The following is a 288,358-nucleotide window of genomic DNA, read 5'->3' as shown; positions in this document are numbered from 1 at the left end:
TTGGAAGGGACCTTAAAGATCATCCCGTTCCAACCCCCCTGCCCTGGGGAGGGACACCTCCCGCCAGCCCAGGTTGCTCCAAGCCTCATCCAGCCTGGCCTTGGGCACCTCCAGGGATATATATACACGTGAGAGGCCAGCCACTCCGGGTCAACTCAAACACTTCTTCTCAATAACACGGCAAATTTTCATCCCCGCGTCGTCATGATTCGAGAGCCAGGAGGTGAATGCAGCGCCCCGCTCGCTCTGCCCGCAGCACTTTTCCCACATGAGGGGAAAATAAATAATAGCACTGCCGGGATGGGGAAAGGCTGTATCCCATGCTTCCCTGTCCTTCCCAACCCGGCTCCCGGCTGGTCCGTGTCCATCACTGCGGGGCGATGGCCGGGAAATCTGCTGGGACGGGCGGATCGTTTTTCACCTGGGGATTCAGCTCAAGCTCCATCTACGTCGCTCCGGCGGTTTAATTTAATCGACAGAACATTAAACCATGTCACATTACTATTAAAGATAAATAGTATAGAGCAGATATCTGAAAACCAGGCAGGGGGAAGGAATTTTTTAATTTTTTTTTTTCCCGGTGTGTCTTTTACCTCTGCAAAGGCTGTCAGAGCCAGAGCAGCGGGTAACACAGAAAACGTCACTTTAAATTGAGGAGTTTATCACTTCAGTTCTCTTTTCCCTCTCTCCCCCGGCCAGTCGGCGTCTGTCAGCACAACCCCGTCTCTCATTAGCGACAAGGCAGGAGACGAGGCGGTACTTGGGCGACCTGACAGTTCGGGCCCTGGTTTTTACAGATTGCCTTTAGCAGCTGAACTTGTCAGACATTTTGGGGTAGAAAGAGCAGAAATGAGTAATGGAGGCGTCTGATTATAGCCATAAAATTCACCCGACCCCAAAAAGGATGCATAGCTGCTCCAGAAACCCCAAGGAGATATTTTCAGGCATTCGCAGACCGCGGGGCTGGCGAGGTTGCTGCCAGCAATAATAAACCCCTGCGATCCGATCGCAGCGAACGCCCAGCCCCAGATCTCTGTTTTATTTGGGCGGGGGGCGGAGGGCAAAAATTCCCTTTGCTTATTTTCGCTCCCAGTGACAGGGTCCGCGCAGAAACCCGACCATCCAGGGCTGTTAAATCTTCTTTTTATCACCATTCCCCTGGGGGAACCAGCACAAATGCGGTTTTTCTGCGCTCCTCGGGGTTTCTTTGGGGGACAACGGTGTTTTGAGATCCCCGGCTTGTCGTTGCGTAGCTATATTGGGGAAAGCACTCAAAACTCTGACTTGGTGAACCAGAATAAGCGGAGGTGGCCGGGAAATACAGGGACCCCTCGCAAGGCGGTATTGCGGCACTGCGGCGTCTGCTCCTCTGCCCCTCGCAAGCCACCTTGGTCTCCTCCTCGAGGCGCGGGGCTCAAACAGCAGGGGCATTTCTCACTCCTGGCCTGAATTTTACCTTTTACCTGAATTCTGACAGCACCGACAATGGTTTTGCGTTTCGCTGCGTTTCTGCAACGGGCAAATGGGGATGGTTTCAGTGGGGTTGAAGCGGCAGGGGAGAGGATTTCTCCTTCCACGCTCAAACCCCTAAAACCAGGCACATATGTCCTGGGAGCAGAAGGATGGTGCGACCCCAGGCGCTGGTGACACCTGCACGGACACACGGAGGAACGTCGTACGGCCAGACAGGACCAGCACCAAACTCTGCCCTCAGTTTCTCCACCGATTTAGTTGGCGAGTGGTGACATCTCCATCTGGAGCTTACGTAAAATGGAAACAGTGGAGCTCACCAGGTTTATATAAACCAAAACCAACACAAGGAGTTACAAGACGAGGCTGCCCAAGCCAGAAACCTCATCCCCCACGGCCCGACTTGGTCATCCCTCGGTGACCCTGAGACAGCTAAACCTCCATTTAATCGTGAAACATCAGACCCTGCGTCCTTTTTTCATCATCCCAGCCGAGGCCAAACAGGCACGAGGAGTTTAACGCTGAAACTGGGTGAAAATTTTCTGTTTGTGGAGCAGACCGAGCGGCTGGGGATGCTGGAAGGGAGAGAGCCAGGGCTGACATGGAGCAGTGAAAAACTAACGGCTTTTAGTGCTTATTTATTTTTTACAGTTACTTGGAAAACCTTCCTCCGAGCATTTTGTTTTCCTCTCTGCTTTATTGCGATTGCCTCTGATTTGCCTCTGCGATTTGCCTCTGATTGTTTCAAACTATTAACAGGACAAGAGGTAACGGGCACAAGCTTGACCATAGGAAGTTCCACCTAAACACGAGGAGGAACTTCTTTTCATTGAGGGCGGCAGAGCCCTGGCACAGGCTGCCCAGAGAGGTGGGGGAGTCACCAACTCTGGAGACATCCCAAACCCGCCTGGACGCGTTCCTGTGCCACCTGCTCTGGGTGACCCTGCTCTGGCAGGGGGTTGGACGGGGTGATCTCCAGAGGGCCCTTCCAACCCTACCATTCTGTGATTCTGTGATTCAAAAATAAAGCACGTTTATTTTTCACAGGTGCTTTCATTCAAACACATCCAAGGAACCCAACCTGAATCGACACATCTGACTCGGCAGTTTTTAGATAAAAGCAAAGGCAAGGAGACATCCCTGCTTCTGCTGCTGCTGCTCGCCGATGCCCACTGGGCACCTTGTGCTGCTATTCCCTGAAAATAATAGGAAATAGTCCTAAAGGATTAGCAGCTGATCTAGGACCCCTCCTGCCCCTTTCTCGGAGGATGCCTGATGATATTAGCGACAGCCGAGCAGCGTTGGTTCATCTCCCGTGGTGTATACGTGATTATGGAAGGGGCAGGTCCACGACCAGCCACCGCTGCAAGCGGTGCCCGCGCCGGCGTGTTTAACACTGACGACACCCTCGCTGCCGTCGATCAAAGGGAAACGCGAGGAGCCATTTCGCTTGATCTGAAGGAAGCTTTTGACACGGTTAACTGCAGCATATTAATTAACAAACTTCAACACCAAAGCTCCTCTGATGCAGCTCTCAGAGGGTTTCGAAGCTGCCGTGCAGGAGGAAGGGAGGGGACGGCGGTGGCTGTGTATGGGGAGGTTCATGTCTCTATGTCCTTCACCACCGTGGAGATACAGCACCCAGAGGCAGCACCGGCAGCCGGGGTGGTGGTCCAGGGTGCCGGGAGGGGATGGAGATGCTGCAGTGGGGATTCTCAGCCCTGCGGTGGGGATTCTCACCGGGATTTGGCGCTCTGAGATCTTAAAGAAAATTTGGGTTAGAGCAGCCCGTCTGCAAAAGGCCTGCCCGGCCACGGGGGCTGCCCGGCTCCCGCTGCCCTGCGGGATTTGGCTGCATCCCCGTTTGTCGCCGGCGTTCTCCCGCCGCCCCGGGCTCCGGCAGAAACCTGAACCCAGGGAAAACGGGGCAGCCGATGACAGCAATGTCACCGCAGCCCCAACGCACGACGAAAGTTGGCCACGGAAACCGGGTCAGCTTCTTCTGGTGTAAATCAACACTCCTCTGCTGAAGCCAGTGGAGTTAAAAGAGTGCAAGAAAGACCAAAATTAGGTCAATCAGATGCACGGCTCCTTTTATGCAGCAACGTAACCCTCTTTCTCCTTTCCTACTACTCCTCAGTGCAGTCAAGTAGGTCAGAAGTGTCTCCTGTCAGGCAGCTGGATCCACCGAGCTAGCTCTGAAATATTCTCCAAAACAGCAGGAAATCAGGAAAAGGCATCCCTGTCCCCTCCTGGCGCTGCGGTCTCTCTGGTCCCTGTCCGAGGGGGAAGCGGGCTCCCAGGCAGATGAAGGGGGGGACAAAAGCGCCCCTTGTAAAGCTCGGTCTTATCTCTAAATATCCCGTCAGTCGCACTCCCCTTCTGGGAAGGGTTTTGCCATGGGCTGCGCTTGCAAGGGACATCACGGACACGGCGAGGAGCCGCTCCAGTGGCCCCAGTAACCCCTCAGAGACCTGCACTGGGGTCCGGTCCCCAACCAGCGGTGTGGGATTTGCAGCCTCCCAGCGCCGCTGGTGTCGGGGTGGGTTTTCCTTCCCCAAATCAGTGCTGGGACGGTTGGCACAGACTCGTCCACAGCAAGCGGGGCATCGGCTCCTCTATTTCTCTTACACACAAACTCACAGACATATTTTACATGCCTTGGACCAGTGAGAGGAAAACAACCGCTTAACACCCACTGGAAAAGAAGCATAATTGAAACAAACTGGAAGTCAGATTATTAGTGAAGCAATCCAGCTTCCTATTTTCATTCCGCAGGAGCGGTGCCAAAAGGTAATTCTGAAGCCGGAGAAACTCTGCGGAGAACCGTGGTGGAGTCAGCGGAGCAGCTCGGGAAGCGCTAACGTGGGTGAGAAATGGTCTTGAATCACTGAACACGTTGTTCGAGCTATAATGATTTTGTGATTCTGACTGCGAACTTTCTGCCTGAATCATAAAATAAATAAGGGTCCTGGAGCACCGCGGTCTCGTACCGGCAGCCAAGGGGATGAAATCATGAGACTCTGAAATCCAGAGCTGCTCCCAAGTTTGGCAACTCCCCTCCGCGGTGAGGAATGAAAGCCCTGTGCCAAGGCAGTCACAGATTATAAACAATCCCAGGAACGGCGATTTCTTCTCCCCCCAGCCTTCTTCCATCTTTTGCTCGTCTCTCAAATCGCTCCCCGTGTCGTGTTCGCCTCATCTCGTCTCTACGCGGAGTCTCTAGCTGCCTTCACACCATCTGCAGGAGGCGGCTAACGCGTGTTTGCACCAGTTCTCCCACTGCGGAGCCGGGCCGTGACAGGCCGGAGAGCGAGGGGTCGGAATTGCTTATCACGTTGAGATGTTACTGCAGTCACAACACCTACGCGAGACAGCCAGAATTCGGTCCAACGGCCATAAAAAAAAATGAACGATACTAATTTCTGCAATTATTTACCACTCACAGGCAAATTAGTCATCTCTTCGCCATACCTGAGACAGTAGATGCCACAAAATACCTTCAGTGCCATCTAGCTACTAAGTTCCACGAAGAGATAAATTTGCAACTCGCGCTAATTGCCACAAGGCCCGTCAGCGGCGCGATGTCCTGGCGCACCAGCTGATGCTCTGCCCTCAGGGGTCTAATCAGGATGGTAATGAAAGCCACAAAGATAATTCACAGCCGTAGAAAACTCCCGTTTAACGGGATGTTTGTCTAAAAGTACGGCAAAGTGAATTCCTCAGAAGGAAGGCTAAATAAATAAATAACGGAATACACGCACTCCGAACCCATGGGATATTTCCTTCCACTTGTGAAGGCGCTTCAGCGTGGCCAGTCTCTCTGAGCAAACCCCAGGAGCAACAACAGCACTTTTTGGCTTTAGCTTTTCTTCATGAACATGTAAAGAAGCTGGGAAACAATATCCATTTGCTGCCGAACTGTCGTGGGTTTCATGCCGTGTCCATCATGGAGGTACAGGAGCGCCCTGACCACTGATGGTCAGTTGTCTCCAGGCCTGATGGTCTTTTATAGCTAATACAGTAGTCTCCAAAATTACCATGGACCCATTTTACTGGTGGCGACTTCACTGACCATCTGTGATGACCGTTCACCCCACAACCAACGTTCTGCCAGGCTGGCAGCAGGCTGGGAAGCGGGCGGGTACCGAGCGATACTACAAACACGTACCTTTCCCTGGATAACTCACGCTGCGTGGAACTGAAAATTACGGAATGGAAAGGCGAGCTGAGGGAGCGCGGCCGTCAGGCTCTTGGCACGACGAGCAGCGGCTGCGGGAGGCAGGGAAATGAGCTGGTGTTTTCCTTTCTCCTCCCCGGCCCAGCCCGTGGACCGTCGCCACGCAGTCCGGTGTGTCCCAGATCATTTAAAAAGCTCAGAAAAGCAAAATGCAATAAATTTCAAAGCGAGGTTGTTTTTATGACATACTGTACTTTGGTGAGACTATTCCGTTTATGGTGTAATTTTTCCAGATAAAACCTGTCTAGAAATGACCTTATGGTCTGGGTATGATGCTGATAGAGGGTACACACACGCTTATGCTCCCACGGTGTCAAACAACGACGCTCGGCAGAGCACGGTGAGGACTTTCATCTCCCGTTTGGAGGTTCTCACTACCTTAATGCTGGAGAGCTGATCCAGGCAGGACCAGATCATCTCCAGGAGCGAATAGTGTTGGCACTTTCAGGGAGCCCAGGACAGCTATTACCGGCTGACAATCTGTCTGTAGCGCCAAAGTCAGTGGAAAAGTTTTTGGAGCATATTAATAATTGAAATTAGTGCTGAGGAGGATATTAATCTTCGTATGGATGGACCTCGGCAGTGGAAGGTGGGTCTTAAGAGGAGCATCCACGGGATGCCCACAAGGAGACGTTTAGTCAGTACTTAAAGTTTTCACCGAGAAAGGTAGATCCCCCTTGGCGAAAGCTGGCAGCTCAAGCAGAGAAGGCTGCAGCCCTCCGGAGTCCCTCTGAGCTGGAATTACCGTACAGGCACTTAAATAAAAATGCGCTTGAACCTGACACCACACCTCAACCCAAGCCCTGCTGATTTACACCAGCCAGAAGGAGACCTGACCTGCAGGGCCAAATCTGGCCCATGGCTATATCCAGGCAGCTGCAGTGATTTAAGAGCTCTGTCAGTGTCACTCACCGATGGGTCTCATTGAAAGCCAGATTTATCCTGTAATCTGCACTAGAAGGCGTAAACCGCTACTGCTGCTCCCACGCAAAATAAATCAGCCCAACGCAGCTCTGAGAGCTGGTCGCTGCAAGCGTCAGCCCTCGCTCTCCCGTCTCCCCGATTTATACGTCCTTATGCTAAAGTCCGCGGTGGCCAAACGCCGGCAGAGCCCTTCCCCTCTCGCCCACGTGGCTGACGCCTCGGGTTAACGTCAGAGGGATGACTCCTGGAGCGGGGATGGCATCGGGGTCAGCGTGGGGACCTGCCTCCAACTATAGGCTACGGCCAGGGTGGTTTGTAAGGTCCTCTGGGGGCAGGAACAAGCCTTTTGGTCAGGCTGATGCTGTACTTGGGGTCTCCAGGCTGCCGGTCCCCAGCCGGAGTTCCCCCGTGCCTCCTGCGAGGAGGGTGATGGCGCGGCACCGCGGTCCTGCCCGGGGAGGAGACCCTGCTTTGCTCGGCAGAGCGTGATGGAAGGTGCGAGCACATGGGGTTAACGCAACCTTCAGGCTCACGGTTATTTTAGGCATCCTCTGGTACGGAAACAGGCTGATGAAACTCAGGAAGAAAGATAGAAGTATAATAACTGCCCAAATGGAGTCACAGGAGATATATGCCTCCAATTCTTCACGCCCCTACAGCGAACTCATTATTTCAGCATCTCTCCCCTTTGGGATTTCCTCTTATCACGTAAAATGAAGAACACTCATTTCTTTCAGTCCTGCGCAGCGCACACTTCCACCGCCCCATCGCCGCCCTGGCGCGCTCGCTTTGGAGACAAAGCAAAACCCAAAACCCACAGGACGCGGGTGAGCGTTGACGCCCATCCCGAAAAGGGAGTATGGCATTTTTGAAGGGCACATCAGCGAAATAGCGACTGCCACTGGTCCAACCAGGGCCACGGTCACGGGCCATTGCAAGGGGCGATCCAGGAGCCGGAGAGGGGACGATGCTGGTCTCCTGGCCACGCGAGGTGAGCTGGTGGCAGCCCGTGAAAGCCCCCGCCGTTGAAACGAGCCTTGAAGGGATGTGCTGGAGTCTGCGCATTCCTCGGGGCCGGGTGAAGCCGCAGGGGTTTGGCAGAGCTGCCGCAGCTACGCCTGGCCCCTCCGCAAAGAGCGCTGGCAATTTCAGGGAGCGAAATAACATCCCGGCACTGCCAAAAGCCACAGCGATTATCAACAGCGTAAGTAATCAAGTGAAAGCACTTTTCCACAGCCGAATGACCAGATTGCGAAGCACGCAAAGAGTAGTAGCTAGAATTGATTGCAGCTCACATGGATAATTTCTACCAGAATTACGTTATTGTATTGAAACAGTAATGCATAATGTATGGCCGTGCATCTCTGCAATAAACATTTTACATTTAATTTAGAAATTTCTGAGTCATTATAAAAGTTCTCTCATTATGTTGCAGAGACCTTTGTGGAGTCAGCAAGAGCAGAGTCTTTAAAATAAGAAAGAAAAAAAAAAAAAGGGAAAAGTTAATGATGAAGGGAATCGGAGGGATGCGGAACACCTGAGCTGGGAATGGGAGCGGGAGCCGAGCGCTGCCTGTCCCGCGTGGGACATCCCATTCAAGGGGGACCCGGCCACCCCCCCTCCAGCACTCAAAACGTGCTGCTGCACTGGGAGACTCCATGTACTGTCAGGGAAGAAAGACAGGAACAATTTCCCAGGGCAGTTCAGCCAATTTAACATTTAAACCACCTTATAGGGTTGCCTACATCTCTGCACCGGCCGCAGCGGAGGCGGCGGGTCTGCGGGAAAGCTCCCGGAGCGGGCGCATGGGAGGCAGGAACACCCCCGGGGGCCAGGAGCGATGCGGAAAGTGGAGGTCTGTGTTCTGCGCTGACGGCGCGGTGTTGTGCAACGGGCTCGCAGCAGCGGAGGAAAAATCAGCGTGTCTGATCCTGAAGCTCTCGCATACGTTTAACTCCCGTGGGAGTCAAATCCCTGTGCTGGCTGCCTTGCACCCGGCTGAAATTGCCAACTGGGTGGAGAGTTGCAGCCAAGGTGGTTCCCATTGGAACTTGCCGTGAGCTGTGGGCTGGTACACAGAGACATCCGTAGTCACTGCATTTTACAGGAGGGAGATTCACTGTTCTGCATAAAAACCCACTCTCCTCCATGAGTTAGCTCATCTCCCCTTTCCAGCGCACATAACCCTTCACATCTCCCAGAGGACGTTTTCCTTCAGTTTTCCATGGCCCCAACATGGGGACCAAGACCACAAGGGAGCAGCCGAATGGATCTTGTTGTTCGGGTCCTTCCTCCGAGCCCTTCGTGCTGACGGCAGCCCGTGTAGTCAGTTTGCTGCTGCTCAGCAGGGTGGACCGGCTGGACACGACAGCGATCGCATCCGAAACGTGACGCTCGGTGCTTGATTCAACATGAAAACCCCCCTCCATCAGCTGGGGACCCAGGGCTGAATAGCTCCGGCGATTTTTTTTTTTTTGTCTTCCGAAAATGAGGTGATGGAAACGCTGCTCGCAGGCAGAGCGGCAGCACGTGGTCCGGCCGTGCCACAGAGCGCTCCGCGGACCCGTAGGAAACCACAGGTCCCCGAAATGAGTGTGCATTTGCCAGAGTCAGCAAAAGCAGCCTACAGACCTTAATTTTATTATTTCTCATATTCATATCCTCTTTAAAATGATTTTTTTTTTTCCCCTTCCCCCCCAAGTTTTACATCCTTAAATTTTACTCGGTAAGCTTTCCTCTCCAGGGACAAGGGAGGTTTTAGAAGCTTTAGGATAATAAAGCACTGTGAAAAAGAAAAGCGATGGGGTTTTTGGGTACTGCGCGGCGTTGCACGAGGGCAATTTGGAGCCACAAGTGCAATTTGTAGCTCCGACGTTGCTCTGCCCTGCGACACCTTCCTCCATCACTTCTGCTTCCACCTGCCCGGAGGGGCTCACACTGCCGTCCCCCCCGCCGAGACACACACTGCCCGTACACAGCACAAAGGCGGCGTTGCCATTACGGCCGCGAAGAACTGGAGATCTTCGTCTTTATCTGAACATCAGCAGGTTTGATATTCGTTGTTCTCGGATTCTCGCCCAACAGCCTGTGCAGCTTTTCCATAGAAAGACAAAAAAGCCGACCAATATTTAGCGCAACCACGGCACGCTATTAATTCCTCCCTGGGAGGGGGGTTTTATCAAAGTTGAATGACAGGGAAAAACTGCAGGAATTATAGCGATTCCAGACTTTAGTGGGTATTACTGAGAAACAGAGTGGCCGTATGGACTGCCCACCTCCCATCAGTTACTAGTAACACAACACACCTCACTCCTCAGATGATGCACGCTTAGCTTCGGGTCAAAAATAAATAAAGGATGGAAAGAAAAGCACAGAGATTATTTGGGTACAGCGGACTGGCACGCCTGCTGACCCGGCAAGAAAGGCAAAGCGGCAGGGTCCATCCCGTTCAGCCCCAGCGCAAGGGGCTGTGGCTTTGCCCCCCTGCCCAGAAGATGAGGAAAGGGAGAAAATACAACGGGGAGTAACAGAAAAGCAAAGCGCGGTTCAGGTAAGGACTAACAAAACGCCATTCTGATGTAGGAGGCCGGTGGGGAGCTCTCGCGCACGGCGCCAACGCCTCGCGGGAAATGCCTTAGCTAGAAGGTGGGGATAACGGCGCTCTGCTCCTCTGCGTTTGAGCGGAAGGGAGGATGCTCGCACCACGCCTGCCCTGGGCGAGCCAACGGCCTCACCCCACCGGCCGCTCGTGCGGGGTCTGCTCCGCGAGAGGGGAGGTTTGCAGCCCGGCCTTGAGGGTTTGGCTAGTCACTAATTATGATCCCAATCAATACGGCACGCGAGTCGGCGGGAATGTGTTTGGCCGTGGCAGAAAAGGTGGCGGCGTGTAAATGAGCTGAGCGACGAGGCTTCCACTCCCACCCGGGAGATCCCCCCACTGGTCCCAGAGGTCCCACCAGTCCCACCAGCGGCTGCCCGGAGCCGCCCGGCACGTGGATTTGTATGATAATAAAGGCGTCGGGGCCAGGCAGCTCTTAGCGGGAACACCACGGAGGATGCCTGGCTTCGGGGCACGGCGTGGGACGGGGGACCCTCATCCCGGGGGCTGCCGGGGAGGGGACGGTGCGAGGACACACAGCGCGTGAACCACCCTCAACCTCCGGCACGCGCAAAGCTAGGCTTTTGGTGGCCTTTGTCTCTAATTTGGGCAATCAAAGCGCAAATGCTGGGTGCCCCCCTACAGCCCTCCTGGGTCAGCGGGGTGGGAGCGCGGCGGGGGGGACAGGGCTGTGCAAGGCGAGGGGACGGAGAAGAAAACAGAGACATCACTGTGTGTGCACACGTGCGTGTGTGTTTGTGTGTGACACTTCAGGCACCGCCTCATGTCCCTGCTTTATTAATTCCGTGAAGTATAAGAGCACGGGGAAGATGTTTAAGGCTATCCGAATGCTGAAATAGGTTAATCTCTCCTAAACAAACCGTATACTTCTGACTCATTTCGAAGAAACCTGGGCTCCTATGACCAAGCTTCCTTTACGGTCATCAGTGAATTTTAAATTATAAACCGAGAGGACATAATTTTCAGCGAAAGACACCTCCTGTGCATTTTGTGGGTTTGATTTAGCAGCAGGAATACGATACTGAAATATTTGAGTCCGTAACAATTAATGGTTCTATTCCGGGGTTTATAGCTGTATCACAGTTCCCACCACGGGTCCCCTTCAGTTGTTTGCACCGTTAACAAACACAAAGGTTGCGTATCTTTACACCCAGTAATTGCCTCCGCGTTCGTGCTAACTTTACGGAGATGCACTGTTTTTCAAGGCCCACGAAAGGCCTTGACCTATAAAATTCAATTTCAAATGGTAAAAATTCCCTGGCCACCGTAGACGCCGGTGACAAACTAATGTGTTATGTTCCATAACGGTCTGTTTTGAGTACTGGCTTGACCTGTAAGTGTTCTGTATACAGCCTGACTAAAATGGGTTTTATTATTTTCCATTAGTGCCTGCCGCAAGAAAATCAACCGGCGGTCCACAGGGGAAATAAAAGTATTTTCCCCCTCTAGATAGCATCTGCTGCAAATGTAAACGGACCCTTTCCCAGCCCTCTCCTTCCTTCGGTTTCCTTCCAGCGCTCTGACGTGAGCAAATTTCCCAAAAGATTCGTGCTTGGGTTGCGCGCCCTGAGGCAGGGCTGGGGCAGGAGATGCTCCCTGGCCCCGCTGCCATGGTTTGGTGATGCTCCATCAAACCCACAGCCCGGGAGCTGCTCAAGGAGATGCACCGCCGTGCCGAACCACGGCAGCGCAGGAGGAGGAGAGCAGTCGGGCAGCGTTTCCCATATTTGCAGACTGACTCACTGAGATTAGGAACTTTCTGTTTTCCTTACGCGACACACGGTGATGCAGACCCCCCCCACACGCACACAGTAAGCCCATCGCCATGTCGGGCAAACCCTCGTGTCGTAGAATCGTAGAATCATGGAATTGTCTATGTTGGAAGGGACCTTTCAGATCATCAAGTCCAACCATCAACCTGACTCTGACAAAACCATCACTAAACCATATTTGTAAGTACTACGTCTGCCCGGCTTTTAAATACCTCCAGGGATGGTGATTCCACCACTGCCCTGGGCAGCCTGGTCCAATGCTTGATAACCCTTCCAGTCTAAAATTTTTTCCTAATATCCATCCTAACCCTCCCCTGGCGCAACTTGAGGCCGTTTCCTCTTGTCCCATCGCCTGTTCCTTGGGAGAAGAGCCCGACGCCCCCTGGCTACCCCCTCCTTTCAGGGAGCTGCAGAGAGCAAGAAGGTCTCCCCTCAGCCTCCTCTTCTCCAGGCTGAACACCCCCAGCTCCCTCAGCCGCTCCTCACAGGACTTGTGCTCCAGACCCCTCACCAGCTCCGTTGCCCTTCTCTGGACACGCTCCAGCCCCTCCATGTCTTTCTTTTCGTGAGGGGCCCAAATTTTTTAAAATATAGCCCTGGGAGGAACCCGGAACCACAAGCGCGTTGGAAGTGTCAATGATCAACGTGTCCTGCAACTCACATTAATTCTGGCAGCTGACTGCGCTCCTCATCGACACAGGAGCCGTGTGTCACGCGAGCACATCTCTTTCTGCAGGCACCGTGGGACAGGGCCGATGGCACACCTTTTCCTCACCTCCAGTCGGGCATCGCGGTGTCACAGGGTACCGCCTGCCCTCTCCCAACGGGGACACCCACCAGCCACAGCCTGGCCCTGCCTGGTGCTGCCTCCCCACCCCAGGCTCTGCTTCCACCCAGCTTTTTCTGCCCCTCCCCAGAGACAGCTTCCCAGAAGTGCCCATCAAGCTCGTTTGCCCTCCTTTCATTTCCCAAAACTTCTTTTTCTTTTTCTTTAAGGCAAATTATTCAGTTAAAAAAATCCCCCAGCATTAAAACCTGTCTCACGTCGTCTTGTCTCAGTAAAACAACGACATTTTCCCCTCTTTGATGCTCAGATCTAGCTCCACGGGAAATTTTACTACCATGACTCTTTCATCTCTCTCCTGGTTTGAAGATAAATGATCCTTGGACTCTTCTGGACCTGCATAAATCACAAAAGCAATCTACTAAGAGAGCTGCCTGTGGCACCGACTTCAGTTGGAATTGAAAAGGACAGTAAAAAATATCCATAGTGCTTACACAAGGAGTAACAGAGACAGTGTAATCCAAGCAATGACTTCTCCTTTCGGTCAGCAGGACCACGGCATGGAGAAAGGGATGAAGGTGGGACTGTGGCACTGGGGGAATGACAGCCCTGGGACACCATCCTTGCAGGTATTGAGTGTCACCAGCGAGAAACCACAGAACTGGGTGACTTCTGAGGACACGGGACTCACTCCCAAAGACAAACAGGTCCCAGAGCATCCTCCTGAGCCACTTTGGTGGCTTTGGTCCCAGGTGTCAGATGTGCGTGACGCTATCCCTTTCCTAACTCCATCCAGCTCTGCCTGGGGATTGTCCCCCCATTCAATCTCTGAACGAGATCCTGAGGCCAGGATGGTGTCACCTTTGGGGATGGAAGTCTGGGGTTTAGGAGGGGCAGCTCACCTTTTATTGCAAACCGATTTCAGCCTTTGCTGGGGTTTTGTAGGCAGGATGGAGACAAGCAAAAGGCTGCTGCTCTGTCGGTCTCAGCACCATCTTTTCTATGCCAAGAAACTTCCCCTGAGGGTCTGATGTGATGGAGATGACAACCAAAGCACCCGAAACTTGGCTCAGGAGTAGGGTGACAGCCTCCAGGCATGACCTCTCTGGCTTGGAAACTCCATGAGAAACCACAGGGGAAGAAGGGCAGCGCGTGGCCTGGGGAAAAGCAGGTGGTTAATCTTACATCACCTTGCTCAACGCTGATTTGGGCTTGTTCAGCCTGGAGAAGAAAAGGCTCCCGGGAGACCTTAGAGCAGCTTTCCAGTCTCTGAAGGGGGCTATAAGAAAGCTGGAGAGGGACTTTTTACAAGGGCGTGTAGGGATAGGATGAGAGGTAACGGCTTCAAACTGGAAGAGGGGAGATTTAGATTGGATATTAGGAAGAAATTCCTTCCTGTGAGGGTGGTGAGCCCCTGGCCCAGGTTGCCCAGAGAAGCTGTGGCTGCCCCATCCCTGGAGGGGTTCAAGGCCAGGTTGGACGGGGCTTGGAGCAACCTGGGCTGGTGGGAGGTGTCCCTGCCCAGGGCAGGGGGGTTTGGAACTAGAAGGTCTTTAAGGTCCCTTCCCACCCAAACCATTCTATGATTTGCCGTAACAGGAGCGGGGAGCACACCGGGGAAAATATCCTGTGTCCTGAGAGACGGCTACTGTGCGGGCAAGGGTGGCCAGCTCAACGGAGCCGTCGTGGCTTCAGTTGCACCCGGAGCGAAGCAAACCCTCTGTCGTATGAAGCTTTGGGAGCTAACGAGAGTGTGGTCCTTGTCCCCAAGCGCAGCGGCAACCTGCCAGCGCCCTGGGACGGGGACCGAGGGACGGCGTACGCCGTCCCTCGGTCCCCGTCCCAGGGCGCTGGCAGGTTGCCGCTGCAGCGAAGGCTGCTCCAAGCCGCCGCTGATGCAGCAAGCAACTGCTCCCGGGTGATTTGTGCTTTTCCGTGGGAGGGAGCGTGGGCTGTGGAGCTATTTTTGTGTCTTCCCCTCGCTTTCACCCGATTGCAACCGGATACCGCAAGCCCCACCAGCCCTCATCGGCGTCGCTAATGTAAAGCGCTATTTGTTTGCAGGCAAGGAGAGAGGGTTTCTCGCTGCCTTTTTTTTTTTTTTTTTTTTTCCCTTAAGCAAATTTTTAAAGCTTTATTTGCCAATCAGTTGAGCTGTTCGTCGCTCCTCGTAGTTTGGGAACACCTGGCGAGATAATTCGTGCAGTGTTGCTCCCCATTAACGAAGGCATTATCTCGAAACCGGATTCAACACGGACCCCTGTGACGCTCCGCTCCTTCCAGTCTGATGCGGCACTTCGTGATCCCTTTTCCAACCCACAGCAAAATCATTTCAGTACACGCACATACCCAGCTATTAAAAATAGTTTTTCACAACAAAGCATCTCCACCCAGTACAGTGACCACCATACCGATGGGTTAGCAAGCACCTCGGACGCGTAGCAAGGAGCACATGTGACGGCCGGGACATGGCGACACCTGGCTGTCCTGGTTTTAGCTGGGATAGAGTTAATTTTCTTTCCCGTAGTTGCTGTGTTTGGGATTTGGTATGCCAGGAATGTCGATAATGCGTATTGGTTTAGTTGTTGCTAGGTGATGTTTATACTACTCAAGGACTTTTTTCAGCTTCCCACAGAGGCTGAGAAGGAATCCACGATCACTACTCGGGACCGACTGGGCAACCAATTCAGGGGGTGGTGAGAGTGGCTTGTGTTGTATTACTTTATCTTGTATATTTTACCATTTATCATTGTTATTTCCTTTTTTTTTCTGTAACTGTCTTTATCTCAGCTCATGAGTTTGGGTTTATTCCCTTTCTTTTCCCCTCCTTTTTCCCCTCTTCTCCCTGCCCTTCTGGGGGAAAAGGAAGAGAATGGTGCGAGCAGCTGCTTGGCTGGGGTTAAACCACGGCACTGGTACAAAGCAGAACAAATGACGCCCTCCATTCTTGCTCCATCTTACTTGACGTTGCGTGGGCATCCCTCACTTTCCCGTCTGCTTTATTCTACTCCAGCCACCTTCATTTAAGAGGTAGAGAAACAGGAGACGGTACCTGTCACGAGAGCTGGTTCTTGGAATAATTCTCCTTTTTTCCATCACGGAGCTACAAACCAAAGCAGCATCTCGCTCTGAGGTCTACACGCGTCTCCTGAGACAATCAAATCAATAATTCAAAGCTCTTCATGCAAGTTTAGGGATTCCCACGCTGGGATATCTTTACCAAAGCATGTGAAAATCAGGCCTGATTTCCACAGCTGCTTAATTCTTCTTCTTTTCTGACTTGGAAAAACTTGGAAGTGTTTGTGTGGCATTTTCCACATGTGGAATGACTGATCTAATTTTGGTTTCTTCTGTTCTTTTATTTGGGTACAGCCAAATAGCAGCCTCTCGCCACAGTGAATTTGTGGGAAATGCCAAAGGGACGTCAGCCTGGGATGAAACCTCGTGAGCAGGAGGAGGACAGCCAGAGAAAATGGCCTGAAACGCAATGGATGGAAAGACATGAGGAGGAGAAGGGACGAACATCTCCACTTCAGTGGGGTTTTGCAGGAAGAGGGTCATGACACTTGGCTCTCTTCAAGAGTGATTTCTGCAGTCTTGGTGTCCCCGTTGACACTGTGGTCAGCGGGACCACCAAGCTCCACAGCTCAGCTCTCAACTGAAGCTCTCCCAGAATCTCCCCGCACCCTGCAGAAGGATTTGCCTGTTGTCCTCGCCTCATGGGCGGGTTGCAAAGAGACGTGGGAGGATTTTCAGCATTTGAATGATTTGCCCCATGTCTCCTCTACAAAATGGAGGGACCTACATGACATAAACCCCATAGGAGTCAAGGGAGGCTTGACTCCCTCGGGCTCCTGTGTGTGATGTATTTGTTGAATGCTGCAAAAAATATACACTTCTTTTTGTGCCGGTGCTGTGGAAATGGAGAGCAGACTGCGACCTGCTGCAAATCAATGAATTTGATAAGATCTGCCCGCTGTGAAGTGGATCAAGCTTCTCCGGTAGAGGAATATAATAAATCTACCATCCCATGCCCACAGGTGAAAGATAAATACACGGGACACAAGCGACACGTATGAGACACAGGCAGCACATCCCTCCTCGTCTGCGCTTTCTGCAGAGCAGGACGTACGAGGGTCTTTGAATGGTCTTTTGGTGGCTTCGTTTGCACAGTATGAAACCTTTAGGTCCTGAAAAAAAAAGCACGGTGCAATGCAAAAGAGAGAGCTGCAAACTGGCGTAACCAGCCCGTCGACACATCCTATACTTTGACACCAGTTTTCACTCGGGAAGAGGGGAAAAAATTGAAAGTCAAAGCCTTCCATGAGCCCCCTGTGGTGGCTGGACTATGGCTCTGGTTCACTGAGGGCCGCCCACGAGGTGCCACGAGAAGGGCCATCAAGCCAGGGGTGTTAACCTAGAACCAGGGGTCGGAGTCATGCGCTTGGATCTGTTTCACATACCAAGTGTGTCGATTTGGCAGAAATTTCCTTTCTCTTCGGGTGAATTTCAATGAAGAAAATGCTGCTGGGCTTCAAGGCTCATGGGAATGAGTCTGGTAGAGTCCAGTGACTGGTCCAGGAGGCTTAGCTAGTGGCCAACACCAGCTTTCTTCCTCAGACGGTTAGGTAGGTGTTTCCAGAGCTGGAGGACTACAGACCCAGCCTTCATCCCACATTCGGTTGTGTGTGATTTATCTAGCAAATCTCTGTGGGCTCTAGGGTGCAGTTTCATTAAAATGTCCTTTTTCCCTGACTCAAGAGGATAGTTACAAAACATACTGAAATTTGGTTTTCGCTCTTTAGGGCTTCCAGAACTTCGTGCTCATCTCTCTTACGTTATTTTTCTTTCTATTTGTGGTTTTGAGGTCATGGCTCCAGAAATGTTAACTCTTCAAGTGGAGTTCGGAGCCAAAACCAAATTCTTCTTGGAGGAAATACCGACATTTCTACTGGTGCCTCACAGCTGAAAAACGTGGAAATGAGTACACGGTAACTGATCTGTCTCCCCGATCAAAAGGTACCTCGGCAAAGTTATGTACTCACGGAAAATGCTGTATAATAGTGTTGGGTGGACAGTGCAAACAAACACAAACTTTCCCACAAATATTTGCTTGTCTTAAATTAATCTGCTTGGCTCTGCTCTCCGGGGTTTATTTTCTACAAATATTCTAACAAGAGCTTGTTGGCAAGAATACACATAGGAACCGCTCAAGGTAATATCTGAGGAAACTATTTTTGAAGGTCTGTCCCTAAAATTCTGCTCATTTCATGCCTTTGGAGTTACCAGCCCTGAGGAAAGGGCAGCATTCCCCTTGGAGGAGGCCAGGCGTGGGGATGTGGCTCTGAGTCACGAGCCAGATGCTCGTTCCCCCTCTGCTCTTGGGAAGGTGTTGATTAACCAGTGACAGCTGGAGAACTGAGACTGCATTTCCGTGGTCGGAGGAGAAGGACACTAGAAATGCTCTTTCCCGCTCTCTGCCTTTGCGTTTGGTGAAGGCAGGAGAACCAGGGATCTCCTCTCCTCCCTCTTCCCTGGATGCAGATGACAGCTCAGCACTGAAGTCCCAGGTGATGTTGCAACCACGGGACACAGCAAGGTCCTGGACATGCAGGGGGTACGGCCTGGCTGCACCTCAGTTTTGCCATCCCTAGTTTTGGCAGAAAAACAGCGGTGTGCACCCTGGTGGGAGCTTCCCCTCCTTTCCCTTCCCTTCCCTGGACACTTAGGAGACCAAGCTCCCGCTGGAGCAGGCTGCAACATGAATCCTCCAGGCAGTTTATATATAGCTTGAGAAAACCAAACAGCATTATTTTAAGTTCATGAACTAGTCTCCGTATTCCTCGTGGCAACCACAGGGCAGCTCGAGTCCGTCTTGCGGATACAGGACTGGGGGCGTCTTCTCCCTTGGGTGCCCGAGCAGCGGAGCAGCCCCCCTGGGGCAGCGCCTCTTCCAGCTCACCGGCAGCTGCCAGTCTGGCTTCATTTTGATTCAGAAGAAAATCTCCGAAACTCTCCTCGAAGCCAAAGGGAAGAGCGCTCTGAAGAGATCAAAGCGTCTCATTTCTATTGAAACTCCTTTATTTTCTGTTATTATAATATGTAATAAACAATAAAATTGGAAAGCATTCCAGAGTGAAAAAAATACACATATTTCCCGGTGTCTGCTGTTTTCTTTTGCCTTTTTTTTTTTTTTCCCTAACCTAGTTACCCTCTGGGGGAGTGTGCATGATTTTGAGAGTGTTTTGATGGAAGTAGGTATTTCCTCGGCCAAGAGTTTCAAGCTCTATTACTAGCACTTAGCACTTATTCAGGCGTCTTCACCAGAGGTTCCCAAAGCACTTTATGAAAGTGTATCATTAGTCCGATTCTAGATCGATCTGTTTAAAACTGAGCTGGAAAGTTTTAGATTTTAATCCTAAATCACCGTTGCCAATAGGTCTCTGTGAGTCAGATTTGCAGAGTCAGGGAATGAAACAATTTCTCCTGATGTACATCGCAATTGGGCAGCGCGAGCGGGCCACAGCCCCCCGGGCAGGACAGAGCACTGCGCCAGGAGCCGAAAGATTCTTCTCTGCCACCACCTTCCCATGGGGCCATTTCTTCCCTCTTCCTTTAGGCCGTCGGGAGTGTTTGGACTGGAATTCCTCCGGGAAAACCACGGTGGCCTCCCGCTGCCGCTCCCACTCATGCTACAGGGTGGAAGAGCCGCGCAAATGATTTCAGAACAGGAGACGTGACAAGGTAGAAGAAAAAATCGCAGGCATTTTTGCGGAAACGCTGCTTGAAAGCATTTTAACAACTCTTTCGGTTTTTAACATCTTTAAAAAAAATAAAACTAAACTGCACCAATGTTACTCACTGGACTCACAGAAAAGAATGACTCTTGCGAAAGGTGATCACAAGCGGTCGTGGCATTAGCAACCTTCCCCCTTCAACGTTATGGTGACGTAGGCATTGAATGAGAAAGGCAGAAGGGTTTGTTTGTAAAGGAAACCGATTTTTCATCGGTTACTCCCTCCACAGCGGGAGACCACAGCCGGAGAAGGGCCGACTACCCTTCCGGTAGCAATAATGCAATTACGCTATTCATAGCGAGAGAGAAAAACACCGGCTGATTTTCTTTGCATGGTAATCTGTTAACCTTAGAATTAACCTTGCTGGACACAGATCTGTTCACTTTTACCCTGCTTCTCCAATTAAACTATTGAAGTCTGAGACAGAAATAGCTCAGCCCACAGCTGTTACGAATTGCTGCGTTCCCCGATGATGCTTGGCGCTGCCTGCAGAAGAAAAGAAAAGGCTTCTTATTTTATTCTTTGCCACAAAGTTAACCTTTTTTTTTTATTTTTCTTTTCGACTATTTTTAATATTCTTTCACTGCAAAGCGATGGTATTAGACGGCTCTGCTTTGCTTTGCTTGGAATGGAAGGCAGACGTGCTCCTCCAGTACGCTCAGTGACGGTAACTTCATACCTGATATTTTTGTTTTAGAAAAAGGAAGGGTGGGGGCCGTGGCAGGGCTGCAGAGCTGGAAGCGCGTGCATCACGGTACGCCGGAGCTCGCGTTGCACTTCCAGCACTAGCAGGGAGCTGCAGACCCTTCGGTGTCCTCTGCCCAGCTGGTAATGACGGAAAGAAAGAGATAAATCCACTGGAGGCCAAAATCCCGAAAGCGCCTGCTCACACGCAGCGGCAGCCGCGGTTTCAGTGCGTGCTCAGAACGGAAATCCCCAAATCTGCAAATGGCAGAAAAACAGCAAAATCCCCAAATCTGCAAAGCCACCTCTGCAGACTGTTTTATGTACGTAGCAAGCACATGTAGATCTTTAGAAACACATCAAGCGAGGTCTCTCTGATCTTTCCCACACCTGTTTAGGAGTCCTGAGGGCTGGCCATCACGGCTGAAGGACATTTAAGCACTGGTTGAATGTCACATCCGCAAAGTAAAGCTTTCATATATCTTTTGGAGTCTTGGTTGAAAAATTAACTTAATTACCAGCAGTCCTTGGGACATAAAGCATGATTACAGGTAAGAAAGTATGGGAAGATGTTTGCAGTGAGAACGGTGACAGCAAAACCCACACGAACTGCCGGCTCGCTGGCAAAAACATTTGTAGGGTTGAGACGAAGCAGCCCAGCTGCCAGGATCACCTGCCCAGCCCTTGGCAAGGAGACATCCAGACACAAGGGACTTGCCCACAGCCTTCTTGGACCACCAAACACCCCTTCGTGGGGCCAAGCAGAAGCTGCAGCACTTTGAGAAGCTGCATCGTTGCAGGGCACCCTGGGCTGGGACTGGGACACCCCCCCCACTCCCAAATCCACGTACCCTCCTCGTACAGCTGTGTCCTGTGTCCCGTGTCCCACCCCCGTGGGTGGGAGCCGGCGGGCACACAGCTGCCTCGCCACACCAGCCACAATCCTCCGCCCGCTGACGGGCCAGAGTGTGACGCTGCTGGGGCTCGGTTTTCTGTTCCGTAATCTCCAATGTTGCCTTGGATCGGAACAAATGAACGCGTTGAGGGTCTCCAAAAGCTCCAAATAGACTTGTGCTGTCTCATCTCATGCCCCCTGCTCCGCGCATTACTCTTCTGTTCGCCTTCCCTCGCCCTGCATCTAGAGGAGAGATTACAAGTTGCTCCCTCAGCAGCCAGGCAAGGTCTAAGCCACAAGGATCTGAGTCATCTCCCTGAGAGAGTATTTTAGCCATACATCATTGTTTGTTTTCAGGCAAACCAGTACAATTATGCAACATAAATTCTTTTAAAGCATTTGGGACTTCAGTTCAATTTAAAATCCTGTAGGTTTTATGGCCGGAATGAGTGATTACTAAGCGTGTGCATACAAATGAAGACTTAGGAAGAAGCAAGTGGGGAGAATTAAAGGGCATGTGGAGCCTCGCGCGCACGCTGGGCAAGCTCCAGCCAGGTTCTAACAGGGGATGAGAGATGTGAGGAGCCCATGGCAGAAGGCGGGTTATGATATTTATGGCTCCGGAGCACAGTTTTGCTCTCCCAATGTGGTGAGCGTTTTCTGTGAGCCCAAGGCCTGACTGCGATCTCCTGCGAGCGCGTTTCCACGGGCTTCAGTAGAGCCAGGTGACTTTGCCAAGATTAACTCCTGATTTATGCCGGCTTAAAAGGGATGAAAATCTGATCTATTTAAAAATAAGACTTGGTTACAAGAGGAATAGAGGGAGACATTAAAATGTCTCCAAGCTGAATATTTTATCGCCCCAGGAAAATGTTAAGGCAGAGGTATAAGGCTGCCTGTTGGCCCTCGGGCAGGGAGGATGGCCAGGGTTGGGGACACAGCCCTGGCACCTTGAGCCCATTCGACTCCTGGCTCTGTCACAGTTTCCTTGGGGCCGGGGGGGGAATCACAGCCATGGCTGAGGTGCTCTTGCCACCACCCTCTGCTTCCTTCCCCTACCAAGGCAGGGGACCGTGTGTGGTTTTTGTCCCTTTGACCTCACTGGCCCCTGTCTTACCTTCCTTTTCCTTTGCTTTAATTAAGAGATGGAAAACAAAAAAAAAACCCTTCAAGCACAAACTCCACATGATCTGTTCCTGCATGAGCAAGACACAAAGCCCAGGTGTGTAACCTCGAAAGCTGTCTCCACATCCAAAGAGCTCAGCACCTGCACTGAGTGCCGGCAGGACCTGCTCTGTGCCCAGCATCTACCGGTCCCGGGGCTGGTGGGGCAGGAGGCAACTGGGAGAAAACTTTAGGAAGAAGTTCTTTACACTGCGGGTGGTGAGACACTGGCCCAGGTTGCCCAGAGAGGGGGTGGAGGCCCCATCCCTGGAGACATTCAAGGCCAGGTTTGATGAGGCTCTGAGCAACCTGATCTAGTTGAAGATGTCCCTGCTCGCTGCAGGGGGGTGGGACTAGATGGCCTTGAGAGGTCCCTTCCAACCCAACACGGACTGTGGTTCTATGAAAACAGCCTTGGCACTCGTCGGCACTGCCCGCGGCGGTGGAAAACATACAGTTGTTAAAAGATTACCAGGAGCAGGAGGAAAGAAATCAGTAATTCAGTGCTTGCAAAGAAAAGCAAATTATCAACAATATTTTTTTTTATCATCATCGTCATCAGCATCACGGCTATTTAAAGCCCCAGTGCTTGCTGCCGTGCTGTTACGTGAGACTTGGCCCCAAACAAGGTCTTGGCCCTTGTGAGCTGCAGACCCCAGTGAGAGAACAGGGAGGGAGAGATGCAACAAGCAGAACGCAAAGAAAAAAGATCCCAAAGCTCGGCTTAACATGCTTTCTTTGGAACGTACTCTCATGATTTTGGGAAATAAATCAGAGTTTACAATGCCAGCTACCTACCTATTTATTTCTCCTCCTGTATAAAGGAGTGGAGACTACGGTATTATTTTTCTCTCGCTCTCTTTTTTTAGGGGAATATAGAGACAGATTTGTATCTCCACTTTCATTTTTTACTTATACAGACGTAAACGCCACTAAAGCTGGGGGAATTATTGACAACTGATACTAAGGCAATCCAAGGCCAGACTCTGACCTATTGATTTCCCCGAGATTGCACAGGACGTATGTAGTTCATTGCAGAGTGCGGTCTTTGTTTTGTTTATTACTCAATATATAACAATGTGGAATAAAGAACAACGCCAGACTGCAGAAATGCCTGAGGATTTCTCTTTAATTGAAATCAGGGCTGGGAACATCCTTGTAAATCAAGAGCAGTCAGCCTTTGAGAAAACTCACGGCTTTTGCAAAGTTTACTTTCAAATAGGATTCAGCTTTAACTCTTTGTCTCTCACACCGGCTCAGCTAAATAATTTCTAACAATTTCTCTGAAGCAGCAATGTGCTGCTTAACAAGTCTGAAACCTTCCAGGCACATCAGATGCCGGGCAGGATTCTTATTTATACCGCAGCTGTGATCAGCAGTTGAGAAAAATCAAATACACGTAATTATTAGAGACATTCCCGATATCAGTCCAAATCCATATTTTCAAAACGCTCTTCTGAATCAGGATTTCGGTTCAGTCCATTAACAACCTACGGGCTCTCCTTGTGAAATTATGACCTAGATCTCAATTTTACTTAAGTTTAACGCTGTTTTAGATGAACTTTTAATTCAGAGCCCTATAATCGCAACGCAGAGTGCAGGCCAGAGACAGCACTTCACCCCATCAGCAGTTTGGCTCCAGCTCCAGCCCTCTCTGAGAGCTCTTCAGCCTCCCGGTCCACGGGTGCCAACCACAGTAGGCAGAAGAAACATCTAAGCTCTGATGTCCTAATTAAAGTCCCCTCGTTTCCCACATTGGAGCTCCTTCTGCATTATGAAACATCCAAACAACGGCGCTTCTGCTTAGCAAAATGTTTCACAATGGGACTTTCCTTCTTCAGCTGTGTTTTTCCAAACTCACATTTGCAGAGGCTCTTGTTTCGGTGCGTTTATTGGATTGAGATGTCTCGTAATTATTTATAACAAAAGGGTTCATCCTTCCAGCCTATTGTAAATGGGCAGCACACTGAACGCTGTTCGCAGCGGCAGGCTGCAAGAGGAGCCGGCTATTAAGATTAATGCAACAAATTTGAATTCTTCCATCCCCTCCCTCCAGTAACCCATCTGTGTGTGTGTGCGCGTGTGGCTGGGAAGGAAAAGAGCGAGCTCCTGTGCTCCAGGATAATACCGAACGCTACTGAAGAGGAAAAAGGAAAACACTGTTTATCCCTAGCAGGAAGATAATTGATCTATAGTCTGCACACAACTGGTCTCAAAGCAGCCAGTAGCTGCACAGAAGAGACCGGAGCTAACCAGAGCCCAAACCAGGCTGTCAAACAAAAGCTTTATAGGGACACCAGGGAGAACAAAAGTAGCACATTTCATTCCTTCAGAATAAATCTTCCATCTTTATTGTGCGGGGATGTTTTGCTCCTGAGCGCGCCGTGTTTCGGAGCGGGGCTCGCCCCCGCCAACCCCACCGAGATGCTCGAGGGGGACCCGGAGCAGCCAGCCCCAGCCGAGCTGCTTTACTGGGCTCCGGGGTTTCTTTTCGCTGTGCGCAGTCAGGCCCAGCTGTTCTCTGCATCCCCAGACAGCGGCAGCTCTCGGGCTTCAGCTCTATCGCTCTCTATTTTATGTGCACGAAAGGTAATAAAATAACCATTTCTAAATTTAACTAGCATTACATAATGCAGCTATTTATTATGTAAAGCTGCTGTTTACAATGCCCAGAATATTGATCACTATAAAAAATGCAATGCAGCTAGAGCTTGTGTAAATTAATGTTACTGTTTTCCTTTCTTTTTGTTTAAAAGATCAATCAAAGGTCTAATTTGTTCTTGTGAATTCACCTCTGCAAAGCACGCGAAGCACCAGGCAGCGCATTGTTTACTGTCATTCAGGCTCGCATGCAGCACTCAGCTCAGAATCTGGCAGAGAATATGTAAAGATGACAATTTGTTCATTATCCGAACCATTGGAAAAGGCAAATAAAGCATACTAACCTGCTTTATTTCAAATCAGGTCAAATTTTTTTTTTTTTCTCAGCTATAAAGCAGCATTGGCAACCACTTAACAGTTCCAGCATTATGACTGTATATCATCGTTATCACCTACAATAGATTATGAATAGGTATTTTCTTACAATAGCACATGAAGCCTGAGAAAATGAAAGATGGTTTCCTATTCTCTAGGCCTTTTGGGGGTAGAAAGAGGGATGGAAGAAGAGAATTAAATATTAACAGAGCGAACAGATCACTAAGCGAAAAACAATTAAATAGCACAGCATCCATTCAACAATAACACCAAATCATGATGCAACTGCTGAGCGTGGGGTGACATACTAATCATGGATTAAAGGGACTGATTTGTGTCTCATGAGTATTCATGGGCAAAACCTGATACGTGCAAACTGATCTCGGGGAAATATGTTTTGTGGGAAACATGAGGTTATACCAGTGTCTGAGCAGAACGATGATGGTTTTTCTTGAGTGTGCCTGAGGGATAAAGGAAATGTTTACATTTTTAACTCCTACTTTCTTTTTTTGTGGAGTTGCTTTCCTCCTCTCTACCAAATGAGACACAGGTTTTTCCCCCGTCTACCTGCCCGTTCTTGTACTTGCCTGTACAAATACAGGTGATCATAAAACACCACTCCCATCATTTGATGTCACCCAGGAAATCAAAGGGTATAATGAACCACGGAGCATGCCATCGTGGGCAATATTCCTCTAACGGCATCCAGTAGCCAGTGTTTCCGAAGATGAATCACCCCTAGAAACAGAGAATGAGAGGGTGTAAATCCAGCCCTGTACCAGATGTGCTGTCAGCAATCGCACGTGGCTTGTCACATGGGGAGGGGGCCATGGGGCAGCAAATAGAAAAATGTTCTACCTAAGTGGGAGCATCTTTTCTGTACCTGTAGAGTTGCCTGGCTTGGCTTCAGTGCAAAGATTGCTGTTAGTCACACAGTACTACACAACGTTTTTTTCTTCCAATTACCTTCAGCTCAGGATGTAGGAAAATGAAAAACACTATTGGGCCAAATTATGGTCTCCTGGAGAAATTTCCCTTACAGACCAGAGAAGATCCCAAGAAACCAATGAGTCCAACTAGTCGCATAATGAGAAAAGGTCAAATATATCAAATAGCTTTCTCACTACTCACTCCGCGAGGGTGAAGAAGGTCATACCCGCCTCGTGGAACACCACACACCTCTGCAGCTCTTCCAGGCTGCTCCTGCTGCTCCTGGGCCTTGCATCATGGCACTGGAAGTCTTCTGCTGGCTTCCAGCCAGCAGGTAGCAGATATAAGAGAATTAGAGCTGCCCAGGCTCTAGGTCTTGGGGTCAAGGAACAACATGCCTTCTCTGCTCTGCTCTTTGTTCTCCACTCTCACATTCCTCACTCAGTGTCCACCTGCCTTTCCCCAGTCTCCTTTCAGCCCCAGGAAGGAAAATCATCTCTAGTGGTGCCTGAAGGTCAGCTATTGCCATGTAGGTAGGGGGCCATGTACTTTGTGCAAAAGACTCTCAGGACATGACCCTTCACAATATTTTCCGCTTAACAACTCCTCCAAAACAAGGAGGAGGCCACCCGTGACTTCAGCGTCACTGAGGAGGCCATTGCTGGGTATCCTGAGGCATCTGACTTACGTAGCTCCAGCCCTGGTAGAGCAGACTGGTTTCTTTTCCCCATTTTACAATTTGGAAAGTCCCCAATTCCTCCATCTACATCCTCATCTCTGACGTCGATCAACGATGTTGATGCAGGATTGTGTGTTAATATTGAGATTGTTTTTCTCAATCAGCCTCTGAGCACTCATCTTCCTTTCAGCACAGTGAAAAATCCGGCAGCTAAGGCAGCACATTTTTATAATCTTAATGCAGCTCGTACTTTAAAGTTTAAAGGAGCTTAAACAGTGGGAAAGCCCCTGTGGAAAATCCAGTGTTTTCATATGCAAGTCAGGTTTTTGCTGGTGTATTAGCTGTTGTTATTTTCAGTAGCCGGTGCTTCATTTCTGTTCAGAAGCAAATGTTAAAAAGCAAGCGAGCAATTTTTAATGAAATAATCAATGCTGGTGGTGAATTCACTGGTGCCTGTGCACTTAGCCTTGCCTATGATCAGAAATTTCTCTTGGGGGCAGCATTTCTTACAGAGATGGATGGGTTTATTTTCCATCTTCAAAGTGTTTACTAGCACATCTAGATCTGCTCCAGCCGCACTGCTGCTTGAGGGCCAGGAGCTCCCCCCGCTAATGCCAGCAGGGGAAACTAGAAGCATCGCGAGGTGGAACAGCAACCCAAAGAAAACCCAAAGGTCCCTTTCCCTTCCCCTAAAAACCGCCCACTTAACAGCCTCGGGTGGAGCATTCATGAGAAACTTGCGGTCCACTGGCAGCTCCAAGGGGCTTCAGAGCCCCTCCGTCCTGCCAGGGCGGGCTTCACGGGAGCACCAAAGTTCAGGCTGTCTGCAGTGACACCAAGCAGCAGTGGATACCTAACGCTGGTGACTGTCTGAAGCTGAGTCCCCACAGCAAGATGAAGCATATGGAGCTGACTTTAGGCTGCCGAGAGCCTTAAGTCACCTAACGTCTGCCCACGCTGCTCTGCCTCCTGCCCTAAGCCTTTAAGGGGCTTGTTTTAATGGTGTGGGATACGGACGGGTCTGCTGGTGAGTAAGTAGGCTGGGGACCACGCCAAGGTGACGGAGGAAATGCAGCCAAATCATGCTCTGTGTAGGTCAGATGCAGGAGGCTGCCCCACACACGTGCCAGGAGGTTACAGAGCTATAAATATTTAATTGCTTTCCCCACAATCAGTCCCAGTAGGTGAGTGAAGCCCTGCAAGGTGGATGGGAGAAGCAGATGCAGTGTTTGCTTTAATGCTCAGGACTACGGGCTCTCAAACCCTGCTGGTTTCTCAGGAGCACACATGCAAACTAGATGAAAAATATAGCTGAGGATAGCTAATTACCTGCACGACTGTTAGCAGCCCATGAGGATTCAACTCTCCCGTGAACTAAATGCAAAGAACATGGCTGAGGTTCAACATCTTGGAAAGAAAATGTTGATGAGCGAAGAACTGAAGAAACTAAGCAGTACATTGTGAGCGAGAGCAGAGTTAGAGCAGAAGGGTGTTCCTGCAGGGAATAGTCCCAGAAACCTGGATGATTACACAGCACAAAACAAACTGAGGAGCTTTACATCAACGAAACTTCACAAAACTTGCCAGGCGGGATGTCAGGAGTTCAGTATTTATCAACAAAGCCGTGGGGACAGTTGTACTTCTAGATAGGCTAATCATGGAAGCTCCAAATTAGACGCTTCTGAAAGAAGGCAGAGATAAACCCAGGCCATTTTTGGAAACTGTCCTCTTCTGCTTTCCCTTTTGTTAGCTCCAGACCGTCTGGAAACTGAGGCGACTGATTTTCATCTTGCTTATGCGACCGTAAATCAGAAGCAAATTTAGCAAAGGCAAGAAGGTGATGTGGGTGTAGTGGGCTGTAATGCCTGAGAACCGTCTTTATTGTTATTATTAAGCTATAACTGCATGTGGGACTATAAATCAGCCCACCCTGCTGATGACAGAGTGTAGGTAGCACCAGACTTCCCTAACCAGCCTGAGACTGGTCGGGTTTTGTGGCAAGCCACGCTAGCGAATGCCTGAGCTCCTCCTCTATTAGGAAGAGCCGTGGCTCTTTACTTCCCGTCACTGGTGTGACTGGGCCGCTAAAAACCCTCTGCTTTCTTCCCTGACGTCCAGATCTTTGCCCCTGCCTGTGTTTTGCAGTGCTTCTCTGAGCAGATAGTCTATTCTGCAGACTTTTGGGCTTGTTAAATACAGCAGCTTTCCACAGGGGGAGGAGAAGACCTTCCTGCAGAAATGAAGCACGACAAAATGCAGGCCGCCTGAATTTATGCTGGATGTGGCTGGTTACCTTTACTCACCGTCCCTAGGTTTGGGAGGATGAGAATCTTGCTGCAGAGACGTGCACTTGTTTGGTGCTCTGGAAGATGCTTCAGGCCTTATATTCCTCTCCCCATCCATCCATCGTAGGGCAATTGCCTGTCTTTTGTTTTCTTGCCATGAATCTCCTCATTCCTGCTGTGGATGATGCTTGCTCATACGAACAGCATCAGGGGTCTAACCTGGGGTATCCCAGTGTCAAAACCACGAGGCTGAAATGACTGATAGAAGTCCCACCAGTGGTATTCAAGCAGGTAGTGGGCTTACAGACATCTCTGTGTGGGGCAACAACCGGCGGGTCAGACAAGATGTCAGGCAGAGAGGGGCCCCTCGTCCTCAGCTTCCTGGGGCCACTGCCACCCCGGGCCGCAAAACCATCTATGACTTCTTACAGGACACTCCTGGGAGGGCCTCAGAAGCACGGATCAGACCTGATATGTCTGGGTGTTAAAGAGAGGCCATCCTGCAGCCTCCACGTGCGCTGTAAGCCGATTGTCTTGGCTTCGTAGCCAATGAAGACACCTCCTCTTGCGTGCTGTCTGCCTTCGCATCCTTCACTTCGAATGCCAGGGCATTGTTTTCCAACTGCAATACTCTGTCAGCTCTTGGGGGAAAGGAGAACAGGTCCTTATCTTTAGTATCATAAAAAAAAGAGCTACAGAAAACATCTTGAAGGGTGTCTACCCCTCCCCCTCTCAGCCTACATGAGTAAACATCCTCGCTTAGGTGTGCCTTTTACCATATTAATAGCTACTTCCCTTTCCGTAATCACTGGGTTATTGCTAAAGAAATTGCAGCAACGTTAACAGCCAGTGACCCACAAATTCGATACAACACCAGAGGTCACGGAGTTATCTCACGCAACGAACTTACTTTTGATGAATTGGTACCATTCCCTGGAACATTCTTGCAGTAATTTTGAGAGTCATAACATCTTACCACGTGCTGCTTCAACTTCTTGACACGAAGCTAAAAATAGCAAGCGCTGCAAAGCCTGGGAGAACAGCATCAAGTTCAGATCCGAGCTGAAAATCCCCAGCATTTCAGGATGTTCGTGTGAATGCTTTGATTTCAACACACCGTAAAGACAAGGTTAAACCGAGAAGTTTGGATATGGGTCCAGAGCAGGAAGGGGACAGGTACAGAAAAACCCGTGTGCCTGCCTTCATCCTATTTCTATTTAAAGAATCGCAGTATCAAAAGCCTGGCAACTGATTTGAGCACAGAGGCCAACTCGAATGATAAGTGATTATAAGCAGATGCTGCTCAGGCTTCGGCTGCTGTGCTGTTTGCTGTCTGCCACCGTGTCACCATGCAGGTGTAAGTCCCCCGTCTTGGGTCTTGCTCACCCACCACGCAATGTGTAACACCGCTCGCTTGCCTCGCCGGGCAGACAGGAGGGCATATTAGTCGCTTCGTTTTTGCCAAGCACTTTGAGACCATTGGACGAAAGGCGCCATTATTACTATTATTGATTGTGGCGATTTGCTGGCTCTCTCCTAACTCACTGCTCTACTGGGAAGGCAGACACATGGGGAGGTTTTGAGCTCAGAGGCACTGAGCAGATGCGTGCCAGGAGGCCCGATGAACGAGGGACGGTGTGAGCTCTGCGTCCCATGACACCAAAGAAGGCCACGCCAGGGCTCACAGCCCCCTGCCACGGCCTTTCCTGCACTGCCCTGACTGCTTGGGTAGGCGAGAGGATCCCTGTGTTTTTTATACATCTGATTCCTGAGAAAATGTGGAAGCTTGGACCATTTTTGTTTGTGTTTCCGTAACTCCCTTCCAACACATGTCTGCTGTTCTTTGATTTGGCCTGGATAATCTCACGCGGTGGGTTGTTCCAGCCCCCCAGGACAAGGGGGTGACTGCATTCGAAGCGGCGAGGAGGAAGCTCTGCCTTGTTTACGTTTCGGAGGATGAATGCCAGCTTGCAATCCCGTGGGCTGTTCCGGTTATCAGGCACGGCACCGCTCCACTGGCAGCTCCCCCATCTCGAGCTGGAGCGAGCGATGCGACGTGTTAGGTAATCTGCAGTGTGGGAAGGGTGAACACCCTGCCATTTACTGGTTATTTATACACCCGGATTGGCTTTCTCTGCCTGCCTATTTCCTTTTTTTTTAAAGGGGATTGTGAAAATTCAAAAGGTCTTTTTTTGAAACTGTTGCCTCTTCCCACACCTGGAGGTGGCCAAGGGCATTTTCTTCTGTAGCCCCCACTGTTCCCACTGAAATCTCCACGAGACATTTCCATGCTGAAGCCGTGGTGAAGCAGAACCTCCACCACTAGGACGTGAGGGGAGGGGAAGACGGGATGAACAGGAGGCCCACGGCCGCAGAGGTGCCAGTGAGTCCAGCCAGGGGAGAGGAGCACAGCATCGGGCTTTTCTCAAGGTTTTAAGAGCTAAGGCTGGAAAATCAATGCTTTCGCTAAGGCTTAAAGGCACATTTTGAGACTGCGTGTGCTGTGAAACCCAAGATAGGTGCAGACGTTATTCATTGGGCTTGGATCGGACCAGCATGTCTGCTGCTCCACGTTTCTTGCCACCCGCCGTTTCATCTGTGCAGGCGCTGTGGATCCCAGTCATTAAATCCAGGGCAAGCTCACATGTCATGTTTTGGAATAATTCAATCCGAACTTGTGTTGTGTTTGCTGGGCTGTAGACAGGAAGAAAGAGTGTCAAGACAGAGTCCTCTTCTACCCGTCCGCCCGTCCTTCCTTTTACAACAGGGATTTTCGTATTGTTTCCCTCACACAATATTATCATGCATACACTGTAGGAGAAATAGCAGCGGAGTGAAGTTTAACATTCCTTGGTCCCGCTGTTAGATGCGGAGTAGGTAACCAGGCTGCTCCTTTCTGCCACAGGATGCTCCCAGGCAAAACCAATAAAACATAGAGCAAAATATTTTGCCCTTGCACAGTCTTGTGATCCAGGAGCTCTCAATGTCGTACCCACAATGATGCATCGGGCCCCACAACGCTCCTTTGGGGCGGCTTAGCACAATCACACTTTTTGGATGGCTATGTTAGAGCCAGTAAACGTCAAAAATCATTAATTCCAGTGTGTTCTGTTGCGTGATAACTGGATGAGTTCATCAGGGTACCTAATCTGTGGGCCGTGGGGCCCTCTTCCCGACTGCCCACCACGTCAGCGCAAAGCAGCGGATGCTCCGGCATTCCCTTAAGCTATTTCCCAGATGCTGAAAAACACCGGGATTCTGCAGGGACTCGCGCGGCAGAAAGTGATTAGCAGGCTGAGCCAAGAGGCTGGAGAACCTGATAAATTCCCAATTTCTATTTACTTTCCCCTGAGGACCTATACAGCGGGAAAAGTGGCCTCCTGTGTGACTTTTCCGCCAGCCGTGGCCCCACGGGAGGAGGACCTGTGTGCTGCCAGCGGCTCCCGTGGGCCCAGGTCACCAGAGGGCACCACTGAGACTGGCAGAGCCCAAACCCGGGTGGGGTTAGACCAGGAATGCTATGGGGACAATAAACTGGGGAATTTCGTGGATTTCACTGTTAACCCTACGTGGCCCTACCAAGTGCCCCTTTTGCCTCAAGAGCAGCAGCAATCAAGCTCACGCAGGCGTCGGGGTTGGTGCGGGAGCTGTACGGGCAGCGGAGGTTGGGGCAGCACCTCCTGATCCTCCTTGTCACGACATGGCCGTTGTCCTTCTGCAGGGACAACAGCCTAAGAGTGATTAAAATAAAAAAAAAAAAAAAAAAAAGAACCGAATAGATGCCTAAATAAACACAGATCCTCGCGATGCAAATTAAGGCCATACTGCAGGAGAAATTGAATCCAAAGAATGCAAACAGCCAAGCAAACAAACAAACAAGCAACAAAAGAAAACCAATTATTTTGGGGGGGAGTCACAAATGAGTAAACAAAACAAGGAATGCCTCTGGCCTCCAGCATCCGTGCACTGGCACTACCACAATTCCCTGGGAGCGAGGCCTGGGCTTCCTTTCGGAGTCACTCCTGCCTCACCGTGATGCCCCTCTACCCTGCGGCTTGTTTATCTCAGATTAAAATAATTTAATTGTGACACACAGGTATGTCTGATGGGCCTGGCACAATGTGGTTTTTTTTAGTTAAAGCCATACATTAGACAAACTCCCAGAAGGATGAGGATTTCTTTTTTCATTCTCCTCGCAGCATCCACTTTAGAAGAAATTAATTTCTCCCCCCCTCCTTGATTGGCCGTGCCGTCTTACAAGATTTCCCTGCATCGTTTGAAAACCAGGGTAGACGGTTGGTCTATTGTGAGAAACCACAGGGAGTTTTTAAGCTGTCGCATCGCAGTTACCAGCTTTAGCTTCACCAGGATGAAAATAGACAATAGTGAGAGGAAGGGGGTCCTGGAGATCTCCGGCTCGCTGTTTCCAATTAGGAAGTGACTTTGCCTCATTCCACCACTGCAGCCCATCTTCGTTAGTAGCACAAATTGTTTGAATCCTCGCTCAGGCTCTAATTCATGGAATCCCAGAATGGTTTGGGTTGGAAGGGACCTTAAAGGCCACCCAGTGCCACCCCCTGCCCTGGGCAGGGACACCTCCCACCAGCCCAGGTTGCTCCAAGCCCCGTCCAACCTGGCCTTGAACCCCTCCAGGGACGGGGCAGCCACAGCTTCTCTGGGCAACCTGGGCCAGGGGCTCACCACCCTCACAGCAAAGAATTTCTTCCTAATATCTCATCTAAATCTCCCCTCTTTCAGTTTGAAGCCATCACGCCTTGTCCTATCCTTACACGCCCTTGTAAAAAGTCCCTCCCCAGCTTTGTTGTAGTCCCCTTTAGGGACTGGAAGGGGCTCTAAGGTCCCCCCGGAGCCTTCTCTTCTCCAGGCTGAACCCCCCCAGCTCTCTCAGCCTGTCCTCACGGCAGAGGGGCTCCAGCCCTCCCAGCATCAAGGAAACCTCCCCGTTCAGCAAACCACTTCAGCGTACGCCTCATCCCTGCCGAAGGCAATGAGGTTGATCCATGAGGATCACACACTTCTCAGCCTTCCCCAAACCAGCGTCCCCCAGCCTGTGGCACGAGGAGGGTGGAGGGTGTCCCCTGGTCCCCACCACGTGGCCTCGGGTCTCCCTCACACCACCTCTGCGGCCACAAGACCCGACTCGAGTGAGCGCGCTTGTCTCCTCGGACTTTTCTCTAAGCTGAGTTTAAGCATCAGCCATCCTGCTGCTTTCGGCACCTCGTTAACCGAAAGGGCAGTACGGTCTGTGTCTATCCAACTGTGCCGTAATGAACCAGCCAGTGGTAAATTTACTATTTACCCCACTCCTTGGCTAATTTTATTGACTTTAGCCAGGGATTATTCAAGCTTTCTGGCTGAGTACTATTCCACGTCAGTGCGGGTGGCCAGGATCTGTCCCTCATTTATTGTCTTTCCTAGTTTATTGCCTTTGTTTCTCTTTTCACAGATTAATTACAAACATCTCACTCTGTGGAGCGAACTCCCACTGTATGGCGGTTGTGTGATCTCAGCGCCATGAATTATAGATGCCTGACATATCACACCAAGCTATTATGATTTTTTTTTTTCCACAAGCAAGCTATGAATTATGAAGAAGATCTATTAAATTTATAATATTCTCTATCTTTGGTATAGGAATGGGAAGGCACAGCCTGACGATGCCTTTATACCGCCCTCCCCTCCCCCTGGGCTCGGGCAGAGCAGATGATGCCGGTCGCAACATGGACTCTGTGTTTTTAGGAAAAACGATTGGTGGTGTAGAGATGTCAGCCCAGCGTCCCTCCTGTTTGTCGCAGGAGTGTGTCTCAGGGCTTTACTGGGGGCTGCTGCAGGGCCGGGACCCCCTGGGCAAGGGGCTGCGGGTGACATGGCCCCCGGCGCCACCACCCGTGCCAGCTCCCCTTGGCTGGTTTTGTGGGACAGCGGACGGCTGGGGGGTTTCTGGTGGAGGAGAGGAGGGGGGTTTTGACAATGGGTGGTGAATACTGGTGGCTACAGGACAGGCTGTAGATAGCCATGGACAAGCGCAGTGGCCCTCAGCTGCCTCCCCTCAGCACCCTCCCTGCAGCCATTTCCCCCCAGCGGCCCCTTGGGTCTCCCCTCAGGGGCCTTCCCTCAACCCTCTCCCCTCACAGGTTTCCCCTCAAGGGTCTCCCCTCAGCCATTTCCCCTCAGGGGTCCCTCCTCAACCCCCTCCTCTCAAGGATGTCCCCTCAGCCACTTTCTGTCCCCGCCGCGGGGCTCTCCCCTCAGCCATTTCCTCCCCCCCAGGGTTCTCCTCTCAGCCATTTTGTCCCTCCACGGCTCTCCCCTCAGCCATGTCCTCATCCCCCCGCTCCCTGGGTCTCTCCCCGCAGGCATTTTCTCCCCCTCAGCCATCTTCTCCCCCTCAGGGTTCTCCTCTCATGCACACCAGGGCTTTCCCCTCACCTCCCCCCCGTGTCTCCCCTCTGCCATTTCCTGCACCCCCTAGGGCTTTCCCCTCATCCCCCCCAGGGTCTCTCCCCTCTGCCATTTTGTGACACCCCCCCCGGGGGTCTCTCCCCTCAGCCATTTCCCGCCCCGCCCCCCGGTCTGTCCCTCAGCCATGTTCCCCCCCACCAGGATCTCTCCCCTCAGCCATGTCCCCCCTGGGCGTCTCCCCTCAGCCATTTCCTCCGCTCCCCAGGGTTCTCCACTCAGCCATTCCCCCCCACAATGTCTCTCCCCTCAGTCATTTCCCCTCTGGGTCTCTCCCCTCATCCATTTTCTCCCCCACAGTGTCCTCCCCTCAGCCATTCGCCCCCTCCCAAGGTCTCTCCCCTCATGCCCCCACAAGGTCTCCCGCCTCAGCCATTTCCCCCCCCGCCCCGCTCTCTCCCCTCAGCCATGTTTGCCCCTCCCCCCCCCGCCCCGCGCGGCAGCCCCGCGCGCGCCGCTGGTGATGTCAGCGTGTTATTGACTCTCCCCCGTCTGAATGACTGAGCGGCGCGCGGGGCGGGGGGGGGGGGGAAGGGAAGAAGGGAGGGGGCGGGGAGGCCGCGCGCCGCGCGGCGCCCGGCCAGGCGGAAATGGGCCCGGTCCCTCTGGCGGGAGGCGGCGCGAAATGGCGGCGGGCGGGGAGGAGGGGAGGGGAGGAAGGCCTTAGCCGCGGCCTCTCCCCCAGGGGCGGCGGAGCGGGCAGCCGCCCGCTCCGCCGCCCTTGGGGGAGAGGCCCCGGCCTCCCCGGGGAAAGGCTGAGGGGTGTGTAGGGAGCTCAATGGTCACCTTCCCCCCTCCGGCTCTTTGTGGGGGCCTGAGGGGGCCGGACCTGAAATGGAGTCCCTCAGCTGGAGTGTGAGTCCAGCTCTGGAGCCCCCCACCATAAGAAGGACATGGGCGTGTTGGAGCGGGTCCAGAGGAGGCCACGATGATGATTGCCTCTGCTGTGAGGGCAGGCTGAGAGAGTTGGGGGTGTTCAGCCTGGAGAAGAGAAGGCTCCGGGGAGACCTTAGACCTTCCAGTCCCTAAAGGGGGCCTACACGCTGGAGAGGGACTTTTTACAAGGGCGTGTAGGGATAGGACGAGGCGTGATGGCTTCAAACTAGAAGAGGAGAGGTTTAGATGAGATGTTAGGAAGAAATTCTTTGCTGTGAGGGTGGTGAGCCCCTGGCCCAGGTTGCCCAGAGAAGCTGTGGCTGCCCCATCCCTGGAGGGGTTCAAGGCCAGGTTGGACGGGGCTTGGAGCAACCTGGGCTGGTGGGAGGTGTCCCTGCCCAGGGCAGGGGGTGGCACTGGGTGATCTTTTAAGGTCCTTTCTAACCCAAACGATTCTCTGATTCTAAATGGACTGCGTACGGCCCACTCTGCTTGTCTGTGGCTGCTGTAGGTGACAAGGTAGGGCTTTTGGCCTACACAGTTCTCAGCAAACCATAAACCTCCTAAACCTCTGTGCTGTGTCTAAGACATGCAGATATTATTCTTTGGGTTGTATTCCTACAGTACGGCCTCTTCTATGTCACTACCCAACTCATGCTCCTGCCCAGGTGGCCGGTGCCTTCCTGGCAATGTCCTTTTTCTCTTGCCCTGATGCGTCCAAGCCGGCTCCGATCCACCCAGAACACAGCTGCAAAGACCGTCATCCTTGTCCCATCCCGCTGACCCATCGCGTCTGGCGCACCTCCACCCCTTTATTCACCTGCTTTATCACAGCACATTGTACACGTCTTGTTCTCGCTGCCCTGCCCAGTTGTGCTGTGCCCGCGCTGTCTCTCATTAAGGATCAAACAGAATCTATCACCTACTTCTTCAGTGTTCAAACAAGCCGTTTTAAGCTTTCTCATGTGTTTCCAACTCAGCTTTTCCATGAGGCTTACAATTTATTACTCTGCAGCGTTGCCTCATCACATTTTCCTGTCTGTCTCTTCCCATGCATTGCTTCTAGACTCCCAGCTAGGCTGGAAGCTCCTTGAGATGGGGAGTTGTGTTTCTCATTTGGGAGAGAACCCACGGAAAGGGTGTGCTGGGTACGATCCTCTGCGCAGCTTGGATCAAAGCAAAGGATTAAGCAAGAAATAGTCTCTGCCTGTAGCGCTTGGTCACAACTGCTGGTGTTTTTTTTCCTGCTCAGCAAGCTGTGGTTGGGGGCAGGAGCTGTGAGCTTTGCCAGGCGCGGGTGGATCTCGGCATCTGGAGCGGAGGCTTCTCCCCCAACCCAGACCCATAGGCTATAAATTTCTCGGGCCATTGAAATAACTCCACGCGAGGCAGGGCTGCACGCAGGGTGTCTGCCCTCGCGCTGGTGGGAATCACCTGCACGGGGAGCAATTTGCCCTGTTGGTGGGGTGTAAACAGGCGGCCGCGCAGGTCAACGAGGGACTCGGGGAGAAGATGATGGCACTTAATTTTTAGGCTAGCTCGATGCTGTCATTGCAAACAGCAGGCATCCATTCTGAGCATTTGCCCAATATTTATGGGATCAAATATCTGCTAATAGCAGGGAGGTCTGAATTGTGGGATACGGAAACGCTCCAGAAGCAACGGCCCTGGTATTCATTTCAGTGCACACGCAGAGTGATTAAAGCCCTGACTGTCATTTACCACCTGAAAGCTGGCTCTGGCGGGATAAAGCACGGGGAGAAATATCTGCAGTGTGGCCGAATCCTCTTGTCCATGCCCAACGGGAGGGCAGGGGCTTTACCAGAGCATCCCCTGTGCGATGCCTCTGGGAGCTGTTGGAGCCAAACGAGACGGACACAACAAATGCCCTCTGGATATAATTGTTCACAGGCACGGCAGAAGGAAAGGAAGACTTTTATAAACAATTATCTATGCAAGCTGCAAGAGTAGCATTTGCACTAGCTCTCCAGGGCCCTGATAATACTCCCTGAGACATGCCGAGATGGATAGGATTTATAAAGCGTGGATGGGTATTTCCTACGTTGCAGCTCTCTCGGCAGTATTATTCCATGAAGCTCTCCGTAGAAGACATATATGTTCATGAAAACATTTTATAGCCCTGTTGTGCTGGGATTAATATCAGACAAGAAAGTCCAGACCACGTGTACTTTGTTCTTCCCAGCACATTTCTGGGGCCGCAAATAGAAAGGAGCCCACAGGAGCATATGACTATTAAGTAACTAATATTTTTGCAACTTGATGCAATTTTGGCATTTGGTACACAGTTTTCCCAATAATTTACAGGCAATGCATTTCTTCAGAAGCAGGCAGCAGTTATGTACGCTTCCAAAGACGGTGTCTTAATCTAGAGATGTACAGCTATAAATAATATTTCTTGGTATATAAAAGCTATTAGTCAGTGTCGCATGCGACATTGCGCAGAAAATCACTGGTTGAACCCAGTGAATGGTTTTCAGTCACCCAAAATGGGTTGTGGGTTGCTCTGCCATGTATCTGGGTGTGTACCTAATAAGTCATCGCACCTCCTTGCAGCAGCGGCATTGTGTAAAACCCTACAAAGACCCACCCTGTCCTCACCCCTGAGGTCCCCCGCATTGTCCACTCTCACTCTCCTCATTTTTTAGACTGTGATCTTCAGGAACATTTGTAGACGCTGCCTGGTAGTGATCACAGAGCGCCTTCAAGTAGCAGAGAAGAATGCACGTTGACGAGAATATTTTTGGAAGTGGCCGTCAGTTGGATGAACATGCCAAGGACAGAGATGGGTTCTCCATTTCGGTGCCTTCAAATGTGGCTGTACGCGCTTCTCTGAAAGGAACTGACTACCCAGCGCAACACAGTATGGGGACTTCACTGGACAACACAACACTGTGACTGGGGGGAACTGGAGGAGATGTGACATTCAGTAGGTCAGATGAGAAACCCATCTGCCCGTGTGGCCGCGGGCTCTGGGGAGAGAGGTGATAGCAAGATAACAGACCCGGTTGCAACTACTGGCAGCAAACCAGTAGTGTCAGTTCACCTCATTGTTGAGACAATTATTATACTCCTGACAGTCTGTTTTGTTGAAAATGCCAGAATATATTTCATGAATAACATATTTGCAGACAGTCAGAATCTCCCTCAACAGAAAAAGACTGACTCGTCTTTCCGAGGCTAGTATGGACCCGTTTTGACTTACGCCACCATGAGAACGAGCAGGGCTATCTCCAGAAATATGATTCCCCTTCCGTAAGAAGGGGAATGTTGCTGCCTTGCAGTATTGTCCACACGCAGAACTTCTTCATGCGGAGCGAGCTGCAGGGTGGCCTTAGCACAGCAGGGCCTTCTCTCATCAACGTAACGATGGAATCTTCTTACGCGCCTCAAACATTCCCCATCACCATCTGCTCTCAGCTCTACCACTGTATGACCAGAGTGTCCCGGTGCATTGCACAGTCAGTGGTGTGCACAGAGCCTTTCCATCTGCCGACGGGAACCTGTAGGATCTTTAGGCCATGCCCTATTTTTAAGGGAGTTGGTATTTGAGGCAACCGAGGACGCACAAGGTACGTCTGTCTCAACTGCAGCCCTCTTCCTGGGCTGGAGCGCCGTCAGATGAGCTCTTAAGAGGGGAACTGAACACGTTGTGCTGAACGTGTTTTTGTTTTACATTAGGCTTATAATTTTAGGTCTAATGTTTGGTTTGGAAGCTCAAAGCTGCGCTCGAGCCCACAGCTGCCAGCTCCAGAGCAGGCAGTGGTGTAATAGTCATTTAATTCCTCTGTACTGTAATCTGATGGTGGGATGTGCTCCCAAGCTGCTTTTAGGTCTGACTGGGGAACAAAATCAATCACAGAATGCACATTACAAGAAAAAGCGCTGTTGGTGTCAATTACCTAAGCTCTGCGAACGTAACTCTTCTAATTTCCTGTTAAATCAGTAATGTTACCAATCTCAGTCTATTATTTTAATTAGGACTGTGACTGCAGTTGCTAGGAGCCGAGCGAGCGCAGACAAATGCGAATGTGTAATTAGTCCCACAAACGAGTGGCAAGTTGAATGTGTCAACATCATGGATAGTTACAACACGGGGTGCAGCAGGAGGCCAAGTGGTTTGGGCCAGATTCTGATCTCACTGGCCTCGGCACCAGCCCCGGTGTCTCCGCCGAGGTCAGAAGTACCCCAGACCGGGGTCAGGGAATCCGGATCTGGCCCCTGGACATCACACTTTCTTGGAGCTTCACCCTGGGTTATTTTTAAAATGTCTGATGTCCCATCTTGTTTGATTAATTTTCTTTTTTTTTAATTTTCTTTTTTTTTTTCTGTAATGCCTCCTCAGAGCCAGTTTGCCTGCAGAGAACACTGCAGTCAGGTTCGCTGAACGTGGGTGTTCCCAGCGCCAGTCGGCATCGGATTCCAGCCCTCCCCGGGGACCGGCACTCCTGGGGTGGGTATGGAAACGCTCGTCTCCCTCCTCTCCCTTCCTAGCTGTGAAAGAAACCTCCCAGCTCCTGTCACATCTGACTGCCTCATGCATCCCAAGAACAGCCTGTGCATCGACAAGGGAGGCAGGCGTACCGACAGCAGAGCAGCATCAGCTACCAACCTCGCCGCAAAAAATAAGCCGAGGACAGAATCCCTGGCTAAACATAGAGCTGAACTGGGAAAGAAAACAACGCGGCGATGCAGCCCCATCAAAATTAAGAATGAAAATCTTAAGCCGCTGCTGGTTGGTGACCCTAGGCTGCTCACAGCGAGCCCCGAAGGTTCAGCCCGCCTCCAGTACCTCGCGCGGAATGGCACAGGAGGGAGAACGCTGCTTTTATTAGCACTTGGCTATCGGTCAGCCGTCCACGCTCCACAAATAAACGGGTGGGCTGGGTGCGTGTCATCCCAGTTCACGTGTTACAGAAATAACGCTGGACTGGAACCAGAGTTAACACAGCTGAGATTTGGGATGCAGCTGGTTTTGAGAGAGGGAGGATGGCAGAGCCTAGTTAGGCTGTACCTGCCGTTGGAGGCAAACCTGATTTACAGCTCAATCCATCTTCTACACTCCAGTTTCCCTGCTTTAGTAGGTCACTCTCCCACTCCACTTCACAAGGTTCTTCTTTTGGAACAAATAGACTAGGAGAAAGTCAAGGGTTTAATGTATATTAGATGGACTGATTCAGTCACCTTTCCAAGACAAAAATATTACAGAAATAGTATGATAAAGAGAGAGGGTGCCTTGAGGTTGTTGTGTGAAGGTTATTCGTAGAGGACTTGAGGACCGTGTAGTGACGCCGCGGGCGCGTGACCATTGCAGTGCTGAAGGTCCCAGTACGTCGTTTGGGGCTGGCTAAGGCTTTATGCTCTCAGTCATGGCTAGGTTGGTTTGGGCTGGTTTTTTCCTCCTCTTTCATGACTTTTAAGCAGAGGTCAGGCACCACTACTGGATGGATTAAGCTTTGAGCCCAGTTCCTCATTGATGGAGCCTCTGCCATTGCCTTGTAAGAGCCGCTGCGATTTTGCAGAGGGTGCCTTACCTGAGCCGTTGTTTTCTTCCCGCTTACTTTCTTTTAGTCCTGCAGGAAATGGCTTTAACCAAAACCACATTGCATATGCAATATATATAAAAATAATCCGCTGTTACCGTCACCGATGGGTTTTCAGACTTCAGCCCTCACCCAGTGCGCCTGTGTCCTTGTGACAGAAAAGCCACCAGCCCGCCCCAGCTGAGCAGGGAAGAGGGGAAGGAGCTCACCACTCGTGATGATCAGGCGCCTGGGCCACCCCAGAGGAGGTGGGTGGCTGCGACCTCAGGCCTGTGCTCAGCCCCTGCGTTGTTGCAAGTCAACATTTTGATAGCCCGGATGGAGGAGCGCAGGGTCCGGGCAGAGCTCCCCGCTGCCCTTTGAGGTGAACAGCGGGTACCCCGTGATTAAGGTCTGCGTGATGTCATGGGTGTATAAAGACACCCGTAGCCGTAAGATTGTGCAACTAGCTTGTCATGTGCATGTTAATAAGGCTGTTAAGGTTTACAAATATTCTGCTCTTCCTTACAGTTTATAATTTAATTAATTGCCAGTTAATTGTCCTATTTTCCCCCTGTGATTGATGTCTCTGAGTGGGGTTAGGCAGCATCAGATGACAGAGGAAGGAGGAATGAATGCAGCATCCTATGATGGTATGAGAGGAGATGGTTTTATGGACAAATCCTTTCCGACATGGATGAATACCTCAATGAGATATCACAGAGTATCAGCTCAATACATATTGTAATGGGATCATTAGCGGAGGTACCAGCTGTGTGAGGTTTGTATTCACAAGCCACGACTAAGTAATGGGGAAATATTGGCTCCTTGGAAATGTTTGCCAAGCGTAAATCTTCCCCTTTTTACAGAGCCGGTGCTCAGTTTACATAAAATGGGAAAATATTCTCTAAGGCCCGTGGGACTGCTCCGGCTACCCCTGAAGTCAGTCATGGCAGGGGAGCTTTTGGTGGAGGAAGGGAACATAAATGCAGCCCTATTTGGCAATGTAATTCCATGGGGACAACGTAAAGAGGAGGGTCTTCCATCAGCGTGCATGAGCCAGGCAATGGCTCCGGCCCTAAAACGTGAGGCATCTTTATTTCTAAGCAGGGAAGGTGGGACGGCTGAGCAGACGCTGTATCTTCTTTCCCATGAACAGGATTTTGAGTCTCTCGCCAGGCTTGTTCGCACCCTGCCCACCTCCAACTGCATGTTTGACTGACTTTGACTGACGCACCAGCGGCATCCGGACATGCTGGGAACGTCATCCTTCGGGTGCCGTTACGTGTGCGGACGGGGCCTGAGCCTCAGGCTGGAGGAGTGTAAACCTGGGGATGCTGCAGAAGGTAATTCAGGGATTTCGCCTTCCCTGAGTCATTCTGGGTGACCACAGGCGGCCAGCTCTGGGTGGGAAAGGCATGCCTTTAGCTCCCAAAGCCTGCAGTGGTGCCAAGGGTAAACGAAAACCCAGTCTTACGTGACTTTTGACCGGACTTTGATTCCATTTCAGCAGAATAAACCTGGAGCAATTCCAGCGGCTTTGGTGTGAGCGGGATTGGTCTGTGAAACTGGGCTGAACGGCAAATAACCTGTGCGTTCCCGCCTGGCCGGGCGTGCGACGTATTTCAACCCCCGCATAAATCGACACGACCGAACTAGGGTATTTCTGAGGCTGTAACCAGAACGAAGCGTCAGCCAAACCGCATCTGTCTCTTTTAATTCATGCCTTCCATTTTGGGGACTGAGCCTTTAGAAACAGCTCGCGGTGATTACATAAAAGAGATTAGCTAACATTTCTGCATAAATCAAGGCCAGCGCAAGATGTTTCCTACGCCCGTTGCGAAACCCGGGGCTCGGGGAGGACAAGTTCCTCCTCGCCTGGCGTGGAAGGCGCAGGAGCTCGGTGGGGCCAAGGACGGAACCTTCCTGCTTCCCAAAACAGCCTTTCGGAAAAAACATATTAAAAAACCTCTCAAAGAAAACATGTGCGTGGTGGGGAATGGGCTGCCCCACCGTCGTCTGGTGTGGGTTTTTTTTTTTTCACACGACCAGATTTTCTAGCCAAGATACAATGATGGAAACAATGAAAGAAGCGCAGAGGCAGGAGAAAACCTTGTTGCGAACCAGATTTCCATGTGTGAATGCAAATCAATCTCGCTCTTAAAGGAAGAGCCAAACCAGAACGCGTTACATTTACTCTTTTAGCGCAGTTGCTAACAAAATATCTTGATGCGAACGCTGTAGGATGACTCAACAAATCTTTTCCTTTGTTTCTTTTTTCATTTTGAGGCAATCTCATCATTTTCCCTCTGTTTGTTGCCCTGTTAACATGAAGGGTGAGGTTGTCCCAGGGTCAGGGAGTTGGAATTTCCCTTCCAGTGTTGTTTTACTGCTCCTCTCCTAGTTTTTCTTTCTTTTTTTTTTTTTTTTTTTCCTTTTTGCTGCAGGTCAGAGCAGATCTATAATGAGGTTGGTGGAGGAAGGCTCAGCCCTTCTCTCCCATTCGATCTGCCCTGGATAGGGCCAGTCCCCTGCCGGGAGAGCCCCTGACTCGGCGTTGTCCTTCCACCCCCTCATCAATATGTCTGCATCCCAGCTTCCCTCATGAGCTTTTAAGCCAAAAATACCAAAATCAGCCTCGAGTTTTTTTGATTCCTTCATTTTTGAGGAACCGAACTTGAGACACTGCAGCCGAGTTTCGACACTGCAAAACACCAGTAGCTCCCATTTAGCTGCGGAGTACTCATCGCGTCTTGAAATGAGGCCTGGAGTATCTAAAAATGGTATTTACTGGACAGAATTTCTTAGAGTAGAATTGTGCTTCAAACCTGAGCAAGACCTGTGAGAAACCGAAGAAAGGGGGATTCACACTCTTTTCAGATGGGAAACTGAAACAAAAGTGCAGTTTAACGTCTGCCATTTTCATGTACGTTGGCTCCTCGTGATGAAACCAGCTACCCAAAGGCATTAAGTAATTTAAAAACCCAAAAGCGTAAGGGTGCCTATTTCCTACTGAAACGTGCAGGAAATACATGCCCAGGAATAGCTCTGAAAACGGAGCTCGTTATCTTTCTTCATCCTTTGATCTCAAGCATCTTTCAAAATCCGGCCTCCAAGTGATATGCCCAAGGATGCATGAAATCAAGCGCTGAATCTTTATCTCCTCCGCTTACGCGTCCCTGCACTGCAATTCACAACGCAGATACGTTCCTCCTCGGGACTAGCCTTGGCTGACGGCGATCAACAAGACTAATCTCAGAAATAAGGACACTGGAGAGGCATTTCACGGGGCGGAGGGGAAGGAGCCGTCCATGGGAAGCGTCCACGCTCCGAATTACACGACGGTGAGCAATTGCCCCGCAGAAACGCCCTCCCCGTTTCCTCCCATCCAGGTTGCAGCTGCCTCTGGCCCTCAACTCTCCCCAGATGTGTGGTGAATTTAAAGATGTACCCCGGTCCTTCGCTTGCACTGAGGAGCATGGAGCAAGTCATTTCTGAAATAACAACACAGAGAACCTGAGCCTTTTTCACGCTGGAAATACCGCGGGGAGGAGAGTGCCTGTAGACACCGACCGCCTCCGTAGTGAAGGGAAATCGGAAGTTTCCCCTCTGCTTTTTGGTGCATAACAGCATCTGTAGGCCTCATTTCCATCTTCGCAGCTCCTGTAATTTACATAATGAACATTTGCAAAGCCTGAGATCTGGGTTCACTTTGTATCACATTTGCTATAGGTGACCTTCAACGGATCATCAGAAAAGTTTCCCAGGCAATTTTCCCAAAGGGTATGAATGTGAAACGTAAGACCATCAGGAAAGGAGAAAAGGGGAATAAAATCAAATTTCTGAGATACCCATCAGTCAAAGATTTATTTTCTCTTCTACAGCAGGACAAAATATTTGAGTTTTTTTTTTTTTTAAAAAAAAGAGCTTTCACTTTAACAACTTGCTTCTTTAAAGCTAGTGTTGGTATAAGGTCCCTCAATAAAGTAACTTTAATTAGGTTTGCTTTCCTAGATATGCAGAAGGAATATTTCCATAATAAAATGCATTTGAAGAAATGTTAAGTAGAGGGAGGGGGGGAAATCAGAGAGCCAGTTTTATTTGCATTCTTTCATGAGCAATGGCTGTAAAATGAGTTTACCTGTTTTTATCCCCTCATCAGGTAATGAATCTGACAATGTCTGGTGGCAAATAATTGGCAATCTAGACAGGATTCACGACAGGAGGAGGGATATCCCTGACTTGGAGGGACAGGAACAGGACATCAAGGTGAGAACAAGCAGCTGATGTTACTTCTGCCTCTGATGGGGTCAGGTGCGGCTCCGGGTGCTCCTCCTGATGGTGCTGCAACAAGCACAAGGTGATAAACCAGGAACTGAAGCATTTTTGCTTCTGGCACCCATCTTTGATGCACCTCCCTTTTCAGCCCCCTTGCAAGAGCTCGTCTGATAGCATCCTCTGAAACTGCATCTCTGATGTTATATTGGAGTTTATATCATACTGATGTTGGGGCAGCAGGAGAGAGACTTCTACAGGTGTTGGCTGGGTTCTGGATAAGCACAATTCAAGGATAATCTCTCATCTGAGGAGTGCCTGTGAGTTTACTTTTCTTTTCTTTTGCTGTTTGGGCTATCGGGCTGGTTATTGCTCACGGAAGCAATGGAGGACGCTTTGAAAGAATACGTGCGTTTTGTAACTGACTCAGGACTTCTGCGTGTATAGAAAATGAATTGAAAGCTGAAATACAGAGATTTATTCTGGTGATGAAGAAAGGATCTCACGTCAGCTGTCATAAGAGTCTTCAGATAAAATGGATCTCAAATGCCGCCGTGATAGGCGTGGTGGAAGTGCCTGCAGTAGATGAATTTGACACCATTGCCGTTGCTGTAGGCCAAGCAAAAACAAGTGTTGCTCTACGCAATAAGCTTGAAACAGAATGAAAGCTTTTTAGAGTCCTTTTGTTCTTTTAAAATAGTGCCCTGTATGCTCTGCTTTCAGGGCATATCTGCGTATTTGCATGCTGTCGGGTAATTGCAATGTGAGGTTGTATCCTTCTACCTCTTACGTGTTGCAAGAGGTTTATCCGTATATCCTGTGTGGCTTGATCCTGCCATTATAGGGTCAACGTATGGGTGAAAACTAGAGTCTGGGTGAATCTTCACCAGCTTGTTTCTTTTAGTGTGGTCTGGCTCTTGGACTCCAGTCATTAGCTTTGTCTAGAGATAATTCTATAACTTTAAGTATTTGGAACATCGGCTGCGCGTTGCAAACTTTCCATTTTGGGACCAAAAAGGAAAGAGAGGGGAGGCTGGAGGGAGAAGAGGAACATCCCTGTTGAGGGACCTCTGACCTCGGTGGCTGCTGTGTCTGGCACAGCAAACGGCATCGCAAGAGGAGTGGGGGTGTGCGTTGGATGGGGCCTTTGGGTAACGTTATCCTGAGCCAAATTGGGTTCTCCACCCAGAGAACCTGCTGTAGTTCCATTTATCCTTTATCCACCTCCATCATCCTGAGATGATGTGAATCTGCTGTAGTCGCAGTTCAGGGCTGCCAGACCTTCCTTTTGGGCTGGGAGCGTTTATTCTTTTGGTCTCCAGACCTCCCCGGGTGGTGGTCGCTGGAGAAGTCGTGAACAAACGGTTAACGTAGCTGCGTGGCAGCCGGAGAAGCTGTTCCTTGGGCTTAGGAATGTTTCCTCCTTTCATCCTATCCTGCCTCTTTTTCTTTTTTTTTTTTTTTTATGGCAACTTATAGTGTTTAATAATTCAATGTATACATAATCCAAAATAAACACGCTAATTAACCTTTGTTTTGAGAAACTTAATTAGTTAATGCTTAGTCTCTGTTCCGATTCCAAACAGTTTGGAGTGGGAAAGGTGCCATGGGGAAAGCATGGCAAAATATGTTTAATGCTGAGCACCTTCAATTATTTAAGCGGTAACGTGGGCTGGACCAATTAGAAAAAAAAAAAAAGTTGTTATACAGGCATGTACACGCTGAAATATCTTCATGCAGCGTTCCCAGACTCCAGCCTCGCTGCAGAAAGGTAAAATATATCCACGCAGAAAGCAACTGTATGGAGGAGGAACCCCAAAACCTTCCCGCTGGGGCTCAGGGGACAGGAGGGGACTAAAGGTGTCGCTGGCGGTGGCTGCGCACCCCGGCTGGGTGAAGCTGGAGGGCAAATCCTGCTTTACGTCCCAAATAAACCGTGAATTTTCTGAAAGGTCAAATGCTGTGCTCTGACTCACTGGTACTCGTCATCTACAGCCCAGATGCCTTCAAAATATATTACTGTAGGATAATAATTTTACCCAAATACTGAGGCTTTAATGTTCTTCCCCAGCTGAACCGTAAATAAAATTATTTCCTAAGAGCACTTATTTGAGCTTGATTATTAAATACATTGCCAAAATCTGGTCGGTTAATATACTGCCTGCTACTTGAGCTGAAGTATCTAAAAGACAAAGAACGAAGTAAACGAAAAGGAAATCAACATTTTGCTAAATTGCATGTTTTTAAAAATCCTATAATTGAGGCTGCTACTTCATTTCCATTTGTAAAACAGATTGAGTTCCCCTTCCATCTCCTAACGGATCTGGTTTATCTCTGATACTAATTGCAGCGTCTGCACGGTTTGCAGGGGCTGCTGGTGGCAGGACGTTGGGTAAGAAAAGCCACGCTGCTCCTGCAGAGCTCTGGGGTGTCATTTAGGAGTGACACTTGGCACCCAGCGCCGCTGAACTTCAAGCCCTTGTTCCTGTTCCTGCGGCTCCAAAGTCTGGGTCAATCAACCAAGATAAACTCGTTAATTCGCTGTCAGGGTTATGTGCCTCGGGTCTCGCTTGAGAAGCAGCGGGAAGGTTCAGGTGATAATAAAGCAACACCAGACAGTCTGGAGGTTTAATTAAACTTGTCCGTGCTCTCTTTGACCTAGTGACTGGGCTGGAAATGTCACCAGAACAAAGGTTGCTCATGGGGTTTGCACGTGGGCCTTTCTGCTGGGCAGGGCTTTGGAGAGAGCTGCGCTTTGCAGCCGCTTTTCTCATTCTTTCACGTTATCCTTGGGAAGGGAATTGCGCTCCGAAGGTCTAGGGGAAAAGAAAACAGGAGGGTTTGGTTTTTTTTTTTTTTTTTTAGATGAATGGGCCTTTTCTTGGAACCTACTCTAGCAAATCTGTTTGCGCATACCTGAATTAAGCAATTCTGGGCCTCGGGTCTGGAGAAAACACGCTGCTTTCAACCCGCCCAGCCCTCAGCTCCTAGTTAGCAGCCACTCAAGAGTTCAAGTATAAACTTTTTTTTTTCTTGCTGGGGTGGGGAGGGAAGGCAGATTTTCAGAGGATTGTACCCAGGAATGTAAACTGGAGATCTCTCCCTGTTCCCTGCCCCGCGGTCTCTGCAGTCCGGACACTTTTCTTGGTACCCGTGTGTGTAGACCTATCACAAAAGATGTTCTTCATCTCCTCACGCTGCTGCAGAATCGGGACCTGCAGAAGCAAACTGAGGGTTCACCCTTTGCTTTCCATTGTTTCATTTTACATGCATGGAGATTTTATTTTTCCTATTTACTTTTTTTTTAAAGATGCTCTGGAAAGCAATCCATCGGATTCCCAGGGAGCTCGGTGTGGCAGAGGGAGCCCCGGCTACAGAGTGGCCTTTGTGGAGCAGGTCCGTGGGCTCTCTGCCACCGGCGCCGCAGGGGAGCCTTGTAATAACGACACCGGCATCGACCAGATGTCTTCTGGAGGATTTGGTTTCAAGATGCCTGGCTGCTAGTTCAGGAGAACCGTGTGGGGGGTTTTCTGCTCTAATATACATGATTTGCTTAAAAAAGTTTGCAGGTGTTAGAATTTTTATTGAAGTCAGGGAGCTGAGAAATGATATCCAGCCGGTGAGGTAATGCTTGGGAGTGGGGAGCACGCGCAATCTGCGTTAAATAAAGGGCAGCTGTGTTGCCAGCACAATTTCATACATGTGAAAACTAATCCGAGCCATACCAAGCCAGACCCCCGTCCCTGCAGATCCTTGTAAAGAAGGAGCAAATCCACCAATTGCTTGTTGCTTTCCTCTAGGACCTGGTGGGGACTTGCTGGGAGCCCCCGTCCTGGCTGGGACATCTCTCCGTGGGGATGAGCCGGGGGGATCGGGGATGCTGCTGTGGTTGGAGCCATCCCCGCAGCTCCGTGCGGGCTCCGGGGGAGCAGGAGCAGCTGCTTCCTCTGTCATCACCCCGCTGATGGCTGTGACGTGGGGTCCCCGGGGGGCCCAGGTAGAGACGGGTCCTGGCTTCTGCTCCAGCTGCAGGGTTTGGCTCTCCTAAGCCAGAGGAAAAAAAGTAGAGCACGCGCCAACAGTTGTTCCCATGTTGCTATTCAAAGGTTTCGGGGTATTTTTTCCCTCTTTCTTTGGGCTCAGTTTTGCTACTTGCGGAAGGGCCAGTAGAGATTTGAGTTTTTTTTTTTATTTTATTATTATTATTTTATATGGGTAGGTTGTGATGTCAGGATATGAGGTTGAAAGGGCAGGCCTGAGTCAACTCTCGGATGAATTCTGAGTATTTCCTTTCCACATGGATGAGATCCAGGAATTTATCTCAGTTCAATAAACCCCACTTATTTCTGATGTTCATTCAAATAGACTTTGAATCCCAGACCAGGGCTGGTCATCCAGGTTCTGCGGAGAGCTTGGGACATGCGGAGTCAGCAGGGGGAATATTTTTGGGGTGGTAGATGAAGTGGGCTTCTTTATTTTTTATTCTATATACATATATATATATATTTAGAAGCGTCTGTCGTCTCTTACTGGCGGGAGGACCTTGCCATGTGGCAAGTGGGACATGTCACCTTTCCCTTTGTGTTTGCGGAGTGCGATGCGCAGCCCTGCCGGTGTCAGGCACCCCGAGTGATGGTGGTTTGGCAGATGGGGCGGGTATCGGCTGACTGGAAAAAATGGTTGAATTCATCACATCTACCACTTGTCAGGATCCAGCCTGTAACACCTGGCTAGCATCCTTTCAAGTACTGCCTGTACCCAGTCCTTAGGGGCTGAAGGACGCTGGCAGACGTGGGTACCGCTCCAGGGGTGCGGGTACAGGCATTGTCCTCGGCACAGTCCCTCCAGGATCGTTACACCTTACCCCCATCACCGAGGTTACACAAATAGGGCTAAAATTAGAGCAAACGATACCTCACAGGGGGAAATTCATCCCCAGGGGCTTGTGGGGTTTCTACCAGCTGGGACTAAGGAAGGCTTCGGTGCCAGAGCCCCCCACATCCTCCGTGTCCTTGGGGCTGGGCTGAGCGAGTCCCACGAGGCCTTTGGCTGCCGGAAGGAAATTTTCTTTTATTTCCCTCCCGGCTGTTTTTTCCCCTATTGCGGAATTTCGTTCAGCATAATGATTTCGAGGGCACCATTTTCAATTTCCTCTCCGCAGCCAAAATTAATATTAAGTTTATGCCACAGTGTATCAGAGCTTTAAGCATCCCCCAACAGCGTGCATATTTCAAAATAATGTAATGGCTCCTAAACCCAAATACTGCTTAAAACCACCACCGTACTCCACCATAAATATTGGTGATGCCTGTAATAACGACTCCGTTGGTGCTATTTATGTGCCCATTAACATCCCACCGCGATGACCATTGTATTGCCACCAGGAGCGCAGATGCTGGGGCTGTGGTGGGATGCTGCTGTGGGACAGGGAGCGGTGCTTGTCCTCGCCTGTGGGAGGGGAAGGGTCTGGTGGTACCGCTGTTGGTGGTTTCCTCTGGAAGAAAGTCTCTGGGGGATCTCTGGAAGTGTTGAAATCGAAGTCCTGTTTATGAAAAGGACGTGGTGGCAGCGTGCCTTGTTGCAGGACAGAGGGGACGTGTATCTTTGCGGACATGTTTTGGGATGCTGATGGAGCAAACGTGTGACTCTGCGTTTCCCTTTGAGCACGGCATGGCTAGAGGCCAGGATGGAGCTGGAGATCTCTTGATAGTGCTGGCTGAAATGGTGGGCATAGAATCATAAAGTAGTTTGGGTTGGAAGGGGCAGGGACACCTCCCTCTAGACCAGGTTGCTCCAAGCCCCGTCCAACCTGGCCTTGAACCCCTCCAGGGATGGGGCAGCCACAGCTTCTCTGGGCAACCTGGGCCAGGGGCTCACCGCCCTCACAGCAAAGAATGTGCCTAGCACGCTGCTAAGGTGACTTCATAGGTTGTGTGCTGGGTCTGATTAGAAGAACCCTCCCTCCTGGTCCCCGTGGAAGCCGGCCAGGCCTTGCCGGTGAAGGACAGTCCCCCGTTGGATTGCCTTGCCTGGACACAGCGTTCCAGAGGGGTGGTGTGGGGAGGCTCGTTTACAGTGCGGCACCTGGTCCTCCTTTGGCAGAAGCAGGGATGTGAACGGGCCAGCAATGACGGGGCTGGACCAGAGGGGGCTCGGGCGTCTCTTCCCAGCCTGAACCCTTCTGTGATTCCACATGGATCTTTCGGGCTTGGCAGGGAAACTCCCTGTGACTCCAAATGAAGGAAGGCTTTGACTTGAGCTCTCCAGAGGTCAAAGCTGGAGGAGAAGCCACATTGCCCCAGCCCTGGGGAGGGTCCTCTCTCCTCTGTGCTGGAGTCACTGGTGTGAGAGGGTTTCCGCCACTATCGGGAGACTTTTCTCTCCGTCAGACCTCGCAGCAAGGAGCTTCTCCTGCTAGGAAAGACTCAACGGCTTGCGTTTTTCTCTTTGGCTTTTCAGCCCTGTCTGCGTAGGGAAGCGCCTCTCCTCTCGCTTCTGTCACTTCTCTCTCATCGCGGCTCTAGATAAAGGTTAGATCCAGGCAAGAAAACTTGGATCTGCTTTCCGTGGTCCCTAAGCCTTGTGGGCAAATTATTGAGATGAAGGATTTTAGTTGAGTTACGGCTGTTTTATGCTCTTCTTCTTTTGCTTCACCCCTTGCAAGGGAGATGGCGGTATGTTTTTTTGTTTATTTGTGGGGTTTTTTTAATAAATAAATATAGGTGGGAGGAACAGAGGAAAGTTTGTCAAAAGAAAAGGGTGGTGATTGCCAAGACTGAGCATGTTCAGTGCCTTGGGCCGGTGATTTTTGACTCTGTTTAGAGAGGAGCAGAGGGATTATGAGAACCCATGTGTGCAGAAGTACACAAGCCATTAATTGCAGCGACCGCTTTGCGATATGGTCTAGGAAGAGCTAATGGAGCACGAGAAACCTGTGGAAAATGTTAGCGAGAGCCGTCAGGATGTTTGTCTTACAAACTGCTCTGGATGATCTCATCTCTCCCAGCCTTTCGGAGGGCGAGGGTTGCGCCGGGTCGGCTGGAGGCGGTGGGCAGATGCCCCAGCCGTGGAAGGAGGGCGATGGGATGGAGGTGTGGGATCTGCACGAGCAAAGAGGGGTCGCAGGGACCCGCGGTACTTATTGCTGTGCTCTGCTGCTGGAGATGAAAAATACGGGTGGAAAGAGTATGACTTGAGGGTGTTTGGAAAGCATAAAAATGTGGGGTTTTTTTCTCTCTGCTCCTCGGAAACAACCTAAATAGAATGTCACTGGGCGTTGCGTACCCAGGCGAGCTCGGAGGGGGCAGCACCGGAGCCCCCAGGCGAGGAGGGATGCAGCTGGGCTGGGGAGATGCTGTGTCGATGTGTGTGGGGCAAGGATGCTTCCTCGGGGGAATTGCCCCGTGGTCCTTCCTTCTGCCTCCCCCTGCTCTCAGAGAGGATGCCCGGGGCACTGAGCGATGACAAACGGGCCGAAAATGGTGGCTCGGCGATGCTGGGGCCGGAGGTCAGCTCGCTGGCCTGATTTATACGAGATCTTGCTCGCTGTGTCCCAGGGCTGCCTTGGCTTTTCATTCATGCTGGAGATGACGAAGAGCCGTGCTTAAACGGCATTTACCGTGCTTAAACGGCATTTACCGTGCTGGCACGGGCTAGTTTTAGGAGCAGGAAACCGCTCCCTTTATCCTCGCTTGATCTTTCGGAGTGAAATATGTGCAGTGCCCTTGTTGGCAGCAAGAGCCTCCTAAGGGGAGGGGAAGAAAAAAAAAAAAAAAAAGAAAACGAAGGTTAGCGAGCAGAAACAGATGTTTACCTTTAACTTCTCGCTTTGTGGGGACGAGGGAAACTGGAGGAGGGAGGTGTGAAGGGAGAGAGAGCCGCAGCGCAGAAGAAAAACGCTCTCTGAAAGCCCGAGAAAGTTGTGTCGGATTGAATCTGCTTTTCCCTTGGTTTTGCTGTGGCTTTTATTTGGCCCTGCATTTTATTATTATTATTATTATTATTATTATTATTATTTAAACGCACCGTTCTATGAAGAGAAAGATAATTGCTTTTTCTTTCTTCTGCCTGAGCTTCTCAACGTGATTAAGATATAGAAAATAAATGCCTGGACGTGAGGATGATCTAATAGGCACCAACCAGCCCAAGTCACTGTAGCCCAGTTTAAAAAACATGGCACTTTTCCAGGATCTATTTGTTTCTCTTAATACGGTGATTTGTTTTTCTATGTTGCTCCCTCTAATTATCATCGCGCTGCGTATTCACCGGCTCTAGGCTCACTGTAATATAAATCTGGATTTAGTCTATTGAAGTCGATGTCAGATGCATTTGCTTTAGCAACTAAACTAGGTCTTGGTCCCATTTATCCTACTGTGGCTCCAAACTAACTCCACCAAAGTAAATACAGCTTCTCTCTCACCAGTGCTGTCCAAAAACCCTTGCCGCGGTCCTTGGATACGCCTTCCACCCTTGTTATCTCGCAGCAACCTGTCGTGTATCGCTCCTGTGGCACCTCGCCGTGCTTCAGCCCGAGCCTTGCCGTAAACCCCTGCTGAAAGGGGTCTGCGTTGGACCCGGCTGGAGGAGAAAGGATGGCTGGGTCGGAGCCATCGCCTCCCCCGGCGCTGCAGGTCAGCATTTCTTCACCGCTTCGGTTCAGTCTCCCTCCAAAACGCTGGGTAGACCCGGGCTCTTAAAGCTGGTGCTTGAACCTTTTGTCTTTATCTGGACTGCCAGGTTTGGAAACGGCTTTTGCAGGTCCCTGAGATCCCTTGGTTTCTTTGTCTCCCCACGTAACATAGTGCTAAATTGGGATTTATCCTCAGTGTCCAATATTTATCCTTCCAGAGCTTGTTTTCAGTAGCTCAGGGGAAAAATGAACAGAAAAATACTGAAAGGCAAAAAACCAGGCCTGGTTTAAAAAACAAACAAACCAAAAAAAAAAAAAAAAGAAAAAAAAAAATCCATGTTATTACTGTTATTAGGGTTGACATCTGCTAGCCAAAGCTGTTGAATCGGCAATTTCAATTCTAAATCCTTGTGTTTTGGGGTTAAACACGGGAGATGTGCACAAGTCATTTCTTTTCCCCGTCAGGCTCGGTCCTGGCTCCGTCCCCTCCCACTGAGCTGGTGCCAGGGGGGAATGGTCCCGTCCTGGGGTGGGAATCGAAGCCGTGCATCAGCGCTGGCCCTCGCCAGCCCCCCCGGACCCCACGTATGGATAAACCAGCCCCCCGGGGTGGCTGCGGGCTGCACCCGTTACAAGACGGGGTCATCGCAGCCCTAGAAACTTCCCCCCCCAAATTCATTGTCCCCCAAAGAGACGCTGAGGTTTGCACTCAGAGGGTTCTGCTTGTTCATTATAGGAATATTATAGTGTCTGTGCGTACGTCTGCTGTGGGCAGCAGCTCTGAAATGATGTGTCCCCCGCTGCCCGCGTTGGCAGTGGGTTGTCTTCCTGCTTGGGAAAGAGCGTGCGAGGTGTCGATGGCCGGTCCTCGTCCCCTCGCCTGAGCCGCCTCCCTGTTTGCAGGGGGTGTCCCCAGAACCAGGGGGTGACTGCACGAGCACCTCCGGACCCAGTGGGTGTGCGAGGTCCTGGCCTGGGAGGGATGCTGCAGCCCACGGTCACCCGGCATGGCCACCCGGGTGTCCCGTGGAGGGGACAGGTTCCCCATGGGCATAGCTTTTTTAGCAGGTTTCGGCTGGAGATGGCCACAGTGGTGAGATACAGCCATGAAAAACAACAAAACACACGGGATGGGGCTGATCTCCAGCCCCACAGGCTGGAAAGCTGATGCCAGCCCCAGGGTGGTTGTATACTTTCATATCTGAGCAACGTACTCGGAAGTTTTGGTCATTATCTAGTCAATTGGGTAGTAAGTTGGGGGGAAAGAGCTTGTGCAGGTGAAGGATGGGGGCTCCGAAGTACAGCAAAGCTTGGGAAAAGCCCTAGTAACTCTGGGCCACCTGTAAGAGGACTGTGAATATCGAAGATGATGCTGAAGGCCTGGGAAGCGGCAGGCCAGCAGCCAGGCTGAGGTTGAGAAGACCTCTGCTAGCTGGACAGGGGCCAACCATCCCAGTGCCATGGGCAAGTGCCGTGGAGGCGGGGAACAAGGGGGTGAATGCACATCGTGGCTTAACTCGTGTGTGGAAAGTCAAGGGTGTTGGATGGAGGACTTGGCCTCTGCTCGGCTTTGCTCTTACACAGTTATACATGTGGAAATGTACTCGATGGCCACGGTTCCCACCCACAGAATCGCAGAATGGTCGGGGTTGCAAGGGCCCTCTGGAGATCATCTCATCCAACCCCCTGCCAGAGCAGGGTCACCCAGGGCAGGTGGCACAGGAACGCGTCCAGGCGGGTTTGGAATGTCTCCAGAGACGGAGACTCCACCACCTCTCTGGGCAGCCTGTGCCAGGGCTCTGCTGCCCTCACAGGAAAGAAGTTCTTCCTCATGTTGAGGTGGAACTTCCTATGGTCAAGCTTGTGCCCGTTACCCCTTGTCCTGTCCCCGGGCACCACCGAGAAGAGCCTGGCCCCGCTCTACCTTGAGTAGAGGCACCATGGTCTCTCCCTGTTCTTCCCTTGGAAGCAGCCAAGTGCTCTCCTGCAGACTCTGGTAAGGCCTTTTTTAAAAATAAGGAAAAAAAAATACAACTTTTCAATCTCTTCCCATTTTCAATTCTGGTAATCTGTATAAATTCTGATATCATTTAGGGATTTTTTTTTTTTCCTTTCTCAGATGGAGACCGTGCACATCAATGGGTGTCCAGAACACCCTTCCTGCTTCCCAGTGTTTTCCCCAAATTTTTTGTCTTGAGTCGCTGCAGAACAAATGCATTTCCCAGCTCTGTGCTGCTGCTTGATAAGGCAGCTGGGGAGAAGCTATTTTCTGATTTTCAGATACCGTAGTTTATCTCTAATGCTGGTTTGCACTGGCAGTTTAAGAAGTTCTTAGAAAACTCTTCAACTTCCCCCTTAGTACCGAGATGGTAAGAGGCAGATAAAACTTATTGTTTGCTAACAACCAGTAAAAAAAGTTTAGAGGGTTTTTAGATGTAAACTGGGGGGGCTATTATTTGGGTTTTTTTAGAGATGACGTGTGGCTCGTCCCTACCCCAAGAAGAAAGGGAAATGATTCGCAGTCCTTAAAAAGGAATTTAAAACAAAAAATAATTACCCAAAGAATGTAGAGTTTTTACTGAAAAATTGAAACTTGAAGATTTTGGGGCAAAACTTTTCAATTCAAAGCTCAAAGTTCTGGCTGGGACGTTTCCCCAAGGGGAATTTCTCAACGGGGGGGTTGTTGGCAGGGCCATACGTCCCATGTCACCCCACGATGCCCTTTTGAATGGGAATGAAGACGTTCCCGGTCACGGTGCCTCACAGGGGATGAGATTGTCCGTGGGCTTCTCTGCATGAGGGAAAAGGAAGCGTTTTTTGTTAGCCAAAAAATACTATTTTCCATAGGAACGCAAGTCTGTCTTTCTCAAGATTTCAGTTGCAAAAATCCCATTTTTCCAGAAAAACATTGTTGCTGGCTACGAGCATCACTTCGGAGCAGAAAGACCTTCCCGTTCTTCCCTGGGAGTGCCCCAAACCAGCAATATTCCACCAGCTCCTGCTCCCCATTAAAATTCCCAACGCAGCCTTTCTCGCCGCTCCTTTTCTCAGATGACATTTAAACCTGTCAGTGGTTACAACGGGGGTCGTGTGATCTTCCTAACCAATGCAGAAATTGCTCTCTTGCTTCGTGATGGCTTCTAAAACTAGAAAAAGAAAGAAGATGGCTAAGAATAGATGGAAATACGCCGAAATGCCCGTGTGCTGCTTCTCCTTGCTGCTGGTCTGACGGTGTTTCCACCGCTCCTCCCCTCGGAAAGCAAAAATAAACCCGGGCAGCGGTGAGTAATAAAGCGCAACGGGCAGGGGTGACAAATACATTTTTCAGCGGTCAAACGTGGTCGATGTGTCAGCCCTCTCCCCATGCCGCGTTCGATGGCACATGAGTATCGTTACAGATAAGGAGAGGGATGTGTCTGCCGAGAAGCCGGAGTTTGTCCCTGTAGACTGGTGGGAAGGGGATCCCGAAAGGGATGCTCAAAGATCCCCAAAAGGGATTCTTTCACCCATGGGCTCGTCCCTGGTGGTTCGGGATGGGTATTCGGGTGCCTGCTGGCATCCCCTGCCACGCAGTGTGCTCACCTTACTCCCAAAAAATGGCCAAAGCTGGCAGGGGCCCAGTGCTGGCCACGGGGTGGTTCTGCTCATCCCACAGCATCTCGCTGCGGGCACGGCGAGGGGGCGAAGGGCAGCAGCGACTCGTGGGGTGCCGTGAAACCCAGCCGCTCTCAGTCAGATACCTTGTACCTATGGCACTTATTCCACGTAGAGAATCAGAGAATCGCCCGGGCCGGAAGGGACCTTTCAGAGCGTCGAGTCCAACCATCAACCTGACTCTGACAAAACCACCACTAACCCATGTCCCTCAGCACCACGTCTGCCCGGCTTTTAAATACCTCCAGGGATGGTGACTCCACCACTGCCCTGGGCAGCCTGGTCCAATGCTTGATAACCCTTCCAGTCCAAAAATTTTTCCTAATATCCATCCTAACCCTCCCCTGGCGCAACTTGAGGCCGTTTCCTCTTGTCCCATGGCCTGTTCCCTGGGAGAAGAGCCCGACCCCCCCTGGCTGCCCCCTCCTTTCAGGGAGCTGTAGAGAGCGAGAAGGTCTCCCCTCAGCCTCCTCTTCTCCAGGCTGAACACCCCCAGCTCCCTCAGCCGCTCCTCACAGGACTTGTGCTCCAGACCCCTCACCAGCTCCGTCGCCCTTCTCTGGACACGCTCCAGCCCCTCCATGTCTTTCTTGTGGTGAGGGGCCCAAAACTGGACACAGCCCTCGAGGTGGGGGCTCACCAGTGCCCAGTGCAGGTGGACGGTCACTGCCCCAGTCCCGCTGGCCACGCTGTTCCTGCTACAGGCCAGGATGCTGTTGACCACCTTGGCCACCTGGGCACCCTGCTGGCTCGTATTCAGCCGGCAGTTGACCAACACCCCCAGGTCCTTTCGCGCCAGGCAGCTCTCCGGCCGCTCTGCCCCAGCCTGTATCCGCGCGTGGCACAGTCTGGGTACAGGGTACCTGGGCACGTTTTTGGGCAAACGTCCCATAGACGGTAACGGCTGCCGGGTCCGCAGACGAGGCCAGCGCCGGGCGGCATGTGGGGATGCACTAAAACTGCTTTGGATACACAGGCGAACCACTTAGATGGCTTTCATCTGGTACGGCCCCTGGTAAACAGCGACCTATCGTTGTTTATATAAAGTACAAAGGCTGCTAGACAGTGTCCATTTCTCCGTGATTAATACATTCAAGTCTATAGCGATTTGTTGGTTTGGTTTTGTTTTTTTTTTTTTTCCCCTAAACTTCACCAACAAAAAAAAATCTGATGTTTTGGTACCGAGCTCAAATATGGGAACAATTTTATTCTCAACGCCAGCGTTTCTGAGGCGAGAACTGAAAGGCGTCCAGAAATGCTGTGTTTTCACTGAATGTTCTCCGGTCCCAAGATATAGCATTTTTCAAGCGTTACAGAAGCAAAAACAATCCCAGTGCCTTGAAAGCTTTTTACACTGACTCTGCTTCATGGAAATACTGACTTGGGGCCAAACGGCTGATTATATCGTGTGATGTAAGAAGGAGTTAGAAAGCTTAGCAGGGAATTAGAATAATGCAGTTTGTGTGTGTCTGTGTGCAGCGAAGGTGGGGGGGGACCCAGCATTTATTAGAAAGCTTTAAATCTGTTGCAGCTATATATTAGTGGCTCGCAAAACTCCCGCAGCCCCTGTTGAAAGCGACGGGGATGCGGCGTGCGAGGAGCTGGTGGCTGCTGAGCTCAGCTCCTGGCCGAGGGCTTTTCAGCTCGTTTAAAGGCTGCAAAATCTCCCTTGCCGGGGGGGTGGAGGAGGCAAACGCCGCCGTGTAGGGAAGGAAGAGAAGGGCCGCGCTGAGTCGTACTCCTGGAAGGGGGATGAAGGACGTAGCAGTGTCGATGGGGGCTAAATTCTGGCCTGGCTTCTGCTGTCACCCCGAAATAAAGGTGGAGCTTGGGGGGGGGTGCAGAGCTCCCTGGATGCGGATGCTGGCAAAGAGGGGGGGTGCGATGCAAGGGGAGCCCCAGCCCCGTCCCTTCCCCGCTGGGAGCCGTTGCGCTACGGAATATTTTATGTTTCACTTTATCTTGTTGTCCTGCCAGGGAGAAAAGCCATCCATTGCAAGCATGAACTCTGAGACGAGTCAAAATCAAAGATGACCCAAGTGCCTGGAGGCATAAAAACAGCTGCCGAATTGTTCAGCTTGTTTAATGAAATGGAGCAGCACAAAGACACAGTTCACGTATAGATTTATATATACACAACAACGCTGGCACTCAAACAATTTACAGAGCTCGCTGCAAATTGTAAGACGGGGAAGCCCGGCCGCTGTCAGCGAGGTGAGAAAATCCTGTCAGAAAACCCGCCCTTGCCGTGGTGCTGCGGTGGCAGAAGGTGAAGGAGCCGGGGACACGCCAGCTCGGAGCTGCTGTTGAAGATGGAGGGCGAGCTGCTGCTTGAACCTCGGGTCTGGCTACGGCGAAGTGCCGCTGACAGTCGTAGAATCTTAGAATCTTAGAATCTTAGAATCTTAGAATCTTAGAATCTTAGAATCTTAGAATCTTAGAATCTTAGAATCTTAGAATCTTAGAATCTTAGAATCTTAGAATCTTAGAATCTTAGAATCTTAGAATCTTAGAATCTTAGAATCTTAGAATCTTAGAATCTTAGAATCTTAGAATCTTAGAATCTTAATGGTTGGAAAGGACCTTTGAGATCATCGAGTCCAACCACACACAGACACACAAAAAACTACAATCTCTGCCACTAGAGCATGCCCTGAAGTGCCACGTCTAGACATTTCTTAAACACCTCTAGGGATGGTGACTCAAGCCCCTCCCTGGGCAGCTGTTCCAGTGCCTGACCACTCTTGCAGTAAAGTAATTCCTCCTGATATCTAATCGAAACCTCCCCTGCCGCAGCTTCAGACCATTTCCTCTGGTCCTGTCATTATTCACCTGGGAGCAGAGGCCAACCCCCACCTCTCTGCACCCTCCTTTCAGGGAGTTGTAGAGGGCAATGAGGTCTCCCTGGGCCTCTCCTCCAAGCCCCTCAAAGTCACCGCCTTGCCCTTGAGTGGTGATCCCTGCAGAGCCGGGGGGAAGCCACTGTCCCCGCTGCAGCGGCAGGACGGAGCTATGAGGCAGATCTGCTGGAGTTCGCTCCCGTGTTCTAAATGTACCTATTATATACATGTCATATACGTAGACACACACGTCCCCATGCCACGCAGACTGTGCCACCCTTTGCAGAGCGGCTGCGGGCGGGCAGGCGGCTGCCCTTGCTGCCTCTCCTGCCCTCAGCCCCGCGGCTGTGGTTTCCGCCCGCCGGTTCCTGGCACGGAGAGTGGATGAGGCCGTCGCATCGTGCCGCTTCCCACCCTGAGTGAGTCATCGGGCGAGATGAGATACGAGCATGGAACGGTACTCAATGCCTGTACCCGAAACACCGTGTTCGAATGATGGTGCACGTCATTAGGTCCCTAATTTCCTCTTTAATGGATTTTCTAATGCATTTGATGAATAAACAGATGCTCAATAGTAAACAGAAATACCATTTGCGATCCCGGACTTGAAGCGGGGCCTTAATGTTGCCATTATTTATGTTTACAGGAGGCCTGCGGACCTCACGGGAGGTGGAATACGTGTGAACGCTGAGACTGGGGCTGGACGGATGCAGCAGCGCCAGCCCGGCCGCTGCCAATGGAACGGCTCGAGCGTGCGGGCGGTTTTGGGAACATGAATGATCCCATTGACTCCCGATCGCCTGCGGATGCGACCCAGGCTGAATGGGTCTTGTGTTTGCATGGAAAAATTGTCCAGAAGGAACCGAGAACGTTTCCAAGCAGACGTCGCTCCATGTCACTTGGTAGGCGCAGAGTGCATCCCCCCGGCTGTGCGCTGGGTTACTGGGGAGGGCTGGGGACACGGGGGGACACGGGGGTTCTGGGTGCCGTTGTGCGAGGCTGGGGCCGCGCTCGGGATGGAGGTGGGCGAGCAGGGTCCTGCCCATGTCCTGACCCCCTCTGTAGACTGGACCGAGCCCCTCGATGGGGATCCCCCCCTGCCCTGGTGGGAGCCCCCAGGGGTGCAGCAATCTGAGCCCCCCAGTTCACAAGGACCACGCTGGCGCCGAGCAATGCGATTATATGTCCACATCAATTTGCGTAACACTGGCAGCCCCCTCGGCGAATATTTTTGTACCTCGGGTTTCTAAATGGCATTACTGTTAACAGCAATGTATCATCGTTACCAGCGAGGCTTTAGAGGATGCGCGGGCAAAGTGTGATATTACTTAAACCTCTGCAAGTACTGCGGGATAATTAATCAGGCATGGGGTGGTTAGGTTTTCAGCTTGCTCGGTAGAGAATAACGCGATGCAATGGAGCAGGATTTTGGTTAAAATTCTCCGGTGGGCCAATTTCCCCCAGCTCGGGAGAGCTGTCACCCAGACAGGAGCCAGAGGCCCCGCGCGAGTATTTTTCCTCCTGCTGAAGCACCAAGTAGTGCCGGGGTGGTACCAGAGGCAAGATCCAGCCCCGAGGAACCGAGGGTCCCGTCCAAGACTGCAGACCCCCCACCCTTGCTGGCCCAGATGTCATTTGATTTCTTGGGGTCTCATCCTGCAGCTGCTTTGGCTCCGGTGTCCCCTCGAATGGGGCCGTTAACGTGTTGCTGGGGGACAGAGCCGGCAGCGGGAGAGGGGAGCAGGAGCGTGCATTTGTCTTGCTGTCCAGTGAGCCACATAACAAATAGCGATGCCAAGTGTAATCCCGCTTCAGTTAAAACTGTTGCTTTGGTTTGTCATCATTCATTGTTCGGAGCACAGCTGCTTAATGACAGGATGTGGGAAATGAGAAGGTTTTGTTTGTTTGTTTGTTTTTTTTATGTCCTTGTAGACTTTTTAAAATAAAAATTCCTGAGCCATGGCGGGAGAGAAGGCGCTCGCACAGGAGAACGCCTGGATTTGAACGGTGAGACGCAGCCTGGCTGGAGCGAGCCCCCGCTCAACGAGGCTCACGGGACGGAGGGTTTTCCTCTCGGCTTGAAAAATAACCTGTGGTGCGAAGGCGGGCAGTGTCCGCGCCTCCGCTTTGCTTACGTTGCACATCTGGCACAGCTGTCTCTGCCCAGCGCCTTCAGAACGGGACCGGCGTTTGATGGGAAGAAATGGAAAATAAAAGACAAATGCCACGTATCTGCGTGGGGCCACTCCTTTGCCAAATGCCCCCTCTCCAATTAAGTGAGCAAATGTTGAACATAAGTATAGGGGAATGGAGGGAATATGGGGTGTTGAACCTAAATATAGGGGAATGGAGGGAATTATCCCTACGGAATACGAGCAAGTGGATGGAATCTGAGGCGGATGGAGGAGGCTTCATTAAGCCAGTAATGGAAGAGACAGACCCAGCCCTGCTAAAAGCTGGGGTGCATGGGATGCCTTTTTCATTTTCGGGTCTATTTTAATAATGATCTTAATTTTTATACAGGCTCCACCCCTTTGGCACGCTAATTGCTGCTGGTTGACGGTGCAGAATTACCGGCGGGTGCGTGATCTTTGCTCTCAGTGGGAACTCTCCTACCTGGGTGCGCTGCACACGCTGTAAGCAAATAGGGGAACTGGTGGGTTCGGTGGGAGACGCGTTTCATCCAGACTTTAAACTCTTTTCTGGCAGGAACAGGCCTCGAGGAACCACCGAAGGCTGGGATGTGGCCAACAAGTCTGCATAATTGCTAGCCCATCCCATCCTTCTGCCTCGAGAAATATTCTCTCTCCTCCTCTACGTATATTTATTAAGCCCTGTCCTGAACTATGTGAAATCGGTGTGGAATTTGCCTGGGGTTCCTCTCCGCCAGCCCGGAGCTTCTCGGCAGTGTGAGCGAAATTAAAGGAGGTGCTGGAGGGGTTGGGATGGAACCAGTCCTGACTATGGGAGAGGGAGGAAGCGGAGTCAGGGTGCCCCGTTCTGTGCCCTCCGCGCTGCAAGAGGGACGGGGAGCTGCCGAAATCCCCGCTGCGGGCTTCCCGCGCACCTGGGATTTACCGTGTTTTACAATCTCAGATAAATGTCACCTTTTTTTAGGATTACTGGATATATTCTTCCAGTAATCTATTACCAGCAGATGAGCGCCGCGCTCATCGCCCCGCTCTCGGTCCGAAAGTTGTGCTTTTTTATTGGTGGGGGTTTTTTTTGTATCCCTTGAAAATTTCTATTTCCAACAAGCCTACTGTTATCTCACTTTTGCTATTTTAAGTTCTGTGGCACAAAAAGGCTGACTCACAGAAAGCCACGTTGTAGGAAATATTGGCTCAGCTGAGGAAATAATTCTCAGTTCATTCTTTCACCATGTGCTTTGGCTTTTTTTTTTTTTTTTCCCCTGTCCCTCATTTTTTGTGTGTTTGTCTTTTGGTCTTGTGTTATGGCACCGGGAAAGATTAAGAGCTATTTCTAATGCACTGGTCCACCCAGTCAAATGTCTCTTTCCATATATACCCCGAAGTGTTTTATGTACCTGCTGGAAATGTTACACAGGATGCTTGCGCAGCTCATAAAATTTGGTCTCGTATTGGAAATGTTTTGTGGAAATACGTTGCTTAATCTACTGCAGCCGTTCACACTTAATGATGTCGTGGTGCGTGTCGGAGGGGGTGAAGAATACAAGCGGCTCAGGGAAGTTTGAGACGTTTTTCAGAAGTCCTCAAGAATAAAACTGAAAGAAACGAATATTCAACAAAATGCAGATAATTGATTAAAAAAGGGGAAATACGGGAGGCCCTGGCAAAGTCGTCCTGGCTGGGCTTGCGCCGAGTCAGCTCCTGCTGAGAAGCACCGGCAACCACCTTTTCACCGCTGAGGGATTGTATAAAACAAATCCAGGGTGTGCTTTAATTGAGTGTTAAGCACATCAGTGATGTGCGGTGAAGGAGAAGGCTGGAGATTCAGGAGGAAATCCTAGCCCAGTGGGGTGAGGGGAAAAAAAAAAACCCAACTGGAAAACCTCTTTTGGCTTCACTGGAGCAAGTTGTCTATAACATACTGCAGGGTGTGCTTGGCGCCTTCACGTACTTCATTCTTTTTACACTCAATGTTCCAGAAAATAATGCTTAACATCTTGTAGATGTGGATATAGTATTTATCTACAAGAAAGCAGTGGATCGCAATAATATAATAACATGGAAACATCAGGGACTTCCGAATGTACATACTGATATTTTTTTCTAAACCTTTTTGACACCATTATTAGCAAAACCTAATTGGAAGGTGGTTTTCAACAATTGCTGTCCTCACGATGTAAAATATAGCCCTCACATAAATAATATGATCATCTTTAAGATACTTTATAAACACTAATTTACCCTCCCAGTTTTCTTGTGAGATAGATAATTATGTGTTAACAATAATAATATCATCATCATTAGTAGCTGTGTTAGTCCTCTCTTTTTTTCCTTTTTTTTTTTTTTTTATAGCTGGAAGCTCATGCCCTGGTGATAAAGAGCTTGCTGAAGGCCACATGAGGGGCCTTTCAGGACTCTGATTAGGGAGCCAACAGTCCTGGCTCTGTCCTCTGCTCCCAGAAAGAACCAGGACAAGGTACATACAATGAAAGAAAAGCAAGGAAAAGGAATCCTCCTCAAGTTGGCTGGATCCCTGGGCTGCCGGGAAATGTTAAAATAGTACGTGACAGAGATAAAGGTAAATATCTAAATAAAATATACCTTTTGTCCCTTTATTTACTCTGCAGTAATTATACGCAGTAACGTAGATTATATTATGAATCACGATGGCACTTACAATACTGCATTTTTGCAACCACATCCTGGCCCCGTGAGATAATCCGTTTTGATCTTACACGAGAGCCAGATACGTCTTGCTTGAAACTTCAGAGGTGTGCGGTAGCTGCTGCTACACACCCTTTTTCGTAACCTTGTTAAAATAAAACAAGTTTGGATTTGCTTAGCCTTTGGAGGATGTAACATCAGAGTTACAACCCCGCCATGAAGGGAGCTTTGCCATAACCATGGAGTTAACAGGATCTTCTTCAGTATTTCTGTTTGAGAAGTAACATTTTTTTTTTTTCCATTTTAAGAAATGTTGATATTTACATATCCCACTGCAAAAAAAAAAAGGGGGGGGGGGATGGGAAAAAAAATTTAAAACAATCCTTAGAGAGCGATTAAAGCCAAAAAATAAATTTGTTCCCATGTCTCTAACTCGGCTTGCTGTATCTAAATTAATTACTGCAGGAACTGGGTGGCAGTCTGGTCTTGCATTGCCGGGTGCGCTGGCAGAGTGGTTGTTTGACAACAGCCTGCCTGCTGTCATGGTATCCGCTGCCGGAGTGTCACCTCTCAAGGAAACAGCCCCAGTTCATGGTGAAATGACGGCTCCGCACCTGCGATAACCAAACCCGCCGGGGCTCAGCCCATGTCGCTTCCTGGAGTCAGGTCTGTAGCAGCATCTTTCCCGGTCGTTCGCTCATTTTTCTCCTCTTCTCCACAATTGTGTGAAGCACCCACGCATCCTCCCGGGGCCAGATTCTGGGTAGCGAGGGATGATATTCAGGGCTTTCAACAAGACATTAATTGTGCCGGCTGGTGGCCCCAGGACGGCTTTCGCTTCCTCCTCCTCCTTGTGCTAGGAACCGCCTTGGGAGCCCAGGGGGACGGTGCCATCTTCTGCCCACAATGGCAGTCCTCCGCGGGCAGGGAGGCCCTGGGACGGCAGCAACAATACCCATTGTTTTTCCCTCTCCAAAAAAAATAAGTGAAAACGTGCCCTAATGGGAGCGGCTGACAAGGTGCAGGAATCCTCGCTTGAAGGGGGCTGGAGCAGCTGGCATCTCTTCTCCTCTGTTTCTCTCTTTTCTTTTAAAAATATGTTCCTCTGGCACTGATTTGGAAGCTCTCCTTGGTGTGACACCTTCACACACACATTTGTGTTCCTCTTAAAGTCTTTAGTGTATGGTGGGCCTTGGAGGGGGGAGGTCAGAAGCAAAGAGACAATGAAGCCAATGGCTTTGCTTGGTAAATATCCCAGTCCCACAGCAGCAGTTCTTAACTTTGTCATTTGTGGGTTATGCTCTTTTTTTCTGTGGGGGGGTGGGGGGAGGCGGCTGTTGGTAGGTTTTAAAAACAGAAACATGAAATTGCCCCTGTGCAGAATGGCTGGGACGAGCAGCCCGTGCCCTGCTGAGGCTCTGCGTACCAGGGAGAAGCTGACCGGTTCACACGTCTCACCACCACCCCCTCAGCCTGGAGAAGAGAAGGGTCTGGGGGAGACCTTATGGCCCCTTCTAGTATCTGAAGGGGCCTACGGGAAAGCGGGAGAGGGACTTTTTACGCGTGTAGCGATAGGATGAGGGGTAATGACTTCAAACTGAAAGAGGGGAGATTGAGGTTAGTTATTAGGAAGAAACTTTTCCCTATGAGGGTGGTGAGCCCCTGGCCCAGGTTGCCCAGAGAAGCTGTGGCTGCCCCATCCCTGGAGGGGTTCAAGGCCAGGTTGGACGGGGCTTGGAGCAACCTGGGCTGGTGGGAGGTGTCCCTGCCCAGGGCAGGGGGTGGCACTGGCTGGGCTTTAAGGTCCCTTCCAACCCAAACCATTCGATGATTCAGAGCAGCGCTAAACGTGCTCCCAGCAGCGTAACTTGTGTCCTGAAATTTCTGAAAGAGCCACTTCATGGCTTTGGATCGCACAGTTCATCAACTGTCTATGAATGAGGGACTATTCACCTGGTCACACCGCTCTTCCACTCCTGCTGTTTATTCTGGGAAGCAGAAGGCTCCCAGATCGATCTGGGTGAGTGTATCAATGAGATGATTGTTTTGGGATCGAATCCTCTCTGCCTTATGGAGATCTACAACATATCTAGGGGGGTATACTTTAAAGCAACTGATAAAAAGTAGTGCTACAGGCATGTTAATCACAAATGTTAGACATTTTTTACCACGTGATCAATTACTGATCGATTTGTTCACCAAGGCAGCAGCAGCAGATGTTCCCTACTCAGAAAAAAGTCCCCTTCCCAGCATGTCCTCTCCTGGAAACGGTCATTGTCAGCAGATTTAAAAAGAATAAAGCCAGTCCCTTTGAACTGGTGAACTCCCATTTCCTTTCTCGGTATGTACCACACAAAGACAAATCATTCAAAGGTTGTTTTTTTAAATTGGTATCTTCCTTGCATTAAAGGAAAAAAAAAAAAACAACTCTTAAGACTATGAAAGCCCCTGGCCTTAATTGTGAAGTGCTCCAGATGTGGAGTTTGTAGACACGGGGAAGCCATGGGGAAATTGCTGGGGTGTGGGTGCACCTATCTCTCCTCTTTCCCAGTTTTTTCTGGTGCGGCAGCGTTATTAGGACTAAAGGTGCCTTTGCGGTTTGCATTAATCCATTTTGCAATGCAAACCGAAAAAAGCATCTTCGTGGGGAATGGGACCATTGGTGCGGGGAGCCTGATCCAGCACCCGTCCTTCCTCCACCCCACCGAGCCCGGAGCCAGGGCGCTCCCCTGGTGGGAGCCTGCCCCTGCTTCTGTTCCAGTCTACGGGGTTTCAGTCCCGCTTATTTAAATATCAGGTTTAACTGGGGCTTGCCTGCATATCAAAGGCAAGATGGTAATTTTTACGAGGGAAAGGGTTTGCCCCGGTGTTGGCCAGACTTGTCCCTGCTCTCCCTGTTGCACAACGTGGTGCTGAGTCACTGCCGTTTCTCACCCATTAAGTCCTTCGCGTTTTCTTGGTGCTGTGTTTGTATAGGATGAGATCCCGTAACTGGGGGAGCCTCTGCATAAACAAGAGCTAAAAATGAACAAAGAGCCTTCCTGCTTCGCTGGTATTTATTTACTCACTGCCATGCGTGGCGAGTTTCATTCTGGCACCTAGACTGCATGGTGGACTGGGCTTGAACTTGCTTTTCTGAAGTCAGGCATCGAATTCCTACTGGTGTCTCACTGGGCCTTCAGCCTCGCCCCGATCTGCAAAAGGTTTACGGATAGATATTTTATAGATTTAACACAATACCATGGCTTTTATTATTTGCTGGAAAATGTTAATAAAATCCAAGTATTACAGATGCATTTTAATCCCTGAAGTGATTTTTTGAGTAGAATGCATGAATTATTAATTGTTGTTATTGTTATTATTGCGGTGCATACCTATCTCACAGGACACTGTGAGGATTAATTAATTCTTGTAAAGATGTAAAAGGCCATACGGGTGTCAAGGGTTATGACTAAAGTGCTTTGAAAATGGAAACCACTCTGTGAGTGCCAACTATTATTATTTATGGAGTCTGGGCAGTGTGCTTGGTGCTGTGCAAACACTGGTCCAGTTATTGCAAATATTTGCTTATATGTGCTTAGTAGGCCGAGCACTCGCTGTTACAAGTAATTTCAACTATTTTAAGGCCGAGTCTGACAAATATGGCTGTGAGAAGACTTCCCAGCAGTTGGGATGATGGAAAGCAAACAGCAATATTACTGCAGCGCGTTGAAGGCACGCTTTTATTTGACCACATGGATGAACCAAGACCTCGGATCCGCTCCAGTTCTACATCCAAAAGTTAGGGTTTGGTGCTGTCTTTCTCCCTACTGGGAGAGTTTGGGAAAGGAAACATAACAACAGTTATTGTTCAAAAGTGCCTCTCCCAGCTCAAGGCAAAGCCAACTCCCTCAGCTCGCTCACCGAACAACTCGCTGTAAACCATACCCTGCTCAACTGCCCCGTGTTACCCAACATCTGCTCTTGGAAACCTCTGAAAGCCAGAACTTCCCGCCCGTACTGGAAGTGGCCCCGCCAACTCTGAACCCAGCTGCATATTTGGGCAACAGAACTACAAAGTCTAAAGCTCATCGTGGAAAGTAAGGCCTTGGTGCAGTCCTGTGAGGTGTTCGCCTTTGTTCTGGTTTCCCTTTCTTTATGACATGGATGGGGTAAAGTTATTAAAGCATATATCTGCTCAAAAGCACTCTGTAGATTCTGCAAAGCAGAACATATACTCGGGTAATCACCCAGTCGAGTACATCGTCATCGTGTTAAAAATGAGAGCCTGCCACCTCGGAGTTGTGACTGAACATCTGGGGAACATCAGACCACGGAAACCTTCAGCCAGATGCCTTCAGCTCAGCACGCTGTCGCTGCTCAGCAGATGGACACGAAGACGGTGTTCATAGTTCCTGTGGGACAAACAACGCACACTTGAGGGGTTTTCCCTCCTCCGTTTCTCACACAATCTTTCTGAACGTTGCACCTCCAGTTCCTATTTCACGGACTTCTCACAGCTCCTCCCATACCTTTCTTCAGGCCCCTGGTGTCCCAGTCTGCAATATGAGGTCCCTTATCTTCTTTCCTCTCACCTTAGGCTACGTGCATACTCCTCTTCTCCCTTCCTCCACCCACTGTTACTGCTTATCTTTTACGTGGGAAATAAATCATTCAGAGTATCAAGAGGTTAAACTCCTTTAGAAGCATGGACAGATGTAAGATTATAACGTAGGATGGTGTTAATGAGTCCATTGCCACCTTTTCCCCCCCTTTTAGATGTCCCAACTTTCAGCAAAGTTGTCAAATTTTGGAATTGGACTGGACGTGGTCTTCAAAAATTACTGCATCTTTACATACTTGAAACACAATCTACACACTGTTATTGAGAAGAGAAAGTTTCCCACTTCGACCATCAAAATCATTACAGAAATAAATGTTGAACATCCAAGTGGTCTGCAATTACAAACACGCTTTCTAGTGAGACTTTGGTTTCCTCACGTAACTTAGCAAATGGATTGAAGGCCCAGGGCTTTTTCAGAATTAAATGATTTTGCAATGCAAAAAAAAAAAATAAATTTTGTTTTCTGTGAGTATTTAAATATTATTCTTCATAAAAGGAGGAAAAGCACATGGGCCTGACCCTGAAAAAAAAAATGAGCAGTGTGAGGTGCTCCTAAGCCCGGAGTCCCACCCATCCGCTTTCACAGAGGCTTCGTGGAGTCGAGGGCTCCCATCTGCTTCTGAGATGAAGCTCAGGTGGGCGAAATCCACCTATGGTGTGTCCCAGTCATTAGGCTGAAAGTAAAATCCACCCGTAGCTCCAGAACTGCTGCCCCAGGATCAGCGTTGCTCTCCAGCAATGCCAAGCTCTGTTCACAAAAAAAAAAATAAAAATATGCGCTGTGTTTGCGGCCAGTATCTCTGCCTCCCTGTAAATGCAAGCCCTGCAGGAGCACGGTGATGTGGAGGTCCCATTCGGGCAAGACCAGACTTGGGCTTGTGGAGCCTTTGGCAGAAGCACGATGGCATCCGACGTTGCAGTCGGATCCGTGCGTGGTTTGTGGTCGTTGGGACTCTGTGCCAGTGTCCGGACGCGAGAGTATTGGAGCAATGCCCAAGAGGGTGAAATGCTATTGCAAAAATAATTTACGATGGAAAAGGCTGCCTGGTGAGGAACGTGGTTCCGATTAACAAAGCTCGCTTTGAAAAAATAAACAAGCCTATGGTATAAGTAACAGCGTTTCGATTCTAAAAACTGACAAAACCTGTTACAAACGATAAATCGCATTTAAATGCTAAAAAAATTGAAGAAGCCTGCGACATAAATGATAAATCGCATTTCAATTCTAAAAAATTCAGAGAAACCTGCAATAACTTGCACTTCAATTCTAAAAATTCGAAGCCTGTGATACGAATGATAAATAGCATTTCAACTTCATATAAACTCGAAGAAGCCTGCGATATAAATGAAAAATCGCATTTTAATTCTAAAAATTCAGCGAAACTTGTGATATAAATGCTAAATAGCATTTCAGTTCTAAAAAATTGAAGAAACTTGCGATATAAACGATAAATCGCCTTTCAATTCTAAAAAAATTGAAGAAACCTGCGATGTAAATGCTAAGTAGCCTTCAAATCCTAAAAAAACCTGAAGAAACTTGCGATATAAACAATAAATTGCGTTTCAATTCTAAGAAAATATTGGAGCAACTTGCGATATAAACGCTAAATACCCTTCCCACTCTAAAAATGCAAAGAAAGATATGAACGATGTATTAGCCTTTCAATTCTCAAAGCGAGCAGCGGACAGGTAGGACGGGCCGCGATTACTGGCAGAGGATTATTACTTTCATTAAATGAAATTACAGGGTACAGGCGGTAACGGAGCTGGGTGCCAGTGTAAAGCTTCGCCGATTCCGCTCCCCCCCCGCCCCCGTCAACGGAGAGGTGCTACCAAAAAAACAAAAACCAAACCCACACCACGTTAAATCCTACGTTTATATAAAGGCTGTTGGCTTTCTTAGAAACACGCACACACACCCCCACACGGGCCTCCACACGCCGCCTGGGCCCGGCCGGCCCTTCCCCGGCCCTCAGGGGCGGCCCGAGCCGCGGGACCGCGGCTCGGGCCGCCCCTGAGGGCCGGGGAAGGGCCGGCCGGGCCCCGCCATCGCCGGTAGGGCCCGGGCGGCCTCCCCTTCCTGTCAGGGCGGCCTCCCCTCAGCCCGCCTCCCCTCACGGCCGCCGCCGCGCCTGCCCGGAGAGCGCGGGAGGTGGGGGGGGGGGGAAGGAAGAAGGAGGGGGAAAAAAAAAAAAGGGGGGGGGGGGAGTCCCCCCCTCCGGGCCGCCGACCCCCCGGCTCTGTGAGGGCGGCGGCGTCGGGGGTTTGTTTTTTAACCGGGGCGGCCGCCGCTCCCTCCTCGGCTGGCCTCGCCTCCCGGCTCCGTTCCTTCCTTCCCTCCCTTTCCCTTCTCTTCGCCTTCCCTTCCCCTCAGCGCCCATTTCCGTGCGGCTGGCCACCCGCTCCCGCTGTCTGAGGGCCGCTGGCTGCTCCGAGCGCTTGGCTCCTTCCCTTAGTAACAGCTTCCACATTCTGCCTCAATTCCTCCTCAATCTAAATCACACACACAGAGATATTACTTTTTTTTTTTTTTTTTTTTCTCTTTTCCGTCCCCCCCCCCCACCTCCTTCCTCGGGACTTAATCTCTAACCCCCCCCCTCTCTCTCCCCACCCTCCCCCTCCCCCTGGCTCGGGATATAATTGAATATCACAGCACTACTGGCTGGTTATTTTTTTTTTTTTTCCTTCCTCCTCCTCTGTGTGTGTGTGTGTGTGGTGGGGTGGTGTTTTTTTTTTTTTTTTACTGTGTTTTTTTTTTTTTCCTCTCCTCCTCTTGGTGTGGACACCTCAAAAAAAAAAATATATATATATACACATATATATATCATCGATACATATACGTGTGTACACACACCGAGACACACACACACAGATGCGTACGGACGTATATAGGGCTGTATAAAAAAAAAAAAAAAAATAAAAAAAAAAAAAACACACACCACAGAAGGAGGAGAGACAAACGCGGGTGGATTTCTGGTGCCCGAGGAAGGGGGGAGCAGCCGCCCCGCCGCCGCCGCCGCTGAGGTAAGGACCGGGGGGCGAGGGCGGGAAGGGGCCTGGGGTGGGGGGGGGCGGTTGGTCGGGTGGGGGGGCCATTTTGTCTCTGTGGCGGTCGGAGGCGGGCGGGGGATGGGCGCCTTGCTGTGGGCCCCCCTTTCTCCTTCGCACACACACCCCTCTTTTTTTTTTTTTTTTTGTGTGTGTATTTTTTAAAATTATTGTGTTCGTGTTACCCCCCCCTTCCCCCAAGCATCCCGTGGGGCTGGGTATTTTTATTTTAAAGCCAAACGGCGCTTCCCCTCCCCCCCCCCCCCCCCTCCAAACTCCGCGCCGCTCCCCTCCCCCCACCCGGCTTCATTTTATTTTATTTATTTAAAAAAATAAAGGATTTAATAAGGATTGGGAGGGGGGACACGGGCTCGGCAGCGAATGGCACGGGGGAGCCATGGCGAGCGGCCTATTTTTAGCCAGATTTGTGTGGAGAAGCGCCTTCCCCTCCCCCCCGCATATTATATTTACTTATGGGGAAAAGTATATTTATTTATATTTACTATGGGGAAAGTGGGGGGAGGGGAAGCCGGGCCCGGGGTGGGGGGGGGGGGGACACTCCGAGGAGCGGGGGAGGGGCGGCCGCCCCTCCCCCGCTCCTCGGAGTGTCCCCCCCCCCCCCCCCCGGCCCGGCCCTTTCTCACGGTTGATGCAATGTATATATTTCCTTAATAAAACACACCTAGGTCCTGCAACAGCAAGACATGTGGCTTTTTATTATTGTTAACCCCCCCCCTTTCTCTCCTCCCCCCCCCCCCCCCCCCGAAAGGGTTAAATTCTCTCGTGTTGTTCCAGGTGAATTTAATCTTTCATCACCGAATTTCCTTTTAAGGCAGCTCCAGCGAATAAAAGTCGTCCCCCCCCTCCCCTCCTTCTTGTGCTTTACTCCCCCCCCCCTGCTTCTTTAACAGCAAACTTTATATGTGCTTTATGGCCGAGGCTTGTTGCTGCAGATGACACGTGAGTCTGGAGGAAAAGTTTGGTTTGTAGGTCGCTGCGTAGGGAAAAGTGAAGTTTTGCTGGTGGAAGTTTTTACTACTCTCCAGTGTGCTCGACTTCCTCGTTTTCCTGTCTGCGTAAATCAAAATTCCTAACTGATTTATGGCTGGGGTGGCGTGTGGGGGGTGAAGATCACAAAACGTACTCCTTCTTTATTATTAAAGCAGGAGGGGCGTGATCAGGAGGAATCAGTCTTTGTTGAAAAAAAAAAAAAAATTGCTTTTCTGGGCTTGTCCGACTCCCCTGTCCTGAGTTATTAAAATAAATGAGCAAGTTGAGCGTATTAATTAAGTCCTTTGGTGCTGGTGGCCTCTACCCTTTGGGTGTCCAGCGGGGCTGTTGTGGCTTGTGCCCCTTTGAGAGAGAGAAGGCACCATTTGCAAAATTAATGTTTTGAGTTGTCCCTGAGTTTTCGGGTGCAGCGGACGGCTTTGGGCCCCCGTCTTGCTCTGAGTGATCCAAGGGCTCGTGCTGGATTTGAGGCCTTCCTTTGGACTTGAGGATGGTAACCGTCTTCTCGGAATATGTTTCCAATGTGGACTGATCCTGCAAACTCTTGTGTGTGCCCTTGGATTTAAGTGAGTGGGTATGTGTTCGTGGATGAGTGTATGAAGGCTTTTTTTCCTCTTAGCCATAGAAAAAAAGGGCTGCGCTGTTACGGTGATGGTGCTTCGGGTGCAGGTGGTGCTCTGTCAATGGTCGTAGCAAACTTTCTGTGGTGTCTTGTAGTGATTATTATTTTTTTTTCCCTTTGCTTTTGTTTACGATCTAATGGAATACAATGTATGGAAATATTTACGGAAGATCACCTGAGCCTGTACACTGTCACTGTTTTAAGTATTTTTTTAGGGGAAGGTGGATTTGTCTCCATGAGAACAGGGTTCATGTGGTGCTGTGTCTTGGGAACTTGGTGGCATGCCTCCCAAACTGTTATTGGGAACACCTGGAAAAGACTTAGTTCTCACTCTGTGAGGAAAGGGGAAGGAAATATAATTTAAATGTATGAAAGGACTTGGGGTTTGGCTTTTGGGATTTTTAATTTTTTTTTTTTAAGACTGTGCAAGAGTTTATGATTTTTATTCATTTAAACGTGCAAAGCCATGATGCGTGTGTGTAGCATAAAGAATGTAATAATTACAGGAGATTCTGTTGCTTAAGCTTTTTTCCCCTTCTAACAGGTAGTTACAATTTTTTTTTTCCCTGTGAGTTTTTTTTTTTATACGAATGCTTCTTTCAGTTTTACTCTATATATGGTAATTATTGATGTTTGTGTAGTGCTTTGAAGTTGTAAGGCATGCTATAAGTGCTAAGTACCCAACAGCAGTACTTCATAGTCATTTTCCCATCATGAAAGAGTTTGATGCTAAAAAGTGCTACAGCCCTAAGCATAAAAAAGCTCTGGATGGATTAGGGGAAATGGACAGAATTGCTTATAATGTTGTTTTCAGGTAATATTTTTTTAGTTAGGAAGAACAGATCTGAATAATGTAAAGCAAACTGAGTTATTTTACCTAACTTGATTTCGGTTCTGGAATCTAATTTAACATGGACTTCACATTTGAGTCAGAATGTGTTTGCTGTTACAAATTTTGTAGTGGCAGTAAAGACCCACATCCTACAAGGATGTAATCGCGCAGAAGTCAGGAAGTCCTGTGAAGAAACACACAACTTTGTGAACATCAGCGGTCTGGTTCGGTTGAATAAGCTCTGCAGATGTCTCAGAAGTTGCTCGCAGAAGTTAAGTGTGTTTCGTATTAGTGGTGGGCAATAGGATGTGAATCTTTCATGACACTGATACTTTTTTTTGTATCACGGCACTCTTAAGCGCTCTTAACCCCCACTTTTTCCTTGCTTTGCCTGTCACTTCCCTTCCCCCCTTGGGCCCGTAGCTGCTCAGGATGGTGGTGCCCGTGTGAATTCCAATACCTTGCTGGAGAGGACGCTTCTAGCAAGCGAAGAAGAGACAGACATTAACCTGCCACCAGCTCTTCCCCTTCTGACCCAGGATAGGGAGGTCATAAAGTGGTCCAGTCTCTGTTCCGGAGAGGAGGGCAAGGCCAGGGTGTACTGCAGGACTGCGTTGTGTCAACACTGCAATATTGTGGTACTGAAACGTATCATACTGAAGTAACCTCATTTTTAAGCTAATTCACATTGATATTGACAATTGAGATACTGTTGTGTGTACTGACCATCCTTAGCGCGCGCGTGTGTGTGTTAGCGCATGTGTACACACACAGTGTAGGGTGTAATAATGACTTTCTTTAAAGACCGAAACATCAGCTCATGCAAGTAGCTGCAGGTTGGGAGAGAAGTGAAAGTGTGTATGCACACTCGGTAATTATGCGTGTTTGGCTCCTAAAAAAAGCGGCTATTGTGAGAATATACTCATTGGATGCTCATTTTTTAATATAAATTTACATGTTTGTGTCAGGTGAAGGGGTCTCAGAAGTGTTCCATTAGGAACTACAGTTGTGAGCTGTTTTCAGTGTTTTTGAGTTGCATCACGGCATTAATATAATGCCTTCAAATTAACAGGTGATGAAGAAACAGTTCCTATGTTCCTGCCATGGATTTAGCCACCCGTGTCCCAAATACACACAGCTTTCTAAGCACTGCGGTGTGAAGTTAGATGGTCTTAATTTCTGTAAAGAAGCTTAACGAAAAGAGTGACTTTACTAGAAAAAGGTTCATCTGGTGATCCCAAGCAGAGTAGATGGAGACCAGTTTATTCATCTCATAATTGGTTTCCTCTGAGATAAAGTATGACAATGAAATGAGGAATAAGAAATATCTTTTCAGATGAAATTGTAGGGGAATATATTGGCTTCCTTTTAATTTCAGAAAATTGAATTAGCTAACTGGCGGTAAGAAGTAGTGAAGATGAGGCAGCATAGCTGCCGTTTCATGAGAGTTGATAGGTTGAATGAAAAAGTATGGAAGCCTGGTCTAGAAATCACTCTGCTGATTTGCGTGAAAACTGTGAACTACTACTCCTCGTTAGGGCTCTGCCTTGTGATATCCAATCCAAGATGAGAAGGCCCTTTTCTTCCTTCTCTTAATGAAAACAAGGCTGAAATTGTTTATACAAAATGCCTTGGAGTCTTAATGGCCGTGTTTGAGCTCAAGTTGAGTTTTCCTGTGGTTCTGAAGGACCTGTAGAACTGTAACTCGGCTTACCCGCTGAGACACTGGCTCTTAATACTTTAGCACACAGTCTTCTGTGACATCTTTTAGGCTCTCCTTTTTATATTGATAAGGAGCCTTAAAAAATTTTCTTCCTTGATAAGAAATAAGTGGTCATTCCAAGCCAAAGGATGTATAAGCGCAGGGGAGAATACACATGCTGGTCGGGTGCGTAGGATCTAGCTGGCTTGGCTAGCCAAGGGGTGAAATTGCCAGTGTTGTAGCTCACCCTGCTCGCGTGCTTTCTTGGATGGGCTGATTGCTAGAAATACTTTTGAGAATGTTTTGTTACCTGTAGAAATAATAATAAAAAGACTTGGTGAATTGGTGTAGCTTTCTGAAAAACCTCGTGAAAGAGTCTCTGAAGTGATGAGGAGGAGTTTTACAGGATTGTCTCAGCCAGTGTATGTGGCATTTTTCAGAGAGTCCCCTCTTGTCTTTGAATGTAAGTTTGCGTGGTGTAATTCAGTGCTACGTAGAGATACTAAGGTCCTTCTAAACAAGTTAGCTTGAATACCAGGAGCAACAACCAGGTATGCTATCAGGCTAATAACGTCCATTTTTCAGGACGGGTAGCGCAGCAGGCTGGATGTCAACCTGGTCACACGTAGGCCGGTTCAGAGCCCACGGTGTGTGTGTGCCCCACACAGCCCTGAGAGCGGTGGCAGTGGATGGTGGGCCCTGGGCTGGTCCTCTGGTTCTGCTTGCTGCAAACATGATTCTTCTGAAGAGTGCGAGCTGGCATCTACATCTGTAACATAAGTTATTAATACAGTCGTATTTTCCAAGATGCTGAGTCCCCATGGTTGCATTTGAAGTTGGCAGTCTCTGGGTGCGCTTGGTGTTTCTAAAAATCAAGTCTTGCGTGTGGTTTGCTGCCTTTTGCAAACTCCCATTAGGGTGTAGTTTCTGTTTCTTTCTGGGAGCTGTATTAGTAAAAGGCTATGTTGTGTACTCTGACTTGTGTTTATTGTTGTAATTCTTAAGTCTCCATGTTGCAAAGGAGCAATCTTGTTTATTAGTAATATTTAGCAGTAAAAAATCAGAATCATCCAGAGGAAAAACAGTTGGTTGGTTTTTTTTTATGATCTGAGATTCAGTTCAGTCTCTGTTCAGTGTGTCTATTACAGACACTCTTTACAACGATGTGCCATATGCAAACATACTGAGTGTTATTTCAGATCACTGGAGGTGCGTTACTAGAAATTTTAGCTGGTGTGGTGTGAGTAACAGGCTTTCCCTTCCCCCTTGGTGGGGCATTAGTTTTGCCAACCTGGCAAGGCCGGCAAGCAGCTGTCCCTGTGGCTAATGCCAGTGTTGCTTTTAACCCGTTGGTGGGTTTGGGGAAGGATCCGGTCGCTTCCCCAGCTGCAAGCAGAGCTGCCACTGAACCCCACTGACGTCAGGCCGACGGTAGGTTTTTATGAATTAGGGCTGTGAAAGTGACTCTGGAAACTTTCCTGTTCTGTACGCAGCTACGTGCCTGCTGGCAGCAGCTGGAGAGCATACAGAAAAGATCTCTGTACAGCCTACTCATAGAGCATTTTTGTCCAAGGTTATGAGTTAAGGGTCAAATATTTATTATTCATGAAAATGTAGTGCTAAATACCGTGCCCAGTGCCAAAACCACAGAAATTGTCAAGGTTTAGAGCCCTAAATATAACCTATCCTAAAAGTTGCATCCATTTGACATTAACAGTGTTAAAAGTTCAGGCTCCTCACATGGGTGACCTATCGCCGGCAAACCCTGAGCTGGGAATTCGCCTGATTGTGAGCACATGCAAGATGAATTTCAGTCCCCCGATGGTTCCCTAAAAGTACCAGGCAAAGAAGAGACAGTTTGGTTTCCTGGAAGGAGTAGTCCAGGCTGGCCGAGGAGAGGAATAACAAGTTTTATAGCTCTTTTGTGTTTTTTGGACAGGCTGATTAATGCTCGAGTGTCAGCATGACTTCCGAAAATACATTTTTGCCTTGTAAAAATAGCAATAAAATGATTTAATTATTTTTCATTTATCATTGATATTGGTCTAACTTACAGTCCTGTTGGAACGAATGAGAATTTTTGCTTGTAGTTTCAGCAGTTGGGAGAGCGTTAAGTGTGGCTGAAAATTTTACCTTAAAATGCCAATCGAGCTTAAAGGAGACGAGTTTGTTTGTTGACCCTTCCCCCCCTTCCAGGTCTGCTTAGCTCACAGAAACGAGGAGAACTTTTCCTCTTTTAGGTTAAGTCTAAATTTGTGGGGAAAAAATAGTTTTGATATTGCATAGACCTATGGGGGAAATAACGAGAGATCTGGGTCAAGAAAGTAGGACGTGCAAGATTTAGAAGCTGTTGAAGTGTATTTATTTGTCCTATATTAGGTTAAAGGAAGTATTGGTACTTTCAGTTTGGCAATATGTCCTTCAGTCTGCGGTGTTCTGTAACGGGAAGACAACTGTTAAACAATGAATCACAGCTAATTTTTGTATGGATGTCAACAGTCTTCTCTAGTGCAGAAATTTTTACTTGGCTATTAACACAAATATGCATTCCTAAATACAGACTCTTTGTGATAAATTCTATTTAGGAAGTGCTTTGTAAAAATACAGATTTTTGCCATGATGATATCTGTGAATCTGTAATGTATTTACTTTGGGGTTATGTTTGTTCAGATTTAATACTTTTTAATGTACTCTTAAAGCAAAGCTAGCACAGATGTGGATGGAGGAAAATGAGGAGCAGTGTGGCCAAACCATCTATTAATGATGATGTCAAATAAATTGTGCTAGAAACATATCTTGTGTAGCAATGGATTAGCTGTTTCCCGTAGCTAATGCACCAGACCTGGGGTTTAGAGGAGCGAGGTCCATACGCGCTGTAGAACCTGGATGTTTTGCTGATGCAGACGTGGTACCTGATTTTTCACTTTATTTCAAACGCACAACTAAATTTCACAATCTGGTGGGTCTTGTTTAGACTGTAAATTTCTAGCAGTGCGTAAGATGAAAAAAGTCAGGAATATGAAACTTCAATGTGTTGCATTGCGATAAAACTCAAACAAAAATACAATGAAACAGCCTACTAAGCAGTTTTGGTGAGCTTAATCTGATAGTGAGAACGGATATCTAAATGTAGATGATTAATAGAAACCAACTTTTTTTTTTAACAGCTTTCGCCATTATAGTAAATATTTGTCACAATTGTTTGAGTTGTAAGGAAAATGCTTTGTATTTGTGTGACTGTCTTCCAGGGCAGATTTTGAATGGCTGTTGATTACATTTGAAATATCAATGTGTTTATCTTACTGTTGGCAAAGTCCGTGTTAGTTGGTTCCTTTGCTGTCTACACATGCAAGGTTATTTTGATATGGATTATTTATTTGTAGTTCATCAGGGCCCTTTGTAAAATTCTTTCATATAGTACATGCTAAATACATTAGAAATTAAGTTCTAAGAGTCTGTTCCCTTAAAGAAAACAAACAAAAAGCCTCCCTGACCATTGTTCACTCATCCCGTTGGGGTGCCTGGGCACCAGAGCCCTCCCAAATACATTACTTTCTGGTAAAATAGATGGGCATTGCTTGTGACATAAAAATGAACCCTTTGCTCTCTGTGTGTTTCTGTGGGCTGGTGGTGGAAGCGCCAAACTGAACATTTCCGTCAGTCTCTTCTCGTTGTCCCTGTGCCTGGGCTCAGCACAGCTGTGGTGGGTGATCCTGGTTACTTGTATGTACTGGGGAGCAAACCCAGACTTTTAAAGATCCTGTGTGTATTGACGGAAATGCTAAGAAGAGTTTAAGAAATTATATGACAGTTAAAGGATGGAAACTTTCAGAGGTAGCCAGGGAAAACACTTTCGATGTGTTGTGACTCGCTCTTTGACGCTGTGGATGACTTCATACGAGAGGCTCGGAGGGCATGTGAAATGCGGTGTCAGACTCCGGCTAAGAGAACATCCATTATGTGGGCTGAGATTCTCTCTTGTTTTAAATCGCTGAGGCTGCCAGCAGCGAGGTGCGTGTGTGTTGGACATAGCTGAAGAGCTCCAGAAAGCTGCACTGGTGGTGTTAGAATATGTAAAATCTTATTTGCGTTCTTCGTGTGCCTCCCACTTTCCCAGCTGTGGTTTGTAACTACGCACTTGTGGAACTGAGCTTTTTTTCAAGATGAAAAGAAAGAAATGCACTGTTTTTAAAAACACATGTTCAGAGATCAGATTAGTCAGGTTTCATTTGCATTAATGTTACTGTAAATGGTGAAAGTTTGGAACTGCGATGTATTTCCATGCGCCTGTTGCTGCCTACTTTTATCTGTTAGTCTGGTGCTGTTGGGCCCGCTGCTGTTCTGTGTGAATAAAATAACCCCCTAAGCCCTCCCTGCCATAATTAAAACACAAGTGGTGCAAGATGGTGCTGTTTTTTTCTTGCTAAAATTAACCCCTTCCCATGGCCAATATGGTCGTACCCTCTCCTCTGCTTGGCTCTGCTTCCTTGTCTGTGCTGTAGCGTGAATGAGACAAATTGATCTAATATACTGGGGTGTTTTGTCCCAGTCCTGACAGTTTGCATCATTTAATTATTATCCCTATTATCCTCTCCTAAGGCTTTATTTCATTTTTCTAACCTCCCCCCACCTTCCCCCCCCAGGCTTTTTCTCTACTCTTTATCATTTTGGACTTTCTTTTGCATTCTCCCTGTCTGTTCTTCTGTCAGTTCTTTAAACCAAATTGGTGCCTTTTTATTTCTGTTCTCTGGGTTTGCTCTGCTTTCTTTCCCCTTTCTCCAAACTTTAGTTGAGTTTATGTATAGGACTTGATCCCGGGTAGCCCACTTGAGCCAGAGGGGTTAGATGGGTTTGGACGGTGCAGTTCTGGTCCGTGGCAGAGCGAAACCTGTGGAGTAAGTCTCATTTTATGGGCTGCGGCACTGGCAGCGAGCGAGGCATGGAGCAGTGGTGAGAGGGGCCTGGGCAGAGAGGGAGCCCAGACAGCCACACCAGGCAGGGAACAGAGAGGACAAAGTTTGGCAGTGCCTGTATTTGATAAAAATAATCTCGGCTTTGGTCGTAAAACATTGACTGAACTGTTGATGAAGTCAGAGGGAGGCTTTGGGGGGGAGGGTGGTGTGTTTAGCACAAATGCAAAAAGCTGAAGAAGTTTGAGTGAAAGCCTCAGTGCGCTGTGAGGTTTGTGTTGGGCTTTTTAAAATAAGGCATTTTATGCCATAGGATTTTATTGATGTTGTGACTTAAAATTAGCAAAAACAAAGTCAGTCATCGTGAAATCAGTGGCAGCCTTATCTTATTGTTTTTATTGTGGGTAGTGTTGACAAGTCACATGCCCCATTGTTCTGGGTGAACAAACACGGCTTTGAGACCCCGAGCTGGTACGTGCGCACAGGCGCCTTTGTCCTGTGCCGCACACATGAGCGTGTGGAATTGCGACTTCGGACTTGAAAGATCCTCTTTAAAGAGTTCACATCTAGAAACTGTGTAATATATGAAATACTCCGCTGCTTGATTTTTAACCACCATTTTTATTTGGTGTCTTGTTGTCCAGAACCTAAGAAAATAAAGAGAAGAGAATAAGGCATTGTAAACTCTTGTACCTTGTGGCCTGGTGAAACCTGTGGATAGCAGGCTTGTACTCTGTCTCTGAAGTAGACGTGCTTGGGACAGGGGGAATGCAAGATGTGCTTTTTGAGAAAGTAAAAGATTTTTTTTTCTTGAAAGTCTTTCAAATATACACCCTTTACACAAAACTGTTGAGCCTTGAGATGATAATAGCGAACCTCATCTATATTGAGGACACGGTTTTGTGGATCACCTCAAAATTAGTCCTGCTATTTATAAATTCCTGTAATGTGAATATGTGTAGCGTAACTAAGACGGATGCAATAGAGACTGGCTGCAGGAGCAAACTTGGCACGTGGAGGCTGTGGATGTAGTCATCCAGCCATATCTGGGGAAGAATTCCCATTGAAATTGCTGTGAGTTTTGTCTAAGGAAGAACAGAAAGATTAGTCTTCCCTGCCTACAGTGATTTTATTATGTTGTTGTTTTTAGTACATCTTAATAATGCCAATGTAGCTCATTGTCTGGTTCAGTATTTTTAATTCGTACAATAGGTTTTTTCTCAGCTCATAGTCTTGCTTTTTCTTCTTCAGAAGCTGATGCTTGCTGCATATTTTCTACCCGTACAAGAGCGTTCAGCAAAATGGTCTTGAATTGCCAGAGCTCCATAGTGGGTATTACCAGGATGCCTTAATATGGCACTAAATGGTAGAAGCTGTTGTAGCTCTCTTGACCGTGTGCGGACAATGTCAGCTGTGTGTCTGTCTGCCCTCTGATATTAGAAGACATCCCCAGCTTTTGTGTCTTACAGGCAAACTGTAAAATACTCCTTTAACTTCAATACAGAATAAATGGCAAGCTTTTGGCATCCTATTGTGGGTACTGTAGAATAATGGAATATATCCTGTGGGTTACTGTTCAAGGCTTTCAGACTTTTTTTTTTTTTTTTGAGCATGGCTGCAGTTTTTCTACACAAGTTACTTCATAGGGACTGCTTGAATAGGGGGAATTATGAAATGACTCTCTGGTTATAAATTCTCTCTCTAAATTTTCATGGGCTTGTCTAGATCAGTGGTGTGTCCCCAGAGACACACCTCTGCTCCCCACACCCACAATTTTGCTTTTCTGGGTTGACCTAATATACCTGTTTGTAACAGATAACTGTATTTACTTTCTTTTTAGTTTCATTTTTACATCACTGAAGATTTTCTGTCCACATAATGATTAGGACAGAAAGCTGGTGTCAGGATTATCTGCTATTTCTGCCACTGTGTGACCTTAGCAAATGGATTAACAAATTTATCCATGCACCAGTGGTTTAATACTTCACAGGAGTTTTTTTCAGACCAGTTCAGTACCCTGAGATCTGGTGAAAGGCTGCGTAGCAGCGTACTGTGGCTTTTGTATTATTTTTCAGCCTCTGCTTACTTGGAATTTTTTGTTTAGGCAAGTGCTCCTTTTGTGTTCGTGGGTCTTGTGCTTTATGGACAAAACATGGTCCTTCCCATGGGAAATATTTGCTGATAGTGCCCATACATGATGAAGAATCACGTTGAAATCAGGTTTACTTGGTTCATAAAGTTAGGCGTGTTTGTATCCCGGTAACGTGGAAATGCAACCTTATGTGAAGTTTTAGGATTCCTGCACGTTTTCCAGACCCTGGCAACTCTTTGAGGGGAGGGGAAAGGGCTGAACTTTTTTTGGCGGAGCCGCTTCAGGGATGGGTTTCAGAGCACAACTAGGCAAGCAGTAGCTTGTCCCTGTGGTGGAGGTGGGAGCAGGGGTAGTGGGACCCCTAAGCTGACTCTACCCTCGGTGGAGTGGGGACGTGGAAAGAAAGCTACAGGTGAAGCTCTCTGAACTCTTCTGTCTGGAAAGTTCCTATCCTCTGTCATGGTTTATTGACTCCTCTGCCATGCTGATATAGTGGTTTATGGGTCCTACGGACGTAATGTCTGGAAGGATTGTGTTAAAACCTACTGCTATTTTGGGGGGGAGTAGTAAAATCCAAGTGGTTGTGGAATCATGCTGTAAACTGGTTCAGCAAGAACACCTGCGTTGTTACCGTGAAGGTGTCAGTAAACTATAGCTTATCTGTAGGAATGAACCTATAATCGGTGAAGTTGGGCCAAGAAGAACTTATAGCAGCTTTGCTAAAATCTTTGCAGACTACAGTGGGCCAGTGAATAGCTAAGCCGGTCTGACACCAGCCTTTCTGTATGTGATGATCGCGTTACTCATACTGTCTTGACTGCTTGGATTTGTCCATATATAAAGTAGACATAAGCAGTGACATAATCTTTGTCATGTGCTGGCAATTCTCCTTGGGCAGGTCTTCCTTAATAACTTCCTAAATGATTCTTGTTTATAAGTTTATAGCGAAGCAAATTTACGAGCTTGTATGAAAATCCTTTTTTATGCCCTTTACTGAGAAGCAGTGGTATTTTCCTTGCTTGGCAGAGCTGGGTGCCCCGGGCAGATCAAGCATTGCAGGTCTTGTCATGAGAAATGCTTATGCAAGTTGTGCGGCTCTTAACGTAAGACGTTGCTTTCTGGTGAGAGTTTTCCCCAGCAGTAAAGGTGTCTCCTAAAGCCCATCGTGGTCCTGGCGAGCACGGTTGTGCTTGTGATACCAACGAGCACGCGCTTTCTTTTACAGTGTCTTGTTTTCATACGGTGTTTGGAAATTTTTCATCTGCTGGTAAATGAAATTTTGGGGGGTGTTTTAATTTTGGGAAATCTCTTCAGTTTGGAAATAGTACTATAAGTTGTATACATTTGGGTTTTGCCATTGTAAATCGTGCTTTTGTATTGTGACTTTTCTTATCTTCACCACATTCTACACTGAGAAGTCTCCTCTGGTTAATTTCAAAAGAAAATCCTGCTAGCACTTCAATAAATCCCTTAAACTTTACAAGAAGGTATTTACACTCGCTGGTAGGATGGCTTGAAGTTAAAAGTGTGAATTTACAGTGCATTTGCTTTTTTTTTTGGAATGACTCCAGAAAGAAAGTGTCTTATTCCTGTTTAGCGTAATAGATATCTCTATATCGGCAGATATAGCTGTTGGTGTAGTCAAGCCCTAATTGTTTAAAAAAAAAATTAAAAAATCACTCTTAAGCGTGATCCTTGGATATTTTAAGAGCTGAGTGAAGACCTTCCGTAGGTGAGCCATTTTCTTGTATTCTGAGTCCATCCTACATGTTCTTCGTAAGAAACATATTATTGCTCCATTGAAGTCAATTCAGGTTCTCTGGAAATGATCCAGCCTTCAGGAAAGAAAAATATTAGTGTGCGTGTTGAGGGAAAGGGTTTCCCTTTATTTTGGAATTTGCTTGTCATGTTTAGCAAGTAAGCCACTTTCAGATGCATTAAAGCTCTGCAAAACTAATTTTCGGGGCTGACAGTTTTCTAATCTTGGGTTAAACAAAAAGATTTAAATTTAATGTTTCCAATTTTTTTTTTGTTTTAAATAGCTAGGGATATGTACATTTGTTCAGTTATAACTTGAGTGCCATGCGTGTTTCAGGAGAACAGAAAAATGAACCGTTTAAAAGGATGATGACGATGGGGGTAGCATTTTTTTAGCCAGTCATTTGTTTCACTGTCTGAAATGCTTTGTTGCCAGTTTAAATATTGAAATTTACAGAAGAAGCCTTTGCTTGGAAGACTTAAATATTTGCAATGTGTTGTTTATTTGGTTTATGAAGTTTTGTGCTATTTGAACGCTGGTTTTTATTTTAGCTATGAGTTTTGGCAAAACACATTCTAGCATATGTAGTCAGTCATAAACAAGGTAGAGAGCACTAATGGTTTAGTCCTGCAGCTATATCAAAGCGTATAAGGTTAAAGTTAAAACTATCCGAATGTCTGTCTGTGGGGACCTGTGCTTCACTGACACCTTCAAGATGCTCATGTAAAAATGCCGTGCCTTCTGTCATTATAGCACTGACTATCTAAAGTTATTACGACTTTAAGCTTTTAATTGCAGGTTTTTAGGCTTGGTTTATGGCTGAAGAGCAGCGCTGCACATACAAACGTAGCTTGTGTTGGCTGCCTGTTCTCCAGGGCGAGTGGGGCTTTGGTGATTTTTGCATTATTTAACGTACTTCGCTCGGGAGGGCAGGGGTTTGGCAGAAGGCGGCCCTTCAGTAGTTTGTGATGTTCCAGGTTACGCAGGCTGCATCCTTTAGCAGCTGGTTTCTGGAGCCTGCAGACAGCCTACAGAAGGGTGGAGGCAAGGTGTAGTGAAGAAGAGCCCCAAGAAGAGCCCCAAGATGAAGGACTCTTTTTTTTTTTTTTTTTTTCTTTTTTTTTTTTTTTCAAGGCAGCTGAAAGGCATGTGCCAAGGGAAGCCGCTGATGGGTTGGGTTGTTGGTGCTGCTGCTGCTTGAGCTGCCCCAGAGGAGGTTTCATGGAGAGGACAGTCCAGGTGGCCTCTGGATCAGGTTGACGGGAGATGAGGCTGGAGCCTTCCCCCAAACAGAGGGGTTAACTAGTGTGTGCTTGTGCACAGCGGTTCTCCAGGACACTGCCACTCCAGCTGAGACCTGCCCTTCATTTGCTCCTCTCCTCTGGTTTTGCTACCAAACCCATGGTATGTTTTTTGCACCTGTCCGGAGGGCTTCTGTCAGTGTTGGTTCTGAACCAAATGCTGCCTTTGCTCCCAGTCATTACAGTCATAGAGCAGCAGTTTAGAAATTATTATTATTTTTTTTAATATCGACGCATATTTCAGATTATTTTCCTTTAGACTTTTAACACCATAATGACTGAAAACCTCAGCTAGTTTTGTTTGGAACTAATTCTTCCTCAGGCAGCAATCAGACCTGAAATGTATTCCTCTAAAGTTTGTGAAGGAAAAGTGCTCTGGTAGCATTTCACATTTGTTGAGATTAGCTCTGAATTTCCAAACAATGTGGTTTTCTTTTTTTAAAAGAGCTCCCCCCCCACCCCACCCTCCCGGCAAGCCCTAAAGTATTCTTTGTGTGAATGTACTATATGATCTCTAATTATATGATCACATAGCATCCCACAAATAGTGCAATACAATAGCATAGAATTATTTCTAGGATCTTGTTAAAGGTCTATTCAGTAGACTACCTTAAACCCTGATCTTGCAAGTTGTTTTGTGTAAATCGACTCCTTCACCTCCCAGAAGTGGTGTTTACTGTAGCTCTGTGTCAAAGCCTGCGTTCAGAGCTCGTTAGAGAATCAGGGCTTGGGATGTCAGTTTTGAAAGTTGCCATTTAACTGCTCTTATACAGCATAGGCATATTAAGTAGGATAGCAGAATAACAGTGAAATTGCTCACCTAGGTCTGCAGATGAATTACCATAATTAACTACTTCTTCCCATGAATTGCGCCTAACGAGGGCTGTGCTGTTGGCTGAAAATAAATTGCATAATGCGTTACTGTTGACTAAATTATTTACATACCTTTGAGAGGAGATGGTACGAAAAGTCTGCAAAATAAGTGCTGGACCATTATGGAAATGAAATGGGGAGGGGGGGAAGAAATCACAGCTAGAACATGGTGTAGCCTGCCTTCTCCAGGGTCGCTGAACAGTGCTGGATCCTATTTGCCGTAGAGTGCGTGACTTCACGGTCACAGATTTATCACATCGCACTGCCTAATGTATACGTGGAAAAAGCAGAGTTAGATCTGCGCGTACAGCCTTGGGCCTGATCTTAGGAAGAGTGAGTCTGTGTGTTTATAAATTGCTAAAAATGACATCTAATTTTTTTTAATTTTTTTTTCCTGCGTAACTGTGGTCCCAAAATATGCTAAGTCAAAAGCAAAATGTGGGTTAACAAAATAAATTACAAACCAAATGGGACAATTTTTTGAAATGCTTGCTGTTCTGTGTTTACCTGTGAAGTATCCTTTGTGTGACTGTTGTGTTGTGAGGCAGCTCAGGATTTCTAGGCTATATTCATGGCTTCTTTTTTCTTAACATCTTATTTAGCCAAGAGGTATTTAAAAAGCAGAATATTTGGACCTGATATCCTATTTTCGTCATGTGGAATCCTGAAACCCTATTAATACTTACTATAGCTTATATATATATAACTTATATATAAATTTATATATATAAACTCTAATAATTCTTATTATAAAGGATGGTTTCACTATATAGAGATTACTTATACTAATTTACCAGAAGAATCATACGGTAAATATAAATGTGAGCCCCTCCATGCGTGAGCATTGGCGACATCAAAATAATTGTGAATGACTAAAGATGCGCTCAAGCAGAGGTGGCAATTTGTGCTAGAATTTGCCAAAATAAGGCTTTTCACAGCTTGCGTTTTCCGTGGGGAAAAAGCCAGTCTGGAGTTGTAGGTCTTGATTCCTACTCTTTTCAGGTTTGCTTTTATTCGGGACTGATTTGGGCCTAGTCCTGGCAATTATTGACAAAACTTGAAAATACTCTTTGTTCCCTGATGTTTTAAATGGAGAATGTCAGGGTCACCAGCGCGTAGGGGTGTCCGTCCCTCTGTCCCCGTTGCAGGGCTTTCCTGGTGACTCGGGATGGGGCAGAGGGAGCTGCAAGTGCGGTCACGGCCCTCACAGAAATTCAGTTGCTTATGTGATTGCCTAGGGTTATGATCCTAATGGAAATGTGGGTGCAATGGTGAAAAGCTTTGTAAAAACAACTAGGCTTGGGAAATTTGATCGCCTTTTTTTGTTTTGTTTTGTTTTGTTTGTAAGTAGGCTGAAATATTTCATGATAAGGTTTGTATCGGGCAGACTCTCTTTCCTGACAGATTAGCTGGAATAGGTCAGGTCTTGGGATAACAGCAGCAGCAAGGGAAAGTAGTAAGTTGGTTTGTTTTGTTTTTTTTTTTACCTATTAAAAAGTTTTCTTGAAAAGCTTTATTTCCTGTTGGAGAACGTGTGCTCAAAGTTTGCCAAAGGTGTGACCTTTGTGTCAGGGATGGGTTTGGTTGGTTGGTGTGCTTTTTGTGTTGGGTGGGGCTATTCTGTAGAACATGAGTCTGACACAGGCAACCTTAATTTTTGCATTTCCAATACAACAGACTGTTCAGGCTAGTGAATCGTGTATTGTAGAGGGATTGTGTGTGATATTATTAAAAAGCTATAAACGACAAAATAGCACTAATTGACACACAAGCAAAAGTGTAAAGGTAGCGGAATAAGCTTTGAAATAAATATGTTAATGTTCTTCTAACATTTGTAACATACCTAACAAATTACAACAAAACACTTTTTAATGAAGATGAAAGGATTAAGATTCTTTATTATACCAGCCAATATTTAAGAACTGTAAAGTATTGTGTACCTGGATGGGACTTCCCATTCATTTTCTCCAGAATTTCAGAATGCTTTCAAACACTTTGTTGCAGAATATGCTTCATAATGATGAGCGATTACCACTACTGCAACTAGGTACTGTGCAAAAAATACCACAGAGAAAAGATTCATTGGGGCGTATGTTTGGTGTTTGGTTTCTTTTTTTAATCTAATTTTTATTATTTTGTCTGCTCTATTTACACTTTTAGAGAATGGTCCGAAATCAGTTTATGGAAAGAAATTGGAGATTTCCATGAGAAAGCTGAGGGATTGCAGGGAACAGAAAGGGAGTCCGACAATGGTTAGTGTGGTCCTTCGGACGTATGAGGAATCCTGAAGGCACTGCTGCAGGACAGAGCCTTTTCTGCTGTCCTTCTCCTGTTGTTGTTTGTCATTGAATTTCTGAGCTGTTGTTTAGGAGAAAGGGGCGATCAGAAAGGACAGCAAAGACCCTGGAAACACTCTGCCAGAATCTGAAATCTGAACTGGGGTGTTGCGAATGCATATTTCCTTTTTGAGGACTGGGAGAGAATATTGGGGCCGAAAGAGTACAGAGGAAGGGGAGGAGTTGCATTAATTCTGTTTCTTCTCTTTCAAAGCCTATCTCGGAGCACGTTAATCCCTGAATGCTCTCAGTGCTGATTATGTGAATGCATTAAGTTCAGTGCCCTGCCATAACAGGGTAGGAACTTCATCAGCTTCCTATTTCTGTTTGTTAACAATCAACTATTATATGATCGTGAGCGCGTTACAGAATGCTGCCACCTGATGTGACACTGCTTACTGCCTGTGGGACAGGGATCTATCGGTGTTCTCGTCACACGATGGGGCTTAATTGTGCTTGATTGTGTGCGGTTATAACTACAGTTAAAAATGAGGCAGTAGGTGAATGGAGGCAGAGAGATGGAAGTCTGCATGGAAGTACTGATGTTATATTGTCCGTGAAGAGGAGTGGTCATTTCGGTAACCTGTAGCATAACTGTCTTCAAACTTGTTTGGCTTTTTTGATTGGTTGTGTGGAGTTTTTTTGTATGCCTCAGGAAAGTTTTAAGAGAAAGATCTCAAAGGGAAAAAACCAAACAAATTTTATGAAAACCCTTGGGGCAGTGAGGACCTATTATGAAGCATGAGCAGAAGGGGCAAGGCTTTACGTTTAAGGTATAATTATGGGTATGGAACGACTGTAAATTTGCAGGTGGGAAAATACTCTGCTTTGCATCATAGACTAAGTCCCAGTTAAGCAAGGATGGAATTTGTCTTGGCTTAACATCTGTTCCTTTTTGGAATAAGTGGCTTCAGAGAAAGTCATGAAATTTGAATATGATTTCTGTTTACCTCGCTCCATCTCTTTCTTTGTATTTTCAAAACATGTTTTATTTTATTAAATTCAGAAGTACAGGCTACCTATGCAAGCTGCTGGCTCCTTGCATAAGTAATCATATGGTAAATACAATTAGAATGAACCTCAGCAGTATTGAAATCACTTCCATAGGAAGCTGGCTGGCTGCCCAGACATCTGATGTCATTTAGGAACCACACACTCTGTCTTGGAGAAATGTCTTTGGCACAATCCTCTGAAAGTCACTGTGGTTGGGATCTGGATGGAAATAAGCTCTAAAGCCTGAGCATTTACACCTTCCCAGGCATCTCCCTCCCCTTAGATACCTTCCCCCATGCGTCCGAGTAGCCCTGCTGTCCACAGACGCAGGGAGAATAACACCAATCCTTAGCCATTAAGCGTTCCTTCATATATAACGAGAAGTTTCCATTCCGCTTGCCAAACTCCTGTTATGTGGTGTAATAATATGGGATAAGGACTCAGTTGTGGCCAACGTAATTCTTGGTAAACAGAGACAAGGAATGATGTCTCATTAAAAAATGTAGTGTGGCGATACAGAAAAATCATGTTTATTACCAGTTCTAGAGTTGTATAAATATAGATGCTAGACATCTGCTGAGTGTTGCTTTGGTAGAAATACTGAAATCACTTTTACTCAAGTTAATAAATCCCGGAGCTAGGAAGGAAAGTAGTGGAATGATGGGTAGAGGCAAGCAAATGTAATGAGCAGTGGACGTGAAATGATGGGAAAGTTTTCTGAATATATTTTCAAGGGAGGTAGTTGTATAACAATATTGAATGTTTTAGGATTGTATCTATTTACTCTTGTTGAAAGGGCATGATAGAATAAACACAACTACCGTAATCCTTGCATCAGGCCGTTAATTGCGCTTTTCCTTTGGGTGGTGAGTGTGTATTGGACTGGGGGCAGCGAGAGCTGCGTCTGCAGAGCAAGCGTTGTCCAAGCAGCATGGAGCCCCCTGGGCTGTTGGGTCAGGTGTAGGGGGATTCCCAAATTGCGGAAGGTTTTTACGCGTCCTCCTTAATGCTTCTGCAGAATGTAGTCTTGGAAGACCGCTAATGCTTTTGGTACACTGGGTGCTGGGTTATTTTGGTGTTTTGGTTTTTCTTTTGTTGTTGGTTGGTTGGGTTTGGTTGTTTGTGTTTTGGTTTTTCGTTGTTTTTTTATTATTATTATTACTTTTTAACAGTGACTGCATCTCAATAAAGTTCTCAAAGGGGAAAAAAAAGTGCTCTTTTTTGTGTAGTACAGTTCGAAGCTACTAAGTCATAGCCTAGATGTAAATCCAAAAGTAAAAGAGTAATTTATTACCTGTCTATGCTGTCAAGCATAACAAACATGAGCAAATAAAAACCCAATTTTTTGTGCTCTTTTTTTGTTTTTGTAGTACAGTTCTAAGCTACCAAGGAACCGGTCATAGTCTAGATTTAAATCCAAAAGTAAAAGAGTAGTTTATTACCCGTCTATGCTGTCAAGCTGTTAAACGTGAACAAATAAAATCCCAATATACTGAAGAACGTTATGAATCTGCTTTCACTGGAAAATATAGACAGAAATATCTCCTGTCAAAATTGGTCACTGGTGGCATAGGCAAGGTAGTGGTGTCCCCTGTGTCACCAATTATGTTTGTTCTTGCAGGATCAACGGTTTTGCCAATTGAAGGAAGAAAAAAAAATAGAAGGTGCAAGTGCCACACAGTGTAGTTCCGCAGATAGATGCCATTATTTATCTTTTTAATGTCAAAGTTGCTTGAAATTAAGAGAAACTTAGAAATTTCATCAGATATACTTCAGACTGGTTTGATAGCATTCTTATCACTCCTTTGTTTTGTTTTGGGTTTTTTTTCCCTTAAGATATACCTAACTCTTTTTTGTTCATGGTTTCATATGTCTTGTCTTCAGTTTATACCGCAAGATGTTTATCTGCTATATTTTTCTCTCGAAATTTGCAAGTTATTCTGTTGACCACCACCTATTTCTCGTCTCATGAATTTGTATTCAGGATTTTTTTTTTTTTGCTTGTTTAGCAAAAGCCATAAAATAATGCTATGCTGTTTTCCATTCAGACTCCTCCATACTGTCGGAGGAGTAAAATCGGTTTTGATGGTAGTAATGTTAACTCAGCACCTCTCCCTTGCCATTCTCCTCTTGTCTTTCCCCGATAAAAACCCATTCTTCATCCGTTTCCAGTTTAACAAGCAGCTCTCCCAGCCCATTCAGCTTTATGCAAGTCTAATACCAAACCGGATTCTCTGCAGCATCCACCAATTCCCTATGTTCTGAACTTACTGTTGATATGATTATTTTTTTTTTAAAGATTATTTTTAGAAGTTTTATGATAAAAATTGACTGTGAACAACTCAAGCAGGAGGAGCAGGGCAAGAATTTTTTTGATCCTGGAATCATTCTAGCTTGAGGGTTTTTTTATTTTTTTTTTTTTCAAAAGATACATTTTTACCATGTGCATGTTGAGGTGGAAAAAATGTAATGTTTTGAATGCTGTCCAAACATAGCAGAAAACTCAGTGACTTCCTGGCTGCAGGCTGAGTTTCTGCTTTGATGTTCTGTGGCCACAGATGCTAATTTGTGTGTGTGAATGAAAGAAATAGTTGCATTCTGTTTAATTGGAATGGTGGAAATTACTCTAATATTTAGTCAACCAGTATGATTACTGGAATGGGGGTGGTGTGGGGAAGACTGAGGGACTTCATTATTTTTATTTTGTGGTTCATCATATTGACTTACAATTAATTCACTGCAAGGTTCCTATAAAATTAGTTTGTGTGAAATACTATTTGTTTTATCTTTTACTAAAATGTCCCAACTCCTATGCTAGGCATGCAAATAATTGAAATAAATTATATGCAAATAGCTATTTAAATAGTATGGAAATATAGGCGTGATGTAATTAAAATGCTTGCACTCTCATCAGTGTGCCTAAGGTCCTTGTAATGGTGTTTTTCAGCTGCATTTGCCCGTGTCCTGTTTTCACTCTGTTCAGTGTGAAGTTTAGCAGCAACTTGGCTTGAGCGACCGGAGCGACCCTTTGCATTAGAAACGTGATCGGGGCTGTCTTTCTAGTAATGCTACCGTAAGGATTTTAGAAATAACTACAGAAGAGAATCCTATTCTTGGTGCTGCCTTGATTTAAGGCCTGAGTTGGTTTAAATCTGTAACTCTGCTGGGGTCAGAAGCTGATTGACGCCTATCCGGTGTCGGGCAGTGCTGCAGCTCCGATTCCCTGTGCTCAGAGGAAGAATCCAAAATCAGCCCATTGAGGTGGGGTTTGAGTTATCCAGCGAACTCTTACTTGGATTTTGATACACAGAGGAGTAAGGAAGGCTCTTTAGGTCCCTGGCCCGAAGTGAGCTATTAAACTACACCCAGATCTGTGCCCTTCTTGGGTATCTCCAGGTCCAGTTTCCTCACATGGCTATGTTTTCTGAAGCTCAAAATAATGCCTTTTCCTCAGCTGATATTAATGATCTTAACATGCATTCACATATAGATCTGACTGTGAACTAGAACAATTGATCTTTTAAAATCAGACCTCACTTCTGAAAATAGGTGGCTTCCAGAGGAGAAAGGACTTCTGTTTTCATTTATCGTTCTTGGTGATGAAACGTATTCCGTAGCTTGAGAAGTGCCATCTTGCATTGGCTTCCCCTGTGTCCGAGTTCATGCTGACAATGAGACTGGCTTTGATCCCAGCCTTGACAGGGAGAAAATCTTGTAATGGTTTGGGTGGCTTGTGGACAGATCTGATAAGAGACACTTTCGTATGTTCTATAGCAGGCCAGGCTGGCATTGACAGAAATATAAGTTGACGTAGATTTTAAGCACGGAGAGGGTAGGTATCACTGAAGGGGGAAAATAGTGCATGGGAAGAATTAAGTTGGCTTTGGGAACAGCCCTGGAGTGAGATGTTATTCAAGTAAAGGCTGTGGAGGTTGATCTTTTGGGGGTTACTGCTGGAGGATATGTGGAACACTTTACTTTCATTAAACTAAACTGTATTTGAGTGTTTTCTTACTTGTACCTTATCTCTGCACCACAATTGAAGGAAATTACTTTTTGTCCTTTTGGATTGCAGTGGGTGTGTCTGTTTAATAGCTGTTTTCAGTTTTGTTTTTTTTTTTTTTAGTTGAGAATGAATGGTCCTGGATTTAAGTAACACGCAGTGCACAGGTTTCAAAGTTGGAAGGGAAAGGTAAGTTCTCAGCACGTGTTTGCTCACAGTGGACTCAGATGAGAAGAACCTTTAATGGTTTCATTGAAAACTGTTGAGAGCCAGGGGAATATTTGCTTAAATTAATTCACCGCATTAATTTCTAGATGACATTGGGTAGCATGGGTGTATGGGATATGTTGTAGTTTCACTGTTAGGTGTGGACTAGTGGATTTTTAAAGAGTGGTCTTCCACATCTGAGAGACAGAGCGTAAGACTACCTGTTTGTCAGAATTCTGGACAATCTGTAAGACAAATTTGCTCTTGTAGAGGCATCTATTTCCGGAGGCAGTAAGTTGGGGTGGCAATTTTTGTTTGGTATTTTGGAGGCTTTCTTGTTGTCCTCATCCTTGTTAAGCTGGACAAAATAGTCAAATTTTAAGGCAAAAAATGTAATCCTATTTGGGAGCTAATGCGTTACATTATTCAACAGCAGCCTCCAACCAGCTAAACAGTAGTATTGATGGTTGCAGTACCACGCTTTAATTTATTTGAGATTTAAAATAAGTGTGTGTGTTTGTGGGAGAGAATTTCTGGTGCTTTGTATTTCATACATACATTCATCATAGCATATTTATCATTTATAGGTCTAGTTTCAGACCTAGGCACATCACAATTGTGATCCTTCACAGAACGCATGGTCCGAATTGTACTTTGAACAAATGCATGTTGCTTTCGGTGATCGTCCCCTAAAAGCGGGGAACAAGCTGCATGGAAGTCAGTGCAGATTCAGAGCTTGCAGCGTGATCTTCTGTTATCCTGGTTACCTGCCACGGCACTTTGTACTCCCATTCGTTAGAGTCTTCCTTTATTTTTTTAATTTCATTTAGGAAATGCATTTTTTTTATCATGCCTGGCAAAAGCAAAATCTCAGGAGGCCATTGGGAATGGTTGCAGTTATTTGTGCAAAATTCAGAATGAAATTGACCTCCCTTCTCAACGAGCAAGAACACAGGAATTCAATACTGACGGAAAACAGATTTCTCCTCCTGTATCGTTATCTTGTTAATTATAATTTTCAGTTATGGCTTGAGGAGGGGAGGGATCGGTTACCCAAAGAATTAAGAAGAGAGTAGCAGGTGGAGAAGTGTGGTAACCGGGAGAGACTCTGAATCTTCCGATTGTTTGGTTCAGCACGTGAAGCGTTGTGTTTTTGTGAAAGGGATGGAATTAATTTTCCTTGCTTGGGACTTCTGGTTCTGGGCTGTCTTGGGCAGCTGCGTGTGGTTGGATATGAGGCAGGAGGTATTCTTGATCAGCAATGACTTTCTGTTGCATTTCACCGAGCTGCGTGTTCCTGGAAATCATAAGCTTTGAGCAGCAGTAGGAGATTTTCTAGTTATCCTAAGCAAGAACTGTAGACAGCTGTAGAATTTCAGAGGGCAGGTATTGAAGAACCCCAAATCTCCACATCACAGTTCAAGCTTCCTGTGGTAGTTACGCTTAGCACATATCTATCTGTCCTAAACTACCTAAAAACCCAAACAAAACTAGATGTAGGCCAGGGCTCCACGTTCATGCTAATGGATGAGTCAGCAGTGTGCTTTTTGACTGTCTTATTTCCAGGAAATCAGTAACGGCCTGACATGACGGATATACTGCCTTTAGAGGAGAAGTAGTGTCTGATCAAACCTGGCGTATGCCAGATCACAGCTGCTTCTTTTTGGCTTTTTTGTGCAAATTCAATCTGGTGGCATAATTTTGTACCAGCTCCTCACTTTGTCTTGTGTGGTGGTTTGCTGTGATATTTCACATTCAGTTTGGCCTGGGTCGGCTGGAGTCCTCAGTGTGGTTGCAGAGAGAATAGAAAAAGGTTCATTTTTGTGGTTAAAAAAACCCCTTGTGATTCAAGGAAAAGTATTTGTCATTGTAAGAATTTCAAATTATTGCAGTGCAAAGTGTGAGGAAAAACCATCTCTGGTAGCCAGTACTGGAATAAGACATATTTTCCTAGTGTCCTTCTGAAGCCGTTCAGTCTTCAGAGAGAACAGGAAAAAGCACGTTGAAGTTTGTCCTTGCAGACCTTCTGCAGTGGGCCAACCTGCTGCTGTGGATTTGACGTATTATTCATGAGGCTGCTGGGTGAGATGTACTTTACAGCCACAGCCACAGCCATGGGTCACGCACACTAGATAGAGTTCCTTTGTGTCCTTAGCATCGTAGTAGTCCATGGTCCCAGGCTGCAGGCCCCTCCGGATTTATGTGACATCCTCTGAAACTTCACAACAGCTGAAACAACTTCCCTTAAACTTGAGGGTAAGTGAGAGGAGAGTTTGCTTTATGTAGCAACAAACTCCACAATCTTTTCTGGATGGGAACTTCTGACATAGGAGTGCACAGTTAAGGTAATTTTCAAGAAATGAAGGTTATTTTGTGTGAATGGCGGACTCTTACATTTCTGTATGATTTGCTCGTTAGATCCCCTGTTGGCAATTCGCAATCTGTCCTTCAGGCTTGCGCTTAATGGGCGAGTGTTCACTACGTATTCTCCTAACTCCCACGGGTACTTGTTTGCTCCTCTATGGCCTGTGGCACTTCTAGGTACGCCTCTGGAGTGAGGAAATGGCTAGTCATTAAACCAGAGGAAACGCAAAAATAGCTTGCTTCAGGCAGTTTATTGCAAGGTTGTTTAATATTATTTTTCTTCTGAATAGCAGAACAAAGCCACAACAGTACAAAAGCTTTAAAGGCCTCTTCCTCACTGCTGTTACTTGTTTGTGGTGGCTTTTTTTAATTTTTATTTTTTCTTCCCTCATGTTATATTATGTAATTTTTGGGCTGCTATCTTACCACAGACACTGCTATAGCAAAGAAGAAAATAGTAACCTGAGTAATACCATATGCCAGGGATGGCACTGGCACTTACCTTCACGAGATCGCTATACGAAGCTCTGACTCTCCTGTTCAGCGGTGGGATAGGTGATACGTCAACCTCTTTTCTGTGTTTTGGCACTAAACCCAAGCTGGGCTTTCTCCCGTGCCCAGGACATTCAATCGTTCTCTACAAACTCACGATGGGAAGCGGTGGCGTTAACCAGTGGTGATGCTGGGCTGTGCTCTCTGGCCAACTGCATGGCTGGGGAGCAAACTGTGTTCCTTTAAACAGGAGGCAGAGCTGGCTGCCATGCTCTCAGTGAGCAGCATTTGGCTTCGCAGGAGCCTGAGCTACTAATTTTTTTACTGATTGTGATGTTTCATGACATTAGAGTGAGGAGCAACTGGTTGCAAGGTGGAACCCAGCCGCCTGGGGTTGCAAGGCTGGGCCTGCGAGGGAGAAGAAAGTGGCACCATCCCAGGGGGAAAAAAAGCAGGGAGGTATCAGGCATTTGGGGTGGTGAGATTTGGGGTCAAGGAGATGGCAGCAAAGGGCTGGGAGGAGAAATGGCTGGAAAGTGTCAAGGCAGTAGACAGGGGTGGCAGAGGGTGAGTAGTTGGCAGAGGAGAAGCTTGTTTCAAAATGACTGGGACCATTTGGTTTATGTTAACACATTCTTCTTCACAGTTTGGGAGGAGTGCAAATAAACTAGGTCATCTCATGAAAGCCTTGTTAAGAGAAACATGAAAAAATGGCTAAGTGTAGTAAGAGAAACTATGGGAAATGTCAAAGATAAAATTGTTTGAATGATTTTCTAATTTTTGAAGCGATTGTTTTCATTGGATGTGCAATGTTAACTTAGCGAGGCAGCCTGGATTATTTTTTCTCTGATGCTATAGTTCATGATTACCTTGCTGCTTTTGGAGACTAAAAAATAACAGCGGTCGAGCGTGGATAGGGCTTTGGAAATCTCTGTGACTCAGTAGGCAATAGTTCTTTAAATTGATGTGAGACATCTCAGAAAAGGATATAAAATTATTTAACCATACAGCAGTGAAACCATAAAACCTTTCAGCGTGTTTGCCAAAGTTCTTACAGGTTCATGCTCCAAGGAAAGAAAACCAGTACTAGAGAACCAGTTCATGAATTTGTGTCTCGGTCAACTTCAAATCTGTACCAAAAATGGATTTCCTGACACAAAAAATATGAATTTATTAGGATGTAACTGCTGTGCTGTATCAGGGGGAAGCTGCTCATCTAGTGAGTTAATGGAGGCGTGTATGTTGCACTTCCTTACACAGCCGTTCCCTTTTGCTGTCTGTAGCAGGAACTGGATCACTTTTTCCCTGCTCTTGCAGAATAAGGAATTGGACCGGGAGGCAGATTAGACTCTAACGACAGTGTCATTAGACCCGCTACCGAAGTGCGCAGGAACCAGGTCTGTGGCTTCCCTGCAGCTTTCTAGTTCATCACAGCTACCTCATCATCCTCAGTAAAGTTCAACCCTTGAGAGAAAATCTTAATTCTTTTTTCACGGTAGTAAGACAAGGAGTGGAGACTGAATAACCGTAGCAGCCGAGGGAGGATTTGACAGTCTTCACTATCGCTTGCTGTCCTTACCCTTCTGCTGCCATGGGCAATATGGAGCATCTCTCTTTTCCTGGCAGCAGAAATTAGTAGTACACCTTTCTTCATAAACTGGACTCGGCATCTTATGTCCTTGAGGTAGAACAATTCCAGAGGCCTGTCCTGCTAACGAGAAAACAAACTTGCCACTTTTTATGCCTTTGCTAGAAACTTAGTGAGGTGTCTGCTCGGGTTCACAAGTAAGTTCAGTTCTCTGCAATCAGACTCAGCAGTGGAAGAGTTTCATTAAGCAGATGAGTAGTCTCCAGTTTGGGTGGCAGGAACCCAGCATCAGCCGAGTCAGGAGCATTACAGTGAAAGTAATGAGGGAGTGATCGTTGTTACTCTAATGTAAAGACTAAAGGTGTCAAATGAAATGAGAAAGTGGTGTCCAAAATAAACACGGTTAGGTATTTTTTTTCCTAGAATATTCCTGCAGAGTTCATTGCCTTGGAACATGGTAATGCTAAAATTCAGAAAGCCATTATACATATTCACGGAAGAAAAAAATCACCTGGAGCTACTGAACACGCAGTTTTTGTAGCTGACATGGAAAAGGAGACTTTTGAAAAGGAATTCAAAGGAGACTTGTGAATTTGGGAGCGCCTCTCATAACGAGCTCTATGTGAGAAAGCATGCTGATGCTCATTTGAAAATATATCAAGTGCATCATTAGCCATTTGGAGGGAGCTGAAGTTAGCTCTTTGGTACCAAATCAGTGATAAGCAAAGTGCAAAGGCCCTTCTTGGCTATTAAAAAGAAGCCTGGTAAGTGTGTTATGTTTGAGGTATTAGAAAGTGAAGCTGGTGAAGGAGTACAAAGAGATGTGGCAAGACAAAAGATAATGATCTTTTCAGAAGGCTCCTAAGTGGATCCGAGTGGGGCAAGCTGGCTTTTGCCAGGACCAGCATAAGCTCAGACATGAGATGATGAAAGTCTGGATAAGAACTTCAGCTGCATGTATGGATGGAATAGGCCATGTTTTAGAAGTGCTATGCAGAAAATTTAGATATAACCTCGTTAAATCTATAGTCTATATAAAGGTAATGGCATATAGGCAAGTAAAAAAGTGTGAGTTTTTTAATGAGTGACACTGATGTATACGTATGTACTTGAGCATTTTGAAGATGTATAATCACAGTCTCTGAGCCTACGAAAACACTTTCAAAATTAGAATACCTGTGGTTTTTATTGCTGTTTGCTTAAAATGTAAGGAGCCCTAGGATGTACACTGAGACTTCAAGAAGTAAAATGGTCTTGCTTTTCTTTGTGATTATTTAAGGAGTAGATGTTGTGGTTGCGCAGGTTTAGTTAAGAGGATTTCTCTTGAGGAGCAGTGGAAATTGAATGATGTCATATGTCAGCCTTTCAGCTAATATTCCAAGCATATTCCAAGGATATATTCCAACTGTATATTCCAGGATATATTCAGCTAATATTCCAAGCATATGTTCCAAGGAACAGGAAGTCATTGGAAGTGGTCAACATGGATTTACCAAGGGTAAATCATGCTTGACCAATCTGATAGCTTTCTATGATGTTATAACTGGTTGGCTGGATGAGGGGAGAGTCGTAGATGTCATCTGCCTTGACTTTAGCAGGGCTTTTGACACTGTCTCCCATAACATCCTCATTAGGAAGCTGAGGAAGTATGGGCTAGATGAGGTGACGGTGAGGTGGATCGAGAGCTGGCTGTGTGACAGAACTCAGAGGGTTGTGATCAGCCGCACAGAGTCTAGTTGGAGGCCTGTAACCAGTGGTGTCCCCCAGGGGTCAATACTCGGTCCAATTTTGTTCCGTATATTCATTAATGACTTGGGTGATGGGACAGAGTGTATCCTCAGCAAGTTCGCTGATGATACCAAACTGGGAGGGGTGGCTGACACTCCGGAGGGCCGTGCTGCCATCCAGCGTGACCTGGACAGGCTGGAGAGCTGGGCAGAGAAGAACCTAATGAGGTTCAACAAAAGCAAGTGCAAGGTCCTGCACCTGGGGAGGAAGAATGCTAAGCACCAGCATAGGTTAGGGGTGGACCTGCTGGGAAGTAGTTCTGAGGAGAAGGATCTGGGGGTCCTGGTAGACAGTAAATTATCCATGAGCCAGCAGTGTGCCCTTGTTGCCAAAAAGGCCAATGGAATCCTGGGCTGCATAGGGAAGAGTGTGGCCAGTAGGTCGAAGGAGGTCATTCTCCCCCTCTGCTCTGCACTGGTGAGGCCACAACTGGAATACTGCATCCAGTTTTGGGCTCCCCAGTTCAAGAGGGACAGGGAACTGCTGGAGCGGGTCCCGCGTAGGGCAACTAAGATGATTGAGGGACTGGAGCATCTCCCTTATGAGGAAAGGCTGAGAGAGCTGGGACTCTTTAGCCTGGAGAAGAGAAGGCTGAGGGGAGACCTTATTATGGCATACAAGTATCTAAAGGGTGGGCTGAAGGAGGATGGTGCCAGACTCCTTTCATTGGTTCCCAGTGACAGGACGAGGGGCAACGGGCACAAGTTAGAACATAGGAAGTTCTGTTCAAATACACAGAAAAACTTCTTTACAGTGGGGGTGACAGAGCCCTGGAACAGGCTGCCCAGGGCGGGCGTGGAGTCCCCTTCTCTGGAGGTTTTCAAGACCCGCCTGGATGCAGCCCTGAGTGATGTGCTCTGGGCGATCCTGCTCTAGCAGGGGAGTTGGACTAGATGATCTCTAGAGGTCCCTTCCAACTCTGAAGTTTCTGTGATATGCTTTAAGTAACCTTTTTTCTTTCAAAGTGATCATTATATGATAGTATATTGTGATCTGCCAAGTATTGCTCAGGTACATGCCATAGGTTCTTTTTGGGAACCTTTGAAACCTTAATTTGTGAATGTTTATGATATTTCTTCATTTTTTTGTGTTAGGAGATGGAGTTCTACTGTGGGAAGAAATTTTACACTAAGCAGATATTTAGCTAAAGATAAAAGAGAAGAATTTTGCAGGTATTTCAAAATTCTAGGAACACTATAAACATCACCCTGTCAAATTAAATCTATTTTAACCTCAGGTTGTGGTTTAAACCTTGGCTTTTAAGAGAATTCCTTTTAACAACTCTGAACTTGATTTTTATCTACATAAATGTTAGAAGCCTTGTGCTCCTACAATTAAAATATGTCACTTAGTTGAGTATGCTTGTATGATGGATGTTATATCTTGGAATATTAGCAGGATGGCATGGGTTGAAGGCAGCGTTGCTATTTCAGCTTGGGAAGACATTGATGTTAAAGTTTCTTGCCTCTTTTTCTTCCCTCCGGATGCTCACGGTTTAACCTCTAACTTTCCCTTTGTGCAGCTGCTGTTCTGTTTCCCGGCAGAAGATAACTGGTGGGGGGGGGCGGGACACAACACATTGGTTATGGTGTGGGTGCACGTGCTTAGCTTGCCTTGCATCTAGGGCTCTTTATGTCCCCAGTGCATTTTGGTTTTTGTGCTTTCAAAAGATGCTTCTATATGAAATATTTAAAAGTGTGGATGTGCATATATACATATATATATATAAAAAATAATCTGTTTATATGAACACGTTTCTTGGATAGATTTGCTTTGGTTTGGGTTAGAACTAGCAATTATCTGTTCACAAATTGCCTATTACATATGCCCAGTATACAATTTTTCCAGTAAATTTGTAACAGTTTGCTCAGTTCCAAGTGTGTGTGAGCATGTGCTGTCTCTCCAACGCATTCAGATTCTTGCATGCGGAAATAAATTAATTTGGTTTTGCGTGTTAAGTACTGTATTAATGAAAATTCAAATAGTGACTTATATTTATGGGACTTTGCAATTGCTTGATTTTTAACATGCTTGATAAGGAATCAGAATTAAATACAAGGAACTCCTTTGGTAAACAAGCATAGATGCTCATTGCAGTCACCACGTGACAATTTTAATATACATAGCATTTACTTTTGCAGCCATGCACTGTAGAATGTGACCCTTAAAGTGCCAATTGTGGCTTAATTATCGACACAGGAATCACAATTTTCAGTTATTTTGCTGTGAGCTCTGCACTGGCTCTGTCTGAAGACACAGTGCGCATTTTGGAAACAAAAATTCCACAGCAAGCAGTACCTGCTGGACATGGATGTACTGGCGTCACGCTTTCTACCAGGGCTACTTTATTTCATAAAAGAACTGATGAAATAATGTTTATTAAGGTTTCAGAATTAAATACTCCAATGGCAGTGAATGGACAGAATAAACCATTGTAAGATCAAGAAGGCCGGCAAGTAGAAGGCGCTGCTGGCTGGTGCTCAGCAGAGCTGCTCCCTGGCCATTGGTCCCAGCCCAGGACGGTGCAAGGGCTCTTCTCTCCCCGGAGTAGCACTCCACGCTTGTCCTTGTGGAATTGCAGGGGCTTCCTGGTCCCTCCAGATGGCAGCCCTGCCATCAAGCGTACCTGCTATTTCCCCCCCAAACCAATATCATCTGTGGTTCTGTGATCTGGAAGCTTGATGAGAGTGCACTCCCTGGCTTTCTCTAAGTCACAGAATCATAGAATTGCCTAGGTTGGAAGGGACCTTTCAGATCATCTAGTCCAACCATCAACCGTTGTAGATAGAGACATTGAGTGGGCCAGGTCCCAGGATAGATGGGTGCGGTATTCCACGTGTTACTGTCCTCCAGGTCAGTAACTAAGAACCTGTTAACCACCCGTTAACCTGCCCATGGAGCCCAACCAGGTTTCCAGCCGTCTGGTGGTCTCTCATCCAGATGGCAACATCCCAGACTGGATATGTGAATATTGTGGCAGGCGGTGTCGAGAGGGGGCATCGGGGTGGTGTCATTGGGGCAAGAGATTCTGCTGCTCTCCCTTTTTTGGATAATGGCGCAGGATCTGCCTTTCTGCAGTCATTGAGACTGAATCTCCAGGAGCTTGCTAACATGATGGTGGCCTTGCTACGGCATTGGCTCTCTGCGCCCTTGGACGCAGCCCTTCTGGTCCCATGGGTCTGGTCGTATCAAATAATCCCCGATTGGAGCCTCAGCCTTATCTCTGTCTGCTGTCGCTAAATCATCCACCTCCTTCAGCAACAAGCCCACTTTTTCCCTGTTTAGCCTTTTACTATTATTTGCAGCATTAAATGTCAAACTATTTGCTAAGCATTTTCATGAAACGTTGATTTGAAGTGTTATGGTTTATCAGTGGAATGTAATGCAGTGTACGTGTTACACCCCAATGATATGTGCATTCAGTGTTCTCATAAAAAGTCTAAACCAAATTTTGCAAATTTTAATTTAATTATAGACTTACATTTCAAGATGTATTAGGCCACCCACTAAGTGTGAGGGTGTTCTAGATTGCTCCCAAAAATCTACTGGTTGCTTCGGGAAAACTTGGTTCTCCTTGTCATCAACCTGATGAAGTTTACAGGAAATTTTCCTACAAAACATTTTCCAGCTCTCCTTTGACTTCTCTATCTTATCTGATAGTTTAATTTTAAAAACGTAAAATCTAGTATTTGCAATAACTTCTTGTTAGAGATGGGTATAAATATTTTTCATCTTTATTCAATATTTAAAGCGAGTGCATGAATGTTAGTGCATGAATGTGTGCATTTGTACAGCGCGTAGAAAAATACTCGGCATGTATGTGTTCGTCGTTCATTTTACTGTTATGAAAAAACCCCTTGTACGTCTAAGCCAGCACAGAATTTTACTGTAAACCTAATGCAGCGTGTTCATTCGTATGGGTTGCTGCAACTGGAATTTTTCAAACGCATAATGTGGTGGTCATGATAATGTGTTTACAGAGTGTAAAATTTCAGCTTGAGTTATGATTGCTAAAATAATTGATCATCAGCATTTGTGCTTTGCATAAGAAGAGGAGTTCAAGAAAGCTGAATATTAAATAAACAGCAAGTTGGATGAACAGCATTTCTCTTTCCTCGCAACTCATCAATGAAACAAAAACTAAGAGAAGAACATGTATTCTTATTGCCAATTACTGTCCAAGGAGGATAATGATACAATCTTTATGACCTGCTAGAACTGGATGCTTAAAATACATTGCCCATTACATTCCTCTCAGTGTTAAAATACAGTCTTTCGACCAAGAGATACGTTGTGCTAAAAATAAAACCAGAAAGGTCTCTCATATGTAGCTTCTAGTTATTAAATAATGCGTTTTCTCTCCATCTCTACCCAGCGGGCTCCTCTATTTTTTCCGAAGGCTTTGGGAATTCCTGCATGAACTCAAGGAATCGATAGATGCAGGGGGTGAATGAACAAAGTTAAAGTCCTCCCCTTAGAACTTCTCACTGGTTTTTGATCATCTTGCAAATGAGTAGAAATGTGTAGAATTTCTGTTTGTTTTAAAACAATATTTACACTGTATCTCAGACACCTACAGTAGAGAATTCAAACATCAAACAGGATCCTCCTTCTATGGGAATTTTAAGTTCTGTAAGTAAAATTGTTACAGAAACTGTTAGGTTTTGGAGATATATGTTTGATTTGTTGAAGTCAGTAGTACATTCATTATATTTGATCAACTGGGGTGCTGGGAACGTAATCTTTTAGGGAGGGAATGGAAGTCCTCTGTAGTGTGTACGGGCAAGGGAGTGGGATGGAGCAAACGGCTCCGATCAGAGCAGAAAAGCGCAGTGAAACTCCTGTGTTGTTTTGCCACAGTGCGTTTTCTGCTCTGAATAAAGCAATAATACTGTCTTGGGGCTGGAGCCAGCAACAGTGCAATCGGTGGAAATCTTTTAGAAGATGATGCATTAGTCCCAGGGAGATGTTTATGCCCCAGTGCTGGTTTTCCCGGAGCACTGTAGCCATGGCGTGAGAGTGATGCAGCCGCCGCAGAACCGACAGGATGCGGGGTTTGGATACGGGCAGCAAAGACAGGGAATGCGCCCAGCGTGGCATATGCAAGGGCAATACAGGCCCCCCCCCCTTTTTTTTTTTTCCTTCCCTTTGGCAGTCACTACCATCCCTACTACATCTCTGTTTGCCAAAATGATCAGATCAGTAATGATCACTTTCTTGGATATTTTTTTTAATAGCTTTTCTTGTTTCTTTTCTGCCAGGAGTCCTTCAGGGCTTCCACAGATCTCATTTCTATTCTTGTGATAGCAGGTGCCTTTGATAATCTCCTTTTCTCCAATCTTGATTATTCTTTTTCTGTGTTGTCTGTTTCTTCCTTTTGGCAATTACATCCTCTATTTAGGATTATTTTAAATTTCTGTTGCTAAAATCAAAACATGTTGTCAGTAACTGTCTGTCTGCGTTTGCCACTTCATTTTTGTGGGGCAGCAAGGCCCCTGCCCTTTTGGCATACTAGTTGTCCGCGTATGGTAATTCATATTGTCTCTTAACTGCAAGATATTTTTTGTTCAGTAAATTATCCGTGTTTGTTTGCAGTCAATCATTTTTGTTTAATAGCATTTTCTATTACATGGCACGGCGGTGTCCTAGGAGAAAAAAGGATTTTCTCCTGGTGCTTAATGAGTTGTTAGCTTTCCCAAATGGTGGCCCTTTCTTAGAAACAGTCCAGTAAGTGTCCTCGCGGTGTGGATGTACATCAGGGCTTGGCAGATTCATTCTGCCTTGTTTGGAAATTTCTTGGGCACTGAACTGAAGAAAAGTGAATCCGACAGCAAGTTGATGGAGCCAGAGTGGCAATTAGATGCCAGTCCTGTCTTGCTGGATCCTTTTATGCACATTCTGCTGAGGGACTCCAGGGTCTCAGCTCAGTTACTTCGCAGAAGGAATGACTTGGCAGAACGCGAATCCCCAGTGTCTCCAAACCAGGAATGATGTGAAGTGAGACTTCGGTGCTACGATCGAAAGATTTTTAAAGGTACTATAAATAAAATCCTGCCAAAACTGGTGAAAGGGTCGTATCTGCTGATCAAAGGGTACTGCCCTCTTCCTTTGGCATCCTTGACCAGTGATACTTGACGCAAAGCGAATTTTCAGAAAGCTCTTTGAAAATTAATATGATGGGGGGTGGGGAAGGCCAGAGATAAATCCTTAGAGATCCCATTCCTTTAGTAAAAGTTTTTACTGGAAATGAGGAAAACCTGAATGCCCACTAGAAAACAATTTCTCTGGCATGCATTCTTCTCACCGCATTCCCTATTTGAAGATGTGGGAGGTTTAGAAATGCTTGATTTGTAACATATTTTGTTTCTTGTACGAGGATCTGTGTGATTTTTCTCAGTGTTTGCTACTGTACAATTTGCCATATTTTTTTTTAAATAATATTTATTGATTTCTGCACCTTAGTATCTTGTGGTTTGTATTGATCTTTTGGGGTCCTTCACATTTTTGAAGTATGTACGACAGCAAAACCTAAATTTAGAAAGGAGTTTCTGAGAATTATTTTTTATAATGTAGGTATTTTATATTATTATTCATTTCTTATTTGCCACCATACAAATGGGAACAACTTCATTATTCTTCTGACATTGTTTGCAGTTAAAATCAGTCCTCTTGGTCTAGTCATTGGTGGTTTTTACTGATGTTCCAGAAAGGATACAGAGGACGAATTGTAAAGAAACTTCTGGAGAGATGTACAAGTTAATTGTCAATGGGTTGAGGTTTTACGATATCCAAAGTGAACTTTCGGGGAACACTTGCCTGCAGAAGCGAGAGCGAGTGTGGCACTACTGCTGAATGAATTATAGAGCTGAAGTAAAAAACGATTGGTTTTGAATGCATACCGAATACAAAAAATAATTGCAGGTACAATTAAGACAGGTGACTGTATGTGGCAATTGCCCTCTTATTCTCTCCTTCTTTCTCGGTGTGATTACTTAAAGATTATTATAGTCTGGATACAATTTTGTGTTTTATTTACATATTGAATGTTTGCTGGATTAGAATTAAATGATAAAGCTAAACTTAGAAAAAACAACCAAACAAAAAAACGCCCACAAAACCTGCAGAAGATAAGACTGCTTTTTCTAATTATTGGTAATGTGTAAATATTGACCTCTGTATTTCTAATTTTGTGATCCGTGGTGTGTTAATATCAATCACTGGAAATAAGGCTGCAAAATTGACTATTGCAAAGTAGATCAGGCTTAGAAATTGTGGATATTTGACAATCTGATATATGTTAAAATTCATGTAGAAAGCAGCACTTTACCAGGACAGGAGAAGGAGCAATTCCAACAGCTGAGAACTTGAGAAGGCAGTTTGCAGGTCCTGTACGTTGCTCAGTGCCTGCTCGTTTTCTTCAAGCACTGATTTGATTTCCCCAAGTCTAAAGATGAATCATAGAATCACAGAATGGTTTGGGTCGGAAGGGACCTTAAAGCCCAGCCAGTGCCACCCCCTGCCCTGGGCCCGGACACCTCCCACCAGCCCAGGTTGCTCCAAGCCCCGTCCAACCTGGCCTTGAACCCCTCCAGGGATGGGGCAGCCACAGCTTCTCTGGGCAACCTGGGCCAGGGGCTCATCACCCTCACAGCGAAAAATTTCTTCCTAATATCTAATCTAAATTGCCCCTCTTTCATTTTGAAGCTGTTACCCCTCATCCTATCGCTACATGTCCCTGTAAAAAGTCCCCCTCCAGCCTTTCCCCTTCAGACACTGGAAGGGGCTCTAGGGTGTCCCCAGAGCCTTCTCATCTCCAGGCTGAACAACCCCAACTCTCAGCCTGCCCTCACAGCAGAGGTGCTCTAACCCTCTGATCATCTCCATGGCCTCCTCTAGAATGCATAGAGTATATTACAAATCTCTCTTTTCCAGCATAAATCCCAGCGGGAGCCCTGTCACTGGGTAATCAATAGCGTTGTGGCACAGAGCCTCGCCATCGCCTTGCAGGAGGGCGGTGGTGCCCTCTGAGGATCGTCTCCTTTCCCTTCTGCGTAGCCCCTGGACCTGCTGTGTTGGGTGCTCGGAGGCTGGCTGACCCTACACTGAAGAGCTTAAGCCTGTGCTTGTTAGCAGCGCTCAGTAGGGTTTGGAGAGGTTCAGGCTGACCAGAGGAGCAGAAGCAGCGTTGCCACACACGCTGTTTCTGAGAGTTCATCTGTGTGCAGTGTGGGGTGTCCATCGTCTCCCAATACCCCCTCTTGCTGCCCTCTTTGCTTCACTGGGGTGGTTCTGCGCTCCTTGGGTTACATTTCTCTGCACAATTTGCCTTTATCCTTAGACTACAGGTACGTTATATCTTTGCTTAGCACATTGGGCCTTTTATTCACAGTTGGGACCCCAGTGCCATCACAGTACAAATAACTGTAATAAATGCTGTCACTATATAAACTACATTCTTTTGTTCAGCAGCATAGAAGTTATGGTTTTCTGGAATACCAACATCCAAGAGCTCCTGATCTGTCACATGGCTTTTAGAACAGAGTAGTTAAAGTTCCTTAATCGTTTGGGTGCTCATTGTTTCAATTCTGAAGGAGCACCAACCCCCTCAGCCTGTGGGTACGTCCTGCTGGGGCTTTGCTTGAGTCTGTTATCCATGACTTCCACCCAGAAACGGAGAGATATTGCTGCCTGCCTTCGCTACCCTATTTAAAACCTTTTTGTTTTGAAAGTATTGGACCGCTCTTTGAATATCAAGGCTTATTATAGATGTTGCTTTAAGGTGGTCTTTCAAGCCTTAATTTACACCTTTGACTGCTTACTACTAGAAGAAATGTCTGCTAGGCCCTGGGTGGATCAAAGTGAAAACAATTTAATCAACTCACGGAAGCCCTTGTTTGAAGTAATTGATTGTAATTTTTTTCTGGATTTAGAGAAATTAAACTTTGTCGAGACAATAACTGTGCTGCAATCTATTAAAATGGTTGATTTGCTACTAGTATTGAGTTGTTGTAGTAAAGCTGGTGTTTCTTTTGCCACTTGGGCTAATTTACTGCTTTGCTCTGCTTTTGTTAAAGCACGTAACTTAGCCTTCATTTATACAGATTATTCAAGTTTTCATGAGCTTTTATGAAGTTGCAAGTTAGTGAATAGTGTGTTTCTTATTTACTGTGTCAAACCGCATTTAGATGAAAGTGGGTATCTAAAATCTTCACTTGTTTTTACTGTTGCAGTGTACTGCACAAAGGGACATTTTACGAAACCCTTTGCATTTAAAACTAGGAAAAAGTACTATTTTGTAAGCAGTGAAATGAACTGATTTTGTTCTTCAGTATTTCAGAGTTCGTGGGGGTTTGTTGTCTTATAATTGGCAGATAAACTTTTCATCCTTGAATGTACAGAGTCCATTCAAAGTACTGAAGCTAGTTGAATACAAACTAGTTGGGGGTATTAAAAATAATTTCTATGCCCCTGTAAAAGCTTACTACTTAATACTTTCAATATACTCTTTGTGAACGCTCTGTGGGTGATTTCTAGCAGTTCCATCCATGGTTTAGCTTTCTTTTAAAACTTAATATATTGCTTGAATATTTCATTCGTCTGAAATTATTATAGTGGCTTAAATCAGGTTTTGGTATAGGTTGCCAAAATTTTAAGTGGAATTTGAAATTAAAATTTAAACTCAGTCTTACCAGGTGGTATACCTTTAGAAGACACCCTGGCCCAAGTGATGCTGCGCCGGGCTCAGCTCTGCCAGCCCTGCGCTGCAGCCTTCAACCAGCCCGGGGGTCAGCGGTCCCGCTGAAGCATTGCTGAGCACACCGAGTAGCGTTTTCCTGAGTATATGGCCTCTGCGTGTGGTTTTGGTCAGTTTGAAAAGTAACAATGGTCAGAGTACAACCCAGTATCCCACTATTTACATGTCAGAAGTTAAAACTGGCATTTCAAAGACATGAGAGAGAGGGTGACGAATTATTTTTGCCTGCTTGTCTCTAGCAAGCCGTATCTTACGCTACAGAAAGTGGAAATAATGATGTGTGATTTCCTGTAAATCGAGGTTGCGTTCCTGAATTTTTTTCCTGCGCTTGAAGGATCTCCCATGTGACTGGATGCAGCCTTTCCCTCCAGGAGCTTTTACAAGAAACGTGGCGCTTATCGGAGCCCGTGCACCCTCTCTGTCCAACTCACCCGCTGGTTTCAGGCATCGGGGAGATTTCTGGATTTCTCTCTTTCGCTCAGATCTGGTTGATACCGACCTATGTTTTTTAATCTCAACCTTATATGGTCCAAGACAAACTGTATCGCTGCAAAAGCTTTGTTTTGTTAAGAGAGTAACAGTCAGCGCACATACCAAAGATGCTGCAGCGTCTTTGACAACAAAGATTCTGTTGTCAAAACACAGTGAAGAATTTCAATTAAGAGTAACAAAAGATGTATATTTTTTTTAATAGAATTTTTTGGCAAAGATGAAGAAAAATACTCTTTAAAAAGAACAAACAGAAATGCTTCTGTGTTGTTCCCTCTTCTTCTTTTCTCCTCCCCTCATGCCGTGATTCCCTGGCGCGGCAACGGTACCAGGAGCCACAGTTACTGCGCTCCACTTCTCTTTAGACAGTGTCATTTATTTTTTGTTTTGTTCTAGTTGGTTAAAATAATAAGCACTGTAGGGTTTGTATTTTAATCTTTGTTAATTCCGAACATAATCAATATTGATATCACAGAAGTGTCTATGCTCTGTATTTTTACCAGAATTTTTAAGTCCACCATGCCTGAATTTTGGCTTTTTGGATCTCTTTGGCCATGAATGGTTCAGCTGCTGATCTCGGGTTGTGTTGGGAATGCCCCCACGCGTGTCCAGGCTGGGAGTAGCCGCAGTGAAGTCCATCTGAACCTTGGTAATTCTATTCAGCTGATGGGGCAACAGCAAGGGCAGTGCTGTCGCTATCTGTTGGGAGGCTTAGGAAATGTCTCTCCTTTGAACTTGATTTATATGTTTGTTAATTCACAGTTAGTGGTGAGAAATGGTTAATTCAAAAAAGAAAAAATACCCAAAACCCACAGGAGGGTTTGGGTGGAGTGCCTCAGATAGGACTGCTGAAGTGACCTCAGCAGGTCAAGCCTTCTGGTAACTAAGGATGAGCAGACTGTTTGGATCCTCAGTAGTGTCTTTCTGATTTGCTAATCAAAAGAAATGCAAATGTTGCCTTTAATATTTCGCAAATACATCTCTCTCTGTAAATTGTGTCACGTGAGAGGTACATGTGAAATCAAATTGCCCTACTGGCAATTTTGTTAGGTGCTACCACCAGCGAAAAGCTGAATCCCTAAGCTGGAACTGCAAACCAAGAAGTAAACCTCTCTCTGTTTCCATTTCCCATCATATATGTGCCTATACTGAGTTTTATTACACTGTAGAATTCACGGCTGTTTCCTTATCGTAGTGTTTATGGCTGCATAGTGTGTGCTGGGACGGTGGAGTTGTACGCAGTGATGGGAGGCTTCGTAGATCACTTTCATACATGTATTCCTAACACTTTACGCTATTGTTGCTTTGCTGACGTGAAATATTTGCAATTTCACTGTGGCTGCGTGCCTTCACCCACACTCATCTCTGCCCTGCGAGGCCATGGGTGGTCTGTGGCTGGTCCACGGAGCCAGTATCTTCACAATTTGGTAAGACTCTTTGGCATGTGTCATTTTGAGGACTGGCGATTGTCCAAGTCATTTAAGAATTTTGCAGTAAAGTCTTTACACACTGAAGCAATAAAAATTACCTCTACATAAGCAGGCAAAAGTAAATGAATGTAGTTTCATATTTATTTTTACTGCTTTACAGGAGGAGATTATTAGGAACAAAAAGATAAAGCTAGTATTGTTTTCTGAATCATTGCATTAACAAATGCAATGTTAAATGTTAAAAATGCCACAAGGAAATTACCAGAACTTGACAAAAGAACAAATAATGCTAATTGCTCTTAAACTTGCCTTGTTTAGTCTACAGATGTCGCTGGCAGAATAGCATCCTGTTCCTCTTTGTGGGAGGGGGAGAGTCAGTGTGCCTGTGGTGTGTAGTCCGGGAGGGTGAAATGAGACTTCTCCGAAAAGGCGTCAAAAATCAGTCTAGTAGCAGTATTCCTGTGAGAATATGGGAAGCGGATTTCTATCCGGATAAAGTTGGTTTAAAAAAAAAAAATAAAATTGCTATGTGTTAAATGGGTCAGAAGTGCTAGTGTTTGAGACATCTTTGTAATTCCAAGACTTTGCTTGTTCCTTGGGCAGTGATAAGAATGATAAGAGACAAGAAAAAGTCTGATAAATGATTGCAGCTGTACAGCGTCATGCAACAAAAAATATATATGTATTGAACCTTGTTTTTATCTGATCTGGTAAACAGTCTCTTCTGAAGCGTGGCAGCTTGTAAACCTGGGTTGTTATTACTTGTGGGCTGATGGAAGATACATCATTATTGGGCTGTCAAGTTCTACGCAGTTATTACATAGTGCTGTAAAGGTTCTACGTGTCTATTAGAAAGTGCTAAATACGTTGCATTTTTCTGTTTAAAAATCCTGCTGCTGACTTTGAAAAGCATGGCAGAAAAACACGCTTAAGAAAAATAGAGGCAAGAAAAACCCCTGAGTAGGTGTGACTAAAATAATATCTACAGTGTTCTGTTTGGAGATGAACCAGACCCCAACATTTGATGTGTCTGACACTGAGGGGAAATGCTTCTGCGAGGTGGAGTATTTTTGACCAACGTGTGTGTTTGATATTCCTTGCTCAAGCATTTGTCAGTTGTTTCCTTGGGTAAGGAGTGTGTCTTAGCATCATCACAAAAGAAAGCAGCAAAATGTACAGGCCTCTGATAAGTTCTTCATCAATAAAAAGAGCTAAATAGCTGTATTTTCAAACTGAAAATAGAGGCATAGTTTTCTTTTTTTTTTTTTAACATTTATAGGCATTCATAGCTTTTTTTTTTCTTTTTTAAAAACGAAAACTGGGCTAGTCTATGGATGCTTTAGTAAACCTGTATCAGAGCAGCAAAAAACATGCAAGGAACAGGTAATTTCAGTGATGGTAGCTATCCGGCATATCTAAAAATGAAGGTGTGGGTAAATTTTCTGTCTTTCACAATTTGATAGAATAAAGAAGTTTTTTTTTTCCCCAATGACCAAGACTAGAGGGCTTGAGGCTTTGTTACTTTGATCAGTCGAGTAGATCACATTGATAAATGCGAGTTGACTTTAAAAAAAAAAAAAAAAGGCCTAAACCCACCCTTTTCATGAATTCCTGATGGCAGTTGTGGAGAATTCTGCCGGCAACGAGCAGAGGCGGAATTCTCTAAATGACATTCCCAAATGGGGAAATCCTATCTTCAGCCTATTCTAGTTTGAACAGTGAGATTTGCAGGATGCACAGCTCAGCCAATTGTAAATTCCTCGTGTGAAACAATCAAGATAAGAATCAAAAAGTAAAGAAAGGGAAAAGCCCTGTGAGATCAAACACTATACGCTAGCTGTCTCCTTAGGCAGAATTCCTCCTTCCAGAGCCCTTACTACTCTTGCTTCAAACAGGCTGTTTCTCATAACTGTTCTTCATCTGCGTGATTTTGTTTTGGGGAGGTGGATCCTGGTTATTTAAATGTGGTGCCAGTTACACCATCTTCAGTAGATTTTTTTTTTTTTTTTTTCTAAACCCTAGATCTTTTCTTGCCCTTGATACTTGCTTCTGTTAAATCGTTGTCTCTTCTCCTGGTCGGAGATGTTCCTTACCTGTACCTGAAACCTGGTCCACAAACAGCTTTCTGAGTTACCAGGTAGATGTTTTCACTGAGATTAAAAAGGCATTTAATGCAGAGGGTAGCAACTAGTTCCATTTTTGTACTGATTTTGAAAATGATATATAACATGCTTGAGAAAACACATTTTTTCTGGGATACTTTTCAAGGCGGTGAATTTAGTGTCAGTTCTTCAGAAAAGCTTAAGAAAGCTTAATTTCAAGTCACTCTTGATAGCATTGACACAGCCTTTGCAGTGACTATTAGGACATGCCCATTACAGAGAAAACAAGGTGCTGTTAACCCTGTTTGCAGAGAGCTCTGCTGAAAAGCGGAAGAGAAAATAAGAGTGGAAAGGTGAGACGCTGAGAAAGAGTATTAGTCAGATTACTGCGGAGATAAGCTTTGGAAGTGAATAGCTTCCTGAATTAAAAACTAATATGTAAGAAACTGAGTTCTTTTGTAGGTGTGAGCTTATGCTGAGGAGCACATGTTGGCCCATGCTCTTTCAAAAAATAGTCGTGAAATTTAAAGGCGTTATTTTAATATTTACCACGTTAGGTGCTCAATTCTCCGCTTCACATCCCTAGATGAACACTTCTATAGATGAACACCTTCAATAACAATGTGTTAAGTGCCTTTTTTTTGGGTGGTATCTGAGAAGTCTGTAGAAGTGGGTCTGTATTTGTGACCACCCTGTCAAGATGGTAACGCTTAGAAAGACCAGAAAGGGCAGGAGGGTTGGAAACGCCATGGGAGACTTCAGTTATTCCCATGCAAAGTATGCGGTTGTCATATCAAAACGCAATGTAGAGACCAGGTACCTGTTTCGTGCAGCAACTGGTTAACCAGTTTAACTGGTTCAAACATGGGAGTAGGCTATAACGAGGTTTGTGGAATCATAAGAGCCGTGGAGAGGGTGAATAGGGGTCAGAGCTTCCTTTTCTCTTACAGGAATGTCAAACTAATAAGAGGCTGATATATAAAATTGTAAAGAAAAACACAAGCTGTTCTTTTTCTGAGTAGGGAGCAGACCTGTAAAACTGCTTGCCAGATGAGGTAGATGCTAAATGTTTACAGGACTGAAAATATTAATGGCAGATAATTTCTTTGAGGTTACTAAATACACAGAAACCGAACAAATCATGCTGTGAAAAGTATCTGAGTTGAAAACAGCTGGAGGTGAGGACATTATTTAGGGGACTAGATCATGTTGGTGCTGGTTTTGCTCTTCCTTTGGGTCCCACCTTAAGTGTTGCGTCCATTTTTGGGCCCCTCACTGCAGGAGGGACACCGAGGGGCTGGAGCGTGTCCAGAGAAGGGCAACGGAGCTGGTGAGGGGTCTGGAGCACAAGTCCTGTGAGGAGCGGCTGAGGGAGCTGGGGGTGTTCAGCCTGGAGAAGAGGAGGCTGAGGGGAGACCTTCTCGCTCTATACAGCTCCCTGAAAGGAGGGGGTAGCCAGGGGGGGTCGGGCTCTTCTCCCAAGGAACAGGCGATGGGACAAGAGGAAACGGCCTCAAGTTGCGCCAGGGGAGGGTTAGGATGGATATTAGGAAAATATTCTAAATTGAAACAGTTATTAAGCATTGGACGAGGCTGCCAAGGGAAGTGGTTGAGGCACCATCCCTGGAGGTATTTAAAAGCCGGGCAGACGTGGTGCTGAGAGATGTGGCTTAGTGATGGTTTTTGTCAGAGTCAGCTTGATGGTTGGACTCGATGATCTGAAAGGTCCCTTCCAGCCCAGGCGATTCTCTGATTCTGTCTGCCTTCGGGTCACTGCTGGGGAGGGGGTAATGGCCTGGGGAGCCCTTTGGCCTGATCCGGTGTGGCCGCTCTTCAGCTCTCATTCAGGTCCTGTGCAATTTTGTTTGGATAAAATCTTTTCTCTTGTATAAGGCAAAATAAAGGTGCTGGGGAACTGACATCAGCAACTTTTTTTGCTTTTTTTAACTGTTTGCAAAGTGACAGAATAGGTTAATCGCCCTTGTTTGTGGGATAAACACCTGCTATGTGTTGCTCTGTACATGTAACGCGTTAGTTCAGAGGGGCTATAAATGGAGCTCTACAGCTGCAATGACCATAGGAAATTCAACAGAAGCTACTTCCAATGAAATAGAAATACCGACTTCACTCATTTTGGCAACAAATGAAGTTTGCTTAGGTTTTTTCGCACTCATTTGCAATACGGAAAAACCTTTTTCTGTGGTAGGAAAGCCCAACATAATCGAAATGTTAATGAAGAGTATTTTTAGGAAAAGCTTTTTTTTTTTTAATTTCAGAATAGATCACCTAGGGCACGAGGTACGTAGTTTAATAGCTTAACTGTATACATGTAGCCCCACTTTACTACTTACAGGAGACTTGAATAAGGGCACTGTCAGGTTGTTATCAATTAATCATAGCCTAGTGACGATCTTTGTGAGACCTCTCTGCTGTGGCTTCATTTCCTGGTGCTCATCAAATCCTTTAAATGTGCTGTCATTGATGAATCAAATATATTTGTTTTCCTTGATCATGGTTACGTCCTGTTGTGTTTTTTTTTTTTTTAAAAAAAAAGGTGACGAACAAGTGGCATAATGAGATTAGTCTAATGCTGCTGTTGATTAATGACTTCAATCCATTTATTTAATAAATGCTGTTCTCCTTGACCATACTGCTAAAGTAAATATTTCGCTATGTTTATCTGTACTGGAGGCTGCTTATTCTTTGGAACAGGTTTCGGTGTCTCTTAACGCCACGTGTAAGTCTAATAACGATGCAACTATTTCCCTATTCAGTCAGTGGGATGGGCAGTTTCTCAGCTCTGGTATCTAACTGGTTTGAAAAGACAAGAGAATAATATATATATATATTTTATACAGTTAGTGTCTGTGTTATTTCTGGTGTGACTCGCGTTACTTAGTACATCATTCCGTGTTCGCTGTGAGATTTTTGTGCTGGGACCCCATCGGCGTCCAAGGCACCAGCCATGCCTTGGAAACGGAGGTGTATTTTGACGACGGGCAGTGCTGTTCCCACGTTTCTTCCCTTTCAGGGCTGTGTTCCCTCTTCCTCTCTTGAGCCAGTTCTGTCCTTTTCTGACCCTGCAGCGAGACGCTTCAGCAGCTGAGTGGTAGAAAACTATTAATTTCCATTTTTTTAGCGGAAAGGAAGTGGCGAGAGCACCCAACTGGGAGTGGGTAGATGTGGGGGGTACAGAGGTCTCTCTGTGCAGTAGCAGGTAGGCTTTGGCTAGGTGTGACTTGAGAATAAAACCAAACCAAAGCCTTCAGGTGAGCTACACCCGCTGAGCTCTTACGGAGAAGAGGCATCTTACTTGGGAACTTGCCGTCCCTCTGCCCTGGGAGTTTTTAGCCCCTCCTGCAGCGCCGGCTCACCTGCCCCTGAAGCAGGAAAGCTTGGCGTGGTCATGAGGGGAAGGGTCTTCTTTCCTATACCCTGGTCTGCAGTTTGTCACGGTTCAGTAGCTGCTGTGTTGGAGTAAGTTGTCCTTTTAGCAGGGGTGGCTGGACAACCAGTTCGTGAATAAGGACAGCCCTCTCCGGGTAGGTTTTAACTCCTCGTGAGTCAGAGCCCTCATGTAACGCTGCAAAATTACCCCGTTAGAGAAATGCTGGGAGCATGGGAAGGGCAGAGGCAGGAGGGTTTGGGGGAAAGATGATACTGTCTGCTGCTGGTAGGGTGTGGAGATTTGAAAAAGGGGGAAATTCCTTGTGTGTTCTTTGGTCTTGGGCAACTTGAGCTGCTGCTTAATACAGGGTTTACCTGTACAGAAAGAGCTTAATCTGTAGGTTATTTGTGTGAAATACGACCGAGACACAGAATTTTTACAGAAAGATGGTGCTACTGCATGAGTACATTATGCACCAAATGTCACTCAGTTTTGAAAAATTCCTGAGGGAGTGAGAGGGGACTGTAAGCAGAAGTGCAGCAGCTTTTGATGAGTGGTATTTTTGGAGAAAATATTTAATTATTCCTTGATACATTTAATGGGTGATTTCAGGGCAGTCAGTGTTACCTTTTTTGGTAGCCTGAGAGGCTTAGGTTTTTCTCTGGCTTTGCACAAAATAATAATAGCAATAATAATTTTAGGAAGAATCTGGAACGCATTATAAACACCTTATTTTAGGGGAGCTGCATCCCAAGAACATCTGGAGTGTATGAGCCCAAGCTCCACCACAAACTTTACTTTTGACCTCTGGTATGATTTTAGGTTTTCAGAAAAACATTTTCATACCTATGAATTTTTAAGTGCTATTGGGTATTAAAAGTAACTCATAATTTTGAGGGCTATATGAAAAGAATTCTTGGATCCCAATTCTTCAGACTGTGCTATTACTTTTACATGTCCGATATCACAAGTAAGTTGGATTTTTAGAACATTTTAGTACACATCTGGTTTTTTTAAAAAAATATATATTTTCTTTGAGGGCAAACATCCTGCAAGGTGCTCCTGCAGAAGGCAGACAGAGGGCAGCCAGCCTTCCTAACGTGCTCTCAGACAGGAGGAGAGCCACGACTTCAACAATGCTGGGTGTACGCGATGTTCAGGGTCAGTGGCCACAGCGGGACTTCTTGAGCCTGTTGACGTCAAACGCCGTGTCTTGCGGCAGAACCCAAGTCCTGCTGCATCGTCTAAATGTCCTCTGCTGCTCATTAGCTTGGCTCGACAAAAATGAAGATCAAGCTTTTAATCGGAAAGAATGCCCTGTTCAACTTCTGGTTGCCAAAAAATTAAGGGTGATAGTGGTACCGATATTAAGGGAAACGTAGACAGGGCTTGAATGGTGGATACATTCATTAGGGTTGAAAATAACAAAAAGTTCTCATGTCCTCTTGTTATTCTTGGAGATTTCCTTCCTCAAACATTTTGAGCCCAGTTCCAAATGTGATGTCTACTTAAAACATGTATCCCGCCTCCCAAAGTGTGGCACATTTGAGACAGAATTTTGATGAATTCAATAAATTGAGCTCTTTAGGAAATATGTACAGCTGTGCTTTTGCCCCACTGTAACGATTTCTGATGCTTGCCATAATCTAGATCGGTTCTTCTGCAAGGCCACCATTAATCCCAAAGCAGAGGAATATCTTGCTGTGAGTATCTAAAAACACAGACAAGGCAGGCACCGGTAGCAGAAGCGGGGAAAGGCAAGGTTTTTTTCCCCAGGGAAGAAGGTATTTTTCCCAGGGAAGCAGCTGGAGCTTTGTTCCATATCCCCAAATTGGAGCCCAGTTTAGAAGTCTCAGTAACCTTCCAACTCTTGGTTCCCTACAAACACGTTGCCCTGTTGGCACAAGCAGGTGCTGCTCCACTCAGCTGTGAAGGCTCGTCTGAATTAACGGGCTCCGCATGGGGAAGGGAAGGGGCTGTCACTGAGCAGCGCGGCTGACTCGATTTGGCAAGTTGGAGCAGGCTGAATTACTGTCACGGGAAGTATGGCTCTTCCTACCTGGAGGAAAGGCAATGGAAAAAAAAATATTCTGATCTAGTCTTTTTTTTTTTTTTTTCTTTTAAACTGGTATATTCTGTTTGTGTGTTTACATATGTATTTGAAATCTGTAATAAACTTACTGAGAATAACAGGGTGGACTCTAAATGCTACACATCAGATTTATTTTATTTTTTTTACACAACGAAAATTATTTTTTTTTTCTCCTTCCAGTTTGATGCGAGTCTGCTGAGAGCACCCAGTTTGACGGGTTATTCTCAGCCTTTTCTCTGATTAATCTTGCAGTAATGAATTTAAATTTAAAACTCGGTTCTAGAATAAAACCACAAATCATTATTTATCAATATGCTACTGTTGTTATCAATATGTCACTGGTCATCATGTCCAAAATTTTCAGAAAGCCAACAAGCAACACAAATTAGGAAGTACCTTGAATTTAGATAGGTAGGTGGGTGCCTATCCTAGATGCAGCAGTCTGTGACGGTGGGATTTTGTGTCTCCTGCACGAAACACTCAGCGCCTTCAGTAATAACTACTTGTACTCTTTCCCAGTCTAGACTGGATTTAACTTCATTTTCTCAGATCTTTTAACTTTCAGTTTATGTGAATTGGTTACTCGCTAATGAATTTCACCCAAGTGAACTGGCACGGCAGCGGGGCTCGCCTGCCCGCCCTCCCTCCCCACTGGTACCCACTGATGGGTATGGACACCATTGCTCCTGGGCGTTGGGTGTTTTTAATAGAGCTGGCAAAGACGGTTTCCTCTCCAGCAATTTAGCTTCCTTTCCTTTCAGGCGGCTATAAGCTATTTTCCGTGATTGCCTTGATTTTTGACTTTTAAGAAATTGATGTTTAAGCTTGTATATAGCCACTACGGTATTCTTTTGCTCTGTTCTGACTTTCCCTGTGTTTCTCATTGCCCAAGGAATCCCCTTTCTGTGCACCTTTGAAGAGTGGTTCCTATATCCAACAGTATTTGCTGCTTACACAGCTCTTACTCTTTTTTTCTCTCAGATTTTTTTTTTTTAATAGTTGGTTCACATATGTCCGTAGACATACAGCTGCTTGATATATGAAAGAGCATTTCTGAAATGTGGAAAGTTGTGCAACTTTTATGTGATATGAATGTATACGTTAAGCATTTCTTCTTTCAAACATCCAGAAAGTCAGCTTGTGTCAGGTTTTTACATATTTCTGATGTAATAAAGGCCTAAAGATAGAACAAAGATCAGGAAACAAGGATTTCTCATTGACAGAGAAAAGTCATTTCAGATAGAGTTTAGGAATACGGGTGGATTGTCTCTGGGCAGGTCTTGGGTACTTGGAGTGTTCCCTGTTGTAGAAACCCCTCGGTGATCCCCCTCCATGCCAGCACACTGTAGTGCTGGTGCGGTTTGTGAGCGTCATATTGTCACTAGGATCTTTATTGCTACCAGCTAATTGCAGGTAATGACAGTTTTTAATGCTGTCTTGTGCATGGTCCTGATCCCTCCCCCCCCCCCCCCCCATCCATATTTGTTTCTCTTGAATTTTTTGAATTGGTATTTATCTCGGTTCAAGGTCTCTGTTAGTGTAGAACTGCGGAATTGTTTTAAAGAAATTGCCATACGTCGCTGTGCAACTGTGATTAAAAGAAAGAACTTTTTCTCTGTTTATGTTCCAAGCACGGCAGTGGTAGAATCACCGCTAGTTTTGTATATGCCTATTAACCAAATGAAAGGAAAGATTCAATGGAGTGATTAGTTTTCAATTTAGGCTTTTAAGACTATTGTCTGATGCATTTTGCAGCCTAGCTACTGAGGGGAATATCCAGGATTTAGTTATTTTTAATTCTGTTTTGATTGGGACACTCTTTCCAGATACTGAATGCAGATAAAAGCAGGATACTCGAGGATAATTTAGAAGAAAAGATACCGTGTCCTTAGAAGGCTTTTGTAATTCACAAAGCGCAACGTCTAATGACTAAATTTGTTGTTAAAGCTCAAATAGCACTAAAATCTCAGAAAGCAGTATAAACAGTGTGATCCTAAGAGGATTAGAAGAAAAACATGAGCGCCCAAGTTCACATGAGGAACAGAAGCGATTCAAAGCTCACGCAGAAAACACTGTTTTAGCCGTAGCGCGAACCCAGTGTAATTCCTCGTAAAATGGATGGGTAGGAGAAAATGGCGTAAATGACGGCATTTCTAGAAGAAAATGATTAAGCATTTTTGTAAATCGTTTCTAGAGAAATCCTTGTTTTGAACTGATTATGTGTGGAAACAGGTAAGGAATAATGTTAGTGTACATTTCTGCTAAGTGTCTACAACCAGGTTTGTCGCTGGGCAGTGCCACGGGTGGTTCTATCTGTGATTTCGTCTTTGTACCACACAATTATTACTGAGTTGATAACAGTAGCCCAGTCTGTGCTAGCAGCATGGATTGGTATTTCATAGAATCATAGGGTTGGAAGGGCCCTCTGGAGATCACCCAGTCCAACCCCCTGCCAGAGCAGGGTCACCCAGAGCAGGTGGCACAGGAACGCGTCCAGGCGGGTTTGGAATGTCTCTAGAGTTGGAGACTCCCCCACTTCTCTGGGCAGCCTGTGCCAGGGCTCTGCCACCCTCAGGGTAAAGAAGTTCCTCCTCATGTTGAGATGGAACTTCCTATGGCCAAGTTTGTGCCCGTTACCTCTTGTCCTGTCCCCGGGCACCACTGAAAAGAGCCTGGCCCCATCCTCCTGACACCCACCCTTTCAGTATTTATAAGTGTTGATAAGGTCCCCCCGCAGGCGTCTTTTTCCCAGACTGAAGAGACCCAAATCCCTCAGCCTTTCTTCCTAAGAGAGGTGTTCCAGTCCCTTCATCATCTTGGTAGCCCTTTGCTGCACCCTCTCCAGCAGTTCCCTGTCCTCCTTGAACCGGGGAGCGCTCCAGGTGCGGCCTCCCCAGGGCAGAGCAGAGGGGGAGGATGACCTCCCTCCACCTGCTGGCCACGCTCTTCTTCATGTCCCCCAGGATGCCATCGGCCTTCTTGGCCACCAGGGCACATTGCTGGCTCATGGTCATCCTGTTGTCCACCAGGACTCCCAGGTCTCTTTCCTTTTGCTTTTTTGGTAGCTTTTGCTTTTTGCTTTTTTGGTAGCTTTTGCTTTTTGCTTTTTTGGTCTCTTTTGCTTTTTTTGGTAGCTGGTTTGGGGTGTTAGTTTTGGCCATGCAGATGGGAACTGCCTGCCTGCTGCAGTCTGTGCCTGGACCTTTTTAGAATCATAGAATTGCCTGAGTTGGAAGGGACCTTTCAGATCATGGAGTCCAACCATCAACCTAACACTGCCAAGTCCACCACTAAACCATGTCCCTCAGCACCTCGACTGTCCGGCTTTTAAATATCTTCAGGGATGGTGGTTCCACCACTGCCCTGGGCAGCCTGGTCCAATGCTTGACAACCCTTTCGGTGAAGAAATTTTTCCTGATATCCATCCTAACCCTCCCCTGGTGCAACTTAAGGCTGTTTCCTCTTGTCCTATCACTTGTTACTTGGGAGAAGGTCTCAAGAGTTCATGGCTTCAGGCGCTGCTGCCGCTCTGCGCACCACAGCAGGGTGCTCTTCCCAAGCAGATGATGTTGGCCATCTTACCAAGCTTTGGGGTGCGATGTCATGGGGAGACACATCAGGTGGGTCATTCTTGTGCAGAAAAACCCAGGATGTGCAGAGCTGGTGAGCTGTGGCTGGGAGCAGGCCAGTTCACATGCAGCAAACTCTTATTTCTTTTGAAGTCGAGGGGAGCGGTGCTCGGTCGATGCTGAAGGCGTTAGTCATCAGTCAGCGGTGAACCCCCAGCCCCTCCAAGATGAAGGATCCAAACTCACGATGTACTGTGCGTTCCCCAGGTGTTATCAACTCCAAGGGCAGCTCGGGGATTATTTTTAAGTGTCACATAGCGTAGCTGTTACTACACCTGGTCAATGGTTTAAAGTATATAAAGGTGAGAGATAGGCTAAAATCAATAAATTACAGCTGTCCCCTGCATTGTTTCAAGGTAGATGCCAAAATGGCACAATCCAATAGGATAAATTTGGAAAGAAAAAAGCCGCTGATGAGGCATTTGTGCTCAGTACTTGATTCTGAAGAAGGACATCGCAGAGTTTTCTAAATGTTTACGTGTCATTTCAAGCGCTCTTATTTAAAACTGGAGCCTACAACCAATTAACATGAGGGAGGAATGAAGCGGAGTCAGTGAACCCTTTCTTTTCTCATTCTCTGCTCTCTTGAGTCTTTGCTTCCAGCTTCTTTCCGTGTCACTGCCCTGTTTAGATATAAAGTGAAGGACAAGAAGCCTCTTCCACGGATCAGACGGAAAGGTTTCCTTCTCTGGCTTCCACGATAAGTACAGCACTCGGAAGATTGCACAAGGGCAAAGGGGTGTTGGAAGGAGACAGTTCGGGCAGTGTATACTGAAGAAAGCCTTTTTTCATTGAAGAAAATGGCTTATGTTTGTGCAATCATCCTTTTATTTATGTTTGCCGTGTTCCTTCCCAAATGAAATAACCCAAACCAAGCGGCGCGCTCAGAACAGGGCAGCAGAGCCCTCCTCTGCCTCTCTCCGCACACGGCTTTTACAATGATTTAGTCTGCTCTTTAAAGGAGAGCACAAATATCGCTTGGTTGGTGTGGTGATCTGTTTTTAAGGAAAAATCTTGTTATGATTGTATATGGGGTCTGCTGAGCGAGGTGGTAAAGCTTTTCTCTTCTCTGCTGGTCTGTGACTCCGACTGTGGAAAAACAAACTTTCCGAGTAGCTCGGCATAGGAAACGGTGCCGCTTGAGGAGGGGAGTTTTCCTCCTATTTACATAATTTCTGCGGCATCAGTACAACTAAGCAAGGGCACAAGAGCTTGTTTGCAAATTCTTTCAATTCTCAGCATTCTTGCATTCTTCAGCATCCTCTGCAGCGCCTCTTGCCCTCTGAAGGCTGGGGTTCTGCCCGCCTTGGTGGTGCGGTGGGATCTTCTCAGAATAAAATAAATGCAACTGCTCTGTCTGTTTTTTCCTCTGGGTCCAAAAATGGCTTTATAATAAACCATTTCCTCCTGGTTGAGCTTGAAAATTGCACACGAGAACTTTGTGTTGATCGTGAGCCCCCAAAACCGTAGTTATTCTTTACTCCTAGTAAAAGGTTTTGAACACATTTTACAGATGCTTTGTACGTAGTTTAATCTAAAAATAGTTGGATAATACTTTATTAGTCACTCATGTCCATCTGTCCCTTTCCCTTCCCGTTGAGTGGGCGATTAGATTATTTCCTAACGAGAAAAGTAGTCTGGCAAGTATTTGTATGGAGAGCAACCACTCGGGGATATTAGTGTGAATAAAAATCCTTTGTCATTACTGAATAAAAATGGATGTTACAGTGGATGGAGTTAAGACATATTTGGACATCAAAATGTGTTTGCTTACACTTAACTATTTTATTGTTAGATGCAGAAAATTATTATTGATGTGTAAAGAAAATTATGAAAATGTTAGGAGAGCATGGTTTGTTTTGGGTTTTTTTTGAGGATGTTTTTGTTTGGTTTTTGAAGACGGGAAAGATTTCGCTTGAATATCGCACTGGGATGATTTCTGTTATGTACGCGTTGTCAAATGTAGCCAGCAACTAGCGTGAGCTGGGGTTTCTTTAATTCCCGAGCTCACTGCAGGAGTTTGAACTATCTGGGTGCATGGGCACACCTGTGTGCATAAATGGAGTTATTCAGTGCAATATGTGTTAGGAAAACAGATTTCTTTTTTTTTTTTTTACTGCTTTTCAGTGGATGTAACCATTTTGGAAGTCAAACCGCCGGAATGTTGATTTTTACTGGGGGCTTTTCAGTGTTTAGAAGTGGAAAGCTGAATTTCCAGAGGAAATTTGGCACGTGCAGAAGATCCTGAAAGCTGCCTACTTTACCTAGTTAACTTCCCCAAGCCTTTTCTGGAGAGCTAAGGCAAAATCCAGACGTCAGGATTTTTATACACAGGTTGTTTTGTTTGTGTACGCTCCTGCTGAATGGCTGCGACTGTGTAGATGTCTGACGGGACAAGTACTCATTCACCAGGCTTTATTTGTTCAAAGGTCTGTGTTTCAGGCTCCCCGCAGGAGCGGTTGGGGTGATGTGGGTAGCGACAGAGTATCTGCAAACCCCCAGCTCCGTGTCCTCTCCTCTTCCTGGTCGCTGCCGCTCTGGGCTGTGCACGAATTCAGCAGTAATCACTCAGCTCCTCCAACAGAGCGGGCTGCAAAAGCCATGAAGGCCCACGCTTGATAACCTTTTTATTGCGTTAACATCACCGTTTTCAAAATAATAAATATTAATGTTTCCTACTTTTGTCTCTTTCCTTCTCAGCATCACCCTTCTGTGGCAAGAGGCACCTGTAAGGAAAACTTCCGCATATCAATGCACTGCCAATGGTAAGTACCTTTTTAACTGACTAAAGGTGGTGTGGTTCCTTCCTGCAGATATATACTGAAAGCCATCTTATATTGCAAATAGTATTTTTAGGATAACCGCTTTTTAGTACGCAAGTGGATTATTTTAATTTTTTAAGAAACATCTAGGCCATTATTCTGTTTGACAAAAAAATACTGCATTTGCACCTGGATTTTATCTTGTGGAAAGTAGGGCAGCATGTTAATTTTGAAGCGAGAAGTGTGACTTGAGAATAACACAGCTCATCCTGTCGGTAACTGGTTTTGCTTCCTCTTTTGGCCAAAAGCCTGGTTGGGGCAAGCTGTAGCCAAGCTGAGTGCTCTATTGCCCCCGCTTGAGTGCTCCCTGCAGTTTGTTTCAGTACTGACAGCTTCTCCTATTACAAAAAAAAAAAAGATAAATAAAAAATTATGCAGTGTCAGGTGTGTTTTGCTTTAGCATGTTTGGCAGCATGAGACTAGTGAAGATAAAATCTTGGCTCCGATACAAAGGGGCTTGGTTGATGTGATCATCTTATTCCATCTCTGGAGTGTTACTCAATGTTACGGAGTATTGGAGGTTCGTCTTTGCAGGCTGTCTTGATGGTTTATTTGTGCTTTCTGAGAGTTGTGCGGATGGAAGGCAGAGGTGAGGTCTGAAGAGAAGGACTGGAACTTACTTCTCCAGCTTTAATCAAATAAGCGGTTTCAGTATCTTGTGTTGTCACAGCTGAGGTGTGCTACAAGAATGGTAATTGCAGCTTTAGCCTTAAGAAATAAATGCATAAAGTGTCAGCTTGAGTTTTGTATTTCAAGCATCTCTAGATCACGGTGCTTAGGGCAGAAATAAAAGGGATAATATTTCTAACCGCTAGCTTTGAAAACTCAATTTGGGATCTGAGAGCTGGGCTGGGTTCCGTTGGTTTGCGTGTGGCTATGGATCTAGAGAATATGTAAAAAATTCTATCCTCTCTTATACCTTTGTAATTCCACTGTCTTTGCCCCGTTAGCAAAACGACGTTCCCAGGGGGTCTGCCTGGATGTAACTGCTTGATTTTGAAATGTAGTAAATAATTCTGGTGACTCTCAAAGACATCATGGATACAACTCTGAAATGAGAAGAGCTGCACCAGATGTGTATGTCGTTTAATAGCCTGGTGTCTAGGCTCAGAGTTGGTTTGTGTGACGTTTCTATTGACTTGGGATGAATTTCAGCTGCTGGGAAGGGATTTGTTGAGTGAGAAGGCATCATTTTTACCTGGTCACTTAGCTTGGTCTTTTCACTTTCCCAAACTGGAACTAGCAGCACTCTCGGCCTTTTCTATTTTTTGCAAAGTTTTCATTGTTGTTGTTGACCTTTTTCCAACAAAAAGCTACTCTGATTTCTTTTTATGTTGTATTAGTTGAGCATGTTTTTAGTTATGATGTGAAATACAGGTCTGTATTACTGCTTCTCTTAAAAACATGACTCATTCCATATTAACCTAGTCCTTATACTTCATAAAATTTTAAAATACTGAGAGACTGTACTTGAAATCTTACTGCGTTTTGTCCTAATTTTCCCCCTACAAATTATATTAGAAATCAGAATTGCAGAGTCTCAAGGGCGTGCTAGTTGTTACAGTGATCATAAAACATACTCAACTGTTAGTTGCAGTGAAGTGAAATACTCCCCACTCTTTTCTTTAAGGGCTGCTTTTGCACTATACGTTGTTATATTTTATTATTCTAGAGATTTCTAAACAATTCCTCATCTCTTAATTAACTCTGAAACAGTTTGAATGTAGATTTAAGAGACAAGCCAGACATATTCTTCGTCATCCTGAAAGTAATCATAACTTAATCTGATTTATAACAAAAAAGACTTTTATAGGGTTTCTTTATGTTGTTTTTCTCTCTGATGTTTGTAGACAAAGTATGGGCCAGAGGTTGACCTTAAAAAAGCAGTTTGTGATGTTCTCCCAAACAGGACTTGCTTTAACTTGGCTCCCCACGTTCAGTGCCGATATTTGAATCAGAAATACGTTTCTGATTCCCTTGAGAATTGATACTAGCATTTTTGAGCGGTTTTTTAGGCATGGTTGTCAGTTCCATTTCTTAGTACTCAAAAAAAAAAAAAAAAGTAAAACAGAAGTTACACATCCTGTTTTTTCTGTCTTTGCTTTTCTATTTTAAAGTTAATTAAAAGATGCTTATTTTTTTCATCATATACGATATGATAAATGACGAGTAACTAGGATAAAATATCAGTTACACCTTAAAAACATACTGGAATTGTTGTTTTTAAATAAAACACTTGTGATACAGCCTGCTAAAGGAGAGCATGGCTGTGTTCAGTTGATGTAAGTTTTCCTTCCCATTCTTCCAGTTGTAACGTTCCTCAGAGTCCCAAAGGAAAGACGCAAAGGCTTAATGAACAAGGCCTGTTAAGTGAAGGAAAATTAATGTATAATGCTGCTTTTCCTGGGATTTTGAAGGTTCATTTAGAGGCTGATAACTGTGTGCTTAATCCACGGTCACAAGGACCCATGAATATGTTGGAAATAAAATCTAAAGTCCTTCGACCGTTGGCCTAAGCAAAGAAAAAAAATCACACCAGGTTTTCCACAAAGGCTTTAGCAAATTAATTTTCCTGCTACATGTTGGAACAGGTAGCTTATCTGAGAGAGATTTTCATCATACTTTGCATGGCTTCTCTTGCAAGTTTTAGAAGCAAAACTGTTTGTCTTTCTGTCTTCTACCAGTCGGTGAAGCAAGCCTGCCTTTGTCTGTGTGTGTATAAATATGTGTGGATATATATGGGGTGTGCTTGTGTGTGCATGTACCTATCTATCTAAATGTATATCTACATACATAAAAAGGAGCGTGCAAAATCCAGGAACTTACAGAACGCTGGGAAGTACCAGTTTGTGACTGTCCTACAACGGTTTGCTGTGATGGATTTAATTTCGCAGGAGGTAACCAAAAAGGGCTACGGAAGAATCGAGCGAGCGAAGCAACGTGGTGGCCTTCTGAGAGGCATCCTGGAAAACGCTCTGCCCGGGTTCTCGGCTCCGTCTCTTACTGCATGGTTAGTTTGACAAAGATCAACAGACTGAACAGTTAAAAAGTTCTCCTACGGAAGAGAATAAAGGATGTTATTTATTACAAGCTGACACAGGCAAAGGCTAAGGGTAGGCAGCGAGCACAGAGTTACTTTGTCTCCAGGAAAGTGGGATCATCAATAGCTAAGTCATGTCCTCACCCTCTTTGGGGGGAATACAAAATAGGTGTTTTAAATCTGTTCTTTTCAATGCTGTCAACTTTTAGGTGAATATATCATACTGTGCTTCGAAGGTGTAAACTGCCTGTTACGTGTTACATCAGCTGTTCTTACATGTAAGAGACCTGTTATAAGAGAACAACTCTGCAGGCGCTGAGTTTCTTGGGCCAGGAAATTCCATGGGTGCATCACTTCAATGTGATTATCTGCCCAGCAGATTTAGCCCAGAAACGGCAGGAGTGGTTGGAGGGGCTGGGGAGGATAAATATGTCACTCCAGAGAAAAAGGCATTCATTGAAGGCACTGGAAGATGTCTACAAAAACTTCCGCAGGACTGCAGCAACACTTTTTCTTGGAATCCCTTTGTGGTGCCTTCTGTAGTGTTGTCTTGTGACCTTACCACTCCTCACAAGACAGCTGAAGGAACAAATTAATATAACTATTACGTTAAAATGCAGACGAAGACCAGCAAGGGGGAGGGAGCAGGAGCCTGCACCCAGAACTTGGAGGAGCTGGGTTTGGTGGGGAAGCCCTGCCTCTGCCGGCACCTGCCAAGGACAGCAGGAGGTCCGTGCCACTAGCTCCAGGGTTTGCACGGGAATTGCAAAATTGACTTGGTTTCAACAGGAGCCGAATGTCATCTTACGACTATTAAGTATGTACAAAAGACTACCTGCAGGTGGGCAGACCTTTGAGAGACGGTGGAGCTGAAGGTTGGTTTTCATTACACTGAGAACGGGGACCTGCTTTCAAGAGTTTATGAAACTTGGCAGCGCTTCAGATGTTGTCTGCAAGCGACATGAATAGTTGCTTCAAAATAAATAACCCTGCAAGACTAGTGCCCTTATTCTTCAAGTACATACGCATGTGTGTACATGTATCTTCAAGTGTAGGAATAGTTCTTTTGTGATATAAATAAGGAGGACTCGCATGCATAAAGCTAACCAAGCTTGAAAGTGTTTTTAATGGTAGGGCCTAAAAGTGCTCGTGAAATTTATTGTTGAGGCTGTTGGTTGTACGGTTTATGGAGTACAGCTTTAAAAGGACAAAAAACATAGATGTATGTCTAGCAGTTTCTGAAATAGTCTGAACTAAGTGACAACGTGGACTTTGGGACTGTTCTGCTCCTTCTAAAATCAATGGGTGCTATTATCAATGAAGGAAGGTGAAGTGCAATGTATTTTGTCCGATAATTTGTTACAGCTGAACAATGTTATTTCAGAGTGTTCATCCATAAATTCTATTTATTGGATCAGCATGAATTAGCTGATCTAGTGGTATATGTGTTGAAGAGGAAGTGCTAATAATACGATACAGAAGAAAAACTGTGGTGTGGTAGGGTGCATGCTGTGTTAAGCATTAAAAATTTTGTGTACTACTGCATTGCGATCCATTTTTGGAAGGGTTTTTTAATTTTCTGGGTCTTTTTTTACAGAAAGCAAGTTAAACACACTGGTAAGATCCCTTTCTGATTCAAAGGGATAACGTCCCTTGCTCCTTTTTCTACCATGAGTCAAAGTTCACTACTGAATGAATCAACTGAAAGGGAAACTGCCATCCTTAATTTTAAGAAGTGGTGGCTCTATTTTGAAGCAGCGTTTACCAGAGAACTTTTGCTGCTGATTCTCCGAGCGTTTTACAGTTCAGACGTAAGCTTTGACTCAGAGTTCTCAGCAGAATCATAAATATGTAATTATCTAAGCAGCCGAGATATGTAGCCCCTGGCGGGTGCCCAGAGCGGTGCGATCACAAGAGCAAAGGGAATGGGCCCAGGATCTCAAACTGGGGAACGTCCTCCAAAGCAGGATGAGGGCTGTTCCTTGCCTATTGGCATTCCCACGGTTTAAATCTTAGATGGACCTCAAAAGAGGCTGTTTCTGCTGCAATAGGTTGTCTTAGGTTACAGCTTTTTTACTCTATGGGGTTTTTTTTTTTCCTTGTCCTCTTCCTCCTCCTTTACCTCCTCTGCCTTGGGTGTTTCTGTCTTTACCACTTTATACTGGTTTTAGTTCCATAGTGAATAGCAGCCATGGTGGTGCAGCTAGCGTTAGATTATATCTCACTTGATCAGCATGCCATCTGCTTTAGAGGAGAGGGAGATTTTATATTTCTGCTGTGGGTTCACTGCCATATGCCCATGGTAAAGTTGTGTGACCTGAAATGACCCCTTCCCCGCTCTATTACATGAAAGCATTAGAAATATGGCGTTAAATGTTCTGGGCAGCGACTAAGTTTGAATATTTATAAAAACATGTACGTGAAGTAGGATGCTGCAGAGCAAACCGAAGGACAGGCTCTTTTGTGTCTAAAATACATGAGTGTTACCTTCCGGAGATGAGCAGGGCTTATTTCACAGCAGATCATGTTAATGTGTCACTTCCACAATCAGGTCTTGATCCTGGTTTCCGTGTTGTCAACAGAAAGTTGATGCTAGTTCAGGTCAACAAAAGTAAAAGCTACCCTTGGTTTCTGTGGTGTTGATGCTGGGAGATAACGAATGTTGCTGCAGAACAACAGGAAGTCTGTAGGTGGGGGGGAACGATACTGAATATACCGATTTTTATTTGCTTGGGGGAAACTGAGACCTGCTGGCCACCAAAGGCCAGGGAACCTGCGTCTGCGTGGCCATCAACACGGATGCCAGATCTAAAAGCCTGCACTTACATGCCAATTCTCTAGTTCGCCAAACAAATAGAAATAAAGATTGTAATCACTGGCTTAGTGCACCCGTATTCAGACGTGAAGGTCATGTGTGGTGTTCTCACTGTGATTTAATGAACACATATAAAAATCTGTTAAAGACAAGGGCTCTGAATCCTCCAGGGGTTGATATTTGACATACAGATGTAGAATCGACATCCATGGATTTAATATTCACACAAGTGGAGGGTATTGACGTCAAATGTGAGCTATAGTTGGAATATTTGTCCTCACTAATGATATTCATGAAATTTTCCCCTTTCATTTAATTTCTTTTGGCTGTAGGTGGACAGTATTTTATTATAGTCTGTGTGCGTTTTAAAAACGTTTTATTGTTTATCGTGTGTTCAGGTGTTTGTCATCTATTTAAAAAAAAAAAAAGATAAACCCTGTAGCATAAATTTTCAAGTCCATCCTAGCAATATGAAAAGGAGAGGACTTCCATAAAGCAATAATGAGCTTTTATGAAATCAACCATTTCACTCTTTTGTGAGCTTCTTTATTAGCATAGTTGCCACTTTTTATGAAAACAGCCGTGCACTTCTGGGGGAGAGAATGCACTGAGTCTAATAACATGCATGTATGATGGACTATGAAGAAGTGATTTTACGTGCATGCTTATTAATGAGAATCCAGGATAAAGTCAGCGATGGTTAAAATGAATAGAGGGCAGATCAGCTGTCAGAGCGGATTCTTTTTTCATGAATAAAAGAAACAAATTTAAAACTATCAGGTACATAACACACAAATTAAGGGGAAAAATAGATGGTCAAAGGTTAAAGAGGGAATGAAAACACAAGTTTTATGGTCACAAGATCAAATGAGGCATTAGTTAATTTTCCTTTTTTTGGTGCAGTTCACCAGGAGTTCAAGCAATTCAACTGAGTGATTGAACTGGAACAGAAGAGTGCCAGAAAAACTGATTACTAATAACATAAACGGAAAAAATAATCAAATGAACTTAAGACTTGATGTCAGCATTTCACATTAAAATGCATTTGAAAAGGCTGGGATTCCATCCTAGTTGCATGGAACCTGATTTACATAGAAAACAAATTTACAACAGCTATTCTTGCAACAGTTGATAAATTATTCTACTAATGAGCCATCAAAATGGATTTAACCCAGAAGTGGCTGAGGCGCAGGAGGTGTTTTCTGGAGACTGACCATCTGGGAAACAGGAGGTAACCTGAGGAGTGGGTGAGGGTATTTGATCCCAGGGAAACACTGTGAGGCGGCGACTGTTAATTACATAAATTGCAGATGGAAACAGCCTTAGAGGTGCTGGGGTTTTCTCTAAAAAGAAGATACTCTACGAGTTATTATTGCCTACCATGGGCACCCCTGAGGTGGTGTGCTGCTCTCTAGGCAAGGTCATTACTGCTTTTTCTCCTGCAGAGTTCACGCTTTTTACGATAAGCAAGTAACTACTTTGCTTCTGAGTTTGTGAACGCAAATGCAGCTTTGAACGGATTGTTGGCATACCTTTCCACTAGCCTAATTCCCCACTTCCTTTTATAATTTAACTTTTTCTAAACCCCAAATCCTTTTGTGCTGAGCCGTTCAATTTTGGTTATTACTTAGACATCTCCTATGCTGTTGTAGTTCACTAGATACCCGGTTGAAAGTCCACCGCCGTCAGCGGGCAGACTCTTGCGTGGCCTGGTTTTTGCCTGAAGCTGGAAGCCGTTGTGAATAGGCTGTTGTGGAGCAAAGTCGCTTTCATTGACCCTTCCAGTTTTTTTCCACCGTTCTCTTTGCTGGAGTTGACTGAAGCTTCTCAGCAGGTTTACCTCCTCGTAGGCTACAGGAACAAGCTGTTTTATGGGTTTTAAGTCACACGTGCTCTGGTTGTCTCTATGGTGGTCCATGTATTTCAATTAAATTTCCTCTTTCTCCTAACCCAAACTAAATAAACTACTGATTTTTGTCTTGCATTATGTCGGTGCCATGGCAGCTGCAGGGATTACGCCATCGAGGTTGGCAATAGCCCTGGGACTGTCACTGCTTCTCATTTTCATTGGACTGCTTTTTGTTCCTCTGCAGTCGGGCATGCGTGGTAGCATGTTTGGAAGAAGAATGAGCGTTACGTGCCTTAACATAACTGCGATCCCCGTGTCTGGAGTTCATGGGAGCTCTGGCTTTGCATTGGGGAGGAACCGAGGGAAGGTTGCTACTCGGCATTTTGTGTGTGTATTTATAATCAAAATAGACAAGACTTATGCATATGGCCTTCGTGGACACCTACAGTGGGATACGTGTTGTCTTTCTTTCATAGAGCTGTTCATTTTGGGTTTTAGACAAAAGAATAAGTTGGTCTGTCTAGACTGTGGTATTGCTCCAGCAATACGTAGGAAATGATTAGTTAACATACTGCTGAGATGTTGTAGAAGAATTGTGAGGTGAATAAGGAGAGTGTTAAAGGGAGGTCATGTCATTTTGTGCTCACAGGGGATGTGCGGGGCCTAAAGGAAGATTTTGCCTTAAGATCACTAATGAACTTGGCACCAAAAGTAGGAGTGTGCAACAAAATTTGCCAGTGACATAAAGTTGGGAGGTGTTGTTGGTATAGACGAGGAACAGGGTATCCCTACAGGAGGAGCTGCATCATCTTTAGGACTTGAGTGGAAAAAACAGACTGAAATTCTGCAGCGCAAATGCATGGTTGTGCACTTCTGGGTAGATGTGAATTTTGCCCTAACCTGGGCGCTCATCTCTTGAAAATAACAGAGGGACGGAAAGATGTGAGTCTATTAGCCTGTAAAATCAAAGGATATTTTTTCACTAGTACCCTGCAGCTCTGAAAAACATAGTCCTAAAATCTGTGAGGTGAAGACGGCAGAAATAGGGAAGTGTTAGTGCTGCTCATGCGGAAGGCAGCACCGCTGAACTACTCTGGTGTAGACCACGTTCAAGAAGGATGAGTGTAGAGTGGAGCAGATGCAGAAGAGGACTATGGAAATGGTCGGGGAAGAGCTGAGTCCGTCTCGGAAGGGAACGCTGTGAGGTTGGTTGGTTTATCCCGGTAAAGTGAAGTCTGAGAGGGGATAGAGTTGCTCTCTCTAAATACATGGGGGGGACGTGGTGTTGATTAAGCCTTGAGTACAACTATTCTGTGTGAGACTGAAGACAGCACTGGGACAAGAAGAAATGCCTGTATTTTGGCAAGGACTATATTCAGGCTGGCAGTTACAAAACAGATCTCATCCATCAGGGAAGTAAGATTTTGGGATAATCTTCCCATTTTATAATGGGAGGCAAAACAGCCTTGCTGGTTTTGAGGTGGACACTTGTTAATACAGACTGGACTCAAGGGGGCAGCCTGGTGGTCTACCTAACCTAACCTCACCACACCACAGTTTGTGGAATACCAGGTTTTGCCTTTGAAAGGTGAGAGCTTAATTTTGTGTAACCTGGAGAGAACGTCCGCGATCTTTCAGCTGTGTTCTGTTTTTGCCAGATTAGCAAATTTGACACGTAGAGAAGTAAATCATGCTCTTCTGTTAGGAACATGGGACAGAAACTGCCGCCTGGGAGAAAACAACATAATGAATACGAACATTATGGCTCAGCAAATTCAGAAGCACGTAACAGGTCTTGGACTCGTTTTTTTGTCTGACTTGGAAAACAGTTTAATCTGTTACATAAATGTCTTTGAATTTATGCTTTGAAAATGTACATTCTAAACCCTTTCGGGGAGAACTTGCGGCATCTATGGATAGCAAATCTATGGAAAAAACACTCAGTTTGGGGGTTCGTAAGGTTTTGTTGTTGCTCCAAGATTGATCTGGGAATTTTTGCACGAGACACGAGTGGAGAAACATCAGCAAAGGCAAAGCTTGAGTGGAGAGTTGCTGGAAGTGCCAAATTACAGCTGCGGCGGGTGACATCTACTTAAAAAGATCTCAACTATGCAAGACTCATCAGTTAGGAACCCCAGTGCTTGCTTTTGAAGAAAAAGCATTGCAGCTTGAGCAAAGTTAATTGTTCCGCATATTTTTGTGATTTATAACTCATCTGCCGGAAAATCCGCAGTGGTTTGTGGCCTCAGTGCTACGTAGGGAAAGGAGCTTGGAGATCCCAGGAGGAGATCCGGGTTGGAGAAAAACACATTTGCTTCCTTATTCTCTCGCCTGGCAGCGTGTTGTTTGCGTTTTCAACAGTGGTGCCTCTCTGGGAATCTTCCATTGGAAAATGAATGCATGTCAGGGTAGCTATATATTAAAAAAAATAAATAAATAAAAAAAGAAATTTAGCTCTGCCTCACACATCTCCTCTGGCTATGCCCATGAAAATTGCCTAGAAGTCGACTAAAAGGGCCTGTTTGGGAACAGAAGGGGATGAGACGTGGTTGCCCGGTGAGAGGTGTTCGTAGCCCTTCCTTGGATGGTTTGTGGCAGCCGAGTATCACTTTGGACAATTCAGGCGATACGGTGGTGGCTCCTTTGCACAACCAACTTGCTGCACACTGCGTCAGGGTTGAGAAACAATAGTAGGGCATTAACGTGTGCGGGGGTTTAGGGTATTTGAAGAGCAATTTTGTGGCTATCTCGACTTTAAACTCCCAGTGTGCTCTACAGAGCCTCTGTCGAAATCCTGTGAGAAGAGTGCTGTAATTAGGAAGCTTAGTTGAAGAATTTGGGGGCGGGGGGAATACTTATATTCCATAAATATAGTGGATTTGTCAATAGGTAAGGCATTCCCTGACTTGCTGTTTATTCTATATAAGGAATACTTATATTCCTTAAACATAGTGGATTTGTCAATAGGTAAAGCATTCCCTGACTTGCTGTGTATTCCTAGAAGAATTTCGTGATAGACACCGCGTGTTAAATGAAAAAAGCACTGCTGTCAAAAAGTCAGGAATATCCTGAAAGGGGGAGGGGGATGGTTTCCGTGGTAATAGGTGAATGCCAAAAAAATCCTCCAAAATGGAGCATTTCGAAGAAGGGTTTTTGCTTCCTTTCTCCTGTGCTAAGTGACTGTAGGATCTGTAAAGTGTCGACTTTGCTGTAGGAAACACATCTATTTATCACATCTTACCAAATCTAGGCGAGCTCTATGGATTTTTTTTTTTAGTAACGCCTAGAAAAATCATTTGTTTTGGGGAATCTTAAATCTACTAAATATTTACTGACTGTAGAAAGCATCCAAGGCAGGCAGAAGTGCCTGTGTATCGTTTTGCCTCGCACTAGGATAATGGCTGCGAATTTCTAGAGCTTCAGCTGTTTAATAAGGCATTGCCTAGCGCAGCCCGACAGCCGGAGCCAGGGACACAAAAAGTGCCTGTTCCCGTGATGCTGCTTCCTTTCCTCAGAACACTTCCCGGCTCGCGAGGTTCTGATCTATCTCAGTACCCCCATTTCTGCTGCCTTCACTGGGGCCGAGCAAGGATTTATGTGTAGGAGGCAGTTTGGTATATGGTTAGAAAATAAAGAGAAATGGCATTCTCGCACTGCGAGCTGTATACAGGTTGGTTTTTCCAAACACAGAATAGACTTGTTATATAGCTCTTTATCTAGGTTTTTTTTTGCACATAAACCAAGGGCTAGCATTTAATCCTCGTTCAGTACTACAAATATTTAATTTCACTGACCAGTGAAATTAGTGAATTTAGATAAAGGTGCAGTATTCAACATTGTACTTATCCTAACTCAGAAACAGCTAGCACTTTCAGGAATGGCTAAAAGAGCTGTGTTGCATCTCGGCACTTTCATTATCTTTGAAGTCTCTTCTGTGTTTTTTGCCTCCCACAGAAGAGGAATTTTTATTTATTTATTTATTCTGGGATGTGCTAGGAGGACAGACTCAGCAGCAGCAGCGATGCAGACTGTCTGGAGCACCTTGGTCGGTAAGAAAAAGTAGCAGATGGACTAAGGAAAATATATTAAAACAAAACAACAAAAGTCCTGCACAGGAGATTTTTTTCTTTTTTCTTTTTTATTGTTGACATTTTGCTTTTATGTTGTTTATCAACCTCGTCTGGTTAGATTACAATCTCTTCGGCGCAGGAATGAAGTTTTACATGTTTATGCAGCGTTAGCACAATGGGGCCCCCATCTTGAAAAAGGGTCTTTCGGATGCTGCTGTTATTCAGATAAATAGTGGTAATAATAATATTCGTAATGGCTGGGTTTAATTGCTGCGAAGGTTCCTTGAACAAAAAGAGAGTTGCCTGGAACAGAACAGAAGAAATTTGAGTGAAATGAGTAAAATCCCCATCTTGTGTTGCTTTTTAATTGTGTGTGTGTTTTGCAGATCTTTTTGTACGCGTTATCCACGCGTGTCTGACCACATCAGAGTTCTTACAAGGGTTGGTATCAATGCGCAGTGTGATTTATACGCAGATAGTAAAGATGATGATTAGCAGAGGTTTTTTGGTTTTATATAATCCTGGCCTTGCAGCCTTTTAATTCACTGTGTCTGCTTTGCAGTGCCGAGAGGTGATACAAACCCTGCCCATCTGCTCCTTCACCTTTTCCTTCTCCGCAAGCCATCGGAGCCCACCTGGGTGGGCTGCCACCCCCTCCCCTGCGCGTGTCCCTGCTCATTCGCCTCCCAGGCACTCAGTTGTCGTAGCCTTGTCTTTTTTTTTTTTTTTTTTTTTTCTTCCCCCTCAGATTTCAGTGTTAGGAAGGGAACTGAGGGGCAAGGTAAATAGGGATGAACTTGGTTACCTATGGCTGTGCTCTGAAAAACGCCGTGCGTTTGCATCCAGAAATTGGGTCGGGTTTTAATGGCATTGTCAGGGGTAGTTAGCGCTTAAAGAGTTCGCTTCTCAATATGAAAGGGAACAAAAATGGATCTGCTATTATCTTATAAAAATAATAGCTTATTATAGATTGATAAAGAATATAGCAGGTATGTATAAATGTAAAGTACAATAGCTCTAGAAAGCCCACAAACCTTTAATTACTTGAAAGTGCTCTCGCTTATCTTCTTGACAAAATGAACTATGGGTTTGGGTTGTTTGATTCCCCCCCCCCAACCCCCCCCCAAATAATACATGTTGTGGCATATGTACAGTGAACCTCTTCCTCATCTGGGTGTTGCTGTTCTGAATAGATGGACAGGTTTGCTTCACCTGAGGCAGAAAATAACATTTTTGATATATTTTGAATAACATTTGTAAAAGGCTAGGAGATTTAGGAGCCGAAGTTAAAGTCCATGATCGCTTGACAGTGCTACCTCATTCTTCTGCCTCTGACCTTCCATAGCCTGAATCGTGCTTTTGTCCTCACCTCTGTCCGTAGAGGATAACCGTGTCTGCTTTTCTTGCTGTAGCGCACGGGTCATCACGTTTGGCTCTCTTCTTAACTGCAGTTCAGGTGGACGATATGATGGCAAAGGATTTATTGTTTCCGTGGGTGTGTAAGAGTATTCAGTTATAACTTTCAATTCAGTTAATATGTTAACTGAATTAATTTGGGTAAGGGCAGTGGAAATGCAGCTTCCCTGGCATCTTTGAGGGGGAACCCTCTTACCACCCAGACTGACCGTGAAGTCTGTGGTTTCTCTGGTGGAAAGCGGCCCTCAGCAGTGGCCGGGAACCTGTGGGATATGAAATAATCGTCTGAAGATACAGTATGTAGAGAAATGGGTGTTCAGCCATCAGCAACAGGGGTTAGTTGTCAGTTACTTGCTTTTTCTTTTTCTGTGGTTTGAAGAAGTTTTTGTTGTGGATTTTTTTTTGAGTGGTCTGTATGAGCCAGGACTTCCCAGAAAACCACTTGCCGTCATCTCCATGACATACCCAAACCTCTAAATTCTATCCCTATTTCTATTAAGAGTAATTAAACCGTAAAAATCATGTCAAATGTCCTTCCCTCTAATGCCAGCTTTGCCTAGGATAAGTGTAACTAAAAAACAATCTTTAAATTAATATAATCTCTTCCTTCTGCTGGTAGCGCTTGCATGTTTTAAGATAAGCTGTTGCAGTAAACTGATTTGGAATCGGAGAAAAATCAGAAGATACAAAGTAGGTCTGGATTTGGTGCTGGTTTGTTATAAGGCAAGAGACGTGTGCGGTGTTACGGCGACAGAGGCGAAGTTGCTTATTGATAGCTGGGCTCCAGTTTTTATTCAGAGCTGTAGGACATGTGGGATCCCCACAGCCATTATTGTTTGAACGAAATCTGCTGATGGTGGAGACTTTCCCTCAGCTGGTCGAGCCCACCCTAATCCTGAAAATTTTTAAATAATCTCCTTGAGGTTTAAATATTTTCAGCATATATAAAGGAAAAGCCCAGCAAGGGATGGATGGGGCTGCGTTCATCTTTTCTTTCTTATGTCCTTTTAAAGTACCTTGCAGCTTTCCTGCTTACGTGTGTGACAGTTATTAGAAAAAATAAAATGTACAATGGATATAAAAATATCCCATGTGATGAAAGTGGCTTTGGATCCCAGCTGGCTTCGTATTTTGTTTCTTCTTGCAGCTCTTGTTTCCTTTTCTCAATTTTGACTCCTCTAAGTTATTAATAGGTGTAGTGTTAAAGTGAATTTCAAGATAAAAGCAAAATTTAGGAAATGGAAAAACATAGACAGTCGTGTTCCCGGCTAGCAAACACTGATCTTAATAATTCAGGATTCTTTTCACTCCCCATGGATTTAAAGGTGAATCGGCAACGTGCAAAATTAGTTGCAGCTACAATTGATTTCTTCGTACAAATACTTTGGTATGCATAAATACATGAGAAATTAAACAGCTGGCACAGGGCCCCTGGTTTTGTGCAAATCTTGAGGCTGGGAGGGGATTTTTTTATTTTTTACAAGAATAAAAGAGCTAGGCTGTAGAAGAAAGCTCTGGAAAAGGCATTATTAGGAGGAGCGTGCTCCTGCAAGCTGATGGAAAGTGATGTGATTTCATATCAAGAGGAAAGATGAGCAGCAATGATTAGTGTTTCGCTTCAAGTCTATCTTCCAGACATTTCTGAGTATTCCAAATTAATCTGCTATAAAACCATAAAATAGACTATTATCCACCAAAATGTGAGCACAGGTCACCTCTTGTTGAGGAGAAGGTGTTCCTTAGTCTCAAGTTTGTTTAGAGAACTGTTTCTGTGTAATTCTTTCTCTGTTTTTGTTTCCTCTCTACGGCAGACGTACCCTGAACAATGAGTCCCACTCCCCTCTCAGCAGAAGGCTTGAGGCGATTGAGTGTGTTTTATTGCCAGGGTTTCTCCTGCCAGCTCTCCATCTTCAGGCAACCTCTGCAGGATGCTCTTTTTTCTGCGTTTTCTGCAGATAGTGTCAGGCATCTGGAGAGAGAAAGGGAGGAGAATTGTGTTCAAGGCAAATCATGTCACACAAACCAGAAGAAAACTCAGTGGAATAGGATGTGTTCTTTAAAAATGGAACTTACCACGATAACTTTTGACCTCGAAAATCATGGAGTCATAGAAAGGTTTGGGTTGGAAGGGACCTTAAAGATCATCTAGTTCCAATCCCCCCTGCCTTGGGCAGGGACACCTCCCACCAGACCACGTTCCCCAACATGGTCTAGTTTGGCCAGAGAAGTCCTGAATCACGTCATTTGCAAAAGCTGCAGAGAAGAGGCATCCCACACCAATTGTACGTGGTTTTTCCATGATAGAATTGAGGCCGGGGAGGCCACAGAGGGACCTCTGCGTTTCGGTAGGTAGCCAGGGGATTTGGTGTGGACCCAGCGTGGTTTTGGGCAGGGTATGTTACGCAGGCGCATACACCTTCCCCACTGATTGCTAAGACACATTCTTAGAGACGTTGTTTCCCCTTTCTTGGAGACCCTTCCGTGTGACTACAGTCTAAAGATGAGGTAGTATGTTGTACTGCATTTCACCGTGCGGTGCCTGTAGTACTAGCAATCAAAGCTAGTCTCTGGATGGGAAACAATAAAATCAGAGCCAAGAATTTCCTATGACCATCTCCTGGATGCTCACTCCTCCAGCATCGCAGCTGCACAGGACCTTGGGAGACACTTCTGTGCCAATGTCTAACCCAACTTCATGCCGATGAATCCCTTCATGCTTTTCTTTTTTCTTTCTTTCTGTGTAGGCTTCTGTGTGGAAAAATGCTTGCACCAGCTTATGTGATGTAATAAAGGCTATTAAAATCTAACGTGACTTTTGTAGGTATAGTTGCCTATAATGAAAGTTAGGTGTTAATTTGAGAAGGCACACAATAGGGGTATTGTAATTTAGAAGTGGCTGACATGTATCTCAAAACTCAAAGTAGGTTGTACTATAAATATAGTCTCTTGTTTTGCAATTGACATTTTGCTAGTGGGTGGCTAATTGCTAATTTGAAGGGAAATAGACCAGAGATCTAATATTAATAACTAATTAATAGTTATGTGGATATTTTAAGTCTATTTTTCTGCTTATTTATAGGCATATATTATTCATCTATGCTGTGTATCCTCCTTTGCATATATGTTTAATTCTGAAACTTTTGCTCCAGTAACATTCACGCTGATGTGCCTTTGCAGTCAAAAGCTTGACAGCGAAGTTGGTCGTATTTCTCAAAACCACTTTCTGAGGATGGTGATTTCAAAGTAATGGCACTTCGACTATTTTAAGAAAAACCTCCCTCTTGAACCAAGGCCTAAGTGAAAAGCCAATGATGCGTTGCCTACATGGCACCTCCATTTGTGAGTCCTAAATCAGCATCAGTACTATGCGTTTTCCTGCGTATGGAGTAAAATATAGGGCAGTTTTTTGGTCTCCGTTGGAAGGGGGTAGCTCATAGACAAACTGAAGAGGAATAAAATGAGAAGGGGCATCTCACAAGAAGCTTGATCCTTTGGGATCAGAGTAAAACATGCATTCAAGTGCCCGTCACTTCTAATAGCACAGGTGTTACTGTACCAAAGAGATCTTATGTTCTGGTTTGCTCTGATGGGAAAAAATTCCACATAGGATTGTACCTCTTCTGCCTTTTCACCTTTCCTCCTGCCTTCTTTCTCCCACTTCCACTCATCTGTAAATTAATAAGTGTATGTGATACTTGTCCTTTCAATGAATTCTTACATGAATTTATAATAAAAATATAATGTGTGAGAGAGGCATTGTACTTTGCCATGTGCTTGATATTTTTCGATCTGTTTTGTCACCTATCCAAACGTTTTTAAATGCATTCCGCTAAACTCGACAGCACAATGCTGCGATACCGCAGGCTGTGACTGCCGGCTGCGGAATTTGGTGTGTCGTCTCCGTATCTCCTCCCTCTCGTGTGGATAACTTTGCTGTGAGTGCTTCACTCATAGGGAACAAAAATTGTTCCCCCACCATCTATAGAGTTTATATTATTCTTTTAGCTGGCTGTCCTCGGGGGCTTAAGCTGTGTCCTAGAAAGCGTTTGCCGTTGCTGGATTAAAACCCTGCGGGCTGTTACCTGTGAAACTCACCTGTCAGTGGAAGCATCAGCGGTACCTTCCACTGCACGCTGCATCTGCTGCATTAAGGTCTTGGCGTTGGTTGCAAGTGTGAGGAAAAGCCCATATTAGTGCCAAGTGTCTAACAAGAAGCAGATGTACTTTTCTGCCTTTTAATACGCTGTGCTTTGCAGGGTAGGCTGCTACAGGCACGATACTGATGCTAAAGGAATCATAGTGCGGGGCTCGGAGCTTTCAGAGCCCTCCTGGCAACTGCCAGGGTCCTTCCAAAGGTGATGAGCTCTTTGTATTTTATCTCCTGCCGGTCTCCCCAAAGCTGGGTCTCCGCATGTGTTTCAGCGTAATGCACAGCCTCACGCTTCTGAAAGAAACCGTTAAGGACGGACAGACTCTCTGCAGCAAGCTTCTTGCTTCCATTTTCTTGCAGATAGCCAAAGATTTCAATTTTAAGGTGGTTTTATTTATTTTTTTTTTTTCCTCCCCTGGCTCTTCTGTTCTTTACTGTGCACAGTAGAGCTCTGGGCAGGGAACCAACCCCAAACAACTTGTGTTACTGATAGAGCGAGCTGTTACTGGTAGAGATAGCTGGGGAGACTGGTGTTCCAGGCATCGCTTGGGATCCAGGCCGTTTCAAGAAGCTCTTGAGGTTCAGTTATTCTCCATTGCTAAAATGCAGCTGGAAGGGTTCGCCCAGTTCCCAGTGGTCTGAGGAAGAGCTGGCACCACCACAGCACCCGCCTGCTCCCGTGATGAGAGCTGTAGATGAAGGCAGATGATGAGGCCCACGTTTAAGCTCCACAGGACACTTGAAGCCTGGTATTTCTTGTTTCACAGGTGGCTTGAGATGTGTTGGGAGCGACTGTCAGTGGTTTGTTTTGCACTTTTTGTCCCTGTGTATATTTTTGACGCTTTTAGCATGACGGTACTTGGTTCTCTCTTCAGTTCCACGTGACTTGGGAAATACTGTGTCTCTGCATGTGCTTATTTCATATTGTCCTGTTTGTAACGTAATCCCGTTGGTTTCACTGTAGTCAGGAGAATCCGCCACAAGGTGCACACTTCATCTGCCAAGATTTATAGACAAATTTTAAGATTCTGTAGTAGTTTAAAAGAAAATCTCTAATACGTTAAAAACTTACAAAAATTCTCTTGCATTTCAAGTGGCAACGTCAGTGTTTTCTCCTCTGCTAAGAAGTGTATCTGCATCCAGGCAATCCTGCTTGTCCTTGTAATATTTACGTGCTAATCTTTTCTATCAAAAATAGTCAACTGTATTTGTCAAAGTACTAAAATAGCAGGTCGCAACACTTAAAGCATCTTAAAAATTACCTGTATGCCAGTCCTGGTACCGCAGGGAAAGCGTCTGTTAAATAGCGTGCTCTGGGAACATGAAGCAATGATTCCTGTGCAAAGTTCTCGTGTTTTGAACTGCTGCCGATTTACCAACAAATTCGAGGAGCTTCCAACGCCCCTGAAGGATTGAAGGCAAGGGCAAGAGACAGTTGCATGTGTTGGAAGTAAACAAGTTAAATTCATGAATAACTGTCACACCTACATAGGTGTTGAGGTACAGGGCTTTTTAATAACTGGGTTTCTTGTTGGTTTCGATGTATAGACTTGGAATATGTTCTTCCATCTAAATGAGGTTTTATTTTTTCACCTTTTTTCCTTGAGCCTGTCTCATGTTCCATAAGTATCTCAATACGTGCTTCTTTGGTGTTTACACATGTGTAGGCATTTTCCTACACAAATATGTAACTTGCTGAATAGCACCAAAAATCAGTGTTCTTTTGCAAACGTTTTTTAATCTCGTATTATTAAAGGCCCATCAAGTCTGAGAATTAACTAATGCAACTTTCCGCAAACGTGCATATTTTTCAGTGTAATTGGGAGATGTTTTGGATTACTGTCTTTAGGCCCGTACAGCCAAGAAAGCAATTATCGGCATGGTTAGAAAGCGATAGTGTGCATTAGTCAGATTATAACAAGATTCCGATAATGTAGGATTGCTGCACGACAAATTAGTTTGTATAGATTTTGACAGTTGTTGCCTTTAATAAACTAAATTATTAAGCAATATACAGCTGCAATACTTCCAAAATTGGAGAAAAATAGACTCTTATTTCCTCGTCAAAAGCTTTTCCGTAGAGGAGGACCGCGGGCGTTGGTAAGCCTGGTTTGAGTCGTTTTGTTGACTTTGTGAATTCATCTGTCCCGAGATGATTATTTTTTTTTTGTCTCCGTAAGTAGATGATACACAAACTACAAGAGCTACTTTAAAGACTTTGTCAGGCACCTTTTTTTTTTGTTGTTGTTGTTGTTCTGATGTTAGTCCTGCTGGATGCATTCACAGTCTTTTCGGCTGTCATTTAATATAGTAAGGTTTGGGTTTTTTTTAATGTAATTTATGCATAAATGGTGACTAGATTAATGCTGTCTGTTTATTTTCACTGCAAGCCTGAGCCAAGAATTTAACTCGAATCTCCTGAGAGAGTGCAAGAGTGATCTGCGTTGTAACTCCATATACCTATTGAATTGCAACTCTGCAATCCAAGAACCTGTCTCTGCCTCTAGTAAAGTGTTACTACGATGCTATAAAATAAAGCAAAATTGCCTAAATTCTAGAAATCAGGCTATTTACTCAGTGGCTTTATTATGCTTTCACATCCTGAGCTATCTTCCAGCTGCAGGGTTGACAACCACTGTGGCTGCCAGATGACGTTTGTATCTACATTGGCAAGTCTCTATTTTAGTGATACGGACTTTAATTAGATATGACGTAATTATGATATAACCGGCTTTCAGTCCAATTTGGGACCAAATCCCACTGTTTTTCCAAGCATGCCCAAGGAAATGAAAGCCCAGTTTGAGGTGTGTGCTCCATCCCAGAAGTCCCACTTGATATTTATTTGAAAGGAGCTGAGGTTCCTGCAAGACACGGTCAGTGCCCGGTGGTTTGCCTCTTCCCTTCTCATGGTCCAAGAGCGACGAGGACAGACCTGATTTCCAAGCGTCTGTGGCTGTTGTTGCTTGCTGTGTTTCAGCTCTTCTCCTGGGAGAACGTGGTGGCACCGAGTTAATGGGGGTAAAGGAAAAGATGAAGGTCGCTTGTTTTCCGTATTTTGCATGTGGATGAACCTCCGGTCGTGAAGTCAAAGGCTTGTAAAGTATGTAGCAGCCTTCTGCTCTGGGAATGGTGACAGTGATGATGTTGGTTGCCATAAGATAAGCTGCTATAGGTTCTGTGTAGAATGGCAAGGAAAAAAAATAAAATTACTTACTAAATTTTAAAATGGTAAAACTGAGGATTTTCAGGAATGAGGAATAAGACCAGCTTTAACCATTGCTTTTGAGTGGCTTACATTTTGAAGGCTGTTTTTTCAGGAAAAAGAGAGGCAAGCTCCGGAGATCATTTTTAATGAGCATGCAAAGTAGTGCCTGTAGCATTTGCGACAGCAGTCGTGAAACAATACTAGCGGAGGCAACCTTTCAAAAATGAAATCCTTCTGCCCTTCAGTTTGGTAAAAACCATCCCTGTGTTTGATTTTTTTTCACTGAGAAGGTACATATAAAACCTAAAGGCTTTAAGCCAAGCAGTTTGAACTGTGATCGGGCCAAAGAACTGGAATCTCTCTCAAATAGAAGGAATGGGAATTTCAGTGCCTTGTTTCCAAAATAGTCGGACCAAGTAACTTTATAGAAACGTATAGGAGTAGTGTCCTGTGGCAGACAGTACATAAACGATCTATGAAAAACAGCAATATGCATTGGCTCCTTGGAGGTATGCTACAAAATACTAAAGGGAAAAAAAGGAAGAAAAAAAAAAAAAGCCTGTCTTCCATCCATGAAGCATAATGGGACGATAGGAAATGCAGGTCGCTTTGGTCCAGTTCTTTAACTCCTGTGTTGTTTTAATTTAGTGTTTCAAAGACATGTCCCAGGTGAAGAATGCACAACACAATAAAGCTCAAAAACTCATCTGCTCAATAAACGCACCGGTCAAAGCTCCTATGGATGTGCATACTGCTTCTTCCTTGGTGTGCCCTCAGCAGCTGCTCAAATATAAGACTTTTTGAGCACCACCAGGACTTCTTAAATCGTTAGAAAGATGAATTATGGAAATGTGACAGTGGATAAGGGAGAGAAGAAAAGATGCGCGTTCACTTGCAACGTTGCCTTGAGTTAGTCAAAGCAGAACATTAGCGTTTTACAGATAAAGATCTTAAAATTCATAGTTTCATTTTCAGAATGTAATGTTTAATAGTACAGTTAGACGTGAAGATGCAACACCACTGAAGCTTTGTGTGTCTGTGGCATTATAATCCATGTCTGGTTGTCATCTGCTGGGGGAGCTTTATGGAAAATGTTAGTTGTCTGGGCTATAAATTTATGGACTAAAATTTTCCTTTTTTTTTTTTTTTTTTTTACTTGTGTATGGTTATGGCCCAAAGATTTTTAAGGTTTTGTAATGCTCAAACTTCCCTGCATACATTTTTCAGTATCCGAGTAGTCTCATTCAGTCCCTTTCGGTGGGATTAGGGCTGTTCATGGTTTTGGAGTCTTACTCTGCGATGAGTGTTTCTGTTTTCTCCCGAAATCACGATTTCTGCTATTATCGAGGAAATACCACTTCTATCATGTTTACTTTGGGATCATAAATTGGGTGAGTTGTGATCTTAAACTTTGCGTGCGATAAATGATTTCTTGTCAGTTTATCTTCTGATGCTGTGTTTGGCTGTACAGTGTGTAAACTGCTGGATTATGACAAAATATTTAGCAATCGGTGCAGTCCTACTGGAAAATTAAACAGATTTGCTTAAGTTTTGCAGAACGATGTGAATTTTTCAACCCAAGACTTTGGTTTTGTCTAAGCTGCCTCTTTTGTTAGTTGGGTTTTTCTCTCAGGTGTGGCAAAAAGGGACATTTGCAGAGGAAAAAATGGAAAAGTAAATCTTGTTTTTGTAGATGAACCAGCCCTTAACGTATTACTTGGGTTTCAGTTTCTCTGCTGGTGACATTTGTTGGTTGGATGGTCTTTGAAATCGAGGGATTAGTGGGACTAAATGGTAACGAGCAGATCAAATATCTCAGTGCTAAGATTTGGGTTTATGCAAATGGGGGGAGAAGCAGGCAGAAATTATGCTGCGCTCATAGGCCAGACTAAAAATAAGGTTTTATTCCTGCAGTGGGCTCTCTGAAGATCTCTGCCATCTCATGCATTGCCTCAGGTTCAAGAGAGAGACTTACATTTTTATTTAATGTCAGATTATACCGAATTCTTTTTCTGCACGCACGCATTTCATCGCCTTACTAGCAGCCTTTGCTATAGTCATACAGAAAGAAAACGACAGCAAATACTATTAACAGGTGGTGTGGCGGGGAAGCCAGCAGTAAACAATACTTCCTAAAAGTAGATCGTTTCTCTCTCCCTGATGGGCCACATCCAATTTATGCCATGCACATCAGTACTTTTTATATGCACATAATTTACTTTTTTGTCTTTTTTCCCTAAGTATACATGATTTAATATCAAAACGAGCAAGTACCCTAGACGGTCATTCAAAAAAGAAATGCTACTGGTTTGTTAAAAAAAAATCCATTTTTGATTATTTTTTAAAAAAATTGCATTGACTTAAGAAGTCCCAATCTACTAGTAGTAAGGATTTCAATTTCACGTTATGGAAGAGAAGAACCTGTAATGAAAATTGCTACCCACGAGCTTAGGAGGGTTGCAAGCAAAGCTATCATTTTAAGAGATTGAGTCAGTCTAGTTTGGTTAGCTCTATTCCTTTAATTTCAAGAAATACAAGGTGCAGTCTGCCTTGTGTTTCTTTCAGTTAGCAAAATGAAAAAGGTTGTGGAAAATACCTGTGAAATGGGTCAATAGGGCTCGGTGCTGATCAAGGTGAATCCAGGGTGGCCTCGTCGGGCACCCGTCCTCCAGCTTCAGCAGTACTAACCAGCTACTTCCAGAACGAGCGTGACATTTTCACAGAATCTTTTTAAATTCACCATTTCTGTTGCCAAAACAAGGGCAGTATCTTTACATGCGGCATCATCACGTGCATCGGTGGTAGTGTGATAAAATTCCTGCCCTGTAATTAATTTTGAAATGGGGAAGTAATGTGTATTTTTGTATGTGGTTTTTAAATGCATAGATATTTTAAGCTGCAGTGGGAAAGATTTCATGCCATGATGCACAAATTCTTACAGAGTTTGAGCATTTTAGTAACAGATACAGTCATTAAGCTTGCCAGTTAGCGTCATGTAAAATGTTGGGTTCTCAAAATCATCCACGTTTTTGCAGTGTTTTCTCTTCTTGTCCTTTCCCTGAGGTCGCTAAATCTCTTTAGCCCTGCCCCTCCTCGTCCAACTCTTATTTTTTTCTTTAATGAGACTGTAGCTTTGCAGTTTGATTCTTTTTAGATTCTCTGAAATACATGCAGGTAGGCATCTCGTAAGAAAGAAAACTAAAAGACTAAGCATGTAACTAGGAAGCAATCCACGGCATTATTGCAGAAAGAAAGTGTGAAGAGCGGATGAGTATGGGAAGTTCTACCCTGGGATTGTAGGGAGCACCCTGTGATGTGCTTCATTTCATCACGTCGCTTGGTAGGAATATAATTAAATGTGAAGCTTTTATCCTATGTGCTACAAATTCTGTTCATGTTGCTAACTTAGATAGAAAAAAAAAATAGTAAAGGGAACATATCTCTCTATGTAATGTGTAAGTCTTTGCAGCACATGCAATAAATTTTAGTCTTATTTATTAATTTTGAAACTGGATAAAAGTGTTTCCAAGATAAATATAATTTAGGGGATACTCTGATGTTCACACTGTGTGATGCAAGTGGCTGCAGAAGTAGCTGGTTCCTAGGATCCACCTGAAAAATTACTTTTGCACTTAGTCATTCTTAAAAGAGCTGTCAAGTTGGGCCACACATTTCATTCTTGCCCTGCGCCCCTCAGCCCTCTCCGTCCCATGGCAAATGAGTTACCTGTACATGGGTTTTCTGCTTGTTGCAGGGAGGCTGACACAATGCTGAATTTCTGGTGTTCTGTGTATGTTGTGTGTTTGTGTACGATCTGTTGGGAATTGTGGAGAGGAAAGGAATTCCTCTTACAGCAGCTTCTGTTGAGGGAGTGACGGTACGCTGCTCTCCCGGGCCGTTCTCCTGTGTGGCATCATTTTGGGGGGTAATATCAGTTATTTACTTGAGACAGTTCACTCTGAATGAAAAATACTTAATATAAACATAAAACGCACAAAGGTCAAAGCATATAAGTGTTGAAACTTAATGGCTCCCTCCTGTTTGTTTAGCCAGCAGGATCAGCATCCCCTTTTAACGACCTTTTGCGCTATCAGTCATCTTGGAGTTAAAATTTTATAAGTGTTTTAAACTTTGCTTCTGATTATTTATTTTTTTTCAAATTACATTTTAGCAATACAGTGATATATACAATTAGGTTTGCAGAAATGATCAAGGCAGTACATAATAGCTCAGGAGAGAATTAAAATTTCATTAATACACGGTCAGGACCTTTTCACTTCTCTTGTGAGCTGCTCTCGGTAAGTGTTGCTCCAGAGAAGGACCAAGATGCTTTTCAAATCCAGGGTGGTGGCACTGGAGTATTTTTCATAGAAACGTAGTAATGAATTAACTAACTTTTTTGTTATGAAGCAGCTGGTGATCTCTAAGTGATGCTTTGTAGTATTTACTGCTCACACCTCTAGGTCACAGTACTTATATCTTCTTACTCCAAAAGGGAGAACCGTTAATATGTAAATATTAATTAAATATTAATGAAATAGTAATCAAACAGTTTCCCTACCCGTGGAGGAGCATAGTGCCATCAGTGTTCATCGCATCCTCCCTTCTCTCGCCCGGGGCCCTGCCCATGCTGTTGGAGCCTGATGCCCCCTTGGCCGCCCCGGGCTCTGCGGAAAAGAGGGAGGAGACATTTATTTGAATCTCTTGGGAATTTAAGCACGGAAAATGATCGCTGACCAAAATATTCTGTAGTTCCTCAATCAAAACAAGGAAAAAAATAATATTTTCAAGTCTTATTCAGCTTAGTAACAGACTAAATAGCGGAGGGTTTCTTAGAGGTCAGTGATTATTTTTAAGATGGAAAGTCTGAAATGCTACGTGCTGTTTAAGGCATGTGTTGCCTTCCTTGGATTTAGTCCTTGTTTTGAGGAGGTCTTTGGGAAGTTTCAGTGTTATTTGTAATGTATTTGGTGAGCCTCTGTGGCTGGAGTTTAGTATTTAGAAAATAGTTTGCTCTTTTCCTGATCCTCTTCCACTTAGGGCAGGGTTAGCTGGTTTACTATTAAGTATGTCCTGCCTCAAAAAGCATTTTTTGGGTATGTGAACACTTTTCTTGCAGTGCACACACAGTGTTTCTGCTTTCTTACCTTCAAACCTTTCTCTTTAATCCCTTGGTTTATGTAAAATTACTCTCTAATGATTTAATCTGTACTGAATATCGGTGGTAGCAACCACTGTATTATACAAGTGTAGGATCGGTAATTGTTCTGATCACAGGCGCGTAACGTTCTTAACTCCTAGGGAGTGTTTAAGGTTTGGGGAAATTTACTCCACAAAGGTATTTTTGGGATTCTTTCATATAACATGTTCTTTTTAATTTGTTGGTATTAAATTCAGATCCAAAATGCTCAATTTTGAGAACACGGGCTGGTTTGATCACGGCCTTGTGTTTCCTATTTTTTATCTTACTTTTGAGTCATTTTAGTTGTATGCTTTAGCTAACACTAAAATCAGCTACCGCGTCAATACTCAGCCATTTGTAAACTTTAATCTGGATTCTCATAAAGTTCCCTTTTGTCAATAAGAGCAACCAAAAAGAACAGAAACTCCATTAAAGCTAATGCTCTATTCAGTGCTGGGGTTTTGTTTTCAACTAAGAGAGCGAGAAGAGAGTTGAAACTGTGCCTGTAATTTTTAAAACTTATTCCATGTAAGTAATCAAAAGGTGGTCTTTAATTTTTTGTTTGGTTATTTTCTTATCTAAGCATATATTGTAATCAGTAGGAAACTGAATGTTGTTTTAATGCTTTCAGTAAAAGACTGGTAGAAAAACAGCTTTTATCCTTTTTTCGTCCTTTAAAATCAATATTGATAGAAACTATCATAATATGGTTTGTGTTACAGGTGGTGTAATACCAAGGGCTGTACTGCTGCCACATCTCAATTTTGTGGGGTTTCAGAGAGTAGTTCTGGTAAGGACACTCAATGATTTATCTATTTTATTTTTTTTTTTGTCATAAAAGTGGAGTGAGAGCTTGGTACGATTTAGTATTAGTAATTGCAATGACGTGCGTTTACAGTGTTTGTTAGGTATCGGGTTCTGCAGCCCGCTGAACCTTTACATTAAGTGTTATTTTAGTCAATGGTCTTTAACAGCTCCTTTTGGAGCTGTTGTTGTCTCACGTGTAAATCCATATCCATTTCACTGAGAGTTGTTATGATATAACACCAAATCGCAGCATGGAAATATTAATAAATAGACCTTTTAACAAAACACCTTGGAAAAACTGTATTGTCTACTTGAAACGTGGAGCCACGATTACCTTAGAGTGTATCATTTTTTAAAAATGGGGGGAAAGTTACTATGTTTTGATTATAGAATGTTTTTCTTTCAAGTACCGAAGTCTTGGCTTCCTAAAGAGAAATATGAATTTGTGGTTCAGAGGGCAAATATCCAGACCGTGAGCTGTTACTAGTCTCCTCTTCTTAAATGTAATGTATAGTCACCATTTTGCAATTGTTTTCTTTAAATGTATGCAACGGCATGTGTGCAATTTCTTTTGATTTTTGCGTACTTTCCTTAAACTTTTTTTCTTACCTCTTCTCCGTGGCTAGAGTTACAAGGCAGCAGAGATTACCTTACTTTCTCTAATAAAGGGAAAATTCATTCCGAACCAGCCTACCACCAGCCATGCTTAAGTGCTGTGCAAGAGCACAATTGAGTATTTGTTCTTCCCCAGCAGATAACTGATACCACATTTATATCTGTAGAATTTTTAATATATCCTGTAATTTAACAAATGTCTTGTGGGTGTAGCAGATGTCTTTTCTTCCCCCCCCCCCCTTTTTTTTTTTTAATAAAAAAACCCCGTCACAATCCCTTGAAGTTTTTAGCAAGCTCTATTTGTGTACTATTTTAGGTCTATAGAGGGCACTCAAAGCCAGAGGGAGTTTGTTTTAACAAACTTTATCTTGCAAGGAGACGCGCACAAGGTAGAGAAGGATATCGCCAACTGTTCTTTATGGCCTTGCTCTTGCAGGGAGCTCTTGTGCTGGCTCTGCTCCAACAAATCACTTAAGCGATTGAAGTCAGTGGGTCTAGAATATGTTTAAATATTCTTCTGGATTGATCTGGACCTACATATACTTTCACAAGCTCTTTTTATTTTTTTCTTCTGTTTTCTAAAAAACAAGGTGAGGTACACAAGAACTTCTTAATGGGATTCTTCAGTCAACTTAAGAACCTTAAGATCTTTTTGTGTTGGAGATACGGGGGGGAGCTTGCTTGGGAAGGCTCTGGAGGCTGATAAAATAGGGAAGCAAAAGGATACTGTTTGAAGCTGCAAGTGAATTGGTGTAAAGACTGAAGCCATTTTCTCTGCTGTCATTGCATTAGAATCATAGAATTGTCTAGGTTGGAAAAAACCTTTAAGATCACTGAGTCCAACCATCAACCTAATTGTGACAAATCCACCACTAACCCATGTCCGTCAGCACCACGTCTGCCCGGCTTTTAAATACCTCCAGGGATGGTGATTCCACCACTGCCCTGGGCAGCCTGGTCCAATGCTTGATAACCTTTTCCGTGAAGAAAGTTTTTCTAATATCTAGTCTAACCCTTCCCTGGCGCAACTTGAGGCCGTTTCCTCTTGTCCCATCGCCTGTTCCCTGGGAGAAGAGCCCGACCCCCCCTGGCTACCCCCTCCTTTCAGGGAGCTGTAGAGAGCGAGAAGGTCTCCCCTCAGCCTCCTCTTCTCCAGGCTGAACACCCCCAGCTCCCTCAGCCGCTCCTCAGAGGAGTTGTTCTAGATCGGTCTATCTAAAATACTTGGGTGTGGTACAATTCACACTGAATGGTTTCCAGCCCTACAGGTACATAACACTTCGAGCACTCACAAATAATGCCTGTAGACTTGCATTAGAGTTTCTTAATCTTGGAGAGGGAGAAAATAGGCTTTCAGACTGATACGAGAGAAATGGCACTGTGAAGTTTTGAGTAGCATCACTCAAGAATCTTAAGCGGCAATTCTGCAAAGTAAAGACATCACAGCTTTATAAATATTGTAAGAAAAGAAAGATGATGGGAGCTCTTCGGAGTCTGAGAAATACTGAAAATTTTTCAAAATGTTGTGAGCAATTTGTGCGGTACTTATTAAAGTATAATGTCATCTGCAGAAGTCAGGGACTTCTCTCTCTCTCTCTCATCTCTTTATTTTCAAATAATGCTCTTGTTACTGGAAGTGGGTGAGCAGAATTTTTCAGGCGTGGAACCTGTTATTCCGGTGTTTGAGGTAAAGGTAACCTGACATTGGGAGTTTCTTTTTTTTGAAGAGCCATCCTGTCTAATTTCTTTAAATCTGAACTAGCAGCAGTAGTTACTGTGATTGCTTAATTCTGCAGAAGACAGAGGTCATTTGTGGGACAGTTTGAGGAGCGTTTCAGTGCAGCTGCCTATGTAATGGTAGCCCGCAGTTACAAGACATGATGTATTCCCATCTCTGCCGATGTTTTAACTTGACTAAGCAAAACTGTTTTCTCTACACAAAGCTATCGTCAGGTTGCCAACTGCGCCAGTAGAGGAGACTCTTTAATCCACAACAGCACTTCCTAATGGAGGGAGGGGGATCCTTATCGGCCAGATGATGTGTCTCTGGGTTCTCAATACTTTGCTTCAAAGGGGATTAATTCAAAAATTAGTGAGAACAGATGCCTGATGTTGGCCTAAGCAGTCAGAAAGAAGAGGAAATGTCCTGGGTTTGAACTTTTTATCTTAATTGGATCCTTTCTGACTTTCAGCCTATTTGATAGGAGTTTCTTCAGTAGACTCTCCTGCTTCCACTGTACAAAGCCAACTGTTTTAAATTTTAAGGTTTTTATGTGTGGCAGGGGCGCTCATGCAAGCATTTGCATAGAGCTTTTGAAGGATGCTTCCCTCACAAAACAAAACCTTTATATACCACAGGCTGCTTTGGTATAGCTTTTTTTTATATCCTGTGTGCTACACAGAAAAGCAAAAATAGTGTTCTTTTAAACCATCTTGGAAGATTTTTTTTGAAACTCATTGCCTGTCCCTCTACAGGTGTGTTCTGGTTCCTTGTATGAGCCCGACCCTCTGTACGGTGCCAAATTAGCAAGAAGAACATTTGGTACACTTCTTTAATCTTCTAAGCTCAACAATGCAATTGTTTCTACAGATACAGGTGACTTTACAAGGTGTAGGAGCCACCTGGGGCTGCGTTACGGCAGACATGTTCATCGGATCTCTGGGAATTTTTCCTTCAATGTAGTACAAATATGCCTCTAGACTTAAACAATCATGAAGTATCAGAACTTGGCATTCATTCAAAGTTGTCCTTAGTCTAGGATAATTTGAGTTAGGTAAAATATTCTATTTTCAACAGACAAGGAAAGAAGCTTGTTTTTTATTTTTTCAGGGCGTTTTGCAGAAGAAAAGACTGCTCTTGATGATTCAGACATTGGAACCGCTCCCAGTAAAAAAGAAAAAAAGATATATTGCAGGGTATGGAAAATCTGGTCAAGGATGATGACTGTATTGCATGTCTTTTCTATGTATTAGAGGCATGTCACCTCAGCAGATACACTATTCTTAATATTCTGCCAAAAGACCTTTGATATAGCGTCATTTAGAGAAAAAATAAGCAGATGCTGAAGGCAGGAACGGGGACCAACTTTATGTCTAGACAACCTTCGGAGGCATGAGTGAGGTTTTCATGACGTGTATATACTTGAAGGGAAAAATCAATACTATTTCTTATGGAAATTCGGGTATAGCTAATATAGATGGAGACATTCTCTGCCAAAATGCACGGCACTAAGGCCTAGACAGTATGGTTTTTGCTTGTGGCAATTTACGCAGTCAAACTTTGCCGTGTGGTACAGAGTAGGATGTAGAGATGCGTAGACTGAATGTCTGCATTGAAGGTGGTTATTGTAGCAGAAACTGAAAATTATATAAATCAAGGAAAGAGATATTTGCAGGCTTGGAAAACAATCTGGCCCTTCTTGCGGAGTTACTGAGGGCGAGGTGTTTGTGTCAGAGCTGCCTGTGTCCTGGCAAGGGTCTCGTGTCTGCAACTCAACTTCTTGTGTATTTGAGCGTCCAGTCCCATGGTGGAAGCTGGGCCATGGGCTCTGCAAGTCAGGCCATTGCCTCCCAGTCTTTGGTTATTGCCTCGCTGCCTCCTAGACCACGCGTGGTGCAGGCGATGACAGCCCTGAGAGACCAACAATGACAGAATGGTGGCGGAGGAATGCCCAGTGGTTTATTTCAGTAAAAGTAAAGCAGTATTCTTTACTCCTTACATCTTTACCAAGATGTTGCATGCGTTGCTGTTGATTTATTTCTCTATTACTTCTTAATAGATTGCATCTGTATTGCAGATTTGTATATAGGGCAGTGAAAGAAGAAATGAGTATTTTACATTGGTCTCATGTTTTTGTTATGTTAGGTTGTAACTAGAAAATAGGACAAGTACGTTGATCGTGCTGTGTCCCAGCCTAAGACAAATGAATCGGCACGAGCTGTCTGTGGCTGCAATCGCTCGTGTTCATGAATGGCCGTGCCCAGTCCCCTTAGGAGGGCTAAGATCTTGGATATTAAACTCTTCCTGTAATACTTGATTTAAAGTCAACAGATCAGAGGAGCTTTGACTCTTTGAATGCCAAAGATAACGTTTGTCAGACAGTGTTTGTTTCTTGATTTATTTCATGGGTTTTGAGAGACGCGTCAACTTGGTTTTAGGAAGTACCCAGGAAAGGCAAGTACTTCACATCCTGTTCTTTATTAGAAATCAATTCCAATAAGGCTTCGAAGTGACTTAGATGCTTCTGGAAAATTTAGCTACCTAATTTCAAAGTCCACCTGAAGTTAAGTCTTGAGGTGCTGAAGTAAGTACAGTTGGTTTCTAATGCACTTCAATGGTCCTTTTTCTAAAATAAACTTGTAAGCGTTAAATTCATTTTAATTAGTACATCTCTCTTTTCTGAGGAATGCTCTGATTTAATATTTTCTTCCTGCTAATTAATCTTTAATTAAAAAAAAAACAGTGTAGGTGAAGGTGGTTTCATACTGCCCTTTTGCACTTGATCATGTTTGCATCGGTAGCTCTTTTAAGGTCAGAGACTGCAATTGCATTATTCTTGAACAAAAATGCTACAGTTCTAAGACAACTTTTAAAGACTCCAAGCTCTGGTTTGCACTTTCTAATGCTGCTGTTGCATTTGGTTTTATTTGGGAATAAAAGAAGGTGGTATCGGTGGACTGGTTACGAGGAAAGGATGTCTTGTTCCGCAGATTAGCGGTCTAAGAAGGTGGGCATAGTGGAGGAGCGTGGGAGTAGACATACCTAATGTAGATTCACATGTTGTTCTTTTTTTAACATTGAGAAGCATGTTATCTATTATTTTTGTGAAAGGTGGGGTTTGGGGTGGTTTTTTTTTAAGGTCTTGAACTCCTGATGGTTATTTACTTGCAAATTCCCTCAGGCTTGTTTCAGGCTGCTTTAGTAAACGGGGCTGGACGGTGAAAATGCTTGGGTAAAGGAAAGAGCTGAGTGTTTAATCTGAAGGTAAACTTTCTTAAGCCTTCTGTAAAATTCTACATTCATGCATAATGCTGCAGTCAATCATGAGTCGCACATCTTTAAATCTTTTAGGTGAACATCTTGGGGCTAGAAAGAACTTGTCAGTTTACATTTAATTTATTCCAGGCTTTAGGTTATGATTCATGGCTGTGGAGAACTGTGAACGCTAAATACGATGAATGTTATTTAGCACATATTTTCAAGACCAAATTCTGCTGTCTGACTGCAGTTAGATTCTCAACATGTTTAGTATCTGGGTTAATAGGGAAAAACATGTCTAAAGCACAGTGTATTTCTACTATTAACATTCATAAGTACCAATCTACCTCTTTGCTATCAGTCCGCAGCTCATCGCTAATATTGGCCTCGACCCAAGTAGTCAGATTTTTTTTATTAAAAAAAGCCACAACAAAACCCTGCATTCATAGTACAATTAATTAATTGTTTTCCCTATCCAAAGGGCACTGTTTGCTTTTTCTTCATCCCAATTTAAAAAATAAATAGATCAATCTGGCCTCTTCTTTAGTAAGTAGTAGGTGCTGATGTAGTTGTGCTTGATAAACGGCCACTGAAGCTGGAGATGATATCCTTCGTTGTTAACAGTTTGTATTTTCCTGACTTGAAATTGTAATAAATTGTAGCTGAAGGATCTTCTCTGTGTCCTTTGAGGTTGTTAGGTTGGTTTTTTTCTTTTTTTTTTTCACCCCTTTGTGGTATTTTCTTACAGGGGTTTTACATTTCATCCTTCATTTTTCATAAACAGTGGACTCAGAGCTGTTAGTATTCAACGAGGCGTCTGCCTCAGGAAAAAATTGGCAGCTTTCGTGCACTCACAAAGGAATTTCAGAAAAATTATTTGTTATCCCCAAACTAGATGCTGCCAGAGTACGTAATTCCAAAACTTATTTTCGCATGGGAAAGGCATATAAGACTAGGTTTAACAATGGGGAAATAAGCTGGGTTTATTTGCGTTTGGAATAGATCAAACCCTCTTCACCCGCTCGGTGAACAGAGCACCTCGTTACTATCTCTCTTCTTTTCCCCCCTCATCAAACTGCATGTTTATATCCCCGACACTGCGGAAGTGATGTGCGATGCCTGATAATCCAAGATCTTTTTCTAAAGTAATGTAGGAGTTGAGGAAGGTGCTCAGTGTTCCAAATTCTTCACTCCAGCTGGGTTCATAGAGCACCCTTTCTCCTGGGTCTTCCACTGCAGAAAATGCTGCTTCTGCTCAGTTTATGTTTTTAGTATTTTTTTTATGGGGTAGTTCCGTCAACTTCTACGCTGAAAATAAAGCCTGCACTCGATATTAGCTTTGTAGGTGCTTAAGAACCTGAGGTGAGGGCATTCAGGCTCCTACACCAATGGCAGGGCGAACAAGTGGATCCTTTGTTGGAAAAGGTCATGTTGGTGTAGCTGCCTCTGTCCAGCCCAGTGTCAGTGTTTGGTTCTAGTTTGTCTTCAGTTGTTCACTGGGAAAGAAGAACCAGACCCCAAACATACAAACCTGACATTTCACAAAAAAGATGCAATCTGAAACCATGAGGCAGCGGGGGCCCCTAATGGGTGTTTCAAAACTTGGTCTCTAGCAAAATTCCTTGCAGTACAGCTGAAGGCTCTCGGATGCCGTAGGCAGGGGCTGCTCGGGTACCTACAGCCTCGCGAGTACCAGGGCACACCACAGAGGAAGATTTGGGGTCATTTTGTTTTGCTTTTGGTTTTTGGAAAAAATGTACATGTGCAGTACGGAATGGACTTCAGCGAGGAGGTGCCCACCCAACCTCAGTTGTAGACGTCGACATGGGGCAGAGGGGTGCCAGGAGAAGATGCTGGCCGGCTCCAGCAGTATCCTGTTGTCCCGGTTTCTACACTCGTTCGGATGCTGCTAACTCCCATCTCTGCTTTGCTTTGTTATCTGCGCAGGTATAACTCCAAAACACCTCAATTTGTTGTTGTTATGGCAGCATTAAAAAAACTTCCTAATCAAGACTGAGGGAACCCACTGCAGTAAATACACCGAAGCCAGTCAGACAAAGGCCTTTCTCCTGCAGGCACTTCAGGCGTGACTCGGGGCACAAGGCTAAACAAACAAGGACAAATAAAAAGAACAGGGCTTCGTTGGAATAGAAATCACCGTTGTTGAAGATGAATTGAATGTTTTCCAACCACCGGAGTTTATTTGTGCAAAATGTCAGCAACTCATGTGTTGTAGTGAAAAAGAAGGGAAAGAAGAACGTAGGAAAAAGAAATGACTGAAGGAAGTACAGATAAAGCCAGCGCTCACGGAAGCGGCTGGGGAGATGAATTCGGGAGTGCAGAGTTACGGGTAGGCAGCGCATGGTGAAGAGGTGAAAACCAGGGCAAATGCGTGACCACAGGCTCCAGATCATATGTCAGATCAAGAGCTGAAAGCCAGAAGACGGATCACCAGCTTGGGAAAGATAACAAGTACGGTAGAAGCTGTAAAAGGGTGGCGGTACGGGGAAATGGAAGAGGAATCTGTACACTCGTATGAAAAAATCCCCAGTCAAGATAGGGATGCTGTTGTAGGAGTGCAGAGAGATCTTTCCGCAGATGCTCGTAAGAACTACATATGCTGTTTTATTACCATCAGGTAGCGATATAAATATTTCAATCATAACAAATAGAATCCGTGCCAGGCTGCACGGTCACTAATAACCGTTCCACAATAAGATTTCCAGAAGACCAAAAAAACCCAAAACCACAGCCAGTTGAAAACTCAATAATTGCAAAAGTGTGTCCAAGCTTTAGTAGTTTTTCATTGACAAATAAGTAGCATTAGTCCAAGCTCGGAATGAATCTTTTTTTTGGTGAACCATCAGTATGCAGGGCAGCAGCAGCAGCAGCGTAGTGAAAAACTGTGTCACTGTTAGTGCACCAATATCCATCAGCTCAAGCGATTGATGTAGATGTAATCACTGGCTCTAATAGAAATAAAGTCAGGGTAATGGAACATTGTCACAGGATCAATGTCTCCTGTTTTGAAAATAAACCCCCTCAGCTTTGCCTTTGCATTTATGTACCAGCAGGCGACCACATCATTCAATTCAATTGACACGGTCCCTTAGAGCCCCGAATGATCTATTGTGGGAACATCAGGAACAACGTATTGGAAAAAATGGAATGTTCTTGATCAGACTTACAGGCCACGTTATTCGGTGGGTTTTCCAGCAGTGAAAATGAGAATAAATCAGCTGAGAGCTGAAAGTTAGCACAGTATGGAGATCTTTAACTTTGTTTAACTGTTTAATTTCTACATGTTCTTGATGAAGAAGCTTGAACCGTAGAAGTTGTGCTTATTTTCAATGGTGCATGATCTCAAATAGAAGACATTTTTTTTGACGTTGACCCTCCCCTACCTTAGTTTCAACAGAAGCTCTTCATACGTCTCATTTTGACCAACTCAAGAGCTCTTCTTAATCACGTTTTTTTCTGTGAAATTTTTACACAGTTTGATCCAAGCGAGGATTAATGGGTGTGCTCCCACATTCATCCATAATTAATTTTTTGCTAAGGTTTTAATGCCGCAGAGGAGGTCAGCAGTCGTATAGTTGCACGCTTAAAACTGGGTGCTCGCCGAAGAGGTATATTGCATGGGATTTTAAACAACTAGCAGGTAATGCTTCTTCCAGTTTTCATCTTTCTTGCACTGGATTCCACCAACCTACCGCTATTCTGTGTCTAGATCCAGAAATTATTAGTAGGCCGTTATTTTAGCACTTAGTAAAGCCATTTGACAATTTCACAAAGCCTTCTTGAGACAGGGTCTATGAGTTTGGTTGCAAAAGTCTTAATTTATTTAAACTAGGTATTACTGAAGGATTGTGACTCTGTCTAAAGGTACATCCTTCTAATGGCCTCAGAATGGAAGCTCTACGGCTTGCTTGATGTTACCGCTGTTCCCGTGATGGCCCCTCCAATAAGAAAATGTTCCCTTTTGGGGGACAGACATCTCTCGCTGGAGTAATAACAACTATTTGTTGGTACTTCCCTCTCCGTTACAGTTAGATATGTTTAGCGTACAGAGCCTGGAAGATGGACTTTGCAGGTCATCTTGTGAAGTAATCTGTACTGGCCAAACCTATACTGCTGCTTCCCCAGGTAAACGTGCTAATTGTGCTCATCAACCAGAAGCTATCTCTTTCTAATTGGGTTTAGAAATGCCGCGTTTCCAGTTTTGCTGCTGTAGGCATCTGCCCAGCTTGTGTGTGAGTAGGACAGTCTAACCCATGGGTCATCCCATCAAGCCACGGGTTCTTCCTCTCCGAAAAATTACTTTGGTCTGCGTTAGGTGTTTGATCAAGGGGAATTTCATGATGTTTGGTTGTATTTCCTGGTGTGCTCTGAAAATTTTTTAAGTATCGAAAGAGGGTGGTGACTTAACTTTGTAACTACTAGTTCTGGACAGTTTTCATTTAATCCTAGTTTGCCAGCGTCGGTGAACTCGAGCTCTGTGATTGAAAGCCCTCTCCTTGGCTGCCTTCACGGGGGGCGAGATGGGATGTTTGGGTTTGGCATCTTGTGGGGAATCGGGTAGGGATGGCTTTCAAGAAGTAGTCAAAATGGAGGCAGGACTTTCTGCTGGTGGTTTTACTGCCACACGCATGCATGTCTGGAGCAGCTGGGTTTGGCTTTTAAGTTTTAAAGGAATAACATATTTGCTCCTGAAGATATATCAGAACTACCTCCATTTCAACAGGGTTGTAACTGCCATGCAGAAAAGTTGTGCCTGGAAAGAAATGTCTATTTTCCTTGTTCCCCAAAGAGTTGAAAAGTGTTTAAAATACAATACCTTTTTGCTATTCTGATACAGGAAATAGGGAGGAAAATCTCCCCCAAACACATAATTTCTTCCTGTGTTGCACGGTAACGAAAAAAAAAGAGGTTGAAGAACCTAAAGAGCGTTGAATAAAGTGTCGGTACCAGAAATATCCCGATTTCTTTAGTCAGTCTAGGGATTTACAAAATCACTGCAAGATGCCCTATAGCGGTCCAGGAAGATGTATTTTTAACTCTAGAAAGCATAGAAGTTTGCAGCTTTGTAGCCATAGCCCTGGAAATACACCGTCGCTCGTCTCTGCTGTAACATCCGGAATCCCAGTCTCCTGGGTCACGCAGCATATGACTTTGGGGAGGAGATTCATAGTTCAGTAATTAAATACTACTTTGCTCCAGGCAAAACCAACAAATGGGCTTCATCTGCAGCTTATTTTGTAATAGTACTCAGGACTGTGCTTGGCGTTTCTGGGGACTGGGTACTCAGATAAGTAGACAGTAACTGTTATTTTTAGCTAAGGTTTTGGGTGGTTTTGTTTTGTTGTTGGATTCCCCCCCACCCCTTCCCTTTCAGGGTTGTAATTCTTTTTCTTCAGAAAATTTCAAACTGGCTTTGTCATCTTTTATGCTTCGTACTCTCAAATTGGCACGGAAAGACAGAGACTGTTGCCATAAATCAGGTCACTAAAGCTGAAGTACAGAATACAAATATTTATCGCCTGAGCTATGGAAAACAATTCAGATGAGGGAAGGAAAAATTATTTTTTTTAGTATTTGGAAATGAAGCTGTATTCTTGAGATTAAAAGCAAAGCAGTCGAGTTAAAAGATGAACATGAGAAGCATCTCTTGTTTTAAATGGCTGGAAGGGAAACTAGCAAAACTTGATCATATGGGAAATCAGTACGAAGGTTCATTAGGTAGAATTACAGATAATTTTTTATGCAAGTTCACATTTGACATAGATTATTGAATCTTATAATAAAAAAGGGCACATTTAAATAATAGCAATTTAGAGACACAGGTGAAAATGCAGAAAATGAGATAACTTTCATTTTGAAATATATTACAACAAAGCGTATGCATTTAATTTAAAAAACGTTTTCCTTTAAATTCAAAAGGTTAGAAAGAATTCCTAATTGCAGATTGTCAGATAGTAGGAGGCCTTTAATAAGGGCTCATTTGTATTGTGCCCATTACAATATTGGACCCCATCTCTCAAGTGAAGATGTGAAAGAGCAAATAGGAGTGTTTAGAGCAATTAGTTGATACGGTTCAAGAAAACTCTTCTTTTTTTCTTCTTTTTAAAGGATGAGAAAATGTTCATTTTGATTGAAATTGATGTCTAATAGATTCTTATGCAGAAGGTCATTCAACATTGGTCATTCCTGCATGCTCGACGTACGGGAACCACTAATTTATGTTACGAGTTTTCCTTTATAAACCATTTCTAAAGGGCTATACATAACTCTTCGTTGGCTGTAGTCTTACCGAGCCTCACAGCCGTTTGGGGTAGACCCGCCATGGCTTGGGGAAGAGCTTTTGGAGAACGCTGTAATAGAAGAGCGGCCACCAGCAGCAACGTTTTGTGAAGCCCTGGATTAAAATTCCACTTCTGGAAGCTGCTCACAGGGTAGATTTGGTATTGAGTGAAGTCTGCTGAAACCTCACAAATCCAGGAGTTTGCCTGGTTGGAGTGGTTGGATTTCAATAGAAGCAGCGAATTGCCTGGGTTGGAAGGGACCTTTCAGATCACCGAGTCCAACCATCGACCTGACTCTGACAAAAACCATCACTAACCCATATCTCTCAGCACCACGTCTGCCCGGCTTTTAAATACCTCCAGGGATGGTGCCTCAACCACTGCCCTGGGCACCCCGTTCCAATGTTTGACAACCCTTTTGGTGTAAAAAATTTTTCCTAATGTCCATCCTAACCCTCCCCTGGCGCACCTGGATGGCACCTTCTTCACTTGCTTCGGCACCTCTGAGTTGATAAATCAAAGCAGCCTTGGTGGCATTGATGCCTCACTGTCTTAATCGACCTGGATGCAGTTGGAGAAGTGGTGGATTTGGTGTATCGGCACTTTCCTGGGCTACGGGGTGTTGTCTGTCCCCAGAGCCACCGTGACAGCAGTCCCATAGCAGCTGAGTTCAGAGGTAGGTTTGCCAGATTGAGGGACTCCCCGTGTCGGTTGCAAAGCGTAATGAAAAATTGTGTATCACACACAGGAGTTCATTTTATTTTTGAGAGAGTTAATACAGATGTAAAGCAGAATTGTAACAAAACTTTTCAAAGTACGCGCCTTCAGGTTTTTTGGGCGTAATTAAAAAATTACGCGTTCCCAAGTTGGGTCATTACAATTTACTTTGTTTTTAAACCGTTATGGCCATTAAAAAAAGGACAATTCTTAAGCAGCAATTAAAAAAAATAAAAATGGCATCGCTGTCTGTGTGCACACATGCTGGCAAAACATGTGTCCGGATTTCTTGTGATAGAGGGAAAAATAAAAGGACTGGTGACGATATTTCTGTTGTAGGAGATTTATTGTTTCTGTAGCCAGACTTCTGTTTTCCGTGGATAAATGCAGCAGTCTGTTTATATCTGAACATTAAACGTTTTTTCAGAGCCACCAAAAGCATTAGCTGTTCCCTTTAACATATCGTGTTTGCTATCAAACTGATGATTGGTATGTTTGGGGGAATTATTATTCACAGCAGCCTGCCAGCTTTTTCTGTTATCCTACCTAATTAGGATGTGTTAGAGCCCACCTAAAACTGCAGAAATATTACTTTCTTCGGCTGTTGTTTGATGATACAATAAATCTAACTGTAATAAATCTAGTATACGTTATAAAACTGTGATTAAGAGATACAAAGTCCTAATCTGACATATAAACTTTCTCTGCCAGTTCAGGTTTGTTTAAAAAAAAAAATAAATAATAAAAACAACCACCAAAAAAAACCCAACCAAAAGACCTATTAGGCCAGGAGCCATATCGGGCGGCATCTGTTCTCTAGCATTTGGCATGGACCTGGAAGAAGAGTACAAAGCTCGCATAAATGTGCAGCGTAGAATAATAATTTGTCGGAAAAGCAATCAGATTTGTACCGTTGGGCACCCATTCGCCTGCCGATCCGGTGTTCGTGATCGTGGAACTTGATGCTCATTATAACAGATTTTACTTGTAAATTTTACCCAGAGTATGAAAGCGTGTGAATGGTCCTCAAGAGGTGGAGAAGGCCATGTGAGACCCCGCACGCCGGGGTGTCCGAGTTACGGTAGGCATGTTACAGAAATACCGGCACGTTTTTGCTATGTGGAAGCTAAGTCAGCGTTGGCGTGTTGTCTCTGGGACAAAAAGCCTCCTTTCCTTCGAAAAAAGTAATTTCCAAATGACTTTTTGTGTGATTTCTGTCATGGATTCAGAGTTGGAACGAGTGGGTCAGTTTGTCTAAAGCACATCTAGTTCTTGAGTAGATCTTGAGGCCGGCATCTGCGTAGACGGTTGACTTTAATTTATGGCTGATATGTTTTACGCCTGATAAATTTTGGGAGTTCAGGGATTTTCTGTAGCAACATTAAAAAATACGTGGGATATCTTGATACTGTGCTGATTCTAGTTGAACAGTGGCGTTTGGAGTGGTCCAAGTGTCCGGAAGCCCGTGAGCAATTTGAGCATGGTTTGTAAGCCCTCGTGCAAATCCTTTTTTTACCTGTTGTTTGGGGTTTTTTTTATTTATTTTATATTTAATCCTAGTTTTGCAAGTAAGGACTCTACTTCACGTACACTGCGACTGCTCCAAGTTGCAAAACGGAAGTCGGGGCAAATGGGAGGGATCTCCTTTAAAAGTGCACTTGGAGCTAAAACGGTTGTGTGGGTGCGTCGTACTTTGCCGTATTTCCTGTAAATCCATAGAATGTTTTGAGGAAGACTGGGAATTTTTTAGAGAGGCCACAAAAAAAGGGCTTTAAGGATCTTGTTATGTTTTCAGAATGGTTTTGGGACATATAGGTGCAAATGTCCTGAGATATTTTTAATGGGCCCTTTGCAAATTAAGCTAGAAATCTAAGACTGGGAGGAATTATGTGTCATTTCTACTTATTTTTGGCTCATTTTTCTGTGTCTTTTCAGTTATTTATAATATATTTATATGCTGTATCTGAAATAAAGAGCAATGCTAATATCTATTAAGTGTCTAAATTAGGTAGTCGATTGCACGTGGAAATGGTGGATTTGGGGGAAATAAACCAGCATTAACGAAGTGGATTTATTAGTATGTGGGATATGTGTGTACATGCAGCAGTGCACGCATAAATTTTTTTTTTTTTCCTCCTCTAAGTTTCTTCTTTCAGCGTTTCGTCCTCTGTTTGTTTTTCCGTTTCCATTTACATGATGCCACTTTGAAGAAATCTTCTCCGTCACCTCCCAAACAAGCCTTGGGCCTGTGTTGGGCCATTAGGGAGAACGGAGTTCAGATGGTTTGTAGGGTAGCAGGTTTCTTTTCTAGCCCATTACTGTTTTTCTTTGGCAGACATCCTTGGCAAGTTGTAACTTCAGCATGAAGCGAGGGGGTGTTGAGCACTGAGAGCACCATGACGGGTGGCTTTGGGGCCAATGGGTCCCCTCTCTGTCCCACCTCTCCTGCATTTCACCATCATCTCAAGGTCATTCCCATTGGTTACTTTCCAGAAGCCATGAGCGAGACGAAGGGGGGCAGCAAGTTCCTGGGGCTGGAAGCAGCAGCAGCTTCCCCGTCACGTGCAATGGGGTTCACGCAGCTCTGAGCTGCTTCTTCAGCTCTCCAAAAAGTCTGTTTCTGTGGCTGGAGGTGGCCACGCTGCTGAGGGGCGTCTGACTTGGCCCCTAGTTTTGAGGGTGGGCAGCGGAAGCCTGGTATTAATTCAAAATTGGTCAAAGGGAAATAGTTGTTGTATCCTCTCCTGTCTGTACTTCTGCTGTATTTTCTCTTTAATGTGATAGTTTGCCTTTGGGATGGGAAGGGAGGATGCTTTGGTGTTGCGTGTTCTTATTATAGAATCATAGAACAGTTTGGGTTGGAAGGGACCTTAAGGCCCACCCAGTGCCACCCCCTGCCCTGGGCAGGGACACCTCCCACCAGCCCAGGTTGCTCCAAGCCCCGTCCAACCTGGCCTTGAACCCCTCCAGGGATGGGGCAGCCACAGCTTCTCTGGGCAACCTGGGCCAGGGGCTCACCGCCCTCACAGCAAAGAATTTCTTCCTAATATCTCATCTAAACCCACCTTCTTTCAGTTCAAGAAATTCTTCTCACAATTTCTCATGTCTCAGCCGTGCGACAGCCAGGTGAGGGGTGTCTCTGGGCGCTGCGGTGGGGGGTAGATACAGAAACAAGGTTTCAGATAATTTAAATAAGCACCGAAAAAACGGATAAAGCAATATCTTGGTAAAAAATTAGAACCTTTTGCATGCTGTTCAGTTTCATGTCCTCATCAGGCAAAGCCGTGTGTTTATTGACCACATTTCTGTGTTTTTCTAGTTGTTGCAGTACAAAAGCCGGTGTTGCACTGCCATCTCTCGATGGCCGGCTGGGACAGCGTGCGGCAGGACTTTGGTCCTTATGTACCAAAGCACCTTGTGCAAAAACACTTTGAACCAGCCTTGAAAAATGATTCTCATTGAGCAGGGTGAATAACACTTTTGATAGACGAGCAAAACATTAAGCTTTTTTTTCTTTAGCTACCTAGCTGCATAACAGGGGAATTTACGTGGCATCTCCACTATTCCGCTTTGCGTGGGGAGCCTTTTTTATATTAATAATGCAGATCTCTATGTAGCAAATAGCACTTTCTGCTGATTTCTGCATTTTGAGCTATCTCTGTGGATGACGCAACAAGATTTTAAAAATCAGTAACACCCCCATGGAATAATGACTACCCTTTGTGTGTTACGTGATGTAAAAAGGCTTTTTTATGAGTCTTTTTAAATTTAATTACCTTTATTTCTGAAGGAGACTATTGCTCCTCTGCCTACAAAACTTCTCTGTAACAAGCAGTCTTAAATAAGGAAGGCTGGCGCCAGGTATGACAACAAAACGTAGCTGAATAAAAGTAGCTTTTGGTCCTGCATGCGGTAGAACTGGTTGCTAATGCATAAAATGGCTAAAAATGACATTTATTTCACACACTGCTCAATAAACGAGCCTTCGAAGTATATTGTGATTTGGCGGGTATAGCGCGTACGTCAGGCATCGCTGGGGGCTGTGGACGGGTCGAGTAGGGTTAGTATCAGTGTACCTTTACGAGTTGTGTTGCACTTAGCTAGAAGTTATTGTACTGGAACAATTATTATTTTTTTTTCCTTTAGAAATTAGAAGGATTTAAGTAGCTCTGCTTTTTTATTTATTTCCTTAAGAACCTAACCCCATCGTCCCGCCTTGGGCAGCGCAGTGCATCTGAGCTGCTCTCTAAGCAGGAGATCTGGGCTTCTGTGGATGTGTCCAGCATGGTGTAGAGCCCCCCATTTCCCGTGCAGGGTGACCCCAGCTCTCCCACTTGGGTCCCGATGGTCCCAGGTGGGTCCGAGACTTCCCTGCACAGCTCTTGGACCATGTCCTGTGCCTCCCCGAACCGAGCGGGCAGTGCGTGCTGCCCTCCCTCCTGGGATGGGTTTGGGGGTGTCCATGTGCTCATCGACTGACCAGCGTTTGTGTGTGGTTTTGGGCAAACCCGCTACTTTTAATGTCCCAAGTTCATCCTGTAGCCTTTCCTCAAGGAGTTTAATTGGGTCTTTCCTCTATGATATTATGGGACTTGTAGGAAAGTCGCATCTTGGAGAGTTCTTCCCAACATCAAATCTGGTTGCAATTGACTGGTAGAATTTGCAAGTTAAATGATAAGAAAGCGTGGTAATTTTGCGCTGTTTCTTTGGGAAATGTTGCTAGGAAAAAATGCCTAGAAAGAATATGTATGGCAGCCTTATAATGCCGATCATGATCTTTGTATATGGTTGGACTCGATGATCTCAAAGGTCCTTTCCAGCCACGAAGATTCTATGATTCTGTGATTTGAGTTGTTGCTTTCTTCTGCGTTCACCACTTTCCCACTTGGAGCACCAGTGGTCAATGTCCTGACTGTGCAGCCGTCTAGCAAAACCTTTTTTATTTTGAACAATACAAGGAAACCTGGTCTCCACTGCTTTTTTTACATTGGATCCAGGTCAAACTTTGTCAAAAATCAGTAGGGAAGTTGCTCACCTTCTCAGACTCCAGATCCACAGGAGAAAATGATGGTGGTGGCTGGGTGAAAAGCTGATGAAAAGTGCCGGGTGGATACTGGGAATAGGAGATGGACCTTATTTCACACTCTGCTCTGGAACCTGATTTTTCACTTGTTTACTACATGTCATGGAAAGATTGGGATTTTAATTCTCAGACATTGAGAAGTCATGAGAATGTTCTCAAAAATGAGGCTTAAAGTTGGAAAAAATCGTGTATTTTGTCTGTTCATCGTCATGTTTTACAGACTCTTGTTGCTTCATGTTTTCAAAATTTATCATCAAACATATATATAGTCTGATACGTTATTTGTCTTGCTAAATATTTGCCATTAATAAAATCAAGGGGAAATGGGGTGTGTATATTCCTTGATGTTTTTTAAAGCATTGGTCAAAAGCCCAGAGAAATGTTACTAAAAATGCTCTGTTTAAAGCTTGTCGCTAATTTCAAGAATTCCGCTTGCAAAGCGTTAAGTGTATGGCTGAGATGTTTTCTAATTTTTAGCGGAAATAGTTGAGCTTTCTTTGAACAGATACAGTGTTGTAGCCCATATTGCACCTTTTTACTAGAGTAGAAGTACCTGAAAAGTGAAGTAGATTAGAAAGCAAATGTGAGAACTTGCCTGGGTACCAACATTAAATCAAATTCTCTGTCTTTTTTTAGCCAGACAGAGAGAAATCCACATTTTAAAAAATGTGTTCCGTACCAATAATGTTGATTTGATGGAACTCACTTGATGATTTTAAAAAAAAAACTGTGAAATTAGGCCTTAATACTGGTGTTCAGCAGCATAGTTCCCCACTCCATACCAATTTGCATCATTTGAGAATCTGTTCCTTCAGTATTTAATTTACTGACCTTTATGTTGTGGTGAGACAAACGACTTTTTAATGACTATGGTAGACTTATTTGCATTATAAAATAAAACCATTGTCTGTGCTGCCAGGGAGCTACTTACTTTATAAATGTAGCATTTGTTGAGAAAGATGTATTAGGTACTAAAAATATTTAATTGACCTACTTTTTTTATTTTCAGGGTTGTGTCCTTTGTTGTGACCTCATGGTTTAACTGGGAATAAAGATGAGTATAAGCAGTGATGAGGTTAACTTCCTGGTATATAGATACTTGCAAGAGTCAGGTGAGTTGGTTTTTTTTTTGTTTTTTTTTTTCAATTCTGGTTATTAAACAATGCATAATTTATTTGGTATTCATCTGCAACTGGCTTTAGCAAACACAGACTCATGTAATTATTTTGCCAGTAGACACGTGCTTCTCTCTGAACTTTTTCTTGGTGTTTCTTCTCAACAAGAGAACGAATTCTTGCCAAGTTACCTTCTGTAACTTAATCAGATTTAGTCATTTGGAGTCTTCAGGTGGCACTCAACCAGCTAAGGACTCACTTGATTGCTTAGAAATGCATTCTCCTGGAGATCACTTTTATCTACAGGGTGACGATGGCATTTTGCACCATTTTCTTTGGGGCTACTTGACGAAGAAAAAAGGATGACCACTAAAATACTGTGTTTCCTGTTCCGTTGGTGCTCCCGCAAGCTGGTCTTGCGTGGCCAAATTCCTTGCCTGAATGTGACGGTGGGAGGGCAGATGTTGTTGCATTTCAAAGGAAGAAGCGGCATCTCTGACCATATGACTCGTATCATTTGAATCTTAAATATGGATGAACAGAGTTTTTTACAGGAATGACTCTTGGGTTCCCAAAATCCTCTCTCCCTGCAGGACCCTTTCTTGGAGGATTTTGTCCTTTGGTGTCAGGCTGGCCCAAAGCCAACTGCTTCTTGGGAGGAAGGGCAAAAGACAGATGAATATTGTCAAACTTGAAAACAAACTTCAGGCTTCTTGAAAATGCATTTGACTGATGCAACATCTGTCTACTGCTTATGTCCACTGCTCATGAGCTTCTGAAATTGAGACAAAGAAGCACCAGAAGCAATGGTGGATGGCAGAGCTTTTCAGTCTCTGCTTGTCAGAAGAAAGCAGAAACTCATTGTTCCGCCTGAATTTACTGAAAACTACTATACATTCTTATTCCAGTTGCAGATTGCTTTTGTCACAGAAGCCAAACTTGCAAAATTGCTTTAACTTCATCTGAAAGTTTGCAGGCAGCATCCTAGTTACCTGACGGGGGCGGGGGGGGGGGAAATTAAGATTAAATTCTGTGACAGTAAAGTTAATTTGCTGAAACTATTTTTCTCTAGGTGAAATTTGCCTTTTCAGGGCGATCAAATAAATAGCAAGCAACTAGCAGTGTTGCACCATAACATGCTTGCCACTTCTTAATCAGTGCACAACACTCGTGTAGTTCTAAGTGCCACAGCACACACAGTTACGGCAGCGCTGTACCACGAAGTGAATTCTGTTCCACGTACAGATCCGTTTTGCTTTCATGGGTAACACATCAGTGAGTTAAAATAACAAGTCAGTCTTGGTGTCTTGGAAATATATATTTTATTAAAGACTGTGTATGATACAATACACATATATAGTTTTAGAGTATATAAATATATGTAAATTCTGTTGCAAATTGTGTTTGTTATATTTTTACATTTCATAGAATCATAGAGTGTGTTGGGTTGGAAGTGACCTTTAAAGGTCATCTTGTCCAAACCCCCTGCAGTAAGCTCAAGCGCAAATGTTTTGCCAATGATACCGTAACTAACAATTTTTGTGTTTATATATAAACTTCATTTTTGTCTTTTTGCACATTTAAACTAGAAACCTATGAGGAAAACAGCAGAGGGGGTTTTTTTGTCGTTCGTAAGCGTGCTAGAACTTTGTGTAATTTGCTGAGGTTTGTAAAAGGAAGCTCCTCCAGCAGTAGGGCGAGTAGCATTGTCTATCCGTAAATCAATTCTGATGTTTTTGCCTTGTCTTTAGGGTTTTCCCATTCAGCATTTACCTTTGGTATAGAGAGCCATATCAGCCAGTCTAATATAAACGGTGCTCTGGTGCCACCAGCTGCTTTGATTTCCATCATCCAGAAAGGTCTGCAGTATGTAGAAGCAGAAGTCAGTATTAATGAGGTAAGGAGCCTTTGCCTTTAGGAGCATTAATTACATCCTTGCTTGCAGTAAGTTTGAATGTTAGTATTTTTTCTTAACTTTCTTATATCCTATTTATTTACTTTTACTTCAGATTCCTTACTGCTGGTGTTCACCATGACTCCAGTGGTGGGACCAGAATGGAGTGACATAACTGGGTAGGGGTTCTGCCCAGTGCAGCCACACAACACCAGGCATGGTGTTCTGGCTCGTTGCTTAAAGGTCCGTCGTCTGCAGAGTTTTTACCCTAATACATGTTGTAGCAAATCCAGACAAGTGCAATAAGATAATCATGGAGATGAGGAACTTCTTAATTTTTGTAGAGTTGCAGTAAGGAGGTGGGAGAGCACTAAGCGGCTCTCATTTTGGGTCTTGTGTCGTTATAATGAAGTAACGAGAGCCCGAGGGCAAGGTTTCCAAGTAGAGCGAGGGTTTCAGTTTGTGGCAGGAAGGATGAAGGTAGATGCCAGTTTGCTTTTTGCCTCTGCTGGCTAATTCATCTTGAGCAGCATCTATTACATTTGATGTTTAAATGGTTATTCCAGCAGTACGGAAAGCTATGTATCTTCCTGCCTGATGCTGCAGATGCCCTCGGTTTCCATTCTCATTTATGCCTGGAAGGTTAGCAGCCTCGGTATGTCTCCGTTATATTGCAGAAGGAAACCTTTTTATTCACTAATTCTGCTCGCTTTCCAGTCTCCCTTATGTCTTCTGTTTACGCGTAGTTTTTATAGTCCCTCTGAAGCAAATCCTTTCCCTTAGGAAGCCTCAGAAAAATAAAGCAAGTGATTGGAATAGAAGGAGACCCTATATTTATCGCAAGGAATCCTTCTAGCTTCTAAAAATAGATCCTTACAAAGCCCCGGCATATGTATACGGGTATTTTTAACTGGGTCTTGTCCATTTCAGGATAAAATTCTTCCTTGTTGTGTGAAAGCATGCCAGCACTGTTTAAAAAAAGGAAGAAAACTAGTCAACTCTCCAGATAATATGTTTATGGAAAGTATTAGTCTAATAAGATGGAATAACTTCACAAGCCCGTGACCCGACTTCCAATGTTTGCAGCTCTTCAAACAAACCATTAGATTTTGTTGCGGCCACTCATGTTTGAAATCATATTCATAGATAACTTACAGATTTTTTTTGTTGCTTTACCAGACGATTTAGCAAACCCGAAGCATAGAACTTTTGATTCCAGAAGCTCTGCCAGAGGCCTGCAGTGGCTTTTTTTTTTTTTTTTTTTTGCATAGTGATGATGGCCACTTAAATTTAGACTAAAATTCTAATCCCAACCTCAACAATGATGAGATATCACTTCTGCACCGTTTGTAATCCATTTTATTACATTAAATCAAAACTTTTGCTTTAGTTTTCCTTGGAATTGTTGCCCATAATGTTAACTTGTACTTGGTGTTGTCTTTTTTGTTTGTTTTTTTTTTTTTTGTTTTCTCCCTCTGCTGGAATTCAGGATGGTACCTTGTTTGATGGTAGGCCGATAGAGTCTCTCTCACTGATAGATGCAGTAATGCCTGATGTGGTCCAGACAAGACAACAGGCCTACAGAGATAAACTCGCACAACAGCAGGCGGCCGCCGCTGCAGCCGCAGCCGCGACTAACCAACAGGGAGCAGCGAAAAATGGGGAAAATACTGCAAATGGAGAAGAGAACGGAGCACATACTATAGCAAGTAAGTTGAGACAGAAATGACCTTAACCTGGGTCAACGTCGCTTCCTTGGCATGTATCGCAGTATGAGCTAGTAGACCATGAGGTGCATGTGGAGAAGTACTAGTGACCCTTCAGCGTGCAGAGAATACCTGTGTCATAGGTGATACTTTAACAGATGGTCTCTCACCTTTGATTGTCCCCAGTTTGATATTTGGAATTGCAGGAGGAGACTGAAACTTCGGCAGTCATTAATTCACAACATTCCCTTGACCAGACCCGCTTCCAGTCCTGCCCCTTTCCCATCATCTGTAGGTTGTTCACGGGACACCTGAGAGCTCTTGCAGAAAGAGGGGGGGGGCGCGAATAAATCAGAGACTACTCCTTAAATATCGCATCCCCTCAGCTTTGGCCACTGTACAAGGAATAAGGAGAGGAGTCTGCTAATCCGCAGCTGGTTACAGCTGAGCGGTGCTGATAAAAAGTCACTTGTTTCACCATTTGTCATCCCTGGTCAAAGGAACGTACCTTACAATTAGGCTTAGTATAGAAAAGTTCAGGTCAGGGATTAAAATGTGATTATGAAAATATCGTTCTGGAAGTCCGAATTACACATTTGAGGGGGGGAGTTACAGCCCTTGCTGTAAAGGGACCTGAAGAAAAGACATTTTTGAGAGAATATTCCTATCACAAGCCGTGTAAATGTTTTGCGTTTTACAGCTGGATTTTACTAGTTTTTTCATTATTATAGATGATAACTAAACTGGAAATCTGATCTTTGGCTTAGACAATAAGCTCTCTACTTTGTTGCTTTTGTTTAAAAAATCTCAAAAGATTATTTACTTGTTAGCTGTGAACTGGATAGAATAAGGGTAAACTTCAGCTCTTCAGCCCCTGTTAAATGTGAGATACCAGCAACCCCTGCTGGCTGGTTCACCGAATTCTACCGGCATTGGTTCGCTCTCATTGAAGCAGTGTTTTACGTGGCGCTCTTTCTTAAAAATATACACGTTCTAATAGCCTTTTCTGTTTTCTCACACATACAAACAGTGACAGAAACCCTTAATTTTAAATTAAGCAATAGATGTGAGATGCTTTGTTTAACCGCAGTGAATGAATACGGAGCAGGTGAACTGTTCAGCATTTTTTATGTTGTGCATTTACACTCCGTGTGAATTTATTTTTAATAATAGAAAATGATTGATGGCAGCTGCCAAGAAAACTGTTTTGTCAGTTGAATTACCCCCAGTATGTTTTACAGAACAATATGGATTCGACATCACTTCCGCGCAGAAAGCTCTGTGTTGCCACAATTCCATGGTAATTGCCAATGCAGCTTAAAAAGATCTCTTATCAGTTTACTGTATCACCAAATGTTATTATATTAATCGAAGCCATTTTGTAAATGAAGTGTCTGAGATGCAGATTTAAAACCTGTTTGACTGCAACTGGTGGAAAGAGAGATGATTTTTTTTTTTTTAAAAAAGGAATGTGTCATAAGCGTATTTTTTAAAGCGCAAGATAGACTAGTAACATATTGAACTATGCAGTACCGTGCCCGAAAACCTGTGAGTGCTTTTAACATCGGTGTTTATTTTTTAACATTGCAAAAAAAGTGTATTAACTTTTGTTCTCAATTTTGAAGCTTCAAAATTAAATCCATTTGGATGCTGAGGTTTAGAGGGGCTAAGAGCTTTCTCACAGTTTTGAAACTCCCCGTCTGTTTATAGTACTCCATAAACTGGAACTGGAAAAATAAAGGGATGTTACAGCTCTGTCGAATTTTAATCTACGTAAATTGTGAATCGATTGTTATGCTCATCCCAGAAGAATAGGAACCATACAGTAGTTACAGTGTATCGTCCCAAAATATTAAAATCCACCTCTCTCTACTGTTGTTTCCCAAAATGCAGATAATCACACAGATATGATGGAAGTAGATGGAGATGTTGAAATCCCTCCCAACAAGGCAGTGGTGCTGCGTGGCCATGAGTCTGAAGTGTTTATCTGTGCCTGGAATCCCGTTAGTGACCTTTTGGCCTCAGGGTATGTGCATTAACCATTTCTGTACGTAATAGCAATGCTCGGTGGCATGGCAACAAGTTAAAACAATACCTGCCCCAACGCCCTCTACGTCAAATGCCACAGCGTTTGCCGTCTTGAAAAAAAACACCCTTTTTTTTTTTTTTAAATGGAATTAATTGAGAGAAGGGGTTATAGTCTCCTGAACCGTTCTGTAGATCTGGCGATTCGACAGCACGGATATGGAACCTCAGTGAAAACAGCACGAGCGGGTCTACGCAGCTGGTACTTCGACACTGTATACGAGAAGGAGGGCAGGATGTACCCAGCAACAAAGACGTGACATCGCTGGATTGGAACGTAAGTAGAAATGGCAGGGCTCAGAGTACCCCGAGAAAATGGTACCTGTAATTTTGCGTAGTCACATTTTAAATAATGGCAGCTGTGCATCCTCTGCTACGGCTGCTGAAAGATTTCTGGTTTTGAGTTGCGTTGTAATTTCTTGTATTGTACGTCAGGGACTTCGTTTTAATAAGTTGTAGTCGATGGAATAAATATCATAAATTTTACGCAGATGTATTCTACCTGAAATTTGCTTTGTGCTCTTTAGCTTTGAGTTACACAGTAAAAATGAGTAAATCAAATAACCTTTTTGCTGGCAGAGTGAAGGTACACTTCTAGCAACTGGGTCTTACGATGGCTTTGCAAGGATATGGACTAAAGACGGTAAGTGAAATGCGTTTAATTTCCAGTATATTTTCCTGTATTGTGGCTCACAGCATAGTTTTTTATTTTTTTAATGTATTCATATCAATATAAATTTTCAGGTAATCTTGCCAGCACCTTAGGGCAACATAAAGGTCCTATATTTGCGTTAAAATGGAACAAGAAAGGAAACTTCATTTTAAGTGCAGGAGTGGACAAGGTGAGATAATCTTTGGTAAAATTAAAATTCTTTCCTTCACCGTTATAATCTAATTGTAAGCATAACAGCAAAGCTATAGAAAGTAAGAAAATTAAACTGAAGGCATGGGACGTAAATATGTACTTACAAAGAACTTGTTATGCTAGCTTTGTTTCCTTGTGTTTTGTGGTAGTTTATTGAGATACTTTAATTTATTAAATTTCAGTGTCCCTGGATCTCTTCCCCATTAGGTTGGCGTAAGTTGGAAAGTTAGTGCGTTGAACGCAGGAACATTAAACCTTTGTAAAATGGAATCATCTAAAATTTAGTGAAGCACTTTATGCAAAGACGCAGAAAAAAAATCATACTGGAGGAATAGGTTCCGGCTGATTTGGGTATCAGTCGAGCCCGAGAATGATGAAAAAGGTTAGAGCTGGGACATAAGAAAAGTCAATATATCTGACCCGGGAGGTGCCAGTAGCGTACAGCCGTGAAGCTCCTTGTTTAACTGTTTAATTTCACGTCTCTAAACCAACTTAACGGCACACAAGGTCTTTAAATTCAAAGTTGTTGTTAGCGTGAGAGGTTTTATGAATGGTAGGAAGGGCACAGAGTGATGAGGAATAGACTTAAGAATTCGAGGAATAGAATAGACTATTCAAAGAGTAAGAAGAGTTAATTTTTTCTCTGTAACTGATTTTAGGTGCAGAAGTAAACACAATTACTCTCTTAGGCTGGCAAACTGCAAGCTCAGTAAGGCCACAGGCCCACAACACTTAAAACTGGCCCTGTCACTGGAAAGTAGTAGATTTTCCCCTTTATTTATTATTTTTTTCCTGTATGCGTTTAACCTGGTTTGCTTTAGTGCCCACCCTTATAAATGCATGTGCAGAAAGGCAGGAAAAGTAAATATCTGAAAGCATGGAAAGGCCGGGTTTCTTCTTTTGGCAGCTGTAATGGCTTATCCCAGGTTTTAAATCTTTGTGGAGGTACAGCTTTAATTTGCAGAAGAATATTCTGGAGGAGGTAGAAGCCTCATTGTTTCAGTCAATAACACTCCTTGGATAAAGCAACAGAGATTATGCTTTGAAAAGTATTCTGCATTAGCAGAAAGATTGACTCAACCTTGCGCTTCTTTTCCATAAGTAATTTGTGTGGTCAGTTCATGTTTCCACTGAGTTCTGTGTCAAAATTTTCATTGATTGTTGAGGCAGGTCAGGAATGTTGGCATAGAATATAGGGATTATAAAATACTCATTTTGTCATGTAAAATTTCTTTCATCAGGAAGATATCAGAAGTATTGGCAGAGAAGAACTCGGAACAGAATTACACCCTTAAATCAAATCTTTCAGATTCTTAACTACGAGACTACTTGTTTATATAGAGATCTCCTCAGGGACACCTGAGTATTTGAAATTACAATTTGAATATACAAGTATTGGAAGTTAAAATAGGTGTGTGGAGTAGATTGCGAGAATATAAATAGGACTAGGGAGATACATTTATTTAATTTTTGTTTATTAAAAAATAAAAGCCCACAACCCCCCCCTTCCCTCCAGACCCCGAGATGTTGTGATTGAACACCTTGCTAATGCCACACCATGTTAAGGTTCTCTCCTGTTCTCTGTACATCTACTACAATTTCCTTCAGTACTGGGTGAAACCCTAGAAATCCCTCATCGGGAGCAGGTTTGGGCTGTGGGGAGGAGGCTGGGTATTCTGATACACGGGAATGGTGACAGTTGTGGGGAAATTGGCAATTTGTACAAATTTGTTTATTGTTTATTTATGTTTAATACAGACCACAATTATTTGGGATGCCCACACTGGCGAAGCCAAGCAGCAGTTTCCTTTCCATTCTGGTAAGTCTTGATTTTGATCATTCAGGATTGTCATCTGAAAAGACTAAAAAAGTGGGTTTTATTAAAATAGATTAAAAAAATCTGAAGTTTGTGGTGCTTATTTACACCATTTTACAGTTTTATAGGCAGTCTTTGCATGCTGACTCCCATATTTGTAGTCTTACGAATTTTGAGAATGTAAACAAGGATAGAATGGTTCTGATTTTACAACTCACAATTTTATTGCAGTTCTATGAAAGTCATGAGAGATAATCCAAAAGTTACCGACTTTCTGTAGTACAGAGCAGACAAATCAAGAGGGCGGGCCACGCAGGCTTTGTGTTTATCAGCTCAGGACTGCATTTGTCATCTTCCTGCTGCGGTAATGCCAGCCCAGCATCCCTTTGTTCTGCGCTGCCCGCTGTGCTGTCCCCAATTTGTTTGGCCACAAACCAGCTGAAAGGCTGGTCACTGGCCAGCCGGGATGGGAGCGCGGCCTCTCGGGAGGGCAGACAAATTGCTTTGTGGGCTGCACGCTGTGCAAGCCTGCCAGAATCAGCTGGAAAATAGACTAGCGAGGATGACGAACGTGTCATTGAAGGGCCTTTAAGAGATGTGTCTTGTTGCCCCTTTTTATTCCGCTCGCGCTACGTTTTCAGTGGCATGACAACAATCAAACCCATCAATTCTTGATTTACTCCAAGCAATTCCGTGTGCTATCTGCCATAAATATCTTGGCTTGATCAAATGGAATACGTTGCCCGTGATTAAGCTTCAAGTTACCACACCCTATAATGCTGGAATTAGGAAAGGAAATAAATCATTACCTTTCACTGGCTGCTATCTATCAGCACAGACGTGGACTGTTAGTGGAGATGAGCTCATGCGTGACGATGTGTTAAGTTGTGGCAACCTGTTCCGTGTGCTGACTCCTGAGGTTTATTTGTAGATGACTAAACTACAGCTTGTTGTCCTGCTGCACTGTCTTCTTTATAACTGTTTCATGTCAGATATGTTCCAGGTTTTAATTACTTCTACTAAATTTTGTTTCATTTCTTTGTGCAAGATTGGTTTTGGCTGCGTTTCTCACTGTTCATAGTGTTTTCTCTTTAGAACTGCTGTAAAATTAATGGTTGCTTCCTGTTGGCATTTGTTCTAAGGTGGTGCCCCCTAACTTTGCGAATCAGACTCCTGCAGAATACGTACCATAGTTTTAAATATCTTTCTCTTTCTTTTAGCACCAGCATTAGATGTTGATTGGCAGAGTAACAACACGTTTGCCTCTTGCAGTACAGACATGTGTATTCACGTCTGTAAACTAGGACAAGATAGGCCCATCAAAACCTTCCAGGGTCACACAGTAAGTACTGGGAAATTGGGGGCTGCTATACCGTATTTTTATTAATAAGGGACTGGGGGCCCGGTTTATTTGCCAATGTACAGCACTTGTGCAACGGTTGGTCAACGGTTGTGCAACTTGGTCAACGGTTGGCAACGGTTGGCAACAGGCACTAGATGCATACGCAGGTAGTTGTAGTTAAGGTCACGTGATGACTGTATTCTCTGTTGTTATTAGAACAATTCTCGCTCCCGTGCGCAGCTGTTTTTACCAGTGCCAGGGGGGCACAGCAAAAGGGAGCTTTAGAAGAAGAAAGATGGTAACTTTAAGACTTTGCTCTGCACGGCCTAGGTTGTGTAAGAGCACCATGGGAAAATGTGATGAACAGATAGCAAAAAGTTAACTGTTAATGAAGGCAAAGCTAGGAATGAAAATTAACTGTTAAAATACTGACGATTACCCAAATACTCATAACTTCTGTCCAACTTTATCTTTCGTAAGCTGTCATTTGTAATGGAAGTGAAGACTCCAACTTATTCTCACTGTTCAATTTTAGAATGAAGTAAACGCAATCAAATGGGATCCAACTGGTAATCTTCTGGCATCCTGCTCTGATGATATGACTCTAAAGGTAACGGGAGTTCTGCTCTCTTGCCTGTGCAGGACTCTGGAACGCACACTGTTAGCTCCAGCAATCCACCAGTCTCGCTGTATTTCCAGTGGTGTCTAATATTTGTTCTTTTTTAATATAAAAAGATTAGACAATCCTAGCAAATCCTTGTTAATCAGAGCCAAGCTTTGGTCCAGAGAACTCGCTACAGGCTGCCACTCTGAGACTTGGAGCATGTTTTATTAGGTGCTTTTAGCTGTTTACAGAACCAGGTCATTAAACATTAAACTGTCACGCTTGATGGTTGCTTTCGGTTAGAAGGAAGAGTTGGAATGCATGTTGTGTAACACACGCAAGAATGGGTGACTAGCTCCCTTCCTAGTTTTCTACTGTTTTCCCCTTCTTTCTAGTTAAAATCTTTGGCATATTTATTAAGAGAGTCTGGGTGCTCCTTCGTTTTTCCAGTTCAACAGGAGTCATTCTGCAGTTTTTGATTGCACCTGCACTTGTCCTCCGAATAATTCATAGCAACCCGCTTTCTTGTAGAACTGGGGCAAACTTGTGAATGCAGAGGATACTGTAACTTCCACACGTGACTTCAAGGCGCACTAGCGATGCATAAAAAAAATCCCCGCAGGTTAGATGCACTGGAAGAAAGGAGGCTCTTTGTGCCTGACAGGTCCATGGTAGAAGATGCTTTTCCATTACTCCCATACTGCTTTGTCTTTAGTGGGTGTTTAGCACTATGTTTAGTAGAGCTTTGGGTTATGGTTTTTTGTGTTGACGGCGCTGTCCTACTAGTAGCCCTTGGGACAGTCATTTCCATCTAGCTCATTGCAGTTTAATTGGAGACGGGGAATGTCTGCATTGATTAGCCCGATATCCCTTCCTGTGCTGGCACAGAGTGCGGCGCTTGCAATGGAAATCACCTTATCTAAATATAAACATTTAAGGATTAAGCCTCCAGTCTAAAGCTGGATGTCTAGACATCTTTAGTCAACAGTGTCTAGCGCCACTGAAGAGCAATTCCTCCTTTCCGAAGTTAAGTGTCTAAGTCAAGCGTGATGAGTAAACCCCTGAGAGCATCAGTCCTTCTCCCTGGGCAATGGATGGAGCCAAAATAGCCAGTTTAAGCTGGGTGTTTAATACTGAGGCAGCTGAAACTCGGGTGAGATGAATTCCAGTCTGGAGCTCGAGCTCTCGCTGCTGCCTCTCGGAGAGTAGAGAGGTGACAACAGGGAACATGTCAGTGTTTGTGGGCTCAGGCAATTCAGGCAATTAACTTCTCGGTTGCTGTTTTGAATTCAGCCCAGCCTGGAAAGAATTTTATCGTTTTGTTCGGGATTAACTGGAAGCCTTATTGCTTGTAGATAAGTCTAGAGATCACTGATCGCTTACTTTTCAATGGCAGTAGGAATAAGTGTCAAGTTTTGAGGTAGATGGAAGGTGCCTACTGATGTCTTTATTATTTACTTATTTTTCTCTCTTTTGATGACAACTTGATATTTTCTAGGGCAGCTAATGTGGACTCTTTTAATCTATACTAGTTTTGGGAAGAGAAGCTAGATTTTGGTCCCATCAATTTAAGCTGGAAGTACAATTTTAATTCTGTCTGCTCATTGAAAATCAATTTCCCCTTCAGTGAGGCACCAGTTCTGAAAAGCATCATTCATTTAAGCATACACCTCAATTGCATCTTAAATATAGGTGGGCTTAAACATGCTCCTGTTAGCTTTTTCTAATAAAAGGTGAGCTAAAAGCACTACTAAACCAGATAGCATTAAAAAAATGCATTCAGATGATTAACTGCTATGTCAAGTTTCACATTTAAGAAAAGGTATAAAGTTTCCCAAAAGCCCTTCTGTGTGCAGTGCGAACTCTTGATAGAATAGAGTTATTTTGTTTGTTGAAGGTTATCATGCAGGAGTTGGATACGAAGTATTGAACGAACACCTGGCAATGCAAATCCTAATAAGCCAGGAAAATGCCATAATGCTTTTTTGCAATACACATCTATGGCTTTGGACAAAACCAGACAATTTCTCTACTGTCCCTTTATTTCACTCGATCTGTGTAGCAAGGAGTTCATTTAAAAATAGGACTGTGGTATTTTGTCAACTCAGACATGAACATGTACATATTGCTCTTCTCATTTTAGCATCTGTTATCATCCCTGCACTTCTCAAGGGGCTCGTAGTTAGCACATGCAGATCAGTTTGTACAGACGGTACCTTTATTACTCATTAACCCCACCAGGCACTTCAGACTCAAAGAATGGAGGGGACTGGAATAATACTTGTAATAAGTACTCTAGAAACTCAGCAGTCAGGGCAAATATTTTGGGTGGCCTAAAAGGTAGCAGTCAGACTGCAAGTGATAAAGAAGAAAGATGTAAAATGTATTTTAGTACAATATTTTGCTAAATGTCTTTGTTTTTTGTTCCGTTTTTGTCATAGATCTGGAGTATGAAACAAGACAGTTGTGTCCATGATTTACAAGCACACAACAAAGAAATTTATACTATCAAATGGAGTCCTACAGGACCAGGAACAAATAATCCAAATGCCAATCTTATGTTAGCAAGGTACTACTTAATCCTGTTTTTAATTGCTGTTAAGCATTATTTTTACTTCACTTTTTCTGTACGTAGGTTCACAGAATGTTTTGAAGCGTGTAGGATACTTCATCATATTATGTTTATATTAGAAATAAAAATATGTCAAATTGAGATGTAATTAATCTGTGTTTTTTCCCTTGACAGTGCATCCTTTGATTCTACTGTTAGGTTATGGGATGTAGACAGAGGAATTTGTATTCATACTCTGACAAAGCATCAAGAACCTGTGTACAGTGTAGCTTTCAGTCCTGATGGCAGGTACCTGGCCAGCGGCTCCTTTGATAAATGTGTACACATCTGGAATACACAGGTACGGCTCTTCTCTCTGTTCAGGCGTTTGTGGTCTCGTCTCTTCCATCAGTGTCCTTCCAACTTTCGTTCCTCCATCATATTTCGGCCACCAAGAGCTTTGTCCTTGCTAACACACTTTGTTCTAAGGCCACTCCTGTTAGTAGATGTACATTTAATTTTCTCTCTTTGAGTGCCTGGCTATGGTGAAGTAATAATTGTCTTTATGTTGTCTTTACTTAGCAAAAAAACCCTCAAAATCACTGTCAAAAAAACACCACCAAAAACCGACGACGTCAAAACATAGTCAACAAAGTGTCTGCAATAGCATGTTTCATCCACAAATTGTCTTTGTTAACTCTGAACGTTAAACTCCTGATAAAACAGGTTTGCTGTGAAAAATGGTGACTGGATGTAGACATAGAAATCTGATAGCTGTTTCATTGAATTTTCACTGAAAACAAGAGAATGTGAAGTGTGAGAGAAGGCGATGACGGCAAAATGTTTTCTACGTAACTTTCTAAGACACTATTACTTGTTTTGTATTTCTGGCCAAAAAAGAGCTGATTGCGAATGAAAGTCTAAAGACCTTGTTGTTAGGCAAGATGGAACCTCTGGCTGCTGGGAAGTGGATGTTAATTTTTGAAAGGTTTATTTTAGTAATTGAAAGTGGTCATGGCCATCCCCAGTTTTGCCTGTCAAACACAAGGGATCAAGAGGCCATAGTTGTGTTTGTCACGTGCTAGAGATCATCCACGAGTCTCACCTGGACCATTTCAGAGAATTTGAGCTTTTAAAAGCAGTGGGGAGGTTTTACGTGTTGTCCAAACTTTACTTGTTGGCATGGATTTTGTTATATTAATTACATGTTTTGTCCCTTTTTAGACAGGTGCCCTAGTTCACAGTTATCGGGGAACAGGAGGGATTTTTGAGGTTTGCTGGAATGCAGCAGGAGACAAAGTTGGAGCAAGTGCTTCAGATGGTTCAGTAAGTGCAGTTTGACTTGTTTGACTTTTCAACAACAGGCATCTTTTGGAAATCTTTCGACTAACTACGGAGACAAAATTTCCTCCTGTAGCTGAAGTTTAGTACAGCTACATTGCACGTAGATTTTCACATGTAAGGGTGCTGTAATGTTGAAAGGAGATTATGTCTTTGTTCCAGCTTAATGCATTACGGTTCTAAATCCTCCAAAATTCTCAGAAGGTGAAGATGCCTCTCATTTAAATTTTCTGTCCCTACTGGGGCTTTCCATGGAAATGTGTTCATTGTGGCTGGTCTTTCAGTATAGACTGGAAACAAGTTCATTTTTGCCTCTTTGCCCTTTTCAAGTGAAAACGTTCAGTGTAGGTGATATTATTGTAACGCATGATAGGAATGAAATCTCTCTGCATCATATTCAACAGAAAGAGCAGCAAAGCAAAGTCCAAATTTCTGAATGCCCGTAATTAAAAAGTTCCTAAAAATGACAGGAGCTATATGTAAATAACACTCTGCTTACGTGGCTTAGAAGAAGCAGGGAATAAAATTGTATGTTTAACGAATCACGAACACACCCTCTGTCATCTCATAGCGGTGTACTGTAGCATCACCTCCTAGCTCTTCTGACATTGTCCTGCAGGTAAATATTGTCCTGGTTTGAGGTAGAAAGAACCAACTGATCCAGCCTAAACTATGACAAATGTTAACGTGCAGTTCCTCCTAACAAGTACAATCGTTGGTTTTTGCGCTTGCACCTCTTTTGCCATGGGTTTGAAAGAAAGGAGAAGAGAGCCTAAGGAAAAGCAAAATTAGAATAAAATAGGAATGATAAAGGAATGGTACTTTGAAGCTGTAGCTTAAAGCACCAAACATGAGCAAGAAGCAGTCCTGGTGGCTTTGGAGGCCGGAGTCTCAGACAGTATCTTAACACGAGTGCCAAAGCATTCTCCTGTCCTGCATGCTCCAGGCAGTTCAGAATAGAAAATAGAAAGCTCTGAATTTTAAGTAGACTAAACTCTAGAGAATTCATTTCGATTGGTCTTTCATATCATTTTAGTTTTATAAGTATAGACAAGGTCATAAATGGAACAAAAAGCTCAAGGTGTATCCTGAGTAGAAACTATCACTCCACCCTAGATGACCTTTTTATATCCATACTGTGTAACCTCTCCAGTCTTTAGTGAATTTGACCCAAGAGGCTGATTGTACATGCAACAGATTCGTTTTCATTTAGTTTTACCTCTTTTTAAAAGCGTTGGGTTTATTTTGTCTTACGTTGTTTGCTAGCGAAAGCCTTCCTCATCCCCTTGGTTTTAAATATAATAACAACTAAGCAAATAGAGGCAGAGTTGAACTGTTTGATGACCAAAAGCATAGCTTTTATATGATTATATTTTACTGGTATATTTCTATATCTGACAGAACTAGAACATGAACTAGTTGTTGATGTTTGGATAGTAATTCATGAGGCAGCAGAACCCGTGGCAGATCTGGGTGCTCCTAACCAAAGTGCGCACCTGGGGATTTCCCACCCCTCAATCTATTTTTAAGAGATACAAGGTGACACTTGCACCATCATAGAACCACAGGGTTGGAAGGGACCTCTGGAGATCCTCTAGTCCAACCCCCTGCCAGAGCAGGTGGCACAGGAACGCGTCCAGGTGGGTTTGGAATGTCTCCAGAGACGGAGACTCCACCACCTCTCTGGGCAGCCTCTGCCGTAGGTTTCATCTGTTTCATAGGTTTTGCTGAGGTATTTCCCAGAGAATTGTATAAATGTGGAATATTGCGCAATTTCTGTATACGTCTTTCTTTTTCTTACAGGTTTGTGTATTAGACCTACGGAAATAGCGCTACTAGTTGGAAGCCATGGACCGACTATGAATGTGTACATAGCCAAAATGACTGTCCCTGACCCATGTACTGCTATAGTCCCAATTGAACCATGGCCAGTCCACTACAGCCAAACGTAAAAGAAATATATACATATACTGTATATAAAAAAAGAAAAAGAGGAAAAAAAAAAAATAATTACACCCTGAAGAGGATGACAGAGTTTTGTCACAGCTTGTGAATCCTGTTCACCAAGTGCTGGAATCTGCTGTGCCCCAAAATAACATTTAAAGGTTTTGGATATGAAAAACAGAAGAGACAGCGAGAGAGAGAGAGAGAAATATACCGTATACAAGAGCAGACCCATATACATACCAAATTCAGAAGATACTAATGGCAGCCTTCATTACCCCTTCCTCCCTTTAAATCCATTACGACAATGGATTGGGGGGGATTTTTGTTTTCCTTCTCAGTAGTTGAGCAGTTTGTGTGTACAGAGAAAACGGACTTACAGAAATCTGCAGCAGTAGCTTTTTTTCTTTGCTTTTAACCATTGGGTTTTCTGTTTTGGTTTGGTTAAGTTTACGGATGCATGAAGTAAGGGAGTGAATTAGTTTCTTGTTTATATATATATATTATTTTTTTTTTCACCTTGGAAAAAAACCATGTTTCTTTGAAACATATTTTAATGCATTCTTTGAAAAGGTAGATTGAACCTGATAACGTTTGGTACATTTTGTGGCTCCCAGAGCACAATTTTGTGAACAGAGGGAGGGTGGAAAAGGGATTATGGAGAGAGAAGAAAAAAAAAAAAATAAAAAAATCCTTCTTTGAGGCGTGATATTTCACGTCCTGCTCATCTACGAAGTATGACAGGAATGGGTATAATGCTATGTTTTATTTTCTGGTGACATGGCTGAAATGCAGTAGTTTCTTATTTGGGACATAATTCTGCCAAACTTAAGAATAGAAGGGCACAAAAATACAGAAAAGAAAAATACAGGGATGCAAAAATACATACAAGAAAAAAAAAAAAAAAGGACAAAAAAAGAGGAAAAAAAATGCATCTTCTGTTGCTTTAAGACCATAGCTAAAATATGGTTAAATTGTGCACTATTGTGAAAAGGAGCAAAGTATAGCTGGGGGATCGTTTTTAAGAGGTTAAGATCTTTCTGGACAAGGGTTCATGCCACAGCTTCTCCGAGAGTTGCCCATCGTATTTGTAGGAGCTTAGATGTATAATTGTAACCAAACTCCAGTATTAAAAGTATCTCATGTAATTTTTCTTTATTAAAATAAAATCTTTGGCATATATTTGATAACACTGCCATTAAGAGGCAAAATGTTTACTACCTTAGATTTAAAAAAAAAAAAAATAATAATGATCTTAAACAGAGGACTTGCTTCAAGTTTATTTTAATAGCAGTGATTCAGCTTATTTAAAAGATGAATACTTGCACTAATTCCCCTGCTGCTCCAGTCCTGCAGTTTATTGTATCTTGTGACTACATTTTTTTCCAAATATAGGGTAGAAGTAAGCTGCTATTTTTTTAATAATCACTACTATATAGTGTCTTTTACTCTGTTTACAATATCAAGTATTTTTCTTACAATGACAGATGTATATGGCAAACCTTTTTCTGCTCATGTGATTAAAAGTATACTGATAGTGATTTTATTTGTAAATGATAGCATGAGGTTGTGTTTACGCGTATGTGTAGTCGAAAAGGTTGCATCATGTCTTGCATAAGATTCCAAGAGTGTAAATTTATAAAAAGAGAGGTTGTCAAATTTATGTCACAGGCATTTTACTTAAGGAATGGTTTATATTACAGAGCTTTGCAAAGTTATCAGTTTTATAACACTATCTCAATCACAAATAATTTTGTGGCTTATGATTGCTAGTCTCAAACTTCTGTTTTGTTTTAACTTCCCCCCCCCCCAAGTTACCTATAAATTGATTTAATTGAGATAATGCAGCTTTGACATTTTAACCATTGTTCTTTAGGCATTGATTTCTGCTATTTCCATGGAATAAACACGACTTGAAGCAAGTCTGAGTTTGGCTAAGGTAGGGTAGCAATTTGCCAGTGGTAAAGAGAAGTCAACAATACGTTCTTTATATATACCCCAGGATTATATTACTATCATACACAGCGTTTAAAACCAACAAAAAGTCATATCCATAAAGGCAGTCATCCGCGGTGGTTCGGTGCCAGCTATTTGTAGGGTTTTTTTGGAACATATTACGAATGTTTAAGAGCAATTGCCCTGTGAGTTACAATATGTAGGAAACCTAATATATTGAGTGTCTGGCACTTGAAATATTGCTTCTATTGCTGGAGGTCCATGACTGTGGCTGACCTCTGTCATTTAATGGAGAAAAAAAAAAAAAAAATAAAAATAAAAAAAAAAATTCTGTGCAATAATTTTAAACTGTGCTCCCAGGAATAGACACAAATGTTTTGAGTATGTTTAAGCTGCATTTTTCGTTTAGCAATGCATTTGTCAATTGCACTGAATTTAAATCTGAAAGTCAGAAGTGATTCTTGATAGTACTTTTGTATTTTAATATGGACAGTTTCTTCATTTTCATAAAAGTTACGGGATGATTTCTTTCAGCCAATCTAAACAATTGTGGTGGAATTCTGTGACATAGCTGCAAAAATCACCCAGCCACGTTTTAGGGTATTGCCATTGTCCTCTTTCTCGATCATCAGCTGTTTTGGTTGTAATTCTGGTTGCTTAGGCGTAGTGCCACGTATGCAGAAATAGACGAAACGGAGCTTCAGTATCACAGGTCCAGGGGTTTTCAGGTGCTGGAAGGACCGGCAGGAAGGTGGGATCTGTCGACTCACGTGCTCCGGGGGCGCGGGCTGAGCCCCCCCAGCCCGCTGTTGGTCAGCAGTGTCCCCGGTAGCGGAGCGAGGCCGGTTTCCACGAGCGAAGGGAAGGATCTGGCCAGTCGCTGTTTTATCGTTGTCCTTGACTAGCATGCCACAGTGCTGCTCCTGCTCACACCTCTTCTCCCCTCTTCTTTTATAGACTGTTAAATGCATGCGTGCAAGGTGTGCTAGGTTCTGTGATTATGTGAAGCAAAAATTTTTATTTTTTTTTTTAAAAAGAGAACCGTGACATTAATTATTACGTTTTATAGCGCAAAGACCTCGTGTTCAATAGCGAGGTAGACCATCCGAGTTGTTCCTTTGAGCACGCCAGGTGTCAGTAAGGCCCTCACTTTATAGAAACGTGCGCACGGGCTTAGTCTTACGGACCGAGTCGTTCTGTTGGTTTCCAAGTGTAAAGGCAAACGTGTGCATGAGCCTTTGCCTACATTGCGGTTCCTATTTTTTTTCCGGTTCAACAGGTTAATGGGCAAATATCCAAATAGAGGGTAAAAGGAAGGGGGAAAACGGGGCTCAGGATGAGCGATGGAGTAAGAAACGAACTGCTCTCGAGTTCGCTGTCTTTCTGTGCATCCACCTCAGAACCCCGATGCGCATCTCTGCGTTAGGTCCAGGTTTCTGTAGAGTTCCTCTTTTTCTATTTTCGCTTTACCTTTTTCTGCATTTTTAAAGTGATGTAGAGATTCCCAACCGGTGGACTTCTTAGTGTAGTTAAGAGAATATCTAGGTCCTCATAAAAGCTTTTTTAGACTCTTTGTAATGTTGATAAACTCAGTTTATTCTGGGACTACAATTGTGCAGGGTTATTTAGCGTGTCTACTAGATGATTGGAAATCTTATATGAAACACTAAAAGTGCCTCTTTTTCTGGGTTGGGTGGAGGGAGGTAATAGTTACCAGAGTCAGAACGACATGGCATTTTGAAGCATGTTTCTTGATTTCATGACACTTTAATGCATCTTGAGAGAAAAGGCCAAAGATTTCTACCAATTTTAATTAATTTTCATTTTTAAAAAAAAAAAAAAAAAAAAAGCACTCCTTTTTCCTTACACTGCTTACCTCATGCTAGGGTATTTAATGGGACGTTGTACCTTTGAAATGTTCTTTGTGTTTAGGAAGAATAGTAGGTGGCGTAGGGCGGTCGTGCCAGTTTGCCTCCGGAGCCATCAGCAGCCGACGCGTTTAGTTCTGCCGAATGAAGGAATTTCATTAAAATCGCAAACTGGGTTTTTTCAGCCTGTAAATAAAAGGTTGTATGTTTTTGTCTGTTTAGCGGAGAGGAGCCTTGGGACCCGATTTTGTTTTCCCCGCCCTGATCTTTACTTAACCAGAAATCCCGTTGTCTTTCACTTCATGAGATCAACCTTGCCAGAACGAGCGTTGGAGGCGTTGGGTCCGTGTCGTGGCGCGGAGGTAAAACGAGATGTGGGGGTAAAATGAGATGCGGGGGTAAAACGAGACCCATCTCACTCGAGCCAAGACCCCCCTTGGCGTCGGCGGGGCTTTTCCCAGAGCAGGACCTGCCGGGTTTAGCCCAGGGTTCCTTTCTCGTTGACACGCGCGCGAGCTTCTCCCTTCACAAAGCCCTGTAGAGCCGTTCCCCAGAGGGACCAGTTTCTCCAGAAGTCTGAAGAAAAGCAGAAGCAACATTGTGGCATGTTAGAAGCAAAATCTCTGGCTTCGGGAGACAGCAGTAAATCTCCATCGAGATCCCTGACACTTTTCCGTAGGGAGAGAGCCGTGGAGCAGCCTTCGCTCCTCCCTCTAGAGAAAGCTCTGAAATCCCCCGTTGTGTGAAAGCGGGACTTGTCTTCTCCGTCAGTCCAAGGGAAGGCAGACCAACCAGGAAAATCCGCCGTTCGGTGCGGATTGCAGATTTAGTGTTAATAGTGCTTCAGATCAGTAGTTTTGAGTACATAATTCGCTTTCTCTGCCTTTAAGTTTGAAGCTTGACAATAACTTGAGGCATGTTTTTGTTTTCTTTTTTCTTTTGTTTTCTTTTTTCTTCTTTTTTTTTTTTTTTTTAAAATAATCATTCATTTCTACTTCATAATGCTTTTTGACATTTGTGGGTAAATACAGGAAAACAGTCTGCATGTTGTTGCTAGTCCAGTGTACTTTGCAATCTTGTCCTCAACAGACTGCGGTGTGCAGAACAGTAATTCTAGAATACAGAAGTAATTTTCTCTCTCTCCTGACATTGACATTGTAGTTGTAATGGTTTCATTTTGGAGTTACAAATCCTTTGGGTCTAATTCTGTGAGCCTACCTATAGCACTGGATTAAAATGTCTGCATCATTTCTTCAGTTATCCAGTTAAATTACAACTGTTGTAAGAGTGTAAACCAGCCCATGACAGTTTTTTGTACTTGTTTAAAGGACTTTTATTGTTCAGTTTTCATGATTATTGTCTAAAGAAGACTGATATAGATGTTCTATACTGTCCTGGACCATGTTAATTACACTTTATGATGTATTTTGGTTCTACATCACAATGATTTGTCCCCAAGGCCCTTATATCCCTTCTAGGCACATTTTCTGTTGCAGTTTCCCTTTGCATTGTATTGCTTTGACAACTGTAATTTGAATCAGATCTGAAAGAGGTCCAGAATAAAATATATTTTGATATTACCTTGGCTCGAATGTAATTTTAAGTGCTTGGGACAGAAGATCTACAGGTAGATTGTGTTGGGGAAGCGGTAGGCTGAAATGCTGGTTTTAATATTTATTTTGGCACGTTTTCACGTAAGAATACGCAAGAAGCAGTGGGAGGAATACGCTGTACGTAAAGAGTTACGTACTCTTTATGAACGCGCCGGAAATCCTCTGAAATTGGTGGAGCGATCCTTGGCCACCAGTTACTGCTATCCGTTTGATTTAGACGAGCTTGTTGCTTTCTCCTGTGTGTGTTTGACGTGCCTCGGCTTCTCCTTACCCGTGTGCTCGTGGAAGAGAACCTGGCTCTCATGAGGCTCCAGCCGCGTCGGGGACCGTGGAGGCGTGGGAGCGGGTTCCTGCACGGTAACGCGACCTCACCTCCCGGAGATCCGTTCCCGCGGAGAGATTCGATTTGATTTCGGAAATTATTTGTGTTACTGTATTCCGGGTGTTTGAAAGCATTTAGATTTATACACGAAATAACATGGATCCGTCTATACATAAGAATGTTTTAATTCCTTCAGAATTGTGGGTCGTGTCACCATCCGAGAGCGCGAACCCGGATGGTTTATTTTCAATGTCACTAGAACTTCGTGGTGAAATTACTGCAGACTATTTATTTGCTATAATATGTTCAAAAGTAATAGCTTTCTTATTTCATGAACGTTATAAAAATCAATTTATTTTAATACATTGAAACTTGCTGTTGAAAAACATATGTAATGATTGCAAATGGAGGAGGGACTGTATCTTCCAGTCGTGGATTCCCTTCACCTGGCGTCTGAGCGCCCTTGAGGGTTTCTCTGTCGTTTGAAGTTGGAGAGCACGATATTGAAGCAACTTCGTGGCTTTGAGAGAGGCTGTTTGTGCGAACTAATGTCACGATACATCTAGAGTATGTATCTAGGGTACGTCCCCCCTGAGATGCAGGACCCACAGAGCGGTGGTGTGGTACGGAGATGTTACGCTTGCCGTGGTAGTGATGGCCACCTCCCTCCTGTGAGGAGGAGACGGCGCTGCGGGTAGGTGCATTGCGCCATTGCTGCCCAGATCTTCCCTCTGGAGCTTAGTTATCCTCATGCTATAATAATCTGGGTGTGTAATTTTATGGAAAACTCGTGATCTCAGGTATTCATAAGGTCCGTGTTCCCCACCTCGTAGGGAAGTGGTTTAATGGAAATCTAAGCAACACCTTTGTTTCCCTTTTGTCAGCACGGGGCAACTGTAACAGACTAATAATTTAAGAGGAATTTATCGATGATTCTGAAGAGAATGATGATGCCCCAGTTAGTACAATTTGTCCTTACGGGAAGCTGACCCAGGAGATCTGCCGTGCAGAGGCTTTCTTGTTCATCTGACCAACTGAAAACTGGTGCCATAAAGGGTAGCTGGAAGGGTTAAAAAAGACCAGGTTTTCTTACTAAACTTAATGTGAAAACGTTCAGCTGCCACATTCATACTTCAGGTACCAAGTCAAGATCGTGCCCTTGAGAAGATGTCAAAAAGTCCCAATAGTGGTCAAGTGCTTTCAACAGACCGTTTGCGTCCTTCCATGGGGATTTTCTGACTTGGTCTAGGTGCTGAGAGCCCTGACGTGTTACCCTGAGCGTGCTGTATTTCGAGCTTTCTGAATTACACGTTCTTGAACATTTGAAGACTTCTTCACGGGACTGGTGACGGCTCGGATGGAGTGTTCCTGTGAGAGGTCCCCGCTCCCGGCAGCGCAGAGGGGAAATTTCCAATCGCTTTGGTGCAATCAGACAGACCTAGGGCAGCACTTCCGAAAAGAGGAGTGTTGGTGGATGAAGGGTTCTTTTCTTGACAAATATTAAAAATCCGTCTATTAAAGATCACGTTTCCCGTTGCACTGTACAGAAGTGCGCGTACAACACATCTCAGGCAACATTTGCTCTTCTTGCGTGTTGTCTCAGCCTTGATGGAAAACGTTAAATCTGTGGGCTCCGTTTGGTTTAATTTCTACCTTTGTCCCTGCTTCGGGTGTCTTTTATTGACAAGAACATCTGAAGGGGCTGGGTCAGTCCTTCGTAAAGGCCAGGCGCGGGGGCACAGGGAGGCTGCGAGCCACCGGGGCACGGCTGGTGGCTCTCCAAAGCTGCGTTGGGTCTTTACGATCTCTCTTTTGCTCACGGAGTTGGGGTGCTGTTACAATTGTAATTTGCAATTACAAAAGCTACGAGGGACGTTAATGTCTGCTCGCTGTTACGCGTGAACTGCGTTGTGGCCTTACGCTCTATAAATACGGAAAAAGACTTTTTTATGATGTCATAACCACGCGCGTACACTTCAGGAGTCGGAGTATAACTCCTAATGCTTAAATTGGGAGCCGCAGTAGCTCCTGACGTACATCCCTTAATTCCTTGCGTGTGAATCATTTTCAAGGTAGGAAATTCCCGCCTTGGGCAAACAGCGAAGAATTGCAATTCCTGCTGCTTAGTTCACTTTTTAAGTTGTTATTTGAAAGTTCTGCCGTTCTCTCGCTTCCCGTTGCCACATCTCATCCATCTTCAGTTCGCGGGGATGCTGCAGCCGAGTCCGATGCTGATGAGGTGGACGGCAACACAGTGCTTTCCAGCAGTAAGTAATTTGAAGCCGGAACCCAGTTCCCAAGGGAAAAGAAGCAGGAGCGTGTCGGTTTGTCGCAATCGCGTGGTTTGCCATCTCGTGCTCCGACCGGCAAATCTCGCTGCCTGCGCCGAATTAAATATTCTATTATTTTATTCTATTAACTCTTCAATTTCAGCGCGGCTCCTGCAGCTAATTTTACAGGAAATCAATCCGCATAGCTTTTACGGAAAACAAATTATAACTTTGCGCTGTGTGTTGTTAAAGCAGGGAAAATTCCCGTTGGGAATGCCAGGTAGAGAGAGGTGTAGGCTGTCGCCGTCGCCCGGACAGCGGGTGGTGCCTCCAAGTTTGCGGTTTGGCTCTAGGATTTCTTATCTGGAGCATTCAAGTGCGAAACCCTTGTTGACCCCTTTGTTTTATTTGTTTTTCTCCCGGCTTATTCCCGTTCCGCTTGGCTGGGCGGGTAAATCAACTCCCGTCTTTCCGTCGGCTGCTTTTCTCGTGGCAGGTAAGTTACGCCTCCGCGTTGGACGAGGAATACGAAATGAAAAATAAGAAATAACCAGGATAAGCAGCCTGTGCCCATAGCGCTCCGCTCGTTTGAGCGTCAGCCCCACACGGGGCTTTCTGCGTGGTTTGGGGCTGGGCCGGTTCTCACGCGCGTGGGTGCAGGAATTGGCAGAGCTCTGTCTCTCCAGCTTTTCAGCCCTTTTATTCCGCTTTATTTAGCAGGGCTTCCAAATAAGCGGGATGAAACCGAACCCTGTCGCTTGCGGGGAATGGGGCCATCAGAATAATGGGGAAGGCAAAAGGGGGTGCCGCTGGCGGGGGGTGTCGGAGAGGGCTCGGCAGATCCGCACGCCCCTGCTTCAGCCGGGCTCTCCAAGGCTTTCCCATCCATTCCCATCCCGTCACAGCCTTAAAGCGCTTTTCTGCCTCATCTAAATCTTGTTTGTTGCAATTAAAAACTTTCTGGTTTGTCCACCCTGACCGTAATGGTGGGCTGGGGCGGGGGGGGGGGCGCGAGAAAAAGGCGTCTCTCTATTCTCCGCAGCAGCCTTTTTTACGTCTTTGAAATCTGTTGTTGTGTCTTTTCTCCTTTAGGCTGAGCCGTCCTCGGAGCATCTTAATCAGTTCATCAACACCAGCTGCTCTTCTTGACAAACCATCTAATGAACACTGAAATACGAACCTTATTGATAAGAAATATGGTCTCTGGCACGAGAGGGGAAGCGGGTGGGGGGGGAACTGCGAAAATGAAATAAGGCTCCCGGTTTTGCAATTCTGCTGTAATAAATACAAACAAGGGCGCAGTAATTTATGGGTTCGTATCACTGATGTCCCAGCCAAGATGGGACCCCCAATGCTTTTGGAAGTTTTAGGTAAACACCTTTTTTTCTCTTCTGCAACCCTTCGTTTGTGCTGCTCCGCCATCCTGGCTTTCAGCTGGTGACAGGCTTTGTCCAGAGCTGCCCCGGCAGGTCTGTGGCAAAGCTAGGAATAAAATTCCCTGCTCCCAAGGCGTTTCCCCCAAAATAGGATGGGAGAGACCGGGCTGAGGGTTGTGTCTGCCCCGTGGTTTCCAACTGGGACTGCCCTCGCAAACCCGTACCGCTACGGGAATGTTCCAGAAATAGCGAGAACGGGGACGGGCACCCCGGGAGCTGCAGCTGTACGTGGTGCCGGCGCGGAAACGAAACAGGCAAGTGAATTCATAGAATGCTCCAGTGATACGCGAACACGCATGGTAAGAGCACTAAAAAGAGAAAGAATTGTTGCTGCTTTATATTAATCATGCTTTCAGGCAGTAAGTGTTTTTTAATGTGATAAAAATACATTTCAGCCAAGGCTGCTCCTATCTCCAGAGACCTACGCGCTCCCGATTGCTGACCACGCAGCTCTCTGTCTCCCAAAGAGCTGCTTTTAAATAGGCCAGCGTCGCAGGGATTCAAAAATAACCAAATCTATTGCAAATAAAAAGCTTTAAACTCATACCACTTCTTAGAACTGGAGGACGCCGAGCACCTGCCGACTAACCAAGGAGTCATTTCTCAAGTGGGACCACGTAGAAATAATTCCAATCCAGCTGGAGATTTTGAGGGGAAAACTGTAAATTGTAAAAATCCCGTGTCTGAAACTTCTCTCAAGTTCTCTGCTTGGCGGTCGCAGCTGGCTGCAGCCCTTGAAAGGCCACCAAAGCAGCCGGCTCCGGGTGTGCTACTTAGATGGCATCTGCCCGCCCGAGGTGAGAGCCTCCAGCGCGTGGTCGTGGGTACGGAAACGGCCCAAAGCTCCCAAAAGGAGAGAGAAGGTTCCTCTTTGTGAGCTGCTTCAGCTCACCGACCCAGCAGAAAAGCCGCCGGCTGGTTTTATTTTGTGTTTTCCCCTCTGGGGGGTGGCAGAGCAGAGAGGGAGGCGGTGGGGTGGGCTGTGTGACCGACGCGTCCCCCGCACCCGCGGCCTGGGACCTGCCGAGGTCTGCGGTGCGTTCCCCAGCAAACGGGCGCCCTCGGCTCGATGGAGACGCGGGGAACGACTGAAAAAGGGTGTAGAGGTTATAAACTGTATTTTCGGCACGCAGATGACTTCTCCCTCGGGGTTATTGCCTGCTCCGCTCTTGCCTGTGTGGGGGCAACCTGAACCCTTCCTCTTAGGGGCCGGAGTGCGGCTGATGCTGCTGCGGGGGGTAAGTCGTAAGAAAAGGCGCCTCCTTCATCAGGAGACGCCCGAATGGAGAGAGAGATTTTAAGGATCCCACGGTCTCAGCGGTAGTGACCTGTAGCGTATTCCCAGCTGCTTCCGTATCCCCAAGGAGAAGTGGGAAACAGAAGAGGAGGTTTTATTGGCATTATTTTACCACTGCCGCTGAGCAAGAAGGATGTGTTATTTTCCCTTTAGATTTCTGCGTCTCAGCCGTTTTCCAAAACTTTGCTGCTCCAGCTGGGATTGCCGCAGGAACGCTATACTTAGCTCTCGATAAGCTGCAGGATTTTCTTTTCTCTCCCTTTCCCCGGCATTCGGGCAGGAGTTGTGCTTTGTGCAGGCTCCCAAGCAGCCCCGCTCCCGGGGCCAGAGCAGGAGCATCCCTCGGAGCGGGACGAGCCGGGCACCGTGGCGAGTCCCACGGCTCGGGAGCTGCTGCCGGGCATCCCGGAGTGAAGGCCATTTCCAGAAACTCGTATAACAACGCGTTTTAAGTTTGAGGGTGCGGGTGTGTGACAACCATTACGGTTTCCCGACCCCTCCCGACAGGCTAAAAGAGCGATGTGGTGTTGCAGAGATTTGTGTTATCTGAACGGAACGACAGATAGGAAACAGAAAAGCGTCTTGGAACCGGGAGCAAATGTAGTCAGTAAGATTCAGAACACAAGTGGTGTTATTATTTCTCATTTCCTGCGAGCCAATTTACTGTACTTCCAGCCTGCCTTCTCCTCTATGCAAAACAGCAGCCGGGGGAGTCATTAAAACAAAGACTGGATCCCACGGTTGCCTGTAATTCAGATACTTCAGTGATAGAAAAATGTATAGTTTCAAGAGAAAGCATGTGCGAGTCCCAAATCTCACCAAATTGCAGAGACGTTCGTTTGTTCAGAACCGATCCCTCTGTGCTTGAGAGGAAACAATTTACCGCTTTAGTAAATAAACACAGCTGTTTAGGACTTCAGATTAAGCTGTCAGATTCATCGTCTGCTGAGCTAAATGGCAGCGCACAGGCCTTCGTTATCTGCAGAAGTGAAGATGCTGGAGTGCGCCGCAAGTATGGAAAAAAGGGGACTGAAAGGCCGATGGAGCAGATGATGGATTGGGACCACAGTCCTTGTGGCGGGCGGGTGGATGGATGGGTGGGTGGGTGGATGGGTGGATGGGTGGGTGGGTGGGTGGATGGATGGATGGATGGATGGATGGATGGATGGATGGAGGGGTCTTCCCAAGAAAAGTCTGCTGTTACAGCAGTTCGTGGGGGTGTACGAGGGGAAGGAGAGGAAGGTCAGGACTTCACGAAGAGCCCCGGGCTGTCAGCTCTGCAGAACGACGGGGACCCTTCCACAGGCGCGGTGGTTGTTGGAGGCTGGGGTCAGCGACTCCGCCCCGAGACACCTTCCTCCCCTTTCCTCGCCTTCCTCCGTCTCGTGGAGGCGCTGCCGAGCTCCCGGGGACAGGCTCCGTGGCCATCAGCACCAAAGGCGGGATCTGAAGGGACGTCCGCATGGTTCATACCGCAGGCGCGCTCCTGACCAGCAGCAGGGACAGGTATTTGAGCAACGCCGCGTTTTGCCCTCTTCATCCAGAAATGTCTCATCCAAAAGAGAGTTTTCTCTTTTGGTGTTACGGGCGTTTCTAGGGTGGCTGACTGCCAGCTCCGTGAAAGTCAGTAGCCGAATCTCTGGGAACTTCGGCACAACAAAATTTTCATCCCCGTCTCTGTGACTTTGCCTTTGAAGAACCGTTGCAGACGTTCGGTGCGACCTGCGCCGGCGGTTGCAATTCTTCGTTCAAGTCTGGTGCTTTGCTCTCACCTTTCAGAGGCGTCCTGCTGAACCGTGCTGCACCTCTTCCTGAAACCAGGGTTTAAGTGTGTGGTTTAAGTTTTGTTTCATCTATTTTTCATCAGTCTGAGAGTCTCCCCACAGTTTGCGGGAGCTGCCTGGGAGCCCGGTTCCCTCCTGGCTCCCTGCCTCCCCCCTCAGGGGCTGCGGCAAAAGCTCTGTTGGTTTCTCGGTTTGTTGCCTGTCCCTGCACCCTCCAGCAATGACAGTCCTCACTGACGGGCCCGTTGATGTTCCTGCATCTTCTGCTGGCTTGGGGCAGCTGCCGAGTCAGCGATTTCTCTTTTCCAGCTGCCTTGAAAGACGACAGTTCCGTGCAGCAGTTCATCTCCAAGACTAGCTGGATTCTTAAGCTCATGCCTGGAAGCACCAGCACTGCCACGGAGGCGGTTGAAGCCTTAAAACGGGTGTTGCTGTGACATTGTTAGGAAATCTCCATGGCACCCTCGGGGCTCTCCGGCAGCCCGATGGCGGAGGGGGGCTGTTTGGAGGAACGGCAGAGGTTCTCCTTCTCTGGAGATGTTCAAAACCCACCTGGGCGCGTTCCTGTCCAACCTGCTCCAGGTGACCCTGCTTTGGCAGGGGGTTGGATGAGATGGTCTCCAAAGGTCCTTCCAGCCCCTACCATTGATTCTGTGATGGAGCCCAGCCAAGAGATCTTGTATTTTCTGCTCCTGGGTGAAGTTTCTCCTCGGTCTGTCCGCGTTTGTTTTCCCTCCAAGCTGGTGGTGGAGGCCGAGGGACGAGGGTGGCAAAAGCAAACCCCGAGGGCGAGCTGCTGCCGGGGTCACTGCCAGCTTCTAGGAGGTGCAGCGAACGCCCGGGTTTGCGTGGTTTAGAGACGGGAAAGAGACGCTGAGAGGGTTTGGGGGCATTAATCGAGTCGGCCAAGCGCTGGTATCCTGTCCAGCGATACGCCTGCCTTCCCGTGTGACGGCAAAGCGGCAACGGGCTTTTCCAGCCCTTGGAGGTGTGATTTTTTTTTGTTTTTTTTTTTTTTTTTTCTCTAAGATACCCGTCTCCGCATTCCTATTTCTCCATCAATTATTAACGCAACCAAGCCCTATCTTTCTTAATCCCCTGCTGCTGGAGGGGGCAGACCTCTGCCTGAAATAGGAGTCACGTAGCAAGTCAGCAACTTCAGTGGAAACCAAAGAGTTAACAATTTTTATTTTTTTTTGGCGTTGAAACAGCAGTAGCTGAGAAATTAAGGGTGACGCGTTTTGCTTTATAATCATTCCTTGTGTTTTTCCCCTTGAATGGTGGTTTGAGGGTTTTGGGAGTATGAAGGGCCATTTAATCATGCCTGGCTGCTTATTTTTGATTAATAAATATCTGTATAAAAGTGCATAGGATAAACACCCAAGATTAATATCAATTTAAAAACCAAACTCTTCAGATGATTTATCTAAGTGTTGGATTTTTTTTTTTTTTTTTTTGATATACGAGTTGACTGTTTGAGAAAATGAAGTTGGTCTATTCCCCTAGAAAACGTGATAGTTGCTTATTGGGCTTAATTGTTCCATATGTTAATGCGTTGTCGCTCCTGCAGCTGCTGGCAGAGAAGGGCTCCTTTCAGGCGGTGGCGTGAATGCTAATGAACCCCGAGGTTTGGGGTTTTTTTTTGGCTTTTACACTCGTGCTGCCGCTCCAGCTGTTTGCGGCCCTGGGTGACTACAGCAGAGAATCCCACGTTTAGTGGAAACAACATCTTTTGATGGCAAACAAGTTCCCTGTGAAATGTCGTAAGGGCTGATGTGAAGACAGCCGTGGAGGCTTGTTAGAGAAATCAGATGTGCCTTTAAAAAGCGTGGGAGGAACGATCCAGACAGTCAATTTAGTTGTTTAGCGATTGCTTTCATAACCTGCAGGAGACGAAGCTCTGGTCTTCCACCTGAGCACCTTACGGCTCTAGGAATGTCAGACAGGAGTTATCCCTACGGCATCTCTCTTGAGTCCACGCTGACGGTTATGAATAGGACAAGGGTAATGGTTTTAAACTGGAAGAGGGGAGATTTAGATGAGATATTGTGAAGAAATTCATCACTCTGAGGGCGGTGAGCCCCTGGCCCAGGTTGCCCAGAGAAGCTGGGGCTGCCCCATCCCTGGAGGGGTTCAAGGCCAGGTTGGACGGGGCTTGGAGCAACCTGGGCTGGTGGGAGGTGTCCCTGCCCAGGGCAGGGGGTGGCACTGGCTGGGCTTTAAGGTCCCTTCCAACCCAAACCATTCTGTGATTCTATGAAGTGCTCGTATCTCGTAATCCGCGTCTTTCTCTTGCAGACACAAGCTCTGACTGTAACTCTTTGTTCAGTTCTCAGTTTCTGTTGCGTTTATGGCCCCATCGTTGTGCCTCATACCTGCTTCAGAGACCATTTCTGTTTTATTTCCTGCGCTCTTTTGTTATTTAAAGGAGAGCTGCGGTACGTTCATTGCCCTATCAGCAGTCTATTTAACAGGTGTCGCTTTCCCAGCCCGTGCCAAAGCTGGTGGCTCCGTGGTCCTGCACGACCACCACCAGTTTGTGCCGTGTCTGCACACACACACACCCACACACACCCCCACACACCAGCTCACCCGCTCTGGACAGGCAATTTGGGCTTCATTATCTCATTTCATGGCTGCTGGCCTTTAAAAGCGAAGTATAGAATAAAAATTAATAACAATAATAACAACAACCCAAACAAACCAACTAAAAAAAAAAAAAAAAAAAAAGAAAAAAAAGAGAAAAACCCAACCAACCAAAAAAAAACAAACAAAAAACCCAACCAACCAAAAACAACCCCAAAAAACAGCGAACGGGAGAGAAAACAACCCCGACTCTACTCCCGTTTCTTTCCAAGCCCTACTCAGACCCCACGCGTCCCACACAACTCTTCAGAGGTATGTAATTACCTGGCAAAGCCGCGTACTTTGCCGTCCCTTCTCTGCGCCGAGAGAAAGCTGCTGAGCCTGTGTTCTTTTTGGAAAATAACAGTAATAAAAAAAGACTTTAGAGGAAAAGATGCTGTTCCCATGCAGAGTGTGCTTGTTTGGGCAGCTTGATGTCCTATTTTTATTATAAATATAATTGGATTTCCAATAGTTACACGCAAACAACTGTCGCTTGGGAATAAAAAGAAGTAGAGGTATGCTAATTGAAAGCTCTGATAATTACACAATCTTCAAATTAATTAACGAGCCAAAGGCAGCCAAACATTAGCATTTAGAAAGCGCTTTGCTGCATTAACCACTAATGAGTTCATTTAAATCTATCATGCAACCCATTTTGGAAAGCATGAGCCATATTTAATCATATTCAATCAGATTTAATAATGAAATCCTTAACACCAGGCATTGTTGATTGTGAAATTACCATAGAACTTTATTTGTTAAATACAGGGGATAACATATTGGTATTTATTATCAGCTGAATTGTACATGGAGAGAAATGTGGAAATAAGACGCACGTGTCCAGGTAAGAATATTCTCAAAATAAGTGAGAAGCGGCAAATGATTTTGTGTGGGTCTTTTCATTTGTGTTTCTTCTTTTCATCAAATGAGAAGACTGTACGTTACTTTTGAGAAATGAATCAGTAACTCCCCAAACATACTTGGGAATTCCGTGAGAAAAGAAAATACAGTTGCTTAAACTACTCGCTATTTTCAGCCTAAGCGATTGCGGTGCTGCTGTTCGTTGGCGCAGCTCTGCTCCCCGTTTCCTTCCTTTAAAGCGGAAATAACACAAAAGAAGCCACAGGAGCTTCTCTGCATTTAAATCGGAGCAACTGAGGTGGAACCTCCGTCCGTTGCCTTTTCGCAGACAGTCTAATTTCTGGTCCCCCTGAAAGCACCGTGCGCTTTTGTCGTTGAACTTAATAGAGCAGATAAATCACCATCGGCTCAGAAAGGAGACTTATTCCACCAAAGTTAGTGGAGTTACTAAGCCCAAGACGTTCTCTTAGATAAAATATCTTTCTCTACAGAGTGTTTTCATGAATATTTGAGCTGGGTAGAGCTGTTGCAATGGAAAATTTCAACCCAACAGTTCCTTGCAGTGGAGAATACCCTGGCAGATGCAGCAGCCAAAGGTTGGGTTGCCCACCTGGAGCGAGGACACCAACGGAAAGCCTTCCTGGCATGCGATTCTTCCCATTTTTCATTTTGCCCATTTTTTATTTTTCATTTTCTCCATTTTGTTCTTATCTTGAATTTTCATAGTGGTTCTTTGGTCCCCGGGACAGGTCGGGAACGCTGGAGGTCAGCGCCGTACCAGTACAACACAGTGATGAGGCTATCCGAAGAGTAACGAGCAAGGCTTATAATGCTAAAAAATATGGGACTCTCCAAGGGGCTCGTCCAAATCCTTGTCCCTGGGGACAGGTTTATTAAGAGACAGAAGAACGAGAGGCTGAAATTAGAAGAAAATCTGTGGAGATTTCTCTGCCCAGCTCTCTGCAGGGGTGGGAGATGGTCCATCTAAGCTGCTCATTGGGATTTCTGCTAGAGGACCGAAGCGGTGTCCCTCGGAGACCTCTGCTGTGTGATGTGTCTTCAAGGTGATCTCTAATGCTCGTCTGCCCTGCCTGTTCATCAAGCGAAGGATCTAGGAGCAGGTATGTAGAAGGTCAGATTACCTTTTTTTTTTTTTTTTGGAAAAAAAAAACAAAAAAACAAAAACCAACCAAACAAAAAAACCCAACCAAAATACAACACAGAAGATCTTTTCAGAAGTAGAGATGTTTTCAGTCGTTGGGTCTTAGAGTGGAGCTGTTTTCATTTTCTTTCTAAAAAAGTTGGATAGCTCTGGAAAAGTGTAATCCTCTCCCCAAACAAAAAGGGCTTATTTGAAAACACCTTTAGTTAACAGCTCAATTTCTCTTTAATTTCCTTGTAAACCTCTCTGTTTTACCTCTTCTCCAGTGTTGTTAGTTCAGGTTCAGCTTCCCAACTTTGTGACTCAAGTCAGGGAGAAAGGGATTCATGCCTTAACCACCCGCAAACACCAATAAAAGTGCTCTTGACAGTGTATTCCACCTGAGAATCTCCGAGAGCCTTACCAGCAGTGAAATGGCCTAGAGTGAGCATGCAGATGAGGGGATAAAATGCCCCCAAAATCATCCTTTTATTGAAGACGTCTTGACACACTTCCCAATAATTTCTTATCCACATTACTGTGCATTCGGTGGGTGCGGGACTCAAAGGGACTCGCTTTGGGGACGGCACGTTATGTCTGTCCTGCAGCTCGGAAGAGACCCCGGAATCCTAATTCCCAACCTCTTGGTGCAATTACGAAACCTTCCTTAGTGAAACGGGAGCTGTAGGAGTCGCTCCTTTGCATCCTGATGCATAAATACCCACCGGTTAATAGCAGCACAGTGGAATAAATTTGCCAGGTCTCATGAAAATACACCGACTAAACCATTTTGATTAGGACTTAGTCTGAGACTTCGGAGGATGCCTTTAGCTGCTAGTAAAGATAAAAGCAATCATAAAAACTAAGTGGCTCTCGGTTTGAAGCTGCATTCTTAAGCTTTTAAAGGCTTTAAAATGAGATTTCTCTGTTCGCGCCAGCACGTTCCCTCTAATTATCACGCACTTTTTGGTGCGGCGCGCTTTACAAGCAACGGGGCAAAGTCTCAGGGCGTCGCGTTTTTGCAAGTTGCGAGCCGTTAACGTTTTAGAGCTCCGTCACGGTGGGGGAATCGCCCTGGTGGCAGGAGCGGTTTTTCCGCGGGCGTAGTTAAACCTGCGCCCGCCAATCTGCGGGGGTTCGTTTTTCATTTTAGAACTGTTTGTTGCCCCTCGGTTTAAATCAGTCGAGGATGCGTTCCCGTTGAACCGAATGCAGTCCTTTGAACCCAAAACGCAAACAATCCCTGTAGCTGCTCCTGCTGCCTAAGCTTTATTTAGTTTCTGAGGCTGAAGTAAACCGGACTGATGCAACAACCCAAGGCAGGCGAAGCCCGACTCAAAAACGCCACGCTCGCCTCTGGCTACCCAAATTCCGGCCCTTTTCCCAGGATGATCTTGTAAAACGTTGCTTAAAACAGGCCACAAGCGTGGAGCATCCCCGAGAGGAGGGGAACGGGGTCCAGGGCCTGCGCACAGCCGGCCCGAGGGACGTACGCAAAGGAAAAGACACCACATATTTAATTACATGGCAAGAAACGCTGCTCTCGTATTCTCAAGGAGGTTTATTTTAAGCGATGCGCGAGACAAGCTCGCGAGGCGCTCGTGGAGCGGGCAGCGTGCGTCAAACCGTGCTCTGGAAATACCCCGCTGGCTTGAGATCACGTTTAAGAGCGTGACTACCAAATTAGATAGCTCATTAAGCATTTGTTCCTTTTCCAAGGTTTTTTCTCTCGCTTTTTTCTCCGAAGGGGCGAGGGGAAAATCGCAGGCCTGCTAAGCTGAGGCAGGGAGAGCTAACCTTCCTTTATATTTCTAAAGGAGGGCAGGTTTCCCTTACGGAGACGTAAGCGACAGAACAAGAGGATGTGACCAGTGACACCCGATTATTCATGACTCTGCTGATGATCTTGATTCCCTTGTTAACCGGACCCCACAAAATAAATTAGACATCAAAATGTTGGCAGATGTGACTAGAGCAAAAGCTCCGCAGGACTGCGCCCTGAAAGATCCCTTTATATGCTGTTTACTTTTCCAAGTGTTTTCTCACCTACTGTCAGCTCACAAAGCTGGTTATCCAGTTCTTGCAGGGAATTCTTGCAGTATCAAAAATACTCACTGAGCCGCTACCTGCACCTGCTGGAGGTTGTGCTGTTATTAAACTTAATTTTTGCGTGTGGAAAATAAGAGAAAATTAAAAAAAAAAAAATAAAAAAATTTCAAACCATTCCAACCTAGAAAAATCCCAAACCTCCTTTCTGTGGGGCCATCCCGGATGATGTGGTGGTGGGGCTTCCGCCTCTGCCGGAGCATCCCTCTGCTCTCTGCTGACCCACGCACCACTCGGTGGCCAGGGCTTCTCGTTGCCAGCTGCCCGTGTGGCTTTGGCTGGCCCCAGGAGCATGTTTGAGTGGGCTTCTGTTGACCGTGTCACCCTTTCCTTCCATGTTTGTGGTCCCCAATTACATTTTCAGCGTCGGCAGCTGTGTTGAGCACCAGACGTTACCCGTGTCGAGCAAGTTTCTGATGCATTGGGCCACTACGATGCTGACCACAGAGGGAAAATGATGAACTCCTGAACCCGTGTAAGGGTACTGGTGGGGACACTGGGAAAGCTGGAGGTTTTCCTCACATCTTGCAATCTGCCTGGGGTGAGTAGCATACACGAAATCTTCACCTGATTCTACCATTCCCAGATTTACACGATACGTTTCCGCTCCCACCTGTGTGAGTGCTGTTCTTCAGCTAAGCGTCTAATTTGGTCCTCGGGGGTGGTTCATTAAGACAGGATTCATGGTGCATAGTGTCCTGTTCCCATCTGAGACGCCCTTAACATTCAGGCTGCTCCCATGTCCAGAGCAAGGGTGATCCATGCTCTGGTTACATAGAATCACAGAATGGTTCAGGTTGGAAGGGACCTTAAAGATCATCTAGTCCCAACCCCCTGCCCTGGGCAGGGACACCTCCCACCAGCCCAGGTTGCTCCAAGCCCCGTCCAACCTGGCCTTGAACCCCTCCAGGGATGGGGCAGCCACAGCTTCTCTGGGCAACCTGGGCCAGGGGCTCACCACCCTCACAGCAAAGAATTTCTTCCTAATATCTCATCTAAATCTCCCCTCTTTCAGTTTAAAATCATTACCCCTCGTCCCATGGCTCCCCTCCCTGATCCTGAGTCCCTCCCCAGCTTTCCTGGAGCCCCTTTAGGGACTGGAAGGGGCTCTAAGGTCTCCCTGGAGCCTTCTCTTCTCCAGGTTGAACCCCCCCAACTCTCTCAGCCTGTCCTCACAGCAGAGGGGCTCCAGGCCTTTGATCATCTTCATGGCCTCCTCTGGACCCGCTCCAACAGGTCCGTGTCCTCCTCGTGCTGAGGATTCCAGAGCTGCACGCAGTACTCCAGGTGGGGGTCTCACCGGAGCGGAGTAGAGGGGTTAACCCAGCCTGGGAAAACTTGGTCGTACCTCTCAATATGGGCCCCAAACCCAGGACAGCCCTACGGTGAGAGTCAAAGCACCAGAGAAACGGTACTGCGGTATTGTCCTCTCGCAGTAAATGGGTGCTGACTCTCCTGCCCTGATACACGCTCACACGTCAAATAGGAGCGTTGCAGCCTCTTGCTCTGAAGGGAAAAACCTGTGTGTCTCCAAATGCCAGAACTTCAGAGGTGTTTGAAATCCAAATCAGGAGCTCAGTAGCTCAAGCCTCATCCCTAACTGAAATAAGTGAGAGCGCCTATATTCTTTGCTAGCGCTGGTGTCATAAATATCTCCATTAAGTAGCAATTAAGCTGCTGGGATTTGGGCTGTATGCCATTATAAGAGGTAATTATAAAAGAATTGGATTAATTAGTTCCTGAATTATTTATGTAGACATAAATATTGCACATGAGATCAGTGTTGAACAGGATACCGGCAGGAGGAGAGGAAGGGAACGATACGTTGATTTGTGCTATTTCTTTAGTTCTGCCTCCCCAAAATACTAGAAAAGTTGAAGTTGGTTAAAACTTCCCACTGTTAGCGTGCATACATCACCTTATCAGCTTTTATAGAAACGTAGTCCCCTGATAAAGCCATTCTGTGTGCTTTTGTAATCTCTCCAAGTCACCGCAAATAATAAGCGTTGAGACTTCTCTCTTGTCAATACAAGAAGTCAATCTTCTGCCTGTTGCGGTATAATTTAGAGCTGGGGGAAATGACTGATTTCACAGATATTAACTTTATCGAATATACAAACAACAGATGTATTATAGGGGAAAGAAATTCTGCGCGAGCAGCACAAAGAACTTCAGCAATCAGCAAATTCAATCTGCCTTTGACACTTCAGTGTTGCCATAGTCTAACGGTGTTTGTCAGCTGTAAAAATAATATCATACAAAGATGCGGCAAAGTGAAAGCAAGGCAGGCTGTTTAGTATGCAAGCAGCCAGGAACCTTCAACAGGAGACCTTTATAGAAACAACAACAAAAAAATACGGTTTGAAATAAAATGGTCATCTGTAAATTTAGCTATTGGCCTGTTTCAGGGCACGACTTGATGGGGTTGGGGAGAAATTTCCGGAATCAGGTGTTGAAGTGGGGAAAGGCCACGCGGCTCCTCGCGGGGCAGACGGGGAAACGGGGGGAATGTGCCCGGACGTTTGTGGTCCTTCCGACCACCACCCTGGGGCGGCCAGGCTGGAGTAGTTACCTGGTGTAAATGTATTAATCGTGTTTAATGGATCTCTTTTTTGCCGTCTTTCTGCAAGGTAGATGGAGAAACCTTCAGAGAGGGGAGGGGATGCACGCAACGGCTGGCACCTAGGGAAAGCCGCAGCCAGGGCAGAGGGAACGCGAAGCGTCAAAGAAAGGGTCTTTCCCTTGTCGAAACGGTCTGCGGCGGCAGGCGGGGAACTCGCGAGACGCGAGCAGGGAGCCGGGCTGCCTGCAGACAGGCTGGCGAGTGGGTTTGTAGGAACTAAACGATTTTCTCTCGCTTTTCCGAGCCCTGCGTCGCACTTGTAGCTGGTTGGCCTCGCTGCTTTTGGCAGCCGTAACCGGCTCGTCTTTGAGCGTACCTGAAATTTTGTGCCTTTCTTTCTGAAGCGTGGGACACGAACTGTGGTAGGCGGGGAGAGGGTCTTTTGTGTTCTCTAGAGGAAAAGGCTTGGGGGGAATATTTGGGGCCATGACCCACAGCATCAAACCCCAGATTTTTCAGCCCTTCCACGGGAGCTGAAATACTTGAAAACGATGGGTGGAAGGGAGGTGGGACCTGGAATGGCACAGTCTGAAGTTTCTTCGGTAGCAGCGAGCAGAGAAAGAAACGGAAATGTTAACAGAAAGCTTCTGACGGGGCCGTTTTTTCAGCTTGATTTACAAGGCTCTCAACATGCGATAAATCACCCGCTCGTAATTACAAATTAGCACAGTCCGAGTGGTTTGGTTGAGCTCTAGAAGTCGAGGTTGAAGTGACCGGTCGGAGCCACAGGTGACTTGCCACTTCCACAGAGACGATAATGATTATTTTCCGGGCTCTTACTTCTGATGGCAACAATTTTCTTTTTGTTTGGGCTGTCACCTGGGTGCCGGTTCCTTTAGTTTTAGTGGCTCAGTCCCTGGGACCAGCGGGAGACACAACGGAGGTAGCCCCAGGGGTACAGCACGGCTGTTGTCCACATTGGAATTGTCACCAAAAAGTGTCACCATGGGCCTCATCTCCTTCCAGGAGCTCCAGAAGAGCAGGGTTTGGACCACGTACCAATGAAGCAGTGGGTGTTGCTGGGGTTGAAGTCAGTCTGGCCGTTACGCGCAGAGCTGGTCTAAAACACAGGCTGGAAGAGTCACCATGTAGGAAAAAGGGTATCGTTAGTGCTGAAATCTCAGGTTTCTGGCAATTTGTCAGTTTTTTTAAAGGAGAAAGTCAAAACAAATCATTCCGACTTGCTTGTGTAAATTAATTTCATTTTGGCTTATTAAAGTGGTCAAGCTGTTTACTATTTGGCGTAAGACAGTATTTCGGGTTGTTTTGACATTATCGAAATGAAATGGTTCAGTGTTGTGGAAACAGAAAATTTTTGTGTCTTTGCCTCATGGAAGAGCTTGTTTTTCTCTTAATAGCGATTAAAAATAAATACAGAGATGTCAGTATTTCCCCTGAAATTCAGAAATTCAGCTTTCTTGAAAGCTTTAATTTTATATCAGATGAAAATTTTCCTGTACCGGGAAAACCCTCTGTCACTCACTTTGGGTGAGATTCCCATCTTTAAGTCGCCTTCCCTGGTGGAAAACAGCTAGAATAAAAGCCAGATTTAGGGCCTGGGAATTCCTGGGTGTAAGTGCTGGTGTGGAGTTTGCTGGTGGGACACGTGGAGTGATATTTGGGCAAGTGAGCCCTTTTGTCTGCGTCCCCCTTCCCCACCTGTTAAACAGGAACGGCACCGGTCATTCAGCGCATCCTCAGGAAGCCCCGCGGTTGGGCTCACACTCTCCAAAAAAGTAATTCTGGGCTAAGACGCTGTTCAAGCGTGCAGCTTGATCTTTATGTAGCGTTGAATTCTGTTGGCTTCATAGAACCATAGAATCGCCTGGGCTGGAAGGGACCTCTCAGATCATCGAGTCCAACCATCAACCTGACTCTGACAAAAACCATCACTAAGCCACATCTCTCAGCACCACGTCTGCCCGGCTTTTAAATACCTCCAGGGATGGTGACTCCACCACTGCCCTGAGCAGCCTGGTCCAATGCCTGATAACCCTTCCAGTCTAAAAATTTTTCCTAATATCCATCCTAACCCTCCCCTCGTGCAACTTGAGGCCGTTTCCTCTTGTCCCATCGCCTGTTCCTTGGGAGAAGAGCCCGACGCCCCCTGGCTGCCCCCTCCTTTCAGGGAGCTGCAGAGAGCAGGAAGGTCTCCCCTCAGCCTCCTCTTCTCCAGGCTGAACACCCCCAGCTCCCTCAGCCGCTCCTCACAGGACTTGTGCTCCAGACCCCTCACCAGCTCCGTTGCCCTTCTCTGGACACGCTCCAGCCCCTCCATGTCTTTCTTGTGGTGAGGGGCCCAAAACTGGACACAGCCCTCGAGGTGGGGGCTCACCAGTGCTGAGGACGGGGGCTCACTCGAGTCACTTTAGCTCCCAAAGTTGTGCTCACTTTAGTCCCTGGTGATGCCAAACACTCTGGTCCCATGCTAGTTGTGATCCTGCTTCGGGTTGTGAGCTTGGAGGATTCCTGGTGCCTCAACTGTGGCCTGGGATCACCTTCTTCCCTCCCAACGGGCTACGACAGAAAGGCTTTAAACGCACAGACAAATACAAATGGGGTCTGCAGACAGATGTTAGTGTTTGTACAATGCATCTGTGAAAGCCGGTTGATAGCTTCCCACCTGCAAGCCGGTGTGGGGAGCAGGCTGCTCCTGGGCATATCCCCCGTCTTCTCTCTGCTCTCCCCGGCTGGCCGCGAGGTGCCATGGTGGCGCGTTCATTCCCTGAGATGGGTGAGAGGTGGAAGGGAAAGGTTTGTGACTGGCTTAATACATGTAGCAGAGACTCAGCCAAGCCTCTGCAGCAGTCGTCTGTCTTCCCACGTCGTGGTTGGGAAACTGAGCCGCAGGGCAACTCCCCCAGAATCGGAGATTCTCACTCCGGACCCTGCGGATCAGCTGGTTTGCACGTCCAGGTTGTGGTGCCGGGGAGGGACTCTGAGATCAGCCATGGGGGAGCCTCAAGGAGTGTCTGAGAGTTAAAAAGGAGCTTTCATTTTTATGTTCCAGCTCTTCTCACCTCGAAAGCTCACAGTGCTGCGCAGTCGAGAGACTTCAGTCGACGACCTAACAGATATTCCTTGGTCCCTTGGCCTGTGGAATCGGATGACACCACCGTGAGTGGCTTAAACCAGTATTTTTCACACTATCCTTACTGATATGATTTAAACACGGTCCGGCGTGTCTCAGATGGCGGGTTGTGATTGCTCAAGCAATGCAAAATGTTTGGTTTCTTTTTTTTTAAAAAAAAAAGTGGAAAAGTGGAGAGGGCGGAGGGGTATCAGATGGCAGCAATCATTCAGCAGCTCAGATGGGGAAGTGGTATCTGTAATTACCGGTTGCAAATGTTTACACTCTCCGGGATGCTGCTGGCTCCCTTTAATTGCTGGAAGAGCGTAGCTCCTGCGGAGCAGGAATTGAACATAAATGCCTGTAACAGTCACTTCTGCCAGCTCTTACGCCAATGAGTTGTGGATGAGACAAAGTCCGGTGGGAACTGGGAACGGGCGTCGCACAGCTCACTTCCACCACTTGTCACCTTGGCTTGCAGCTGGGTCTCCAGGGGAGGTGTTGATCCCCCAACACCCAAACTCATCTCCATGCCCGAGTCCGCTGGCTCGTGGCCAAAGGGGCTGAAGGAGCTGGTCCCATCCCACCGCCCCAGCTTGGATGCCCAGCCCTGTGTCAGGAGAGCTGCTCAGCCAGCGGGCAGAGGGTCTTATAAACACAATGCAAGTGGTGACGGCTCATCAAGGTGTCCATCTCAAGAGTGAAATCTGGCTTGCTGAAGCCACCGGTGAAATCGGTCTCACTCACGAGGGTGCTTTGGGTGCTGCTGTGATGTCTTCAGCCTGTGCAGCTGTGAAAGGCAAGAGTTGTAGGATTGTCTAGGTTGGAAGGGACCTTTCAGATCATTGAGTCCAGTCATTAACCTAACACTGCTGAAACCGCCACTACCCCACGTCCCTCAGCACCATGTCTGCCCGTCTTTTAAATACCTCCAGGGATGGTGACACTTGATAACCCTTTCGGTGAAGAAATTTTTCCTAATATCCGTCTTAAATCTCTCCTGGCGCAACTTGAGGCTGTTTTCTCCATCAGAGGAGCTTGGTAACTTAATATTATTCATAATAATACAAGTCATTATACAGGGCGGTGGGTAGGTGGCCTCCCTGGCACCTCAGGGAAGCTACAGCCGTGGCGCTGTGCGGGCTGCGGCCATAAAAATGCCGTTTTCGGGGTTTTTGGCTCTTTTTTTTTTTTTTTTTTTTGCCGGGTGAAGCGGGGGGAGCGGGGTCCGAGAGGAGCTGGCGGGCACCCGTTTCGGCTTAATTCCCCCCGCAAAGCGGCGAGCCGGCGGCAGGGGCGGCTGCGGGGCCGGGGTGGGGGAGCTGCTGCAGGCGCCGCCCGCCGCCGCCAGGTGGCGCCATCGCTCCGCTAACGCGCCGCGGAGCCCGCGCTCCTCCGCGCAGCGCCGTCCTCCCGCCGCCGTCCCTCTGCGCCCCTTTGTCCCCCCTCCGCCCTCCCTCTTCACCCCACCGGCGGCGGACGCCACCCCCCCCCCCCCCCCCCAGATTCATCCCACGGAGCGGGACGTCGAGCCCTTCGATGTTCACTCTGGCCCCGGTTCCGCGGGGTTTGGGGCGGAATCGCTTCCCCGCCCCAGCTCCGCGGTGGAGACTTCAGGCGGGAGAGGAGCGGGCGTGCGGGGTTTGTCGCCGCGTCCCTGATGGATGTCCCCTGCCGCCGCCCAGGTTGGTTGAAGGTGGAGGCGGCGGGTGCCGAACAAGCGGCTCGCAGTTATTTCTCGCTCGTTAGTCCATTGCCGCCCTGCCTCGCCCGGAATCCTATTTGTCTTCCTGCCAGCGCTGCTGCTGAATTGCGGGGAAGAATACAAAAAAGCCTGGAAAAACCTTTGTCTTGTATAGTTAAGAAGTTCTTTGGAAATTAGTATTCACAAGGAAGGCTTGGTTTGGAGTTTTTGGTGGGTTTTTTTTTGTTTTTTTTTTTTTTTTTTTGCCCCCCCCCATATCTACTCAATATCTGCCTAGCGTGGAAGCCCTGAATGGGGGACACTGAAGCAGCCGCTTGTGTCAAGCTGTTTTGGACTCGGGGAGAGGGGGTGCGGGTTCCCTAACAGCAGCTGAGCTCCTGTAAGACAGTGGCTTTACCTCTAAAGCGTTATCCCTACGGAAGCAGCAGCGCTTCCTGCTAAATTACCTTAGTCCGTAACTCCTGAAACTCTGCCGTGGTGGGAGCAAGGAGCTGGACTGGTGGTAAAGGTTTCTTCTTTGAGTCTCAGTTTTGGGCCTGGATCTCCATGTCTCCTCCCCTGCACTGGGGGGATCCCAGGGGAGCCAGGAGGAATGGTGATGGTGTTGGGTAAAACTCACATCTTTTTTTTTTGGTGACGGGCGCGGCTAGGAAACGCCTGTGGCCGAAAATCCAGCATTGCATTAGTGAGCAAAGATTACGTGCATCACCTCACTGCTCAGTCTCCTGGTGCCGCCTCCTCCTGGGAAGAAAAGGTGGAAAGGGGAAACTTTTCTCATTAGGAGAAGGGATGGATCTGCCAAGGTGCGGAATATCTTTTTTTTCTTTGCCCCAAATCCAGCGCTTTCTGGTCTCAATCATACTGCTGTACCGCTTATCTGCTGGGTTATCTCCTGGGGACAGAGCCAGAACAAGGTATCACATGGGAGATCAGGTACAGGTGGGGCAGTGCCACCCCTGAAAGCCCTCCCTGAGAAAGATGCCCCTCGCCCAAACTACCATGGGCCAAGGCGGCGCCTTCCTCATAAGCCTGTTGGTCCCGGGGTTGTGTGGTGGTACCTGGGGCTCCAGCTGTGGTTGGACATGGCAGAAGCGAGCTGGACACGCTGGCATCTCCAACCCCGTGGTTCTCGCTCCTCAGAGTACGCCGGGGGCAAAGGAAAACAAAGCCATATAACACGGAACAGTTCAGTGCAAGAGCGAAGTGTAAATCTCAGGAGCTCAAACTCTCAGTCCCAGCCTGTGACCTTTAGGAAACCTTTCCAAGTGCTGCTTCGCAATGAAAGACTCTCCCCGCAGTATTTTTAGCTTGACTGGAAGAAGCAGGCTTTACCCAGAAATTTTCTAAAAGAGGGGAAAAAAAGATCTCTGGCCTGTTTGCGTGATGTTTCTGAGCCCATCTCTCTCACTCCGCAGGAGGCAGGGTTAAAGAGGTGAAATGGGATGCTGTGCATTAAAATTGCAGCTGAAACCTCCTACCACTCGTTATAGCCCTATTATTCTGTACCGCTCCCAACAATTGAGGGCTAAGGAAGAAGTGCAGGGAAAATTGTAGAACAGCCACCTAAAACACTTAAGGGGGGAGCTGTGACAAAAATGAACCGCAAAACCCCGCTTTTCCCACTTCCCTGGTGGTTGTGGATGGCCACGGCCAGCAGCAGCGGAGGTGCGCAGGGCTGAGGGACCCCAGCACCGAACGCAGTGTCCCGGTGCAGGACCTGCCGTCCCAGCCGGAGCACGGGGCTGCATGCCTGCCCAGCCCGCTTCGTTTCTGTCTCAGCCCGCTGCCCTATTGAGAAAAGATGACCATTGTTTAGCACTTCAAAAAAAAAAAAAAAAGAATTAAAAAAAAATTTGCTAGATCGTGTAAAAGTGGGAACCCAGCTCTGTTTCCCAAAACGCCTCGGAGAAAAGACATGCCTCGCTGCCTCTAAATTAGATCACAAATTTTCTGGCTGATGGCAGCATCTTAGTGTTCACCCTGAAGGCAAAGATGTGAACAAATCACGTTTTACTATCGCAGGTTCGCGTGCCCGCGCTGCTTTCCCTCTAAAGGTGGAGGAACGTACCCACGCGAAATGCGGTGGCTTTGGGGGACCCGCGGGAATCGCTGTTGGAGGGAGCCGTCGCTCTGCGTGGGTGGTCGGCAGGCTGCGGCGCTTAACACGTGTCACCAATTTGGTGAAATATAATACTCTGGGGGAGAAAAGGCGTGTGATGGATACGTGCGCTGCAGTCTGGAATCACTCATGTAGTTTATTGCCGGGGCCTTTATTCAATCAAGTTCTTCATCAACGTGGGAAGCGCTGATGTTGACATGTGCTATCTGCTGCGTCTCCGGGTGTGCTTCTGCATCCCTTCCCTTGTCAAAAGCATTGTCATCAGCCCGAGATGTGCTCCAGCGATGCTGAGTGATTTTGCTCACGGGGTCGCGGTCTCTCCTTGCTGTCTGCGCGCAGCTCTCGCCGATGCTCATGCATCAAAAGGGGGATCAGACCCTCCGGAAGCGCAAGGTGATGCTTGTGACAAAAGAGGAACAGAGGCAGACGCGTCCTGGCTCTGAACTCTTCCTTTGTTCCTCTAATTGATTGTTTGCTACCCATGTTTTCCGTAACGAGGGTGTTTTCTGAGCAGGAGGCAATGACGCTCCTGCCCTTGGCCAGCCTCGGCTCAAGCTCTGGGTCTGGCAGTCCTGCAGATCCAGACCCTGGGGCACATTGCCTTCATCTCCCGATGCTGCAGATCTCTGCAGAATTCAGGTATGTTTGATTTTATGGGCATTTGACACTCCTGACAGGAGAACGCTAAAAATGAAGGAGATGGATGCACCCAAACTAGGCAAAAAAGTGCATTTTTTTGTTCTGAACAGCAGCCCTCGCTGCAGAATATCAAATATAATTAGATGTACCACACTCCTGGAAAACAGCTCCTGCTTTTCCAACACCCTCTCCTGCGAGGTGTAATCCTCCGGATGCCCTTTCTGTAGAGCTCTGCCCCTCTCTGTGGCGCATCCCGTGTGGCACACGAGCCCTTGTCTTTATAAGCACAAATACGTTCTTGCGCGGATGTGAGAGGAGACCCTTAATGAGGGACAGGGCAGCGCAGGGTTTTCACAGGAACCTGTAAATAGCTGTGAACGCTCAGCTCCCTCCCAGCCTTGGGTTTGGCCACGTGAATGCAATAAAAACCTTAGTCTAGACTTAAGGCATGTATATTTGACCTGATTCTCAGAACAGATTTTTCCCCTGTTGAAGACATACCCCAAAACTCCCCTCCCTTTGCACCTCTTCATCCCTCCTCCAGGTAGCTTTGACCAGGATGGCTTCTCTGCAAGCCCATGTCTCCGAGGTCCTCACCAGCTCCCTGCAGCAGCTCCGTGTAGGTCTGACTGCTGCTTGTCCTGGTGTGCCGGTGCATCCAGGTCCTGTCCTGGACCTGCTGGGAGCCCTCCCTCTTCAAGAGGCGTCTTCAGATACAGGAAATCTGGCTGGGGTGTATCACATAGGCTGGTAGAACAGTGGTTCAACTCTATCTTTAAAATAGGGAAGGTGCGCAGTAACCCTGCTCCTCTGCCCTGCCCCTGCGCAGACGTGCACGTGCGTGTGCGTGGGAAAGGGATGTCTTGGTTTTTTACAGGGACACAAACCATTCTGGCAGTGCTCGGAGAGGGGCAAAGATGATCACACCTTCTCAAACATCCCCGGGTAATCCCAAACAGTACCGCGCTCTGAGTTTTTCTGTTTGTTTTACGTGGATGGGCTAGGGATTTTCACAACCGAACTTCAAAGGTTAAAACTAGTGAAGTCAGCAGGAAAATATGTGAATTTAACCTTTGGCTGCAGCTATGTAAACCACTTAATTTCATAAAGTTTGCACTGGACCGACAGAAGGTTTGTATTTTCTGATTGTCAGAAGGACATAAACTTTGAGTGTGGGAAGGAAGAGAAACACGGAGCTCAGGAAAACGTTCTTTAGATTTTGCTAGGGAGCGCACTTGGTGTGAATTTTTGTCGTGACAACGTATATACAAATAACTCAACCTTTTCCAGGACTTCCCTTATGAGGAAAGGCTGAGAGAGCTGGGACTCTTTAGCCTGGAGAAGAGAAGGCCGAGGGGAGACCTTATTAATGTTTATGAGTGTCTAAAGGGTGGGTTTAAGGAGGATGGAGCCAGACTCTTTTCATTGGTTCCCAGTGACAGGACGAGGGGCAACGGGCACAAGCTGGAACATAGGAAGTTCCGATCAGATATGAGAAAAAACTTCCTTATGGTGAGGGTGACAGAGCCCTGGAACAGGCTGCCCAGGGAGGGTGTGGAGTCCCCTTCTCTGGAGACTTTCAAGACTCGCCTGGATGCAGCCCTGAGTAAGGTGCTCTGGGCGATCCTGCTTTAGCAGGGGAGTTGGACTAGATGATCTCTAGAGGTCCCTTCCAACTCTGAAATTCTGTGATTCCGTGTAGGATCCTGCCCTGCCTTATCTGTGCCTTGTTGAGAGACAAGGCGTAAGGGCTGGTGGTGCTGGGGCGAGGACCCACACCTTGAGTCTTGTGTCCAGTTCTGGGCACCTCAATATGAGAGAGATCTCGAGGTGCTGGAGCGAGTGCAGAGGAGGGCAACGAAGCTGGTGAAGGGCCTGGAGAATAAATCTGATGAGGAGCGACTGCAGGAGCTGGGACTGTTTAGTTAGAGGAAGAAGAGGCTGAGGGGAGACCTCATCACTCTCTACAACTACTTGAAAGGACACTGTAGAGAGATTGGTGCTGGTCTCTTCTCACAGGTAATTAGCGATAGAACAAGAGGGAATGGGTTCAAGCTGCAGCAGGGTAGGTTTAGGCTGGACATTAGAAAAAAATTCTTCACAGAAAGAGTGGTCAGACACTGGAATAGGCTGCCCAGGGAGGTGGTGGAGTCACCATCCCTGGATGTGTTTAAGACTCGTTTAGATGTAGTGTTAAGGGATATGGTGTAAGGGAGAACTTTGCAGAGTGGAGATGATGGTTGGACTCGATGATCCCAAGGGTCTTTTCCAACCTAAATGATTCTATGACCCTATCGGTCACCGTTGTGTCCTCAGGGCTGGCTCGGAGGAGAAAACCATCTTTTGCTGAGGGCAGTTTTCACGCGTCCTCCTGGAACATCTTCAGGACAGCTCCAGATAGGAACATCCTGGAAATATTTGCTTTCCTACCCTCAAGATTTTCTTTCCATGAGAAAAACCTCCAAAGATCCACCTTCCAACTCTGAAGATTCCGTGATCAGAACAAGAGACGTCCAGTTAGGGAGGTACCACGCTCGGAGTGGGCTTGATGGTTACAGCCTGTCAGGTCGCACACATGTAGCGTGGCCTTGGGAACAAGGGACGCGGAGCCACAGCTTGAGGAGCTGGACAAAATATTCCCGCAGTAACACTGAAATGCGTTTTGTTGGCAATTGCCCGTGTGCCTGGCCCTTCCGTGCGCAGAGCTTGGCCGGCACCTCGCACCTTGGGATGTCCCCAGCATCGTGGGCGTGCTCCTGTGTGTGCCAGCGGCGGTGGCAGTTGGCCTGGCAGGAGTCCCCGCTCCTCGGTGAGCACGGCCTTGGGCGGGCTGATGCGAGACAACGCTGCCCAAGCTCCGATCTGCCTCGCTGGGAGCCAGCTCCGACCTGGACACGATGCTGGGCTCTGTGGCCACGACTGAAGAGCCAACCTGAGTCCAGCTGCCTCTGAGCATGAGCACAGTGCCTTTAACAGAAAAGCTCTACAAGGACATAATGCATATTTTTTGCTGTGCCTTATTTTCCCAGGAATGAAGAGGGAGTAAGAAGCGTCTCTTCTCCATCTTCCCGTTGCGTTGTGTTATTGCTGCGGTGTCCCTGGGGGATTAAAAACTCAGCTACCACAATGTGTGGGTGCAGCAGAAGACCTGCCACGGGCCGTGGGTCGCTGGGGTTGCGTTAGAGCAAATCGGCAGCAACACGGTTGTTGTCGACTGTATCGCCACAATAATAAGCTGCACGAGTGCCAACGAAGTGGTTCTGCTGCAGCCACATTGCCTGGTCTAGCAACTGGAAAAAAAACAACCAACCCCAACGATAAAAACTAGTCCGGTTGCTGTAATCACATTATTTTAGGCAAATCTCAGCTTTGGTTAAAAAAAGAAAAGAAAAGGTTAGGCTCGCATCTGCCTGAGCCAGAGAAAAGTTTAAAACGTTAAGCAAATATGACCCTGCATTTCAAAGATCAGAAGTTAGTTCTTGCCCAGAAAAGCAAACATCATCCACAAATGATTGTTAAATGCTGTTACTATTTATTGATTTTTTAATTTTTTTTTTTTTTTTTTTAAAAACGTCATGGTTTTAAAGACTGCGCCATGATGCCGGGGCAACTGCAGTCAGGATTTTGATCATTGAAAATCGGCAGTGCTCTGTAAACTGCTACACAGTCGATGACGGTGCTTCACAGCAGTTGGGAAGATTAAGATAGATATTGGATTAACCTTGCTAATTAGTGCTAAATACGAAAAAGCTGTGCGCTGACTGCCTGACTGAGTTTCTGTATCGGAATCAGGAGAAACTGCACTGGTATTTCTACCTTTTTTTTTTCTGTTCTGCTCGTTACCTCTGTGCTAACAAATTATCCAAAATATCCACCGAGTTTGCACTGATTATACAGTTTCCGATGGTGTGTATTTGTTAAGAAGTTTGTGGTATTTCCATATGCTTGCCGTCCGAGCTTATAGGAAAGGAAGGTCCTTTTGCGCCTCTATCAAGTTTAATTTTGTAATAAGGCTCTTCTGGGGGTGTGAGCAAGAACATGATGACGCAAACGTGCTGAGGTAGGTGTGTCTGGGACCCCACTTCAGGGTTAGAGTTTGTACTTTCCGTGCCCTATCGGGAGATTGCTCAGTCATGTGAATGTACTCGTTACGTTCATCGACTGGCAAATGGGTGAAACATGACACGAGCCATCTTGCTCGAGGTGTCGCCTGCCCCATGGAAATGAGCGGCAGGGACAGAAAACACACAGTGTTTTGGCAGGCGGGATGTTTTTTTGGGTAGGACTTGCAGGAGCAGAGCCCTTCAGCGGGCAGGTGGCTGGGAATGGGACCAGACCTGGCTCCCGTTCAGTCCTGGCGCGGCCGCTTGGCTGAGATCCGGGTAATTTGGATGCGGCCACATTTGGGGAAGTCGGGGATGAAATTCTGCCATCAAACCGTTGACTCGTAACAGAGGTGACTGCGGTCAGGAGTGCTGTGGTCAACAGAGGGAGATGGGTGTCTACAGAGAGAGATGGGCGTCTACAGAGGGATTTGGTTTGCCAAAGAGCCACTATTTAAGAGCCTCAATCAGACGCTTGAGACTAGATAGGGCAGGCTCAGACTCAAGTATCAAAAATACCTTTAGAAGCATTGAATTTTTTTGTCTACACCGTAATTTCCCTGTGTAGTGGAGGCAATGCAGATGTTCTTGCCTGGCTGGAGAGCAAGGGAGCTGAATCCATTCATATTTAAGAGTCTTCTCCATTGCACATTTGGGTACCTAATGTCTTCCAGCATCTCTCTGCGCCTGAATTCCCTCATCCATAATTCAGCCGTGTTTTGAGACCAGGGTGTACTGTGATCCCCTACAACTTCTGCACATCCCGGTCGGGGAAGCGGCTGTGAGCAGGTGTTGTTTTTGACACGGCGCTTAGAAAAAATGAACCCCCACTCCGACCACGAGACCAAGTGGTTGTAACGGTAATTCCACCGATGTTAACGACAGGTTCGGCTTCTGCTGGCGCTTGCAGTAGCGTAACTGATAGCAGAGCTTGCTCTTCGCTCCTCTCTTGGCTGTAGCCATTCAGCTCCGTGGCTGTAGGGAAGGGCGCTATTCAGGATGGCTGGCTCATGCAAGGACAATAATGATAGTAATATTTTATAGTAATATTTTACACATCTTCTGTTAACAGTGCATGCTGGCAGGAGGGAAGAGGGAGAGGATGATTTCTTTAAGCAATACCTTTTTAAGTGGGGAAGTATAACTAAAAAAGTGAGTGAGGTTTACCGGCAGGAAGATAGAGTTTATTATTAACGTTGATTGCTTTTGTTCTATCAGCTTTGAGCGTGTGGCTGAGTGATAAGGGATGTGCATGAATGTTTGTTTGATCAGAGCCGGTAACTCAGTCCAGCGGGTGGTTGCTTTTGCTTGGTGCTTTTTAATAACCAAATAATTTCTTTGGTATTGTTTCACAGCCAGCCAGTGTCGTCTACCTCCTGGGGTTGTTCCCAATGATGTGATGATTTTTTCCTGGCTTATTTGCTCATTTTTCTTCATGGTGAGAAGTGGACTGTTGCCCTTTGATTGGAAAGAAGCTCTGAAATACCTGGCTCCGGCTTCACTGGGAGATAGATCGGAATTAAAAGATGGCCAGCCTGGTTAGTTAATAATATGTAAAGATTCAACTCTGGTTTCTACTTTAAATGTATCAGATCGATTTGTGGGTGAATTTGAGCTGAGGGCCTCAAAATTATTTTTCTTCTAGGGTAATCTCAGTCTGTAAATATTTAGTCTCCGGCTATGCAAAAAGAGCTGCCCAAAAAAAGCGACTTTGAAGGCAAAAGCCTGAAAAGATCTGGTTGACAGCAATTGCATGCAATAAACCGGGGTCCTGGAGGGAAGTTGCTGTGTCTGTGAGCTTCAAGGTGTACTCTGATTCCAGGGAGTTTGTCCTGGGGTTGTCACCCTCCCGTCTTTTCCAAAGCATGTATTTCTTAAAATGGTTAGTATATAACTCCACTGCTGTATATATATATATGTGTGTGTGTATATATATATGTAAGGAGTCTTATTTTCTTCAACAAAACTCCATATCTAGATGAAACGACTTGTGTCAGTATGCATTTGGAGGCTTTGGGCCAGAGCATTGACTGAAGCTCTGTTCTCAAAATGGTAAGTTTTACAAGAAAGTCTGCTGACTCTTCTAGAAATGTGGTTGGTGGCATCCAGCTCTGCGTTGTGGCCCTGCGCCGAAGCGTGGGCTTCGAAGCTTCAGAGGGTTCCGCATTTCCAGTTACCTGGGGTGCTTGCAGGGGTTATCCTGTCAGCTAGAGGCAGAGGAGGCACTTTTCAATTGCAGAGAGATGCAGGAAGATCCCAGTAAATTAGAAAAATAGCACATACGCTTGGCCCTTGGAGACAGGTAAGACGTGTTGGGTCCTGCTCGGTTTGGTTCATGCGAGCCACTGTTCCTTTTGCTGGGGCGAACCTGCAGTTGTATCGCTTCATCTTCATTCAAAATAACCCAGCACGGAAAAGTTGTGTAAACCTGAATTGAGGTACCCCGGCATCCAAGGTCGACTGTCATCACATGCGTCACTCCATATAGGCATTCCAGAAGTATAAAGAAATCATTCTCGTGTGGAAAGTAAGCCTGATTATTTCAAACATTTCGGGTAAGAATAAGAAGTTGTTTTTTAGTGTCAGTGTTTTATTTTGGGGCACATTCCACTGCTTCTGCCATCTTCACTCGAGTCAAAGCTACTAGACCCTTCAGCTTCTTTCAGCTGAACGCATCTACATGTTCCCTTTCGCTCCATCTTAAAAAAAAAAAAGATAATAAATCCTATCAATTCTTTGTCTTCCCATAGTCATCTTTAGCCACTCTGGATGGAAGAATTACCATAATTTTGCAGTTTGGCTGTAAGAAAACAGCGTGGGTGCTGAGTCAGGCGTGGCTGTGCAGGAACCGAGTGGTGCCTCAGGGAGGTGGGTGGTGTTGAGGGTCAGCTGAAGGCGGTGGCAAAACCCACCCAGGGCGTCAGGGGAGACGAGACTTCTTTTGTCGAGTCGAGGGAGCCGAGAGAGAGGCGTGACTCGGGCATGCTGTTGTTTTTGACGTGCCTGCATCTAGTGACTGCAGTAGTGCCACGCCAAGACGTGTTGACTTAGAAGTTGGTCCTGTTGGTAGGATGCCCCAGCCTTCTGCCAGATTTTAAGTGAAAGATGAATGTATCTTGTCCAGTCTTCAAGGTCACCTCTGCCCATGGGATTTCCTGCACGTGATTCTTATTTAAAGGGCAAAATAACCACTTCCACCATTTTTACGTGAGAGCAACAGGCACTGCCGCGATCTCTCCTGGTCTGGAGCTAACCCCTCTGGACTCGCTGTAACACTTGGATAATTTAATGTACAAAGCTTCAGGTTGTCGCCATTAAGTTCGTTCATGTAAAGTACTTTATACTTCAGGAACAATTTGGACGAGGCAGCAGGGATACTTCTGCGTAAATATGTCATGAGATCAAGCCTTTTAATGTTCATAAAAAGACAGGATGTCAATTTAAAGGCTCATCTGTCCAATGCATCTTAGGTCTGCTGATTTATGAAGTACTGTAAATTGCAATCATATAAGCCTGTAACACTCTGGCAGCTATTTAAATAGCAAAACTTTCTTCCAAAAACATGATATATGGACGACATAAAAGTTTTAAAGCGGTAGTCTGCCTTAATAGGGAAAGAGTATTAGCATTCGTTTACTGACAAGAAAGAGCTGATTTTCCTTACAAGAAACGCTCCTTCCACAGCCACCCTGTGCTTAGTACGAATCAAATCATAGCTTTTCTATTGCCAAGATCCCGGGTAAGATTCGCTTGCAGGAGAGTTGGAAAAGGTTAATATTCTCTGAATACTTGGATGAAAGAGCTGACCAGTCAGGGCAAGCACTGAATTTCTGGTCCCCCGTAAAATCAAAGGCCAACCGCTCATTTGCTGGCGAAACCAAACAAGCAGTTGTGACCAGGCGGGAGATGGAAGAATGGCAAAATAAATCAAGCTGAAGTGTCGGTTTGCAGCGGGAAAGTCCAAGGGCCAAATGCCACCCGAAGTACACTGCCATTCACCAAGGATATTCTATTAAATCCTGTCTACTTCCAGACGCGGTGTCACGGGGCTCCCGCGGGAGGGGGATGCCAGCAGGCAGAAGTGCAAGTGCCTGCCAGTTTTCGGTGCATTAGATTGGCACTTCTGAGATGATAAAAGACACATGGGTCTCGTGAGATGGGAATAGGGGATTTGAGCAGCCTGGCTATGTCGCTCGCGTTGGCGCGGAAACCTTTGTTTGTAAGCAAGCTGAAGTCCTCAGCATTTAAAATAGTTCTTATCTTGAAGGCCGCGGTGAGAAGGAAACGGCTGTTTGCAGACGGCCATGCTCCAGGAAGCAAAGAGGAGGCGCCGCGCGCGGGACAGCAGCATCCACTGATGTAATTTTACTATCGGAAGTTAATTGCATCTCAGAATAAGAAAGGTAGTGATCTCCTATGTAAAAAGTACCATAGATAGTAAAGATATTTTCAGAGAGAAAAGCGTAACTAAAAGGGAATTCTTGCTCTTTAACATTTCACTGTAATTGGCCCCCCGTCAAGACAATTAAATTATTCTCTCTAACTAGGATGCTTTTTAGTTCACTAGATGCGCTTATAATTCTGATTATATTAGGAGGATCAATATCCAGTGTAAAAGGGTATTATTCTTGTTATTTTATAGATGCGCTACTGTAATTTTTCATATTTTATAGATGTGCTACATGCGCTCATCATCCTACATGACTGGCCCAAAACTGGACGGACATCTGGGACAGAGAGAGACTTGGAAACATCCCCCTCGATACAGGGAGCGATGTGCTGGCTGGCTGGGCATCACTCTGGTCTAAATGAGGCCAGTTTGGTAACGAGGGTGGGTCTTGGTTGCGGTACTGTGGTTGGCACTGGTGGGAAGGAGCAGGCTGTGGCACCTCTTCTCCCAAGGAAGTTCATGGGGCTTCTTGCTTTTAGCACTGAAAACAGGTTGGAAGGAAGAAATGAAAATCCTGCTATTAAAGGTTAGCCTGGCACTGAACGCTTGACTGAGCTGTGTCATCCCGGGATAAATGAGGCTGCCGGAGCCTCTAAAATAATTGCTCACTAACAATGCTAAGTGCAGTGTGCATCTTATCAAACAAAAGCCTGTCTCCTTTGCACACATCAGGCTCACATTTAATTTCCTTTAAGCCCAAGTCCCCATTATAGCATTATCTTTCACGTGTGACAAGATAACCGCTATGCTGATATTAAGACTTGGAGAGGCCACTGAGAGGCCTCTGGGAATTGTGCCGTGGAGGAGAAAGGTCTGAAGCAGGGAGGGTCCACACATACAAGCTCAGCATCTTGCACAGAAAGGTATCGTTAAATTCATTAAGCCTCCCTCGTCCTGCTTCCTTGTGCTGAAGGAGGAAAGGGCTGTCATAGAATCACAGAATCGTCGAACGGTTTGGGTGGGCAGGGACCTTTAAAGGCCATCTAGTCCAACCCCCCCCCCCCACCCCGCCACGAGCAGGGACATCTCCAACTACACCAGGTTCCTCAGAGCCCCGTCCAACCTGACCTGGAACGTTTGATGGGGCATCAACCACCTCTCTGGGCAATAGCTGCAAGTCCCAGCAATGCGATGCCATAGCTGCAAGTGTGTATTAGCCTGTTTGTGAGAAGCCAAAGCGGAGGCAAGACCTGTCTGATAATCCTTCTTGGGACCAGTAAAGTGGTGCTCGTCTAACCTGCAGGCTGGCTTGCGGGGTGCAGGTGTATGCTGTCCTGCATGCCACAGGGCAGCGGTCGCACCTCGTATTAATTCCCATTTCTGTGTCAAATTAAAGATTCTGAAAAGGAGATGCAAAATGTTCGAGTGAACATATGGCGCTCTCTTCAGAGGCTGATTATATCCCCATCTCCAGGCCAGATTCTCAGCAAACACTAATTTCTATACCCCACCTAAATTTTAGGGGTAGAAGAATTTGACTCATAAGCTTGAATTTCTCTTGCAACACAGGAATTTTGTACCAGTGCAAATATTCAGGGTTTTTTTTGGATTAAAAGGGTTGATGACTGACTTTTAAATGGATTTTTACTCTAGCAGTATGGTGCAGAGTCTAGCAAGCGTTACCGTGCAAGCCGTAGCCAGTCTTTATCTCAGTCGTGTCAGGACCAGCACGCTCCTGGGCTTTAGACAGGGTCTGGAGAAGAGCCCGTCTCCCGTATAAGCATCGCGCCCAGGGCCACATCTCACAAGTGGCCTCGATACATGCAATACTAAGGTGAAGAAATCTCCTTTGAAGTCTGGCCCACAGAAGACGTTGGTGAGTTCGTCTTACTCCAAATCTCTTGTTTTTACCAACTAGGATTCTTGAGACTTGCGTGCCGCAGAAGGTGAGGAATTGCCAGAAGCCTGCCTGGTGTTGTAGTTGACGCTTTTTTGCAGCTTCTCTGAAGTATTTTTTCAATTTCATCTCAACTGTGTGTGGTGGTGTGTCCTAGTTGTACAGACAGATGCACCCTTCCACCAGGCTGGAGACGGCGATGTTAAAGCTGAAAGTGTCCTCCATATGGCTGTGTCCGACCGCACCTTTCTGAGACTGCTGGAGAAATATTTTCGGTGGCTATTTTTTTTAAGGTTTATAGTGGAGACTCTACCTCATAACATCAGCTTGGATCCTGAGCACTGCCACAGAGCCAATCCTGAAGGAACAGATGGATCACCTCAATAAAATAATGACGTTTCCCTTAAACCTGTTGGGATGAAGAATATAGTTTTGTGGCAATGATTCTATTTTAAAGCTTTAGGGCTTACAGTCCTCTGTTTCCTCCCACGGGGTTTCTCTTTTGGGCTCTTTCAAATGTGTGTGAAGGCCTTCCCATCAACGTGAAGAGGCTAAATGTGGAATCATTTCCAATGCACTGTCTTCTAAAGCATTGCAATTTCTGCTTTTCAAGCCGGTCTTCCATTTGGCGACAGAAGGCAGCACAATAGCGTATTAACTTTATTGTCATGAGAAGCTGCTTCTCTTAAAAGCTTTTTCTCGCAGCCAAATTCCCAAGCTGGAGACTCAGACTAAAGTAAAAAAAAAAAAAAAAACACAAAACAAAAACCAAACAAACAAAAGGAGATTTCTTCATTTGGAGCCAAGTACCTAGTCATTGTTTGCAAATAACTTCTAGTTACTGACTTGGCGTTCGTGCACAAGAATGTATAGATTAGACCATAAAGGACAACAGGAGTGCTCGTGCTCGGTTAGAGCTACTGCTTTGCACAGCAAATCATAAATATCGTGTAATTCTGCTGCCATTGGCCATATTGTTTGCTCCCTGACATTTTGAGTTTTGCTGTGGCAGCAGCTGAAGTTTTGTGCTCCAAATCCTCGAGCCCCTAAGAGTAAATCAAGAAGAACCTCCGGTGGCTGAGGCAGCAGAGGTTCATGATGCATGGCTGAGCCTGGTGGCTCCGTTTCACAGAGATAGGCGTCGGGGAAAAATAAGTTCTTTGACACCAGGCAGCGTCAGGCTATGACACGTGCAAAGAGTTGTTTTATTCAACTGCATTTAGGTATGTTGTTGGTTTCAATACGTATGCACTGAAGTTCTAAGTTTTCTGTAGGTGGGAGCGATAGGTGGGGATGCCGGCATGGGGAAGGGTCTCAGCTGGTGGAGGTGAATTCAAGTTTGTGCCAGTGCCGGAGCACTCGCTCACATCGAAAACAGTATGGTCTGTATTTGAGGTAGAGGTGGTGGAACTGCAGCTGTGAAAAACGTGTTTAGGTATTTTTCACTCCTAGGTAGAGCCAAAAAAAGCACAAACAAGGACTTGGATATTGCAAATCTGCACTCAAGCTCCTGGAAATCTCTCTTAGCAGCCCTGTAACCATAGATGTCTCTGAACTCGGAAAGGGTCCAGCGTCTCAGCCTCATCGTTCGTATGCAAATTTTGTCTCCACAAAGAATCTGCTCTATTTTACTCTGCTTCAAAGCTTAGGCTAGTGTGGACACATGCAAAAAATGCCTTTTTCAGGCACACCAGATCTCCCTTGGCACAAAACGCAACCAGGACAGCACTGCTGTGGCACTGTCTGCAGAGAGCAAAGCCTAAAATACTTCAAAGAAAGAGACTAAAGATTTCCTCAGAGGAGATAAGTGGTATCATCACCTGCCCTACATGAGAGAGCGTGTTCACAGGGAAGGGGAACCTGGTGTCTCCATCAGGGACTGGGCGGTACGTGATGCTCATCCCTTCTAGCTCATGATTACCCTGCAGGACAGCACGTATCCCCATGATAAATCTATGCCATTGACTTTGCTTTCAGGAGTTGTTCCATGTTCACACAAAAGGGAGGATTAGCACGTTGCTCTACTGCTTTAGTGATTTATACTAGACTTGGGATAATAAGACTTGGAATAAGGTTTTAGGCAGTTCTTAGTTGCTTTCAACACCAGCCAGAACCGAGTAATTCCTTTGCCCCATGTGTGCTTCACACATCAGTAACTCGGGTCACATGCTGAGTTTGTGCTTCTTCTGGTTGGTTTGTTCGTATCTGGACTCTAAGCACTACCAAATTCTCTGAATTCCTGAAAATTCTTTTGTTGTTTTCCAATAATCCTTTGCTTGCTTCAGTTTTCAGCCAACGCCATTCATTTTCCATCAATTTGGAGTAAGCAGCAAACGCGTCTCCCAGAAGAAAAGTCGTCCTTGAGCTGTAGCAACCGCCTGAGAGGAGGTTGAGGATCACTGCAAACGAGGGGTTTGGGGACCTCAGCAACAAAATACGTGGAGATGCGAGTGGTACTGGGACAAAGTGAGAGAGAAACGGTTTGCTCCCAGGTCAGTGCTGTTCTGTGCTCTACTTCTGTTAAAAAAAACCCAAACGACGATGACAACAACAACAAATTAACTCAAGGATTTGTTTTTTCTGTAGGGTTTTTGCAGTCTTCCAGATGACACCAGTGCAAAGCAGGGGACGGCGAGGTGCCCTCTCGGGTACAGTGAGGGACCATCAGCTACAAAACCTGCAGAGGACATAAAGTGAATGTGGTGCTCACGGTGCTCAGAGGAGGTGCTGCTTGGTTGGTAGGTCTGATGTTGGGGCATCCTCCCCCACTGTACATGCTGTCTCCACGTAACATCCCAAGGCCCTGGGCATAACTGTTATCTGCATGTGATAATACCTGGAGGCAGCAACCAAGGCAACCCACCATGTTCTGGCCTCAGGTAGGAGCTTCTGAAAAAAAAATTACCTTTTATTAGTCTTGCCTAATTAGCATAAGAGGAGATTTGATTATCATAGAAGGAGGAAGGAGTGGAGAGCAGGGTATGACCTGCCCAAAATGACAGCCTGGGAGTGAGAGCAGGGGGGCGCAGCCTGAGCTGGGCCCCCTGCTCCCACGTTTGCGCACAGCTCACGGGATGCCGGAGGGGTTCTGCTCGCCTCGTCTCACCGCACGCGTGTGTGTTCAGGCAGCAAACCTGCTGGATTACAGGTTTGCGGCTAATGAATCTGGAGGACAAGTTGATTAGTTTGTGACCCGTGTGCTAAGGCAGATCAGCTCTGCCAGTCCTGCTCCTTACAGAGTTTGTCTAACTGCCTTAAAGACATCCAGGGATGAAGACTGCAATTCCCCTGGCGGTCTATTTCAGAATTTTATTTTTCCCATCGGAGAGCTTTTTAAAATTCAACATGAATCCGCTTTGCTGTGATTTAAGTCTATTTCCTGCGGATCTCTCCACAGCAGAGCAGGCTCTTCTGCAAATGAAAAAAACCCCAAACCATGTAGTTCAGTCTTTGTGGAGTGCCTTTCCTGGACTCTCGGTTAGTCTGGCTCTCCTCTGGCCTTTCATCAGTTGGTACCCATATGGCACAAATGTGGACAGAGTGCTCTACCTGAGACGTTATTAATGCTGAGCAAGGCACTGAGAGGAAGGATTACTATCCTTCCATTAAACCCTTCCACCAGGACACTTGCCTTTTCCACAACCCATCTTCAGCTGGTTAATCCACAACCCTCAGATTCATTTAATTTTATTTCTTTAAAGGCTTTCCAAAGGAATTCAGCAGTCGATTATTCCTACCGAAGTGAAGGAACACTGTACATCTCTTGGTTGAATGCCAGAGATCATTTTTTCTATTTCTTGAAATAATTTTGAATTCTGGACATGTCATTCAGTCCTTCCAGGCTTTCTCTCACCTGAAAATTTAATAGCATACTCCCCACTCCATCACCTTGATAATTAATGCGAGTGTTGAACAATTTGAGACCTGGGAGAGGCCCTGCAGCACCCATCAATATATATCCTTACGTAGTGAGATCGTACCATGGATGATCAACCTGGATACAGCCACCCTGTCAGCATCTCCTTACCTATCACGCGGAAGAAGTTTCAGCAAGATTTTTTCCCTAGTTTGTTTCTGAGACTGGTGGGTAAAACAGTGGTGAAAGCCTTGCTTTGAGATCGATGGTATCTACTGCTCCTCACCTCTGGAAGGTTTGTTACCTGCTGTAGAAATAAAATATATTTTTTTGGCATGCTTTCCTCTTAACAAATCTACCATCGACTGCATCTCGTCTCCTCGTTATCTTCCTGATTCTGACAAATGGTTTGATTTGTTTCTGCAGGAACTGGAGTTAATCTGATTGATTTATAAATCTCCCAGCTACTCCTTTTTTCTCTCTTTAAAGAACTGCACTGTGCTGGTCTTTTTTCAGTCTTCCAGTAGCTTAACCCTCCTGTACAGGATCGCAAAGATGAATGCTAATAGTTCTTCGCTTGCTTCGGCCAGCTCTTTCAGCACCCTCGGTAATGTTCATCAGGTCCTGTCTGAAAGTTTGCTCATTTCTCGAGAGCACTAATTGTGCTGACCATTCACGTGCAAGGGGACATTTTAAGTAACGGTTGATTCAGAAAAGCCACCGACATTGCAGGGCTCCCCTCTGTATGTAGCTTTCCTCTGTTCATCGTTGACAAATTCTTTTTCTTTGGTCTTCCTTCTCTTCCTATTGTTACTGTGGAGGGATTTCTTTTTGTTCTCCGCATCTTTTACTAGTTTGATCTTGTTGCGTGCCTTGATCTCTCTGGTTTTGTCCATACATTCTCTTTTAGTCCCTAGCATAAACGTCTCACCTTGTTCTTACTCTTTGTAATCTCTCTATGATATTAACTACTTAAAAAAAAATTATCTAACGAGAAAAAGAAAACACTCATTCTCTAAACACTTCTCTTTTTTTCCAGTCTTTCTTAAATTGTCCTGGTTTGTCCTCCTCCCACACTTATTTAGATGAAGTTGCTATTTTTTCAGCCACATTGTAGACATTTCCTGACTGTTGTCCATCCATGGTCTATCTATCTTGTGCATTCTCTCCCCGTGGTCCACCAAAGAGTCAAGAGCTGCTAGTCGTAGGGAACCGCCTTGTGATGGCTGCCAAGCTGGGTGACTTTGATGTCCAACAAATTACGGAAGTTAGTGCTCAGATTTTTCTAAAAATGTCTCCTTGCTTTCAATTTGGCAGAATCTGTTCCCTAAACTGGAACTGAATTTATGGGTATTTCTCTGCCCCTAAAGCTGCGCTTTCTAATGGTTTTACTGCTTTCTGAAAAAAATTCACCCAGATCTAATTGCATTATTGGAAACGATTGAAGCACTGTAATATATGGGGGAAAGTTTCTATGGTCTTTGAGAAATCCTTTATTCAGAAACAGCCAAAAAGGCCATCTAATGCTTTTAGGAAAGAAACTCTGAAGAGATTTTTCTAGTTAAAGAGAGTGGGAAAGAGTCATGAGAATACTTAACTCCGTGGTGCATTCAAGAGAGGTGTAGGCTACGGAGATGGAAACCGTGCTTGTTGCGAGGCAAAAAAATATAATTAAAGGTCAGGAAATAATTTGTAGTTCAACAGCAAAATCTCCTGAAAGCTCTTCATTCCTTATGTTATTACCCTCTGTGAAGCAGGGCATTAGCACTCCATGTTGCCCTAATTACCTCACCAGACCACATATTCCAGGTAAATTGTGCTTGCAATTGGCCCGGTGCTCGCTTGTGATTAACATGGCATTCAGCAGCAAAATTGAATGTTCTGTGAGCGCTACTCCAAGCCTGGTAAATGTCAGGCAGCCGAGATAGTTTGGAAGCAACGGCCAAACGCAAGGAATAAAGGTGTGAGCCATGCATAAGAGAAGACGCCTGGAATTTCTGGCCCAAAAGGAGGGGGATAGAAGCAGAGGGAGTCTAGTGAGGACCTGTAACTTAAAATATTAATACTGACAAAGAACAGAAGAACAACTCCACTTACTTTATCTCAAGCCATTAGCTTTGATTTAGTGCAGCCAGGGAAGCCTTTCAGTAGTTTCCGTACTATCTTCACACTCTGTCCTAATAGCATTTGTTTAAATGAGGAGTAGACCCTCAAGCAATATTTCTCCTTAAGAGGCAAGTCCCAGCATGGAGTAATAAGTAAACTGGGAACAATATATTTTAAAAGAAGAAATAGATTCCGCCAGTTCAATTTAAGGAAATATTTATTACGCATAATTTCTCAACTGTTTTCGGAGTAAGCAATATAAAATGATCCTTATGAACAGCAAAATGGAAGGAAGGAAAAAGTCTGCATCGTTATGGGGAGTTTAATCTTCCGTATGTCTACTTGTCGTTCTAAGTGATATCTTTACTTACATGAATTAAAGGCATCTGCCCTGGATGTCTCAGAAATTTTAGTCCCCCAAAGGCCTTCTTTTCAACACTGGCATGCACCTACATCCTCCCTTTTATATTTTGTTTTCCAATAATTGATCGCAGGCTCCCCAGCTTTAAGGGAAGGAAAAGGACGCTCGCCTTGGCTTTCTTGGCAGTCGAGCCCCTGACCAAATGTTTTCTGTCCCGCTGAGCTGCAGGTGTGACGACACTTGACAGAGTGGAAATGGAGTTGCTCTGTTTTGTGCTCACATTGCTGCTTTCGACCCAAGCGAGAGCATTGTGTTTGGTGTAGCTTATTAAAACCCACACCACCAGTTCCTGGCGGTTCAGAGTTTCTTGTAACCGAGTTTGCTGCTGTTGATCTCCTCTGAAAAGCAAGTAGGGTGAGTGTGAAACACGGGCTTAAAACACCTGCATCACATAAAAGTACCATAGTTCAACCGCCTCAAAATAACTTATTTTTTTTCGTCTTCATGTAAACATATTGAATTAGTATTGAGTTTCCAGGGCATCGTTTTATCCATAGCTAAAAATACAAATCAGTGCACTGCATTTTGGCAGATTTATCTCAGCAAAATTGTTTATGTGTGAAATGCTTCCTACCGACTGTCACAACTAACAGTTTAGTTTAGAACGTGGCACCCCATTGAACCCAAAAGTGCTGCTGTGGGAGGAAGATGTTGCTCCCTCCCCTCTTTCAAATGTCCTGCTGACTTCTTGCTTTCCTGTCCCTATGAGCCTGGTAATCCCTTTGCAGACCCAGAGACAGATATTTTGCAACTGCGTTATTAAATTAGCTCAGTACTTCCTTTCTCTTACCTCCATGGAATTACAACAGAGTGCTCTACATCTTGTTCCTTTTTGTATTACTTTTATTAGTCACAAGAACATAATTGAACTGATAGACACAGTTACTTAGAAACTGATACAATTTTTTTCTTTTTTAATCCAGTTACCTGTGGCTTTAAATTCTATTCTTTTTGTTAATGCAATTAAACACCGTGTTTGGTTTGCTTTGCTTTGCTTATTGGAGAGTGGTTGCTGGCCTCGGAGCTGATGGTTTCAGTGTTATTAAAATTGCCTGGTTTATTTCCTGTGGACTTGCTCGTATGTTTTTCATTTCTCTCTTCTATGGGAAAACTTTCCAGTGAGCATATCTTTCTTAGCTTAGTTATTGGTCAAAGAACGTGCACAAATCGCGTGAGTATGGACAAAGACTGGTCCAAATCTGTGCTACCGGGATTATACCGGACAGTGTGGTGACAAGTTAATCAATATCTGAATCTAGAAAGCTATGATTCCCGTCCCGAAGCAGTGGGACAGGTAATCCCCGCGGCTGGGAGGACAACGGGAGGGTCATCAGTGACTCGCCTTTCGCTGTTGACGGGACAGCATGTGTGGGGATGCAGCATTTGGAAAAGGCAGACGGTTCTTTTAATGACTTGGTAGATCATAAACAGATTTGGACACGGGCCATGTTCCTCGAGGCGCTGTTGATTCAGTTCTTACCAGTCAATCTGGTACTTCCGAAGAATGCCAGGCAGAGCAGTAAAACTGCAGGACACTGCTCAGGGGAACGGTTGCTGGAAAGAAGGATTTCTTCACATCAGTGCTGCCCATCTGAGGTCCTAACTGCCTGCGGGGGCTCTGCTCCTGGGAGGGAGCTGCGGGGAGAGAGGACAGTAAGCAACCTGCAAGTGACAGGAATTGGTCACGCGTGGTGAGGACTAGAGCGGTCACGGACCACTTCATTGTCTCCTTAGGCCAAATAGTACGTCTGGCAGAGAGGCTGCCAGGAGGACGTTAACAAAAGCTTGGTAAAGGAGCACAGGGTCCTTCTGGGACGGAGGTGTGAACGCGGATGTCACCCTCCGCCTTTCTCTTACAAAAAATGCTATTCCTGTAGAGATCAGCACTGATTCGTTTAAATAAGGAAACAGAAAGTCATGCGTGGAAGGGAAGAGTCTTCTGGGGAGTACTTGAAGCATTTTATATAATGGATCTATCAAGCAACAAACTGAAAATGAAAGGGAAAAGAAAATAAAAATGTTCCCATAGATTGCCGCTGGTATTGTAGAGGAACTGCAGTCGTTTTGTTGGACACGCTATAAATAACATACCAGAAAACATCCCCTGTGCCTACGGATCCCGTGATCCAAGACAAACGGGGAGAAAAGGGAAAGCAGGCGCGCTGCGGCTGGCAGGAGGGGCTGCTGCCTAGCCAGGGTGGTTTCCTGATGGGGCTGGAGGCGCAGGGGGTGTTGTGGGACAGGGGAGTTTCAGGAAGGATTTGGAGGAGGAGTTTTGCAAACACATGGAGAGGTGCAGCACAGAAGGAGCCGGGGCTCTCCTGGCTTTCACGGGGTGAAAGTTAACCGAAGAGCGTCCACCGAGTTGGACGGGGATGCCGCTGGCAGCAGCACTAAGCGGATTAGCAGCACGCTCAGCGTTGGCTCGTTTTATCCAACGGTAATCGTAGTTTGCGGGATGGAGAACGTGGCTGGCAGATCTCAGATGGGACGCTTTTTGTCATAACGTATTTCAAGTTAGTCCTTAGAAATTAAGAGTTGCATTTTGGTCTCCTTAGCTCAAAGCTACCTCCTTCCCCGGTGCTGTGCCTTCCCAGGCGAAGCAGAGACTGAATTTCGCTGTTATGCTGTTGTATATGTTTTGTCATCGTGCAGGTGATACCATCACATGGGAAACTTCACTGGGTAACCAGAGCCCAGGCAGCACCAGCAGTGTTTATTTATTTAAACTGTGAGTTAACGAGTATTTATCTTTTATCTTACTAACAACTTTAATGCAAAATGACTTCATATTCTTTATGGGGCTGACGTTGGTTGGGACTTCGTAATTACCTGCCTTTCTTCTCCAAAAAATAGAAACTGGGAATGAAAAATTTGGGACTGAAAAGTGCAGTTTTCAACCCAAAGCTGCTGGTCTGGATATGAGAAGAGCGACTTGCAAGGGCTCTGCTGGTGCTTCGGGATTTCAGTCCGAGTCCTTGTGCCCCAGAACACACCACTGTCTTTTCCTACGGAACGTCCATGTGAGTTTGCATCCTGAGAGTCCGTGGTCACGGTGCTAGGTGGGAAATGAAAGGGAGCCCAGAGAAGGGGAGGTGGGCACTTCAGGCTAATTTCTGAATGCAAACTTTTTTGGCTGTGACCAAAAAGCGTTGCAATGGAAAATTATTGTCGGCTTCTAAATCCCGTTGCTTTTTATTGCACAGAGAACACCGTGTGTATCATGTGCAAAGTGTTTTGTGATAAAAGATGCCATTTAAAAAATCAGACTTAATTTATAATGAGGACATAACGCTGGATCAGAAATTGAGCATATGATATACCTTGCGAACAGGAGTTAAAATGAGTACAATTAAAGCAGGAAGGAACTTGTTATCAGACACTTACTATTTGGCAGTCCCCCCCCTCCAGTTTTTTTAGAAGAACGTATTCAAAAAGCATTTGGGCAACAGAAAGGGGAGCAAATCAGTGAAAAAGCGAGACAGATGAGAAGGGAAGAGGTTTCTGAGCGTCGTGGATTTAAATAGTAAACCATAATGTGTCAGTGGCAGTCGGATTTTAACACTGAATATAATAGCAATATGGCCCTGCTCTGTCAGAGCTGTTTTTATATTAAGCACGTTCCGTTCTTTGGAGGGGTATGGGTTACAATTAAAGCGTTCGCTGCCCATGATGAGTCCCCTTGAGTTTTGTTTCTCGTCGCACGCGACGATAGTGTGAATGAATCCGACGTCATCGCTGTTTGTGCCTGCGTGCGCCCACCGAACTGTGCTGGGAAAAGCTGCTTAAACTTGTTCGCTGCCGATGTCCTATGGAACATGATAATTGAAATACGGGGATGGTGGGAGCGGTACAGAAAATCTGACACTATCACAGCAAGGCTGCTCCTAAAATAGCTGTCAGAGGCGGGGATGGAAGGGACATTGAGCCGAAGTAAAATGTCACAGATCAATTTGTGTGCTTTCTGAAGAACTAGAAATAGGACTTGCTGTTACAGGCCAGCACTTTGTACAACGGAATCCCTGCTGCCTTGACCAGTCTCTCCATATCCTTTGGTCACCTGCTGTTCTTGCCCTTCTTCAAATTCCCGGTGCAAATTTTTCTATGCCTTAAAGACAATAATCCTCAAAAATGGTTTACTTTTCTTCCGTAGGAAAATAAAATTCCAGCACTCTGGAACTTTGGCCAAAGCTCGGCACAAATTTTAAAGTGACAAAAATGTTAGAGGAAGCAAAGATTACTTTATGGCCCACAAACTATACGGCCCATATGGCACCAATTCTGGTTATTTGCTCTGGTGCCAGTTGGCTGGAATGAAACAGTGACCGTGGAGACCATGTAGCTTTGGTAAGTAGTCCAACCAACATTGCGGTGTTTAGGATTTAAAAAAACCCACAAAACAAAACCACCAAAACAAAACAAGAAAACAGTTACTTCACTAGGATATAACTAATTGATAGAATTGGTAATTTAGGAATAGTACAGAGTTTTGAGCCACAATGTAACTGGACCAGAGGGGAGAAATGATGTCTTGTGGTTTGGATATTGGGCGTCCTAGATCATCGGGAGAATGAATGGGTGATATTGTAAGGTCTATTGGGTGGGAGGTGTCTGGAAGCATTTATTGCCCTGCTGCAACAATGGTAACAAACTGATTCTTGGACCCCAGGACAGGGATGCAAATTGATTTAGAAAAAAATTGATTTAGAAAAACACACACAGACCCACTGCGTTGTCTTTTCCACCGAGATTTGCTCAATAAAGTGATGGGTCTATAGGTAACACTTTCTGTAGTTTGAGGTTAGGCAGCTCGGCTTCTCAGCAGAAGCGTGGTTGGAAAAACCCAGCACAATCCATGCTACGCTAGAGGAAGAAGTCAGTGCAGATTCAGAAGACGAAACCAGGCACATTAAGACATGGGACTGCTCGTGTGTTTGCCCTTCACTGAAAAGAGAGAATGTAACCTAAAACCCACCAAAATAGACAGCTTTGAGGGATATCTTGGTTTTATCTGGGTTAAGCCACTTAACTGGAAAAAAAAATAAATAAAATGAGAGCTTTGGCAAAAGGATTTGTTTAAAAATCCAGCCTGTGAGAGAGCGTGGAAGAGCTGCCCCACACAACGTGGACGTGACAACCATCCTGCTCTCACGCCTCTTCTCACATCAGGCTGTGGTGAGCTTTGGGGTGGCCTCCACAAGGCACAATGTGGAGTCCATGGCAGTGGGAGAGGAAGGGAAAAGTTGGGTTTAACCTTCAGCTTCGCCCACTAATTCCTGCCTGTTTACGTTTGCCAGGCAGACGGGTGGGAAGGAAATCTCCTGTGCGCGTGTTTGTCAGGAGTAGGTTCAGTCAAGTCTCTGGTTTGGAAACAAGACAGTGATGTTAAGTCGGTGTATCTCATGAAATAATTAAGCCCCAGTTGCTGTCATCCTTAGTCAGATATTGTGTAGCGGTCCCACGCGCTGTGAAAACGCTCGCTGGAATCGGCAACGCTAAACACGATTTAATCTGATGAGTGCGGCAGGCAAAAGCCACTCCTTCAAAGTAATAAATCATATGACATTTAGCTACCTTTACCTTGGCAAGAAGCCATCAAGGCTTCAGGCTTTCATGATGTACGAGTTGCTTTTGAAGTGCTTCTGCCTTAGGAAGAGAGGGTCTGCAAATGAGGCGCAGTGAAATTCTGCATTTATTGTACCTCGTGATGGGCAGATTAAATGTATCTAGGCTGCAGAGCAACTGATCTTTAGTTTTTATCTGTATATGGCATCTGTGGATTTTGCTTTCTTCAGACCCGCTTTTGCCTTTCCACCGCCTTTAGTTTTTTTACCCTCGCTCGTTGCCCACCTGCAACTCCAACTCTGTTTCCGAAGGATGGTGGAAAGCTTAGATCTACTGGGAGATGGTAAGGGAATTTATGTTTTATCCCCCACATAGTGCTATGTTGGCCCACCATGCAGCGACGTACTGGTGTTCAGATTGGGCTCCATCGGCTTCGGAGTGGCACGGATATGAAGCGAGAGTGTAGCCGTGCAGAGCTTTGGTGGTGCCGGGACAGGGCAACGTCACCCTGCAACAGTAGGAATGCAGCGATATTCCTGCTGTCCCTCACGTCTGATGAAGCGCCAGGTGTGTGATGGGGCTTGTCGTCCTTTCCCGGATGGTCCCACTAAAAGAAAAGGCTGTGTCTGAGGTCTAGCCAATAACGCTCTGTGGGAGATCAAGGTCTGTATAAACAGTTTGGGGTTACAAACATGCTGGAGCACATCTTCAGCAAACTTCTGCCGGGAGAAATCAAAAGTTAAAAGCATGCAAGCAGCAAGGGCACCGAGTACTGTTGCGTGACTGTTTTAGGGTGTGTGCTGGCCATAAGCCTGGGTGAGGGTCACTGCTGTAATTGTTATTCAGCGCAGAAACTGGAAATGCGCTTGGACTGCAAGCAGTCTCACCTCTAGAGGAAACCGTCTCTCATGACGTTCCCTTGGGTGAAAGGCAGGAAGGAGCGGGGCGCATCCAGTACGTCACTGTCACATCATCTTCCCGCCCTGCTAATGTAACCAAGAATCAGTTGCAGAATTTCAGTTAAAGAATTATTGACCATGGCCTAAGCATTTTTTTCTTTTTTTGAAGAAACATCATAGGTTGAACAGTTGGCACCAAAGGTTTAAACTCCTGTTCGGTGTTGGAAGTGCCTCCCAGTGGCCACTGATAGATTGGGTCCTCTGCTTGTTAGTAATGACACAAGCATTTTTTTCCTGATAGACCTCAATTTCAGGCACATCATCTCCATAGGAATTGGTGACAAATCACCTCCCCAGTAGCTGGATTTCCCTGACGTGCAAAATGTAGTATTTTCACTCTCAAGTTGTTTTGTTTCAGTCAACTTGATTGAAATAGGTTTTTTAGTACTAAAAGCAAAAAAAAAACAACCCACAATTTTTTAAGAATGTTTTATGAAAAGTCAAACATTCAGATGAGAAAGCTCAGAATTAAGGATGCACATGAACTTTCAGGTCAACCCCTTGCTTGCCTGGTCTCTGGTTTGTGATAAATTATCACTTTTTGCCTTCTCCACTTGCTCTCATGTCGTTCTATGGGGATTTACACAATATTTCTTTTCGCTCCCCGCGTTCAGTGTGTGGCCTTGAAAACTGACGTTTTACTAACTATCCCAAACGCTGCAGTGAATAAAACTTCACTTACCCGTTGCATTTCTCTAGTGCTTTCAATACTATTTCCAAAGCTTTTATAGATATAAATGAACTTACTTTCATGTGACACTTTTCAGAGTAGGAGGTGACATTGCTGTTTTACATCAGGGGAACTGACGCCCAGAAAGGTCAAGTCTAAAATTGTAGGAAATGTCACCCAGTCTGGGGTTTATAGACGGAAATTATATGTTTTTTGCTTTTTTTTTCTTCTTTTTCTTTCTTTTTTTTTTTGTAATAAGACATCTTAGCTTTTACAACACGGCTATAATTGATCTCAGCTGCGGCTGATGGCACTCAGCAAGTCCTGCCAATCTGACTGCAAGCGCCCAAGCCCAGGCAGCTGGAGGCCAGGAGTGGTCCCGCGTGAGGTGAGCGCTGGCAAAATATTGGGGAGGAGTTCTGGGTCAGAGGACGAGCAGATCTCCACTCTCAGGGGTGGCACTTCAGGGCTGAGCTGTGAGATAAAAATTTTTCCTTCTGTTGTCCCCCTCATTCAGTGTGTCCTGCGGTTTGGCACAATGTGGGCAAAAAGCTTTGTCCCATTTATTTACAGTTGGGAACTATTGATTTTGGGGGGTTGTTTTTAAAGGAATGCAGGGTTTTTCTTTATTATCTTCAAATGCTTTGGTTTTTTAATTTAAGGGATTTGTAAATGTAGGTGCAAAACTTTTCTGATTTTCTCTCTTCTTGCCAGACAAATGAAATTATATTTACTCACTGTATTATACGCTGGAGTAAAAGCATGTTTGGGACTACCAGTCTGTTCATTGCCTTCATAAAATTAATCAATAAAAGTTGTTCCAGGTAGGCCAATTTCTTTCAGTTTCCCAGGAGATTTCCTGTTCTTTCCTCCATGCAGTCTGACGCGAGCCGCACTGAAAATCAAACACAGACCCCACAGCAATAGGGAAGCTGCGGTCACAGAGGTGCAGCAACAATTAAAACCAGACTCACTGCAGATGGCGAAGGAGACAAACACAGCCATGGAGAAAAACACCACTTTCTGCAGACCAGAAAAATCACTGAAGGCAAACTTTTAGGTTGTGTTTCTCAAAGGCTTTTTTAAAAGACTGGGATCCATTACTTCTGAATGCGATCATCGGAACTCCTTTGAGGGTTTAGGTGAAGATCAAGATCCTGCATAAAACCTTTTCCCTCGGTAGGTGAAGTTATTGGGAGTAGGGCTGGCAGGGTCTCTGAACATTACTTACCCACGTCTCTTAATTGTAAATGATAATAGGTGTCCTGGGCAAATCTAGTAACTCAAGTATGGACTGGCCTGCGCACACACGGCGGGTACGAGCGCACGGGTACGCGCATAGGTTTGCCATTATTGATTATTGGTTTTGGTCTTTGTCTCATGATTTAGCAATATCTGAACGCTGCACAAGTCTCATGATTTAGCAATATCTGAATGCTGCAAAAACGTGGATGAAAAAATCATTATTAGAGGAGTGAAGTTGTGCTGAAATTTAAAAATCTGTGTTTGCAGCCAAAATCCTGGAGCATCGTTCTCCCAGACGGGAGTGGGGAGGGACAAGTGGTAATTAATCATTGAGTAGACAAAATTGTGTGGAGTACTTGCTTGTTCTTGGCCTTGACCCACTGATTCTCCAAAAGTGAAGCGTCGGCTCCCTATGTGGCACGGTTACAATACCTAGGATTGTTTTGGAATAAAGGAGCACAGTTTATCTTAGATTTTAAAGCTCACTGAATTTTTTTTTTAATTGGCAGTAAAACGGTACGGCACTTAAAATGCAAACTATAACAATAAACTGGGCTTTGCTCTATATTTACGGCTTGGGAATGAAGATTGCACGAAGACGGTAACTTTTAATTTTGCCTTAAACCCATCTCCGTTCTGCAGCGAGCGAGGCGCTGAGCTCCTCTTGATGGCGGTTTGGCGAGTCTCGCGTTGGGGGGGAGGAATGAATCAATTACTGCCGGCGCCTTGCAGCGGGACGTCCCCCGCAAAATAATCTAAAACCTGCCAAATCGTGACAGCTTTGCCCTACCTGCACAAATAACACCGTTTTGAGAAATCAAGGGCTGCTGATATTGCTGTAATAGATCTAAAAGCGCATACTGATGCGATCCGCCGTTTCGGGCGAGATGGCATTTGAAGCTGCTCGTACGCGGAGTGTTTCTGCTGCGTCAGCTCATCCTCGAAGAAATGTGGATCATATTTTTTGAAAGAGTTCAGCATTGAACAAATCTCCATCTTGTCTAGCTCGGATACTTCAATCCTAATACATGAAAACCTGATTAAAAAAAGCCTCCGATACTTTAAAAGCCGTAACAAGCCTAAGGAACTGCCCGGAGAACATCCTTGAGCCTCTCAAACATATATGGCGTCCACAAACTATTACAGCATGTACAAACAAAGGTACTGGAGCACTCCTCACCTTCCAGAGTCCTAGGGAGGTTTCCAGAGTGCCCAGCCTTATCCTTTGTGTTTGGATAGGGCTTGGCAAACGTGGAGGTTTTTTTCAGCATTTTGGCCAAAATAGAAACCAAAGGGAAAAAACCCCTCAATTTGGATCAAAGCGAGGTGCCTATTACTGTTATTTTTTAGCTTTCAGTGAATGGAGTAGTGGTGGCCAGGCTCAGGAAAACATTGCTTTGGTTAACTTGAAACAGTTTTTTTTCAATGCAAATTGAAATACTTGAATTGCACAGGGACTTGTTTTAGTTTTGTTTAAACATTAAAAAAAAAAGAGCAGTTTTAAAATGAAAAATGCCACTTCAAAATGAAGAGCCGAAAGATCTAGTGGTCAAGTGTTTTTTGAAATTCACTTTTTTCTGATTGAATTTATTTCTCATTTTGACAAGATTTTGTGAGCGATTTTAGCTAACTATATTAAGTTACTGTTTGGGGATGAGTTCGCTTTTTGTTGATGTTGTCTTCCTACCTTTGCCTTGAAGATTGCTGGTAGAGCCGCTGGGAGATGGGTAAGTGTTGCTGCTACTGCCTAGTTAAGAAGCGGACCATAGAACCTTTAATGTCTGGTTGCTTTTAAAATCTTATCCAAAAGATGAGTGACTGAGCTGCATTTCCAGCCACAAAAAACCATACATTGGTCAGCTTTAAGAGGACATTTCCAAGAAAATGAGATTTAAAGATCTGTGAAACATCTTTCCTAAATTGTCTGTTCATGTTATTTCTTTCTTGTGGTTTGAGCACAGCTACAAATCTAAGTAAACAGCATCTAGCTGTCGCTCTGTTCTAAATATAGTGCAACAGAAAGAGAAGTTTAATTTCTCCTTAAGGTCTCTTGAGATTTAACGTTGTATTTTTGAACCATCAGTGGTTGCCTTGACACTGTGCCAGTAGCCAGCGTTTTTAAAGGGGAATTTGCTTGCTTCAAGGAAATGCATCCGACCTTGATACCTCAGCGGTTTCAGTAGGGAAGGATGGTCAGAGGCTGAAGTGATGGCTGACATAGGAAGCAAAGGCAGTCCATAAAGCTAAAATTTCATATTTTCTAGCATTCTGATAGAAATAAAGACACAATGTTGGAGTGAATGATCTACGAAGAGCAGGTAAAACGTGAGTGTGACCACGTTGTAAAGGAATGCAAACCCAGTCATTGCGGTTGACCTTTCTGAGTCAGAACAACATCGAGAGGCCCAACAAGGCTGTGCTTCTACCACACGGCGTGCTGCCCACGGTGCGGGATGAGAGACTTTCCCCTGAAGATCTCAAATGATCAGCCAAAAGGTGGGACTGACACAGTATATGTCTTTCCATTTGACAAGGAGCTTTACCACAAAGGGTAAAACAACATGGGGCAGAGCTGGAAAACGACCAGATTTGTTGAGATTCAGTTCGTTGCTTTGTTGCCATAAGGTAATCCATCTTCCTCTTTGACTTACGCTGTGCGTTTAATCGGGTGCTGAGTGAATATCCTACTTTGAAAATCCAAACTAATAATGGACATAAAAATCATGGTAAATGATAAGATGCAATAAGACAAGTCATATCTTCCCTAATGACAGTATAATGAACTGAATTTAAAATGAAATCCTATCATGAACAGTCACGGCCCATTAGACAATGAAATTTCTTGTTAAACTGACTTTTTAAAAGCACTTTGCAAAAAGTGAAAATGAAACAAAATTACACAATACAGTTGGAAGCCACTTGCAGCCAGATCCTAGTAATCTTTCGGGGTAAAAACTAACCAGCTTCAGCAAGTATTTTGCTTGAGCAAGGACATAACCTCTAAAAATGTCAACTGTGAATTACGTGTCATCGAAATAATTTCAGCAAGATTTAACAGCTAATATCACCATTTATTGTCTACAATAGCGTACCCATCAAGAACAGATGGAAAAAGAAATAAAAAGAGAGGGAGGGTTTCTTTGCTTTTGGTGATTGCTGCTTTACATGGATCACGTAGAACAGGGAGAGACGTGAGCTCCCCAGATGTTACGCACAACATGTTTTGAAGAAAACATTTCAGGAACAGCAAGCGGGGAGATTTCCCAAAGACGACCAAAAGGAGGTGCAGGGAATGGAAATGGCTGGGGCGGTGCTTGTTTTTGTTGGTAAGTGTTCCACAATAACCCTTTTATAGATCCCAGTACTGTTGTCATTGTCATCTTCAAAGCAAATTAAACACAGCTTTCTCATCAGCAATGATTGTTGCAAACTGGACTTGGCATGAAAATTTAAATCGTAAAAAAATAATAACCATAAAGGTCCAATTCTCACGGAGGACCAGCAGCATGTAGATTCCTGTTGCTCATCAATCCCTTTGGAATCATCCAGCTGAAGGTGCTTTGAAAGCGGGGCCACAAACTCCTAAGTTCCCCAAGCACTTTGAAAAAATTTACCCTTTGTACTTCCTTTATTTACAATCTGAACGTTCCATATTATTTTGACCTCTTCTATACCAGGTATTAACAGCATTTTAGCCATGAGAGAAATAGATGTCAATGTTCAAACTTTTAAAAATGTTTCTTTTGCTTCTTTTGAAGAAAAAGGTGCACTGCAAGTGCAAGATTATTGTTCCAGTAGTATTTACAAAATAACAGATATACAAAGGAAGTGTATTACATTATTGTAGGAATCTGGGTTTTTTTCGGAACTTTTTGTTGGGTTTTTTTTTTTTTTTGGTGTTTTTAAGAAGGAGCATCTGTTCTATAGTCATTTCTACGCTTGGGTAATTCATCTAATGATTACATGGATGTTGGCCGGAAGACAACACAGTACATTGTAGAGGAAGCTGTAAAGAGGCTAGTAAACACAGGCATGTGTAGTTTCAAAGGAGGCAAAAAGAAGAAAATATACTGTTCTGAACAATACACAATGCTGGATATCATCAGTCTGTATTTTTGAAAGAGCTGCATGTTTAGTTACTGTCATTTGTTCCCAGTGGGAGCTCTTACACCAACTTCTTTTGAAATCTGACCATTAGAGAGTCTTTTGATCCATCCTTGAGTGTGAACATAAAAGATAAAGTAAATTGTTTCATCAATACCGGTTTATAATTTTAGTCCAAAGATGTCTAGGGTGCTTGCATACAGGGAGTAGCTCTGAATAGAAGGTAATTGTTATCTTATTCAATGTACGTATCTGGCATTTGCTGTTTAGAATTGATATTTGGGGAAGGAAAAGTGAAATGGAGAGCACGCTGCCTGGAAGACTTGGGATTTTAAAGAATTGGTTAAATTTTAACTTGGTTCATTTAGATCGAGATAAAATGGGACAGATAGGTTTATTTTCATTTTACTGGGATGAAAATAGACCTTGATTCAGGTGATACTTTCCATGCTAACCTGCTGCCTTTACTTTTGTTGTTCTGGTTTACAGCAAAGGAAAGAGAATTGGGGCTATAGTGTTTGTGTCAGCTGGTAACATGAGCTTGTAGTCAAAAATTATTTTGCTGGTCAACCAAAGTATTTGCCAATAAATTAGAATCACAGGATCATAGAATTGTTAGGGTTGGAAGGGATCTTAAAGATCATCTAGTTCCAACCCCCCCTGCCATGGGCAGGGACACCTCCCACTAGATCAGGTTGCTCAGAGCCTCATCCAGCCTGGCCTTAAAAACTTCCAGGGACGGGGCTTCCACCACCTCTCTGGGCAACCTGTGCCAGTGTCTCACCACCCTCATGGTGAAGAACGTCTTCCTAACATCCAGTCTGAATCATCCCATCTCTAGTTTTAATCCATTCCCTCTAGTCCTACCATCACCCGACATCCTAAGAAGTCCCTCCCCAGCTTTCTTGTAGGCCCCCTTAAGATACTGGTAGGCCACTATAAGGTCTCCTGGGAGCTGCCTTTTCTCCAGACTGAACAACCCCAACTCTCTCAATCTGTCCTCATAGGAGAGGTGCTCCAGCCCTCTGATCATCCTCGTGGCCCTTCTCTGGGCATGTTCCAGCACGTCCATATCTTTCTTGTAGTAGGGGCTCCAGAACTGGATGCAGTACTCCAGATGGGGTCTCACCAGAGTGGAGCAGAGGGGGAGAATCACCTCCCTTGACCTGCTGGCCACGCTTCTCCTGATGCAGCCCAGGATACGATTGGCTTTCTGGGCTGCTAGTGCACACTGGCGGCTCGTGTTGAGCCTCTCGTCCACCAGCACCCCCAAGTCCTTTTCTTCAGGGCTGCTCTCAAGCCAGTCACTACCGAGCCTATATCGGTGCTTGAGATTGCCCCATCCCAGATGGAGGACCTTGCACTTGGTCTTGTTGAAGTCCAATTATCGAATGCCCAGTTCTTTTGACCCTGAGACTAGTTATCCAACCACTGTCTCAAGAGCTATGGAGCAATGAAAGAACAAGTTGTCCTTTCATTTTGCCATCCCATATGGTTAAGCAAAAAAGAGCTGGTTTCCACCTTCAGCAGATCATAGGCGATAACAAGTTGGTACTGCAATAAAGCTCCCCAGTAGGGCTAAGGGTACAGTACCAACGTGATAAGAAAAACACACTAAGCATGTTAAACAAAAGCAAGGTCTGCTTTGGCAGGGGTCCTAGAAGCAGTGAGCTGAGCTAGATCAGCCTTGGCTAAAAGACCAAATGGAGTCAGCAATATCTGGAATAAATAAAACTCCCTGCTGTAGTTCTAGTTACAGCCTTGGAGCTTTTAATACTCTGCCCATCCTTTAAGTATCTTCCTGCTCACAGGATGAATTTCATTGAGAAATACTAAGCTTTCAAAACAAAGGACAAAAAGGCAAATAAAAGCCTTTTAACCTGGTGAAATTTTAGTTCCATATTATGGGTTAAGCGGAGGGAAATGAGGGAAGGAACCACACTAGCATTCTCGAATGGCAATGTTGCACGTGAAAGGAAAATAAGTCACAATTAAGAGGCAATCTTCATTGTATTTCTACAAGTAGTCCCCTGTATATCATTAAGCATAAGGGGCTGAAGCTCAGACTAGCGTCCTTACAACAAGCTATTTGGATCAGTTGAATCCCAGAGCCACTTCAGTGTGCTTCCTTCATTAAAAATAAACCAGAAATAAAAGTATGTGCATACATGCGTGCTTTGGACGAATGCGTTAATGACTGCAGAGCACTGCTGAAGGAAGCAGGCAAAAAAAATCTCTCGCAATAACATACCAGGTAACACGGCGCAAAAAATTTCAAAGCCACTCCTTGGAAGTTTCCATCACTCAGACGCAGCCATTGGCGATGCATAAGGGAACTCCAGATCGCCCGGATGACGTTAGTGATTTCGTTCTCTAACAGGCCCTGACAGAGGGTGAAGAGGTAAAGATTGTTAGTGGGGAGAGATGACTTTTTCTCAGGGATGTGTGAATCGGTCATCAAGACTGGCAGGGTATGGAGAGGAGCGGCACGAGTGTCTGATTGCACTGGGTGGAACGGGAGCGAGGAAGGAGATGTTCACAGAAGAGAAATTGGAAAATTTGTTTTGATAGCCTGAATTGAGTAGGAACTTGATTGAGGAGGAATGACAGCTGGATTTGTGAGAGGGCATTTTGGAAGTAATGGGTTTTGTGTGTAGAGCTAAATAACTGGTAATATTTTGTATCTGAAAGCGTGCACAGTCAGCTTTTGAAAATGGAGAAGAAATGTCAATGAAGTCAAACTACTATTCTGGCTGCAATAGCTGCAAGGGTGACACGGGGTCCCATATGTGGGGTAAGTGAAGAAGGAATTAGCGAGCCAGCCGGCAATGATTTAGGCAGCTGTCTCATCCCTTCCCCTGCAGTAGGTCATGCAGGGAGTATGGCTTCCCTTATTTCCAACCCTAGAAATCTCAGTAGGCAGCAGAATTTCAGCAAAGAAGAGATGACGGCTCAGGGAATGGAGTTCATAACAGAAGCAACGAAGCAACTGTATCTTAAGCACATGTTGGTGCTCCCATAATATATATCTGCTATTTTATTTTGTCTACATTAGTGAAAAATAGTGTCTCCTAAATTTATTTTTAAGCTAGTTCCTGAAAGAAACAATACATATGTGATTGCTGGGTCTTTTTCTCCTCCAGTTACCAGCTGGCAACTTTTGAAATAGAGATAGAAAGTAAATTATAGTCCCACAACCTAATTGTAAAAACTGGCATCACATTGAGAAGGAGAGATCCAGGTTAGTCCCCGAGGAAAAGGCAGGCACAGCTCCGGCACCGTACACTTGTTCTGTGGGAGTTTGCTGGGAAATGTGTTTGTCTCTAGAGTCGTTCTAGCACAGATTGCGTCTTACCTGCAGAGCTCACACCGGGGGGCAGAGGAGGAGTGAAGGGGAAGGAAGGAGGGAGGAATGGAGTTGCTGCTAACAGGGAGCATTGGGATCAGAGGAGAAATGACACTAATCTGTGGGGAACCAGGTTTGTGGGGTTCTGCTGCTCGGGGAATATCAACTTGTGGGGTATCACCACAGAGTAAACCTCTGGCTGTTTGTTTCTCCTATGGAGTGGGTGAAAATAGAGAGGACTCCTCTGGGTTCCACCAGAGCCCAGCACAGTGCTACTGATCCAACTCTGCACGTGCACCAAAGTTTTTCAAGTTAATACTCCATAGCCAAAATGATCAAAGCTAAGGGCCTTGAGTTAGTCTCAGTTTAAGCCTTAACTTCTGTTTTGGCACAGAGTGAACTGATTTTTCGGGGGTGTGAACATCCAATTTCCACCCAAGCCGGTGGAGATGATCAGCATATTTGAAACGTGGGTCCCTATTTGTATTGAAACATGGTTTGGGTGGTCTAACTTGATGGCAACAGAGTTTAAAAAAATGCATGTTGTGGTTTAACTGCAGCCAGCAACTAGGGTCACAGAGCTGCTCACTCAGTTCTCCCCCACCCCAGTGGGATGGGGAGAAGAATCACAAAGATTAAGGAAAACTCATAGGTTGAGATAAAGACAGTTTAATAAGCATCTCCTCCCCACTTCTTGTGCAGCCCCAGCCTACTCGCTGGTGGGGTGAGGAGCAGAAAAGGCCTTGACTGCTCAGCAAGAACCAAAACCACCAGTGTGCCATCAACACCACTCTCATCCCAAACCCAAAACACAACAGCACGCCAGCTGCCAGCAAGAAAGTCAACTCCATCCCAGCCGAAACCATGACAATGTGCTGTGTGCGCTTCCCTTCAGGCCTCACGCTGGTATTTCTCATTTCCCATAGCTGTGTCCTGCCATGGCGCTGAACAGTGCTTTCTGTTTCAGCTTTTGCTCCAGAGCTGACTTAGGGCTGAACCTGCAGCGGTATGAGGCGACAAGCATGGAGATCCTTTTGCCCTTTGCACCGCTAACATTCGCTAGGTCCTGCCACACAAACCCGTCCCTGCCTTTGTGTTCCCAGCAAGTTGCATGAGAAGCATGAAATTCTGTTTTTCATCAAGACGCGGTGTCCGGTACATCTCTGGCCCCACAACCGAGCGCCTGCCTCTTTCATCACCCTTTGATGTGTGTCCAGCAAGAGCTGCCACGAGGCAGCCTTGGCGTGCTCCATCAGCGGGGAGGGGCGGCCTGCGAGGAGGTAAGACAAGAGAGAACGGTTGGATACCAGCACAAGGAAAAAAATAGAAAAACAGCGCATCACAAACAGTGATCGCAATACATTCCCTGTTTATACTGGTTTCCTGACTGTTGGGTTTGTCTTAAAGCTTTTAGAAAATACAGAATTTTTAAAAGCATGAGTTGGCAAGTGTTTCATCAAATTCCTCCTAACCTGTCCTGTTGATCTAGTCTAACATGGGTTTCTGTAGTGTTTATCTGCCAGCATGTCTCTCCATCTAGTTTTGAACTGCTATAAATTAAATTTTATGTAGTTCCTTTGCAAGGCTATTTCATAGTCTGATCTCTAAGACAGAAACCCTTCCCTTTTTGCCATCTCCCTACCTGAATTAGACCATAAGACTTTTTTTTAAGTTTTTCCTGTTACTCTGTGTTTCTATTAAGTTTTACATTTAATAAATTCTCTCAGCACTAAAAAATTTCCCCTGCTGGGGAAAATGTCATTTTTGGTCTTAATCGTTCCTTATACATATACTTCATTTCCATGAAAATGCACATATGTTTTTATGAAAAAGGGCTATTTCTTTTCTTTTGATAGAGCTTATGGAGAGAGCTAAGTGTCTCACATAAGCCCTTTCCTGCTGAGTCCAAAGTGGATTTTTAACATCAGGATGGAGGTAGATTCCTAATAAAAAAAATCCCGCCATTGCCAGCGTGCAAATGCTTAGGAACCAAAATGTTTACATGCCTGTTATTGCCATCACTTATGCAATCTAATTCTACAGTGCTGGGACCACCACTCTATAAATTTCAATTATACTATTAGCAATAGCTCTTCAGTGCAGTAATTGGTACACTCACTTTATCTAATGGAATATTTTTCCTCTAATTGACTTCAAATTTATCATATAAATGTCAAAGCCAAATTTTCCTATAATAACCTATTATCTCTGCTGTTCTAGCTCACTGCACTCACGAGAAACAGAGCAATAATAATCTTTTGGGATAATGAAGGACAGCAGCTTAATTCACAAAGTGCTGAAAAGAATGACAGCTACTTTTTACCTGTCAAAATCAGAAACTTTTAATGTATTCATTTAATTAGACTACAGGTCCCTTTCACGTGATATTTTTCCTCTCCTATAATATAAGGACGAATCCAGCTTTTGCTAGAAAATGAGAATATCTAGTGTTTAGATGATGGACTTCCTATGAACGTGTTTTTAGACAAGTATTCCCATTATCAGAGGCTTTCAACTTTCTCTCCTTACTCTATATAGTGTAATCAATTGTAGCACAAGAAATAGGCTATTATACCATGACACAGAAGTGGCAAAGACACAAAGAAAGAGGCTTTTTAATGTGTAAATGAATTTTTGAGAATAAATATGTGTGGAAAAAATGATGCAAGTACACTCATCAATCCCATAGATTTTACGTAGGACCAGCTAAGACTGAATTACCATATCAAGTTCCAGAATAGAGATTTATAGTTAATTAATTCTGGAAGTCTAGGCTGCTGTATAGAAAGCCATAATAGTGAACTTGAGATGGGTAATAGAATGGTAAAGATGGAGTTGTATCTTTTTTTAAATTTCTTATCTCTCTGAAGACTTTTGAGGACATTTTCTGTAAGATATGTGTCTTTGGTGCTTCTCCTCATTCCATCTTAAGGCAGAAGGAGTACAGTACCAGGGGCTGGGTCACAACCTCACAAGGCCAAAGAGTTGCCGCAGCAGCTGTTTATGGGAATACCGTGCTTCTGTCACCATAGATAACCAGTATTATTCTCCATCACTGAAAAGCAGTCACCACTGATGAATTTTACAACCCCTCCTCCCTCGGAAGGAGGCATCTGCAGAGGGTAATTCCCTCCACTCTTCCTTCATATTGTCCTCTTGTCCACCTGCACAATACCAGGATGGAAATCTTTCTGGATTCATCCTTGGAAATGAAAAGGTAAGATGCAAACACTCCCTCCTAAGAAATACAACTACGCTACGATTGTAAAATTTTTCATTTTGCATGTGTCAGGCAACATAGATGGAAACTGATTTAAGTTCAGGTAAGAACCTAAATTTTAATGCTGAGGTTTTATGTGACATCTTCTCAACTTGCTCCTTAGAGAGGTAATTAAGATTTTTTGTTTGTGATTTTTTTGGACAGAAGTATCATATATGAACAGAGTAGCAGGATTCAGCACGCTTGCAGACATGAGCTACACATGGAAAGTAGTCCTGAAACGTTACCTGGACAAAATTTCCAGAAAGAAAAGGAAAGGGGACAATCGTGGGAACCAGTAAACTATGGTAGCCTTCTGTATATGCCATATGGCAAACCTTTACACGGCTTTATCTGAAGAGTAGGAGTTTAACCTACATAAGTTGAGCTTATCGGCTAAAAATATTTTCTGCTTCTTCAGCTAACAAAAATGTGCTAGGTGAAAGCAGTGGATGTTATTTAAATTTTTATGTGGAATGGTAGAAGGAGGTAAAGGTTCCTGGAGTGGGCTGGAAGCACGTAAAGATTCATCCTGCAGGTGCAATCTTGAACATATAAAGGCAATGCCTAAAAAATAAAGGATTTAAAAGAAAATAATAAAAAAAAAAATTAAGTGTAGCCCTGTTCTACAGAAGTGTCTTCCTGGCAGATTACGCCATTCCTTCCCAGTGTGAGGAAAGTGATTTACCTGGAAAATACGAAGATAAAACCTATCATTAGCTTGAGAGTTATAATTGCCTCAGATCCACCTCATTGTTCACCACTATTCTGTTTTTGAAAGCTGGTCTAACGCGGAGCACTTTACGAGAAAAACATGTACCTGAGTATATCAAACCCGCAAAGCCCTCCTGGCACAGATACAACATACCCTGGTAAAACACTTCCTTCAAACTTCGAATAAGATAAGGCACACGTGTTTAATTGCAGTTTTGCTACTATCCTTGTATCTCCATGAGCAGCAGGGATGGCACTGCCTCACCAGTGTAGTCTAACGGGAGTGGGGACAGAACATTACAGTGACCTTTTGGCAGTATAGGGCCAAGCATGGAGTGTGTATGGGATAATTGCTGACCGATGAACGTTGTCTAGGATTTGCACTTAGAGATACTTGTAGAGCTATCTGTAGCCTCTTTTCCTTAAGTTTTAGCATAGTGATTGTTTTAGTGACTTGGATCTTTCAATGCGTATGGATACTAGAAGTGTTTTTTCTTTTTTTCACTGCCTGTACCTAGTACCTCTCCCCAAACTTCACTTCACCTTCCGATCTTGGCAGAAAATCTAAAGAAGGTGCCTCTAAAGAGGCACCAAAACTCTGCTGAAGGCTTTGATGGAAGTGACAGGCCACCAGATAGATGGCCTTCTCACTCCCTTGGCATGTGGGTGGCTGAAAATGTCTATCTCCAGTGTTTCAAGAACCCCGACAGAAGCTGTACCCTGACCCATGAGGCTGTCCTGAAATATAACAATACAGGAATACTAGGTCTCTCCCAGTGTACTGAGAGATCTTTACACATTGATTAATTTAATATACATTGATACCTTGGACCAATAGTTTGTAACCTTTGGAGAGCTCACATTTCATTTAATCCCATGAAGCCTTTGTGTCCACTGGAACCAAAGGGACAATAAAAGTCTGAAGTAACGTTCATTTGCAAATGTGCTGACAAGTGACTAACCAAGTCTTTGGCAAAACCTGTTAGAAGCAGATGATATTCCCTTTATTGAACGGGTTGCACTACATAACACATACCTTAAACAATTGGGGTTTGCCTTTTATATTTTTTACTTCCAGAAGTGAATATTTATATCCTAAGGAGGCGCAGTTAGTTTTTAATATTCATTCTTCTCAAAAGAGAGTCCCAAATTAAATGGCCCAAATAGCTTAGGTAATTATGCACAAAAATAAAGGTAGGTTAAGCCCCAAGAGATCAAAGAGTTATTGAGCCGTTTCAAACATTTTCAGGAGCTAGATTTTCCCATATCCCCATTATTTTATGGCATAAAGCGAGTACTGTCACTCCAATGATAGGTGACTGCAATATATCTGCTGAATGTTGGCTGAAGAAACACATTAGACAATTTTAGGACAAATGTTCATCAACCCAGTTTCTAAGTATTAGAAAAACCAAACTGAAGTGCACATTCAATTTTAAAATGGTAATGTTGCTAATACTTTTCAAAGTGCTTGAAAATATAGACAGACCACATTCAATGCACTCAATGCATAAAGGTCCGGAAGTTCAGAGGTTTTATTCAATTTGGATTTGTCCAATATATTACATTGTGAATGGAAAGTCTGTATGATCTTTTGAGGTCTCCTCCTTCACTTGACCTTTTCAAAGTCTTGGCTCTCTTGCAATTTCATTGTTTCATTATTTTTTTTTTTTTTATTACACAACCAAAAAGGCAGGGGTGGGAGCTTTCCTAAAAAACTTCTCTAGCAATATAAATGATTTGTGGAATTGTTAAGGAGTTGGTGATGAGGAGAAGAATATTAGGCATGAGAAATGGAAAAAAAAAAAAAAAAGAAGTTACAACAGGAGAGGATAGGTGCAGAAGATCAAAAACTTTAGAGGAAAAAAATAATAGAAAAAAAGACACAAAAAGGCAAGGAGTGTGGCATTCCTATGAATATGGTTTCTAGCTTCTCTCATTAATTTCTGTGGTTGTTTATCAACCAGTACCGAAGTCGATTTGACAAGTGCAGAAAATTTTCTTAGATATAAAGCGAGAAATTTAATTTGTTAAGAATTTAACTACAGTAAAAAGACTGTACAGAGCCTTGAAAAAGTATAGCGTGGCTGTACAGAATGAATGCATATAGTCCTTTATGGGTTGTGACGAGCATACCCAAGCTAATGTGAAATTTGTCTCGGAGGAAGGTATCCTGTCCCCGCTGCGTCCTCCGTCTTCCTATTGAACAGTTAGATAGTTATGACAAGGGCCCATTGTCATTATCGACATGTCCCATTATCACTCCTTATGAGTGACGTAAAAACCATGGCCTTTTGGTCATATGTTGATTTTTACTGTTTCCTTTTGGATTCCATCCAAAATATAATAGCTTGAGTATAACTCTATATGAAGTATAGAAAGCATCCATGTATTTCTCTTTCAAGGAAGAGAAATAGTGTTGCCTAGTAGTAGCCTTCCATTTCTCAAGATCCAAGCATGTGACACAGCCCCAAAATAATTTAACCTCACTCTAAGAGCAATGTATTTATGCCAGAATGAATCAGGGCTTGACTGATCTTCCAAATTCTTACATTTTGACAAATAGGTATGTTTCAGTACAAGGTCTGCTCATAGCTAAGGATATGCTATGCTGCAGTTTGCTGTAGGTTTTTACCTGTTCACATGCCTGTAGCTTCGGATACATCAAGAGTAAAATGGAAATTGTATTCCTAAATCCCTCATGCAGCGTTGGAAATATCAGTTGTCTTTTATTCTTACTTTGCCAGAGGGCCGAGTGGCTTCCATCAGCAGAAAAATGACGGTTCCTCGATTGGTGTGGGTTGAAAAGAAAATTTGAATTGACATCTACTTTCTTTAAAGCTTCAACTCTGTGAAATAATTTTCTCTTTATGGAAAAAGTCCTGTCTCAAACAAGACAGAAATGAGAACCCCAACTTCCTCCATTAAAAAATCCCCAAAAACCAAAACCAACCAAAACTCAACCCCCACCTCCACCCTCCCCAAACCCTCTAGAGAATAAATTAGACGTGTTGCAGCTGAGCCATTATGATTTTACATAAACTTGATGTTAATGGTACAGTAAAGGGCATCGCTACTCCTAAGTATAAAACTTCAGCAGCCTTTTCAGAATGACTTCAGCCTATTATTGCTGAATATCTGCCTGCGCAAGTACTGCAATGAGTATCTAATATATACTATATTAGATCACCAAATACTATACATTTATCTTTTCATGTCAGCAAGTTTCTCCAGACTGAAGAGAGTATCTTGTACTTCAATAAGCCACATATGCGTATGGGAGAGAACGAAAAATTTTCCATTTCTATGCACTGAAGAGGCTGAATTAAGCCTAGGCGATTGAAAAAGGAATCCGTTAACCCATTTCCTCTCGTTCTGGTTCTCTGTGAGTTACTAAATGGAAAATACAGTTTTAGAAAAGATGGCTTACAAGTATCTCTTTATTGCAGACCTTTATGAAGAGTGAAATAGGGAAATGTTTCTCCAGGAAGCTGTGCCAGATAAGTGTTTTGGCTGGCTCCTTTTTGTAGTGCTGAAATGAAGCTAGGTCAGAAAAGAATTTCAGTTTCCCAAGGAAAAATGATACATATGCTTGGTCAGATGTCCAAAGACTGTGTATTACATATACATAATATTATCTAATTTATGAAAATGTGCATTGATAGAGCTTTTTGAAGAGTCTTAGGCACTTTGGGTTATTTAGTAAATTTTACCAGCCTTTGGGAGAGAGGGCTGTGTGTGAAAGGGTTGTGTGATCCTGACACATCCTGCAACTGTCAGAAAAGGCCTTTAACCCCTGCTTGTTATCTTCCATCTTCACGCATAGACGTTTCAACAGCCTCGTTTGCCATCAGCAGTGCTCAGCCAGATTCTCTGGTTCACTGGACGTCGGCAGCTCTGGCCTGGCGTCCCCGTTCCTGGTACGGAGCATTACTGAAGAGTTTTGGTTCCAGAAGTTGCCACTTTGATCACCTAGTGGCCTCTTAATGTTTCGGTGAAACATTCAATACACGCTGAAGACCCTGGCGTGCATTGAAAAGGAAAAGGTTGTCCTCTCCTCCTCCCCCATTCTCCTTCCTCTCTCGGGTCCCATACTCTGCAATCTTGTGCCTATGAATACGTTTATGTATATAAGTATTTTTCTTTAGCAGTGTGAAGAAAATATACTCTTGTGTGAGTATTTGCCAGATTGAGCCTTAAATCTGCAGAGTAGTGTTTCCCTGTGCTGTTGAATATTTATCATGCTTTACCCCAGAGATGGCTGTATTTCAGTGAAGAGATGAGTTGATATATCAAGGCTACGAGTCTTGCCAGAATTTCACTATGTGTGTAGTCCCACTGAATATAACGGGGCAGTAACGAAGCTAAACATGCTCACTGGTGTAAGTATTGACAGGATCAACTCCTGCTTCTACAAATGTTCAAGGAAGGAAAGAGTATTATTGATTTGTAGAAAGAGTTGCTGAAGGAAAAAAAACGAACCGCAAAGTATATTACAATACTTGTAAAAATTACTTTCCAACTGAATGCTACAGTAGTGCCTGAAAATTTTTTTGAAACCGAAATAGCGTTTACTACCAAGTGCAGCGATGAGCAGTAAGAGGCCATTGCTCAGGAGATGTGCCAGCACCATGAAAATAACATTGGCACCGGACCATTTCTTTATCTGCGATATTCGTCATGGAGCAATATTCAGGATGTGGATTGTGAGTTCATGCTGTGAAATACAATGAATGTAATATCTAGAAAACGAGAGCGCAGATGTAGTTGGGTTGTATAATCCAGTGCCACATCCATCACATTGTGAAAAGAATAACAGCGGATCTTGAAAAATAAGAATATATGGAGCAGAAATGATCCAAATATTCACTGGATTGAAAGGAAATGCAAAATTTCACAACCTGTGAAAAATCATGAGGAAGTAGGTTATGATTTTATTTGTTCTCAACAGACACAAGTCTGTTGCTGTATGCCATAAAACATGTCCTATGTCTTTTGAGGTGTCTAATTCTACTGTAGTTGTTTCTTACCGACAAATGTAAGATGGTATGAAAGGCTGATAAAGAAATTTTTTATTAAAAAAAAATTACTTTAATACTCTTTAATTTGAAAAGCAAATAAAACCATGAGTGTCTTTATACAAAGGTAAACCATAAACCACCATTTTATGTTATTTGCATTGATTAAATGTGTTTTTAAATCATTTAAATCAGTGCAAGTGACTTTCAGATTTTAAGAAAAGAAAATTATTGAGAGGCGTAGGTCAGCACTTTTCTTCAGTAAATATTGGGGATTATACTCATATTGCTTACTACAAGCAACACAAATAGATGTTGCGAAGAAGCAGAACAACTACGTCACGTCTTTGCGCCCAGCTTTATGCAAAACACTGTATATCCCAAAATTTCCTGTGCATGGGAGCGAGCACATACATTCACACTCAGTAATCTACTCAAGATGCAAATTCATGAAAAGGTCCCTTTTTTTGAAATAAATATAATGTGATTGTGCAAGCAAACTATCGGTTCCACGTGTGTAGGTACATAAACGAACGATGGCCTCTAGCTCAAAAGAGAATTTGACGTACAATTGCTGCAGTTCAATCTATTTTGGGTTTTAGTTTTGCCTTTTGAAGGCAAATAGGTACGAAGAACATTCATAATAGTATTTCTATCTATAGCCAAGGATATTTTTTCCTCAGGGTGGGGGAAAACTGAGCAGTCTCTGTCTTTTGGATCTCAAGATGGATGGAAGAGCTTTGTTTTAACAGGAAGGCTTTTGGTATTCCTTTTGCAGTGTTATTTTGTGTTTTGTTAACAGATTTGACAAACAATGAATCCCGCACCTCAAACCTTCTACCTATGCTTTTGATTCGGGGTGCTGTTTCCCAGTGCAAACAGATGTAATGGTGCACTGGACTTAACTGGTTCCCCAAGCTTCTGCTGCGGGCTGCTCTCGGACCTACAGTGATAGATGAACCTTCGCTCTTACGCTCTCCTTGAAATCCTTCGATGCTTTTTTTTTTTGAGTGTGACTAAACACCAAAAGAGAGGGGTTCCTCCCCATTGGTTCTCACTCACCTCCCTAATGAAAATAATTCAAGGAGTGAGCTCTTGAACTCATTAGAAACCGGTGGCAAAACTCCCACTGGTGTTGACGGTGTTGAATCAAGGCTCAAATGGACACGTTGGTGGTATCACACGGAGGAAAGGCAGACTTCACCGTACTGGGATTTTGACTGCCCGCAGTCAGAAAAATGCTCGGTATTCTCTTCTCCCGTTGATTCCCCAAGATCTTTCTGGGCAATTCCAGGTAATGAAAAGCAGGTTACAGATACGTGTTTAAAATGTGTATGTTACTAAGTATTTATTTAAAGTTTTATACTAATTGCATAGAAATCCAAAGAAGAGTCTCCAGATGTTGAATGTACTCAATGAAGTACTCATGTATATTAGCATCATTGTCAATTGTTACGAGCGCGAACAAATTCAATCTTTCATCGCCCATTGTGCTTGAGTACTTTGACTTAATGATCCCCATCCTAGAGAGAACTCTATTAGCTCTTGCAGATGTCACTATAAATGTAAGGGTGAAAAAAGCTTTAGGATGTGAAATAATCAGGCTGTATACTGCTAGACTCTTGCTGTTAGTGGAGTGTTTGAAATTCTCAAATTGCTTTCTTTTGACTGAATACTGAATTTTAAATTCCTGCTTACAATTCTTTGTCACTTAGTTAATAAGGCATGCTTGAGGGTGACTAAATTCCATCTTCAAGAACCTTACAGGTTTTAGAGATTCTAATTTACATCACGTAATTAGAGTATCATGAAAGGGTGCTAAACCTCTTACAATGCTTGATCGATAATATATTGCATCTCAACTGTTATGTAGAAAAAATTGCCCTTTCTTAGCCCAGGTGTTTTATGAACAGATGCTTCCTTTTAGGGTCTATACAAGCCACCAATTTTTTTTTCCCCTCTTCGAATACAAAAATCTGTTATACATTTTCACTGACCTCGTAACTATCTGTCTGTTCTGCTGAATGGACTGTGTTAATGCAACTGCGATGTTCAAGGTCAAAATGCTGTAAATAGTAATTCTGTACTCTGCAGAGTCCCAGATGATGTCTGTGTGTAATAAGGCACAAGAAAGCTGAAATGATGATATTTTGCCCAAACAATCTGCTCAATTCTATTGCTGTATCAGGGACTTTTGATGTCTCTGCAATGTCATCTAAAGTTTCCCACATTGTTTTAGAGGGGGTTTTGTGCATTTCAATTATGGCTTTTATTCAGCAATACCATTTAATTCCTGACAGTTACTTCAGTTTGACAATCTCTGATTTAGCTGTTATCTATTTTGCAGCAATGTCAAGAGCAGCATGATAAAGTGGGCTACTTTGATTGAATATAAACAGGATCTGGACAGTTCAATAAAAGTTCTTTGCATGTTTAATTCCTAGCTGTCAGGGTATCAGCAAAAAGCATATAAGAAGATTTAAGCTGAACTTGGTTCACTTCCTTCAGCTCACCTAAATGCAGTCCATTAATGGGTTTGTGTTTTATGCACATTAATTGTGCTGCATGCTATTTTTGAGTAGCAAGACAAATTAGAAGCGAGTTGAAAATAATTTTTTAGCTGTATTTTTGCATGATAAAAGAATTTGCCCCGTAGAGAGGGCCCAGATGAGTTCTGCATGTAACTGAAATGGTAACTAAACTCTTCAAAACCAGGCCAGTTGGCTGAGGTTCTCATTGTATCAGTTATTTCGCCTATATGAGGAGGATGCAAAGTTAACTTCTCATTGTTTGTATATCAGACTATTTAAATCTGTGGCCTCTGAGTGGAGTACCTGGAGAGGCTAAAGTTCACATCTCCCTTTATACAATTAAAATTTACTTTCCACTAATATAAGTAAAAAGAATATCAAGTCAGTATCCCAGACAGTTACCCATGGATGGATATTTTTTTCTTTAAGATGATGTATACAAAATATGCCAAAATGGGTATTTAAAGGTCTCCATTTGAGAGCTCCAGCTCTAGAGTTTCATGGAGGTATAGGCTGTGCTATCACCACTGTGTATTTTGTTTTAAATTTTATTTGGCACTGTTTTTGAGTTACCTCTCAGCAATAGCTGATGGTAACTTCCAGATCTTTGCATGGGTGTTTTTGCTTTATCCTTAGTGGGAGCTGGGCTTGTTTTTGTTAAAATTTTCTATTTATTAACAGTGAGGAAGGCTGGGATCAGTCAGCACATTCACAGCCTCTCAAGCGACACGGGCGCAGCGACAATTCAAGACTTAACTAGTCTGTTTGTGGTTGCTGCTTAATGAGAGGTTACCGCTGCATGGAAAGGGGTCAGGTTAAATGATCATGTAATTCTTTCCATTTCCCCAGGAGATGCACAGACCATACTCTATGTTTTACTTGCTATCTAGGCAGTGTGGAATGAGATGGATGCAAATACCAGTCCAGTGGGAAGTAGCAAGTGGTGTACTTGTAAGGACTCTTAGAACTCTGCTGGACACTCAAACCAAAGAAACAAGCACCGGTGTGCAGTTATCTTTCTATTAGTTGCATATCTATTTCTCTAAGCTCTTGGGGAATACGCTATCACCAAAGAGAAATATCCAAGGTACAGATAGATAACATTTCTGCGTCCTGTTCTCATTGATTTCTCCTTTACTAACAGTAAAAGCTGGATGCTTGCAAATCCAACTCTTGTGTTTGTAGAGTTGAATTTCAACCTGATAGATTGACTCTTATTAAGTGCTACGCCATCAGGGCTTAATTACAAAATAATTGCAATGGGTGCATTGTTTGATCTGTCATGCATACCGTTTTCACTATTTTATGTCCTTTTGAAAGTTTAAGTATTTGAGTCTGATGAAAATGAACAAAAGCAATAGGGCCTGAAAAACATTTTTATTTTCCTTTCAACTTGGCTCTTTTTTCAAGGCAACCAACAAAGTTCCTAGTTGATTAGAAGCAAATCTGAAAAGTCAGTTTAAAGATAAACGGCCTTTTTCTTCCTACCTTTTATTTCGGCTGAAACCAGTCCTTGTTGCAGATGAGCTGGCTGGAAAAACAGCTCATGAGCTATTTTCTTGCCATTTTTTGGATAAAATGCTCAGTTTATGCTGGAAAACAAAAAGGATATTGCACCTTTTACTAGAAAAAGTAGACCTTAAGAAATGGATAGGTGAGTCTTGAGACACTGTCTGCTAGGCATACCGTAGCTTAATAGCCAGAATGTGTCATGGTAAGTAATGCATCGGAGAAATATTCCTAATGGGATAGAGTAAATCACCTCCAGCTTCAGCAGGGGTTATCTGGGAAACAACAGCTATTCATGATTAACTTCCACCAACTTTTACAAATAAACATTAAGGACCTGATTCTAGTCTCATCACTCTTTAGAGCAGCTCTAGTCCGTTGTCTATCATGGACGCTCTCTCTGATTTACATCAGCGAGCGAAGAGGACCAGGGCTCATAACCTCGGAGCACAGCGGCGGTATCCCTGATGCCCGCTGTGCAGTGACAAGTGACGCCTGGAGAGCTTGCAGGGTCACAGCTCAAACCTTGAGCGCTTGCCCCGACTCCTTCTGCGTCGCTGAATCGCAGAACTGTGCAGTAAACTATGTCGGAACAAAGTTCTTCTTTGTAATAATTCTCTCATTACTGAGTTGTAGGCTGGCCACGAAGGAGGGAAAATAGCTGTTCTTAGAGTATTTAGACCATTATTCCAGCTTTACTTGGACAGATAAAATCCTCTCTCCTGTCTCCCTCCAGACTCTCCATTTGTCTTTGATGTTGAACAGCCCAATAAGAACCTCGGTGCCTGTCGGGTCGTGTATCCTGGGGGCTGATGTAGCTCGGTATCCAGCTTCAGTGGAGGCAACAAAAGCTATTATTTGAAGCGAGCAGGTAAGCCCAGCCACTTTCTGCAGTCCACTCCTTTTGGTTGTCCTCAACATCCACAATTGTTGGGTCAAGGATGGTCTTTTTAGTATCTGGTTTGGGACTTACTGTCCATGAACTTGTCTAATCCATTTTTAAACCTGCTGTTACTGTCTGCTTTGATAAGCTCGTGGCAACGCATTCCAGCAGTTCACTACCAGCCGTGTAAAAGTACCTGCTTTTATCTGCATATCTCATGCTAGTCTGAGAGCTTCTCATTCTAGTGTCGGGGGAGGTTGGTGAATAAAGGTTCTGCATTCGCATTATCAATGGTGTTCATGACTTTGTAAACCTCAGTCATGCTCTTCCCCAGTGCAGCGAGGAGTACGCTTTATTTACGTAATTGGCATTACAGGCAGTGATATTATGGTTCATTAGATGATAGATTTTGTGCTTTTCAGCAGCTTTTACTTTAATGCAGTATTTGGAAGCAAGAATCTGGCGGAGCAGCCCACTGGGCTTAAAACTGGTATTACAAGGGGATGCGTCTGTTAGAGAAGGGGTCCTTGAGGAAGGGACACGGCCAGGGAAAATTCAACCTGGGCAGGGAAAACTGGCAGCTTAATGGCTTGTGAAAACCGTTGCAAAATTATGTTGTGAAAATTGCTGAGTGGTGTCCCATTAAGCTGTCAAAGATACGCTTCTTCATTCATAACTCTTCTCCTGCCTTTCTGATCTGTCACCAGCAAACTACGTTTCTCTTTGCAGAAGCCCCTTCAGGTCAATATTTGGCTTGTGTGCTTGTGCCAGCCAAGGACCAAGTTTCTCCGCAACAGCACAAAAGAGCAGGAAAGATGGAAGTTGATGAAATAAACAGTTCAGTAGCAGTGAGAAGATTGTTACAAAATACAAGAGCTTATTATTTTTTGAAAGCTTTTTTCAAGTTGAATGCAATTCTGCAGCATTCAGAAAGGCAGAAAATATGAGGAAGTCGTGAAAACCAAGTGTAATTAAAGGACAAATAAGGCTGGATGCTTTTTTCTTTTTTTAAAGATTTTTATACAGAAGTTCTCCATCTGCAGCTCACAAACCACCTGTGAAATGTAGGAGGTTTCTGCTGGGTTCCAGCCAGAAGCTCTTTTGTGCTGAATATGATGTACGATACGCCTACTCCTAAAATTGTCTCAAAATCAGTGTCAAAAAAATTCATGAAAAATAGAAAAGCAATGAAGCCTCCTGGGCAGCATTTACCCGGTGACAAAAATGTAATTAAAGTGGCATTCCTCTCTGTAACAAACCTCCTCCCATCCCACAGGACAGGCAGCGTGGGCGGGAGGAGGTTTGAAATTCAAAGGGACGGGGCAGGGGCGAGGACAGAGAAAAAGGGAGCGCGGGATCTGGGGAACTGTCAGGCAGGAGTGGATGGGGAGATGATCTGATGCTGGAGTGAGGGGAGAGGAGAAGTCAGAAGCCAATCCTTTGGAGTTGCACTGAGGTCAGATGAGAGATGCGGAGGAAAGAGAGAAAATGAGGAGGCGAAGGGGAAGGGGATGGGTACTGACCTGGTAAAGGCTTGAGTACAGGACAGGGAACTTGGACGTGGCTCAGCCAAAGAGGTTGACGGGGGATTAGGTTGGGGCTGTGGGCAGAAACAATTTAGCTAACGCTCTGGGATGATGGTTGGGATGTGAAGGCAGTTAAACGGGAGGAATAGATCTAAATAGGATGTGAATTTGGGAATTAATATTATTTGGTAATGGCATTTCAGATAGGGTTGAAAATCCTCAGGAGGGGAAACGAGGACCAGGAAAATGCAGAGACATGAAAAGTGAGGCGCAAAAGGGTCCTTCCAAATCTTTGAGCTGGGAGCTCAAAGTTTGTTGGGGGAGCCACGTTTCTTGATTCTTTTGTCTGCAAGCATCTGTGAAATTCAAAAGGAAAGTCTGTGTCTCATCCCCTTTTACGAGTTATTTCCAAAGAGGGCAGGAAGCTGCCACTGCCACAGCCATACTGCCAGCTCTACGCGGAAGGTCTGCGTCGTGGTACGAGGCAGCAATCCATACGTAAGCCTCGGGCGGCTGTCACATAGATAGTCTAATGTCCATTTTCTTTAAAAAAATTAGATAATCATCAGAGTTGTACAACGAAGCATGAAAAATATTATACGATGCCAAATTGATGTCCATTTTCATTTGGGTATTAGGATACTATTATGAGCAAAATCATTATTTTTTTCCCATTTTTTGGTTTGGTTGTTTTTGTTTTGTTTTGGTTTTTTTTTCCCTTTTCCACTATAAAAATTGCAGACGACAGCAATATCTTACCCAAGGCCTCATCCCTTAAAACGCTGCTGAAACGCAGTAGATGATGTTCGTTCCATCTCTGTCGCCTTGCCCAGTAAAAGCACCATCTCCTTACGTCTGGATGCAGTTGTGTGGAGAATACATCCCACCTGCTGGAGTTCATACGGCTGTATCTGCATTAGAAAATGATCTTCCAATGGGATTTTACAGGTACTGAAGGGAAGCTGTTGGTTGCGTTTTTATGTCTTACGCATGTCTCACATGCCTGCTCTGATAAACGTAGAGAATCTTCCTTGTGCTGTCAGCTCCTACTTATCTACGTTTATAAAACTGAGTTTCTCTTGATCTCCCCACCAGCCTGCTTACTGCAGAAATGCGTGTGTTACCTCCTGAAAAAAATTAGGAGGAGAAAGTAACTGAAACTATCAAGTCTTTTTAAATGGATGCCTGTCATTTGGTGGCGGGGTTTGAGGATTTTTTTACAGCCTTTAGATACCAAGCGTAGTTGTTGTGGGCTAATGAAGGAGGTGTTCGTGGTGGAGGAAGGGATGTCACAAGGAAGCAGTCGCTGGGAGCCTGCCCAGGTGGCAGATCCGTCTATTTTCTCCTCTAAGAGCATCACGTACACTCTAACGAGGGAAAATGCCCATCAAACTCTGCAGCTTCTGTTGGACTTTGGAAGCGAAATGAAGGTAGATTCAGAGAGGGAAAATATCAAGGTTGTTCAGTCATTCTATGATTTTTCTTCTTTTTTTTTACTGACTGTATTAAGGCTCTTTAAAAAAAAAAAAATCGTCTTCTGTGCATTTCATAGCACAACCCTCATGAAACTTAGAAAGGGAAAAAAAAACACCCACGACCCTCCGTGATAAAATTTTAAAGTGGAATGTTTTCAGAAGCCAAGGGGAGTAACGATGGGGGGAAGTGATGCGAAATTTCTTTTGACAAGAAGATGACAAGAGACGAGACTGAAGAGATTTATGCATACTTTGGGAGGAAAAACCTAAACTGATACATCTGCGAGCTGACTTGGGATGAGCCACTCACCCTTCATTTGCGGTGAAAAGCCACTTTAATGATTTTAACATTTATCCATTAAATTTTTCTCCTTGATCTATAACTCAAAATGCCATATCAGCTCCTGGAAGGTTAGGACACTCTTTTATTTTAATGTGGAAGCGGATCACCAGGTTCTCGCATGGCTGTGCTCATCTCAGCGCTGGGTGGAAGGTTTTAGTCAGGACTGACCTTCTGTGGAACAAAGGCTCGTGCCAAGGCAGTTCTGGTGGAAGATATTTAAAATAATGATTTCTGATGCTGAGTCACAGTGTTGTCATAACGCTATTAATAATAAACTGGGAGAACATTTGTCTTGCCATATGGGATGAGACTAAATAGTCCAGCGTCTGCCTCTGGTATTGGATGTCGTTCTATAATGTTATTGCACAAAGCATATACATTTCCGCTTCCCTCCCATCCCTCCTGAAATGCACAACGTAGATAGATTTGAACTATCATCTGAAGAAATGGGGTGTTAGAGAGAGTTGTCTTGATGTCTTTTGGGGGCTGTGGCAATTGTCGAGGCTTCCTTCTCTGCCTGAGTCACTTGGAAGGAGATTTAGTCAAGCTGTTTTAAATTCTGCGCACGCGTTCATATTCAGAAATAAAATTTGATTTTTAACTTAAATTGTTTGGGAGCCAGGTAAAGAAAATGGAATCAAGGCATTTTTAATTCCTAGTACAAACATCTGAATAACGATTTAATGCAATTTAGCTAAACCACGTCAGAAATTAATTTGGATTAACCCTTCTGCTCCCATGCTGACAGAGTTTGTGCTCCACGGACGCTTTTTATGTGGTGTTAATAACAGGGTGGTATTCAGGAATTCTGAAGAATTTTGGCACTAATTGTGAATTCTGCATATTTATTCGGATGAAAGCATTTACCTGCATGCTGACGGGTAATGAACCATCGCTGGGTTTTATTGGTGACGTTTGCCACCGTTTCAATGCATTCAGCTGCAACGCACAATGCGACAGCGAGGATGGCACGCGGAGTTTCGACAAGTCTCTCTACCTCCGTCTTCAGATTTCAAACCATGTAAGACTTGTCTAGAGAAAAGCATGAAGCTGACCTCCCAGGATGGGCTTTATGAGGCAGCTCGAAGAAAGCCCTGGTTTCGCTGAGCCACACGAACCCGGCCGAAGCCGCCCCGCGCCGGCGCTGAGCAAATCCCTGCGCTCACCAGCTCTTGGCAACTTGTACCACACCTCTGCTTGGGTTTAAATTAGGTTTCAGTTCACCCTTAAAAGCTCGAGGGTAGTTCAATTTGGCCATTTAGGCTGTCTTTCCTGATAAATGCCTCTGCAGTACATCTTCCTGAGTTCGTTGTCTCCAGAAACACCTTATATAGGAGAAAACAGAATTCCTGTATTGTTTTATGGCATCTGAATTTGTCATCCTCATCCTCCAACAGGTACAATTACCTTGCCTCCCACCTCCTTACATGTCTCTATCCTTTGTGGCACCTTCTTCAGTGTATCACCTATCCTGGACGAAGACTTAGTCTTTGCCTTTTCTACTAAACTTTCTACAATTGCCCTCCCCAGTAATAAACTGGTGGCAAAGATATTTCATAGCTTTCCCAACCCAAGTCATTTGGCAGCTATTTTAAAAATAAGATTGTATAAGGATTAGCAAAGTCAACTATCTGTAAATATTCAAGATGACTTAACTAGTGGGGAAGATGTAAGGCAACACAGTGACTAAAGCAAATATTTAAAATAGAAAAGCGGTGGAGTAGAGTTGCTTTCGATCTCAATCAAATACGATTCTTAAATAGCTACCCTGGTAAATTTAGAAAAAAAATCATTTTATTCCTATGCTAAGATGAGGACGGTAGATTTTAAGCGGAGGGATTTGCTATGATACTTTAAATTATAACCCTCTCCTTTTTGCTAATGTTGCAGTTATCTTTGCACAGTGTAGTTCAGACGCAGCACGTTTAGTTGAGGACTACAGCATCACGCTACTGCCAGACACGAATAAATCTAGCTTCCATGTCTGCCTGAAAACTGTGCTGGGAAAACCCATTAAAATAAGGAAAACTGAATTAGGATTTTATGATGTTTGAGAAAGCTGCAAACCTGAGATAAAGAATTCACTTTTTTTTTTGTGTGCGTGTGTGCGCGTGTGAGTGGGCACAACATGCATCTCAGGACAAGCCTGCATTTACTTCAGTGGAATATGGATTAAAATGAATGTGGATGGGGAATGGAAAATATCTCCATTTCTAATCATGCCGCTGTCTCATTAAGGATGGAGAACATCCTGATTCTAACTGAGAAATTATTCTTGTTCTGTTGCAGAAGTGAGAACCTCAGGCTGGCTGAATGAAATATTTCCTTATAAGAATACTTCAGTGCTAATGGCAGTAACGGAAAGGGAACCAGCAATTCAATACTGGATGCTGCTGCTGAGGAAACATTGAGACAAGGGCAGGTAATTAGCGCTGCTCCTGCTATTAAAATTAGGGGGGGGGAAACCCAAACTGGAGTCATTGGAGCAGAGGGATTTTTAAATTGCAAAGAAATCTTATTTACAATGTGAATCCAGCTGAGCTAAGTAAGCTAATCAATACGATGGGCAAATTCTATTAACGACACAAAAAAACTTACCGAATAATTAAAGTATAGCAAAGAAGAGTAAATATTTTGAGGAAAGGGACAAAGCCGACAGAGCCTGAGTTGGTCAGTGAAGTGGAGTTACTGCTCTTCCGCTTTTTTTCTGCCTCTAAAATAATCAAAGCCAGAATGCTGTGTATCACTTCTAGCAGTATAGAACCTTTCACTGTTGCCCAAATGAGATGGGGCGTACGTGTGGGAAATGGGAAGAGAAAAATGAATCCGTTTGAACACCAAAAAGAATTTGATTCGGCTGAAGTTGGAGGAAAATTTCAGGTCAGGCTTGCAGGTCCTTGATGAATAATTCTAACAGAAGAGAGACCTCAGTGGACCCGGTTTTCTTTTTGATGTTCCACCAGTGAAGCCCAGCAAGTTAGAACAATGGTGAGTTTGGCACAGACTCTTCATATATATGGAATATATAGAATATATATGGAATTAGCCAACCGGTAAGGTTTTGGTTTTTTGCAAATTCCCAGTAGCCTTTTTATTAACAGAAAGATGATGAGGGTTTTTTTCTCTACCTTTGCTAGCAGTAGATTTTGTTTTTCTTCCAACTTTGAATGATGTTATGTGGTTTAATGGAAAATTTTGAACCTCTTTTCAGGTCAGGGAGGGGCTATTGCTCCTTTTATATAGTGCCTGGAATAATGGCTTCTTGCCTTTGATTGGAGCCTTTCATGGCTTGAAATAAACTGAGCTACTTTTCTTGCTTATACCTTTGCCCTTGTTTCTGGGGAACTGGGATAGGGAGTAAGGACTGGTTTGGGCGCAGTGGCCTGCATGTTGGGCAGGAGAAGAATGAGTGAATGAGAATTAACATTTTTGGTAGAAAATATAGATTTTTCCTTACAGCATTATCTGTCGCAGAAAAAAAAATTTATGGGGTTTAATCTGCCTTTTTCTTTTTTTTTTTTTTCCTTGCTGCAATCAAATAAAAATGCAGGATTTCGTTTTGAGTCAATATGAAAATTAATTAGCATAAATTGTAAACCCACTCTCTTTCTGACAGTGCTAAGTTTCCTTGTTATTTCCCTTTTAAATGGAATCCTAAAGGGGAAAAAATCAGATACCATGGCATAAATATTGCATTATACTTAACTGATATATATTTATAAAGCTAATTCCACTTCTTAATGCAATTCAAACAGGAAAAATGCTTCCCTGTTCAGGCTGGTTTAGAAGTTGGATCAAACGTGCCAATGCAGTCACAACGAACTGGGGTTCCTGGCCCGATTGTCTCATTTTTTACACAGCCTCTTCCCATTCGCTCATATTTCTCGGTGTAGTAACATACTCAAGTGAATGTCTTCGTGGCTAAGAAAACAACTCTGTGCAAAATACACATCTGAGGTGACAGCTGCTTCTGACCTTCATGCATATTATATTTTAGAGCTGGTCAACTTCGAGCCCTGGCATATTGGAAATTTAGCCCTTGACGTTGTCCCTGTATTGAGATGAGGACACATGGAAATTGAAGGGCTTTTCACAGCGTAACGTAAATGGCTGGCACAACAGGGCTGATCCTTCATAGTCACTTTGGTACCCGATAATGTCATAGGAGGTCAGGTGTATTTCCTGATATAACGTGAAGCACGTCAAGTTACAGCAGGGATTAATGAGGCCCTCTAAGAACTGAGTTTTTTGTGATCTCTTTTGTTCAGAAAGGGAGTTACGTGTTAGTTTTCAGAGATGAAAAGATGAAAATCTTTAATTGAGGTATCTGGTATGTGCAGCTGCTGTTGAGCATGAGTTATCTGGAACGCAGAACTAAGAGCTTTCCTGAGCCATGGATTTGAAACTCTCACCAAGCAGGAGGGAGGTAAGAGCTGGTTGGATGAACTTCATCTTAACCAGCTCAGAGGCAGGACAGGAAATCGTAAATGTGAAATATGACCTCAGAATAATTTATAATTGATTGCAATTTGCAGCAGAGCGTGGGAATACCGGTGGGGTCTGACATCTGGCGTAGGCACCTGTAGCAGCGACTCAGGGCTGCCTGTTCCACAGGATGAGCTCAAATCGCATTTCCAGGTGCCCAGACAAGTCACTCAGAGCATTAGTTCTGTAAAAGCAGATGTTGCTGTGTACTGAAGGAGATGGATTAGCGTGAGAACCCTGGAACTTTTCCTTTCAAGACCTGCCTGAGGCCGAGTATAGCTCTTCTTGTCTGGCACGCAGAAACAACGGCACTTTTTTGTCTGTGAATCACACTTCCTGCACGTAAAATTGTGAAATCGCCCACCTCGAAGGCTGCTGAGGGGACTAACGTTTGTAGAGAACTGGCATCGATTAGGCAGAAAACTGCCCAGTTGTGTAATGCAACGCTACCAAAGAGATACGGATAAGCTTTCCAAAATGAAGTGCGTTCTTTTAGGCTGTAGTATATAGGGCCCTGCTGGAGCCTCTTCCTTCCATCTGTGGCTGTACGTGTTCTGCTGTCCCATCTGCTGCTGGTGTCTCCTTCTGTGACAGCACTACGTCTTGTTCATTCACGGTAAGGCAGGACCACGTAGTAGCCGTGAATCTCCAAGCAGCCTGCAGGAGAGTCAGTTGTCATTCTTTTTGACAAACTGCAAGGCCTCGGAATGGGTGTAAATCAAATGTTTGAACCATGCCAGGATAGATTCTCGTGTGCTGGCTACAAAAGTGTACCTGGATGTCTGTGTGGAGGGACCTTTATTCCAATGGAAGCTGTTTACACATGGTCACGTTGCGGTTCTCGGGGGCAGGGAATAAAGGAAAGTTAAGCACAAACGTGCCTCGGATTAATACTGCTAAAGATGTCAGAAGGCAGACAGGGACCATCTGTTACAGAGCAGGTTCTGCTCCCCACAGGCACTAAAATAAAGGTTTCCTTTGGCTCGCTGCTTTTCAGCTCCCTAGGGTTTCTGTTTAGGACTGCCCTTTTGCTCATTATCTGAGGGTGCCTTTGATCCCAGTAAGAGCAATCATGTTTTAAATATATTTTTTTTCTCTCTCTAATTAGCCTCTCTCTCTATTTTCAAGAATGCAGTTAGATACTACCTCGTTTTCCTTGACCAGTTTTTTTTGAGTCCCCTGTTTTATTTAACAATTCTGTGATATGGCTAATACAACATCTCATGCTGGATAATTTATTTCTTCTCTGGTGCAGAAAGCCATTAGCCTTAACTATTTATTCAGTAACATTTTTGTTCTATTTAATGGTGTCCAATCCATCTCTGGGATTAGCAGTGTGAATGCTAGCAAAGTTTTTCCCAAAGGTCCGGTAGAAGTTCATATTTTATGTTAAATATAAATTGTAAAATATCATATATTTTGCAACCGTAATGTGGAGTTATTCATTGCCTGCTCAAGAACAGGCATTTGTCACGGCCTTGGCTACTGTGATTTTACCATGTTCCAGCCGAACTGCCCAAGGTTACAGTGGTCAGAGCATCATTATTCTGCTTCCCCCTGGTGACTTACCAGCAATTGAATTGGGATCAGGGCAGAGGCAGCGATGGATTGGCAAGGACATCTCACTGCCTCTAATTCACCGGAATTGCGTGAGCTCCATGGACTTTACAAGATCCAGCCTATACTAAATCATGGCAGTCAGCCTCAGTAGGACAGATAATTTTAATGAGGAGCTTAATATATCTGCTGGGTAGATAATAAATTAATAGAGAAACCAGATTTGGGTAAAACGTTGCACTCCTTTACGTGCTGGATTGAACGGGTAATGTGTACCTGGTGCTTAGGACATCGCACATCAGGAAGGCTGGGCAAAATAAATCCAAAGCACCAAAAAAAGAGGGGCAGCAGGAGGCTGGTGTCTCCTTTGCCGTTGTCTGGGCAGCTGGTGGCTGGCAGGGGATGGGAGATGGAGCGGTGCAGAGGAAGGCGGGCTGGCAGGGGTCTGGAGATGGAGCGGAGCAGAGGAAGGCGGGCTGGCAGGGGTCAGGAGATGGAGCGGTGCAGAGGAAGGCGGGCTGGCAGGGGTCTGGAGATGGAGCGGTGCAGAGGAAGGCGGGCTGGCAGGGGTCTGGAGATGGAGCGGTGCAGAGGAAGGCGGGCTGGCAGGGGTCTGGAGATGGAGCGGTGCAGAGGAAGGCGGGCTGGCAGGGGTCAGGAGATGGAGCGGAGCAGAGGAAGGCGGGCTGGCAGGGGATGGGAGATGGAGCGGTGCAGAGGAAGGTGGGCTGGCAGGGGTCAGGAGATGGAGCGGTGCAGAGGAAGGCGGGCTGGCAGAGGACGGGAGATGGAGCGGTGCAGAGGAAGGCGGGCTGGCAGGGGATGGGAGATGGAGCGGTGCAGAGGAAGGCGGGCTGGCAGGGGATGGGAGATGGAGCGGTGCAGAGGAAGGCGGGCTGGCAGGGGACTGGAGATGGAGCGGTGCAGAGGAAGGCGGGCTGGCAGAGGACGGGAGATGGAGCGGTGCAGAGGAAGGCGGGCTGGCAGGGGTCAGGAGATGGAGCGGTGCAGAGGAAGGCGGGCTGGCAGGGGTCAGGAGATGGAGCGGAGCAGAGGAAGGCGGGCTGGCAGAGGACGGGAGATGGAGCGGTGCAGAGGAAGGCGGGCTGGCAGGGGTCAGGAGATGGAGCGGTGCAGAGGAAGGCGGGCTGGCAGAGGACGGGAGATGGAGCGGTGCAGAGGAAGGCGGGCTGGCAGGGGTCAGGAGATGGAGCGGTGCAGAGGAAGGCGGGCTGGCAGAGGACGGGAGATGGAGCGGTGCAGAGGAAGGCGGGCTGGCAGGGGTCTGGAGATGGAGCGGTGCAGAGGAAGGCGGGCTGGCAGGGGTCAGGAGATGGAGCGGAGCAGAGGAAGGCGGGCTGGCAGAGGACGGGAGATGGAGCGGTGCAGAGGAAGGCGGGCTGGCAGGGGTCAGGAGATGGAGCGGTGCAGAGGAAGGCGGGCTGGCAGGGGTCAGGAGATGGAGCGGTGCAGAGGAAGGCGGGCTGGCAGGGGTCAGGAGATGGAGCGGTGCAGAGGAAGGCGGGCTGGCAGGGGTCTGGAGATGGAGCGGTGCAGAGGAAGGCGGGCTGGCAGGGGTCAGGAGATGGAGCGGAGCAGAGGAAGGCGGGCTGGCAGAGGACGGGAGATGGAGCGGTGCAGAGGAAGGCGGGCTGGCAGAGGACGGAAGATGGAGCGGTGCAGAGGAAGGCGGGCTGGCAGGGGTCTGGAGATGGAGCGGTGCAGAGGAAGGCGGGCTGGCAGGGGTCAGGAGATGGAGCGGTGCAGAGGAAGGCGGGCTGGCAGGGGATGGGAGATGGAGCGGTGCAGAGGAAGGCGGGCTGGCAGGGGTCAGGAGATGGAGCGGTGCAGAGGAAGGCGGGCTGGCAGGGGTCAGGAGATGGAGCGGTGCAGAGGAAGGCGGGCTGGCAGGGGTCAGGAGATGGAGCGGTGCAGAGGAAGGCGGGCTGGCAGGGGTCAGGAGATGGAGCGGTGCAGAGGAAGGCGGGCTGGCAGGGGTCAGGAGATGGAGCGGTGCAGAGGAAGGCGGGCTGGCAGGGGTCTGGAGATGGAGCGGTGCAGAGGAAGGCGGGCTGGCAGGGGTCTGGAGATGGAGCGGAGCAGAGGAAGGCGGGCTGGCAGGGGTCAGGAGATGGAGCGGTGCAGAGGAAGGCGGGCTGGCAGGGGTCAGGAGATGGAGCGGTGCAGAGGAAGGCGGGCTGGCAGGGGTCTGGAGATGGAGCGGTGCAGAGGAAGGCGGGCTGGCAGGGGTCTGGAGATGGAGCGGAGCAGAGGAAGGCGGGCTGGCAGGGGATGGGAGATGGAGCGGTGCAGAGGAAGGCGGGCTGGCAGGGGATGGGAGATGGAGCGGTGCAGAGGAAGGCGGGCTGGCAGGGGACTGGAGATGGAGCGGTGCAGAGGAAGGCGGGCTGGCAGAGGACGGGAGATGGAGCGGTGCAGAGGAAGGCGGGCTGGCAGGGGTCAGGAGATGGAGCGGTGCAGAGGAAGGCGGGCTGGCAGGGGTCAGGAGATGGAGCGGAGCAGAGGAAGGCGGGCTGGCAGAGGACGGGAGATGGAGCGGTGCAGAGGAAGGCGGGCTGGCAGGGGTCAGGAGATGGAGCGGTGCAGAGGAAGGCGGGCTGGCAGAGGACGGGAGATGGAGCGGTGCAGAGGAAGGCGGGCTGGCAGGGGTCTGGAGATGGAGCGGTGCAGAGGAAGGCGGGCTGGCAGGGGTCAGGAGATGGAGCGGAGCAGAGGAAGGCGGGCTGGCAGAGGACGGGAGATGGAGCGGTGCAGAGGAAGGCGGGCTGGCAGGGGTCAGGAGATGGAGCGGTGCAGAGGAAGGCGGGCTGGCAGGGGTCAGGAGATGGAGCGGTGCAGAGGAAGGCGGGCTGGCAGGGGTCAGGAGATGGAGCGGTGCAGAGGAAGGCGGGCTGGCAGGGGTCTGGAGATGGAGCGGTGCAGAGGAAGGCGGGCTGGCAGGGGTCAGGAGATGGAGCGGAGCAGAGGAAGGCGGGCTGGCAGAGGACGGGAGATGGAGCGGTGCAGAGGAAGGCGGGCTGGCAGAGGACGGAAGATGGAGCGGTGCAGAGGAAGGCGGGCTGGCAGGGGTCAGGAGATGGAGCGGTGCAGAGGAAGGCGGGCTGGCAGGGGATGGGAGATGGAGCGGTGCAGAGGAAGGCGGGCTGGCAGGGGTCAGGAGATGGAGCGGTGCAGAGGAAGGCGGGCTGGCAGGGGTCAGGAGATGGAGCGGTGCAGAGGAAGGCAGGCTGGCAGGGGTCAGGAGATGGAGCGGTGCAGAGGAAGGCGGGCTGGCAGGGGTCAGGAGATGGAGCGGTGCAGAGGAAGGCGGGCTGGCAGGGGTCAGGAGATGGAGCGGTGCAGAGGAAGGCGGGCTGGCAGGGGTCAGGAGATGGAGCGGTGCAGAGGAAGGCGGGCTGGCAGGGGATGGGAGATGGAGCGGTGCAGAGGAAGGCGGGCTGGCAGGGGTCTGGAGATGGAGCGGAGCAGAGGAAGGCGGGCTGGCAGGGGTCAGGAGATGGAGCGGTGCAGAGGAAGGCGGGCTGGCAGGGGTCAGGAGATGGAGCGGTGCAGAGGAAGGCGGGCTGGCAGGGGTCTGGAGATGGAGCGGTGCAGAGGAAGGCGGGCTGGCAGAGGACGGGAGATGGAGCGCAGCAGAGGAAGGCGGGCTGGCAGGGGTCAGGAGATGGAGCGGTGCAGAGGAAGGCGGGCTGGCAGAGGACGGGAGATGGAGCGGTGCAGAGGAAGGCGGGCTGGCAGGGGATGGGAGATGGAGCGGTGCAGAGGAAGGCGGGCTGGCAGGGGATGGGAGATGGAGCGGTGCAGAGGAAGGCGGGCTGGCAGGGGACTGGAGATGGAGCGGTGCAGAGGAAGGCGGGCTGGCAGAGGACGGGAGATGGAGCGGTGCAGAGGAAGGCGGGCTGGCAGGGGTCAGGAGATGGAGCGGTGCAGAGGAAGGCGGGCTGGCAGGGGTCAGGAGATGGAGCGGAGCAGAGGAAGGCGGGCTGGCAGAGGACGGGAGATGGAGCGGTGCAGAGGAAGGCGGGCTGGCAGGGGTCAGGAGATGGAGCGGTGCAGAGGAAGGCGGGCTGGCAGAGGACGGGAGATGGAGCGGTGCAGAGGAAGGCGGGCTGGCAGGGGTCTGGAGATGGAGCGGTGCAGAGGAAGGCGGGCTGGCAGGGGTCAGGAGATGGAGCGGAGCAGAGGAAGGCGGGCTGGCAGAGGACGGGAGATGGAGCGGTGCAGAGGAAGGCGGGCTGGCAGGGGTCAGGAGATGGAGCGGTGCAGAGGAAGGCGGGCTGGCAGGGGTCAGGAGATGGAGCGGTGCAGAGGAAGGCGGGCTGGCAGGGGTCAGGAGATGGAGCGGTGCAGAGGAAGGCGGGCTGGCAGGGGTCTGGAGATGGAGCGGTGCAGAGGAAGGCGGGCTGGCAGGGGTCAGGAGATGGAGCGGAGCAGAGGAAGGCGGGCTGGCAGAGGACGGGAGATGGAGCGGTGCAGAGGAAGGCGGGCTGGCAGAGGACGGAAGATGGAGCGGTGCAGAGGAAGGCGGGCTGGCAGGGGTCAGGAGATGGAGCGGTGCAGAGGAAGGCGGGCTGGCAGGGGATGGGAGATGGAGCGGTGCAGAGGAAGGCGGGCTGGCAGGGGTCAGGAGATGGAGCGGTGCAGAGGAAGGCGGGCTGGCAGGGGTCAGGAGATGGAGCGGTGCAGAGGAAGGCAGGCTGGCAGGGGTCAGGAGATGGAGCGGTGCAGAGGAAGGCGGGCTGGCAGGGGTCAGGAGATGGAGCGGTGCAGAGGAAGGCGGGCTGGCAGGGGTCAGGAGATGGAGCGGTGCAGAGGAAGGCGGGCTGGCAGGGGTCAGGAGATGGAGCGGTGCAGAGGAAGGCGGGCTGGCAGGGGTCTGGAGATGGAGCGGTGCAGAGGAAGGCGGGCTGGCAGGGGTCTGGAGATGGAGCGGAGCAGAGGAAGGCGGGCTGGCAGGGGTCAGGAGATGGAGCGGTGCAGAGGAAGGCGGGCTGGCAGGGGTCAGGAGATGGAGCGGTGCAGAGGAAGGCGGGCTGGCAGGGGTCTGGAGATGGAGCGGTGCAGAGGAAGGCGGGCTGGCAGAGGACGGGAGATGGAGCGCAGCAGAGGAAGGCGGGCTGGCAGGGGTCAGGAGATGGAGCGGTGCAGAGGAAGGCGGGCTGGCAGAGGACGGGAGATGGAGCGGTGCAGAGGAAGGCGGGCTGGCAGAGGACGGGAGATGGAGCGGTGCAGAGGAAGGCGGGCTGGCAGGGGTCAGGAGATGGAGCGGTGCAGAGGAAGGCGGGCTGGCTCAGCGGGCAGAACACGCCAAGGCACAGCCAGCAGCGGGCACAAGGATTAGCCTCATTTGTCTCGACAGCTCCTGAGCTGGTGCTGCGTGTACCCTGCCTTCCTGCTGTATGTCATCATAAAATATGCAACAGACGTGTGCTCCTGCCTAACCCCCTAAATGGTGCTTCCAACCTCTCTCCCTTGTCTCGTTTTCCAGGCTCATGTCAGCAACCCCTTCCCAACCTCACAGACCTGCCACTTCTCACGCGGGAGCCCTCACCACGCCAGTGCCAGTTGCCAGCCTTGACCCCTGGCCATCTTTCCACCTTATTAACTTCCTTAGGGAATTGATGGTGTAAATATCTTTATCACCTTTTTTTTTATAGCTCTGGATTTCTTGTCCCCTCTGTATCTGTTGACTTCAACTGCCTGAACTCCCATAAAGCATTTTGGCGCCTAGAATGTGTGAATGTAAGGTCTTTTAGTAGCATTTTAAAAATGAAAATTGGAAAGATTTCTAAAGGGAACAAAAGAGGGAAGGTAGGCTGGGGAAGGTGTGAGGGTAGACTTCCAGACACTCTCCTGGGCCTTGCTGTAGACACCAGCGTGATGTTGAGTGTGTTCCTCTGAGCTTGGATATCCATCCCACATAAAGGCACAATGAGAATTATCTTTTCCAAGTGGGAGATTTTGATGAGCAGAGGAGGAGGCTGTCCCTGAGTACGTATTTTTAAGTGCCTACAACAGCGCAAACCAAAGCCTGGAGGCTATTAGCCCTTCTTTAATATATAATTACTGTTTGTGATGCGTAATGAAATATGCTGCAAAAACAAAACAATGGCATACGGTGGCAAGTTTAATAGTTTTTAAATTGTTTTTCTTCTGCAAATCATTTAAAAATTCTGAGATATATCATTCACAAGAAACGTCCTCTGAGGTGTAAGTTCATTCATTCACATTTAATTTTTAGGTAACTGGTAATTCTCAAGTACCATGTTAATTCTAAGTATTATAATCAACACAAACCTGAGATTAAAACTGGTTTTCTATCAACATTCCTGGTAATAAAGGCTTGAGTTTTTATGCAAGGCAATGAAATTGTCCTGAAAAGACTCCGTGAACATTTTCATGACGCTAATTTATTACTATTTTTCTACTCTTAGTTTAGTAATAGCAGAGCCTCACCAAGGGATAAGAACACCGGCACCACCATCATATCCTCTAGACATCAGGAGCTAGGCTACTACCGTGGTTATCTAAGGATTTGCGTCCAGACAGCCGCTTGCTTCCTTGTGCGGCAGTAGTAAGGTGGTTACTGACAGTATCCTGGTCAAAGCTTTTGTAGTGACAAATCTCATAATTGCTGTAGCTCCCAGGACTCCTCACTCCACAGCCACGTTATCCAAACATGTCTATCACTTCTTGGCCGTAGCGGAGTTAAGAGTTTCTTCTGCGTCGTTCTCTGAAACCTATAGCGTTATACCAGCTGCTTGCCATAGTAGAGAGTCAGATGGGGCAAACTAAGTGGCAGGATAACATATAAATTTGTGCCCTCCTCAACATCTTCAGCATTGTTGCAGATGGTCTGCTCACAGCTCAGCTGCTGCCTTCAAGTGTTCACCGACATCAACTCAATCTGGAAAGTCTCTTAACCGTCTTAACATCTTAATGCTGACAACCCCCTGCTAACAGCCTTATTACTGTCCTTAAGTACGTGAGACTGGCAGTTTTGAAATAGAAATAAATCAGCCTTTTTGTCATCTGTTTGTCTCAACTAGGCCAGGGTGGATCTGTCGGAAGAGGAACCTGAAACCAGAATGTGCCTCAGCACGCAGCAAAGTCACCCCTTCCTCCCCATTCTGCTCCAGAAATGTGGTTCCTGGACTAAGAATGTCTAGATGGACTTGTGAACGTAATCAGTTTTCTAGTTTGACCACTGAACTGAAAAATGAAAATATGTTCAGCTTGGGTCAATGTGATTTTTTTTTTAATTATTTTTTTTTTTCGCAACTGGTGTGGGGTTTTTTCCCTACATATAAATTAAGGAGGCAAAATTCATCTAGTGGTTCCCAACAACTAGAGAGCCATCTTAGCGTACTAATGTTCAAGTTTATGACTCTTCTGCATACATAAAAAGTGTCCATCTCAAATTTTAGATCTCTTGTCTGTTTTATTGCTGCTGGTTCTTTTCCCCGCTGATTTACTTTCTTCTTCGATTCTCAAAAATGAAAATGTCTTGCAGCATTCTGTCTTCTTTGAATTGAAGTCAATAACCACTTTTTCTGACATCAAAGATCACACTTTCAATCAGATTATTTCATTCAAGTTGCCTCCATGACCTCTCCAGCTTTTCCCCAGTACTTATTGATCACTGTTTAATTCTGTTTTGCTTCCTTGTCGCACTGGAAGAGATTTCAGTGAAGCAGCCCTAATTCAGTGCTCCTCAATGACATGTCACCCCCGTTTATGCTCTTTCTTGGGGTGCTTGGCCAGCTAACACAGCATTTGAGCCTTGAAAATATTTCTTTTCATTAGAAGAATGCTAAATGTTGTGAAAGCAGCTTTACAGTTAATTCTAGAAGACTAAGGTCTCTAAATGAATCAATGCCATCTTGGAAATCACGAATATTATGTCTTTAGGGCAGAGTTTAAAAAGAGGGGTTAAAATTTCGCAGCTGCCTAAAATTAAGCACTTGCATATGTGCATTTTCGTCTCTCTGGACAGTATATTTTGTACTTTGAAGGGATATCCATAGCCTAGTGTGGTGAGTAACGATTTGTGTTCCGTAAGTCCGTTTTTCATAGCTGGGAAGACAGACAGATGCTGAGAACGGCTTCTCTGAATCATCTGTAGAATACAAAATTAGAAAAATTTTGTATGACGGTATGAAAATGTAATATGTCAATTTCGGATGAGCAACTAAATCAGAAGCCTCTTGTACTTAATAATTGCGTCTTTTTGTCCTAATGCATAATTCAGCCAGATTAAAGGAATTCCCTTAGCTTTGTAACTTGCTAGACAGTAGTTTAATATACTGCTTTTGTTGGTGAGCCGTACTATTACTGGATAATTTGTAAAATAGCAGTTTGTCAGGCTGATCAAACAGGGCTAATTTTGGACACTTGCATTTTCAACTTCAGTGGCTTCTATTCCTTGATTGTAAAATCAGTCTTCAAGTAAAGGAGAGCTTCTGTGCTCTGAGTCCTGCAGATGGCAATGTTACACCGGTATAAAACCCAGTGGAAACCGTACATCTCAGTAGCTTCACTCCTCATTAATCAGTGAAGAAAGGCATTAATAGCAATTCAAGATACAGTCTCTGAAAGTGCTGCGGAGGTAAATATCTATAAACACATCATTAGTAGTAAAATGTAAGCCTGATTGGATCACTCTTGTTTGTTCTTATATGGATTTATTGAGGAATCATGCTTGCTAGTTGTTTTTTTGTACAACAGCCAGTTTGCCCAAATTCTTACCTGGTTTAAACAGGCATCATTCATTTCAAGGGCTCAACTTGATCTAGGAGAGCTGTCATTGTTTCAGTTCAAATCGTTGCATCCTGTTGGGCCAGCTCTGTCCCTCTCCTGGCAATAATAGCAAAATTTTGAGAACAGAAAAGAAAACAGTGTTTGCTTACTTCATGGATGTCTTTCATTCCATTTACTTGCGTTTTCTAAATGTTTTGTTGAGTCTCATTTTGCTTTGTAGCCAGTTTCATTAGTTCCTTTGTATCTAACTTCCAGTCTAATTGAGTGCCTAACTATCGGTACATAAATGTCTGAATTTTCATAGCTTCGGTTAGACTATTCAGAAATTGAAAGTTGCACATATCTTTAAGAAGGGCTGTTTTAAAGCAGGCACTTTCACCCTCACTTTCTTGAAGATATCCTGTGGTTTGGGAAAATATTTAGTTAGCTTACACGCACACAAAAGAAAAAGAGTGAGTTGGGAATCCAGTCCATGCACTATGTGAGTTAAAAATCCAGTCACAGCCTGCAGAGCCAATATTCAAAGCACTATCCAGGACAGAGAGTTTATGAGCAATCATTAGGCAGAAATATATGTGAACAAACCATCTGTTCTGTAACTTCAAATAATGAACAAAGTGGCCAAAGAAGTCAGCGCAAAGGAATTTTGTAAGCCGGTGATGGCCCTAAATTAATCAAATAAATTATTCACTGTGAAATGCTCGTGCAGATCAACAGGCACAGAGGTGAAAATATATTTCTTGAGCCCAGGTCTTCATATAAACAGGCCGCTACAGTTCTGTAAGCATCATCACCTTGCAACTTTATCTGCCATCGTAAGTAACGCAGTTGTGGAATCGTTTGTTTTATTTGGAGGCCTGAGGAAGAGTCTGCAGATCACATATTTGGATGTGACTGTTTCATTTACTGCGTGTACGGATGATTGTGCGCAGAAAATTATAGGCATGAATTTTGACGATGAATTAAAGCTTTTCTCTGAAAAGGTAGCCCTCAGAATATATACACTACGGTGAAACCTGTATTCAGCTGGGAATCCCTTTTGTCTTAAGTGACCTTTTGCAAGTATCCCTAGGGTTTTCATTGCAATTTTGTTTGACCTTTTGTTAAAAACCAAGCTCTTCTAGACAACTGATATTTGGCAGAGTGATTACTTAAGAGAGGATTCGTTAGAAAAGGTTTTCAAAGGCACCGACAGGAGCAGGGCGGTGGACAACCATCGGTAGCACACAGAGCTGCTCTGTGTTGTGACTCAACACACAATGCTGTACATTACGAAGCCTTTTTTCTTGACAGACCAAAATAAGACAGTTATAATGCTCAGGATGAGACACGCAGCCACCAGGTAAGGTGGATGGATTAGCCAATGGCACACCCCACCCAATCTGCACTAAGAAACTGGGTAAGTATTCATGGAACGGGGAGATACACCGTGTCTTCCTTTGGGGCAGCAAGGATGGTACGTTCTACTGGAGAAAATGACAATTTACTTAAGAGGGAAGGGAAAGAAGAAATCCATCTTTTGTCCCCCCGCCTCGGTTGCTGGCTGGCATCACGCAGTATACGGAGGGGAGTTGTGTGTACACACGCATATGGGAGAACAAAATTTGGGGAGGAAGCTGTAAAACAGCTCAGTGCTGGTGAGGCTTGCTTTGGAGACTGGTATTTTATACAATTTTTTTTTTTTTTTTAACCTTCAGAGTGAATTCCCTTCTACTGGTAACAACAAAAATGCCTCTAAGAGTTTTGGCAAAGCTTGTACTTTTGTCACTACAAATCACATACCCGACACAATCACATTTCATTTTTGGCACTGTGTGTTTCCTTAAAACATGCACCAACCATTCAGGATTTCCTTCTGTTTGCCAGCTTCCAGACCTATTCTCCTACAATGGTCTTGAGTTTTACATTTTTATACCTCCAGTCACGTCAATGACTTTACATGAACAGCAGCTTGAGGAGAATCCGTTCCTTCCGTTTGTTTTTGTCCAAATGCTTTCTTATGTTCGTGGAAATATGCTATCGTTGGAAACACGGGATAACTGTGAAGTGATGTTTCTGCTTGAGATAATTCAAGCTTCCGTCTCTTTGTTGACTATATTCTAGAGCTTCCTAACCTCCAGTGGAGTGACTAGTTAAAAAAATGAAGATAAAACACTTCCTTTGCTGTGGTTTGGCTGTATGCAGGAGTAGCGCTCTGCCCCACCACAGTGAAAAGAGAAGATTGAACATAACTAGTGGAGAAAGGGGTTGCTCCTGCACAAAGGGGTGGTTTAAGACGTTTTTATTTCAAGCTCAAGTAACCTTGAAGTTGTGGTTAGCTACGTTCTGATGAAAGAGTAAAAATTAAACTTTTTTTACTATTATTAATATATTTTGTCTAATTACTAACACTTTTCAATTTCCTGTGGGTGTCACAGTACTAGTGAGTCTTTAGACGGATTTTTGGGCTGAATCCGTAAATGTGTGTTTTCCCTTCAGCTTTAGGTGCCTGGCTTAGCAGTGAGCCCCCAGCACGGCAATGGTCTTCCAGGACTCAGCCTCGTTTCGCTGAGCACTTTTTTTATACCACTCAAACACCTTTAGCATCAGTGATGTACAAAGATATAAAGGAAATGAGAAGCTAACTGGACATAAGATTAAATATCATGTGTTCATAATACGTCTCAAGGCTAATTTAAATAAGAGAAAGTCTTTCCTTTGTCTTCAGTGAGTTTTAACCTGTGAAACGGAATAAAGATGAGAAATCTGTAACTCACAGCCTCTTGAACCACTGAATTTCGAAATGAGTCGTCTCATTTTCTTTCTAGAATAATTTGATTTATTTATCTCTTGGAGCTGAGCCACTAATTCAGGGAACAAGTGATGAATTTAGTTTTCTATTTACGGACGGTCCTTTGAGATGTGATAATGCTTTCACACAGCTTATCAGTTAGTTTTGGAGTGGGTTTTTTTTTTTTTTCCACTTGTTTCACTCCTTTCCTGGTGAATGACTTGTTGTGATTATTTGGTAGTCAATATTTAACATGCAAGTCTTGTGGGCTCATCGTGATAAGTCACACAATGCTGCAACTGTCTCTGTATTGAATAAACATAGCGCAGGAGAAGAGTCTGAAGCTGTCCCTGGGACTGTGAAAGTCTCAAGGAGAATCATAGAATCATAGAATTGTTAGGGTTGGAAGGGATCTTAAAGATCATTTAGTTCCAACCCCCCCTGCCATGGGCAGGGACATCTCCCACTAGATCAGGTTGCTCAGAGCCCCGTCCAGCCTGGCCTTAAAAACTTCCAGGGACGGGGCTTCCACCACCTCTCTGGGCAACCTGTGCCAGTGTCTCACCACCCTCATGGTGAAGAACGTCTTCCTAACGTCCAGTCTGAATCATCCCATCTCTAGTTTTAATCCATTCCCTCTAGTCCTACCATCACCCGACATCCTAAGAAGTCCCTCCCCAGCTTTCTTGTAGGCCCCCTTAAGATACTGGTAGGCCACTATAAGGTCTCCTGGGAGCCTTCTTTTCTCCAGACTGAACAACCCCAACTCTCTCAGTCTGTCCTCATAGGAGAGGTGCTCCAGCCCTCTGATCATCCTCGTGGCCCTTCTCTGGGCACGTTCCAGCACGTCCACATCTTTCTTGTAGTAGGGGCTCCAGAACTGGATGCAGTACTCCAGGTAGGTTCTCATGAGAGTGGAGTAGAGGAAAGGGACATTTAGAAAATGCTAAACTAATTTTCTTGGCTTCACCAGACAGGCCTTGCCTAAAGCATAATTCCTTCAAAACTTCCTACTGTAAGGTTTATTGGAGGGTGAAAAGTTCATCTATAATTTTCACTGTCATATTCTAGGCAGTAATTGCTTTGGGTGTGAGATACTCATGAATGTACAGCATTCAGGTCTTAATCTGGTTCATTTAATTTCTGGCATGGTTCTGACACGAGCTTTTTGGAACAGCGTGCCCACAACCTTTCCTGAAACTCTGGAGAACATGCTGCGTGCGTACATACAGTGCCCATACCAAGTTCAGTGCCCAGCTGCACGGGCCATGTGCATGTACGCAGTGTGTCCAGCCACCCCTGAAGAGCTCTTCTCATTCTCCATGCCCACAGGCGCTTATTTCTTGGAACAGTGCCTT

The 288,358-nt window shown here is 45.3% G+C and overlaps 1 protein-coding gene and 1 long non-coding RNA gene across 6 annotated transcripts; one reads left to right on the top strand and one right to left on the bottom strand.

Annotated features, from left to right (window-relative positions):
• Window positions 1-70,035: 70,035 nt before the first annotated feature.
• Window positions 70,036-71,404, bottom strand: LOC134517370 (uncharacterized). Its single transcript, XR_010071610.1, has 2 exons — window positions 70,839-71,404; window positions 70,036-70,721 (listed from the first exon to the last, which is right to left on the bottom strand). It is a non-coding gene; the product is annotated as an uncharacterized LOC134517370 (long non-coding RNA).
• A 2,313-nt stretch (window positions 71,405-73,717) lies between these two features.
• Window positions 73,718-195,451, top strand: TBL1XR1 (TBL1X/Y related 1). Of its 5 annotated transcripts, XM_063338441.1 has the most exons (18): window positions 73,718-73,954; window positions 96,536-96,601; window positions 128,436-128,500; window positions 155,007-155,074; window positions 173,796-173,898; window positions 175,653-175,798; window positions 177,285-177,504; window positions 179,395-179,527; window positions 179,722-179,863; window positions 180,166-180,229; window positions 180,331-180,428; window positions 182,210-182,270; window positions 183,488-183,609; window positions 184,145-184,219; window positions 186,655-186,782; window positions 186,960-187,125; window positions 187,989-188,090; window positions 189,909-195,451. In XM_063338441.1, exons 5-18 carry the CDS (start codon window positions 173,841-173,843, stop codon window positions 189,933-189,935), a joined length of 1,542 nt encoding a protein of 513 aa, XP_063194511.1. In that variant the 5' UTR covers window positions 73,718-73,954; window positions 96,536-96,601; window positions 128,436-128,500; window positions 155,007-155,074; window positions 173,796-173,840; the 3' UTR covers window positions 189,936-195,451. The 5 variants fall into 5 exon arrangements, with proteins under 5 accessions (XP_063194511.1, XP_063194510.1, XP_063194513.1 ...); XM_063338440.1 differs by lacking the exon at window positions 96,536-96,601; XM_063338443.1 differs by lacking the exon at window positions 155,007-155,074 and having other exon boundaries at window positions 73,719-73,954.
• Window positions 195,452-288,358: the final 92,907 nt, after the last annotated feature.

The sequence above is a fragment of the Chroicocephalus ridibundus genome, chromosome 6 (genome assembly GCF_963924245.1).
Source record: "Chroicocephalus ridibundus chromosome 6, bChrRid1.1, whole genome shotgun sequence".
Taxonomy (NCBI): domain Eukaryota; kingdom Metazoa; phylum Chordata; class Aves; order Charadriiformes; family Laridae; genus Chroicocephalus; species Chroicocephalus ridibundus.
This window is presented reverse-complemented; position numbering and strand designations above follow the sequence as displayed.

Excerpts from the sequence above, each read along its gene's own strand:
- TBL1XR1 (XM_063338440.1), top strand. The coding sequence starts at position 173,841 with ATGAGTATAAGCAGTGATGAGGTTAACTTCCTGGTATATAGATACTTG. Across the intron at positions 180,429-182,209 it reads TAAGTGCAGGAGTGGACAAG|ACCACAATTATTTGGGATGC; the intron begins GTGAGATAATCT and ends TGTTTAATACAG. Across the intron at positions 186,783-186,959 it reads GCCAATCTTATGTTAGCAAG|TGCATCCTTTGATTCTACTG; the intron begins GTACTACTTAAT and ends TTCCCTTGACAG.